The 287,332-nt window shown below is 35.2% G+C and overlaps 11 protein-coding genes across 12 annotated transcripts; 9 read left to right on the forward strand and 2 right to left on the reverse strand.

Moving 5' to 3' along the window:
- Window positions 1-23,991: 23,991 nt before the first annotated feature.
- Window positions 23,992-73,802, forward strand: LOC128989784 (transcription factor Ken 2-like). Its single transcript, XM_054411829.1, has 5 exons — window positions 23,992-24,139; window positions 53,227-53,542; window positions 56,184-56,606; window positions 63,868-64,474; window positions 67,028-73,802. Exons 2-5 carry the CDS (start codon window positions 53,231-53,233, stop codon window positions 67,399-67,401), a joined length of 1,716 nt encoding a protein of 571 aa, XP_054267804.1. The 5' UTR covers window positions 23,992-24,139; window positions 53,227-53,230; the 3' UTR covers window positions 67,402-73,802.
- Window positions 73,803-92,444: 18,642 nt separating this feature from the next.
- LOC128990678 (apolipoprotein D-like) lies at window positions 92,445-96,627 on the forward strand. Its single transcript, XM_054413186.1, has 5 exons — window positions 92,445-92,564; window positions 93,408-93,538; window positions 94,074-94,165; window positions 95,077-95,169; window positions 96,083-96,627. The coding sequence occupies exons 1-5, from the start codon at window positions 92,445-92,447 to the stop codon at window positions 96,472-96,474; spliced, it is 828 nt and encodes a 275-aa protein (XP_054269161.1). The 3' UTR covers window positions 96,475-96,627.
- Window positions 96,628-102,611: 5,984 nt separating this feature from the next.
- On the forward strand, window positions 102,612-111,371 carry LOC128989386 (apolipoprotein D-like). The gene is made up of 6 exons (XM_054411276.1): window positions 102,612-102,695; window positions 104,715-104,831; window positions 109,061-109,200; window positions 109,878-109,966; window positions 110,186-110,281; window positions 111,104-111,371. The coding sequence occupies exons 1-6, from the start codon at window positions 102,612-102,614 to the stop codon at window positions 111,256-111,258; spliced, it is 681 nt and encodes a 226-aa protein (XP_054267251.1). The 3' UTR covers window positions 111,259-111,371.
- A 2,164-nt stretch (window positions 111,372-113,535) lies between these two features.
- LOC128990681 (trichohyalin-like) lies at window positions 113,536-141,745 on the forward strand. Its single transcript, XM_054413191.1, has 5 exons — window positions 113,536-113,552; window positions 114,784-114,949; window positions 133,651-138,169; window positions 138,618-138,649; window positions 141,102-141,745. The coding sequence occupies exons 2-5, from the start codon at window positions 114,786-114,788 to the stop codon at window positions 141,127-141,129; spliced, it is 4,743 nt and encodes a 1,580-aa protein (XP_054269166.1). The 5' UTR covers window positions 113,536-113,552; window positions 114,784-114,785; the 3' UTR covers window positions 141,130-141,745.
- A 5,344-nt stretch (window positions 141,746-147,089) lies between these two features.
- LOC128990116 (tubulin-specific chaperone D-like) lies at window positions 147,090-151,244 on the forward strand. Its single transcript, XM_054412370.1, has one exon. The coding sequence runs from the start codon at window positions 147,363-147,365 to the stop codon at window positions 150,870-150,872; it is 3,510 nt and encodes a 1,169-aa protein (XP_054268345.1). The 5' UTR covers window positions 147,090-147,362; the 3' UTR covers window positions 150,873-151,244.
- On the forward strand, window positions 147,690-158,215 carry LOC128990117 (carboxypeptidase B-like). The gene is made up of 5 exons (XM_054412371.1): window positions 147,690-147,802; window positions 153,957-154,098; window positions 156,121-156,349; window positions 157,302-157,485; window positions 158,021-158,215. Exons 1-5 carry the CDS (start codon window positions 147,778-147,780, stop codon window positions 158,188-158,190), a joined length of 750 nt encoding a protein of 249 aa, XP_054268346.1. The 5' UTR covers window positions 147,690-147,777; the 3' UTR covers window positions 158,191-158,215.
- A 2,372-nt stretch (window positions 158,216-160,587) lies between these two features.
- Window positions 160,588-167,253, forward strand: LOC128989387 (carboxypeptidase B-like). Its single transcript, XM_054411277.1, has 5 exons — window positions 160,588-160,651; window positions 161,102-161,287; window positions 163,736-164,100; window positions 164,572-164,755; window positions 167,060-167,253. The coding sequence occupies exons 1-5, from the start codon at window positions 160,588-160,590 to the stop codon at window positions 167,248-167,250; spliced, it is 990 nt and encodes a 329-aa protein (XP_054267252.1). The 3' UTR covers window positions 167,251-167,253.
- A 543-nt stretch (window positions 167,254-167,796) lies between these two features.
- Window positions 167,797-175,307, reverse strand: LOC128990348 (probable peptidyl-tRNA hydrolase 2). Its single transcript, XM_054412691.1, has 5 exons — window positions 175,018-175,307; window positions 171,541-171,717; window positions 170,548-170,642; window positions 168,767-168,863; window positions 167,797-167,970 (listed from the first exon to the last, which is right to left on the reverse strand). Exons 1-5 carry the CDS (start codon window positions 175,105-175,107, stop codon window positions 167,863-167,865), a joined length of 567 nt encoding a protein of 188 aa, XP_054268666.1. The 5' UTR covers window positions 175,108-175,307; the 3' UTR covers window positions 167,797-167,862.
- Window positions 175,308-181,233: 5,926 nt separating this feature from the next.
- LOC128990347 (bestrophin-3-like) lies at window positions 181,234-229,429 on the forward strand. 2 transcript variants are annotated; one of them, XM_054412690.1, is made up of 10 exons: window positions 181,234-182,140; window positions 214,815-214,949; window positions 215,737-215,903; window positions 218,948-219,105; window positions 220,001-220,078; window positions 220,997-221,161; window positions 223,158-223,238; window positions 223,774-223,925; window positions 224,492-224,647; window positions 226,590-229,429. In XM_054412690.1, exons 1-10 carry the CDS (start codon window positions 181,962-181,964, stop codon window positions 227,659-227,661), a joined length of 2,343 nt encoding a protein of 780 aa, XP_054268665.1. In that variant the 5' UTR covers window positions 181,234-181,961; the 3' UTR covers window positions 227,662-229,429. The 2 variants fall into 2 exon arrangements, with proteins under 2 accessions (XP_054268665.1, XP_054268664.1); XM_054412689.1 differs by lacking the exon at window positions 181,234-182,140 and having other exon boundaries at window positions 214,846-214,953.
- Window positions 229,430-241,383: 11,954 nt separating this feature from the next.
- On the forward strand, window positions 241,384-266,598 carry LOC128988736 (delta-1-pyrroline-5-carboxylate dehydrogenase, mitochondrial-like). The gene is made up of 12 exons (XM_054410334.1): window positions 241,384-241,614; window positions 248,026-248,111; window positions 250,783-250,916; window positions 255,092-255,139; window positions 256,833-257,047; window positions 258,147-258,318; window positions 259,230-259,417; window positions 260,233-260,455; window positions 262,330-262,508; window positions 264,056-264,244; window positions 265,227-265,345; window positions 266,101-266,598. The coding sequence occupies exons 1-12, from the start codon at window positions 241,571-241,573 to the stop codon at window positions 266,211-266,213; spliced, it is 1,710 nt and encodes a 569-aa protein (XP_054266309.1). The 5' UTR covers window positions 241,384-241,570; the 3' UTR covers window positions 266,214-266,598.
- Window positions 266,599-273,699: 7,101 nt separating this feature from the next.
- On the reverse strand, window positions 273,700-277,150 carry LOC128989388 (uncharacterized). Its single transcript, XM_054411278.1, has 2 exons — window positions 275,582-277,150; window positions 273,700-273,795 (listed from the first exon to the last, which is right to left on the reverse strand). Exons 1-2 carry the CDS (start codon window positions 277,148-277,150, stop codon window positions 273,700-273,702), a joined length of 1,665 nt encoding a protein of 554 aa, XP_054267253.1.
- Window positions 277,151-287,332: the final 10,182 nt, after the last annotated feature.

The following is a 287,332-nucleotide window of genomic DNA, read 5'->3' on the forward strand; positions in this document are numbered from 1 at the left end:
AAAAGCCTCTGGGGGAGAGCCCAAAGGACTTTTTCAAAAATGTAAGGCAAGTTTGCAAATCTATGCGACACAGTCTTCTCGACGAAACGTCAATGGTCCAAATTGGTTAAGAAATGGCGGAGGAGTTCAATGGGCAAATTTCGTGTTGGCGTATCAATTATATAGATAGCTGTTGAATGGAAACTTATTGTAATGCTCAAATTAAATCCATAGATCTCTACCATAAATCTGCTATCAATCAATACATTGGGGGCCTTAAGGCTTTCTCTAAATGGGTTTAGAGATAAAGCTGTAAATTACTTCAATATTCGACAACAATGGGTTGCAACAATCATGATAACACTGTCGGTTTTGTACACGAATACAATTTCGAATGAAAGAACAATATATCAGCTGTACAATGAAGGTTACATTCTTGTGTCAGTCATTAATATGACAATATCTCCACGCCTTGCAGCCAGGCCCTTCGAGCTTCAAGGTCCTGCTGTCTGCACGCTCCGTGTTGAAAAGTTGAAACTGAATTCTAAATTCACGGTCAGTGATACATTGTGTCTAAGTTTGCCAAATAAATTTAAAGCCATCGCTATCTGGAGCAAAGGATACGCTTTCTAGAAAATTAATATGACATCGGTAGAAAAGCTTTAGTGAAAATAATCTCAAAGTGAAAAGGATTTTGTTATAGCCAGACTGAAAATGAATGTAGTTTTACGAGTATATACTCGCAGTATAAAAGTAAAGGCAATAATATAGTAAACTAAATCCGCAGTTTTGACAATTAATGTAATGTCATCAAAAAAGGCTTTCGTGAAAGTGCTCTGGGTGGTTTGAATTTTGATTTTGCAAAGGTCTCATCGATGAATTTTCTTGTTTTACGAGTGTAGCTTTGCAATATAGAAATAATATGGCTTTGAAAATATAGGAGTTTTTTTTATTTGTATGGTATGTCCAGCTAAGCAGTAATTAAATAATTGGACTGTAGGCCTAAGTTGACGACTTTTCACTCTTTTGTCCAAAACAATTTGAGAATGGACTACAGCGAGCGCTCTCTGATTGTATTTATTTCTCAGTGTATTTAAGAGCGCTAATTAGGCCCACCTCATTGCCACTTGAGAACTGTAGATGATCGCAAGAAGCTTTAGTTAAGTGAGGCCATACTTTTTGAGAGCGGTAATGACTATGTGCTCGAAATACACACAAGATTGGGAAAATCCGCCATAATCTACACTTATAATAACACACAAATTAACATTTTAAATGTGTATCAAATGACATTTACAGGTTATGGTTGTTAAGGCTACATCATTAAATTTTGTTTATCGATGGTTAACTAATCTGAACCGAGGCTGTGGTTGAGTGGAATCAGCTGATTAGTGAGCGGCAATGATCCATTCTCGCTCTAGAGTGGCAATGAGCTATTTTGCATACTGTTTACAGGTATGGCAATGTGATCATTTCCATGCAGTGGTAGGAAAAATAATGAGATCATACAAAACAAAGTATACCAAACGTGTTTTACAAGCCTCTCCTCCGATAACTGTGGCAGTTAATGTACGTAGATTTCTATAAGCCACCACTTTTTACCACACGTTACACTCTGTTTTGTAGCTACAGCTTTGGCATTATAATCAGTTTATTTTCAGAACGTACAATAGTAACCTGAAGGAATATTAAAAGTGGGTAAGTTTACTGAAAGTGTAACTTATACTATCCAGCAGTCTGGTAGAGTGGTAGAACGCTTCATTCTGCTTAGAAAATATTTTAGTTTGTTATATGTACAGGAGATAGTACTCCCAAGTAGTATCTGGGGCCTGTATTTTTATCTGAGAAACATAATAACATAATCAGAGAGCTGTCAGCTAAGATTCCATCCACCCTTCACCTCTCACTAGTCACTAAAAGTTGCTTTTACATGTGACAACACACTATGTCCAGCTTCTCTAACAACTACAATGCACGCACTGAACTACAGAGGGATGAAGAAGAGAGAAAATACAACCCAGAACGAAAAACTATCAGAAAACAAATAAAAAATGTGAACGTGAAGCAGTTTCGTCACCCATGCGTCTCCTGCAACCCCCTTCCCCTACCACCACGGGCCATGTGGTCATGTTCCCCCTTCCCCTAGCATGTGAGCGTAGCGTGTTGCACGTGGGTATATGGGTCAGACTCGGAGAGAGAGGAGAGATGGCGAACCTCACTTTCTCTCTAACTTGTAAACAAATGGCGGTGAAGTAACGCAGTTACGTCACTTTACATAACCACCGTGGGAGGGGGAGGGGGAGGGGGGCTTCCTCCCTGGAGAGAGTGGAGCAGCCGGGGTCTTTCACCGGTAAAAGTGTAACTCTGGCACAGAGGCGGGTTGAGTAATACCCGAGGCACTTCTGGATACGAAAACCGCAAAAACACTTTCCCCGCGCTGGACTATGAGACGAAAATTCATAAGTTTTATTTCAATGTGGTAGAATTGAAGAAATTCCTCAAACTGCGTATTATGGATTTTGGGGAGGTATTTATGTAGGGAGAAGGTTCTTTGTAGAAGATACCGTTTCCTATTTAAATAAATCTGGCAACCCAAAGAGGTTAAGGCCCATCGTTATCGCTATATCCTTTAACTAGTCTTTATATTAAAACGTGTTACATGTGTCAGTTCACATTACATATTGATATTGTTCATATTATAGATTTTACATTCATGTTTAGTCTGAAGATGTGTTATGTGATTTCATCAAATACATTTTCTGTGTTTCATTGGGACTGTGGTATGTTAAAAGAGGTTTATATTATTGAAGGTTCGAAGCAGGGAATACCATTTCATATCAGTATGAAATACAGATTCCCATTCGCCACCCATCCCAAAGAAATAACACATATTTTTTTATATATTCCTTAAAACGTTCATTAGATCGTACTAATCTTACTTATATATTATAAATGTGAAAGTTTGTGTGTTTGTTTGTTTGTTTGTTTGAAGTTCAATCACGCATTAACTACTGGACGGATTTGGCTGAAATTTGGCATAATGATAGCTCACATTCCCGATTAACATATAGGCATATTCTTATCTCAAAAATCCGTTCGGGCTCCGCCCCAGTGGCTCTTTAGTTCCCCATGTTAACCTTATGAGTATTCATATTTAAAGGGAATAAAAGAATTTAGTCAGCTGTTTCAACTAAAAAGTTGGTTCAATGATATAAAAAAGCATTAATAGTTATAAGATTTACCAACAGGGTGCAGCACTATTATTTTTCATTTATGAAAACAACTAATTTGGACTAATACCAAAAATATGTGATACACAATGAGAACTGTCAAAGTAGGATTGTTTACAGTTATGTTTATGGTTTTAATTTATGGTTTTGAATAATTTGTGATATTTTGCAAAACTTTAATAATTTATTTTTCTGTATTGTTTACGTGAAGTGGTAGAACATTATGGCTATGGTAGATGTATAGTACTATAGTATATCGTCAATTTAAAGAAGCAACTTTTTTTTCAAACTATGTCCTCCCCTCATTTAAAACGCAAAGATTGAGTATAATGCTAATCCCGTACGAAGAACGGGTTCTCTGCTAGTAATAATTTTACACTGTCTAAACAACAGTGTTATTAATTTTAAACCCAAAACGCCCCATCCTTTTAGGATTTCATTAGAGGGTTTTAATTTTACACGGGCGAAACCTGGGATGAAACTAGTGTCACGGTTAGCTGAACCTATAACTAAACTACTGTACGTGTGGTGCGAACAGATTTGGTATACGTCATTTTAAATTAACAACATGATCAGGGACGATTAGCCCTAGAAGTTAATTTATTTCAATTATGTTGTTAAAGTTTAAATGCCTAAATGGTTCTGCAAAAGATCTAAGATGTGGACTTCTGCTCAAAAACACCTTCTAAAGAGTTCATAGCAAAACACTAACTAACGTATGGAAAGAATGATGTAGAACAATTTGTGGAATAATCTTTGGACTATTTGACCGAAGTAAAATAAACCCTCTTTAGCCTTAACATAGAAGTCAAATGTATAAAAACGTGGAATATTTAGAATGATATACTAGTGTCATATCCAAAATTATTTCAATTTTGGTCCTTCGAACCGGATTAAACGAGTAAAATGATTTAACACATACACTTCATTCTTCGTTGAACGCCTAACAACTAACAAGGTGTTGCTCACATCCGCGATAAACTGATAAGCCCTCCGTTATGCAAGAGCGGTGCAAGCCTTTCACTCGGCGCCGTGTTTACCCTGCTATAATAGCGAGTGTCAGTATAAATCGTAAACTGTCGACTGTCCGCGGAGATTGAGAAATAAATGTGAGAGAGCAGAAGTAGAAGTGGACGTGATAAGTGGCTGGCGTAGTCGAGTGCTGCAGACCTTGGCAGCAGGGAGGGCGACGGCGATAAAGTGAAAGAGACAAAAAGGAAAACAAGACAGAGAGAGAAAGAGGCCCCGGCGAGGGGCACAGCTGCTGCGCTTTGTCCGCGGTTGAAATTGGCTTTACGTAAAAATCAATACACTACTGAACATCTGCAGTTTGACAAGTGGGTTGGTTCTGATTGATGATTGTGGAAGAACGGTTGCGGAGAGCCAGAGAGCTACTGTAAGCTACCATGGGTCATGGTTAACTTCGTGGACCGTGGACTGTTGTAATGCGGTGTGGCAAAGACCAACGCAAGTACAGACTCTACATAGGCCTACTAGTTACACTCCTTATTTTTCGGGAAAAGATCGTCATTTGTATCTTCACACAATAAATACAAAGATACATGACTACAGCTGTAGCAAGTATTTTTGAACACCATGAAACATGGATAGTAAATTGAGGCTAAATTTATCTAGGCCTAGTGTCATTAAGACTTTTAGTGGAATTTGACTAGACAAATTGCTGTAGTTCACTGTACACAGCTGAATGTTAATTGAGAGCTGTTAAAAACATCTTAATTGAGACAGCAGCAATGGTGTACTCCTACACAGGATACAAATCTTCAACTCCTTCTGTATGCGTTGAGGCTCTGTGTAGGTTTCATAATTCGGAAACTTCACATAAACGACAGAACAATCAAAGTTGCAAAATGTTACATTGGCATTAGCTTTACAGTGGTTCAGAAAACCGGAAGGTACAAAAAGGTATCCAGACCAAAAACTAGGACAAAAGAAAATGTTTAGTTCCTGTTTGAAATTACTATATAAGCAATGGAATTGTTGTGACGAAGAAAATTGTTGGATTTATCTCGGTAAATCATGAAAACGTAGTGACGTAAAATAGAAAACCAGTCCATCGATAATGGCGCAGACTAGAAAATCAAAACAAACATTGTATCAATAATGGAATATCTAACTCTTTATCGGTGGATTATATAATTGACAAAACTCACGCTTTTTAGAGAAAAAATATGAAGTTGAAATATACTTCCGCATTAAACATACTTTCTTAAATATGAAGAGGACGACTGTCGAATTTTTTGGCAAATTACAGTGAAATTCGGTAGTAGTAGTCAGTATAGAATTAAACTTTACACTAGTATTTGTCAATATAAAGATTTAAAAGGCTAGTTGCTTTCAGTCAGTTCATACAATCTCACAATTATCCATACTTAACCAAATTACTACGTTTTTCTTCATTCCAATTTATGGACTCTTCAAAAATGCAGTAAAGAAATACGTAAAAAAAACTCTTGACGAAACATAATATAACGGGAAAAGTGAACTCACGAATCTTGACTAACATGGATTTATTGTAAAATGTATAATCTATGACTCTATCGTTCTGGTTTTGTCAATAATTTGTTACTATGATCATATTCGTCAAAGAATCTTGTATAACTACCACCAGATTTGCCTGATGATATGGTAACCAGTAAGTACAGTAAAGGGAAATCAAATACTACTACGATGTTTATAATGCTATGAATAAATCGCATACAAGGGTATGCTACTGAATACGACATAAATGCTCTCTTTCCAAATCATTCTAACTTCATATCCAATTTATCATTCGTCAGATGTACTCTTTCTTAATTTATTTAAATTATTGAGCTTTTAGTTTTTAGTTATCCATAGATTTTTCATCACACTCATAGATTGAGTATTGTAAGTAGGGCCTACAACTCGACCAAATATTGCAGTTGTCACATTGTTTGAGTAATTTCTTTTTACTTGACGGATGGACTCATTATTACTCTCTTGACTTTAGCGTCCAATTCCTTATCAAAGTTTTACAAGTTCGATTATTAATATGTTTTACAAGTGTGAATTGTAATTGTCGTTTATCACACCGAAAGTATTCTCCATCCTCGACGGACAGGAATCATCATTCCTCTACTGCACTGATTTTTCAATTATTTGCCAAGTCTTGATAGCATGTTTATTTTTTATTACTCATCCATATATTCATGTTTTCATCAGATTGGTCGTCATAATACGAGTGGATATAATTTGTTTTTATTTTATATCTTTATTTACAAATCGTTAAGATTAAAAATTTCGAAAATTATTTACAAAAACTTCTTTTGAGAGTGTCTTTGAGAGTCTTCTACAGGGCTCGCCTGTCCAAGAACTCTCCAACGTCGTAGAAAGGATGGTTGGTAGTGCAGCCATTCCCGGAGTACTGTCTTCAGCTTCTCAGGACTCGAACTCTTGGTTTCAGCTGGCAGATGGTTGAAAAATTTGGCTCCGATGTAACAAGGCTTACCTATATGAGGGTAAGCCTTGTTACATCGGAGCCAAATTTTAAGTGTTAATTTTAAGTTTTCGGTGTGTAAGTATTGATTAGTGTTAATATCTTCAGGTCAGCAATAGCTTGTCTGCAACTCGCCCTCCATTCTAGGTCCACGATAACTGCGACGGCCATAACTTCATAAGAATTATGTTGACCTAACGGATTGAATTAACCATTCATCTACTAAGTTCGTCCTTCATTTATTTAGAAAGATGATTAGATTATCATATATTTCCTAGAATTTTCACACTTGGTTCTCATCACACATCAACGCAAAAGCATGCAGGTATCACAGTTGTGGCGTTTTCCAATGTACTATGCAGTCTTCACGGATTGGATTTGGATTTGGACCTTTTCTTCAACATAACGTCCATTAATTATTTACAACGTCTTATTTACCCTTATTTAACGTCGTTATTTTACACTTGGCATTGGAGTTGCAATATCACATAGAGTAATATTTAAGTGGGTTGGATTTGCCACACATTCTTAATTATCCGTCTGACGAATTTAGTTTATCATTCCTTTCTTGCACTCATTATCTACCATCCATTATGATATTGATTCTATTATCTCTGGCTAATGAAACAGCTGATCTTAGTCTGTAACAAAGCATCGCGCCCTATCTCAATGATTGATAATTGATAATTACTCATAGTTTCCAAGTTGTTCTTGATCTCACAGCATCTTACAAGTAAGGATCATAGTTAGGCCTACTGTATTTTTGGAACTATCTATTGACTTGCCGGATTTTTTACGATTCCTCCATTGCACTCATTGTTGACTAACTCATTGTTGCAAGTTCATTCATTTAACGTCTGATTTGAAGTCCTATATTTACACTTGTTCTTGTAGCACTCAAGTGGATTGCAGTTGTCACATCCTTTGAAGGATTCTGTTGTCAGATCCGATTCATCATTCCGCTGTCGCAAGCACTCTGCAGGCCTACATTCTACATTCTAGCACGCTCCGTGTGTCAATACGTGTCGCAAGTAGACTTGTCAGCCTCCAGTAGTCTGTAAATGTCTGGTAAAGAAATTCCTTAATGATCTTGCAGTTGACAAATTAATAGAACAATGGTTCAAGTCGTGCAATGACTAACTGCAGTCCTTTCCACTTTACCTGCCAGGTGTAAATGGGCAAAACTAGCTCATCCTTGTTCAACGAAGTATCAAAGTATGCATTGCAACCTAAGATTATTCACAAACTATGCCAAAAACTTGTTTTCAAACGCTTGGTTTTACCTTTGTTTTACTTACTTGTATCTCTTTTGGTTATTGGATTTTTTGAAGGTATGCATTGGTTATTTAGTCAAACATAGTTATACTTACAAAGCTGATGGCAACACAAAAATAATAAGTAAAATATCTCTATCTAACGTTTTTGATAATCCGTGAGCTTTGTGATAAAGTAAATATTTAGACAATATTTTGAACGTAATGCTATAAGAAGATTTTAAAATACGTACTTAATATACTATGTATAATGTTTGTTCATGGATATCAACGTAAATATCTGCAAAATAAAATATTACTCGTTTTTTACATAAGCCAACAACCGCTAAAACCTGTTAATAGAAACGAATTTTAATTGTTTAATCAATCGCTCAAGAAAAGGAGGTTCTTCGTATACGCTTTTCATCTCGTAGATGGCTTTGTGAGGCGCATTATAAGTACGAATCAGATTTGAAAAATTATGAATGTTAGGATTAATTATGTATACTTTTAGAATACGTATGTCCTACAAGATGTATTTTATTACATGATTTAAAATGAGATATCTTGTACGGTCTTTTTGACCCGGCAAGCAGTGGTCTTCAAACCCAAAAATTGCAGTTTTGATTATGGAAACGATAGATTCTGGACTAAATCACACATCATTAAACTATTAATTATTGGAGGTAACAGCGAGGGTACGAACACCAAAGTTCAACCGTTCCCCAAATTAAATAGAACTATTTACAAAACATAAAAACAAATCCAGATTATAAATGGACCAACTTAAAAAACCCATACTGATATTGTATTATTTATTAGGTCTAAATAAAGTATAATCACAGAATAGACAATTATATGGAAGACACTCACTATATCAACTGTTGTGTTTACTTGGAATATAATTCAATATATATTGAATTCAATCTGGTTCAGAAGTTTATCTTTCTTTCCATAAATAATTCGGTCAATAATATTTAACTGTATTAAATATTTTATGAGGCTACTTTACAGATCATCGACCATCGAAACCTTATAACAGTATGATTGGATAATTTCGGTGACTATCAGAATATTTATTGACTATTGAATATCAGACATTTAACATTATCAGACCTTAAGCTAACCATATGACATAAACTAATTCGGATTAGGAGTTAAAATACTGTCAATGGCTGTAGTAAGCCATCTAATCATGCATCTGTATGGTGATAACTAATTTTTAAGACATAGATTATACCCAAATTATATTAAGGTAACAGACATTTTGTGTCATAATTGAAAGCAGTTAGGCAGGATAACGTTAGGTTTGGAGAGATGGCAATATATTGTCCAATAGTGTAGTGTTACATGGGGGAGAGAGAGCGAGAGAGAGAGTGGTGATCGCTTTCACGGTTATGCAATGGCCTGGTTCGGGATGTTATCCAATAGCGGGGGCAACGCGCGTAACTGCCGCCAACTCCAACCCAAGCCCTTCGTCGCAGGGGCAGGAAGTGCTCTGGTAGGTAACTGTTGCAGACCCTTACCTAAACCCTTGGATGAAGTGGAAGGAGGTACTCTGGTAGACCTTTGCGCCCTCGACCATAGCTCTTCGACGCAAGGGTAGGAAGTACTCTGGTAGGCATCTGTTGCAGACACCAACCGGAGCCTTTTGACGCAAAGGTAGGAAGTACTCTGGTAGGCAACTGTTGCAGACCCTTACCTAAGCCCTTGGATGAAGTGGAAGAAAGTACTCTGGTAGGTAACCTTTTGCAGACCCCAACCAGAGCTCTTCGACGCAAGGGTAGGAAGTACTCTGGTAGGCAACTGTTGCAGACCCTTACCTAAGCCCTTGGATGAAGTGGAAGGAAGTACTCTGGTAGGTAACCTTTGCAGACCCCAACCGGAGCTCTTCGACGCAGGGGTAGGAAGTACTCTTGTAGGCATCTGTTGCAGACGCCAACCGGAGTCTTTTGACGCAAGGGTAGGAAGTACTCTGGTAGGCAACTGTTGCAGACCCCACAACCTGGGCTCTTGAACACCGGTCTTGATGTCATATTATAAGAATCTTCTATAGACTCGAACTGATATCTTTGACGGAGAGTATTAGAAAAGCCAAGTCAAGTAACTTATATGTTTGAGAATAAGATTCATGAACGTGCTGTGAAGAAGTGTTTCAGAAGCTTTTTTGTCCCCCAACCTTTTGGTAAGTTAAGTTAAAGTCTTCAATGTTATCTTCTTGTATTTATAATATTATATTTATCCTAGCTATGTGATTATTGAGTGCATGTGCAACACTTGATTGAAATAGGAAAACTGTTTCACAAAAACATGTCGCCGTTTTAAGGTTTACTATGTTATTTATGTTGAAACATTTTATCTTGTGTTCATAATAAGAAATGCTATAGCCTAAGTTTTAAACAAAAGATATTCTGTACTAGTTGTAGTGAAGCTGTAAAACATCGTTCTAACTCAAACCCGGTTAGCATAATATAAATTTTCAACTTTCAAAATGAAGGTCTTGTTGCATAACGTCAGCAATAGTGAATTCAAGGTTAGTTCTAATGAATATGGAAATTGATAGATCCTATCACAAATGCAAATTAAACTGCTCGAACACGAATAATAAACGAAAGAAATTGTGTTATTAGAGGTATAAATATCGATGTTGATTCCAGTACTGGGGTCCACTCAAGGCCAGACACAGTCAAACCACGAGAGAGGGTTATGGAAGAGGAAACAATTTGAGTGCCAGCTGGTAACCTTGAAACATCACGTACACTACGCACTTCTACACTAGAACATTTATGAAACTCTCGCGTTGGCGTTACAATATGGAGGTGTTCAATCAAGCAGATTATCGTCCAGAGACAGCCAAACCACAAGAGAAGTCCATGGAAGAGGAAACTGAGTGCCAGCTTGTAACCTTGAAGGATACCACGTAGATTTCTACACACTTCTATACTAGAACACTTATGCAACTCTCGTGTTGGCGTTGTAATATGAAGGTTTCAAATCAAGCAGATTATGGTTCCGACAAAGCCAAACCACGAGAGAAGACCATGGAAAAGGAAACAATTTGAGTGCCAGTTGGTAGCATTGAAGGATACAAAGTGGATCTCTACACACGTCTACATTATAGCTTTTGTGAAACTATTGAGTAGGCACTACAATATGAAGGTGTATAGTGAAGCTTATTAGAGCTCAGACACAGCTTTATGATGAGAGTAGAAACATTCAAATATTAATGTTAACCATGACGCACACCCCCAACGATTTTGCTTTTCCATTGTTAAAACATTAAGATGTGCATACAATACAAGAGTTGCAGATCGATTGAGGTCCAAACACAGCTATACAATATGTTCATTATAAAGAAACATTTAGGATGTTAGTTACCAACAACCAACCTTGAGACCCAGCCTACCAAGATCGTACTCCTACAAAGTTAGAAAATGTACACCTGATGAAACTCACGTAATAGGCGTTGGCGTTACGTTTTGAAAGTGTTCAGTCAGACATACGAATCCAAACACAGGTAAAACGATAGAGGAAACATTTTGCAAGTTAGTACTTAGTACTCAACTTTAGCAACACCCCATACTTCTCCTATTACATTCACACCTGATGCTTGCGTGATAGGCGTTACGATTTGAAACTTTGAAAGTGTTCAGCCAGACAGATTGGAGGGAGAGGAGACCACGGTTCGTTTGGTTCGTGCGGTGTTGCCAAACCGTTCACTCTCACTTTTACTTCTCAATGACGAGCCGAAGGATTGCGTGGCCGGCGAGAGGTGGCAACCCGGCGTCGCTGTTGACACAAGCCGAATCCTGTCCTCGTCCTGACTAGATGAGGAAATCGACCTGGAATCGCGACGTGAACCTAGAACGTGCTCTGAGTACGTTAACGATGTCGATCGAATCGCGAGGGACTTCATGGTGAGAGGATCAGTCATTATTTTGTATTTTCCTCGATTTAATTATTATTTTGTAATATTTTTATTTTTTGAATTTTGTAGCAGATATTTAAGAACACAAACCATTTTATCTAATACTGTAATTATTGTATATTGTATTTATTTGCTTGAACATTATTTGATTCAAAAAATCTTTGACTGTTTTCATTGACATTGAAAGATTAGATTATACCAGGCAAACGGCCCTATCTAGACATAACACAGCAATTGATTCTGTAGATCCTGTTTCATATGGTTTTGACAAGGTTTTGGGTGTTACCGGGGCCTAACTTGGCGAATATTTGCTTTCGGTTGCTACAAGAATGCTCTAGCTATTTTGGGGGAAACGGACTTTCGGCCTGCGCTGCCCCTGACTCGGCCTGGGCTGCCCCTATTATGTGGTGTAAAGGGTAGGTTTCTCGGGAGTAGGTACCTGACCTGAGCTTGCGCTTTACCCACTAAATCCCAGGAATCTCCCGGAAATACCTGTGGGGTGGTGGACAGGGTCGTCGACACAGGAAACAGGGCAAATAGCATTGGAGCCAACCTTCTAGGAAATACATTACTATTGTATTAGAATACTGCTGTAATCTTTGGCATTAACGACTCAGGAAGTGATGGTGTCTACGGGTGGTGGATATCCGCCCCAAATAAACCTATTTTTGTTTCAAAATTTTAGATTCAAAAATACGCAAATTCTTACTACATATAATAAATCTTTTATGCTTCTTTTAATACTGTATATGATAGTGGTTTTTAGTACTGTATTATGACAAATTTAAATGTAAAATACTTGCAGTTATTTGAACTTGAATTAATTATTTCTTAGACCGCGAACGCTAAATATGTAACAGATGTTCGTGTACAGTAGTTAAACAATAAAAAATAGTGCATTTCATCACTAGAGGGTACCTATTTAACAGTACTGTATTACGAAACATGTATATGTAAAATACTTGTAGTAATTTGAAATTGAATTCTTTATTTCGTTGGCCGCGAACACTAAATATAAAAGTAATAGATGTTTGTGTAAGGTAGTAAAACAATACAAAATAGTGCATTTCATCACTAGAAGGTGTCTATTTAACTTTACTGTATTACGAAACCTTTAAATGCAAAATACTTGTAGTAATTTTAACTTGAATTCTTCATTTCGTTGGCTGCGTACGCTAAATTTTGGCCGTAAAAGTTTAATTTTGATACTTACTTGTTCTGTGTTATTTCACCTAATAACAACAGTACATTTAATTCCATCCAACATAATTTTTGTTGGAAATGCACAATGTTGAATTGTGTGTTCCAATTATTAAATTGCAAATTACATTAATTAATTGTTGAATGAAATGCATAGGGGCATTTAATTCCCTCCAACTGAATTTTCTGATTTTCTATATAACAAACTGTAAATTTCTTTTATTGATTTAAATATCTACATCACTAGAAGCCTTTTTGCAGTTACAAGTTTAATTTTAATATTTTGTTGTACCAATACACCAGACTGTTAATTAATATATAGGATTATATTTTAAACACATTTTTATAACATACTTGTCTCTTGTAACATTGGTTTAGTTTTTAATTTCGTATTTTATACTTACTGTTTATCTGGTTTTTACATAACAAATTGTTATTTACTTTCACTTTGTATTTGCTTGTAAATAGGACACTACCAGAAGTTTTTTTAGGTAAACATTATTTTAAACACTGCAGTTTTTTGTTTACCTTACACCAGACTGTAATTTAATTAAAGTAGGCCTATCATTATTTTTATACTACGTCTCTTGTTTAAATTATCTGAATGAATGTACTACGAATGTACATTCAGCTGTTAAACTACAATTCACACTTTAAACTGAAACAAGAGGTTCTACCCGTGAATTCACGGGTGAAAAGAAACCACCATTAAATTAATTTAATCAACTTTGACTTTATATTTCATTTAAAGGGCCCAAGTTCGAGAAATTTTCATGTGAAAGGATGTTAAAGGCAGTGGAACCTTTATACCTTACGTCCTAAGGTTGGCCGAGGTTGTACCTGAACACGCAGCTCTCTTTCACGACATCTTTAATACTTTTCAATGAAATTGCGATCTGTTAAAGATCGGTGACAACCTCTTGGAACGAACAACATACATGGTTTGTTAATCTCATAGTCATCATGGTTCAAACACCTTTAGTTACTCACTTGTAACAAACAGCTATAAATAGCTTCACTGTCCATTCACCACGACTCTTTTAAGAACGTAAAAGTAAATAATAAAATAAGTAAACAAAAATGTTAACAAACAAACTATATTGTCGATTGCATTGGCCAGCTATTGTTCACTAAATTAATCAAATAATAACTTCCAAAACATGCAAGGCGTAGCCTTTTGAAAATCAGCCTGTGGGGCAGAGCCCTTAAGGGAGTTCGTCCATATCAATACTTTTCGGCAAAATCTACACACGCTTCATTTTGATATGCCATATGCCTATATTTTTATTTGGTAAATGGCCTTAAGCGTTTACATAAAATTTGATTGTATCACTGTAATAATATAATATACTGTTGTATGGATAATAATTTTGTACTATTGAGTGGATGGATTCTTATGTAAACAAGCCTTGAAATCATATTAAGTGAGACTAATTCGTCAACGTTTGTGATTTATGGAAGCTATAGTGACAATAGGCGGATGGTGGCCCCACCTTCTGCAGTAGCCTATCTATAAAAGCTATAATGTATATACAAAACTATAATATCTATAACTAATATTATGATGGTCAATTTATACATATCCACTGTTTTTGTATCTTGAACTGAGGTGACACATATGTCGTCAAATCGTCGTTAAAATTGGTTAAAAACTGTTTAAATATACAACTTTTAGCACGGTGTTTGTAACTAAACTAGCCCAAACTTAGATTTAAATCCATCTAATACCTGCTCTTGCTCTGGAGTGCTCTGGGGCTCAGGTCCTTCTTGGAAGTACCGTACCTAATCCTATTCATAGTTTTTGGCCAGCTTGCTGTGTCAAACACCCCATATCACCCCTTCCCTCTTACCCACAAAATCTTTTCAAATTTACCTATAGGGAATCTTTTGGGGACAGCAGACTCAGAGCTACCCACGTTCCCTATTGTTTGTTGCGGAGGGTAAGTTTCTCATAATCACCCCAGGCCGAAAGTCCTACACTCCTATTTTGGCGTGAGAATTCAAGAAATGCCACCACAAGTTTGCAAATCATTCACTCATTACGACAGATAATTCAACCATACTTGCTCTCTCAAATTTTGACAAATAGTTAAAATATTAATACGGTTTAATATTAATACATACAGCAATACTACAATAATAGGTGAAAAAGGTTATATACAATATTACTTATTTTCTGTGGCATCAACCAGTTAGTGGTCAGAAGATAATGCACATTTGAGTAGGTACATAAAGTTGGCAAAGTACTTAACCTTGACCACACACATATCTTCTGCGACAAATCCCAATAGTTATAAAATACGATTTCCAGGATTAATTTCACCTTCACCAGTTGAGCTCATACGAGAGGATGTCTGTGTTCAGATTGGCTGGTTGCACCATGTATATGACCTTCATGCTGGCCTTACTTACATAAGCTCGACCTCTGCGCCGACTTGGCTATTAACACTCTCTTGCACACTCCTAGCATTTTTCAATGTAAAGTGTTGAAAGATATATTAGGTCTTTATCGAAAGTTAAATACACTATTGTCACTACTATGGGAGAGTGTGTTTTTCTATATGATACATTTACGAACATTATAAATTGGTTGTAAAGAACATTTTAAGTTCAGGAAACATTTTCACCATTGATGTAAGCAAATTGGTGATGAATTTATGGTCAATCGATCCCGTACACGGAGGTCATCTGTAGGTAGGATATGTAATGATTTCACCGTGGAAAACTCCCAAGTGTGATTTTGTCAAAATATCACAACCTTCCCTGAGCCAAATGGTGTTTATTTTGTTCATTTAAGTAGCCAGAAATTCTTCATGACCAAACTTTATGTCATTATATCAGTATTAGAATAGTAGACTGGTCGTTCCGGTTTGGTTTCATTTTAAATATACTGTTGAGTACAATGGACTGATTGATCGAAATGTAATGGACGATGACTTCCTCAGGATTAAAGATTACCCTAAAACTCGTGGCTATTTTGATTTCCAGAAGTATACGATCAGTTTTAAATGTCTCTTTACAAAGACATTACCAAAGAAATCAGTTTATTTACTCTCTCACAATTTCAGGGGAGTTCCTACTAGTACTTTCATAGGTAGTTCCAATCCTAAATGAGGATTAAGTTCGGTGTGTTTACCTGGGAGAAAAGAATAAGTAGGTTGGAAAGATTATTTCGGACTTTCCAAGAGTAAAAATTTTTAAAGTTCAACTTTCTTAGAGATCAAGATTTCTAGTGTCATGAATAAATATAGTCAATATCAGGGAAGTTAAAAACCTTTTTTTTATAATGTTATTTATATATACATTCTATTTTACTCTGAGTTCATTGATCTGAATAAATGTTTGTCAGAATGATTCCTCAAAGCCAAACTAACACATGACCAAATATGGCCAAACATACTGCCACCAAGTGACTTTCTTTCTTCCTAATCCAGCGATTGAGTCCGATAGGTGCTAATGGCGCATGTAATGTGATTTTGAATTGTCTCAAGAGAACGTTTAAAACTCACTGGCACTAGAAAGTAGTTTCTTATCGCACAGTACTAGATGTTGTTGTTTGATACATTTTCAAGTCACCAACTCCTTGGTCAGCCCATTGGATACTTCCTACCGCAGCGCTACGACGGTGGGTTATGTAAACTCCTTGTGAAAGTACGTTGGCCAATCGTTAGCCAGCTGGCCTTGGCCAATTGGACGACAAAGAACTAATCTACAGATTATATAGACCCTCATTGTCCTTTTATTTGATGCTATTTGGTCGAACATGACTGACCTTGAAGTGGGTTGTGGTTGCTACTCCCACTTGGACGGTTTGTTCAACTCTTATACAAGGATACGTGTCGTCTGTAAAGGCACTTCTCTGGATGAAAAAATGAAATCAATGAATAATTAATCGATAAGCATTATAGTACCTACATGATCTGTAATTTATGTTGTCGTAGAATCGTTTGTAATAGGGTACTGTGAATGGCATGTAATCGGTTTTATAGCTTAAAAATACTTGCAAATGTGTATAAATAGTTCTAAAAACCTGTACTAGGCAATGAATCATTGATATTTATGCAAAACATTACATCAATTTGTTGATATATTCCTTTTAGAATTGGGAAGGACGGACAGTTGCACGTGATGAACCTAGTTTAGAGTCTCGGGAGATGTTCATGATGTCACCGATATCGCGGGAGATGTTCACTAGGTCACCATGATTAAGGGAGATGATCTTGATGTCGTCGAGATCGCAGGATATGTTCACGATGTCATTGAGATTCCGGAGATATTATACTACTGTGTGTAACTGAGATCGCGGCAGACGTTAACGATGTTGCAGGGATAGCGTGTGATCTAAATGATGTAACAAATCGCAGGAGTTGTGACGATGTCACCGTGATCACAGGAGATGTAAACGACATCCGAGATCACGGGAGATGTTCATGTTGTCGCTGAGTGTAGTGTTTTGAGATGTTCATGTTGTCGCTGAGTGTAGTGTTTTCAAGGTCACCGATATAGTGGGATATATTCACCGAAAGTTCGAAAGAAACACGCAAAAGTTCGGAGTTTGCAATGGCCATGAGATCGCAGAAAATGTTTATTATGCAGAGGCCAGCCTGGACTGCATGTCTGTACACGATAAAATTATAGTGAAGTGATTGTGTGACTACGGATAGTGATAGTATAGGTTTGCATGTACGACTATGATTGTAGGTACACGACAAAGTGATAGTGAAGGGATAGTGATAGCGATTGTGTTGTGTGGCTACTGCTACCGTGATAGTGTGGACACTGGACAGTGGGTCGGCCTGCATGTCTGTGTATGGCAGTTGGCCGCGATGACGCAACTCATTACCAAACCAGTCCAGTGTAATTGTTAGCGTCGCAACGCAACTAAACTGGTAACTGGTAGCGAGTTGCTAACTGCCGATAGGTGGATGCTTCTGAGGGACTGTCTGCTGCCTAATTGAAGTTATTTAAAAGAAAATCATGTTGTTGATTTTGCAATTCTTTATGGATTTAGACTGCAAACAATTCCTTTTAACACGTAGAATTTGTAACTATCTGTACTGGTCGTAGCTGAATGAATAAGTTACAGCCATTCATACAACGTTTTTAACAACCGTAAATCCTTTTTGCTGCTTAAGTAATAACCTTAAGTCTTTTGTTAATGCACATCTGATATAATTTGGCTCCATGCAACTTGTAATCAGGGGATTGGCAGACATAGGTATTTTGACAAAAATGGATAATCACTATTACTGTGATTCCGAACTGATTACATGCAGAATCGCCACATTCGTGTTGACTGAATTTAACACTTTGTATCCTCGTAGCTAATCTTCTGTGACTAGTGTCTTGTTGCGCAATACTGACGGTGTAAAAAGATACGTAAAGCATATTTTCAGTGGGCTATTTAAATAATCACTTTTCATTGTGCATACAAGCGGCACTTTTAACTGATCCTCTGGGGATGATCCTGTTGTTTACAACTGTTCACTATTATACAATACGCTTGTGGCTGATTCTCTTGTAATCATTGGTTACATTGTATGAAAGATGATCGTAGATTATTGATTTTCTTGCGGATTCCTAATTGTAACTGGTTTTAGTGGAAACAGAACGCTTGTCTCAGGCATCTCTTAGCTCTTGATTACTGTTTATAACAGAAATAAATAGTCTTTATAAACGGCTGTATCCTGAATACAGACGATACTAAGCAGACATCTAGAGAGGTATGGTCGGACTTGCTATTGGCGAATTTCAATATAAATTTGAATTCCATACATTAGTCAGCTACATTCTCACGTCGGTGGCTCACTTCAACTACAGTAATTTAATGCTTTCTAAAAGTGGAAACACTTTAAAATTCCTTTAAAAGTACTCAATTTCACCCATTTATATGCTGAAATTTTAATTGTGGAATTTTTACATAGAAATGGAGTTTTTCAGGTTATTCAGTTTGTGTCAAAGCACGCAGTCAACCTCCAGCTGCAGACATTCTTCTGATGATATGTTAGCTGGAGATTTTCAGAGGCTGATCAATCTTTCCTCTTGTCGTCACACACTATGTAGCTGCAAAATCACACGTACACCACTTGTTGCTCAGTAGTCAGCGGTGGTACCAAGATGGTAACTGGGTGCTGGCTAATCAATCGTCCGTAGTCACACTCTAAGTACTGTTGTTGCAAATCACCTGTTAGGCTTTTACCAGTTGTTGCTCAGTACTGGTGCCTGGTACCTAGATAGTAACTGGTTGCTACCGCAGACAGTTACGCCACTGACATACATCTCCTCTCATCTCACTCGCCACTCGCCCTAACCATTAATTGACTGAGAGAAAGTTGTTCATTAGTAGGTTCAACTGAGGTTGGGACTGTTACAACGTTATTTGTCGAGATTATACAATTAGAATACACATTGAGGGATTAGAAGAATGTTGTGTTCAATATTGTACTCTGTATAACACCACGTATTATCACACAGGTAGATCGTGTAAATAGTTACTCTTAGGAAAAATTTCCAGTTCCTGGAGAAAAGCGTCATTAGCATACTCTCAGCAAGAGCAGCCTTTGTTGTTTAATGGTGTTCGTCCAAATATTCAATAATATGTTTTTAACAAGCAAAAATAGTTTAGTTTAGTTTGCTTGTTAGTTTATTTCTACTGCTGACGCTTTATGTTTTGAAAGTATTAATAATATGGTATGATTGCATCATTTGACGTAAAAGACGTGTGCAAACGTAAAAGTTTGTTAGGTAGGCCTATTATAACAATGCAGTTCACAAGGAAACCTTCTAATTTATGTACGATCTTGTCATGTTTAGGTTGTTTCTTACCTAAAAACTGTTCAAATAGGCACCTTGCACGTTTAATATCTTTGACAATATTATCGAGAGTACCAACTGGAGATTGATGGTTTGACGACCAATATTGATGAAAATCTAGAAATCTTCAAATCCAGCCATCAGTACCCGAAGTTCACTGAGGATATTGACATAATATTGAAGGAGAAGGGCGTAGGCCTACATCAATATTATTATCAAACCATTAAAACAGCTGTCTCCAAGATAGCTTTACCAATCGTTGCAAGTGACATAACCTCTGAAATCTTCAGATCTTCAAAGCATCGTCCAGTAGCTAGGTGTCGAAGGGTCAAAACAAGTTTTTCCTCAACAGTAATACATGCTCGCATGTTAGTACTTTTTTCGCTAAATATGGCTCTACCATTGAGAGTAACAACTGTAACTTTTATTCATTTATTGTTAGGTAATTTTAGTCATCTTCATGGTCACTCAAGGAAATGTCTTTCGTCAACCAGAAGTGTGTGTATTCTTCACGTTTAAGCAAAGTGTCTTTACGTCATACTCTTCTTTTTAAAGCACAATGTAAAATAATGGCAAGACAATAAGACATCCTTTCTTCTTGGAGTCTATTTTAATACTGAACAAGTCCTGGATTGACATAAAATATTGACAATATTATTGACCGAGTAAGTTGCAGTCTGAAATACGGCTCAGATTGTCTGGTTTGAAAATATTATCGAGTAAATCATATTGTCAATAGTATTGATCGTGTAAGGTCCGCAAAATAGAATTTGAAGTTGCTCCAACAAAAAGATGTTTCAAATTCTGGTGAAATATGTGGCAAGTCTCAATCCAATTGTAACTATTTACATCAAGCTTTTGTTGGGCCTAGTCAAAGTTCCACCTCGATAATTTATTTCCAAATCGAGAGCTACTAGTGTATTCCCATTCCCATGCCATAAGTGTCTCCCCAAGCACTGGTTGAAAAAATACTATACAATTATAACATTCCCTAATACATTTAAAACATCCTCCATCAGCATTGCTCCACTTGCAGACAACTATAACCCAAGACGGGGAGTTTGGTCAGTCCAGACTATTAGGAGGGTCTCCATCTCCCCAGGGGGTCGACCTACCTGCCCTTCCGTCCCACATCCATTTGGGGCCTTTGTCTCTCCAAACCCAACTGCTTTTGAAACTCGCAAAACTTTCACTGTTGTAGAAAATGCAAGTTGTTTTGCTACGATAACAACCTTGACCACCAGGCCGGGTCTCACCTGCGAAAGGACAACCGTGGCTGAAAGGTTTTACAGCAGTAACCTTTACGATCATTGTTTCCTTTTGTAAGCATTTGTCGCAGCTCAGAAACAATAAACCGTGTTTAGGGATAACCTTTGTCCTTTCTTCCTTAATGGTTACTTATCTTTTTATCTTATTGCAAAACTGCCTGAATGGCAATATTCTGGATCCCATTCAAATCGCAATGGTTGAATTATTTATCAGACATCCTTATTTTTTTAACATACTTGATTGACTTTGAATCACATACAGTGACCAAGCAATATTTTTGGAGTTTCCTTTTCAAGGCTTCAGCAAATTTCAAAATGTTGCATACGGTATCCTTATAACATGCATGTTTGCAATTTCAATAAACTGTTTCAATTGTATAGTAATGTTGTTCCTCATACTGCAAGACTATTAATAATTCTCTGTAGAATGTCAGTTAAAATGGCTGTAGTGCTTCTATGAGTTACAAGGGCAACGCATCAAAACTAACACGGTATGTAAATGAAAGGGTCGTGAAGTATTGAACAATTTTTTTGTTATTTAATGAATATCGACCGCCAATATTATTATCAATTAATGATGCTTTCTAAGCCCAGGTCAACGTTATAGTAAAAAGACTATGGCTAATACCGTTCAAAAACCGTTAATTAATGACATTGGCGTACATAGATTTTTTTACAAGGTTTTAATTCAATGAATACTTCCTTAAAATCTTTGATTTTTCAATATAGTTTTTGGATGCCTGCTCCATCTTAATTTTCCTTTATCTTAATTTGTCCTTTATCTTCTTTTAAACACATGCTCGTCACTCTTAAAATTGATAAAGTCAATCTTATTCTTATCCAATTTACAACCAGGCTGTCGGGTTTGCCCCATTTTTCAGATAACGTCTCAGACAATTCTCTTGTCATGGTCTGGATTTTTTTCTCAGATTCAGCTAACTGATGTTATTAGGGGAGTGAAACAGGCATTCCGGCGTTCACAAGTTGATAATACATTCAAATTCGCGGATTTCAATTGTCAATACATATACGTAGTAGTAATTTATCATTCGCATTAATAATTAACATCGTTATTCTGCGGGTAATTATCTGCCGTCAGTAACTGGTTAGTAGTTTTTGTTATTTATGCAATTATCGACGCGCAGGATATCCTGATGAGTCGATGGAATGGGCTGAGCCATGAGAACGTCTACTGCAAGCTGGAACTTCGATCTCCAAGATCCCAAATGGCCTTTAGCTTTGTGATAACTTATTCCCAAAACTTGTGATTATAGGTGATATGGATGTGGGTGATGTTCTTCATACCTGAAAAATATATTGAATGTTATTTGAGATGCCTTGATTATCATAATATCTGTAATGAATGGGACAAGAATGTAAGTAAAGTAAACGTCATGAAAATTTCAATGAATCAAAGGACAGTGTACTTACTTAATAGTTTTAAAACAATGTGTCGATCTGGTAAAGTGCAATACAACAACACAGAACCTAAGCATCGTCAATTTGACCTAAGAGGTTTAATGGTAACGACGTTAAATATGGAATGTTATTTCATTTTAACCGTATATATTATAGAATATCATTACACTATTAAGGAATTACAATTTTAAACCAAAACACTGCGCACCATTGATTCGCATATCCAGTTGGGAAAGTTAGGCTAGAGTTTTTTGTGTACACATAATTACTTTACCGTCCTAAATAAGACCAATCATGTATTTTCCTTCGGAACTGCCAAAGTAATCTTTCTAGTTCAAGGCTCAATATTATTTCCTTTGTGGTTTAATAACACAACAGCTTTGATATGATACGGTGTCCTTGTAGTAAGTTTTCAACTCGTTTGTTAGCACGGATGCATGTTTCAATCGATAATGTTTTCCGTAACCAAAGTGTCACCTTTGCAATCACTATCACCTTTCCAATAGCCAATACAATATTGCTATAGCCAATACAATATAAATTGCTCTCTTTAGCGGTTCCGCTGTTTTCTTTTGTTTACCACTTAATATCAACTTATCAACTATCAAGGTTGAAATTAACCTTGAACTTGTCAACCAACTCACAAACAATTTAGACAATCATTGACCAAAAATTTCAAAACGTAGGAATTTATGTTTTGTTTCCTCTTGTCAATAATAACTGTCAAGTAATATAATGTTTTCATACAATCTTGTTCAACACTAGCGTCAAAACAATAAGCTTTCGACCTTATAAACAATAATTTACAAAATCATTGACCCGAAAGTCAACAAAGCTGCTAATTTATGGCTTCACTGTTTCCCCTTGTTCACCATATCAATGTTGGTTCATCACTTCACGTGGTACAACACTAGCCTTAACAAGTCCACAACTGATAATCTGACATGTAACAATTTCTTCACTAACTGAACCAAAGTTGACAAATCAAACCAAAGTTGAGAGTATATGTGTCTCACTGATTTTCTTGTTCACCACTGTACTGTACTATCAAGGTATCATAGTCTCTTGCCTTCTTGAAAAACTACACAAACAGTGATCATTAACTTTCCGACATACTGTACCCAACTAAAACCTAACAATTTACACACTCATTGACCCAAAAAGTCACAAAATCTGGTAATTTATCACTTCCAAGCCACGCCCGCTAACCCGTCTCAGGGCCGCTCCCGTGACAAAGGGAAGGGAAAAGTGTTTTATTCTTGTTTGCCAAAAGGTAAGCGCTGTTGCGCAGTCTCTAAACGTGTGCGACCTTGAAAAAAGACGTTGGTGTCGGTAGAGGGGGAAAGTTAGAGAAAGGGAGTGGGGGCCGCGGCGCGGCGTTGCGCGGGGAGAGGGGCCAAAGAAAGGGAAAGGAATAGAACGAGTTTGAGTTGTGTAACGCACGCGGACTAGCGCGAGTGTGACGTGCAATTGTGCGATGGACTCTCTGTGACTGTGTGTGCCGCGAAACCGACCGTCTGTGCTGTGTTTGTGACCATTATGGGATATTATTTTTTGGATACTCACACAATCTGGTAAGTTTCACACTTATTTCCGCGTTTGTTATTGTTTGTCTCCCGACTAATTGGAGAGAGCGTCGGTGTTTTTGTTCACTTTCGTTTTCACTGTTATGTCTGTCTTTATGTAGACGCGGTTATAAATAAATGTTTTTGTGAGCTTTGTTTGTAGCGTTGTGTGATTTTTTTATTGTTTGTAGCCTTTTTACATTTTCATCAATGCTTCCAGAATTATAAATTTTTTATTTATCTTTTTGTGTAAACAATGCGCGTCCATCTACAAAACACATGTTTGATCATTAGTATTTACGGCGTGACATGACACATACAATACAAGGTTCTAGATACAGAATAATTTCAATAAAATTAACAGTTATGCAATTTTACCAAGGTACTTCTATAGAAATTAATATTAAAATATATGCTCGCTATTACTACAATGTAAACGCGTTTACGTTGATATAAAATACACCAATACAATTTTAATTATTGTGCTTACAACCACATACAATTTTTTAAACGAGGCCATAATGTTTAATTATATAAACGAAACCCCATACATACCCTGTGCACAGCTGAAAGCTGAAAGGCGGAAGGACAGTTTCGTCACATCCACGTGCACCTTCCTATTAAAATATTACTATTTACTGTTAAATAATATTTGGTATAAAAGTACTAGTTTACTTTTTATTATTATTTTACCACTTAAATGGCATCAATCAATTAAAACTCATTGTTACGACGCAACGTAGCGATACAAAGGAATAGTAAATCTATCAATGAAAAGATAAAATTAAGATGTAAAAAATAAATGTATACAGTTTGGTGCTAATAGTAGGCCTACTTAAATAATTAACGTTTAACATTTGTATACATCAATATAACTTATTAGTTTTAGATCAATTCTACATCAAACCGAGGCTTGAAGGTCTACATCTAATCAAGTGAAAAATTCATATTTTCATTTTTCACGGAATTATTTAAATAAAAAAAAAATTAGTCGAGTTTTATCACAAAATTAAAGAGCAGACAGCCTTCTCTTTTTATGTGGTTTCTTTGAAGAATCGCACACAATCGAGTACAATTTAATTTACCATTATAATTTTTTTCACGGCTATGTCTAATCGATTCATAATTTCAAATTCTCTGTAATTTACACGGATTACGAAGAATAACAGAACAATCTTTATTATTAGTACCTACAACTGTGGGCACGGAATTTTTCTAATTGGATGATTTGCATGACATGTAGAGATACTAGTAGTATGCAAACCTATTTTGAAAATTAATTTACTTCTATAATGAAACATACGCCGACTGGCAATGGACTACAAGGTGTATACATTTAACTTTATTATATACATATACGGCATTGCGTTTTTTTTTATTGTAAAAGGCAAAGAAACCGAATACACTATATATATATATAGTAGAAGAAGGCAAATCAGTCCGGTACTTTGTGTTCCACATATCTTTATTTTAAACATACAGTACTGACACATTTCATTGATAAATAAGTCAAATTTATAGCGTTATAATTTCGAGTGCAGAAAAGTGATTCCATCACAATTAACACAGACGAGTAACACAGTATTGAGATGTCGTACTCGTATAGTAATAATAAATATAATGTATTCACTCGCATGTGTAGCCTCTGTTTCCTAATTATCTATATGAAAACACATACATTTTATAGCTTTACTAATTTGAATTCTTATAGGCTAGCCGATAGAATAAAAGACTAACACGAATTCATAAAAAAAGACTTACTGAATGTTCGTTAATAACTAGAGCTCACCCCGTGATCGAAAACTCGACCAAAAATATGTATTGTGCAAACTTCTGTATTTTTACCCCACGCTGTAAATAAAACGTGTGATTGGAATTTATTCCATTTGTTTGGATTTCGTGTTTATATTTTTTTGTTATTTCTTCACCAACATGGCAACCCATAAGACCCATGTTTTTTTTAATTTAAAATTTATTTTTTGTGTTTATTTTTTAGCCTATTTTAATTTATAAAGGGATTCTGCACATCTACAGGCAAATATCTTTCTAACAGCATACGTAGATTTTCCCTGAGATGCACAGGAGCTGAGAAAAAAAGGTTTTCAATTTTCAATAAACATGCTTGTCTATTAATATATAGAATTAGCCCCATGTTAAATCTCTATAAGAAAAGTTGAATTTCCATTTTTGACCCAATTAACATAAAAATACAAATAAAACGTGCACATATAGGACCGATAACCTTTCTTATGGTACAACCCGCGTGTAATTCGGTCCAGTAGTATGGTCAGGCTAGCTGTCATAAGTTTTGCAAAAGTTTTTTTAATATATAAGATCTATTTAACCTTAGTTTATGATGCACAAATCTGTACTGTTTGAATTTTAACATTCTGCTTTTTGTTGCCGAAAATTAAATTATTTGTTGAAAAAGTGAACATTTAACACACTCTACCTACATTTTTTTTATTTGTACTGTATATCATTGGTTTTTTATAGTTTCATGTAATATAGTAATGAATATATTTAAAATCAGAGATGAACCGTTTACAAATTATTTTAAACTTTAAATGTCGGTTCGGTATAGTAGGCTACCTAGTACCACAGACAAGGGAAACAAAGAAACTTTTGTTTCCTTAGTCAATGCTAGTACATAATAATAGGACACTGTATGCTTTGCTGCATGGTTTATCTTAGCAACTAGAGCTAACAAACTATTTTGTGACTTAAAAAAAGTAGGACTAAGTAGCTTTGCAATATTTTCCATCTCTGCATTTAATAGCGAGTAGCAGAAAAATCAATCGAATTGCTATTTTCACAACACCTTCTGTTTTGGAAATTAAGATTAAGACCAAGGCAACAGTTTCTCTGTTACTGCATGGCAAAATTGATGCTTTCTTCGGTTCTTTAAATTACTTATGTAGAACTGTAGCAATCTAAATAATAGTTCTAGAAGAAAACTCCCCTAGTCTACAACGGCTACAAAACTAGTTCTATTTCGACACACCCACCCTTCCTGTTGTGTGAAAAGAACACAGCTCTAGACTAGTAACGAATAAGGACTAAACGGACAATGGAAAAATGTTCCTACCAAATAATGTGAAAATGTTGCGACAAATTGTCAAAAATTGTGTAAAGTTTATACTTTTGAGCGAGAATTAAAGGTTGGTGTAAATTTACAGACCCGAAGATGGTTAACCGTTACAGGTTGGTTGGAATATATGAAATCGTTAAGACAAACGCACTTTTTGGTCTGAATTTATAAAAAACCCAATTTATAAAAACCGATGTTAAAAAGGGATCTGTAACATAATCTCAAAACGCAATTAGGGTCATATCTAATATACTAATTTGAGTTTACTCGATTTCGAGCAGCTACGTACATAAGATTACGCTTCGTTGTAGCTAATTTCTCTCCAGGATTCAGACAGTCACCTTAACAAAAACTTAAGAAATGTTGATGGCATAGATAAACACAAAAGGTTAAATTTAATCAAGTGTCGCTTCCAAGTTATGTTTACATGCAAACTGCTGTCTTCCCGCATTTTCTGTACAACCCCTCGGTGATTTAATAACTTATGTTTAGTCGATTTCAAGCTGTGTTCACCAGCTTAACGTCCTTACACCACCGCTAAGTTGTCCATTCAAGAGTTTCGTAATCAAGTTGTTCGTGCACTGTGTCGCGTTATCACGGAAGGTCAACCTTATCAGTTATCAGAGACCTCGCGGGGGGCGGAAGACGCGCGAGGCTGAGAAATGATAAACAATGGGCCTAATTCCTTGGCCTCGGCCTCCAGACTATCTCTGACGTCACTGGCGGATTGGCCTCAAGGCCTCTAGGAGGCCGAGATGTGGAGGTCCGCGCCACGCAATGCTAGAGACGTCCAATGAGGAGAAAGATCGCGCGGGAACTTAGTCCGGGGCGCATAACTTCAAGGAACCAAACTTTTTGTTACGATGAAGTTTTTAAGCTAGTTAGTAGACTTGAAACGTTTACACCTACACGAAAAGGTGTTACAATAAAAATATTCTAAAGTGGATTTTAAAATTATACCTCTAACAATATACACAATGTTTTTTTCTCTAACCGTGCTCCTCAAAGTTGAGAGGACACAGAAAGGAATAATTTACTAACTCTAATCTACTACCTATATAACTATGTTACTAAATACGGCAACTTCTTGATCAGCATCGTACGTGTTATTAAATTGCCTGAATGTACAAAAAATACGTAAAAAAACTTAACATTTTATAATACCTGAAACAGTATAAGTGTAAATTATTTGTTATTTGATGATTTTTTTGTACTTTCAGGTAAGTCATACAATATAGTAATATTACTATATCTTGCTACTATATCAGTTGCATCTACCATATTTTTGTTAACATTGTTTCGATTATAAATGTATATCTAGGTAGCTCGGTGGTTATATTGGTCACCTAAATAATCAAAAGCCCACCGGTTCGATTTCGAAACTGGACCCAGCTGTTCCTGATCTTTGGGATTTTTTCTACAATCATTTTTCACTCATATTAGGGCTAAGATGCGCACCTAGGAGGTGCCCAAAGTCTCAATTTGTAATGGTAAAAAAATAATAATAACAATAATAATGGTTGCTTGGTCTATCGTAAGGCAGGATCGATACTGGACCTATATGAGATTAATCGTTGCGCATTTACTTCGCTTCTACTTAAAATAAACAATGCTATCTAAAAAAACGTCGACGTTTGATAGTAACAAGACCAGGGTTTAGACAGTTTACATACAAAAGTAAACAAATTCCAATGGCTTAAACACGCACAAAAACATAAATCCGTGTCACACACTGTAGTCACATAAATTACAGATACGGACTGAAACACTTTTCAATTCTTCTTTGATATAGAGACTGTAATTCAAACCGTTGTAATATACTACTTAAACACTAAAAACTGCTCTAAATGATAGAAAACTAAATGAAACAGCATAATCTGACCAAAAATATCCGGGTTAACGTGGGAAAGGAAGTTAGTGATTGTGTAAAATAACAGCAGATGCAAAGAACGTAGTTTTCATGGGAGGTACTATACGCATTCCGCCAACCAGCCACCACCAAAACCAACTCCACTTCTACATATTCAAAATATCACCACGGCTTAAATGAGCAAGAGCTAGACCATACAGAATGATTTTCAATTTATTCTGAAGGTTGTAAAGAATATACAAAGGAGGTTGAATTCCCAATCAGTTATTTGAAGTAAAGAGTGTTTAAAATAGGATCATAATTGGAAATGTATACATTTACGTAATATCAAGTAGCTATTGATATGGAATGTCTTGTTAGATCAATTTACCAATGTATGTTATACGTTTTCAAAATCTTACTATAATAACGAACGTTACTCGGTTTGTGACTATAATATGTATGACTCAAATATACAATTTAGAACAATGACCCGAGTTATAATTCTGTATACACGTGATTTTCGAACGAAAGTTTTTGAATATAATTGAATAATAAATTATGTCATGTTGGAGGGAATGCAATCGTTAAATTTAGTAACCGTAACTGTAACTTTTTACTGTAGATAACACTTCAGTATCCAAAAGTCAATACCATCATATTATGTAGCATAACACATTATAAGGTACTTTAGAACGACATTATTCGCCATGCAGGCTTAGAGTAAAAAATTACAAAAATATTAATACTATTTATTATTAGCAGAATTCCAATGTAAAAACAAAAATAAATTTTAAAATGTTAAACATTAAATAAAGCATTTGTTTGATTTTTAAATTTAAAGTACCTATTAGCATAGGAGTGTACATTAAAGTCTACTCTATGGTATTAGTGTTTAGAGATGTGTTTGAAGAATCACTTAGTTTTGATATTTTGTATTAATTTAGGCCTTCTTGATTACATTTAATATAAATCATACAGATAAAATCATGGAATTGAGGAGGGTTTGTATGCCCGATTATCAGCTGTTGATGGTTTCACCTCATTTAAAAATTTCAAAAACTTTCTTACCAGCCAATCAAGCACCACATCGCGAAAGTAATAGTAGTACCGGGGGACCGAGCCATGGCTCGGTATAGTTTATGTCGATTGTAAAAGCATAAAGGAAACTCACTTTTATTTACAACTAATTTTACCTTTTATTAGTATGTTTCAGTGAAATTTCAATTTATATTATGATGGCAATTTTAACCTGGCAATCCACGACACATTAATTAATTTTATACAGTCGTTGGTAAACATCACTCGCCTACACTTGCATAAACATTGTTTTGACACTTTTGTTTAAATTAAACAGCTGATTGTAAATTTTAAATGCTTAATGTAAATTCTAATAATTCTTGTTTGGATTCAAATTAACATAAAATAATTGGGTAATATTATTAAACACTTATTTCATTGTTAAACCAAAGTTTGCTACAAGTTGCCTGAGCTTTGGAGATTAAGTTTTGGGAGGAGAGACCCAAGTAAAACACAGTAATCAGTATTTGATCGGAATTACTTTCCCCTATATCGAGTAATCTTCAGTGTAATCTTTGCTTAATATTAACAAATTATTATTTTCCCTTTGCACTGTATGTTTTCATTTGCCAGTATACTGTGGATGACTTTTAAAAACACAAGTCTTTTGTTTACTTTTACTTGGTTATTATGTTCAACCAGCATAGTTACTTAGCAACCAATAAGGCCAATGTTAAAGTTTTAAATGAGTTGTGTAGCGAAATACAAATTATCCTGAGGTTGTGGCTGTCGTCAATCAGGTTTTTAGACCATAAATAAATTATTTACAAGATTTAACGGAAAACGTTGAACTCGTTTTCGAGATCTTTGTGTAAGCAAGCATACATAAAAACAAAAACATTGCTCATATAGGAGTATAGGATATTGGATAGTACTTCAATTAATCGTGTTCAACGCTGGACGTTGTCTACAACGTTGTCTACAGTATTAAATCATACCCTGTTGTTTTTGAAGATAGTAGATTTATTTATAAGAAGATGAGCATATGACAATTTTACTAACAAATATGTTCATACATATTTATTTTTAGTGTTTATCGGTGTTTATTACCCCCAGTCATCTTATTATACTTTAACATAATGTATTGTGCCAAATAGCTCCGTGATTTACCACAGATTTAATAAATCTTTCATTTTCATAACCTTTTCGACGGATATAAAAAATTATCCATTTAAACGGTTTTTTGTTTCACGTTTTTAAAATTCTAAGAATTATAAAGTTTGACTCCATGTCAAGTTTACTCCCTTCGCCCGAGAACTATGCATCTACTTCTACATGATGAATTTAATCAGTACGACTACCAGTTTTTTACAGTTGGTCCGGAGGTTATGAAATTGAGCAAACCCAGACTGTGCCAACATGGCGACCGTTGGTAGGTGACAAAAGCCTTTGTATGGGGTGCCACTGCCACCATCAGTTGGGGTTAGGAGGGAGGATGGGAGGAAGAAGAACAAACAAAACTCTCGTCTCGCGACCATTCTCCATTCCCATTTTAGGCCACTATTCTACGCCAGGGTATACGGCATGGCGGGGATGGCCTACATTATCAATCATCAATTTAGATTTACACCAATAGCAATGCACACTTGGGTGCGTACTTTTAACTGAATATAAATGCAAAGTGAGTGTAAAATGGTGCAGGGTAATCTGTGTAGCCTGGTTACGGACTAAAACAGCTGTTTCATTAGTCAGGACCATATTATTAAAAGCCCACTGACCAACAGCTGGAACCAGTTTTGAACCTTCAAAAAGCTGTTGAATTTTCTCATACTCCACAGTAGAGTGAGGAGGTACCTAATAAAACACATGAGAATTAATAACTCATAAATCAAGATAGAGACGGAGTTAAGTGACTAAATCATAGCAATGCGTAAAGGAATTAATTAATGAAGAAAATCGAAAGTTTATTTTAGGTATATAACAAAGAAATAAATCAATATTAAAAAGTAAGAAACTAAATATCACACCCGAACAAAGAACAAGTAACAAGGAAGCTTGAAACTAGATTTCAGTACCATAAACATAGAAATTAATCATTAAACAGTTATGGACTGACATTAGAAAGACCACAAACACGTAAACCGTCAACGAAGAAGGTAGTAAAGATATAACAACGCTAAACCTAAGGATAAGTAAATAAAGAAACTAGAAAGAGAATATGGGCCATAAGCAGAGAATCGATCAAGTCAGAGACCAAACATCATAACTCTAGACAAAGGAGTGAGGTAATAAAGGAGCACGAGATTAGAATATGAGGCCACAAACGGATAAACGAGTTGGTAAAAAGGTTTAGACTTTATATAAATAAGAACCATAAAAATATGGATGGGGCAACGAAGAAGCTGGATACGAAATATCACAAAGAAAACGTAGGTACAGTATCAGTAAATCTTAGACCAAGTTACCAAATCAGTGTCATTAACGAAGAAATTGATGAATACTGAAGCTACAAACAAAATACCGTAACAATAAACAAAGGAATGAGTTTAGGAAAGAAGCTTGAGACTGAATGTTATTGCCATAAGAGCAATGAGTCAATAAAAAAGGCATACTCCAAATAAGACCAGAAACAGAGGGGTGAGGCAATGATAATCAAAAGAATCAATTGTAAAAAACTAAAATGAGGACAGCCATAACAAACGTATGAGTAAATAGAAGATTGCAATATCACTACCAAAATTCGATAAGTTACTCAAGAATCCAGGATGATCAAAGTCAGAGAAATGATTCAATCAAGAGCGTCAGAGGCCGGGCCGGAGAAGGAAGACTAGATGAGGTAACTGTGGAAGCTTTCCTTGTCGGAGGACCTTGAATGTGGAGTTGCGTGAGTGTAGAGTTGTGCAACTCCCCCCCCCCTCACAGTTGGCGAGGTCACCCCCTCTCTCCCCTTCTTTCTCTCGCACGCTCGGGTCGGCAGCTGCTGTAGCTGGGCTGGAGAACGAGAAAGTAGACCATATCTCAGTAGTTCACACTCCAACTTCATCACGGTCACGTCTGGCTGCATTTATCTTGCGGTGTCTCGACTGTAATCACCAACCACTTGACGGATTTGCAGCGAGGACATTTTCACTTGTGTGATTAATTGAATTCGAAGAATACTTGAACAAGTGAACATCGTTGAAATTCAAATATGGAATTGTGCCATCTGTTTCATCTTCATACCAAAGGGAATCATTCATCCACCTTGTTTTAAGATCGCACACCGCGAATTCAGAATCAAATAAATTAAAACGAGTAGTTAGAAATGTTTTTGGTGTTTTTGTGGATCCAACTACATGATCTCTACCTATACAATACCAGCATATTATTAGTTCAGTTAGAATGTATCCTACGCTATCAAGAATGTATTTCCTTTGATTACTTTTTTCAAGCTGATAAATGACAGCACGTCATTATTTTAATGTGTTTTCACTTAGAAACGTTCAAGAGTACGTTTGTTTAGCAACAAGAGGGTTGCAGCAGACATTTTTGTATTAGTTATATATATTTTTTGTTAATATTGGCTTTACTCTTGGCGATGAATCCCAAAATTGGCGCCCAGCGTGTGGCATTATTGAGTTATGTTTTGTCTTCATGGCTTTATCGATTGTGTTCCCAAATCACAGACCAATTACAAAAACTGCCACATCGTTTCACCAAATGTTACATTCTTTGCTGAAGATGAATTCACAGCAGTATGAATATAGTTTGTAATAATAGGAAAAACTAGAAAAATAAGATAAAATTACTACTGTACTACATATAATGATCCTCTTTTCAAAATTTATCTACACAGCCTTCTCTTGAAACATTCTTTGCTAATCTAAAGTAAACATTGAATGAAAAAAAATCTTTTGGTACAGTCAACAACAAAACTTGATAGTAAGAGATTCATCTTCTGTAAAAAAAGTAAAAACAATTTTTTTTCTCTTACTTAACGTTATTAGCTTAATCCTCAGCAAAAGATATGACACTATATTTTAAGAATCCTTTCAAAGACCCTTTGTATGCATTAGTTTATTTCTTTCATCGATGAATTTAAATAGAAAAATTAAACATAATCCAATACTATGTCAAAGTAAAGCTAAATTACTTGATCGGGACACTAACTACTTATACATTAGTTTTCCCACAAATTATAAAGTATACTTCCCGGTTTCCAAACAAATAGCTGTGTTTACTAATAAAATCTTGCGATAAAGGAAGAAAGTAACAATAACCCCTCTAATTCCAAAATTTAAGAATTTTACACCAGGAAATCGCACTCAAGACCGATGAACTCGCTGGAAGATAAAAATAACAAGGTGAACGAACGGTTACCACGGATCTGGTGTAAACTGGAGAGAGGCGTGGGGATTGTTAGAACGGCGAGGAAAGATGAAATGTGACCCGAGACAAAACGGAACATAGGTGAAGACGAGGAAGGTGGAGAAAGAGAGGGAAAAGAGAGAGGAATTGTGAAATAGCGACGCTCGCTGTAGGCAGCTGGAAGATGGAGATTCTCAGTTAGTCACGTGTTGTAGTAGTGATAGTTGTAAGATTAAATAGGCCCCAATTCTAGGTCTTACCACGAGACTTAGAATAATAGTTTATTCCCTGGATGGGAAATTGGCTAAAACTTTCATTATCATGAGATGGGGCGCCACCTATGTGAGTATTTTCACCAATATATGAGTGAATATGTTCTAATGATGAGTGTAGAATGGTGTGTAGTGCCTTTTTTTAGCTTTATTAGTGGCTAATACCAGCCACTTTATTAGTCAGGGCCATTTATTAAACACCCAATGATCAAGGACAGCTGGGTCCAGTTTCTAACTTTCAAAAAGCTAAACCCTTTCAGGGTGTCAACAGAAAATATTTAATTAATTTCCATGACTATCCACGGCCATTTACCATTGATTTCCATGACTCAAGAACTAAGACAACTCAAAACATTGTAACAACAAAACATATTTGTAGGCCTACTGTATTGCAATTTGAGTTTTAATAATAAAGTTGTAACATTTTCATATACACCTCCGTTGCAACGATATCCTTCAATAATATTACATTAAATTATAAGATAAAGTAAGGATTGATTTTATTGAACTAATACAACTGTAATAAATTGAATTGTAGTACATTTGTGAAAAATCCTGAAAAATGCTACAATAGTCGGGGTTACGGCCCGCTAGAGCATTGAAAAGTCCCCCTCAAATCCATCCATCATCGGGAATGTCCATGACTTTCATGACTTTTTGCCTATTTACATGACTTTCAATGGCTAACTTTTTTCCATGCCTTTCCATGACTATCCCTGTCTTTCCAGAGTGTGGACACCCTGCCTTTTCTCAGGATCAAACCGGCGTCCCTTTGGTTACCATGCGAGCACTATTGCCACTGAGCTTCCCAGCTGTATAAATTCCAATAACTGCCAACGTATATACAATGTATAGATTCCGGATCTCGAAATCCCTTAAGGGCTCTTTCACGACTTATCGCAGAGTGACCACGTTTTAGCAACAATTACAAAATAACATTTTATTATTTTTTTTATATATAACATTCTACGATTTTACTTTGCCAACTAATTATCTCTCTTCGAGTCACAACTGAACAAAACAAAATTGTAATTTTAATTGAATTGTAACATGACATCCGATATGGTCTGTGTGTAGATTACGTGAATTCTTACACGTACACTGGCGTTACAAATATCAACAAAACGTTGTTTTAGTTTAAAAACTAAATAATGATTAATGAAGATTATTAACACAGAGATGGAAAGTTATTTTCGTTTACTGAGTTTTAGAGATGCGGTGACCTCTACAACGCAACCCAGTTATGAAACATATCCATCTCAAATTTGTATGGATTTTTAGTATGTTAGGATCTTTTCGTCGTCACATTAAAGCAACTAAAAACCAAATGTACCGTAATGAGCTATTCATGTTCAAAGCATGTTTTTAAAATTCAATAAAATTACCCTGCGATAGAAACATTTTCTCTTAGATAAAAAATTGCAACCATTTAAACAACTACATTTTCTCTATTATTTTATTCAAACTGTTAAACAGCTGAATGAAATTAATTAATAAGATTAAACTATGCCATCAGCAAATTAATCTATGTGGATTAAGTACATTTATCATAGAAAAAATGTAAGGTAAAAATGAACAGCGATGTAACGGCTGTTTTTCGCAGTAGCTTTAAAAGTCATTAAAATAAATAAAGTAAAAATGCCTTTATTAGGCCCTGATTCCATTTTTATTAAATAGCTCGCATAGTTAATATTGTCTTGTTTTGATTAATAAAAACATTTAAATTCATTAAATATTTGTGTTACGTGTTACGTGTTTATTTAATTGAACATTGACGAAACCATATGGTGAATAAAAACTTCACTAGTACTCAGCTGAAGATGACAATGTGTCGAAACATGTACTGAAACATGAAATGAAATTCAATGAGCTATTGACGTAAGTAATCTAGTCTTACAATAATAAAAACATATTTGGTTTCTAATCAAACTTCCTATAACTATCTAAAACCATTCAGCATTTTATCATTGCAGTGTGTCGTTTTCCAAAATAATGTTTGGAATCTTAAATAGCTTATAACAAGATGTTTTTAAACATAGTTGAAGAGTCTTTAATTTGTTGAAATAGGTTTAAAAGAACATTCAAAATAGATAGCGGTTGGATTTGATACAAACATTTTAAGCTATATATTCTATTTAGATATGAAATCTTTTTGCAAAGTTTTCTCCCGTATAAATGCAATCCATAGGATACTATAATATGAGTAACGTTTGCACCCAATGATTTCAAAACGGCTCCTATGATTTCCTCCAAATTGTTAGAAATATCTTAGTTTTAGGCTAAAAACAATATCCATGCTAGGCTCTGTTCTGGGAAATCTTTTTTTTTTTTTTTACTTGAAATGAAATTTTAATATTTATAACATTAGTCATAAGGACTGTAAAGTAGCTATGGCAGTTTTACGCAAATGTAAATAAATGAATTGCAACATAAGCTTGGAAAAAATCATCTACAGTACAGAGTACAGTAGCAAATTACTAACACTACAAAAGAAAAGGACATCCCTATGAATGCTAATGAGCAATGATTATAAAATACACTTGGGGTTTATTACTATTACCAAGCAATAGGGTAATAACGACTGTTCAAAAACATTAAGTCTTTTACATGTTAAACTAATAAATTATATGTTTTTACAGGTCAAAGAGTTCAAAATTAATATTTATTTCGAAACATTTGTTTTATTTAGACGTATTCTAATAATGTGGTTGAGTATAAAAAATAATCTTTTGTCAGTAATTTAAATCATATAACGCATAGGCCTTAGACTTTTAGAGCAAGGCTATGCAAATTTTTGTCTTGCCCACTGACATTTTTGTCTTGCCCTTAAATTTATTCTTTGAACCTATACTATCTAGCCTAAAACCATATCTTGGCATATTCAGAGTGGAGTGTTTATGTTTATGTGCAGTTTTAACTCTTTTTCTTGTTTGCCTTTTACACAACATTTTAATACATTTCTAAAAGTAGATTTATAAGTGGAATTCGTTGGTTTCCATTATATTTTCTCTAGCCTAGCACAAAATTGTCTTTATTTACAATGTGTTTTCAATCACTTGAGACAACAAGGTTGTTACCAAAATGCTCTATAGCCTTTACAGTAACAATACTTGAGCATTATAAAATGTTAATAAGTATGTCATTTTTATTTTACTCCATATCTCAGACTGTATTTTATACTATCATGGGCATCGTACATTTGTAGTTCTATATTTTAATTTTTAACCTCTATAACAAATAAAACCCCTCAAGCAATGCTCGGTCCTCTGGTACAGTACTATATTTAATTTGAACAACCGGTTCCCTGAAATTTGCCCTTAATAAAACAACAACTTAATCATAACCACTGATGATGGGAGTAAAAACTAAGCAGACCCGTGTCTCGTACCATACGTCCATACGTACAGTAGTACGGAGCCAACGGAGCGCGCCTTCATTTTGCGATACGCAATTTAGCTACTCCTCTGAGTTGAGTATCTATACACGCACGGCCACCCAGTATTATTGTTTCGTTAGGAAGTTGCCTCAGTTGCCCAAACAAACTGCAGTACGATAGTTATCTATATATTAATAGGCAAGCATGTTTATTTAAAACCTTTTTTCTCAGTCCGTGAGCATCGCAGGGAAAATCTACGCATACTTTTAGAACGATATTTTCCTGTAGATGAGGAGAATCCATCGATAAACTAAAATAGAGTAAAAAATAAGCACAAAAAATGAATTAGAAATTAAAAAAAATAACATGGGCCTTATGGGTTGTCATGCTGGGGACGGAATAACAACGAAATATGAACAGAAATCAAAACAAATGGTAGAAATTAAAAACACATATTTTATTTACAGTGTGGGGTGAAAAGAGAAGACTGTACATTAGGCCTAGGCCTACATATTTTTGGTCGAGTTCTCGACCACTGAATGACCTCATATATTAATGGGCAAGCATCTTTCTTTAAAACCTTTTTTTCTCAGCTCGTGTGCATCGCAGGGAAAATCTACCCATACTGTTTATAAACAAGGAAACTACAGCAGTTTATTTATTCTCCATATGAATAACATGGAAATTTTTATGCAGGTAACCTTAAGACATACAACAATGCTTAGATATACTTAATTATTTGTTTTTAAAGCTCTACAAAATGGTTTAGAAAGAAGTAGAAAAATGTTATATTTTTAGGGGGAAATGGGAAAAATGAATTTTTACCTCATATGTCCCCCCTTCCATAGTCCGATCATTCTAGTTCGCAAACTCGTTTGAATAAATGTAGGTAGGCTAATGTTTACACGTTTATACCAAATTTCATCAAGATAAAATGATTTTGGCTCGAGTTATCATGCTAGACACACACACACATATTATATATACATATTAAGTTATATGCAAATCTGAACGGAGGGTGTTTTTGGTCTCTGGGGACCTCAAAATGGAAAAGTTAATCGGTACCAGGTCCAGGTCTTATCATGAGACCTATGGTATTAGCTTATATTCCCTATGGGATATGTCGATAATTCCAGAGTTAAAAACGATAAACCATTCCCCTGTAGAATGTCATATTGGCTATATAATATAAATTTATGGCCGCTCATTACAGAATAATTTTAAGAAAATTTTAAATGTAAGAAATCAGTGAAACAGACTTTTTACAAATAAAAAAAAAACTACTCAGCATTTTTTGAGGATGGTAAAATTATCCATAATTAGACATTCCATCCCCATATTAAATTTGTAGCCAAATTTTTGATCAAAATCGTCGTAGTTGATGTGAATCACCAACAGATTGTGCTGATCTAAATTACTAATTTCTATGTAATACACAAACTTTTTTACTAAGTCAGTTTGATGGAATTACTTATTGTGAGCTATAGCAACTGTTATGACCCACCAACTTGAAAGCAACAAAATTTAGGTAGAAAATAGACTTTTAAAAACTAGCCCACAACTACATTCTTTTTTAATAACAAAATTGTATCTACTTCAGTATCCCATAGTCAATGGTATAACAACACTGTGAATAATCAAACAATAGAATCCACACCTAGGGTTAAACGGATCCATCCTATATTAGCTATCCAGTAATAAGAAATCACTAACGAACCCGTGTAGCTCAACGCGCCGCAAAATAACATATGAATTTAGGAAACAATTTCATCGTGTTATATATAGACTCTTTTAGTAAAAAATAAGATTTAAAGTAATGATGCCTTAAAAAGGAAAGCAGTCCAACAATTTTGTAGCTGTAGCCTATTTGTTTTATATTTAGTTAATTAATAGGTTATCAGGTATTTTATAGTTGTTTTTTTTTTTTTTAGATTTTAAAGCACATTTAATGATAAATTTTAATAAAACCAATATGTAGCATATTTGAAGAAGATAAAAATGCTGCTTGAAAACCCCCATTTTAAAAATAAATACATACATAAAGACATATTTATTCCCAATTTAAATAACATTATATTTAACAAATGCTTATGTTTGCTGCTACGGGGAAAGTAAAAAGGGTTTTTGACAAATTGTCAATAGTATAGGATGAAATAAATAAATTTGGCAAAATTTATTAACATATATATATATCCATAAATAAGTAAACTAGGCCTACAACAGTTTTCATCTTCTCCATAAGAATAACATGGGAATTTTAAATCACACTTTTTTTATTTTCTCCGTAATTGTTAGGCATACAACAGCGCTTCAATATAGGTACTAAGTTAATTTTTTTTCAACTCTGCAAAATGGTTTAGGATTGCAAAATTTTGTGTTTTTAGGGTTAAAATGGAGAAAACCCATTTTTACCCCATAAGAACCCCCATTAACCCCCGTTCCCATAGTCCGACCATGCTGATTGGCGAACTCATTCCTATACAGCCAATGGCAACAAAGGAGCCTACAGTTTTTATAGTGGAATCCGAGCCACATTTTGGCCTTGTAATTTACGAATTGGTCTAATTATCAGTATAATACTGCTGCGGATAGTCATAGTACTCACTAGTGAGGACGTTAATCTACATCAGGGAGTATCGCATCCACAGATCATGCCAATAAATATCCACGGCCCTATAGAAATCGCAAAGACTTAAATCTAGGCCACTAGGACAAACCCCATAGCTCTAAACTTTCTTTGAAAATCGTAAATAGACTTCATATTAAGCGAGTCTTTATTATAACAGGTCCTACATTCATTGACAAATGAACAAACTGATTTTGATTCATTGCGATGATTTTGTTTGTTTGATTTTGTTTGGCTGTTTCTTCATTTCAATGCTTATTTTGAAAAAATTTGTTTGTTTAGTTGTTCGCTACTATTTGCACTTTAAGTAAATTACTTTCAAAATATTCAAAATGTGGAATACAAGACAGTAATTTGACAAAATAATACAACCAGACCGAAAGGAAATCATTTAAACACAGTGATTGTTAAAACCAGACCAAAAGGAAAATCATTATGTCCACGACATCCTCCTCCTATTAAACTGCTATCTGAGATGCACAATATTTAAGGTTTCAAAATTAGGTAATAAATGTTTAGTGAGCCTTTCTGAACACATTCTGAAACAATTAATCCTGCATCTTCAAGTCAGATACCCACATTATTTGCTATCACTATTTCCCCTACGCTCAACTAATCCTCATGACCTGTGGAACAAATACAAAGATAAAATAAAAAGACATTGTACATGAAATTAGTTTCAGTTCAAGAAATCTTGAAACAAATAAGGAGATTTATAACCATCAGGCTTTGTTCTTGATTGAAGCATTGTGTTACCTCTTGTGCCACAGTTAGGTTTAGAATACTAGTGCCAGATCATAGAAAGAATGGTACCAAGTATATGATCAACATGGGTTAGTCTAAGCAGTCTAAACCAATGATCCCTTGGTTAAACAGGAAACAGTAATCTATGATACATTAATTACGGTAATACAATAAATTCATGATGGGAGTATTATTGGCTTAAGGCTTAAGTTTTAACAAAACCAAAACCCTGAGACAAACTACACTATGATTCACAAACGCCCAATCCAAACTCTTGATCAAATCTTAAAAGATCTGCACGTACTGATTTGAGAATTGTTGGTGGCGCAATGGTTTTAATCCTAAATTTCAGCCAAACGGCTTCGCTCGCAGTCATTCCACAATTAACTGCTGGTAATGGAATGAACGCTTACATCAAATCATAAAATCTGTGGTGCTTTGTATAGTAAGTGGCAGAAAACATTAGGGTTGCATCGTTGAAGAACCAAACAGTCTAAAGGAAAGATTTCTGGAAGCAATGGCTGACAATCGATTGACTAATAAAACAATCATTAACATTTCGTACAAACATACAAACTTACGTTTAATTGAACCAGCATGATCAGACTATTGAAACGGGGTTTTATGGGGTGAAAATTGATTTTTCTAATTTTTTACCCTCAAAACATAGAATTTCCCAATTTCTCTCTCTTAAAACAGTGAAGTGTTTTTGTTCGGTATTGGTTATGGAGAAAATTCAAATATAAATTGTTGATTTAAATTCCCATGTTTAAGGAAAATAATCAATTGTTATAGGCCTAGGTTGCTTGTTTATGTTATTATTTTGATCAAACTTGGCACATTTATTTTTTTTATTACCAATCCTTTAATATTTTAGCCTACAGTAAAACATCAATAACTCGACAATTTTTAGACCCAGAGATTGTCGAGTTTGGGGTTGTTGAGTCATACAGAACAGACTAATTTTACATATATAAGTTGATTACTTGCATGAGTATTTTTACATATTGAGTGAGTAAACAATGAACTACAAAAAATCTCAAATATTCAACAATTAGATATACCTAAAACTAAATTTTCTGAAAATTTAGGCGTGTGCCCTTGCCCTTGCCCTGTAAGCTGTTGACTGTTGAGTTACACAGACTTTTGAACTACCGTACCTGGTGTTGAGTTAGTGAGGTTCTATAGTACTGTACTAACAATGTTTATAAGCCTCCCTGTAACGGCAAACCTAAGTGCTTGTTAAACATAGTGTTATTTTCAATCTGACATTTTTAAAGAAATAGCTAGGTGAAAATCCAAGCAGGCAAATGGAAATTTGCTTAGTCTGCAGGTTTGATGCAGCCGGGGTATTTAATAATATTGCTGGGTAAGTTAAGAGACATTAAATTAGTAGGTAAATTCTAGACACTAAATTAGCAGGTAAATTCTATAGTGCTTGGAATAGACTGAGTAAAGTAAATTAAAACCACATCTTTAAAAAGAGCTATTGGATTTGGACATATCTATGGGCTTAAGCTAGATATGTCTAAGTAGTTATAGGTTCAAAGAATTAAAATTACCTGTTCTATCATATTTGTCTGAAAAATATTTCTTTATAGTATAGCAGAATTTGTTCTAAGAGGCATAAACACTAGTAAAGATGTCAATATATATTGCAAATTACTTCTCTTAATTTTCAAACGCCATCACAAGTTTAGGAATCAATAAGTTTATAAAACAATTTATTAAGGCCTTTAAAAATGCTGAATAATTCTGAACTCTGAAGTATGTATTCAAAACTTGAGTATTGAATTATTGAATAGTAAAAGTATCAATTTGATCACTAACGAAACATAAAACCAAAACCCAAACTTGTTGATTTTAATTGGTAACAATTGATAATATGATGGACTAAGACTAAAGAAGGTTTTATCGATAAATCCCCTGATTATTTTTAGCCCTTACAATGCCTGTTTATCTGGCCGAGGGAGTGTTTCCCTCCCGCTGGAAAACAGCAAGCCTTGTCTGTGCTTGTGCAGAAGGGAAAGGGAGACTCAGACCTGCCATCCTAATTACAGACCTCTCTGTATGTTGGACACGGCTGGGAAAGTCCTTAAGAAGTCAATTTGTTCCTGACTGAATTCAGGTGTGGTCACTTCAGAGAACCATTCTTCTGGTTAGTATGGCATTAGGAAGGGGGGCAGTGAATGGTCGACACTATTAAGGAGCTAAAGCGAGCTGTAATGAGAGCTGAGGATTTTCATTGTAGGTGTTAGCCTCCGGATTGCAAAATAATATTTAAAAAGTTCAAATACCTGCTATTAAGCAGTCCAACGTTGTTGTAAACACAAAATAGTTGCGTGGCACCATCATCAGGCTGTACAAGGACGGTTTTCTTTCTTCATACGAAGAGCGTCATATTGTTTACACAAAAATAGTAAATAGGCTAGACATTTAAACATGACACAAACACGAATACGAGACATTTATGGTAACTGATCAGTTAAGAAGACAGACGATGCCAGAAGACTCAAATTCCGCCGGGTTAGCGTCGTCTGTTTTCTGAACTGATCAGTTACCATAAATGTCTCGTATTCGTGTTTGTGTCCTGTTTGAATGTCTATTTATTATTTTTGTGTAAACAATACAACGCTCTTCGTATGAATAAAGAAAACCGTCCTTGTTCAGCCTGAAGATGGTGCCACAAAGGCACCGAAACTAGTTGTGTTTACAACAACGTTGGATTGCTTAATAGCTGAGGATATTAACCAACACTCTTGTCAAGTTGTACTGCTCGTAACACTTGAAATGCGAAACTCATTTAATTCTGTTAGGTGGTGCGATATGCTAGACTCTCTGGAGAACACGACCTCCCCAAGACCCGGCGTCTGATGCGCATAATAGAATACTAACTCCAGTTCTGCCTCCTCATTAATGACATTCTGGAAGGCATCCAGATGATGTGTAGCCACCACTCCTTGTGCCGCTCAAGGATCCTGGAACATGGCCTACAAAAGCCTCCTGAGGTCTGAGATGCCTGCAGAAACTGTCTTAGTTGGGTACAGAAATGACAGTGCGCCTTTAATAGCTGTACGTAGCATTGAGCTGGCCCAGGTAAAACTGAAACCAAGTAGGCTAATGCGCACCATCAACGCATGGATGGCAGACAACGATTTCTCACTCGCTCTAAGCAAAACTGAGATTGTGATTCTGACCAAATATATTATTGATACTAACCATAATGCCATTGAAGGTGGGGAACATTGAAGTTCAAAACATTTGTGCACCAAGCACCTTTGGGTCATGTTGGTCAATAAGCTTAGCTGGCAGGACCAGATCCTCCATATGGCAGAAAAGGCCGCTAAAGTGGTTTTTTCCCTTAGTCGGTTTTAATAGCGAATGTTGAAGGCCAACGGTCCAGTCACAGGACTGTTGATGTCTCTGCAAGGTCCAGTCTGTACTCCTTATGGTGCTGATGTGTGGGCAGACACACTCATTAAAGAGGTAGGCTGTACATGATGCAGCTTGGCCGAGTGCAGAGTCAGGCAGCACTTAGGGTAGCATCCCCATACCTAATATTTAGTGTCCAAATCCACTGTTCAAAGACAGAAGTGCACCCACACCTATTGCCTCTGGTAGGATAGCTGGGAACAGGAGACACGGGGAAACTGGACTAGGCCAGACTACAGCAAGTCCAGGCTTGGGTCAATCAGCGGTAAGGAGAGGTCTAGATTATCACCTCACCCGATTCCTAACAGTTCACAGATTTTTCCAGTTCTACCAGTTCAAGATGGGTAAAGCCGTGTCACCCAATTGCATCTACTGCCCAAGCACTCCTGACGACGCTTAAAACACCTTTTCTCACTGCTCCCGTTGAGAAAGGCCCTACCTTGAAGCGAAAAACAATGAAGGCATACAGTAGTAGGTACTTCTGTTGGTGGACATGGTCATCTCGATGATGATGGAGGGTAAGGACAAGTAGACCTGTGTGTCCCATTTGGTCCAGGGTATTATCCGTTCCAAGACCAAGATCAAGGCGGTTTAGGTCATAAAAAGTGTGAATGCCAGAAACGTTGGGAGCCTAGCCCTTAGGCTAGCGCGCCTAGCTTTAGGCTAGGACGTTGGTCTTGACTTAAATAAAGAAATGTGACAACAACCCCAAGTCTCTGACCAACAGAGTAGAGGGTTTTTTTAGTAAGTAGTCTGATCCATTCAGGTGTCTCACACCATACAAGCGTGCCACCTGTGTGCGTGAAAGTATTTTCCCTCACTTTCAAAAAAGTAAATAAGAAACACTTTTTACCGACTAGCCTATTTATTTGGGTCAAAGGAGTAGGGGTCAAGTAAGTTAATATTATTTGTAAGTATGATTTAGGCTTATAAAACTAACTTATCAGGGTCACAAATATACGTAACTTACAAGGTCATCATCACAAACTGTGGATCATGGCTTGTAGGTCTCGGCTGCTTAAAGGGTTGATGATCAACATAAGCTTTTAAAATATCTTCGGCAATATTTCCAATTTATTTCACCAGCAACAACATGATTAGTACCTGTTCTGTTCAGGAGAAATAGAATAGGCCCACCTACGATCTAACTTCTTAGGCTAAAACTGTAGAAAATCATAAAATTCTCCTTAAGTTCTTTGTTTATTCACACTTTGTATCACATAAACTTAAATTACAAAAATTATTATACCTTTATACCACGTCATTGTCAATAACATTAACAACTTTTTATTTTGAAAACGAAATGTATTTTTAAAAAGTTCTTTGCTGGCTAGCAGAGCAGACGATTCTCGCGGTTGTGTTTTACAAAACTATTCAAAATTACAAATAAGAAAAAAATCTTGTTTATTAAAACAGACCAGTAGAAACCAAATTCCTGAAGTGTGCTATAATCATAGACCAACCAACATTAGGGAGTATGTTTTATTATACATAAAACTGTTCTATGGTTTTATTAGACTTCCCATCCCATTGTAAACTTTTAAAGCTCGTTTTTCGTGGCTAGTTCATGTCCGGTGACACTGGTAACTAGTGTTGACGAAATTTAGTTTCTATTAATTTAGAGTTAATTTCGTGATTTGTGCTTTACTGTTTGGTTATATAACTAGAGGAGGAGCTAAAGTTTATGATTAAATCGTTTTATTTGGCCAAAGAGTGTTTTAAATGACTAAAATAACAAGAAACAAATTGTAAACAAAAGACGACCTCTACAGAGCACCGGACAGAACAAACGAATAGCGATCAAATTTGCTTCATCCGTTCCATACACTGAGCTAAAATTATAACTGGAGGTAGCACTGCCATGGCAGAAGTCTGTCAAAAGCGAGTCGCTGATTTTGTTAGGTTGGTATAGCAGTAAGTTTTCTTACCATAGCAATAACATGGCTTCTTATACCTAGGTTGGTATAGCAGTGAGTATTTTTGTCATACTTGAATACTTTTAATACTTTAATAATTTTCTTTGAAATGGCGACCATACAAAGTAGGTATTTTAAGCCAAGTATAATAATAGCCATAGCAATAATATGGCTTCTTATAACTCACACCTCACGCAAACATGGCGGCTGGCGACACGCATCTTTGACATTCAGTGCTACCTCCAGTTAGAATTATAGCTCAGTGGTTCCATAAGGATGGAAAATCTTAAGGGAGCATGTTTTAAAGTAAAGGGAGTATGTTTTATCTATGGTTTTATCTATGATTATAATAAATGCCAAGAAATAGATTGTACAGTAATATCATAGATATTGTACCATAGTTAACCATATATATGGTTAACCTATTAGTTATCCAAGGAGAAATTTCAATTATTCGTTCGAATAATTTATAAATGAGTCAACTTGATTGTAAATAATATACTTTTTTATTTTAATATACTGGCTTTGATCCAATACCGATCAAAAATAATAATAATAATATATCGCTTACAATACGGCGATTTCAATTACACCATGAAATTCTTAAATCATTTTATACGAATTCATTTTAAGTTAAAACACTTTTGTTGAAAAAGAAACAGTTATTATTGTGAAATGAATGTAAACGGGGGACTTATAAATGTAAATCCATCATCCAACTTTTGTTGGTGAAAGGTGAAAGATGAAGGAATCATGCGTATTCAAGTGTAAGACCCCATTCGCTAATTGTACATACAGGGTGAGTTTTAATTGTCCCCCCCCCAACTTTTTTCTACATTTTTTTCAAATATCAATCCCAGACCACTTCCAAACATTGTTGGGTAGTAAGTACTTCATTTTGACAAGGTGGTCATTTCCGGCCGCCATCTTGGATCCACCATATTGGATGCAAAATCTTTTTTTCAAATGTAAAGGTGGGGTTGTGACCCATTATTTCGAACTACATTTTTACCCTGATTACAATGCCGCAAACCGTTTTTAAAAATCTTGATTCATTTTAAAGTTATGAGGGCTTTTTAAAACTTTATTATTAGCCCATTTTAACATTGTGCATTTACAAACTAAGACCATAATCTCAAAATAGTGCTAGATAAAGATAAGTATACTATACCAGTAATTGTCCACCTATTTTCACTTGGTTATGACTGATGTATTTTTTTCGGCCGCCATCTTGGATCCGCCATTTTGAAATGTGATAAATTATTTTAAATATGAAGGGGGTGTTGTGACCCATCATTTCGAACTACTTTTTTAAGCTTAACTCAATGCCGCAATCCATTTTTTGTTATCAAGTTTTATTTATGAAATATTGCAATTTTTTTGTTAAAAATGTCAATATTTCAAAATCAAAAAATTAAAATGAAAAACGGATCATGGAATTAAGATCAGCTTAAAAAAGTAGCTCGAAATGATGGGTCACAACACCCCCTTCATATTTAAAATAATTTATCACATTTCAAAATGGCGGATCCAAGATGGCGGCCGAAAAAAATACATCAGTCATAACCAAGTGAAAATAGGTGGACAATTACTGGTAGTGTATACTTATCTTTATCTAGCACTATTTTGAGATTATGGTCTTAGTTTGTAAATGCACAATGTTAAAATGGGCTAATAATAAAGTTTTAAAAAGCTCTCATAACTTTAAAATGAATCAAGATTTTTAAAAACGGTTTGCGGCATTGTAATCAGGGTAAAAATGTAGTTCGAAATAATGGGTCACAACCCCACCTTTACATTTGAAAAAAAAATTTTGCATCCAATATGGCGGATCCAAGATGGCGGCCGGAAATGACCACCTTGTCAAAATGAAGTACTTACTACACAACAATGTTTGGAAGTGGTCTGGGATTGATATTTGAAAAAATGTAGAAAAAAGTTGGGGGGGGGGACAATTAAAACTCACCCTGTATAATAGGTAGATTCTACAAAACGAATAATTGTTTGAGAGTTTTTTTGCTACGAGGTGAAATAAACCCACATATAAAACATACTTCCATAGATAAAACTACTATGATATCCAATAAATTTTAAATTGGTTGCTTTTAATTGGCTTTGGTCATGAAGAGTGAGATGCATATCTCAATCTCAATTATAAGTTTCGTTTCAACTTAGCAACTACTTCGGTATCCAATAGTCAATGGTTTCAGTTATACAACATTAGGCTATTTCATCGATCTCTGTAGTAATAATAGAGATCGATGGGATATTTATATTAAATTTTCATTGGTGTTCACTTTTTAATTCACATCAAACCCGTTAAAGAAAGTTGGTAAGCACCAAAAATGACAAGATAAAAAACATACTGAATTCAAAGATTAGTGATGATAGCAAACTGAAACTCTACAAAAAAACTTAAACTTAAGGGGGGCGAAGCCCTTCTCAAAGGAAGTGACCTTTTCAGAAACCATTTGTCACTCCGCTCGAACATAAGATTTACAATGGCACATCAATCTTTAACATCGGTTAAGTAGGACGGCTGAAAAAAGGATGTAACAGAACATCCTTGATTTATTAATGTTATAGTTGGATAGATATTGTTAATTAATATTGATGTAGGCATAATACTCTTGTAAACACTCCCTACCTTTCACTCAACGTTGGTAAAGGTACCTATCACCATATTGACTATATATCACTATTGTGTTATAAAATAGTCAATGCTATCACGCAACAATTTGTATGAACTAGTTCGAGCAAGGCGAAAAAGATGTGGTAGGCCTATTACAATGGATGAGGGGTAATTTGTAATACAGCACAGATATTCCATAAACAGTAGTTTTTCTGCATTCTTCCTGTCCATTAAACCTCTGTTTCTATTGGCTTCGTTGCATGTTTAATGAGTTTTATCATAGATAAAACATACTCTTTTATCTAGATCAGAAAATGTATGTATGAACTGGATAAATATTTCCATTTTCACTAAAGTCATTGAAAATGCAAATGTGTGTACATTATTTCAACCGTACCGCCAGCATTACAGTATAGTAAGCTTTTAGAGCCATTCTTTAATCAATAAGCAATATGCGTGGATTTTAATTTTATATACTTAACCCATTTTATCCGACTTTGACCACAGTCACCTTTCTTTGACTGTACAGCAACATGAGATCGTGTAAAAATGCCACTAGCAAAACTGGCATAGACACGATACAAGAAAAAATTAGCAAAAGTACTGTACTATCCGACCACATGTGGCCATGTGGGTGGACTGAACCTGGACTTCTGTTGTGTTTGTGTGTAAATGTAAACAAAGTAAACATGATCATGAACATAACATAACCTCATTATTTATCCAATTAGCTCAAATCTGAAGTGTTACGATTTGTATTTGTGATGTCTTTTGCGCTCTTATAGTTGGTATCTAAATATTATTCCTACAGTAGTCAGGTTTTTTTATCACTTGTTCGTTGGTGCTCACAGTGTAGTTTTCTACCACTTTATACAAGTAACTTTGGGGCTTCCTTGTAACCTTAGTCTTGATCTGGCTTGATACTGTGAAAGTTATAAAATTATGATATAGGCTAGCTCTATTACCAAAATGATTATTGGGTCTTGAAGGATCTCTATAATTTTCAAATTTGACTAATTAACTTATTCTGGTGCCCTTCGATGATAGTTCGAACTTATCATTGTGGCTGTAGGTCCCTAGAAATTCATAATAAGTTATAAGCATGGGAGCAAGCTGGTTTAGTGGTAGAGCACAGGACTTTGATTCCTGAGGCCCCGGGTTCAAATCCCGCCAAATCACCAATGGGTTTTATCTAAGTGATATGTTAATGCTGCAACACCAGGGCTAGCCTGAAGTAATGTGAAAAACCACCTAGGACTCGTGTCCTAGGCTAGCGTCCTAAGGCAAAATAATATACCGGCATGCATTATCTATAAGTTATCTTTCCAAAAATGTTGATTTTGACAACATTTTCACTCCAACATCTAAGTCGTTTAAGGTAAATATAATTTAATATAAGTAATAATAAACTTACTACTGTAAGCTAAGTAACTTACTTAAATGTGTTATTTGTAGGTAAACATGTCAAGGTGGTTCCCAAAGCTGTGGGAGTTTTAATGGTGACCTTCCGATCAAAACAAGTTGAAGCAAACCAAACTTTGATATATAGCCTACCTAACCATCGAGTATACTTAGGCCTACTTTTAGACTGATCTCAGTCAAGAATAAATTTTGGAGGAAAATCTTTTTTTACAATAGGTATCGTTAAATTATAAAACTACAATTTGGTTTGTTGAGTCATTTGATCCCAACTTCTCATCATCCAGACGTCATGATTAGCCTAACTAAAAAATAAGTCTGAATTCATGAGGTAACTTAGCTTTGTTTCGTGTAACATTTCAGGCCTGGATGCATCAAATAAACTAATAACGATTACCACTAGCATTGTTGTAATATAATGCCTAAACCTAATAAGTTAAGTTTTAGAATCAACTTTTAGCTATAGGCTACGTTAATATATAAAGTATAAAAAATATAATTCTATTATGGGGGAGTAGCTGTATCTGTGCAGGTATATTGTCTTCGCCATTAGCATTTTATAGTTAAGGAATCACTTAAACGGTTTAAAGGGTAGCCTACCCTAATTAGTCCAAATCCTACTAGCCTACACATCTTCAATCATGGTCACTTTAAAAAACTATAAACACAGCCCAGGTATTATAATATAAAATAAACATAGCATAACTAAACTTAGTGGCTTATAGGGACATCAGTCCCTAAAAAGCTCAAATGTAAAACTACTTATTGCAATTCCGGTATTGAAACAAATTTAGAATAACATTATCTATGTGTCAGGATAGGTATCCCTATGTACACCATATCTTTTGTGTAAACAGTTTGTTGTCCGTCTTTGTTTGCTTTATTTGTTGATGTTATTTTCAATAAATAATTCGAATCACTCCAAGTTTAACATGAAAAGGCAGCAAACATATCATTGTTTGTGAATAAATACTGGTTCACTAAGGTAGCTTTGGTCTTGTGGTTAATGAGTATAAATAAAAACTTCCCCGATTGGAATTTCAGAAATTGTCTTCGTCAAATAAATGAAAAGGCAAATATTGGTGTTTTGAGATAAGCTTATTTCTTGGCCAAACCCGCCAATTATCCCAGTTATTATTTCTAAGTTTATACTCATTTTGTTAAGGTTGAACAAAATTAGTGTAAAGTAAAGTCATCTTATTAACCAAACTTAACCCTAGATTTTGTTTCTGATCGACATAAAAAAAACGTCTGTAAGTTTGCGTGGTGGTATTCGTCCTAAAGGTGCAATTGACTTTATATATGCTATCAAAATAGGCCTGCTGATTCCTACTTATTTTGCGACTGGTTAGGGTTCCATTACCCAGTTAACGAAACAATTAAGAATTTCTCCATTTAATCTTGAATCATTTATTATTTAGTCAATGTTGTTATTTCATGTTAAACATTTCTTCAACACAACAATACCGGTAACCTTCAAATTAAAATAAAATAACTTATTTTTTCAGCCATTCTAAGCTCAATTCCTTCTCCTATGATTCTACTACTTCATACGCATAACTAAGTTACTTAAAAATACACAAATTTGCAAATTGAACAGTAAAATAATTGATTTCCAAATTCTAAGACGTAACTAAAAAGTCTTAATTAAGTTATTATAGGAAACGTTAACCCTGGTTTTATATGGTATACATTGTGGTACATTGCAGAATTGACTGGCAAATGAGTAATCAAAATGTAATATTGCTTATTTGCTCAGTGATAAATCACAATCAGCTGTATTGAAGTACCGGTAAACAAAAATCAGTAGTAAATGGCTTATAATGATATTCTTATGGAGAGAACATTTTACCTTATGTCTAATTTTGTGTTAAAATTTGGGGAATTTCACTATTTTTCCCGCCGTCACGGAGTCGAGACCTTTAATTTGCGCCCTCTCCCATCGTTCTACGACTTCCCAGTCGCCCACAATTTTGACGCAAAGAATCGGCTTACGTAATTAATATATAGATTAATAGTAGCCTAGTTAAAAATGACTCACATGTCAAAACTCGTAGGCCTATTAATAACTTAGTATTTAGTTCGTGCAAACTTCAGAAAAACGGGTAGGGACTTTGTTTAGTGAGTTGAAAATAGTTGATTTGGCTGCAATACAAAATATAAACATTCTTAAATGAAAAACAAATAATTGGCAAACAATGGCCAACTGTTGATCATATACCTACTTAAATTATAGCCTACCTTGTGTCAACAATTCTTAAACTAAATACATTTTTTAAGCAAATTCTTGAGTTACCAATTTGCAGCCACAGTAAAATTGCTTTAGAAGAAATTCACTATAATTTTACTCACCAGTCTCCTGTATGTTACAGACATATGATGTTTGGCTCGGAAGGCGACTGCAGCGGTCTACTGACCCTCCACTACGGCAAGCACCATACGTCACTAGTCTCGGAGATCCGGCAGTGGTTCGACGCAGAGAGCTTCGCAGACGTGAGGCTCCTGTGTCGTGGAGGCACGCTGCTGGCTCACCGACTAGTGCTGGCGAGTGCGAGTCCGCTGCTGTGCAGGATCCTGCAGGACTGCGGTCGAGGCGAGCCCACAGTCACAGTGCAGTTGCCAGACATATCATTCACCAACATGAAGTGCATGCTGGACTTCCTGTACACCGGCCAGGCCTGCGTCAAGGTGAAGGGTTATTTGTCAAAGTATGATTTATTTAGATATCTTGTAAAAAAATATCTTGTATTTTTGCACACACAGTTGCAGTGTGTGTCTGTATGTTTTGCTGGGCAGCAAAATTGAAAGCTACACCAGAGTCCCCACAATCCAAACTTATTGGGACCAAATCCTCCTTGGATTACCAAATTTTTTGGATCAGCCAAAACTCCAGTAAAGTTGGATGAAAACCCAAAAACAATTTATTTTCTGGCTCTAAATTACCACGATTACGATTTCTGGCTCCTACGATCACGACAACATTGTGATCGTCTCCTTCGATCGTGTTCTTCTTATTACAGAATGACTTTAAAGGAGAAACGCCCGGCTATAGGTAAAGTGGGACACTGGGTGTAATCGGGGCTATAGAATACAGGGGCTGGCTCACGTCGACTAGCAAAGTGGTCCCACTGCCGTGTGGCTGTGACGTCACCGGGCTGACTCCACGGGTGTAGCTAGCGCGCGACAAATATACAAACCGCTCATTTAAATGCTTCCCTAAATGTACACAATTAAATTGTCCGTATAAAACTTATATCGTTGTAATCTGCATTAACTACAGAATCCGATGGTCCAACAATATTTTAGTTATGATCAATAATATGTATTTTAAAAGGGGAAAATTATAAGGATTACAAACTTGTGAAGTACAAAAAGTCACTAAGCGGGGATTTTTTATTATTTTTGGGATAGGAACAAACTTTGAGCGAGAAAAATATTCATTAATACTAATAGTTTTATTTCAATAACTAGCCTGAAAATTTTTGATAAAATAAAACCAACGGGTCGTTTATTGTTTATCAGGAAGTAAGGCTTTATAAACTTGGCGATCACATTACAGTTCCGCTCATGTCCGCATCGTGCTGGTAAAAAAATGTTATGATCCCAAAACAATTGCACTGTTTTTATTAGTGAAACAAGTAATTAGTGCTAAAACTGAATTTTAAGAATAATTGTGTAGACTTAAGGCTTAGAATGTTATTTTATCTTGTTTGATATTCCGGTACCGGTACCCCTTGTCATATAATTCTAACACTTGGTTGGGTATCTTTTAGGAATGTGTAATGGTTTAGGCAATTTTATATTGTCTGTTAAACAAAGTGTTTATTCGTAGAAAATAAGTAAAAGAGCGTTTTAATGCGATGGTATTTTTATTATAATAGTTGTATCCTATTTAGCTGATTTTAGCCACTTACTCATCTTCTGATCATTTTTCTTCGATCTTCTTCAGAAACAAACGGAAGACGCAAATAACAATGAAAGAGCGAAGTTGTTTTATTTGATGCAGTGTTGCCATAACAACAACCTAAAATTTGCAAGGCGAGCGGCAAAATTACCCGCCAGCGCTCAGTAGTAACAATCGTCTTTTGACACGATTTATTAATGAACTGTTAGGGGTATTTAAGAATTGTTAAGTAATTACTAAGGAAGAACTGATTGACTACAGTTTTCTCGCTGAATGTTTGTGCCTAACCCGAAAATTAAAATGTTCCTCGCTTAGTGGATTTTCAAGTTTCATTATTGTAGTTTCTCTACGTTTGTTGGTATAAAACCAATTTGATTGTGGTTAACTAAAAACTGTTTGGATATTTGGATTCTTCAGTTAATGCAGAATAAAACGATATAAGTATCATATGAGAAATATGTTCGTACAACGGCAGAGGAGCGTGTAAAAGAGTGAGATTTTCGCTGGCCGCGTAATGGAAACAGGCCCGACTGTCAGCCCGGTGACGTCACAGGAGGTGGGGGAGCGGGGCCGTGTCGGCAAGTGCTACATCAAAGACGTGAGCCAGCCCCTGTATTCTATAGCCCCGGGGTGTAATATTATACCAGACTTGATGTAGGCTACTGTTGTTTATTAATTAAGCTTAGTTAAGTTCTGTTTTACCCAAGTAGCGATGAATACTATTGCGGAGGAAAATTGTGGAGTGTGCTGACATGTATTTGACAGAGCAGTTTTTATAGTTTGTAGGCCTGCATACAAACAATGAAAACCTTTTAGATGTAAAACCTGTTCTCTCTAGGACATATAGATATATAGTGGTGCTGTAGAAGAAGTTTAAGAAATTATAGATCATATACCGTAATTACCGGTAGTTCATTGATTGTTGTAGCTTGCCCCTGAACTGGTAAGACACGTACACATTAGCCTATTTTTATTCTTCCTATTTTTCATCCGAGTTAAAATTAGTTGCCTCTTTATAAAACCAAGGTTTCAACGCTAATTGCAGCTTATTGAAAATATAATATTTCAACAGTTGTCTGTTCCTTGGACGTCAGCAAAGAATTTTCAAATATGTTTTCTACATACACAGGGGAACCACATATTACTCATATTATATCCTTGGGTCCTAGGTTTTATGAAATAGCAACTTATTTGAACCAGGGTTAACACTAGTTCATTAAAAAAAATGGAGACTGGAATATGTTTGCTTTTAAATTGCCTATGCAAAAAAGCTAAAATATCTTGATCAATAGGGGAGATTAATTTTTAACAAGGGAATTTGCCATCCAGTGTACTTATTGGACTAGGTATGGCATGAACCTTTTCAATCTTAACTCAAATCTCATCAGTTTGAAAACAATTGTATTAATGTAATTTTTTTTCCAGCCTTCCGAGATCCAAGGAGTTGTTGAGCTGTTCGATCTTCTAGAAATAAAATCAGAGATTTGGGGAGGGAAACCATTGAGCACAGAGCCCCAAGGAAACAGCACGAAAGAATCAGAAGATAAGACGAGCTGGAACTCCGAATCGAGCGGACAGGAGGAATCTAGTGTTCAAGAAAATGTGGAGCCGAATAGTGCGAAAGAATGTGTTAGTGCGAGTGGTGAAAGTACTAGTCTCTTATGTGTGACCGCGACAGTCAAAACTGAAGTGGAAGTGGACGTAGATGTTTGTTCGGAAGAACCAGTGAATGAAAAAAGAAGAAGAAGGAGTAGTAGTTCCTTATTTCCAGTTAATTTATCCTTAAGTAACCCGGACAATAAAGACCATTCTAATTTAAATTCACCTGTTTCGGATAAAGACTCGAGGGTAGGTATTTTATATTTTATGTAAGTAAAATGTAATCCTGCTTATTTGAATTTAATTCTCAATTATTCAGGTTTATTTACCTTAACACTATTAGGTCAGGCCTATATATTTCTAGGTTAATGTGAGATTTCTTGCTTGTAAATACTGATATAGATAGGCATAATTTATTTGACTTTTAATCTAATCAAAAAAGGCTCAAAATAAATTTCTAGCTTTGAACAATACAAAACTTGAGACTTGATCAAAACGGTATTAGAGTTAGCTATATTCTTCTTTAATCGTATCCTCTTTAGCATTCGTAATAATAAAGAAGAGTTAAACACGCGGCATGAAAATAGCATTGCATTCCTTGATGGAATACAACTGGCCAAAACATGGAGCAATCCACAACTGAAAGTTGCCAAACAACAACCCTTTTTAGTTGTTAAATGCTTATGGACTAACTATACCGTAGGCTCTCTCCATCGATGGTAACATCAACCATCAATATACCGGTAACAACGTCTTCAAAATATGAATGTCTCCTGGGCAAAAAGATCAATTAGGCTACTTAATCAATATTTTTTTTTCATTTTGATTTTTTCTGTTTTCTTTCCCAGCTAACTAAGATGTTCTAGATTGGAAGTTTCTCTTTCACATTTGCAATATGAAATATCGGTCTAAAATGGAAGCAGGAGTGCTGCAGCTGGAATTCATTAGGCCTACACATCAATTATTATTAGGCTTACATTGATTTTTGGCAGTATTTAGAACAAGTACCTCAACAGATACTTAGTTATCACACTCTACTCTGTCCAAGACTAGTCCTGTTCGTGATAATTTTAGATTCAATATTTCACCAGCGTTAAAAATTAATTTACAAAAATTTGATTTCTTGTTAAAACCAACATTTAATTTTCATTTAAAACGCCTAGGCCTAATACAATTCAGTTACGGTAAAAGCATTGATATTTTAAAAACATTAAGTTGGGACAAAATCAAAATTTGCACGCTGCACAAAACAAAATGTGCAATAATCCTGCAACTGTAGCAAGTCATTGAGTCAGAGGTGGAGCTTGGTGGTCTTCTCAGCCACAATACACCAACGTGGATTAAATGTTTGGAATGCTTTCTCACAAATCAGTTCCTAGTTGTCACCGAGGAGAGACTAGGTGGTAGTTAACTAACCTGGCTATATGTCGGTACTGTTTTTAGTCAGTGTTTTTTTAATGACACAGGTTTCCCGACAAAATGGCTAATTTCATTGGGATTTATTTATTTATTTTATTTATTTATCGTTTCAACGGCTGGGGATGGAGAGAATGAGAATCACTTTTTTAGTTACTGAAGTTACTTTAAGTCACAGGCTACTTTTTGGTTTCGGTGTTTCTTAAAGCATCCCTCCTGTACCAGAGTCCCAGTTTTTTTACAAAACTGTTTAGTTGACAGGGTTGCTTAACCATGTGGGGTGCATTTCCAATAACTAGTTAGTACCTGTCAAAGTACTTAAACCTTAACAAGTTTACCCCTGTGATTTCTGAAAATGGAATACTAGTGGTAGCCTTCTCTAAGGTTCCAGGCCCTGAGCAAGGAATCACATCAGCAGAACCTTGCTCTGATCAACCCCAGCTTTCAGGAATTGTTTCTCCCCTTAAGTTTGATCAGTTTAGGGAGTGATTCTTGCAGAAAGGGTCTTCTTGGCAGGTTCGTTGCACTCCCCTTCTCCAAGTGGTATCTACCTGCCTTTCTTGTTGCTGTGCAGTATCTATCCTCAGGAATCCTGGGGAGAGGTGTCAAACCAGACAGAGCATCACATGTTCGGGGAAGGCTGTTTAAGTACCGGTACTGTAAGGCACCTGGTAGGAGTAAAAAAAATTTGCAACAGAAAATAGACTCCTTTCAGTCACCTGCTTGACATGGTCCATTCGACAACTTGGTTTCTCCTATGTCCCGGAAACAGAACAAAGGTAAAGCAACAAGAGTGGTTGAAGATCAAGCAAGAGACAGAAATCTAAAAACAAATAATCTATGTATTACTTAGTGGAAGGAAGATAAATCAATAAAAAAAGTCCCTGGTTTAGGCAAGACTGTCAGAGTGGCTAACTGCAGTGGACACACCAAGGTTTATGCATTGAGTTTGTCATTCTCAATGCCCTGTGTTTGCCACACGTTAAGTATAGACTCCTTAATGAACTCGTTGAATGACTTTAATAACTAGAACTAACGCGAGAAGTATCTGTAAAGGTATCAATAACATCCCCAACACGTCTAAGCAAGTTAGCTCAAATCTGACACTGACAATATATTTCTCACTTCATCCACTTAGGCAATTCAACCGTTGGTACGATTAATCTTGTCATAGCAGTTAAAAAACAATGTGAGTAACAGGAAAATGTTATGCGCCTGTCAAATACCGATAGCCAAGGCTCATTACCTTAAGGCCCGGTTCACAAGAACAACATACCTAGCAGACTAGGCTTGGACTAGGTAAGCACGACTGGGTAGCGGACCACAGGATCACACCGGTTCACACGAGCAACATGTCTACGGACTAGGTGAAAACATCGATGTCAAAACCACTCGGTTCCATCACTGGTGCACAATGAGAACAAAGCTAAGAATGCGAGCTGCAGCTTGACTACCCGATCGCTCGTGTGAACGCTCCCATAAGGCTACATGTACTGCTACGCAGTTCTACTGGGCGACTGGGTAGTTGCCACGACGGACTGGGAAGCGGGGCCTGACTAGGTTTTGGGACATCAAGCTCGAACACGACTAGCTAGTCGGCGTCCTAGGCTCGTGTGAACGGCTCCATTTGATCCTGTGGTCCGCTACCCAGTCGTGCTTACCTAGTCCAAGCCTAGTCTGCTAGGTTTGTCGTTCGTGTGAACCGGGCCTAACTTATAGAAATCTCTTGTGAATTGTCGGCTATTGTCAATTCTCTGGTGGGCTAAAATATGTTCTAACAACCTTGTGCATATTTGGAATCATCTGGGGGCTTTTAAGGCCCATTCTACACGAGCTTGAATCCACTGACGGAACCGTCCCGTGACCGCGCCAACATTGTGTGCAAATTACACATGAGGGGTTTCACATTGCGTGAAGTCTGAATCCTTCGGGCCACTCTACACAAGGCGGCTCAGATATGGGATCAACACGGTGGAGCTCTGTAGTCTAGGTGGGTTGTCCAACTCCAGCTTTCCAAACTGCTGAGGAAGAAGAAACGTAAGAAAAGGCGATGGTGGACGCATTCAGCGTTATCAAACAGACTCGCCAAAGAAAGGGACATTCCATGTCTCGGTAGGGCCTACCGTATCTGGAAAAGTTGTTCCATATTTGAGCCTTTATCTGACAAAACGATTCAAATAATCCTTGGTCTTAAGGCTTCGCTCTACCCGTCTGGCGCACGCAAATGCAAGGGTTTTAGTTCTTACTGTTTCTAGCCCCAATTATGAACCGATTTAAAAGATCTTGGTGTCATATTTTTCGTTAAATATTATTGTAGTTATGTCGTTTCTTTTTATTTTGATAATTTTAAAAATGGGCTCAAAGGTTAGAGAAAATTTTTAAATACGCGTTTTTTATCATAAGTTTTAACGAATACAAATAATTTTTTGAGAAAAAATAAAAAAACGGGGAAAGTGCAATAGAGTCTTAAAAACAAGAATCTGTCGTTAGCTTATTAAAAACTTTAAGGATAACGATGTAATCACCCAGATTTGAAAGGCTTGCAAGCGCTCTTCATGGCGCTGTTTAATGCAATGGTATAGAGACATTGGCGTTCAGTAACGTCGTATTGAGAAATCCACGCTGAGGTAGAACGCACCCTTAACATAATACAGTGCAGGCCAAGCTTATTTCTCACAATTAAACCTCTCTGTGTTGAACATCATACCCACCGTGTTGATCCCAATCAACACACCGGACAATAGATTTGAAATGAACTGCAGCCCGCGGTGACACCACTACATTCAGAATGGCTGGGTGGGATTCTTGAAGCGTGTTTTACGCAAACATCAACAACACTGCTGCTTGTATCCAAGTCATGAATTCTGCTTGTGTAGACACACCAATTTAACACAATGGTTCCTTTGGAATGTGTGGTCCCAACAGGGGAATCACGTTGGGTTTCACACTCGTGTGGAATGGGCTTTAAGGTAACAAAACTAATGACTGAAATTCACAATACCACCTTTAAATGGAAAATCTTTGAATGGGTTACTGGCACCTAATGATTTAGCTGAGTGCCAAATTATATTCTCACAAATGTGATATTTCTGTAAATTGACTTCAACTTTGTACTCTGACAGTTCTTCTATTGAACTATTTTTTTTTTTATCAAGAAGCAAAAATATTTGTTACAAAAGTTTACAAATGAAATGAAATGAAATGCTTTATTGTCGTTAAAACTAAGTACAAAGTTCATGACAATCGACAAAAGAAAAAGAAAACAATCAAGATGGCTCTGGCAACTAAATGAAGAGTGAGTGAAGATTAGTGAATAACCCATACATTGACTTACTGTACCAATGAGTTTGGCTTAGCAGAAAAGTCTACATCTTGTATTTTAGGAGTATTAGTGAGTTTACTCATCAGAAGAAGACAGATCTATGTCAGTCTGTATGAAGCATTTTTTTTTCAAAATTGTTGTGTTTTACCAGAGGCAGGTGAAATGTCCTTAGCGTTAGCAATTATTAAGGTTATGGGTTTATTAAAAATTTGGTAACTGTTAGCGTTAGCATCCTCACCACAAATAAACCTAACGGTACGTCCAGAGTGCACGCCGATTCAGAATCAGATTCAGATTTTCGGCGCTTGGTTAATCTGAGTCAGATATTTTGTTGGTGGTCACAGTGGAAGCAGGAAATACACCGCCGGTACCGACTCAGTTATCAAAGAAACAAGTGTTATGGAATTGTCAGATGAGGAATTAACGTGTAAAATTATAGCGTCTGTTTTGAAGTTACAGCCAGTGAAACATGATGTTCATGATAGTGTATTACATATCCTATAGCTAGAAATGATATAGCTTCTTTCTATATTGCGTTGAGTGGGAACCACTGAAAATGTTATTAAAATTGGACATTTTATTGTAAGAAACTGGTACATAGAAAAAACAAATCCTGAAGACCGTTTAGTGTTAACCCTAAAAGTAAGAATGAAAAAAAATAAATATTTTGCAATAAAAACATAGGTTATTTAACTAAATAATATGCGTACGAGCAAAATCTGAATCGGAATCTGAAACCAGAATGAAGAATTCATTCTCGTGAGCAGGTGCCTGCGTGCGGGCACGGAAACCGGCAGCCACTTGCATTTGAATGCATGTGCCATTCCTGCCGCCGAAAATCTGAATCGGCGTGCAGCTAAGTTAAATAACATTTAATATGCCCTAATTAAAACTGAATTTCCCACGTATTTGTTTTTGGCATTTTCCACTGAGATGCTCAAAATCCTCTCAGTATTTCCAGACTCCCGCGGGCTCAAAGTCCCCTGACTACCGGCTAAAAAACCCTCTCATATTATAGGACACTAGCCTGGAACTCTTTAGCAGATTAATTCAGGCTAGGCCTTTTTAACTGTGCCACTAGGGCTTCCCTTCTTATTTTCTTCTGAAGGCTAAGGCCAATCGACCCCCAGAAGTATGGCCTCAGTGAAATGCTTTCAAGACATAGTTACAGGTGCCCTTCTCCTGGAGCATAGCTCCAATGATGTTATCGGGATTGATTTCGTCACCGATCTTGGAGATCAAAGAGGTTCAGCGGACATCCCACCTGTTGCAAAAGAAGAAGGTGTCCTCGGCTGTGTCTGCAATGCTGGGACAGTAGGCCTACAGACAGTCTGAGCTGGAGGCCCTCCCCATTCTGTCAAAAAGGCTCGGAAGTACTCATGACCCGACAAAAACTTGGTCACGAAATACCCAACCTCACCTTGCTCCCATTCCACCCATGGTCGGATGGTGGGAATGAGCCTGGCGGTCCAACATCCCCTAGACTCAGCGGTTGGAACTGCAGTCGCGTTCTTTTCTAGTCACATATAGTCACAAATAGAGTCCTTCAAGTCACCTGCGGTAGATGGCCCGTCAGTCCCTAACGAGATGGAAGACAAGGATGACACCGGCAATCACCATGACTGCAGGCTTGGAGACTGTACGGTAGGCAGAAGCAACTCGCAAGGTTCCTCGACGCTGAAGGCGGGAAAGCCAGTCATAAAAGACGCACCTCTTCAGATCATGGGCCCAGCCCTCAGCTCCTTAGAAGAGCACTCATTGGACAGCAGACTCGAAGCATCGCTACTCCAAGTTTTAGTTCTGAATCTTCGATGTTTCTGCCTGCAACCAGTGTTAAGAAATTTCTGCCAATGAGGCGGATCTTGTCAGGAATTTCGAGTCTGAGCAAATTGTCGTAAGACACGTACAAAGATCGTGTCCTAGGACCTATCTCTATGCAACCCCAGAAGTGATAGGGATCCGACGCTCACCTTCGGTGGTGTCATAAAGCTTTGAGGAGCTTTGAAATTCATTTATCAACTTCTGCCGTCTGCAATCTTAGCCACTCAACTATCAACTTATATCAAGGTCAGGGCATTAGGGTGGTAGAGGTAAAATCTCCCTTTTGAATGAATGAAGGAGATGTTGTGTATTATTTTTTCTTGTGAACCAAGAATTTAGATGTAAACTTTAGTTCAGCAATTTTTAAACTGAATGCATGTTTACCGGACAGAAATTTGATTTATTACATTGTTTCCATACACTTCAATTACATGAAGGTAAATTTCTACAGGTTTTATGTTTTTGGCCCACAAAATCCATATCACAGATAGCACCTCACAACTGGCAGGGATTTTCAATTGCAGCTCACTTTTTCCAATTTGAATATTGCAACAATAGGTAGGTCAATAAACCTCTTGCTGTGGCAGCTGAACAGTCACTGGGGGCAAAACCGTCTGTACTTGAAAATGCATTATTGACGCCCGCTTAAGTAGTATGCAGAAAAATTAATTACTTTTTGAATAGCCTTTGCAACAAAAATCAAATTAAAATCGGACTAAAAATTATGGTTTAGCAAGGATAAGTAGTTAATTAGAACCATTCTTCACAAACTAGTCTTATGCTGGGTTGATGAGGTGAATTATGTGTAGGTTTTTATTATATACATTCATTGAACAGGATTCTAGGGAGTTTTAGTATTTGTGGGCAGGATTTTAACACATGTTATCCTATTTTAATCCAATTAATAAAATAATTTGGTTTTCCTCAAAGTAATTTTTGTTTTGGTTACAGTGTACAGATTCTCCAAGAAAAAAATCCTCTTCGCTCACAGAAGCAGGTAGTGGAGAAGAATCTCAACCCGAAGTGACGCTTAAAACCACCGCCCACATCTTTAGCGAACAGTTACATCTCAAAAGAAAAACTCGGTACATGGAAGACTACCGGACACACGTAGAAGACGACGACCCTCGGAAGCTGCCTGATGAGGTCATCAACCAGCCAGCACCGGAGAACTATGTCGTCACGCCACACAGGAAGCGTAGACCAGGCTTCCACAATGCACCTGCGCAAAACCCACCTTTTGTCCCGTTCTCACCCTGCTACATCGAAGAGATCTCATACCGACCCAGAAGTAACAACCATCCCTTAAGTTCCTCAGCTCCCCCATACCTCATGGACAACTCGTCCAAGTCCAACCTACACCTGCAGTTGCCAGGCGCTGTGGACGACCTGAAGTATCGTCCGCCCAGTGGAGATGGTCATCCCTCTATGTCCCCACGGTCCAACAGCTACCCCTTCGGAGTGGGCAACGCCTCAGAGGGCTCGTGGGGTCCCTGGGCCATTTGTCAGGCTCAGGTTGGTCAGGCCCCATCTAGGAGTGAGGAACCACCCAACCCAGGTGAAATATACTGCAAAAATGATTATCACTTAGGCCCCGGGAACGATACGAGCGGCGCCCTCTGACATTGGGTCTCATTTAGTTGCAAAGTTAATTTGTTGAGTGTAGCCACAATACGTATAAGCAGTGGTAAGCAATGCCACTCATGGTTCCAAATCCATACCGATTTTCGTGAAAACGCCACTCGCCGCTCAGGTTGAAGCTCGACACTGGTATCGTACCCAAGGCCTTACTGTCAAATACTCTTCATTCATAATTTATTTATCACATTACTTTAAGATCTAAACAGTGACAATTGTAATTAAATGAAAACTTACTAAGTAAGAGGCCTACTTTCAATCAAAGTTTCTGTAAAGCGTTGAGAGTGTTGGTGGTAAATTCAGTTTATGGTATCAAAGCACCATCATAAATTCCATTAAACTTTGGTCACATGAAATGGCTAATTTACGAATACACCCTCTTTATTATTATCTTTTGCAAGTATTTATTTTCTTCACACAGGTATAAATTATTTTCTACTTTTTAGTTTGTGTTTTACGTTTTAAACGTATTTAAAAAGGAATTTTTTATTTCTTCCATTCTTCCAAAATGTAAACATTGAAACTTTGGAAGCCCATGGAGCGTAGCGCAAGGGAAATATGAAAATTAAATGATTTAATATTTCATTGTCATCCATTTGTGAAGTATGTTTCAAGTTTCAAGTCTCTTGCTCATCAGGAAATTAGTTTAAAATCAATTGAAAAATTTGTACCGAATAGACAAAATACCCCCGCCGCAGCAAACCTGCAGACTAAGCGAATTTCCATTAGCCTGATAGGATTTCACATTAAAATGCTTCCTTAAAAATATCATATTTATTCCCTATTTAAATAGAATTAGTTTAACAAGTACTTAGGTTTGCTGCATCAGGGAGGGTAAAACTGTTTTTTTTTTGTTAAATGTGAATAGTTAGTAAGAAATAAAAACTTTTCCAAATTTGATCAAAATATGTTCACAAACAAGCAAACTACAACAGTTTACTTATTCTCCATAAGAATAACATGGGAATTTTAAATTTACAATTTTTTGGAATTTTCTCCGTGACTATTAGGCGCATAATAACGCTTCAATATACTAAATTATTTGTTTTTTTAAGCTCTACAAAATGGTTTGGAAAGAAATTGCTAAATTTTATGTTTTTTGGGTCAAAAATGGGAAAAACCTATTTTTACCCCATAAAACCCCCCGTAAACCCCCGTTCCCATAGTCCGATCATGCTGGATCGCGAACTCGATCGAATAAACGTAGGTTTACACGTTTGTACCAAATTTCATCAAAATCGGATCATTTTTGCTCGAGTTATCGTGCTGACGGACACATATATATATATATATATATATAAATATATATATATATATATATATATATGAATTTGAACGGATGGTGTTTTTGGCCTCTAGGGACCTCAAAACGAAAAAAAAAATCGGTCCCGCGTCCAGGTCTTACCATGAGTACTACGGTAATAGCTTATTCCCTATATGGGAAATTCGCTAATATTCCCTATATGGGAAATTCGCTAAAAGCGAGCTAATAAAAACGTTTAAAAATACTTGAACCAGGTCTGGTATATATTAACTATGCTACAGAATGAGCTATATCATAATCTTTTTACACATTTTTATACCTCTACGATCACTGATGTAATACCACACACACACATTTTTGAAACTTGGGAAACAAAATTTGACTGTAGGTTTTAGCGAATTTCCCATATAGGGAATAAGCTACTACCGTAGTACTCATGGTAAGACCTGGACGCGGGACCGATTTTTTTTTCGTTTTGAGGTCCCTAGAGGCCAAAAACACCATCCGTTCAAATTCATATATATATATATATTTATTTATATATATATATGTGTGTCCGTCAGCACGATAACTCGAGCAAAAATGATCCGATTTTGATGAAATTTGGTACAAACGTGTAAACGTACGTTTATTTGAACGAGTTCGCGATCCAGCATGATCGGACCATGGGAACGAGGGTTTACGGGGGGTTTTATGGGGTAAAAATAGGTTTTTCCCATTTTTGACCCAAAAAACATAAAATTTAGCAATTTCTTTCCAAACCATTTTGTAGAGCTTAAAAAAACAAATAATTAAGTATATTGAAGCGTTATTATGCGCCTAATGGTTACGGAGAAAATTCCAAAAAATTGTAAATTTAAAATTCCCATGTTATTCTTATGGAGAATAAGTAAACTGTTGTAGTTTGCTTGTTTATGAACATATTTTGATCTAATTTGGAAAATGTTTTTATTTCTTACTAACTATTAACATTTTACAAAAAAAAAAACAGTTTTACCCTCCCTGATGCAGCAAACCTAAGTACTTGTTAAACTAATTCTATTGAAATCGGGAATAAATGTTACATTTTTAAGTAGACATTTCAGTGTAAATCCAATCAGTCAAATGGAAATTCGCTTAGTCTGCAGGTTTGCTGCGGCGGGGGTATTTATTTACTTCATGGTTTTATTTTGTTATCCGGTTTGTTTTAATTTTTACTCTTGGCTGTAGGTGGTGAGGAGATGGAAGCCAGCGGCACGCCGGGCAGCAAGCCAACACCAACGCGAGAGTATCGCTGCGAGTACTGCGGCAAACAGTTCGGCATGAGCTGGAACCTCAAGACACACCTCCGCGTCCACACAGGGGAGAAGCCTTTCGCGTGTCGTCTCTGTGTAGCGATGTTCAAGCAGAAAGCGCACTTGTTGAAACACTTGTGTTCCGTACACAGAAACGTGATCTCGGTCGGTGGTGGAAACAGTGATGGAGACACGGGACATTTTAACTGTTGTTTTTGTTCATTGACGTTCGAGTCGTTGCCCGAACTTATACGACACTTGTCAGGTCCTCACAATAATCTTCTCCTTAGTAAAAACCTTCACGATTAATCGGAAGTGTTCACTCAAATTTTCCAACATGACACTTTTCAAAAGGTGAAACCTGAAAATGTTACGATTTAAAGCTTTAGAGTCCATAGATACATGGTATTTAGATCTCAAAGAAAAGTTTAGGTATAGGATTTACTATCTGAGATACCTTTTACACATACTTTCTATAGTACGAGGATATAAAGTAAGTCTGTGGCTCAATTGACTGACTGTGAAACCGAGGTTGTGATGTCTTGGATTTACTTTCCCGTGACATATTTTGAAATTCATCAGTACTTTTCATTCTTGTAGTGTACCAGCCCCACCTCTTGCTTCGCCTATCACATACTGGCCTCTGGGTCTCAGGGCCACTTTAGTAAATGGGCCCGGACCCAGGGCTCAAGAGGTTTTAGGAATGTTAGGGACGTAAGGAAAAGAATCAATCAATCAATTATTTGAGATGAGGACGTCACCTAGGTGCGTATTTTAACCCAAATATGAGTGAAGGATGATTGTAGAATGGTGTGAAATGATCCGTGTAGCTTTGTTACTGACTAAGATCAGCAGGTTCATCAGTCAGGATCATATTGAAAGCCCAATGATCAGGAACAGCTGGGCCTGGTTTTGAACCATCAAAAAGCTACTAACTTTTCGATTGTTAGGCAAACACTTTAGAAAGATTCCCATGCAAGTAAGGGGCACAATTCTTGGAACCTTAGCGTGTAACAAGCAAGTCACGGGCCTGCTGGGTCCCATATAAACCGGCAAAAGCTTAAAACAGAAAGAAATAAACCCCTACAGCAATGGTTTTGATTTCTGCAGTCGCATGTGGTTTAGATAAGAACGCAGACTTACTTTTGAATTGTGATAGAATATGCAGTAATCAAATTGTTGGACTTGAATACTGTATTCATTAAACTTAGTAAAAAAAAATAGCAACTCTACAACTCCATTATTTTTTCTACTATCTTATGGTAACTAAATTTTGATATATGTCAAACTAAGTAAAAAACCGTTAACAAAAAATAAATTATATGGATATTTAACTATAAGAAATTATTGAATTGTGATATTTTCCAGGTTTCGATAAAAATACCCCTTGTACAGAATGAACAAAGTGATCTCATGCAATGACCTAATTGTAGATCTCATTATCAAACATGAGAAGTTGTCATTTTGGAAAATTTGGATTTTATTTTGGGCATTCAATAAAACTATCAGAGTAAGTTTATATAATTAGTCATGTGATTTTATATTGTGCTATGTAACTTCCATGGTTTCTTTATTTACTGTGCATCACTTTATAATGTTGATTAACCTTATTCCTTTTTAACCGCACATCACCTTCTAAGTTTAGCACCATCTTTCTTTATGTTCAAAATATTCTGACAATATCTAAGTTTGCATGATTGTGACAATAATAGGAAATAAAGAAATCCTAATTAGTGCCTTAAAAAGACTATTTCACAATTTATATATATCAAGATATAAGAGGCAAATATTTTGTTCATGAAAAAATAATACGTCATGTTATCATTGACTTTTGGATACTGAAGTAGACATCCCATCTTTATGAACTAGCTATTGTTTTGTTCAAAAAGAACTTAGTTATATAAATTTTCATCACTCTTTATTTGAAAATAGTCCATTTCCATACAGCTGAGATCTTCGAAAATCGTCGAATTCCATACTACAAAAACAAATAGTGATCAGCTGATTATTCCTGATATAAACATTAATTTCACTACACAAACAATACTTTGACATCAAAAAAGTTACAACTGAAGTTCCCGGTTAGCTTTGGCAGTTTTTTGATGTTCAATCAGCTTAATTTTACACTGAAATTAATTGTAGGTACAGCCGTATTGTGTTTTGACATAGATTAACCAACACAAGTAGACTTCTCATCCCATTTTAAATTTTGAAGCACGTTTTTCATGTCTGGTTCATGTACGTGACACTGGGCGCTAGTGTCGACGAAACTTTGTTTCTATTATTTTAGGGTTAATTTCTTGATTTGTGCTTTAATGTTTGGTTATATACCTAGGGGACAAGTTATTGTTTATGATTAGATCGTATTATTTGGTTAAACAAGGTTTTAAATGGCTGTAATAACGGGAAACAAATTGTAAACAAAACACGACCTCTACATAAACTGTACAGAACTAACAATAAAATTGTCTTCAGCTGTTCCATAAGGATGAGAAATCTACTAAGGGAGCATGTTTTATCTATGGTTTTGATTAGAAAAATTAATAGATTACGAAATATCGGATACAGTTTGATGAAGTAGTTTTTTTCATTGTTATGAGTATCATTCGATACTCGTCACGAAAGTTCCATTTCGGGGCTCGATAATGTTTCCTATGCTCATCTCGGCCCGAGATGGGTCACTTACTAGTAGTGAAATATACTATTACTGAGATTGTTATTGTGACAAAAGATGCAATAGCTTACACCGTCCTATGAGTTTGATTCGGTAAAAAAGTTGAAGCATCAACACAAAACAATAATTTACATCCACACACTCTACTGTTCAAGTCCATTTTAATTCTATAACTGGCAAAAACTTTATCATGGAGATGCAATGTCTAGTTCTACCAATACAACAGTTAAAGATCTTAGTCAGTATACTTAATAAGTCTAATAGTTGTAGAATGAAATTACTTTAAGCATATTTTTCTTTCTGCAAATCCCATGATATGTTCTACATAGATGAAACTATCACACATATATGGCGCTTTATCTTTTTAATAAATACTGCTATATTTTAAATGATTTGCAACCGATACAAACGTATACTGTCCCACCTATCTCCTCAGTTTGACAATAACATGTTGTCATCATTTATATAGGCAATCAAAACTTTGTTGTTTGTTGGTTAAATCAAGCTTGAAAAGCATGATAATTGATGTATTAAATTTTAGCAACAAGATTTTTAAATCCGTATGTTTAATTCAGTACTGTACAGCATTTACCTTTTTCACTATATAGCAATATATAGCCTACTTTAAACTTTTTCTGTGTTTTTTAACTGTTTTAAACTAACAAAGAACTGTGATATTAAAATGTGAAAATATTTATTAAAGTGGAAAAAGTCCTGAATGTCTATCGTTTGTAAATAAATTTACTTGTAAAATAAGTGTGTAGTTGTACAAATACTAGCATTTTTTATGTCGCTAGATTTAGTTTGTATTAGGCCATTTTCACTCTTTTTCATGAAACACATTTTATTTTATTCCCAAGAGATTTACAAAATATTTTTCCTACAGTCACCCGACAAAGTTGGCTTCCTTGTACTGTTTATAGTACAGAAAGCTGCTAATTGCTGCATATTTATACTTTGCCGTACGGTTTATACTTTGTCGTACGGTTTATACTTTGCCGCACATCAGGATTGCAACTAAACAACACAAAACAGCGTGGTTCTATTATGCACGTAATCCGTGTACGCTTGGAAATAGGTTGGCAACACTTAAAGATAATAATCCTATGAGCAGCTGATTGACTAATATAACCACGATTTAACCTGTCATTTAGTGTTTATAGTTTCGGTATTTCTGAACTTTCTGGACTTTTCGTTTAAACGTTTTTAAAACATTCCTACGATCTTAATAAACAAGAAAATACCTTTAAAGCATTTTTTTTAGGCGCGGAAACCACTTCAAATTACAAAAACATACGGAACTATATTCTCAAAACGCGGAGCACATTTCTTGCCGAGGAAAAATTGCGGAGTGATACGGACCACGGGTACTACTTTCTCTAGGGCACCCTTTGTGTTGCCAGCTGAACCTAAAAACGTGTTGTATAGTGTTTGAAAGACTAATTATTTATATGCTTTATAGTGACTGTAGGAAAAATATAATGTGTAACACGAGTGAAAAAGGCCTTTGCTGCACTCGAGATCATTCCGCACTCGCCTGCGGCTCTTGCGTAAACATTGCTCTCGTGTGCAGCAAAGTGCCACTTTCACCACTAGTTACACAAATAACTATTGTGGTTACCAATAAATACATAAACAATTGAAAAACGATGTAGAATCTGTTTAACAATAATAGTATATTACGTTACTAGCTCGGTAAGTGGTGTTTTACCGTGCGAGCACGACTGTTTTTCGTGCGAGTACGGTAAAGCTTACTGTGTGAGTATTGTACGATACCACAGAAAACGTACTTGTACTATAACCCAGAATGCCACCGCATGGTAAAAAGCATTAAGCGGTTTGAGAGAGCTTTGCCTGTCAATCCGTAGGCAGCGCCACCAGCGTTGCTATGCTCTCTCAAACCGCTTAATGCTTTTTACCATGCGGTTGGCATTCTGGGTTATAGAAGTACGTTTTCTGTGACGATACTTGACACTTGACACCATACTACACAGAAAAATTAGTACATTTTAAACTCATTTTACAATTTATTTAGGACACAACATAAATTGTAATATTTTTATATTTCAGAAAACAAAATAGGCCGTTGCAATTAGCTGTTTATTTCATCAGCTGACCAAGTGCAGTAAAAGTACATTACATTACTTTTCCGTGTGTAGGCATGGCAAAGGGCAACTTTCTAGCCTATCAATATGGATGGAAAAGTATCTGTTTCTGTGTAGTATGATGTAAACATATTTTTCGTTAAACATATAACCATAGACAAATAGAATAAATAAACACTGTCAAAGGAAGGTTCCGGTGCCCACCGCTAGGAGTGTCGTGTAATTACGGCGCACACCGCTGCAGGTGAGGAGAGCAGGAGCCGTATGCTACCAGCAGACACTGCAGTGGTGTGCGCCGTAACTACGCGACACTCCTAGCGGTGGGCACCGGGACATATGCTAACCGCAGCACTGCTGCCGGTCTATATTCATTCTATTTTTCTATCATATAACTAAGGGGTAGAGTTAGTCATAGTTGCCTAACTTTGGTGCAATAAGCAGGAACTCAACTTAAAAAACCTCCAAATCTCATCTAGGAATTGTACATCTATTTGTTCTTAAACTTTTCAAACCACATTTTGACACACCATAAAACAAGTGCTGTAAACATTTCTGACTTTTGGGGAAAAGATCAATTTTTTCCGGTACACTGAAATCTTTTGAAAACATGAAATTTAACAACTATTAGCATTCATTGGATTATTGTAAATTTGAAACACATGTTCTATACTTCAGTATAAACTTGTATTTTAACACCTTGTTAGAAAATGCATACCTAACCTTAAAGTCTAGAATCTTGAAATTCTGTGCTGAAGTTTCTTTAGGATCTGAGGGAGCACTGAAATCGGTTTTAACATCTACCCCATGAAAAATGAGCGTTTTAAGATCCAGTCAATATTTTAAACGTCCTGAAATTGCTCGGAAAACTTACCAGAAGTGTAAAAGTAGCTTAACGTGTTGTACTTTTATCTGATAAAAATATTGTATAGCTCTCAATCTTGCTAAGCAAGGTACAGAAGCATCGTAAAATAATTATTACTAGCCATTAACTTGTTTTTGATTATACAATCCTTTAAGTTGGGCCCTGAATTGAATAACTCTTACTCTAAATACTAGCTAACAGAGTAACAGAGCAAAACCCTAGCATTCAGTATACACAAAAGTATACAAAAATTCCATTTAACAAGTATTAATATTGTGAATAAGATAATAATTACTCTTCTTTTAAACTTAAAATAAAGGTACAAGAAAAGTTGGCTGCCAAAATTCTACATTGCACTACTACATATCTTTATCCATAATGCTTCTACGCTCTTTACACAAAAATAATTGTTTATGTATTTATTGGTAAACTTTTAACTAAATATACAATATTTTTTGTAGTCTTATGAAAGTTAATGGATGTTAATCTCTTATTATGATTTTGTATATCTGTTAAGTAATTTGGGCGTTAATATTCTGTAATTTCTATGTTTTAAATCAATGTCAAATCTTTTTTCAAGCATAATTTTAAATTGTGTTATTTCATACAAAAGTGTTATCTTAATAAATGAGATTGTGTACTTACCAGTATTTTAAAAATAATCTAGAACTGGTGAATTAATTTGAGTTATTTCAATAGAAGCAAACACCATAAATGATTTTGAAAATTTTAAATTTCCAAAGATTTGTAAAGAAAAGGCCAGTATAGTTAATATGATGTTGCTATAATGATCGCCAACTTAAATATTTTTCTACAGTCTTAGAATTTTACAGATATCACTGTTAACACAAATTGTATTTTTAAATTGAAAAAGAATGATTGACACTAATAATTTATTGTAATGTAAATAACGTTTAGTTGTAAGTAGGATTTTCATTAAAACTAAGAAATACGAAGTAATTTTGCAAGTACAAAATAATTGTAACGATCATAATACAATGTGTTCATTCTTAGATTAGTTGTCACGTTGTTGCCTTATGTAAATAGATAATAAAGACACACACCCCTACCTTGTCTATTTTTGCTTTATCTGAGATATAGGTTTTGTCAACTTTCTACTCAGGTAAGTGTCTTTCCCCTGTTCCTTTCTTTCTTTTTGTTATTGTTTACTTGAGAAAAAGGCGTAATAATATATTACGGAAACTAGCTGTTTACCAGGAAAGTCCTACTAAAGTAAACACATTTTGGATGAGTGCCGTCTGAGGTACAATATTTTTTGCCATACCATTTTAAACTACGGTATCCTACAGGGCATAAAATAACTTGTTAACTGGGCGACACAAGTGTCACCCAGTCCTGAGATTTTGTCGCCCAGTGACTATGGGTGGTGCCGGCATATTTTTTTAATGGTCCACATTTTAAATTTATCGGAATTTAAAAAGTAACATTAGGTAAATATTTTAGAGTAGGGTATTGAACTATGATTTTGCCCCAAGAGGTTGTGAAGGGAGCCTTGGCCTGTTACAACGTTCTAGAATACGTAATTAAGTGAGATTAAATGGACTATTTGCAAGCAAATATAATAGAAAAATGCATTAAAATATACGTAGAAATGTGTGATTTCACCTTAATTTATGCAAAAATTTCAGGGGGGAACCCTCGGACCCCCCTTTTTGATGGGGGTATTCCCCCCAGACCCCCCAGTAAGTCCGGTGCCACTGTCGCCCAGTGGAAATTCCTTAAAATATGCTCTGCTATCCTAACAATAAAAAAATGTTTAAATCCATTATATATTCCCACCAACTAAAGGATTTAACCATCACCACTCATAACTTCTTTAAGAAGTTATAATTTCGTTTATTGATTCATTGACCTATTGCCAATTATAATCAGCTGGTGTCCGGTGTTACTAGTCCTGAAAATAGGTTTTTGCGGACAAGTGTGGTTGTGTTCCCAAGCGAGATGAAGTCGAGTGCGGGATTACCATACGAGTCCAGTAAACACATTTTGGACGAGTAACGTACGATGTTTTATGCCATACTACTCTAATTTAACTTATCAATAAAAATCCTTATATATACCCACCGACTAAAGGACTAACAGTGTATCTAATAATGTATAAAATGTACACATTTCACATGTAATATACATTATTAGATACACATTATGTGTTAATGTATAAAAAGGACAGCAAAGATGTTAGCGTACAGCCACATTGATATGTTAAGTCTATCGATATGTAAAATCAACGAGACACATGCTATAAGGGTGTGTAACTGTATTAGCTGTCTCAAAGGTCAGCAATGACTGGACATAAGCAAAGTACCGGTATGCCATTTTTAATTAACTTAATTGACAGGATTTATTTGAAGCAAAAATATATTTCAGAATTTTTTGTCTGAGATAAACAATACGAGTATTCCATTTCAAACGCTAAAAAAACACAGAAATATTTGTACGTGTCTACATTTTCAATACTATCGCATCGACAGTTAGGCCTACTTCGATGGTTATTACAATTATGAATAATTAAATTAGTTAAATCAAATTGTGTATTTTTACTCATACATATATTGGCATGAATTTGCTCTTGGTCACATTTAGTGAAATAATGTTTTGATCCAACCATCATAAGATCATGTATCACCCCCCCCCCCCCTTATCACGTACCTGGGCCAAGACTTTCCCAGAAGGAAAATGAAGGTATCTTCACCAAATAAAAACATTTTACCAAACATGGTTAGTTTAGAAATGTAATTTTTATACAGGGTGTCTTGCAACCATATGAACAAACTTTGTCACGTTATTCAGCATGTCAAAAGAAACAAAAAATGAAAATAACTTTTGTCCTATCTCATTCCGTTTTCAGTCTATCTCTGTATGTATGTGATTTTAACAAAAAACAAATCAGCATTCATAACTCCTTTACTGCTTGAGCTACAGCGTTGGAATTCTGTAAAAATGTTTATGTTATTGACCACTATGTTTGAGAAAAATATGAATAAAAACTCTTGAAACGTTTAAAAATGGTGGTTTTACAAAATATGTTATGCCAAATTCCATGACAACCACTAATTTTACAAAATATTTGCAGGGTAGGGTAGGTAAAATCTAGTAAATTCATGCAAATTACAACGATATCTTATAAGCCTTCTTTGGACAAAGAATACAGTGTGACTGAGAAATAAATTGTTTTTTTTGCTATACCTTTAGTTTTCTCCATAATGTTTAAACTTATTTACCAACTTATTCTTCATTTAGTTTTTAAAACTAAAGTAGTTTTATCAATTTAACATTGTTTAAATGGAGAAAACTGTAGGTATGGCAAGAAAAAAATTAATTTCTCAGTTATTCTTTGTCCAAACTAATCTTATAAGATATTTTGGTAGGTAATCTGCATAAAATTTAGTAAATTTTACATACCTTGCAAATATTTTGTAAAATAACGGTTTTTGTGGAATTCGGCATTAAATATTTATAAATGCCGCCATTTCAAAACAGTTCAAGAGCTTTTATTCATATTTTGCACAAAATAGTGGTCAATAAGATAAACTTATTTACGGAATTTCACCGTTGTAGCAGTAAAGGAGTTATAAATGTTTTTGTAAAAATCACATACATACAAATAGACCGAAAGCAGAATAGCATTTCGAAAACGTCCGGGACAAGTATACAATAGTCGTGTTTTAAAGTAAAATAGTGTGGCTACATTGTAATTTAACCAAGCCAGCTTTTTTTAAGTAAACCAGAAAAGAAGAAGAATTATATCATCTGGTTTGTTATTAAGTTCGTTAATATGTATTTTAAATATCATTTAATGCAATTCTTTTGTTAATAGCACGTTTAATCCACCATATACATCTTTGGTACTTTTTTTTACTTTTTTAGCGAATTTCCCATATACGGAATAAGCTATTTAATACTTTTCTTTGAAATGGCGACCATACAGCTAAAAGAAAACCAAATACCCACGCCGCAGCAAACCTGCAGACTAAGCAAATTTCTATTTGCCAGATTGGATAACATTAAAATGTCTCCTTAAAAATATCACGTTTATTCCCTATTCTTTAATAGAATTAGTTTAACGAGTACTTAGGTTTGCTGAAACAGGGAGGGTAAAAAAGTGGTTTTTTAATGTTAATAGTTAAGTACAAAATAAATTGAATTTTCCAAATTTAATCGAAATATGTTCATAAACAAGCAAACTACAACAGTTTACTTATTCTCCACAAGGATAACATGAACATTTTTTATTTAAATTTTTTTGGAATTTTCTCGGTAACCAACAACGCTTCTCGACATAACAACGCTTCAATATACAGTACTAAATTATTTGTTTCTTTAAGCTCTACAAAATAGTTTGTAAAGAAATTGCTAAATTTAAATTTTATGTTTTTTTTGTTGTTAAAAATGGGAAAACCCAACTTTTACCCCATAAAACACCCTATGAAATAAATAAATGTAATATTTTTAAGGGGATTTTTTAGTGAATCCAATCAGGCAAATGGAAATTCGCGTTGTCTGCCTGTTTGCTGCGGCGGGGTTATTTTACAACCGCTTTTGTAAAGTGCAGTTAACGTTTTTAGTAGTAACTAATAGGATTAATATTTAAATATTTTATTAAACTTATAGGATTAATAAAAAGGGCGATACTGTGATAGTCTGGATTCCACCTATCATTAGTTTTGTGCCATCATTTTTGACATATTATATTAACATATAGGAAATTATTGCCAGCGTACGTTATGTTTGTGCTCAACTCCGATGTTTTATGTACTGGATTTTGAAATTGTCGATACCGGTAGTTAATTCTTTGAGAAATGCATTAACAGTGTTTATACCTTAAATTTGTAAAAATACGTTGAATGCAGTTAAACAGGAATAAACAACATTTCTCATATATTTACACAACACCCTGTGTTTTGATTACTGTCCAAGTACTGACGTTACTTTACATTTTTACAATATCCAAGTAAGGTTTTACTTTACCCGATAAATTAACATCTTTATTGTTTCTACGTGGACAATCATTTCGGATAAGGGTAATTCTTGCGACCTAAGGGTATGGAGTAGCCCCTTTGTGGATCGTATTCACAGTCTAAACATAAACAAAAATTACTTGATTATTCGAAACTCTACATTCTTACAGCTGACACTACAACTTAAACCTTCACTTCCACGGAATGTCCAGAGTTCAAGGCCTAGCCATAGACGTATATCATCCAACGTAGCGGCCCGTAACGTCCAAGGAGGTATCAGACGTACACATTTATTATCTAACGCGCGGCCGCCGCGCCGGACCGGCCTGACCGGACCGTTAATCCATCGTAGACGATAAACAAGCCTTATTAGCAGCAAACCGTTAGCTCCAGTCGTTGCCCTCGGATGCTGCGATCGAGATCTCAGAACACGTTTGTACCGATCCGCTGGTCACAGTCCATAGCCACCGCAGGAACTGAGGAACATCGTCGCCCTGGACGTAACGCTTACTGCTGCTCTTCTCTTCAACAATCATCAAGATTGGGGAGGTGTCATCTTTCCTCGAATAATTTGTTTCTCAGGATTTATGAGTCGTACTTTCCTTATTGTAATGTATTTTCTGCTATAAATTCGTCCAGGTTGTAGTAGGGGCGATCCGGAAGATAGTTTTTAAGATGGAGAATTTGGTTTTATCTTTGTAGTTTTTGAGCCAATTTGGTAGTAAGTTAAATAATGTTATTCCTTTACATCTTGGGGTTCCTTCGGGGTTTTTCTTATTTATTTTGGGTTGATATTTTTCCTTCTGGTGTTGTAGTTGTGGATGTAATTTATTTTTATAGGATCTGATTTAATCGTTTGGTTTGTTACTTGATTTAGATACAGGAATGTCAATGTTATGGAGATTTTTTTAGACAGATTATTTGCAGTTTTCTTGATAGTGGAGTTTACTTAAGGTTCTTATTGCGTCTTCCCGTAGTATACAAATTGGTTGAAAAAGGTCTGCACTTGCTGTGCTCTAGGCAACAATTCAACATCTAGGTGTGAATATTCAAAGTATTTCAAGTTATTCTTTTTGGGGCATAAATTTATTTAGATAGTTTTTGCTTAAGGAATCAAATATGGTGTTCCCATTCAAGATTCTCATCTATTTGAATCCATGGAAATTTACTACGGGTTGATTAGTTTGAGTTTGATTCTTGTAGGTAACATTTGTGGTAAAAGCTCAGAGTTCACAATCAAGTTCATTCATATTGGCTGATAGTAGAATCCCTCATAATATCACGGGATGGCACAGGGAAGAGTCCGTGTGGTCCGAGATATCAGTGAGGTGGCATAATTGGTCCACGTTGATAGGTACCTTTCTAGCCGTTCTAAAGATTCATAGCTACCACTTGAAGTTATCACTTGGAATTTAAAATGATTGTTCTGTTAAGAAATACATTTTAGAGATATACATAAATACATGAGTACATCTATGTATTCTGCACCTCGTGACGTGCTCCCATATAAAACAACAACGGGATTTTTTATGTAGAAATTCTCAGAAACTGATGATCACTGCTCAACACGCCACAACGGTTCAAAATCTGCACCGAGTGTTTACAGATTAGGTTGCTATAAAAACCACATTTTCGCTTGAGAAGGGGCAGAAAAAGTGGATTTTACACATAGTTCGAAGAGGTGACTACTTCAAGAAATGTGCATTTGCTGAAAATAAAATTGTTCCTACCAGAACTAATCAATAACATTGTATTTAAGTTAAGCAGCACACTTACTTTTACTTGAAATCAAGCATACTCTCATTTAGAAATTATTTTAGTTTTCACCAATGTTCCTAGAAATTTAGAGACTTTGAAAACGCATTTTACCGTGATAGATTTAAGTACTGTCTTCTAATGAACATACTTCTAATTAAAAATGAAAATACAAATGATAATACTTCTAATGAAAATTTTTTGTTCAGATATTAGTTGTTGGCAACAAACATTTTTGTAACCAATTAAAACAACATATTTTTATATTGATTTTAAGGAACCTAAGGAAGGAGTTCTGGTCACAAAATACCACTCGATGATGAGTGTAATTAACGAACAAGATCTAAAGTGGAGAATAAAGTAAAAACATTTAGTATGTTGGCTTTATAAGCAGAACTTTTTGGTAATTACAAACAGAAGCAGTTATCAAGTTTTTCAAAGTGAAGTTGGTGCCTACTGAATTGTATGGTCTTGGGTATAGACAAATAAATAAGAAAGTAAAAAACAGACATCTGAAATTAGGTTTTTAAGACAAGTAAAGGGTTGTCCACGAAGAGATATTTTAAATAGTAAAAAAAAAAAAAAACAAGAAGTAACTTAAACATACAGATTAAAACGATTAAATAAAATCATACTGAGAGGCCTAGAGACAACATCTTCAAAGCATATCCGAGTTCAGAACTCCAATCAAGATATTATATTACAACCCAGCAGGAAAGAAAGGCGTGGAATGTCCTCTAAAGAGATGGAAATAGTTTGTCGGCCCGGAAGAGGTTTTGCCTAATCTTTGATTGGGGACTGATTGTCTCTAAAACATGCCACAATCCCAGTATTATTTTAGTTGACTATGCGATGACGCTTCAGAGACAAATCTCAACGTTGAGCCCGTGACAAGTTTCCAACGACGACCTGGGACATGCGGTTGAGCATTTGATTGACACTTTGCCGCGACACGATTGGCTCTTGTCCAGTCTACGTGTTTGTGTGTTGGTGTGTCTGTGTGTGTGTACCACGCCCACACCCGGTGCCGTTACCCACTCACTTCAAGTTCAAGGGGTCAACGCCGGTCAGTCGCCCTTAGCCCTGACCGCGGCTCAAACTCGCTTTTCATTTCGTGGAATCCCCCCACCGCAGCAACAAGTTTGTTTACTTCTTGGGTAATTTATTGTTTGAATATTCCATCGGACCTTTCTCCACGCTCCAGATAAACTTTCAGAGAACCACTTTCAGTTGGGTGACGACCAAGAGAGAGTTGTCATATGCTCATCATTGGAGATTTTAAATTTAATGTGAGTGTAGGGGCACTCTATAAGGAAAGGGGCAAATAAGCTTACTAGGCAAAGAATCGGACTGTTTTGTCAGACATCTTTTAGATATTGTTATCGCCAATGTCGTAAACTTTTGTACCCCAAACATTCAGGTCACAAGTTAATTAAAGTGCTTTAGGTCTTTCTGCCTAAAAATTTTGTGACATCTTTGCTCTCGACTTAAACATGCAATGAGCAGTATGGTTGTTATGCCCATGTTCGCTTACTATTGAAAGGCGAGAATTATAAACAGCTAGAATCAGAACTCGAGAGCACGGTATTGTAGTTTTTAGGTTTTTTTATAGTCACGAAATTCATCCATTTTTTCAGTTACAGCATATGAAATAGTTGTAGAAAAAAGATGAGAAAGAGGATGTTTACATCGTGGTGATGGTGATAGCCTACGTATCATTCGCTACGTCAATCCATCACAAGGACACGTATCTTTGAGGCTCTGTAGTATTTGCCACACTCACTTTAATCCGACATTGATCACCTTTGCTACACTAGACCATTACGGTTCAGCAAGCCAAGTATCAGGTTTACGACTTGGTATAGCATAGCATTCAGCCTGAAATGGAAACCATAACCTAGAAAGTTTGGTTTACCACTTACAGGAGAACCAGGAATTAAATATCTCGCGGTTTTTAGTGTTACTAACATTTGGTTGACAATAATTATAAATTAATTGTATGAACAAGTTTGAATGATAGTATGTTACCAGTATCAAAGCATGTAGCTCAATACCGTAAGCCTTTTTCATCGGACTGAAATAAAAACAATAAATATTATCAATAATAAATCGTTATCCACCTTAGCGTACCTCGAGACCGAGTTTTAATCATGAGTATCATGATACCGTAGTTATCTATATGCACACGTTCAACTTGATTATATACGTTTTGGAAAATGATCCTAATGAGCAACCCAAAGAACTGAGAATGTACATTATCAACAATGTAACTCCAGGTAAACACAAAAAAAACGTCTTATCAGCGCAACTTATAACAATGTTGACATTTAGAGTGAATTATAGTGAACCTCCAAGTGAGCGTACTTGATCGTTGCCCCGAAAGATCAACTGCTTGGAAGAATTCCTATTTTTAAATCGATTATCTGTCCAAAGGACTGGGTACGATGTTAACAATTCATGCCATTATGTCAGTACATTGACAATTTTAAACATTTTGATACCTAAGGTTAAGCTTACTCTGTCTGAATTAGTATTTACAGCTGACAAGACATGAAGTAGTTTCTGCGTTACATTGCACACGAAATTAGTATTCATAACTTTTAGCGCTGCAAGACATTTTACGTTAGAAACTGAAAACAGTTTGCTGACATTGAAATATAGCTCCTGCAATAAAAAATAGTTTTTGTAAGCAACGCATTTCAATTTAATTAAAACTTATATTTAGCTTATATTAGTTTTTTAACACTTATTTGTAATACAAATTTTCTATTTAATTTCCATGCGAAGTAATCACCGAATCCAAAATCCATTTAATATTCTGACACACAATACAATTATCTGTTTTGACCAACAGCGTAGTTCGAAGAGAAATTAAAATCAGTTTGCCAATACAGGCCAATTGACTGATGAACTTTACCTGCACTTAGGTGCCTCAATCAATCGAAAGTTGACGTATCATGTCATTGTCCTCTGTGAAAGTGATATGCTTCTGTCTGTAGCATGTAGCCCCGCGGTGACCCTGAATTAGCAAGCATCGCTCTCTCTGCAAATAGAGTTGATTGTTTGCATGTATCTATGCTAATTGTCGCATACCCGGATTCTATCATACTCTCTGTCCGATGAACCTGTCCCAGATGCTTTCTATTGTCAACCGTGTTGAGTTCAATTTATTCAAAATACCTAAATACACCAATCTTACTGAACATATAATCCCAAAAAAAATATTATTGTTGGTTGATCCAGATCAGCTATTTGTGCGAATAAATATTTCTTTATCGGGATTGAACTGGCTAATATCCACGCTACAAAAATTCGAGTGATTTTTTGAAACCCTATTCAAAGATAAGTAAGCCTAAATGTTCATTATGCATTTTACATTAGGCTTATTTTTTACAGAAACATTTCACCATTAATTTGGCTCTATACAACGATGACGCCACTCACAACGATCAGAAGGTCTATTACATTCTAACTATACTGATGTTGTTGCAGCAATATGCCTCCAACAAATATGCCAAGTATTTTCTTTATACTTCAATTCAAATTTTGCATGGAGATAAATTATTTAGGTTCTTTTTATTCTACGTGAAAAATATTTTTGAGACCAGTACGCTTGTGAAAATATTAGTCTTATAACGTGACGTAATTTTGTTTGTTCGTAATTAACTTTATTCAATCTATATACAGTATATAAAAGGCAAAGCCCTCACTGACTGACTGACTGACTCACTCACTCATCACTAATTCTCCCACTTCCCATTTACCTAGGAGGCTGAAATTTGGTACACTGATTCTTTAGGCATTAAATAGGAAAACTAAGTGGTTTTTATTCTGATCGGACTCTCGGGCTCCGCCCCAGTGGCTCTGGAGTTTCCCATGTTAACCTTATGAGTACTCATATTTAAATGGAATTAATGAATCTTAACAGCTGTTTCAATTAAACAAGTTGCTTCTGTTCTATGATGTTCAATAGCATGAAAGCATAGATTAAACATACTCCCTAAGGAAGTATGTTTTTATCGTATTGTCCCTTAGGGAGTATGTTTAATCTATGATGAAAGTTACAAGGATTACCAACAGAGTGCAGCACTATTATTTATTTTTAGTTTATGACAACAGCTAATTTGCAACCAAAAGGTGAGTGAGCGTAGCGAATGAACTTTAACCTGGAGGCGAGTTAGCGTAGCGAACGAGCTAACCTGAAGGCAAGTGAGCGCAGCGAACGAGCTCCAACCTAAAGGTGAGTGAGCATAGCGAACGAACTTCAACCAGGACGTGATTGAGCCATGCGAACGAGCTCACTTATGAAGTAAAACGGGGCAAAGCCCGCGGGTACAGCTAGTGTTAATGTAAGGGACATTAATTTTTCTTAATATATTTGGGGATTAATATTTTAAGTTCGTAATAAAGTGTTAAAGACAGCTAAATAAATTTGCGAATGACCAAGTAAAGAGGGTTCAAAGAGAAGAGGGTTAAGACTGTTGGCCTTGCATTAAAAAATAATGGGACTTGGTTATTGGTATTCCCTTATATTCACAACACAATTACTGTAATTGTTATATACTAAAACGTGGGAGGGTTTTTTATTCGCAGATTAAATGCAGAGAAAATAAATAGACCAGTTCTGGAGGATTTAAAAGCGCAGAGATAAGATTTAAGAGTAAAGAGAAGTGTATGAACACACAGATATAGTAGCGTTTCCCAAAAGTGAATGGCTAATATGGGACAGAATGATGCGTGGAAGACAGAAGAGACTTCACAACTGTCAAAATTGTATTCTGAGGAGAACCATAAGGTAGACAACCACTTTGAAGACGAGGAATGGCGTGGAAAGACCAACCAACAAAGGACATCTGCAGACTGTGATCTACATTATAATAGCCCAGTCAATAAATGTTTTTAACCGCAACTAAATGGTGGAAAGCTGGATTTTTTATATGTGATAGAACCACATGAGAGGTGTATTTTCCCAAAAGTCCCCACTTCTACCCCTTGAGCTTTCACCCCCACCCCCCTCCAAACCTAGAAATTGCAGTGTTTTACTTAATTGGTCATAATTCGAATGCTATGTGAGCTATTGAGCTGCAATTTGTTTTGTTTTATTCCTTATTAGTTTTCCTACAACTTTTGTAATTGTAACATTTTTCTAAAACCAATACTTAGAGAGATATAAAATTTAAACTTCGTTTAAAGCTTAGTTTCAGAGTGCAAAATTTTGTTTTTCTCAATGTATACTATTAAATAGAAATAATACGCAAATATGGTTCAAACAAAAGTTTTAGTACGTTTTTCAAGGTTTACAAATATATTATTGGTTAGTCATCTAGGTGACCGGGTGAAGTGCTGGGTGTCGGCAAAGTGAGCGCGTGCGCGCTAGTTGAACACCTCTGCGCTGCGTCGTCGCATCTAGCCCAGCCAATAAACACACAAACTGCCTTTTTTCGTAGCTAAATAGTGGAAAGCTGAATTTGTTATATGTGATAGAACCACTTAAGACGTGTATTTTCAAAAAGCTCCCGATTCTCCCCCCCCCAACCCCCTCCAACCCCCTACAAACCTGGAAATTACAGTCGTTTACTTTACTGCATATCATTCAAATTCTACGCATGCCATCGTAGTGAAATTTGGTTTGTATTATTTATAATTAGTTTATCTACAACTATTGCACTAAAGATTTTCTTATAAAACTATATCCAAAGAGATATACAATTTTTATTTTTTTTGTAATGTTTATGTTTTAGAGGTACACAATTTTGTTTTACCCTCTATATATTTTTTCAAATAAAATACGCAAAATGTGTCGGAAACAAAATTTAGTATGTTTCTTAAGGTTTATAAATATATATTTGATTATTCATCTGAAAAAAAAAAAAAAACTGATGTGGGCGTCGGCTTAAAGCATCCGCGTAGCCCCGCCCGTCGATGCATTATAAGGACTGGCACCGCTAAGTTCTCAACTGTTTCATACAAATCCGACTTAATAATTTGTAGCCTACGTTACTAACAAAACAATCTGTTTCCACGCTAAACCGTGACTAAATGAAGCACCTCACGGTCAGTAAAAAGTTTTCGTCGACCCACTAATCCTTGATACAAACTGCGTCCTATCGTTGATATGTCCCTCTCTTCACGCTTCCCGCTAGCAAGGGTTAGCTTTCTGCTCTGCCATGAGTTGTAAGCCTATGTTAAAATAATATCACGAACAACGTAGAAAACTGTCGGGAATATTTATAAGCCACTTTTAATCATGGTAAGGAACACAAATTAAAACCAGTCAATGTTAAAACTAGTTTTTTTTTTATTAAGTCTATATATAGGAGATTTTAAAACACTTAATAAGCGCATTCATCTTTATTAGCGATGTTAAACGATTGCATAATGTCTACCACAAACCAATAAAGAACTATTATGCTGACTCATTTTTAGGATAACATGAAAACAATCAAATATTAGAGAACAGAACCTCACCAAGATTCACAGTGTAGAGTCTCTAAAAATGATTGATCTCGACGACGTAATAGTGCCGTAAAGCAGATTGTAGTACATTGCTGCCAATTTTTACGAAAAAACCCCAATTTGATTGACACATCTACACAGTATGTAAGAAAGAAAATTTGAATAATCTGCCTGTATGTATTCCGTAAATAGCCTTGTCTGCATGTATGGGGACACAAATATAGTTTTTTACTTACTTATTTATAACTTTTGGATATATGCCTTATTACATTAATTAATTGGAAAGTAAATAAAAGAAACTTTGTCTAATAATCTAACACTCAAAACAGAAATTTACACTTATAATGTTACTCACCATACTGTAAATATACATAAAAGATGGTAAGTGGTGGTGGATTTCGATTCGACACTCCAATCATCCTGAGACCCATAAGCGAATTGGGTCATCTCATCATTGGGTTCAGTATGTTTCTTACCCAGCTTCATGTAATGTAATATTTCTTTAATATACATGGATATGTATATTATTGTCAATAGGTGTAGCCATTAACAGAAATAGTTAAATAAATTATTATTTCAAATGAGAAACGAGTTAAAAGTAACAATAGATCTAAGAAATGTACAAATGATTAGGTTTCATCTTAGTATTTTTTGCAGTTTTCTGTTTAGATCTTCACTGACTGTGAGGCGCAGTTAGTAAAAACCTTGCGGAACAAAGCGAGTCCCATTGCTGGTAGATAATGGAAATCACATTGTAACGTAAGGAAGATCAAAGAGTATGTTTGTAGTGGTTTTTAATGTGTTTACTAGGCCTAGTGTTCTATACCTCAATCTATCAAACTTCCGTTGGTCAAAGATGAAAAAATCAAGTACCTATTACAAGTATTGCAAGTATAACAAGTAAGTAGGTAGAGATTAATTTACCTGAACCAAAACTGGTTATTAACAAGTACAGTAAATGATTGGGTTCCATCTAAATAATAATTGTTTTTGGAGTTAACGGTTAAGCTTGGATACAGATTGTTTTGGTAGTAAAGTGCAAAGTACAAGGCCTTAGCATTTGTATATACAACCTTTGAGAACTTAGCGATGTCAGTGCCTACGACGCGACGTATCGACGGGCGAGCCTGCACGCGCTCTATTTGCCGACGCCCCACACTACATCAGTTCATTCGGCCGACTAACCAAATATATATTTATAAACCTTAAGAAACATACTAAATTTTGTTTCCGACACATTTTGCGTATTTTATTTGAAAAAATATATAGAGGGTAAAACAAATATGTGTACCTCTAAAACATAAACATTACAAAAAATAAATAAAAATGTCATAACTCTTTGGATATAGTTTTATAAGAAAATCTTTAGTGCAAAAGTTGTAGATAAACTAATTATAAATAATACAAACCGAATTTCACTACGATGGCATGCGTAGAATTTGAATGATATGCAGTAAAGTAAATGACTGTAATTTCCAGGTTTGTAGGGGGTTGGAGGGGGTTGGGGGAGGAGAATCGGGAGCTTTTTGAAAATACACGTCTTAAGTGGTTACATCACATATAAAAAACTCAGCTTTCCACTATTTAGCTACGAAAAAAGGCAGTTTGTGTGTTTATTGGCTGGGCTAGATGCGACGACGCAGCGCAGAGGTGTTCAACTAGCGCGCACGCGCTCACTTTGCCGACACCCAGCACTTCACCCGGTCACCTAAATGACTAACCAATAATATATTTGTAAACCTTGAAAAACGTACTAAAACTTTTGTTTGAACCATATTTGCGTATTATTTCTATTTAATAGTATACATTGAGACAAACAAAATTTTGCACTCTGAAACTAAGCTTTAAACGAAGTTTAAATTTTATATCTCCCTAGGTATTGGTTTTAGAAAAATTTTACAAAAACAAAAGTTGTAGGAAAACTAATAAGGAATAAAACAAAACAAATTGCAGCTCGATAACTCACATAGCATTCGAATTATGACCAATTAAGTAAAACACTGCAATTTCTAGGTTTGGAGGGGGGTGGGGGGGAAAGCTCAAGGGGTAGAAGTGGGGACTTTTGGGAAAATACACCTCTAATGTGGTTCTATCACATATAACAAATCCAGCTTTCCACCATTTAGTTGCGAAAAAGGGTGTTTTATTGCATTCATTGACTGGGCTACTATAGAAGAGGCAGGTGATAGAAGAGAATGGGAGGCCACTTAAGGTTTCAGTGGCCACGTAGGTAAGATGAGGTACCGTAAGTGATAGTATGCACTGGAGGGTGTTACATACCTAATGTACTTATAACACCAGTGTGCGAATCTGTCGCCAATCTCACTTCACACCGGCTTCACATCTACAAAATTGAAGTTTTATTGTTAAATTACTAGTATCGGATTTAAAACGCATATGGTGTAGGACTATAATCTGATGAAAAATATGTGGTGACGTGACATTTGTTTACAAGACGATTTTTCACATTAAAGCTACCAGAATTCTTCTATATGCACTGACTGCTCGATTCCCGTACGTAGAATAGGTTCACAGCTCGTATTTAATAAATTGAACACATGCACTGAAAGTTGAATTAAAAATGTATTTGAGTCTGTAATACATACCATACAAAAACTCAGGTACCCCACGGTCAAATTATATACAGCAGAATTGTATATGCACACGGTGAATTAGAGATCCAAATAGAACCTTTTGGTACTCTCTAATTGACTTGTTTTCTACACCAATGATGTTCCTGTATTCCACAGAGGAGTTCAGTTATCCTTTGGCCAACGTATAAGCAGTAAGCACATCACATGGTTAATGGTCAATGGTACATGGTGAATTAAGGAAGATCCAAAAATAAAGTCTTGTGATACCCCAAATCAACCTTTTTTGTATACCATTGACGTCCACTTTCCCAATAAAAAGCTCATCTATCCCATGGCCAATTCATGAATATTTTGCCATTTATATGGATATGGGTAATAAAGGAGATCTAAAAGTAGAGCCTTGAGGAATGCCGTAATAACGTTTTAGATTTATTGATGGCCCTTTAGCAAGTGACACATCTTACGAAGTCAGAAATATCCCTTGGTCAGTTTCGCGGTCAAATAAACACTATAAAAAATAGAGTTTTTCGGTACTCCCTAACCTTGTTAAGGTGATTACTACGCCATTGATGTTCCTTTACCCTAACCGAGAACTCAGGTATCTCACTGAAGTAAATATACACATAGAAATTTATTTTTAAGCATATTGTCAATTATAGGAGAACCAAGAGTAGATCCTGGAGAAATCCCCCAATCAACTTGTTTTATACGTTATTAATGTTCATCCTTCCGAGAACTCGGCTATTTTTTTGTCATTTACAGGTGATCAAAATGTAGAGCCTTGTTTTTACTCCACTGATGCACCTTTATCTCAATCAAGATCACAGTTATCCTATCTTTAATTAAAAGAGATCCCAAAGTGGAGCTTTTGGGAACCTCCTAATCAACCTTTGCTACAGACTTTTTGCTTTATCAATGACTCTTTATCTTACCAAAGAACTCAGCTACTAAGCGAACAGTTTTGACGGTAATATGAAAGGGAAAATCGCCGTGCTATATTCTTGTTTACTCTGTGGACAGCTGGCACGGCGGCCGGCCGGTACAACGGCTCTTCGCCGGTATATAAGCCGCGTACCAGTCGGCCAGACCAGACCGGCTCTACACACAGGTGAGTACGTACGTGCTGCTTCTTTTACCTTGGGTTCTTTGTGTTAAGTACAGAAAGAAATAGATTTATAAGTTCTTATGTGGATTCATCATTGGAACTAATAAAATAATGTAATTGTGTTCCTTACGCGTTCTTGGTGTAATCAGAAAATGTTCGTGTGCATATTCGATTACAAAATTATGTTTGATTTGGCATTTGATAAAAAATACTATAGCGTTACCGGTAGTTGAATTCTGATTGGCCTTATTGGTTCTAAACTTTAATTTTTTGGGTGGACCGATGCTTCTTGGTGTCAAACGAGGTAACTCACATAGGTTCCCCTCTTTTAAGGGGTTCTAGAGAATTAAATTTTTGAATTGGAATATTTTTGTTGAGTAAAGTTAAAGAAATAAGGCATGGTCCATCTATTGTTTACTTAACGTTTAAATTATACTTCGTCTTAAATAATTAGCAATTATAAAAGAATATTCGATTTAAATCCAATATAGCATTTTAACTAGCATCAAATTAGCAAACTATTTTTGAGACAACAATGAAACAAAATGGGGATCAAGTGACAATAAAATACGCCGGTAACGAATTTGTAAGTACTGTAATTCAATAAATATTAGCATTGCCAATACAATGTACACATTTTTTACTATTATTAGGAAACTATGTAGTTGGAAGTTTTCTAATGATTATTCGTTATTGGATGGACGTAATCAAATAATTGTGAAGTTCAAAAAATGATCTTACCAACTATAATACGAAAGGAAAAATAACTTAATCGTGATTAAAGTTTAAAGTGATTACACTGTTACATATAGCAAAATAATTATTTCTGATTAATCAAGGAGTAAGCTAATGTTTTTTTTACGAAACAAAATTTACAACATAAATGTACTTGTAGATTTAAATAACCTCACCTCAATTGAACAAATTTAAATGAAGACCCAACCGGAGATGTAGTGGTAATGTGAGATCGGTCTATAATGTAATTTGGTCCAATCCTATTGTCTTCCAATCATGGGTAGTTCTCGTCCCGGGAATCTTCTCTTTACAAGGAACATTCAAATTTAAGGAGTAATATATTTTTAACATATTTACAAGTTAAGTATAGGTCAATAAGGTCGTAAAAAACTTGTAACACTAATGTATTGACTTGGTACTGTACCTTGAATCATTGTAATGTCATAGAACAATAAAATCAAATAATTTAATTTTCATTAGCGATACGTTAAAACTGAGTTATTAAAACTTGCTGAATGTCTTCAATAATAAATTTTAAAACCAAAGAATGTCTTAAAAGTAAAAATGTAGGTCCAAGCGGGTCGTTAATTAATGTCTTTACACAATGTTTCAAAAATTGTAAATATTTTGCATTTACTCTATAGGACAACTTAAAAGCGGAATTGTATACAATATAAAACTCTTTAGTCTTGTATGTTATTTTACTACTACTGGTGACTCGTTGTGTTGTTACTGATGCGTGAAAAACTTATTGATTGGAAACACATCGTATAAAGGAGCTGACTCGATAACAATAGGTTTGATTTACCGTAAAGAGGTTGATCCATGCGTATATCCTAGAGTTTTATCTATTTTCTCGAGCTTTGTAATATATTTGTTTCATCTCTGCAATATGCAGTAGGAGATACAAATATTGTTTTGGCCTATAAGGACATCACAATGAAAAAGTATATCAGTCCCCGGTCTAAGTTTCATGCTATGGAAAGTAGATGTAACAGTTACTTCCCTATAGGGAAATTCGCTAAGTCATAATTCCACACAGAGCATCAAAAAAACTATAATTTAAATCACTAAAATAGTGTACAGTAGAACCTCGATAAGACTCTAATGGTGATAATTAAGTACGACTTGGAGGTTGACTTCTTATCGAGGCTTGCAATGGTATGTGTATAGGGGAAAAATAAGTTCTGGGGATTTGAAAATGACACCTTTATTAGTCTGCGGCCACACGGGCGTTTTTTCACGCACAAACGCACCGTGAAAACAAGTGAAAAATTAGAGTAGCATTTAAACGAATAGGCGTCCGCTACTGCGGGAAAACACACTGCGTGTGGCATTCTGCGGATATTCAGGCATTCTGCGCAACTGACATTTTCGCGTGTTTTCACGCTGCGTTTGTGCGTGAAAAAACGCCCGTGTGGCCGGCCGTAGCCTTAAGGATGGCATGTTATTGAGGTTACGTTGTATTTTGTGAATAGCCAATAGTTTTGAAAAGGAAATATTAGTGCTTTATACATTTTACCTACGACCGTTTTGTAAACTAGCCATTTAAGTTCAGTTCTTATAATTGAAAAGATTCACTTAACAGCATTGCTGTTTTACTTAACAATACGGGCAACAGACCAATGAGGTTCAATTATTGAGGGAGAAGAAGTAAAATTGTAATGCTTCGAACATCAACTAATCAGCTGTTTAGACCAATTTAATTGTTAATGATCGGTGCAATTAGTGGTTGGTAACTTACAATGATTCGTTGCATCACTGTCAGTGGCAATTAGAGGTTATAAACGAAAACACAACCTCTCATAGAAGCTATCAGTAGTGATTTTTAGTAAATAAAGAACGGTCGTAAGTAAAGTAGTGTACTCAACTCGCGTCAATAGTCAATATTCAAACGACACTCGTAGAAGTTTTTAAGGCACTCGCCTCGTACCTCGTTAACACTATCTTTACGTGATAGTTGCGTAAACTACTATAACATACGAAAAACAGTTTTCTTTGGAAAGCAATCTTTAGATTGAAAATTAACTCTTACAAAAGACAATTTTAACGTATTATTTTTACGATTGGCCGTTCTGTTCCGCAGTATGAAGTACCTGAGGACAGTTTTGCTGGTGGTTGCGGCCGCCGCTCTAGCCAGGGCTCAAGTCCCAGCCTTTGGTTGGTGTCCTGACTACCTCACTAAGGCGGACTTCGACATGGAAAAGGTAAAATATCTCCTAATTTTATTATAATAGCCATCTTAAAATCATTGTACACTTAGCTCTAGAGGAATTCTTCTGCCGCTTTAACAAATGACTTAATTTCGTAAAGGTTCTATTAGTGCTAGTAATGTGATTCTGAAAATATGATCGCGTCAATAAAATTCAGGATGGAACTCTAATTTTTTTATTTTTTATCGTTCTTGGCCATTAATTTTTTCAAAGCATACCAAATACAAACAAAATTCAGAAGCATGCACTTTTCAATCTTGTATTATCGTACACAGTAAACCTAAGAACACCGGATATAACTATTATTTGGAATGCCATGGTCATAAATCTTTAAGTCAAATATATTTTACTTTGTGTTTCTTTAAAACATAAAATTATAATCCAAGCTGAAAACAGTGAAAACATATATAATCTTTATTTATTGATGGTAACATGTATACCACACGTATAATTGAATTCAGTTCAGGATTTAGAAAACCCTTTTAAGCATAAATAATGTTTATAAAATATTCAACCTAAAATATTTTTACATAAAGTTTCTACAATGAGCCCAAGATTAAAATAACACAACAGAATTTGTCAATGGATAAATTAATTAACGTGTGTTTGATTGCCTTGACTTGACGCGCCTGGAAAATATGTCAACGCAATATACATACTGGATCAGCTTTGCATCGTCGAAAATACAGGAGTTAACGTTGCAATAGACGCGTTCAATAAAGTTTTACTTGACACTTGTCAATTAAATAATAACTATCACACACCAAATGTTTCAAAACCTATGTTACGTATTCGTGTATGTTACGTAGTTATAATACGTATATTTATGTTCCACAGTACCTGGGAGTATGGTATGAGGCCGAGAGGTACGTGAACGTACTGGAGGCTGGTAGTCGTTGTGTCAAGACAGAATACACCATGGCTAAGGACGGTCGAATCCTGGTGTCCAACGAAATACAGAACAGACTGTAAGTAAAACAGTGGAATATAGAACAGAGTATTTATTTAAACGTTTACTAACTTACTTTTTGTTTCACGTTTATCAGCTGTAGTTGATTATTTTTTGTTTTGCACGTATCAGCGATACAACAATAGAATCAGCTGATTTGTATTTTATTCTAGGACCACTTGCAAACTGTTAACTATAATTTGGAACTGATTGTTTATAATAAATCTAATAATCCTAAATGGTTTACGATAACGAATTGTGAACTGCATGTAACTATGTGTCACTAAAATGTACACGACTTCAAGAGTGAAATTGTGACATGATTAACAAACGATATATTTGATAAATAAGTTACATTAAGAAACATGAAGTGTTACATAAAATACGGTAACTATTATTTTATATTGGATACTATTGATTTGACCTGTACTAATTTGTGACAATCGATTGAATTTTGACAAGAACACACAACTTTAGACCAAGTCCAAGTGGAAGTTAAGACGTGGACTAATTAATTGTGCGTGCTGTTGCTGACAAATTTTGTTTTGTATCAGGACTGGAATCAAACGTATCCTGGCTGGAGAGATTCGCAGCATTGTCAAGGGAACAGAAGCCAAACTGAACGTCAAGTACTCGCAGCTCCCATGTAAGTATACTGCATACTAGTTTTAATGTTTAACAATTTTGTTTAACTACAAAACCAAAAAGAAATGATTACCTTAGACATTTTAATGATAGTCTTTAAACTGTGACCGCTATGTAAATATGCATTGTTGTCAGTTCAGCTTACTACTGTACCGAATCCAACTTCCATTGCTTTATACTTTCCATGCAAAAGTCCTGTGAACGGGCCACTGCAAACCGTAAAAGGATAGAAAATGTGTATGTAACAAAAATAATAGAAAACTCTTTGGCAAGTAGAATCAAATCGTAACAACTTTTCCGAAGGAGCAGTTTGAACAATTGGCATTGTAATTTAAATACATACTTATTCAAAAACCGAAGCATTAGAATTATAATTTCTTTGTGCTTACCAATAGACTCCAAATAGTTGAAATTACAAGCCAACATTAAATTACTATACGGATGATTTTTTTTCCTAAAACATTCTTAAATTACGTTCTGCTTCATTAAAAATCGTAAAGTATATTTTCTAATTGTTCAATTAAAGAATATCTTTATAATTTTCAAAACCCATATCGACCGTGTTCTAAGATCGAATTAAATAACTTCTTGAACAGCCTATGTCCTGTACTTGTTATTAAATGATTCATTCGCCTATTGGGTCTGATGATGATTGGAGTGGCCAATCGAAATCGAACACCACTTACCATCTTTCCTATGTATAACCGTTGTAACGTCTTGTGAGTGTTTTTATTTACCTTCCGTTGATCAAATTACTCCAACAGTGTATGCATGTTATGTTTGATGGAAGCGAGAAAGCAAAAATTGTTGCCATGACAAACACTATTTATTTTCACAAAAACCTTAAAGAATCCTTTAACACGTTATTTATTAAAATGTGCCATACATTTATATAACGTGTTTACGTTGCAGACCCGGTGGAGACCTCGTACACAGTGCTGGACACGGACTACGACAACTACGCTGTCGTCTGGTCATGTTCTGGTCTCGGACTGTTCAACACTCGTAAGTACATCATATACCTCAACCGCAATAGCATGGATAATACTACTGATGATTAAATATACCAGTTCAATTCTTAAGCCTATCTGTATGGATTCCAAATCAGACATAAAACTTTCGATGTTCTATCTATAAGATTACACGGTTAACACAGTTTTTAATACTATCGTATTGAGTGAAGTTTTGTAATTCGCTGTCGATAACGAGTTTGAATTACACACACGCAATCTATATCGGATCTATACCAGCTGTTAGTTAAATATAATCCTTTGCAAGAGTAATTAATCGAAAGTTTTCTCTTCTACATGCTTCACATATTAATTTTTAAAATCATACCACATAATGGTGTGTCCGCGTCATAGCGTTCAATCAGATACTTTACTTGAGTGCTTGAAGTGCGTACTAAAGTGCTATAAACGATCTTTTCAACTCAATTCTTCGAATCAATGTTTCTAAATTAAGAAATACAGTATAGCGTTTGCATCAAATTTGACTATAACAAATGCAATAGATCTATGTCGTATTGCTATCAGGTATTATATTAGGATGCGTTGGATAAAAATTAGACGAGAGTTACAAAGCGCTCGTTATAGATTAATCTCTATCCCCTGGATGTAGAATTTTTTACCCTAAGTCTGAAACAAAAGTTTAGAGTTGGTGAATCTCCAACCCCTAGATTTTGGGGAGCGAGCTGGTCTAGTGGTAGAGCGCGGGGCTTCGGTCACTGAGGTCATCGGTTCTACCCTCACAGACCTCATATGGTTGGTGATAATGTCACAACCCCTATGTCTAGCCTGAAGTAATGTAAAAAAAACAACCCTGGGCTAAATCCTAGCGTCACATGACAAAACCTTAGATGGTAAAGATTTTACCTAACAAATTTTATCACTTAACATTATTCTTTCCGTTTTTACAGAAAACGCCTGGGTGATGACGCGAGAGAGGAACCCCTCTGTAACAACCCTGCAGAAGGCCTACGCCGTCCTCGACAAGTACAAGATCGGCAGGACGTTCTTCGTCAAGACCGACCAGACAGAGTGTCACATCGCCGAGCCAGCCGACGCTGAAAACTCCGTTGACAAGCAGGAAGACGAGGCCGGCAAGTCCGCGCTGGGAGTGGCGGTCGCCGAGGGTGTCGAACCCGTCGCCCCCGCGGTAGAGGTGCCCGCCAAACCAGTAGACAAGGTTGAAGACAATGTCAGGAAGGAAGTCGTAGAGCCTGCCGTAGCTGCCAGCGAGAAGGTTGAAGCCGTCCCTGAGAAAGTTGAAAAAGTGGAAAAGCCCGTTGAAATCGCCAAACCTCACTGAAACCCCCACCGTGATCTTGTCAAATAGCTCTCTTCGCGAGACCGAGCCACCCACCAGCGGTCCCCTGGAGATACGCTTCATTTGAGACTTGTGCACCATTGTGCGCGTTATTTATTGTTAGTTGTTACGAATAAATAGGTTTTAGTTTTACAAGTGTTTGTTTCCAAACCTTTTCTGCAAACCAGCACGATTTCTTAGTTATTAGTGAAATAATTTTCACTTTTTATTTTTCTGTGGTTATTTTGTCGTTTTGAATCCTAATAATTTTTATAGGTTACTTACATAACAACTATTTAAATTGTTAAAATGAATTAAATAGTGCCTAATTGATAGTACAAAAATCTGACATACAATTTATCTCTGAAAATAATATTCAAGTATTTGTCATCACTCTGTATACGAAAATAGCCCATTTTCCGTACAGCTGAGATCTTCGAAAATCGTCAATTTCCATACACCAAAAACAAATAGTGATCAGCTGACTTTTCCTGACATAAACATTACTTTCGATACACAAGCAATACTTTGCCTGACATCAACAAAGTTGCAACTTAAGTCCCCATGGTTTTTTTTTAGTTTCATGAAGTCGTTTATGCCTCGCAGGGGATACCGGTGCAATAAGCGCCCTGTGTACTGGTGGACTGCCGAGATTGCGGAATTGCGTCGAGCGGCATTGAGGGCCAGAAGACTTGCTACCAGGGCTAGAGAACCCCTAGACAGACGGCGTAAGTCGGATGCTTATAGGGTGGCTAGGAGGTATCTTCGTCGAGCCATCAATCGGAGTAAACGCAGTTGCTGGGATAAATTAAGGGACGATGTTGATTCCAACCCGTGGGGCCTGGGTTACAAACTTGTAACCAAGAAACTTGGAACCCGCTCTCCACCTTCCGTCATGGACAGGGTCACTATGGAGAGGATAGTCGAGTCCCTTTTCCCGGCTCACGCGTTGCGCCCACTGCGGGATTATGGAAGGGTGGACGACGTCCCACTTTTCAGCTCTGAAGAGCTGGTGGCGGCCGTCATATCCCTGAAGAACAACAAGGCTCCTGGTCCCGATGGGGTGTCCGGTGAAGTCCTCAGGAAGGTTTTGACTACCAACCCCTTGATCCTTTTGAGCATGTACAACGCCTGCCTGGTTGAAGGGGGTTTCTCCTTGTGCTGGAAGACAGCTAGGCTTGTGCTTGTTGGGAAGGGCAAGGGAGACCCAGATCTGCCATCCTCTTACAGACCTCTGTGTATGTTGGATACGGCTGGCAAAGTCCTCGAGAAATTGATCCGTTCCCGGCTAAATTCAGCCGTTGTCGTTGCTGGGGACCTCTCCCCTCGTCAGTATGGATTCAGGATGGGGCGATCAACGATTGATGCGATTGAGGAGGTGAAGCAAGCCGTGATGAGAGCTGAGGATTTTACCCACTACTCTCGCAGGGTTGTGCTGCTCGTAACGCTCGATGTGCGAAATGCATTTAATTTGGCGAGGTGGTGCGATATGCTGGATGCTCTGGAGAACACCTTCCACGTGCCGGCATACCTCATGCGCATCATAGAGGACTATCTTCGGTTTCGCCTCCTAACGTATGACTCTGCGGAGGGCCCGCGGACGATGAGTGTCACTTCTGGTGCTGCCCAAGGTTCCATACTCGGCCCAGACCTCTGGAACGTCGCTTATGACAGCCTTCTGAGGTCTGAAATGCCTGAGGAAACGGTCTTGGTTGGGTACGCAGACGACGTTGCAGCTTTGATAGCTGCACGTAGCGTTGAGCTGGCTCAGCTAAAGCTAAACCGAGTTATGCGTACCATAAACGCATGGATGGCAGATCACGGTCTCTCGCTTGCTCTGAGCAAAACCGAGATCGTGATTTTGACAAAAAAACGGATTGACACCATCGTGCCGTTGAGGGTCGGAGCCGTTGAGGTTCAAACTGTTCGTTCTGCCAAGTATCTTGGGGTCATGGTAGACAGCAAGCTTAGCTGGCGGGATCAGATCTTCCGTACAGCGGACAAGGCCGCTAGGGTGGTTTCTTCTCTTAGCCGGTTGATGGCCAATGTCTGAGGGCCTCGGTCCAGTCGTAGAAGGCTGTTAATGTCTTCGGTCCAGTCCGTACTCTTGTACGGTGCGGAGGTGTGGGCAGACGCACTAAATAAGGAGGCATACAGGATGCGGCTCGCCCGAGTGCAGCGTCAGGCAGCACTGAGGGTAGCATCTGACGGGACACGGCTTTTTCCGGTCGTACCTGTTCAGGATGGGCAAAGCCGTGTCACCCGACTGCATATACTGCCCAGGCATTCTCGATGACGTGGAACATACATTTTTCCACTGCCAGCGCTGGGAAAGGCCCCGCCTGGAGGCTCAACAATTAATAGGACTGCTGTCGGTGGACACGGTCATACCGATTATGACGGGGGGACAATTGGAACTGTGTGTCACATTATATCCAGGGTATTCTCCGCGCCAAGAAGATCGACCTTGACCGGGATGCGGTGTAGGTCATTAAGAATCTAAATGCCAGAAACGGTGCGAGCCCTGAGGGCTTAGGTCACATGTTGGCCTGACTTGAAGTAATGTGACAAACAATTCCAGGTCTGTGTCCAACAGAGTAGAGGGGGTTTTTTAGTGAGTAGTCTGACAATTTTCAGGAGTCTCACACTACAGGCTGGCTACCTGTGTGCGTAAAAGCATTAAAAAAATAAAAAGAAAAAAATGTACCAAAAACAAATAGTGATCAGCTGACTATTCCTGACATAAACATTACTTTCGCTACACACGCAATACTTTGCCTGACATCAACAAAGTTACAACTTAAGTCCCCATGGTTTTTTTTAGTTTCATGAAGTCGTTTTTTTTTCATCGTGATAAAAATTATCGTTCAATACTCGTCACGAAAGTCCTAGTTGTGAATGTACTATTTCACAGATGTAGCTATTATAACCATACACTTTTACTCTGGAAATACATAGTAACTAGTAAATAAACAGACAAACACAGGGAAATTGTTTTATGATTTAAAATAAAGAGAAAATTAAGAATAAAGATTTCCCCAACACGCTTTGTCGACTAGATACTCACAATTTTGTTTTTCATAAACATTTTGGTTTGAATTTCTCCAAACATTTTTGATGAGACCTATTTAAGAAAAACATGAAGTCGTGTGTGGGTGATAGGTGACCCATGGTGTCTTCAGGTGTGTTATTCTTTCTTTGAATTTTAATTTTTAATGATTTTCAAAATAACGGTTCAAACAATTTTGATTAAAATTGAGTATGTTATGGCCCTTTTAACTCTGGACAAAATGGTATAACCTCCAATACTTTCAAAATTACGGTTCAAAAACTATTTCGACTTTCGTGGTTTTTGGCATAAAATACCATAGTTACTACCACACTTACCTATCATAAGTGTTGTTGACCAGCTAAAGTGAGAATGTATATGCCATATTGCTGATGCCCTGTATATGCATAAATGAGACCGAACCAAATATATACACGTAAATCGCACAATCTATTACAATATTAGAAATACTATATTCACAAACTAAAGAAGTTAAAGAGGAGGAGAAATCACTTTGTCCCCCTTACTTCTTTTCTATCAAATTTTGAAACAAAGTCCAAATCTTTAAACAGCCCCGTCGTTAATGATCACCCTGAGATTAAAATATGTTTTATGGCCATGACCTAAAAAACCCCACCTATTTGATTTCACGTTCCTAAAACAGCAAATTACATTTCGAAAAAAGCCTTTTTCGTCACTCTGTATTCGAAAACATCAATATCTATACAATATATACACAATCTATGTTGAGATCTTCGAAAATCGTCAATTTCCATACACCAAAAACAAATAGTGATCAGCTGACTTTTCCTGACATAAATATTACTTTCGCTACACAAACAATACTTCGCCTGACATCAACAAAGTTAAAACCGAAGTCCCCGTGGTTTTTTAAGTTTGATGAAGTAGTTTCTTTTTAACGTGATAAAAAGAATCGTTCAATTCTCGTCACGAAGTCAAGTCCTAGTGGTAAAATATACTATTTCACAGTTGTAGCTATATCCATATACTTTAACTCTGAAAATACATGGTGTCCAGTAAGTAAACAGACAAACACCGGAAAATTGGTTTGTGATTTAAAATAAAGCGAAATTCTAGAAAATCAGCTGACTTTGCCTGACATAAACACTACTTTCGCTAAACAAGCAATGCTTTGCCTGACATCAACAAAGTTACAACTGAAGAAAAATGAATAGATTACGAAATTTCAGACATTTTTTAAAAGTTTGATGAAGTAGTTTTTTCATCGTGATATAAAGTATCGTTCAATACTCGTCATGAAAGTCCCATTTCGGGGCGAAATACTGTAGTGTTTTACATGCGAGTCTAAGACTAGCATGGGAAATACTATCGAGCCCCGAAATGGGTCACTTTCGAGACTAGTAGTGAAGTAAACTATTGTCATATTGCAGGGACAACCTTTTTTCAAATACATGCCTTGTGGTGGTAAATGATTTTTGTTTTATTCCTATGGTGAGTCGAGGTTCTCACTTTTAAAATAAAATTTAATGATTTTGATCGTAGGTACGAGTTATTTTTGTTCTGTTATCGGCTGAATTGCCATTTAATTTGTATATGACAAGATGACACGGGTAGATCTTAGTCGTAATATACCATATAGTAGAATATCATGGAATCATATGTTGGTATATAATAGACAAACGATGTAAGCTATTTTGGGAGATAACCTATTGACCCGTTCACAAAATTTAATCTTCCCACCACTTTTTTGTTTAATGTATGTTGCAGCTGATCGAAGTTTTTGACAAATCTCAGATATGTTTTAGTTGTAGGATCAAGGCGTCGAGGGGATAAATTTCTTCCTCTAAAACTGCCTAAATTTTGTTGACGGAGTTTGTTTTACGAATTAGTTAGCTTGAATGTAAAAATGTATAGTTCATCATACCTCACAGCAATCTTGCATTTTCAAACTTTGCTCGTTTTCCTATTGCGGCTTCGTTGGAGTTCGTGAGTCTTTTGACTTGAGCTCGTGCCGAAAGAAGTCACTTTAGGCCCTAGAAATGAAATCATTATATTCTCAGTAAACTTTTCTAAACCGGTACAGAATATATATTTGCCTCAGTACAATCAGGACTCATGTAATCGTGATGAATTTGACGCTACACTAAATTATTACAGCACAATGTCAACTTTGTTTTCATCATACTGTCTGGAAAACAGCAATTTTAGTTCTCTAAAATCGTCCGCAAAATCATCGTTTTTGGGAAATTTCAAATAGGGAACAGAAAAAACATATGGTAAATTTTTTGGTTCGCCAACCACACGATATTTTAAGCTATGTTTGTAAACAACAGAAATGTAAACATTGATGCCGACTTTATATAACCCCATTATGTGGTCTAATTCTGTAACGATTAGAAGGTTATTTTCACAGTATGATGAAAATAGTTGCCCATCACACGGAACAAAAGTGTCTTTTTGGTAAAAAAAAAAACCACTTCGCTCCTAGTGATGAAATTACGACAGTTATTTTTTAAACTAGCCTTTTCAGTTCAGTTCTTAGAATTAACATATTCACTTTACAGCATGCATTGTCTTTTTACTTTACAACACTAGTAACGGACCAATAAGGTTCAAGGACTGAGAGAAATAAAGTAAAATGTTAATGCTTCAAATATCAACTTATCAGCTTTTAAGATCAATTCAATTAATGAGTGATTGGTACAACGAGTCGTTGCATCAGTGGCGATGAGAGGTTTGAAAACATAGCCTCTCTTAAAAGTTATGAGTAGTAATTTTTAGTAATTAAATACTGTCTTAGGTAAAGTAGTGTACGCAACTTGCGTAAATTTTCTTTACGTAATCGTTGCGTAAACTACCATTTAAAGTTGTCTACTACAATTATTATTAGTAGTAAACATACTCGTATCCCCTTGAAGTGTAACTCAAACTGCTCAACGAAAATATCCTACCTTGTTATTTTCAACCTGGAGTTGTACTTTACACTTATCCGAATACTGTAATACAGGATGCTATTAAATCCAATGATTACGCTTTTTTGCGGGTTTGTCTCTTTGCTCGTCTAGCTCTCTACAGAGAGTTGGGTCGCGGTGGAAAGGTACCCGGTGAAATGCTCTTCCTGAGCCTTCTGACCCACAATCCTCCGTTAGTCGTTCTCCGCGCGCACCCGCACCCGCACCCGCAACCACCCAAGGTAGTACTCTCCTTTGTCTTTAGATTTTTAGATCTATGTTTAGCATTATAGTTTTAAATAAGATTTTCCACTCAGAAAAGGCTAAAATGTGAACACAAGTTACTAACTCTATCTAAACATTAAGAGAGCTCCAATGTTTGAGCGTTTTATGAAATTAACATTTACTTTTAAGATGCTTCATGTTTAAAGTGTTAAGTACTAACTTTAAGAGAAAATCCGAGAACCGATCTGATTTGTATTATTTTACCAAAAAACCAATTGGGAAATTTGTTTTTACTTGTGAAATAGACAAGTTTGTTGTTAAATTTATGAATATTATGACGCCAATGTCAATAAAACTAGATCTTAAAAGAACAATACAAGTACTAATAATGTTTCATAAACAATTTTAATTTAGTTCCTTTTTATACCGATTATACTCAATTCTTCCATTTTATGGTTAGTTGTTCCTCAAGCTTTTAGTGAGATAACAAACACACTAGAGGTAATTAGGATTACTCCTTTACACGTTTATAAGAAGTACAATATGTTTACACTACTTTTGTAACACTTTTGTGAAAAGTTATGGGATTTGGAATCTTTTTCTGTCCCCAGTAAAAAATTAACGTTTACATTCAAGACGTGTTATGTCATTACAAACTATATCGGTGCTACGGCCTAGTAAATAGTATATTGGTAAGAAATTTGTCTTATTTATTTACGTTCTGTTATGAATCAAATTGGTATGCAATGACACTGGATGTAACTAAATTCAGTAGTTAGTAACATCGATACGGGTATTTTCAGCAGTGATAGTTAATTATGAATCCGGTAATCGATATAAATTACACTATGTAAAAACAATAAACTATCATCTTATACGAGTTAATTAGTATATTACGAACCAGGGAAAGTAAGTGATACATTATACTAAATTAGATATTGAGAAAACATTATTTGTTTTCGTTCTAATCTGGTGATTGACGACAACAATACTAACATAAATATTTGGTAATTGGAGTTGACAATATCCGCAGTCAGCAAGTAATTGATATTGTCGATACCCAGTAATTATATCGATATTGTCAGACAGATCCGGTAATTGTACCCAGAGTACTTGACCTTGATATGTAGGACCTCAACCACAACCAGGACCCGGTCTTGTGGTAGAAAGCTTCGGGCTTATCACTTTCACCGTCTTATCATGACCTCGGGCAAGGTCGGGGCCGCGGCAATGGGTCTTGTCAAAAATCTTATACTTTGAAGTTTGGAAATATTAGATTGGGTGACAAATAATCTGTGTAAGATCAGTAACATGGATGTATTATTTGTTTAATTCCACGACATACTGTATTCTTTGTTTTAAGCTATTGTTTGGTAGCAAAAAACTTATGTTTTATAATTTCGTCATTGATGAGTAAACACGCGTTTCGGAAGGTTTGTGAATCAGGATCCCACTCCCACACTTAGTGAGGAAGTGGAAGGGGTAGAGTCTGATTAACAAGATGATCAAGAAGACGATTGGTTATGTGTTAACATTAACAAGATCATAACAAGTTACTACACAACCCACATTTACGAGTAATTTCAATGTTTCTTGTTTCTAGAAATTGTGTTTCCAGTCGCTTTTTGGTTTGGGTATGATATTATTGTGGCCTATATTCATTCCCACATTAAGCACGGGGCAGATTCTACATAACAGATCGTTGTAAAGCTTATGTTTTACTAACAAGCAATTTCCACAATGACCCAATGAACATTGACTTTATTCACCGACTCAAAATCAAGCTAAATACTTTGTGATAACTCCCACTCATGGTTATGTGGAGTAAAGAGTAAATTACTACCTCAATATGAAAGACCTTATAACTGAAATTAAGTTATTTACTATACGATACTAGGTCTAATTGTTTTCCAATGCAAAATATTGTAGTTAAGGAATTATGAGTCAAAAAAGGTTCTTTTAAACCTATATTAAAACACACATTAAGTTTTTGACACAATGCACCGGTTTTGACTGTGAATGTACTTATTTTCCAGACCATGCTGTTACTATGCTGTGTCTTGCTGTCGCTAGCTCACCTGGCTACAGCCCAAGTACCGTTCCTGGGTCCCTGCAGCGCAGTGTCTACTGTGGAGAACTTCACTCTATCAAGGGTAACTACAGTAGTCAGCTGATTTTTAAATTATTGCTTTATATCAATACTACTCAGCTGGAGATACAAGAGGTAGCACTGAATGAGAGAATTGCGAGACGTCGGCCTACAGTTGTACTAACCAAACAATTCAAACTAATTCGTGGCCAATGAGCTGATTCCCCTAGTTGGTACCAACATAACAAAATTAATAGCATTTTATAGCAGAGTTGCCTTGTCATTACTACCTAAAAATTTTTTCTAGCTCAGTGATTAATACCAATGTGAATTCATTATTCTCTAGTTGTAAACAATGAACAAAGCGAGTGTTTATAACGTATTGCAATCTTGACACATACAGGGTGGGGCAATGAAAGCGCCCCAATTTATAAGCAGTACAAACTCAATAATATTCACCCTATGGATATAAATAGCACATCAAAACACAGCTTATATTTTGCCATTTTAACTTAACAAAGTCATATTTCCATTTCTTGAGAGCGAAATCCTGCAAGTGACGTCCTTGTCCTACTTGACATTAGGCACTTGAAAACTCCATCAAATACTCCTCCAGCATTTCTTCAGGAATCACTTTAGTTCTTGGACAATTCTTAGCTTCTGTTCAAGCAAATCTGTGGGGTGACTTTGAAAAACTTCGAACTTCAAGTAGCTTATTAGAAACCCCCCCCCCTTCCAAAAAAGGAGCCAACGTAAAGCTTTCAACAACAACAGCTTCCTGGCAAATCTCTTTGGACTTTGAGTTACTGCGGCTCGCACTCTTTCAACATTTGCTGGTGTACAAAGAATTTTGCGGCACCCACCGATTATTTTTAAGGTTTAAGCGTTTATCCTAAATAATTTTACCCAGTTCACCATTGTTTTCCAATCTGGAACAGTGCCATGTTGACCAAGGGTGGAATGTGTTCCAAACAATCTCTGGGTTTTTGCACAAGAACCACTATTTTAAAAATAGGTTTGCACATCAAAATCTCATTGTTAATAGCCTCGGGCATAATATTTACTAAAATGGCATAGTTTAATTGATGTTTTAAGCACAGCTGATCATTCGTTGTTGCAACAATTAACATGTGACAGCTAAAACAAATTGTGGCGATCTCATTTTGTATAGTACCGTGAAATTTCAGATTAAGAAAATGAGTCGAAACCTGTAGAAAGTGGTTTTACCAAGCCACCGGGAAAGTAAGAGTGATCCGTCAAAAATCTCTAACTCTCTCAGAAATAGATTTTACAGTTATAAAGACACAACTTGAAATAGCTTACTTTCTACAATGGTGATTCTCACATTTGAATGACAAGTAACAAACATTCAATGCGTTTAACAGTGGACAAAGTTTAAGGCAAGTTGAAAGGGTAATTTCCTCGTGGTTTAGGCACTGTAGGCCTTCTATACCTGAATGGAATTATTAAACCAGTATTTGCATTATTGAACAAAAAAATAGGTTTTATAGTTCTCTGAAGACAGGTATGTAACAAACGTTGGGCTGTGACTGAACAAAAGACGAAGAGAAAACGAAAAAAAATTGTAGAAATTAATACAATATGAAAATAGCAGTAAGATTTGTTCATTTTTCGTTTATGACCGTAGAGCGAAAAAGATTTGCAATTGTTTAAACGACATTGATTTTTAAAGAAACTCCTCGTTAGTAAAGTGAATTCAGATAAACCATGCATTGAAGTCGATCTCAATCAATAATTTGACGAGATTTGTACTAGGTACCTTTATCCTTTGTGGAAAAAGTATAGTCCCTTTCTACTAAGTGGGCTAAGTATACTTTAAAATCCCTTTTTTGATGTTAATACAATATGAAACCAATAATGTTAAACCCAATAGAATGTTAAAGAACCAAAAGAATATGACAACATACCTTAGTGTAGCAATAACATCAATTACTTGATATTGACACATCATGAATGAGATGTTTGACCATAATTCTTCAATTTTAGTTAAGCCTCTTTACATGTAGCTTACTATATAAATTGAAACTTTGAGCAATACTAATAAGAAGCTTCCTTTAAACACACATAACGCTAATAAATAATGCCCAATACATTTCCTTCATTTCCACAATCTAAATAAAGCACCACAAACATCTTTTGTGAGTAAATAAACAAACACCACACCAGTTAATTACATTGGCCAGGTGTTTTATTAAATAAATTAAAAATGAAATCAAAGCACGTCAGACGTAGCCCATTGGAAATCGGCCTGTGGAGCAGAGGGGCAGAGTTCCTAAGAAATTTGTCGATACCAACAGTTTTCGTCAAATCTACTCACTCTAAGCTTCATTTTAATATGCCTTTATTTTAAATTCATTGCATTATTCGAATTGCCGTTTACATAAAATTTGATTATATCACTTTAACATATTTGCAGGTCCACTTTAATAGCTGGTCCATGTAGATGGGATGTCTACTTCAGTATCCAAATAGTCTATTAAAGTGACGTATCACAGAGAGTTTTCATGGACCGAAGACTTGTATAACTGCCTACTGAGTGGAATCCGAACCACATTTTTTCCTTGTAATTTAAGAATTGGTCTAATTATCAGGATAGTACTGCGGATAGTCGTAGTACTCACTATAAAAAAATAGTGCGGACGTTAATCCACACCAGGGAGCATCGAATCCACAGTGCATCCCTATAAATATAATACAGCATTGTCCCTAATTGACAGCAAGCCAGTTTGTTTGTTTTGATAAAACCTCAAATACATTCAACTCAACCGCTTTTAGCTAAAAAAATCCAACTGTAGGCCCAACTGTTTTTTGTCGAGTTTTCGACCACTGGACGATCTCTAGTTCATATTATAAAAGGAAATAAAGAATTTGGTCAGCTGTTCTTACTAAACAAGTTAGTTCTATGATATACAATAGCATTAAAAAGTTAAAAGGTTTACCAACAGGGTGCAGCACTATTATTTTTGACATTTATGACAACAGCTAATTTGAACCATGAACCAACTAACACAATTTTACTAAGCATCCACAACCTGTGAGGAAACTGTGTTTCTAATTTCATCACAATCAATGTCAATTTTCATCAAGTATGACAATTTCCAAATTTAGTAAACTTGCTAAATGATATTTGGCAAAGATCAGGTATTCACATTTGTGTTGTATTTTGTACTCGTTGCTACTAAATACAGAGACGGGACCAAGAGTACTTAACTATTTGTCACTCGTCAAAGTTTTACTTTTGGTTACTATATGATTACAATTGATTTTTCCCAAAATATGTACATGATTTAATATGTTTTATGTAAAAAGGTCACTTTACAATTTAAATACGATAAACTCATTCAATCGTATTTTAAATGCTCAGAATCATTTACTTTTAGTATCAGAAAATAAAAATATGTTTATCTTATTTTGTTCATTGACCACTAATTCACTGATCGCATTTAATGTTGTTGCTTAAAAGGAAAGAGTTGTATTTAACACGTTCGCTACTGAAATAGTACGAAACAATTTAAGTTAGCGCATGGAAGCAAATTAAGGTTATCTGATTAATTATAGTGATTATAAGCCAATCATCGGTCTCAGGTAAGAGACACGACTCTCGGCTCTTTAAAAAATCTATTCTATACCATCAATCATTATTAGACTGTACTGTTGCTTATAATCGGAGTAGTCAAGTAGCTACTCAAAAATCACTGCGAGTATCAACAGATACAGAATTTTCCTAGTAAACAACCCCTTGCTTTAAATCGCAACAATTTACATTAACTTATCACTTATAAATCGTATTTTCTTTTAGTTTAAGCAACATTTGTTTTTTGTCTCTTGATAATTTGTTATTATTGTTTAATAAACACACTTCTATAGATTTAGGCTCAGTGACACCTAGTGGTGACTAGACGAACTGTTGCGCGCTTTAGTTACGGGGATACATGTTAGTAGCGCTAGCGTAGTCGTCAAACGCAGTACGTTGTCGCTATTTACGCGACAACGGCTTGTAGACGACGGAACAGTACTGTAATATAAATTTTATAGATGTGATTGAATTTAACATGAATGAAAACGTTGCATGAATACTACTGGTGTAAATAACTTGTTTGGATTAACAACCAGATTTTGTGATAACATCTAAATCCCATTCACGAAAAACCCATTTGGCATTTCTTATCAAATTCCAGCGTGTCAGATACTGATTTTCAGTTATGTGGTGGTGGAAAAATAGACTCTTGTATTAATTTGACCTCTAAGCTGTATCAACTGTATTGTCTGCAGTACTTGGGTCGCTGGTACGAGGCGGAGCGTTACTTCAACCTGATGGAGTTCGCTGGTAAATGTGTCACCAACAACATCACCGACACCAGCACAGACAACAACACGCAGCTGGTGATCCTCACCAAACAGACCAGCTGGCTGTGAGTTACTGCTCGAAATCGAGCAATTCATATCGTGTAGTGAATCGCTGCCAGAAAATACTCCTAATAAAAGGACACCTGTCAACTACTTACTAAATTTTGTCGGTCAAACGAGTATTATGTAGTTAGAATCTGTATTTGTAAAAATGTGACATATCCAACATTTGTGAGACGTTCTATAAACGTAATATAGCAAAATTACAATATTATATTTTCGTAATTATTGTTATGCTGTTATGACTCGTGATTAAAAAATACTTGGGTCAATCCTTAGGCAATGTTTCGAAAAGCCATTTATTTATGGTTTGGTTTAGTGAAAATTCTAGTAAAATTGTTTAACAGTAACACACAGTGGACGATTTTTCATAGAAAATCGTATCTAAGAAGACATTATTTTATTTCGTAGATTTGTTCGTACATGCCACAATAACAATCGTTAAAATGGAACTATTGCGGGTACACAGGCCTGATCGATAAAATATTACCAAAATCTATCAAACTAATTTCTGACTGGTAAAAAGGTCTTTTATGGTTTGACAGCTGTTTGAACTTGATTTTACTCACGACAACAAAATCTGATTGTGTATGTTTCATGTATGCTGTATATAAATATTTAATTGTATTGGTTTTGCTTGGTGGTTGTTTTCATTGTTTAACTATAACATTGTGTGTTACAGTACCGATATAAACTCCTCAATGAAGGGGCAGATGAGGCCGACGGACCAGAGAGGCGAAGCTGCCAAGATGATAGTCCGATACCTGCCAAGTATGTTAACATTTTGTGTCTTCTTTGACAAATTTAATATTTTACTATCTTTATATTTCTGGTACCAAAAAATTCTTACCTGATTGAAGTTCTAATGAGAATGTCATCAAAAACACTTCAATTGAAAAAAGTAGCTATGTACAGTTTTGATCAAAACGTTTTTAGGTAAATCTTTAATCGCGTATAAGACTTGTAATGTTTTGATTGTGTGTGTTACAGTGGACCTGTCTGTAAATCACTGGATTCTCGACACTGACTATGACAACTACGCCGTGGTCTACTCATGCGTAGACATTGGTTCAGTGCTCAGCACGAGTGAGTATTGTTTATTAAATATATCTTGACTGCAATCTGATATTTTGTCTAATGTTTAGAGCGTGGGACTTCAGTTCCTAAAGGTCTCGGGTTCAAATCCTGCCAAACCACCAATGGATTTTATCCATGTGATAATGCCGCAACCCTCTAGGACTAGCCTGAAGTAATGTGAAAACAATCCCAAGATCTGTGATTCTGTAAATAACAATACCTACATATTACGGTGTTACAAACATAAGTACTGGGTTCTGTAAAACCAGGTTATGCATAACAAAATAAGCATAAAATATCCAGTGACATTTTTTTCTTTTTCAAATTAGTTTAGACACTATCCGCCATTATGTAATTTGTCTGAAATAATTAATAACTTGAATCATTTTGGAGTGTAAAAAAATTGGTCCAGGACAATTTAGCTAAAATAAGCTCAAAACAGCGTGATTCCACTATTCTACTGAACAGTGTTATAATGAAACCAGGTCAGCAATAAAAAGGTTATACGACCCAATTTAAGACAGTCTCTATACTGCAGCTGTATAAACTATGGGGTTAGCTGGCCAAATAGTTTCGAACTTTGTTCTGGATGCCCAAATTAAAATCCCACCAAACACCAAACTTTTGAATAATGTCACGAAACAGCGTTCGAAGCCTAAAATAGGCTGTAGCCTATGTAGGTACTTGAAAAAGGGTTTCTAAGGCGAAGGAAACTTTTACCGAATTAGCAAATTCTCCACCAAAGGCTGGATTTGAACTATGTGTGTTGACACCACTAGCTTTTAACTTGAAACATTTACCGTTTGGTACACTCCACTCCTATGTCTGCAGGGAACGCGTGGATCCTGACCCGGGACCGTTCGCCACCGCTGGAGGTGATGGAGAAGGCGTATTCTGCTATAGATCGCAACAACATCTCACGAGCGTTCTTCATCAGAGTTGACCAGAGTGACCGAAGCTGCCCGGAGTATGCGGTCAAGGAGTAACGCTGTACACCCAACCTTCACTGCAGAGAAGAAATAAGTGAGGGAAAGTCCTTGTGTTTCTTTTTGTGGATCAGGTCTGCATAATTCAGAAGCTTAATCCTGGAACGTTAAAAAAACGCGTTGTTTTCATCGAGCAAGGAATGGTTTTATTAAGATTCGCAAATATTTATGAAAGTGTACAGCTTTGTCACGTTTAAAAAAAAGATAATGGCTGTCATAAAACTGGCAAAAAGAGTGCCGCTTCATTGTAACCATTAAAACTTGTTCTTCACAGTTATTGCTGTGAATTAGACCTACCCTCGTACTTGAAATCATTCATAATGGTGAATAGATATCAAACCAGTAACTATAGGAATACTCTACGATGTTTAACATTAAAATGAATGGTATGGAATAAGTTATGTAATAATTTGGATTCTGTGTGTAGAGGGTTCATCCAATTGCAGTTTATTCCTATCGAAGATTATTTTGGCTTGAGCTACAAGTCCGGTAACGTTTTAGTGTGTTTGTGGTAAGTTTCTCTATTATTTAAAATTGGTGGTTAAATAAACTTTTCGTTAATTTTACAAAGTGGTTTTGACTGGAGTAAATAGAATTGCATAATAGAGGAATTCCGAGAAAAAACATCTAACTGTTATTGGTTAGAATAGCATAAAAGTGGAAGTGCAATTCAAGACTAACTACTAGTAAACATTACGTTCAGAAACACGCCTTTTAGTAGCCTTAAGCTGATCCCAATTGATCACAAACTTTTACAAACTTTACAGTTTCAAGCAGAGTAGTGTTAAAAGAACTAATTAAAAAAAACTATACTAAGGATTGGTTATAGTAATATTTTGCTCTGTTGATTATTCTATGTTACTAAGTAAGTAGGCTATGTAGTCTATGTATGCTTAGTAAGACTCATTGAGTATGTTTTTTTGCTAGTTACATAAGATTAAGAGAAAATTACTGTAAATAGTTAAGTATTTATTTTATTTATTTAGTTAAGTAAAACTTTAATGTACTTTATCAAAATGTAAATTAAACAATGTTCCCCAAAACATGTATTGTTTGGTTACAAGAAACACCTGTACTTTGCTTTTGCAAGATTTTGGTTCAATGATTGCTTCAAATTCCTCTGTAAGATAGTTTTACTAAAACAGGTTTTTATCTGAGTCACTAATAATCAAATCAAATGAATTAGTTTCGTACACTATTCAATTCATTTATTTATTAAATGCCTATTTCTTTGGGGTACGACCTTTTTGAAGACAATCTTTTCAAAGATTATTGTATAAAGGTTTAGCTTATTGTATATCTAGTACAAAACACATACAAGAAGAGTCCGTGAAACTTCTTTGGATCATGTTTCACAAAAAGTAATGAACATTTTTCTGTTTAAAAAATTTACGAGCAGAATAAGCAAAAGCTAAACTGCAGGTAATTTTTTCCATTAACGAAGAGTCGAATTTACTTTTACATTACACTTGCATTTAAAACTTAGTTAATAATCAACTAAAGCCCGATCTATATTAGAAGGATTGGACAATAGACAATGACAATTCTCTTTATTTAGTTTCTTTCCTTAACGCCTTATCATGCAAAAAAACTGTTTACAAATTACCTCAAAATAAATTATGTTAAATTTAAAATAGATTCTACAGTACCAAACCTTCAATTTAAAAATACACATATTTAATTTTTGGGGCGGGGGGAGGTTTATGCCATCATAATTGTTTTGTTGTGTTGTTGTTGTTGGTTTTTTCTTGAAAACAGTCCAACACTGGTCTTGTTGCTATCTAACCTCGCCATTTTGGTATATACCATTATAAATTGTTTTTTCAATGCATTTTGAGATTTTAAATTAAATTCATAACGCAATAGATGGAAAGCAATGACTAATATTTTCAAACTTCATATTCATTACTCATTCTTATATTTCAATTTAAGTTCAAAAATCTATAGAAAAAATAACAAAATCAGAACATAATTTTGTGCTTATCAGAATACTATGAATTTTTCTAACTCAATTCGAAGAATCATATAAAGTCAAAGAAAGACACTACAAGGCGTTTACACTCCATTCGCTTGAGTGGGGCCCAAGAATGGAGGGATGAAAAAGAGTGATAACCACGTTACCCGACCTTGTGGTTATCAGTGATTGTGCGGCTGCAAACAGCTGATAACGTTATGTCCCTTAGGCTCGCCCAGCTGTGAGATTGAACACCTGCGACAAATTGTCTCCCAGGGTATAAAACAGCTCCGGTCCTGCCGCGCGCCCAGAACCCACCCCAGCGTCCTACAAGCAACAGGTAGGCCAGTAGGTGTTGTGATGTACAGTTGTCGAGTTTGTAATTTTTTTTAAGTAGTGTTCTTTGATGGAAGTTGTGTATAATGCCTTCTTTCTGTTTTTTTTTTTTTTTTTTTTTTTTTTTTTTGTTAGCGTGGTTGAGCCTCAAACGAACAAGCTTACAAACACACAAATTTTCACATTTAAAATAATATGTATAATAATTGATTATGAGAATTATTTTATTGACTTGTTTAATGCATGAATTGATATCAATGTTTTAAAAACCCCTTTTATTGTAAAAAAAAATACTAATTTTTGGAACCCATTAGTTTCTATTGCATTGAGCTCTCAGTTTCTATATTAACTGAGAGCTATTGAAAACTTAAAACGCCTTTTATTCAATGCTTAAATATAACGATGGTTGCGCGTAACATAAGCGAAAACGTAAGCGAAGTCTTAAATTCGGACAACAATTTGTATAACTAAACAATAAGCCTATTGCGTTTCCGACGAATTTTATGAAACACACAGCCTTGCATTATTTGTATGTACATAAAACCTACAAAGGTTTATGTATTACAATAGTATTAAATTTAAATAACATTGCCGGTGAATTGCGCTTTTTTAGCGAATCTCTTACAGTGCTACCTTTGACTATTGATACAACTTCTGTATCCAATAGTCAATGGTACTAAACTCCTGCTTTTCTTTTACAAATACTTCTCCTGAACAACTGAAGCGATACGCGAGAGATTTAACACAGTTATAGAACCCATCTACGGGAAGGTTCTTCTGAAATGGTACGAATAGGACTACAGGGCTTTTTCCTTCATGAGTTTAAACTTTTGTGAATTTAACATGGGCATTATGGGTTTATTGATCGCCATAACATTATTTGAAAGATAACAACAAAAAGTAAACAAAAGAATCATAACTCACCTATGTTAGTCAACGAATCATCTAAACAACCACATTACAAATACAAAACAAAAGAAAAGAACAATCGGATTAATGTAGTTGAGCATAATTACTACAAAATAATCCAATTACGTGATTACCAAATTCCACATTCCAATGATTTGCCGTTTAGGGTCGCTGGAATTGCACCATAGACTTTATAAACTCCATTTAGCCATCCCATTTATGTGAATCGTATAAACCACAGCACGGCTGACAGTCTATATTTAATTCTGTCCATGGTTCTACCTTGCCTTGTAATCATTTAATTGTTTTGTGTATTGCATCTACAGCCATGCGTCGTACTCGCCTGGTGATCTTGCCTGGGGCGCGCTGCCTCACTAGGCTGTTCTGCCTGCTGCTCTACCTCGCCTGTCCCAACATCTGTGCTGAAGGTCTGGAGCAGCCCGAATGTCGCCTGGCGGACTACAACATGCCTGTGCTTGAAAACATCGTGCTGTGAGTTATAGTTTTAATAGTCTACCTACTCACATAATATTATTTGAGATACCCGTGTGCATTCTTACTGTGGCCTTGTGCATCCAAACAGCTAAGGGATTGCTTGTTGGTGGTAATTATAAATTATATTTATTATTTCCTTAATTACTAGCAACTTATCTTGACTTCAATCAAGCCGTATTATAAAGGGTGATCAAATTAAGGGGGGGGGGCACCGTCATCGCAAACTATCAAAGTACCCGGACTTGAAAATATATCTGTTACGAATTTGGTACAAAATCTTCTTTTGGAGGAACGAAAATCGAGCAAAGTTATGATACAATTTATTTGGTGACATATAAAACTAGTGTTTTCCGTACCCCAACCTGAAATTGGTCAATAAGTCATTTACGAAGGTAGTACTCTATTTTTCTTTTAGTGGTACAAAAAGGCACGAAGCACAGCATCATAACGTAGTTTTCTTTTCTAAAATTATTGAGCTTGTGTTTCTGGCGTAGACCTGAAGTTTGTCATATCTGAGTACCGAAGGTGGTACATTTCTTTTAGTGGTACAAACAAACAGGTAAAAAATGAGTAAATCATTAATCTGTATACAGTAATATAGCTACAACTTATGTTTTAAGTGTAAGTCCTCAATTTAATGGTCCAAACAATCTTAATCTTATCTATAATTTCTGGCGGTACCAAACTAGTACAATAATATGGCATATACAGTTTGATATTTAAGGCAGTTATGATTTTGGCGTTGACATGTACCCTGACTTTTATTTTATTTTATAAGTTAGGTATAAGTATTTTAGGGAAGGAGGTAAATGATAAAAAAATACAAAACGGTACTAAATGCTTGTTAAAAGCTTACGAATTTCATAACGGGGTAAACCTATGGAACTCTTTTTCTCTGTTTTTTATAACTTAACGCTTAACACGTTCACTACTGAGCGGTCATTGCACATACCGAGGTATACATTTGAATCTTACACATAGACCCACTTGGTTAACACTACACACAGACCACGGGCGAAAACCTGTAAAACAGTGATCATTTACATTGCAATACGCTACAATCGTGTTTGTAAATAATGTATTCTTGTTTTTTTTTTTTTTATAACCTTTTGTAATGTCGCATATTTGCGACGCCCGGTCTACAGCGAAAACAATAGTGAAAATTATCATAGTTTTCTTGAAATAGACCAAACGTCGCATATATGCGACAGTTCATTTTTGTTTGTGTTTTGAGGTGAAAGTAAGTAAAAAAACAGATTATTCAAGAACAGTTTATAACTGAACAAATATAAAAACTACATGGGATAATGCAGCATACACACATACAGTGATGCAGAAAAGTAAAGACCAGTTTTTCCAACTATCATATGACGTCACCAATCATCATATCCACAGACCAAGCGACGCAGTTGTGCGTCAGACATCTCTGTAGACCACTGCAGGGAATTCAGTGCCTACAAATAGACCATTACAAAGATATGAGCATTTTAATAATATTATAACCCTGTCGCAAATATGCGACTGCAGTCTATGGATGGAAACCGGCCGTCGCATATGTGCGTCGCTGGTCCATGTGAATGAAAAATTTCGTACTATTGCAGTAGCGAACGTGTTAAACCATAGATAAAACATAGTCCGTTTTATCTATGCTTAAACGTTTCTATTAAGGCCATAAAAGTTGAATTGTGTTTCTATAAGCGTTGGCGGGAGGTGTAACTACAGTATTATATGCGACAGATGTAAAGATTAAAATGTTCTATTTTGTGTCATCTTCCCGTTGCAAAGCACGGGTACAACAGCTAGTATAAAAACAAAACGGTTCGTATGATTTTTGTATATTTATGTTATCCAGCTATGTTTTTCTTGATCTTTAAAATACACCCCTGGGGCCCATTTCATAATAAAGTACAAACTAATATTATTAGTAAATCAGCTGATCGCTCAATGCAAATCTAATGGAAATTACAAGTTACAAGCATCGATCTCTATTATTACTCGATGGTTACAAGTTGTTACTTGTAACTTGTAGTTTATTATGAAATGGGCCCCTGATCTTTTATTTTATCTCTTATCTATCTTTATTGATCAGGTTACATGATCAATGTTTATAAAAATAAACATTTAAATGCTTTGTTTGAAGTTCATTGTTGGTGATGGTGAGTTAATGTTGTTCAAAGGTTTATTGCGGACATTTTCCATCACGAATGTAAAAAACAATACACAACGTTTCGGGATCTGGAATCTGATCCCGTCTTCAGGTGAAAAAAACTTAACTAACGCATTACAACTAACAATACACAAACGCCCAACCTAAGTTGGAATACACTACCGAGGGTAGTAGTCAAAAAATATGCACTGTATAGCAGTCAAGTCATGATACAACATGCAATTAATAACAAATCACAAAACACTATAATCTATAAAAGGTTTACGTACAAAAAACTCACACAATGGAACACTAACAACACCGTACGCTAATAGCACATTTTTGTATTTATTGATTCAATAAAAATCATGAAACATGATTGCTCCGCTCAGCTGGCTTTCACTGCTATGAAAGCAATCCTAGTTATTTGTTTGGTTCAAAAGTTATAGTAATAATACTAGGAACCAAGGTACATATTTTGGTCTTTTTTACATAAGATGCAAAAACGATGAAATAATATTGTTTTACTACTGTATCTATCTGTATTTATTTATTTTTAACTGTACAGCTCAGCGATTCAAATGGAGAATTGTTATATTGTAAAGGAAATATATCACGTTTTCATTCATGTTAAATTCAATCACATCGGAAACATTATTTCCAATTCAACACCTATTTAACAAAAGCATTTAAATGTTGTTCAAAGGTTTATTGCGGACATTTTCCATCACGAATGTAAAAAACAATACACAACGTTTCGGGATCTGGAATCTGATCCCGTCTTCAGGTGAAAAAAACTTAACTAACGCATTACAACTAACAATACACAAACGCCCAACCTAAGTTGGAATACACTACCGAGGGTAGTAGTCAAAAAATATGCACTGTATAGCAGTCAAGTCATGATACAACATGCAATTAATAACAAATCACAAAACACTATAATCTATAAAAGGTTTACGTACAAAAAACTCACACAATGGAACACTAACAACACCGTACGCTAATAGCACATTTTTGTATTTATTGATTCAATAAAAATCATGAAACATGATTGCTCCGCTCAGCTGGCTTTCACTGCTATGAAAGCAATCCTAGTTATTTGTTTGGTTCAAAAGTTATAGTAATAATACTAGGAACCAAGGTACATATTTTGGTCTTTTTTACATAAGATGCAAAAACGATGAAATAATATTGTTTTACTACTGTATCTATCTGTATTTATTTATTTTTAACTGTACAGCTCAGCGATTCAAATGGAGAATTGTTATATTGTAAAGGAAATATATCACGTTTTCATTCATGTTAAATTCAATCACATCGGAAACATTATTTCCAATTTAACACCTATTTAACAAAAGCATTTAAATGTTGTTCAAAGGTTTATTGCGGACATTTTCCATCACGAATGTAAAAAACAATACACAACGTTTCGGGATCTGGAATCTGATCCCGTCTTCAGGTGAAAAAAACTTAACTAACGCATTACAACTAACAATACACAAACGCCCAACCTAAGTTGGAATACACTACCGAGGGTAGTAGTCAAAAAATATGCACTGTATAGCAATCAAGTCATGATACAACATGCAATTAATAACAAATCACAAAACACTATAATCTATAAAAGGTTTACGTACAAAAAACTCACACAATGGAACACTAACAACACCGTACGCTATGACTCCACCAATGAGACTGAACCAACATGGCTGACCAATCGGAAACACGGAGACAACAGAAATGGCTTCCGGTCCCTGGAAAAGTAAAACCAACAAAATGGCGGAGCGATGTACGATGCCGCAAGATGGGTGTTAATTATGTTTATTCCTATCACGAGTTTTACTACGAGTTAACATAACGTGCGAATTATGAGGAGAACTCGTTATTTCCCTATTTATTGAACAATTAAGTTCCCTATCCTTTAGTTCCTTGTTCAAAATGGGTAGCCAAAGTGGCCTTATTTCAACCGATGACTGACTGATTGGTTGGTCTGCTAATTTAATGTATGAGGCTTCAATGAGTTTACGTTTGAAAAAATGAGGTTCCTTATGGACAATTTTTGCCTCTTCAAAATTCATACGATGATTTTCGGACCAGCAATGATGAGCGATCTTAGATTTTTCTACTAAACCTTTTTTGGTGTTTTCTCTGTGTTCTTTGATTCTAATGTTCAACGGTCTTTTTGTCTCGCCATAGTAAGGCCTGGAACAATCATTGCAATTTATTCTGTAAACACAGTTTTTAGTATCCTGAGTGTCATTTTTGGGTTTTGTTTTGACGAGACTCTGCCTAAGTGTGTTTTGTGTCCTAAATGCTGTTTGCACATTAAATTTTCTAGCAACCCTTCTGATTTTTTCCGACAGACCTGACACATACGGGATTGACATGTGGACGAGTTTTTCCTTGCGATTTTGTAAAGGTTCACGCGTAGCCCTATCTTTCTTGCATTTGTTTATAATGGATCGAGGGTATCCGTTACTAGCCAAATCCTGTTCTACTTTCTTAATTTCATCCTTTAACTCATCCGGATTGGAGCAAATGCTCTTAGCCCTGCCAAACAGAGAGTAAGCAATCCCCTTCTTGACAGAAATTTGGTGGTTTGATTAAAAGTTTAGATACTGCCCTGGGTGTGTCTTTTTTCTATAAACAGATGTTCTGAGACTGTTCAAATGCTTTTCTACGCACACGTCCAAAAAGGGGAGTTTGTTTTGTGATTCCACCTCCATGGTTAGTTTTATGGAGGATGAAACGCTATTAAGATGCTCTAAAAACTCATTCAATTTATCATCTCCTTGAGGGAAAACCACGAAAGTGTCATCGACATATCTCCACCATATCCTCGGTTTGAGCCGAGCTGAAGCCAAAGCTTTTTGCTCAAACTCCTCCATAAAGATGTTGGCAAAAATAGGTGACAATGGTGACCCCATGGCCATACCCTCATCTTGACGGTATAATTTACCCTCTAATTGGAAATAGTTACATTGAGTACACAACTCCAAAAAGTTCCATTATGACGTTAACAGGGAGTTTAGTTCTGTTTGCTAATGTATCGTCGTTTGTGAGACGAGTCTCAATAATTTTTAGGGTTTCCGAAACGGGGACATTCGTAAACAGACTTTCAACATCGAAGCTGACCAGCTTGTCAGTATCAGCCAGTACGATAGATTTAGACTTTTCTACAAAATCTTTGGAGTTTTTGATAAACGAATCAGTGTTTCCTACTAAAGGCTTTAAAATGTCCAGAAGGACTTTAGACAATTCCCTACAAGCAGTACTGGCTGATACTGACAAGCTGGTCAGCTTCGATGTTGAAAGTCTGTTTACGAATGTCCCCGTTTCGGAAACCCTAAAAATTATTGAGACTCGTCTCACAAACGACGATACATTAGCAAACAGAACTAAACTCCCTGTTAACGTCATAATGGAACTTTTTGGAGTTGTGTACTCAATGTAACTATTTCCAATTAGAGGGTAAATTATACCGTCAAGATGAGGGTATGGCCATGGGGTCACCATTGTCACCTATTTTTGCCAACATCTTTATGGAGGAGTTTGAGCAAAAAGCTTTGGCTTCAGCTCGGCTCAAACCGAGGATATGGTGGAGATATGTCGATGACACTTTCGTGGTTTTCCCTCAAGGAGATGATAAATTGAATGAGTTTTTAGAGCATCTTAATAGCGTTTCATCCTCCATAAAACTAACCATGGAGGTGGAATCACAAAACAAACTCCCCTTTTTGGACGTGTGCGTAGAAAAGCATTTGAACAGTCTCAGAACATCTGTTTATAGAAAAAAGACACACACAGGGCAGTATCTAAACTTTCAATCAAACCACCAAATTTCTGTCAAGGAGGGGATTGCTTACTCTCTGTTTGGCAGGGCTAAGAGCATTTGCTCCAATCCGGATGAGTTAAAGGATGAAATTAAGAAAGTAGAACAGGATTTGGCTAGTAACGGATACCCTCGATCCATTATAAACAAATGCAAGAAAGATAGGGCTACGCGTGAACCTTTACAAAATCGCAAGGAAAAACTCGTCCACATGTCAATCCCGTATGTGTCAGGTCTGTCGGAAAAAATCAGAAGGGTTGCTAGAAAATTTAATGTGCAAACAGCATTTAGGACACAAAACACACTTAGGCAGAGTCTCGTCAAAACAAAACCCAAAAATGACACTCAGGATACTAAAAACTGTGTTTACAGAATAAATTGCAATGATTGTTCCAGGCCTTACTATGGCGAGACAAAAAGACCGTTGAACATTAGAATCAAAGAACACAGAGAAAACACCAAAAAAGGTTTAGTAGAAAAATCTAAGATCGCTCATCATTGCTGGTCCGAAAATCATCGTATGAATTTTGAAGAGGCAAAAATTGTCCATAAGGAACCTCATTTTTTCAAACGTAAACTCATTGAAGCCTCATACATTAAATTAGCAGACCAACCAATCAGTCAGTCATCGGTTGAAATAAGGCCACTTTGGCTACCCATTTTGAACAAGGAACTAAAGGATAGGGAACTTAATTGTTCAATAAATAGGGAAATAACGAGTTCTCCTCATAATTCGCACGTTATGTTAACTCGTAGTAAAACTCGTGATAGGAATAAACATAATTAACACCCATCTTGCGGCATCGTACATCGCTCCGCCATTTTGTTGGTTTTACTTTTCCAGGGACCGGAAGCCATTTCTGTTGTCTCCGTGTTTCCGATTGGTCAGCCATGTTGGTTCAGTCTCATTGGTGGAGTCATAGCGTACGGTGTTGTTAGTGTTCCATTGTGTGAGTTTTTTGTACGTAAACCTTTTATAGATTATAGTGTTTTGTGATTTGTTATTAATTGCATGTTGTATCATGACTTGACTGCTATACAGTGCATATTTTTTGACTACTACCCTCGGTAGTGTATTCCAACTTAGGTTGGGCGTTTGTGTATTGTTAGTTGTAATTTATTTATTTATTTATTTATTATCATTCCAACGGCAGAGCCATTTGAAAAAAAAAGGCAACAAACAGTTTCCATCTTGCATAAACAATGTGACAATCGAAAGAACAATAGAAAAATCAACAATAAATAACAATAAAGTTAATAACAATATAAATAAATGACAACAATATAATAAATGACAACAATATAAATAAATAACAATATGAATAAATAACAATATTAATAAATAACAATATTAATAAATACAATATAAATAAATAACAATACCCGTTACAATAAATATGTAAATGAATGCCAAAAATTTTTAAAAATAGCGTAAGGCTGAATAACAACAAAAACATTTGAAGGTGAGACAATCATCGACAAAAAGATCAACTAAGCAATTTCATTCCGTTGTTCGCCAAGGACCGTGAGGAACTTTCTTCGAGCTAGTTTGAAGCCGTCGAAGAAGAAGTCCACTGCACCTGACACCGTGTTTCCCAGGCGAAGAATCCTAGCGAGTGGACTGTTGGCGTCGTAGGATGTTGACCTGAAGCGCCGGCCAAAAAATGCTCTGAGACGAGTTCTGCCTGGAACCCTGATGTCGATCTCCAGAAGAAGTTCGGAGCAACTGAGAATGCCATTCATGATCTTGTATAGGAGACACAGGTCAGCAACATCTCTTCGAAGGTCTAAAGGATGCAATCCCAGCATCTGTGCACAGTCGTCCACGGGAGCGTCTCTATAGGAGTAGCCATTTCTAACACAGACCAGACGAAGAAATCTTTTCTGGATGGCGTCCAAGCGTTGCCTGTCGAATTCCGTGTAGGGCGACCAGACCACAGAAGCATATTCAAGACCCTGTCTGACTAATGCGCAGTACAGAGACTTCAAAGCATGGGGACAACGGATACCTCGTGTGAATCGTATGATGAATCCCAGCATTTTGTTTCCTTTCTTGGTAACATGGTCCACATGATCTCCAAACCGTAGGTCGTGTGAGAAAATAATTCCTAGGTCTTTGATGGTCGTGGTTCTTGGAATACTGTCTACTCCCAAAAAATACAAAAATATGAGCGGATTAAGAGAGCGATGGTACGTTATAACAGAACATTTGCTGGGATTTATCTTCATATTATTGTCCTCACACCATATCATAACCTTATCCAGGCTCATCTGTAACTGTGCAGCGTTATTGTCAGAAGACACCTCGCAAAAAAGCTTCAGATCATCGGCGAACATGAGGGCACCTACGTCCATCTGGTCAAGAAGATCATTAATGAATAGATTGAAGAGGTACGGTCCCAAATGTGAACCCTGTGGAACCCCAGAAGTCTGATAAAAGGGTCTTGACACAACGGAGCCGATCCTGACAGCCAAGTGACGATCAGCCAGGTAGTCTTGAAACCAACTGACTAATGGGTTAAGGAATCCATACCCCTTAAGTTTAGAGATGAGAATGTTGTGATCCACCTTGTCGAACGCTTTAGCAAAATCAATATAAACAGTATCCAGTTGGGATCCTTTTCTAACTGCTGAGAGAGCCTTTTCTTGAATGAGCAGTAGGTTGGTTGTTGTAGACCTCCCGGTGACAAATCCATGCTGACTGTCATGAATGATTCCCCCAAAGATAGGCTTCAGCATGTCCAAAACCAAGCTCTCGAAGACTTTAGAGATGGCAGACAATATGGTTATTGGACGGTAGTTCCTAATGTCACAGGGATCACCGGACTTAAGCAGCGGTAATGAAGACGGGATCAGATTCCAGATCCCGAAACGTTGTGTATTGTTTTTTACATTCGTGATGGAAAATGTCCGCAATAAACCTTTGAACAACATTTAAATGCTTTTGTTAAATAGGTGTTGAATTGGAAATAATGTTTCCGATGTGATTGAATTTAACATGAATGAAAACGTGATATATTTCCTTTACAATATAACAATTCTCCATTTGAATCGCTGAGCTGTACAGTTAAAAATAAATAAATACAGATAGATACAGTAGTAAAACAATATTATTTCATCGTTTTTGCATCTTATGTAAAAAAGACCAAAATATGTACCTTGGTTCCTAGTATTATTACTATAACTTTTGAACCAAACAAATAACTAGGATTGCTTTCATAGCAGTGAAAGCCAGCTGAGCGGAGCAATCATGTTTCATGATTTTTATTGAATTAATAAATACAAAAATGTTTATAGATATAATAGAAAATACAAATATTCCCAAACTCTGCACTGTTAGCGTTTATTACATTCTTCCTACGTCGTGGCCACAGAAAACGTACTACGTTTTCTGTGGTCATGGCCTATAAAATAAACATCTTAAAAAGAAAAGTATATAGTACTAGCTGTTACCCACGGGCTTCATCCCGTTTGACTTCATAAGTATTAATAAAACGATTGATTGCTTAAGTTCAGCTGAAATAAACTAAACAGAATACAGTTATACAAACGAATAATCACACCTGATTTTAATCTATCTATTCTATATATAATTCAGTTTTATATAAAATTTATATTACAGTACTGTTCCGTCGTCTACAAGCCGTTGTCGCGTAAATAGCGACAACGTACTGCGTTTGACGACTACGCTAGCGCTACTAACATGTATCCCCGTAACTAAAGCGCGCAACAGTTCGTCTAGTCACCACTAGGTGTCACTGAGCCTAAATCTATAGAAGTGTGTTTATTAAACAATAATAACAAATTATCAAGAGACAAAAAACAAATGCTGCTTAAACTAAAAGAAACTACAATTTATAAGCGATAAGTTAATGTAAATTGTTGCGATTTAAAGCAAGGGGTTGTTTACTACGAAAATTCTGTATCTGTTGATACTCGCAGTGATTTTTGAGTATCTACTTGACTACTCCGATTATAAGCAACAGTACAGTCTAATAATGATTGATGGTATAGAATAGATTTTTTGAAGAGCCGAGAGTCGTGTCTCTTACCTGAGACCGATGATTGGCTTATAATCACTATAATTAATCAGATAACCTTAATTTGCTTCCATGCGCTAACTTAAATTGTTTCTGTTTCGTACTATTTCAGTAGCGAACGTGTTAAATACGACTCTTTCCTTTTAAGCAACAACATTAAATGCGATCAGTGAATTAGTGGACGACAAACAAAATAAGATAGACATAACTTAATTATATTTTCTCATACTAAAAGTAAATGATTCTGAGCATTTAAAATACGATTGAATGAGTTTAACGTATTTAAATTGTAAAGTGAGACCTTTTTACATAAAACATATTAAATCATGTACATATTTTGGGAAAAATCAATTGTAATCATATAGTAACCAAAAGTAAAACTTTGACGAGTGACAAATAGTTAAGTACTCTTGGTCCCGTCTCTGCATTTAGTAGCAAAGAGTATAAAATACAACACAAGTGTGTATACCAAGAAACTAAATGAAATCTGGAAATTGTCATACTTGATGAAAATTTACATTGATTGTGATGAAATTAGAAACACAGTTTCATCACAGGTTGTGGATGCTTAGTAAAATTGATATAATTTGACATTGATATAATTTTAAATCCAAAACCCCTAACACCCCAATATCTTCATGAAATTGCCAACAAAGGTATAATTGATAAAAATAATGAGCCTAATCATTAATACTATTTAAGAAATTTAGCGAAATGACAAAAAACCAAACTTATCTTCTTAACAATTTCATTAAGGGAATCGAAAAATGTGATGTGTACAGACAGGGTCGCTTTCAAACCGCCACCATTCAGCGAGTATGGGCTAAATTTTACTAATTTGTTTGTAAACAAATCGAGAATAATCATATGTTCTTCTAACAATGCAATCATGTGTACATATTTTTAAGAGACCCCATTATAATGTAAAGAAACTCAAACTGTCAGCTTCTGGAGCACTGTCAGCTACTGGTGCATTTACCTTAATTATATTTTCTCATACTAAAAGTAAATGATTCTGAGCATTTAAAATACGATTGAATGAGTTTAACGTATTTAAATTGTAAAGTGAGACCTTTTTACATAAAACATATTAAATCATGTACATATTTTTGGAAAAATCAATTGTAATCATATAGTAACCAAAAGTAAAACTTTGACGAGTGACAAATAGTTAAGTACTCTTGGTCCCGTCTCTGCATTTAGTAGTAACGAGTATAAAATACAACACAAGTGTGTATACCAAGAAACTAAATGAAATCTGGAAATTGTCATACTTGATGAAAATTGACATTGATTGTGATGAAATTAGAAACACAGTTTCATCACAGGTTGTGGATGCTTAGTAAAATTGTGTTAGTTGGTTCATGGTTCAAATTAGCTGTTGTCATAAATGTCAAAAATAATAGTGCTGCACCCTGTTGGTAAACCTTATAACTTTTTAACGCTATTGTATATCATAGAACTAACTTGTTTAGTAAGAACAGCTGACCAAATTCTTTATTTCCTGTTATATGAAGTAGAGATGAAGTACAGATTATTCACAGTGGTCGAAAACTCGGCCAAAAACAGTTGGGCCTACAGTTGGATTTTTTAAGCTAAAAGCGGTTGAGGTATGTTGAATGTATTTGAGGTTTAATGAAAACAAACAAACTGACATGTTGTCAATTAGGGACGTAGTTGTATTACTTACGAAAGAATGTTCATTTAAGATCAAATAAATTTAATTTAGTATATGTCATTGTTTTATTAGAAAACACTCAGTTTTTAGGCTACTGCATTTTATAAACCAAACTCGAATCTTGCTTCCTTGGCCTATTATGGGTCAAAACTCAAAACGTTAGTCTATAAAGGTTTATCTCGTCATCTCGAGAGTATATAATTCTGACCCCTAACCTGAAACCTTTAAAAGGTGGGTCTGGGTCTTAAGATATATCCAAACGAAACATAAATCATCATTATGTCCCAACAGTTTATCATGTGTATCCCAGTCACAGCAACTACATTATTCTATTAATATAATGATCGACATTAATTTTGCAAGAAGATTCAATATTTGCTCATGTTAAATTAATATTTTCAAAGCAACCATCACTTAATTTGAAGACAATAATTAAATAACAATTTATTCATTAGTTGATTTGGAATTAGGAATCACGTCTCTATTTCACAGTAAATATTCTCTAATGACCAAGTGGTTTTATTAAAGTAGAGTATATTTAACTATTGTCAATTAAAAGAATATAGTATGCCAGTGTTTTTGTTTTGAATTAACCTCAAAACTAAAGGTTCATCTTCAAAGATATTCCCAAAAATCCAATTGCACTTCTCTAATTTTCACCCCACACTGTAAATAAAACATGTGATTGGAATTTCTTACATTTGTTTTGATTTTATGTTTATACTAGCTGTAACCCGCGGGCTTTGCCCCGTTTAACTTCTTAATTTTCAAGATGATCTCGTTCGCATGGCTCAATCACGTCCTGGTTGAAGTTCGTTCGCTACGCTCACTCACCTTTAGGTTGGAGCTCGTTCGCTGCGCTCACTTGCCTTCAGGTTAGTTCGTTCGCTACGCTCACTTGCCTTCAGGTTAGCTCGTTCGCCACGCTAACTCGCCTCCAGGTTGAAGTTCGTTCGCTACGCTCACTCACCTTTTGGTTGCAAATTAGCTGTTGTCATAAATGTAAAAGAAATAATAGTGCTGCACCCTGTTGGTAATCCTTGTAACTTTAATGCTATTGAACATCATAGAACAGAACCAACTTGTTTAATTGAAACAGCTGTTAAGATTCATTAATTCCATTTCTCATAAGGTTAATATGGGAAACTCCAGAGCCACTGGGGCGGAGCCGATTGGACGGATCACGAAATTGATGGTGTATAAACCTATTCCATGACATTCTACACGTATGTACCAAGTTTCGTGGCAATCGGTTCAGCGGTGTCTGAGTTTATCACTGCCAAACAAATGTATATACAAACATCCTCTTTTATACTTATAGATTCGTTGTTATTTCGTCACCAGCATGGCAACCCATAAAGCACGTGTTAATTTTTTTAAATTTCAAATTAATTGTTTTGTGCTTATTTTTGAGCCTATTTTAATTTTCAAAGGGATTCTGCACATCTGCAGGAAAATATCTTTCTAACAGTATGCGTAGATTTTCCCTGCGATACACACGACCTGAGAAAAAAGGTTTTAGAGAAACATGCTTGCCTATTAATATAAAGATAGATAGATACTCATAAGGTTAACATGGAAAACTCCAGAGCCACTGGGGTGGAGCCCGAAAGGATGTTTAAGATATGAATATAGCCATGTGTTAATCAGGAATGTGAGCTATCATCATACCAAATTTCAACCCTGTTGGTTTAGTATTTTTCGCGTTTACTTGTCTTGTCACAAACCTCTATCCATCCATACATACAGGGCAGCGACCACAGGTTTTAATTCTGTGGTTGCTGATACAGGGTGAGTTTTAAATGAGTTCCCCCTCTACTTTACTTTTTTCTACATTTCTTAAGATATCAACTCTGGACCACGTCAGATCATTGTAGAGTAGTAAGTACTTCATTTTGACTGGGTATACATTTTTGGCCGCCATCTTGGATCCGCCATATTGGATACAAAGTTATTTTTTCAAATGTAAAGGTAGGGTTGTGACCCATCGTTTTAAACTAGATTTTTATGCTGAATACGATGCTGCAACTCGTTTTTAAAAATCTTGATCCATTCTAAAGTTATGAGAACTTTTTATAACATTATTTTTAGCCCATTTTAACATTGTGCATTTAGAAACTAAGAACATAATCGTAAAATAGTGCTAGATAAATATAAGTATACACCACATAATATACATAAATCTTTATCTAGCACTATTTTGCGATCATTTACTTAGTTTCTAGGGATTCTAGGGGGGGGCTGAAAACGAAAAGGTAAATCAGTCCCGGGTGTAGGTCTTACCATTAAATATACGGAAATTTGATGGTTAATATGAATGAAAACTGCGTTTTGTACAAAGCGAAATAAATCTATTTATTCATTACGCTGGTTCCACAATAGTAGGTTTACACGTTTGTTCTTAATGTCATAAAATCGGATAGTTTTTACCCGAGTTAACGTGCTTACAAAAAATATAAATTGAACGTGATTGAGTTACATTAAATCCAGATCCAGCCCAACACCATTCGGTTTCAATACATGGTATCCCGTAGGATTTGCCCATCGATCGATTGTTTGATATTGATGCCTGACTCCTGACTATTCGAAGTTGTTATTAAATTATAAGCCAATCATCGGTCTCAGGTAAGAGACACAACTCTCGGCTTCTCAAATAATATTTAAGTCCTTTAAAAACTACAAATCTACCAATGAAAAGCAATGATGTTAGCTAGCTAGTCATGTTCTAGCTACTCAAAACTCCCTGCGAGTATCAACGGATACAGAGGACTCATAGTAAACTACCGCGGCTTTAAATCGCAATATTGTCCTTTTTTCACAATAATTAATAAATGGTAGTCTTTCTTTTAGGAAAAGCTTGATTTGTTTTTGTACTTTATTATTATTAATAAACAATTATACTTCAATCCTTCAATGGATTAAGATTTATCTGTTTTAGTGACATCTAGTGGTGAATATGTGAACTGGCTGCGCTTTGGGTGGTGACATCTAGCGGCGATTGGGCAAACTGTTGTGCTCCCCGGTACCATTGACTTTATCTTTATATCTACACGTGTAGATATAAAGTCAATGCTTTTAGGGACTTTCCACAGGGAATAAGCTATTACCATAGGTCTCATGGTAAGATCTGGGCTCGAGACCGATTTACTTTTTCGTTTTGAGGTCCCCAGACACCAAAAATACTAATCGTTCAAATTCACGGCCCGTTGGCCGTACACCGTTGATAACTCGAGCAAAAATGATTCGATTTTGATGAAATTTGTCACAAACGTGTAAACCTACGTTTATTCAAACTAGTTCGCAAACCGGCATGATCGGGCTATGGGAACGGGGGCTTATGGTGGGTTTCATGGGATACAAATTGTTTTTTTCATGTTTGATCTTAAAAACATAAAATTCTCAATTTAATTCTGAACCATTTTGTAGAGCTTATCAAAAAACAAATAATTTAGTATACGGAAGCATTGTTGTATGCCTGATGGTGACGGATAAAATTCATAAAAGTGTAAATAAAATTCCCACGTTATGATAATGGATAAAAAGAAAACTGTTGTAGTTTTCTTGTTTATGGATATATTTTGATTGAATATTGCAAATTTCTTTATTTCATACTAAACTAATTAACATACAGTATTAATAAATTACACCTTGTTACCTTCCCCGTAGAAACAACCCTTCGTCCTCATTCAAATTAATGCTATAGGAAATTAATGTAACAATCTTTAAATGGAAATCCAACCAGACAAAGGCAATTCGCTTAGTCTGCAGGTTTGCTGTGGTGGGTGTATAGATGCTCCCACCGCTTACCCATGATAAAAGTTGTTGGCAAGCTAATGGGAGAAAGTATGTATCAGATTGTTGATACCATTTACTACATTTATGACAACAGCTAATTATGAACCAACTAGCAACAAATGCTGTGGTTCACAATAAGAACTTTACTTTTGTCTATGGTTTAGGTGCAGTGGTAGAACATTATGTCTGTGGTAGAGGTGGTATACCATAGTATAGCGTATAGATTAAAAGAACCAAATTGTCTTAAACCGTGTTCTCTCCCATAACTGCAATAAGCATTTTATACTTAATGAACTAGAACGAAAGACGGGAACTCTGTTAGTATTTAATAGTTTTACCATTTTGTAAATGATGAATTTTATGGATAAGAAATATGTTTAAGATCATTGCTTGGAACTATTTGTTATTTGTTTCTTAAAAGTGGTGAAATAATTGGACAATTGTTTATTTAAAGATAATTCCTATGTTAGCTTTGCACTACCGAACTGTAAGTTAAATAGTTTATTACCATGCTTCGTTCACTGCTGAAATTAATCTGATAAAATGCAAGAGCACTGTTTTGGAGGGAGATTTTACATCGGTTTAAGTTCATTGTTCAAATTATAGCTGAAATGTTTTTTACTTTTGAAAACCACGTAATAGGATTGCAATTTCAATACAGACTCGACATGGGAAAATAAAGAAACAAGCCAACACGTTTTATAGTTTGAAACATTTTTTAAACATTTACAATTGCTCATTTTTATTTGGACTCGTCCTGATCTCATTGAACGAATTTTCTACCAAAACGTACCTAATATGTATCTAAACGTATCTAAAACGTATCTAAAACAACTTAGAAAAACCAGCGATTTTATTAGTATGTTTTCAACTACATTAATCACCACACTATTGTTTTGGCAACTGTCCCCAAGGGATTCTGCACATCTGCAGGAAAATATCTTTCTAACAGTATGCGTAGATTTTCCCTGCGATACACACGACCTGAGAAAAAAGGTTTGAAAGAAACATGCTTGCCTATTAATATAAAGATAGATAGATACTCATAAGGTTAACATGGAAAACTCCAGAGCCACTGGGGTGGAGCCCGAAAGGATGTTTGAGATATGAATATAGCCATGTGTTAATCAGGAATGTGAGCTATCATCATACCAAATTTTAACCCTGTTGGTTAGTATTTTTCGCGTTTACTTGTCATAAACCTCCATTCATCCATACATACATACATCCAAACTTTCTCACTTATAATATTAGTAGGATGTTATTTATAACAGGTTTATTTATAACAAGGCCAGCTTTGTTTTAGCGAATTTCCCATATAGGGAATAAGCTATTACCGTAGTACTCATGGTAAGACCTGGACGCGGGACCGATTTTTTTTCGTTTTGAGGTCCCTAGAGGCCAAAAACACCATCCGTTCAAATTCATATATATATATATATATATATATATATATATATATATATATGTGTGTGTGTGTGTGTGTGTGTCCGTTAGCACGATAACTCGAGCAAAAATGATCCGATTTTGATGAAATTTGGTATAAACGTGTAAACCTACGTTTATTCGAACGAGTTCGCGATCCAGCATGATCGGACCATGGGAACGGGGGTTTACGGGAGGTTTTATGGGGTAAAAATAGGGTTTTCCCATTTTTGACCCAAAAAACATAACATTTAGCAATTTCTTTCCAAACCATTTTGTAGAGCTTAAAAAAACAAATAATTTAGTATATTGAAGCGTTGTTATGCGCCTAATGGTTACGGAGAAAATTCCAAAAAATTTTAAATTTAAAATTCCCATGTTATTCTTATGGAGAATAAGTAAACTGTTGTAGTTTGCTTGTTTATGAACATATTTTGATCAAATTTGGAAAATGTTTTTATTTCTTACTAACTATTAACATTTTACAAAAAAAAAACAGTTTTACCCTCCCTGATGCAGCAAACCTAAGTACTTGTTACACTAATTCTATTTAAATCGGGAATAATTAATGTTATATTTGTAAGTAGACATTTCAGTGTAAATCAAATCAGTCAAATGGAAATTCTCTTAGTCTGCAGGTTTGCTGCGGCGGGGGTATTTGTTTGAGTCTTGAGTTGTGATAGTAAATATATACTTCGCAATTTATATTTTAAAGCTTGTAATTTTATTAATATTTTGTAACTGGAACAACTCAACAGGTAATAATGGTATGTACTGTATTTGAATTGTTTTGATGAATCGAACCCCTACGCAATATGTCGGAATATTTTGCTGTCCAAATGATGTAAGACATAAACCTGACGACAACAAATATATAAGCCTAAGCCTTTAGGTATTGCACTTAAATTGGAGTTTTAAAATTATCATGAACGTTTGTGCACGTTAAAAACTTTTATTTCTTCGAATAAATATCACAGCACGGCATGACGAATTTATAAACACGATGTCCCAATAACTACGGTACTCCTAACTCGCATTGAAGTCCAAACTATTTGCTCCTGAATGATTCTTAGACTACTGAGAATCGCATTTTGTGAAACCTCGAGCTCTACTGTATTAGAGGTGGCTGTGGCTCTACTCGAAGTGCCTTAAAAATGTCCATCTTACACTACTTATGAACTCCATATTCAATCATTATTTAACACACATTTTTTTCATAATTAGAACAGTCTTGTTAGTTCATTTTTACTACAAATAAAACACTATAACAAAGACAATTAATGGCTGAAAAGTAAAAATCATAATTTACCAATTATGTTGTTATGACGCGTGAGCTATGATCATGTGCAGAGTTTGTCCAAATCAATTAAACATTTTGGCGCTATAGAGTCGTCCAAATTTAAACTTTAATTTAAGATATGTTCGTATTTATAATAATAGTTGAATTCCTGTGATCAAGCAAGACTTAACCTCATTAAGTACAGAGTGAATTGATAAGTCGAGTTTTAAACATCTAAAAAACTTAAAAATTTACATTATCATCAGAAATCTAAGGTAACTTGATGACCAAGTAGAATTAAGCTTTGAAAAGACTAAAACACTATTTGGAGGAGTAAATATCAACAAAAACAAAAAGTTTAACATGTACTAATTTGATCAGGTCTATTTATCTAGGTTTTGGTTAAAAAAAGTTGAAAATAAGTGTATGTCATAAGTTCATTCGTAGTAAGATATCAAACTGTGATAATCAATCTTGTTTTTTTTTTTTTTTTTTTTTAGAGAAACGGATGACCCTGGAGAGAGCTACAAGGGGAAGCCGGACGGATATCATAGGGACCAAGAACATGAGAATGGAACATGGAAAGGCTATGCTATGTACAAAGATACGTGTTTGAAACCCTCTGTATTACAAAAGATGGAACCTGATGCGCTTTTATTATTATTTTCATTGGATTCGCCAATTTCATATACAAACTCATATAACTACCAAAATGCTAAACTTAATTCGTTAAAAATAAGAATGAACAGAATGCTTCTGACAAAACACTCTGAACTGCACACTTCGGACGGCCCAACTGGACAACGAAACACTATTTTATCTTATAAACGTCAAGATCAACGGATAGCTACTGAAAGACGTGATGCTCGATCTCTTAATTCAGAACAACGAGAAATAAGGATCTCTGCTGAACGACGTGAAGCTCGCTCTGTTGATCGACTTGAATCTCGCTCTGCTGATCGACGTGAAGCTCGCCCTGCTGAACGACGTGAATTACGAATCCTGTCTTCTGACCGAAGAAATGCAAGGATCTCTGCTGAACAACGTGAAGCTCGCTCTGTCGAACGACGTGAAGCTCGCTCTGATGATCGACGTGAAGTTCGCTCTGCTGATCGACATGTTGCTCGCTCTGCTGAACAACGTGAATCACGATCTCTGTCCTCAGACCGGAGGGATGCAAGAACCTCTGCTGAACGACGTGAATCACAAATTCCATCCTCTGGCCAAAGGTATGGAAGGATATTTACTGAAAGACGTGAAGCTCACTCTGCTAAACGACGAGAAGCTCGCTCTGCTGAACGACGTGAATTACGAATCATATCTTCTGACCGAAGAAATGCAAGGATCTCTGCTGAACGACGTGAAGCTCGCTCTGCTGAACAACGTGAATCACGAATCCTGTCTTCTGACCGAAGAGATGCAAGGATATCTGCTGAACAACGTGAAGCTTGCACTGCCGAACGACGTGAAGCTCGGTCTGTTGATCGACGTGAAGCTCGCTCACTTGATCGACTTGAAGCTCGCTCTGCTGATCGACGTGAAGCTCGCTCTGCTGATCGACTTGAAGCTCGATCTGCTGATCGACGTGAAGCTCGCTCTGCTGAACGACTTGAAGCTCGCTCTGCTGACCGACGTGAATCACGATCACTGTCCTCAGACCGAAGAAATGCGAGAATCTCTGCTGACCGACGTGAATCACGATCTCTGTCCTCAGACCGAAGAGATGCGAGAATCTCTGCTGACCGACGTGAATCACGATCTCTGTCCTCAGACCGAAGAGATGCGAGAATCTCTGCTGACCGACGTGAATCACGATCTCTGTCCTCAGACCGAAGAGATGCGAGAATCTCTGCTGACCGACGTGAATCACGATCTCTGTCCTCAGACCGGAGAGATGCAAGAATCTCTTCTGACCGACGTGAATCACGATCTCTGTCCTCAGACGGAAGAGATGCAAGAATCTCTTCTGACCGACGTGAATCACGATCTCTGTCCTCAGACCGAAGAGATGCGAGAATCTCTGCTGAACGACGTGAAGCACGATCTCTGTCCTCAGACCGAAGAAATGCAAGGATTTTAGCTGATCGAGGTGAAGATCACGTTGCCGAACGACGTGACACCCGCTCTGCCGAACCACGTGAATCTCAATCTCTGTCCTCAGATCAAAGAGATGCGAGGATGCCTGCCGATCGACGCGAAACTCGCTCTAATGAACGACGTGAATCACGATCTCTATCCTTAGAACAAAGAGATGCAAGGATCTCTGCCGAACGACGTGAAGCACGATCTCTGTCTTCAGACAAAAGAAAAACGAGGATCTCAGCTGAACAACGTGAAGCTCGTACCACAGAACAGCGCAAAACTCGATCTCTTAGATCAGATCGACGGGACACCAGGATCTCTGCTGAACGTCGAGAAACTCGATATCTTGGCTCAGAACGACGAGACACAAGAATTTCTGATGAACGTAGAGAAAGTCGATCTCTTACCCCAGAACGACGAGAAGCACGAATCTCTACTGAACGTGGAGAAGCTCGATCTCTTACCTCAGAACGACGAGACGCAAGGATCTCTGCCGAAAGTCGAGAAGCTCGATCTCTTACTTCAGAACGACAAGGCGCAAGAATCTCAGCTGAACATCGAGAGGCTCGATTTCTTACTTCAGAAAGACGAGACGCAAGAATCTCTGCCGAACGTAGAGAAGCTCGATCTCTTACCCTAGAACGACGTGACGCAAGAATCTCTGCTGAACGTAGAGAAGCTCGATCTCTTACCTCAGAACGACGAGACGCAAGGATCTCTGCTGAACGTCGAGAAGCTCGATCTCTTACCTCAGAACGACGAGACGCAAGGATCTCTGCTGAACGTCATGAAGATCGATCTCTTACCTCAGAACAACAAAACGCAAGAATCTCTGCCGAACGTCGAGAATCTCGATCTCTTACCTCAGAACGACGAGGCGCAAGAATCTCTGCCGAACGAAGAGAATCTCGATCTCTTACCTCAGAACGACGAGATGCAAGGATCTCTGCTGAACGTCGAGAAGCTCGATCTCTTACCTCAGAACTACGAGACGCAAGGATCTCTGCTGAACGTCGAGAAGCTCGATCTCTTACCTCAGAACGACGAGACGCAAGAATCTCTGCTGAACGTAGAGAAGCTCGATCTCTTACCTCAGAACGACGAGACGCAAGAATCTCTGCTGAACGTCGAGAAGCTCGATCTCTTACCTCAGAACTACGAGACGCAAGGATCTCTGCTGAACGTAGAGAAGCTCGATCTCTTACCTCAGAACGACGAGAAGCAAGGATCTCTGCTGAACGTAGAGAAGCTCGATCTCTTACCTCAGAACGACGAGACGCAAGGATCTCCGCTGAACGTAGAGAAGCTCGATCTCTTACCTCAGAACGACGAGACGCAAGGATCTCCGCTGAACGTAGAGAAGCTCGATCTCTTACCTCAGAACGACGAGACGCAAGGATCTCTGCTGAACGTAGAGAAGCTCGATCTCTTACCTCAGAACGACGAGACGCAAGGATCTCTGCTGAACGTAGAGAAGCTCGATCTCTTACCTCAGAACGACGAGACGCAAGGATCTCTGCTGAACGTAGAGAAGCTCGATCTCTTACCTCAGAACGACGAGACGCAAGGATCTCTGCTGAACGTAGAGAAGCTCGATCTCTTACCTCAGAACGACGAGACGCAAGGATCTCTGCTGAACGTAGAGAAGCTCGATCTCTCACCTCAGAACGACGAGAAGCAAGGATCTCTGCTGAACGTAGAGAAGCTCGATCTCTTACCTCAGAACGACGAGACGCAAGGATCTCTGCTGAACGTAGAGAAGCTCGATCTCTCACCTCAGAACGACGAGAAGCAAGGATCTCTGCTGAACGTAGAGAAGCTCGATCTCTTACCTCAGAACGACGAGACGCAAGGATCTCTGCTGAACGTAGAGAAGCTCGATCTCTTACCTCAGAACGACGAGACGCAAGGATCTCTGCTGAACGTAGAGAAGCTCGATCTCTTATCTCAGAACGACGAGACGCAAAGATCTCTGCTGAACGTAGAGAAGCTCGATCTCTTACCTCAGAACAACGAGACGCAAGGATCTCTGCTGAACGTAGAGAAGCTCGATCTCTTACCTCAGAACGACGAGAAGCAAGGATCTCTGCTGAACGTAGAGAAGCTCGATCTCTTACCTCAGAACAACGAGACGCAAGGATCTCTGCTGAACGTAGAGAAGCTCGATCTCTTACCTCAGAACGACGAGACGCAAGGATCTCTGCTGAACGTAGAGAAGCTCGATCTCTTACCTCAGAACGACGAGAAGCAAGGATCTCTGCTGAACGTAGAGAAGCTCGATCTCTTACCTCAGAACGACGAGACGCAAGGATCTCTGCTGAACGTCGAGAAGCTCGATCTCTTACCTCAGAACGACGAGACGCAAGGATCTCTGCTGAACGTAGAGAAGCTCGATCTCTTACCTCAGAACGACGAGACGCAAGGATCTCTGCTGAACGTAGAGAAGCTCGATCTCTTACCTCAGAACGACGAGACGCAAGGATCTCTGCTGAACGTAGAGAAGCTCGATCTCTTACCTCAGAACGACGAGACGCAAGGATCTCTGCTGAACGTCGAGAAGCTCGATCTCTTACCTCAGAACGACGAGACGCAAGAATCTCTTTTGAACATCGTGAACGAAAAGATCTTTTATTACCTTCTGCTGAACAACGAGACACTAAACACCTTTATGCCATGAGAGACGATGCTAAGATTCATGATAGTGAGGTTGATGTTGGTTTACCTGTAAATGACCAACTACCAAGTGACTTTAAAATATCTTCAACAGCATCTGTCTTCTTCACATCCGAAAAGGACTCTTTTAAGATCATGTCAGATCCAAATACCCATGAAACCTTTCATAATTGGTTTTTGAGTGTAATTTTTACTGGATTGAATGTTATTATTGTTGCAGCACTGCTTCTTCCAAACAATGCAGAAGGAATTAAAAAACATAAGGTATGACATAACTTGTATTAAGATTTACTATACTCCATTCACAAAAATTAGTTGGTTTTAAGGGAAAGAAATCTATCCTCTTCACGTCTTGATCCCACCATTAAAATATAGCTCAACAGCTGAGATTTGTCAAAACGTCAATCAGCTGCAACATACATAGAAAAGTGTGGTGGGGGAACTTTCCCTTAAACCGTTCAAGTATTGTGAACGGAATGTATACTTGTTGCAATGTTTTTATATCTTAAAAATATAAAAGCTTTGAAAAGTTAAGTTTTCTGCTATTATTTTTTATGTCTGGTACTAAAGGCAGTTATGTATTTCTACAACCAAAAACTGAATACGGTTATATAATACAATATTAATTGCACACCTGTATCTGAATTCATTACATTGTACCTTAATACAATATTAGGCCTACTATAAAAATAATGTTGTTTTTTTTTTTCAGAATGCATTCTTTGGATTTGAAAAACAAAACTGGTAAGAAAACTCTTCATACTGAAATTTAGGACTATAGCTGTATAGCATACAATGTGTTTTGAACCAACTAAAATTAGTGACAACAAGCTTACATTCTGGTAACCCTATTTTTTCTTTATTTTATTTCATTATCGATCAGATTATATGCATTATGTTGTATGGTTATCAATAAAGTTTTGTGTTTTTGGAAATTTATTGTAAATAAGACTCAACATGATATTTTCGCAAGCCTAAATAAATAGAGTATGTATTGTCGGTCTACATTTATTTGATTTCTACAGATCAGGTTTTCTTGGATTTTGACAAGTCTATAAAAAGTATAAACCTGGAAACGAAGCCTTAAGCCTTTCAAAATAAAACCAATGATTTATGTTAACGTGTTCTACTACGGTACATATTTATATTTCTCCGTGTTAAGGGTAGTTGCGAAGTATAGAGGTAAGGTAAGAATAATAGACACGGTATGGATCAAAGACATAAATAAATCATATTACTGGCCCGAAAGTACACAATATTTAACATTGCTTAAACAGAACTGTCTAAACCAATGTTTATTAGTATAGGATTGGGGCAGTTACGTAATTTGTTTATGTTTATGATTCATACCGCTATCGGTGCTAATATCCGTGGTACTGTACCTTAGAATCGTGCACTCGCACAGTAAGGAAGTGGAGATATGAGATACAGATTAAAGTATTGACAGTTTGATTTAAGAACTAGCTGTGTGCCCGTTCTACGCACGGGGATCTTATAGTAGTCAGTTGAATGTGACAAAAATTACACAATGTTGGGTTTTTGGACATTTGTAACTAAGTAGGTAGGCCATGTCTATGGAAAAGTACCGGTATCAAGGATCATTGGGCTTTAAATAAATGATCCTGGCTAATGAAACAGCTGATCTTAGTCAGTAACAAAGCTACACAGATCATCACACACCATTCTACACTCATCCTTCACTCATATTTGGGTTAAAATACGCACCTAAGTGGCGTCCCCATCTTAATGATTGATTGATTGATTGATTGATTGATTGATAATTGATCGTCATCGAAAAGGTTGTTATGAATAAATTGGTAGGCGTACGTACCGAAGAGATGGGCTATGGGCCTATTGGCTGTATGGTCCGGCGATTGCATCATACGGTGAGTAGGAACAGAAAGTGACACAACGGAAAAGCAAGTTTAGCATAATCCATAAACCGTAAACCTCTGTTACAATCACCCACTGCAGTTGTGATTTTTTACTTTACACTTTACACAACCGCCATTGAAGCGCCATCAATGAGTGGAATCCTTGTTAGTGAGCTATTGGCGACGATCATTAATAAATTCAAGTTTCCCAGCCCTATACAACACTGATTCAAGGTCTTCTTTCTGGTTATCAAAACTCAAGAACAATTTTATACACAAAGAATCTTTGGTTCCTGAACCGGATGATGCCTAGTTATTTAATTTCATTTACGGTTACACTATAATATTGCACTTGCAATTAATTAAATCCGTTATGTAAGAAAAACGTTTTTAATCTCACTTTGTTTGGGATTTGCTTTCAAAACTTGATCAGAAATGATTGCGGTATTTGTAAACAACATTTGTAAACATATCAGTTACAGGTAGAAAAAATAATCTTCATCCGAACAGCTGTTCGTTATTTCATAGAAAACAATGCCAATTCTAGATTCGTTTCTTTGAAATGATTATGTGATAAAAATTGAACGAAAACTTGACAAAAATCGCACAAAACTGTATTTTTGAACGTCCGTAATTTTATTTACAAAGTAGTGAGGCCATGTTTTAATGGCTAAAGACACTCTCGCCAATCCAGTGAATACATTAAAATGACTTGGATTTTGATAGGTACTCTCGTTTTCATGAAGAAGATTGCGTAAAATGTCATCTTGAGTGTTACAGACATACAGAAAGAAAGACAGACAGACAGACAGACAGACAGAAATAGAGATAAGACTTGTTTCTGCTTCTTTAATGAATAAAACGTAAAAATAACCTAAAAATAAAAAATTGTTAGCAATGTACAGACAAAACTCTAATTTTATTTATATAGAAGATAGAATATAGATATCTGATATTTTATTGCTGATATTAAATATTTAAATGTTTTAAAGAAGAGTTGAAAAATAATGCATAATTAACATCTGAGTAGAGAGAAATTTTAACCAGAAAATATTATACTCACTACCTCTACGTTGACTTAAGATAATAGAAACAACCAATTACTGGAGTCATTCAAATCGATAAAACCTAAATACAATGAATTTGAGGTTAGCGACCCGAAAGATTTACCATTTGTGGGTTTTCCTTATTTGAAGTTATACCCGAAAACGACGAATTTGCGGACGATTTAGAGAACTAAAAACTCAAACTGCTGCTTTCCGGACAGTATAGTGACAAATTATTTTATACTTACTAGACATTTAGCTATTGTATGTTTTCAGGATGACAAGACTGGCTGGCTGTGTGTAAATCAAATAAGCTCTTCCTCTTCTACGATTACATCTGTCTACATACTTATTCATGTCGTATCATGTAGTTTAGATATCGTGACGTCATTAGACAAAGTAGTGCTGCAGCAACACCTTTGAAAATGCTTTGTTTATTTTCCTCATGTTTTTGAATTATTGATTCCTTTACAAATCTTGAACTGCTTAGACTTAACAATACCTGTAGTAGTTAAAAGACTTAATCCAAACTGTAACAAAATTCTTCCCATTCTTAACCGGAGAGAGAATTGATAATGTGATATTAGTGTAGACTGAGATGATATTTTTCAACATTAGTGGATAAAATGACTATCAAAGTGGTTACTGTTTCGTATTCTGAGCAATGTTACACGTGTTATAGATTGATATTTTTGTAAATAGACCAAAATAACATACTTTGTGATTGGATATTCAGAGATTTATTATCGTTGTGTCTAATGTTTTGAGAATAAAATCTTATATTTCTCGTTAGAGGCAATGTTACCGTAGCTAAGGCTGTTTGATTTATTATTGATTCTTAGCCTATATAGACTTTAGCATGTGACTCAACCGTAGTGTAGAACTATATAACTATGTGTTTCTAATAAATGTTAGCAAAGTGTTTGGAGTTGTTCAATGATCCTTTCTTCCTTCTGTATGTTTATAAATGAACAATATCTGGCTACGTTACGTTTTTTACAATAACTCAAGGTTTTATTCGATTGAAATTAATACAAAGGGGGTCCATGCACAAATTGCACATTTAGGGTTCAAACACTAATTCCCAGGTAAAAATAACAATGCAATACTCCTTGTCTTAAACGTTAGGTTGTATTTAAATCCAATAAAAAAATGAATTCAAAATTGTTCAATTGTAACTTTGCTAATGCCTTTCATTTACTAAAATCTGTATCAGTTTCTATTGTAACGTCGAAGACGACGCAAATGAATAATCAAGAGTATTTATATGATTTGTTTTCGCTATTTTAACTATATAAAAGACTTGGAGAAAACTTACATGAATTTACTTTTTATACTTTTCCCAAACAGCAAAATGTATTAATTTTCAAACGTGAGCGAAATGTACACATATATAGATTAATTTTTGTATCTTGAATAACTTCTGCAATTCATTGACAAAGATTTTCTCACAAAATAGGGTACTAATTTATTGGTACATTTTCATAAAAGGTGTCTAACAAATTGCAAAAATATAATTTGGCATCTACAATTTTTTAAATCCTTTGTTCAAACACAACTTCTCTATACACTCCTAGCTACTGGAAAATGCATAGGCAGCCTCCTCATTAAAGCTGTAAAATATAACCAATTACAAAATCCAAAACATAAAACCTTAGAGGGTCACCACAATTTCAAAATCCCCACACACACACACACACTTACACAATTCCAAATTTGCATAACAGCCGACCGAGGGAGACAAACTAAACTAACCACTATTGCATGACCCTGTCGTAACTAAATGCGTAACCACAGTTGAGGGTCTTGCAGATAGCCTACTGTAAATGTAATTAGGCTTTAATTCCCAGTGAGAGATGGTCAAGGTAGCCTCAAAGGCCATGAGTTTTGGAGGATGAAGATCCTGAGCCTATCTAGTGTTGAACATGTTGTCTTCAGTGGTGGTAGTGGCAGCAATGTTGCTGTATGTTGTGGTAACACTGGGTGAAGTTGTACAACCTGACTACTCCAACTCCCAGATGATCAGGGTCAACAATGTTACTGTTGAAGATTTGGAGGCAACCGGAATAATGGGCGAGATGGATGGTGAGGTATTTTTTTAAACTAAGATTTTAAAGAAAAATATATTTTCCTACAGTCACCCGACAAAGTTGGCTTCCTTGTACTGTTTATAGTACAGAAAGCTGCTAATTGCTGCATATTTATACTTTTCCGTACGGTTTATACTTTGTCGTACGGTTTATACTTTGCCGCACATCAGGATTCCAACGAAACAACACAAAACAGCGTGGTTCTATTATGCACGAGGCCTTTGCTGCACTCGAGATCATTCCATTATTCATTAAACATTGCTCTCGTGTGCAGCAAAGTGCCACTTTCACCACTAGTTACACAAATAACTATTTCGAAACGTTAGATTGGGAGTATTTTTTTTTAGATGAGAGAATACGTTAAGAGAGGTTGAATTAATAGACTAGTATAAAGATTAAATTTCAGGATCGAATCGAAACCTATTGAATTAAATATATATATACATTTCAAAAGAAAGTATAAAGTAAAGTAAGTAAAGTATATATTTTAATAATGGAATCAAAAGTTCCAACAAGAGTGTTTAACTAAATGCAAATATAGTATTTGTATATTTCTATTTAACTCAAACAAACGTACCTAACTCGATAGCTGTTTACCATGATTAAGAAAATATATTTTAAGTAACCAAATAATTACATCATTCAAAATTGTTATTAAAAAATATTGTGCAGTTGAAATTTGATGCATATATTCCCACAAGGTACACATACTAGACTTCGTATTTTCACTGACTTTTACTCCTTTAGTTGTTATGATAATTATAAGGTAATAAACAAACCTGAGCACAGTTCTCTGGGGGTGAAAAGGGCACATGAGGAAGCCTGTACCAATATCTTGAAAGAGGAGGAGAATCTTCTGCGATATGAACAAGTGTTACCAAATTGTGACTTCCTACTTTCCGTGGATCCCAGGAAATGGCTATGTGTCAAAGTCAAAAATACAGATGATTCCTAACTCATTAAGTAGAGGATTTAACAAAATTCAATCACATTCGGGAAGGAAAAGTATGCAATTATCCAATGAAAGATCATTCGATTAGGAAATAATTCAGCTTTTGTCGGTTTAAATGTAAAATATTACTCATGAACCATTCTGACAGGTATTGACATAGTGGGTGCTGCTGGTGACTCCCTTGACTTGATGCTGATGAACAACTCTATCGCTATTGAAGATATAATGAATATGAACATGACTTACAAGGTTATGGTTGAAAATGTTCAAAAAATGATCGACAACGAACTAGAAATGGATGTGGTAGCAAACCAGACGAGTAACATTACTTGTGAGAAAGGTAACTACAAAACACGTGTTTAAGAGCAATTGAGCAACTAAATTTATAACAAAGTTGTGGAATGGCGTTTATTGCTTTTAGTTATCTATATCTATATACAGAAGAGGTTGTGTCTGCCTGTGTGTGTGTGTGTGTTTGTCACAAACGAATTGAGAACCTCCTCCACTACCCGTTGGTAGTGGGGAAGTCGGTTAAAAACAATTTTTTTTTCTGTTGTTGAAAATAGATCATTTCTGTATGGTGTGATGAGAAAATCTTTTCTCAATCTTGTCAGTTGTCATCCCAATTAAGTCATTAAATAAAACCATTGTAAATCAAAATAACTCTTTTACCGATACAGCCAACTTAAAATAGAAAATCAGTACCGGTATTCGTAACGAGTACCAATAGAAATTTCAAAATAGACATATCTGTCATTTTTATATCATGTACTTTGTGTTTTCTACACCAGTTGCATTATTTTGATATACAAAACTGTAAAACCACGATACCATAGTTTTATTTAGCTAGCTTACAAAGGAAACCAATAAGATTTTTAGGGACTGTGTTTTTACAAATACAGGATCTTGCTTCACTTGGGACAAATATTACCGACTAGACGTCATCTTAAGATACTTGGAATATCTTGAGAGGGCTTACCCACAACATATGACTGTTGAAACAATCGGCTACTCTGCTGAACATCAACCTCTCATAGTGGCAAAGATAACTACTGGCAGCAAAGACAATGTCTCAGCCAAGGCTGTTTGGGTGGATGGAGGTTAGTGTGTACTTTAGTGTGTAATACTATACTAAGATAATATTATACTGTGCAATACTATACTATACCAAGATTTCGTATTCTTCAAAAATACACAAATACAATTAGCTGCCTCTATACAAATCGGCTATTACAACACTACTTACAGTCGATGTTGCCACTTCGAAGGCCGCGGTCTAGAGTTAAAGGTGGCCGTGGTTAGATTCTGGAATCTAAAATTCTAATAAAACGCTCGTTCTTGCGTTGTCAGTCACGCGCCACGAAAAAACATTGTGGGACTATTAAGTATTAATGCATTTATAAAGAAATCGGTGTTGACAACTTAATCCAATCCAACCGGCCTGACCTAAACCTTGGCGGGTGGCAAAGTTAGTATAGGCCTATAACTTGGGCGGGTGGTTCCTGCAATCTGCGTGACCGTGGCAACCACGGCCGCCTTTAACTCCAGGCCGCGGCCTTCGAAGTGGCAATGGCGCAAGTAGGGTTGTAACAGCTGTTTTGTTTGGAAGCAGCTTATGGCATTTTTGTGTATCTACGAAAGCTTGCTTACTGGACTATGAAAATATTGACTCCGCTTTAAATGTACAGCTACCTATAGATTTTCAATTCGTATTGTTTTGTTTTCAATTCTGTATATTTTATATTCAATATTTCAATAAATTTATGTTCATAAATTTCAATTTCAATAAACAAAGTGCGAATAAATGAGCTGATGTAACTTGTCTGACATGTTATATGGGACGTCTGGCACTAAACAACCCTACTTGCAACGTTACCAATAATTAATTCTACGGTACCAGGTCGTGGCCTGGAGTTAAAGAGTTAAAGCTGGCCGTGGTGGCAAACCCTTCAGCAACTACTGACCGGGACTGTACTTTTGGAGTTAAATTGGAGTGAATTTTGGAGCTAAGTAAAACACTCTGCTTATTAAATTAATATTATTCGTGTTTGTGAAATTTGGAGTCCGTGAAACGATGATTATTTAAAATTTATGCTATTGGACTTGGTGAAATTTTGAGTTCTTGGATCTCTCTATTTACATAAGTATTTACTATTTGAGTTGGTAAAATTTGGGGTTTGTGAAACGCTAAAAAAATTGGAAGATGCTTAGAAGAGCATAAAAAAGTGCCAGATTAGCTAGAGCTAGAGAAACTTGTACCATGGATAAAACATATATACTCATCACCTATTTGGTTATGTCTATGCTAATCTACAATCAAAAATTATTGAATAATACAAATAATTCAAATAAACGTGAAATACGCTTCCCAACCACCATTAGCGTAACTAGAAGAAAGGACAACGTAGGACCATTGACTATACATACCTATAGGTATATACAGTCAATGGTAGGACATATTTTATATTTATGTAGGAGACGTTTTACTTTTTTTGTTGTTTTCTGGTATTTTGATTTTTGTTCTGTAATCAATTTTAAATCAGTTTTAACTACTTATTTAAAATTATTAATTTTCCAGTGGGATTATAACTATTGTCGGGACCACATAAGTTTGCAGTTGAGGGAGGAGCCTATTTACCATAATGGTTTTCAATGAACCAATGAGAAAGGTGTGGTGTTGCCAAATCTAACAATACCAGCTGATTTGAAAATATAGCTTTGTATATTTTTATTAGTGTTGTCAATGGGTGATGTGGCAACGTCGCACTAGCCTCGTCTTGTGATTGGCTGCCACCAACTGCAAACTTACGTGGTCCCGACAATAGATAATAAAACACAAATCATGAAATGGAACCGGGAAGCGCTCAAACATCGCAAATCATGAAACTTCAGATTATATGATAGTATGAGAAGTCTATTTGAAGTATCCAAATTTAATTATTTCGCTATCAATTTTTGAATCTAGTTACAAAATAATAAATTAAATAAACAAGAGGTTTTAGTTTTATGGTTTAGGGTTTATCCCCCTTGGAGAGATATATAATCAATGGTTTATATGGCTTCACATAACAGGAAAAGGTACTGTGTGTTAGCCACCTGTCAGACAAAATCGACTTGTTTTTGTTTGTTTGAATCGTTTTAATTTTTCATTGTCCATTGTCAGTACTGTCACTGTCACACTGTCTAGTCTACTGTCAGTCAGTTCAGTTGTCGTATCGTCAAAATGCAAAGAATGATGTTTTTTCGTTTGTGCTAGGCTATGTTGTTTGTTTTGTTATGATGAACATAAACCTAAACCTAGTCATGGAAATTGGAAAGTAACTAAGTTTTTGAATTTGAAGTTTTCTTTGAATATTGACTTTGTTAGGAGTAATAAACAGGCAAGAATAAGTTCCCGTTTACGCCAGTGACTTTATTGAATGAACTGTTCGTTCACTTTTCTTAACAGTAATTTGAAAGTGGCCTAGGCCTATTCTTCATTTCATTTTAGACAAAATGTGCGATAAAAGTGATGCTCTTGGCGACGAAAATGTCGAATCAGTCGGATTAATATGCGCCAAAGAAAGATTCTCAGAAAATGAAGAGGTTATTGAAATGTTAAACAACATTTCTAACATTTGTGGACCTGAATCGACAATGCGAGATGCAGAAAGAGCCTATGAGAAGTTTCAACTAATATTCAGCCAATATAATGAACAACCACACTTGTTGGATCCCTATTTGGATGATATTCTTTCAAAAATTGTATCCATTGTGCGACAAGAATCTGCAGTTGAACTAAAACATACAGCCTTCAAATATTTATTCTTATTAATTAACACCAGAGGATACAAAGTAATAGTTCGATGCCTACCACACGAAGTTGCAGATCTGGAGCCTACATTACAGCTGCTTGAGGCGCAAGATTCCAATGATACTGCTACTTGGGAAACAAGGTATTGTCTACTTTTATGGCTATCAATCATTGTTATGATTCCATTCCACATGTCTCGCCTCGACAGTGGAGCTCAAAGTAAAACTGTGATGGGTAGATTGTGTGATGTTTGTCAAAAGTATCTATTGTGTGGGGATAAATGCCGTGAGGGCGCCGCTTTTCTCTCAGCTCGCTTTTTAACTCGTTCAGATGTCAAAGAAATTTATCTGGCTGATTTCCTAAAATGGATAAATGAAAAAGTATCAGACGAAATAACTGAGGGTTCGTCTTGGAAAAGATTTGGGCCATTGGCATGTTTGGCATCAATTTTGAAGCACGGGAAGCGTGAAGACCTACTTCCATATGCCCCACAGTTGTTGCATTGTGTCATGGATGCTAAATGTCTTGATGATTACTATCCCCTATCAAGCAAGTTTTCAATGAAAATAGTTGCTAGGATTGGTCTTACATTTCTCAAACCAAGAGTAGCATCATGGCGTTACAATCGAGGAAGCCGCTCTTTGACCAGCAACCTCTCTAATGCAGATGTCCAAGCAACTGATCAAGCCAACACAAACCCTACCGAAGACTTAGGAGGTGGTGATGAACAAGAGGAAGATGATGATATTGATATCCCTTCTGAAATAGAGGACATAATTGAATATTTAATCCAAGGCCTGAAGAACGAAAACAATACCACACGGTGGTCAGCAGCTAAAGGTATTGGCCGGGTGATGTCTCGTTTAAATAAACAGTGTGGAGATGATGTTGTTTGTTCCATTCTAGAGCTCTTAAATCCAAGAAACTCAGATGGAGCTTGGCAAGGTGGTTGCCTGGCATTGGCTGAGCTCGCCAGAAGAGGGCTGCTTTTACCCAAAAGGTTAGAAGATGTCGTACCCTTAGTGGTCAAAGCTTTAACTTTTGAGGAGCCACGTGGTTACAATTCTGTCGGCGCTAATGTCCGTGATGCAGCATGCTATGTATGTTGGGCATTTGCTAGGGCATATCATCCTAATATCATTCTACCTTTTTCTACACAAATCGCTGAGGGGTTACTCATTGCTACTTGTTTTGATCGGGAGATAAACTGTAGGAGAGCTGCAGCAGCAGCTTTTCAAGAAAATGTTGGTAGACTTGGGAATTTTCCTCACGGTATTGAAATTTTGACCACAGCCGATTATTTTTCTGTTGGTATCAGGAGTAATGCGTACCTGAAAATCAGTGTATATATAGCTCAGTTTGAGGAGTACACAAAAGGATTCATTAATCATTTGTTTGACCGTAAAGTGGACAATTGGGACCCTAATATTCGTAGCCTAGCTGCCAAGGCTTTATTTAACCTGACACCTTGTGCTCCTCAGTACATTTTGACTCACGGATTCCAGGCTTTACTTTCACTAATCAGATCCATTGATCTCAACGCTCGACATGGTGCCATTCTTGCTCTCGGCGAAATAGTTCATGGTCTGTCCCTGCTAAATATTTCTTTAGATTCATCTCAGTTACATGAAGTTGAAAATCTTGTTTCTCACCTTAAAGAAAGACAGGTAATGAGAGGTCAAAGTGGTGAATTTACGAAGATTGCCTGCTGCTCATTTATTGAAAATTGCTCTCGGGCAAAGTTACCATTCAATGGAAAGCCAGTGGTAGCTGAATGGCAAGAACTCTTAGATGACTGCCTTTGCCATGAAAGTACAGAGATGAGGCAAACCGCAGCTGCAGCTCTAACCCATCTTTGCACACAGTACTATTCATTAGATTCTGTTGACATCCGCAGTGACATAATCAACAAATATACCTCAACATTACAAACTGGCAATAAAATTTCAAGGATGGGATATACCTTAGCACTTGGCTCATTACCTCCTTTTATGCTTCATGGCTTCCTCCCCACAGTGGTTCAGAGTCTTGTTAAATGCTCCAAGATAACACAAGAATCAGTCAAGTGGGCAGAGTCTCGTGCTGCAGCTTTGAAAGCTTTGTCATCGATTTGTCTCAACATTCACTTGCACAAGATAGATGAAGGTTTGAGCTGTTACAGTTTGGTTGTGGAAATAATAGAAGCTCTTCTGAATGGAATGAAAGACTACACAAGTGACAGTAGAGGTGATGTTGGAGCTTGGGTGAGAGAAGCAGCGATGTTAGGTCTAAAAGATGTGATCACATTAGCAACAGATGAAGCGAGTGAAGTACTTGATCCAGATTTAATCTGCCAATCTTTTGTGGAGATATCCCAGCAAGCTGTTGAAAAGATCGATCGCACCAGAGGTTATGCCGGTAGAGTTTTCTCCAGTTTGCTGCATAAGGATGGTAAGCCAGTTCCTCATATTCCTGACGAAGCGAAACTCAAAGAAATATTTCCAGCAGATCGTTGTGATTCTATCAATTGGATTGCAGCATGTGATACGTTTCCTCTTTTTATTCAACTGTTATCGTTACCCCGGTTTACAAAGGCTGTTATGCTGGGTCTCGTCGGAAGTGTGGGAGGACTAACTGAAAGCTTGGTTAAATATTCTAGTCAAGCGCTTTTTGATCATTTACGACAACAAGAGCACACCGAATTAGTGCGGCTGTGTGACACAGTTGCAACTATTTTTGAACAATACCAACATGAAGACAGGATCACAATACCTTTATTAACGTTCCTGGAGCGACTTCTTACTTCAAACTCTATAGCTCCTGTCCTTATCGATCCGCAAAACGCATTTGCCAAAAGACTTTTGCGGTGTGGCAAAACTGAAATTGCTAAGACTGTGAATAGCAAGAAACTCACTGCCAGTGTTGATTTCTTCTGTCAGCTGATCCAAGTGCCTGGAGAAGTTTCCCGCCGTTCCTTAGTTCAACTCGGCATCCTGCTCTGTCATAGATTTCTTTGGCTTCGAAGGGTAACAGCGACCAAGATGTATGAAGCTTTGATTGTATACAGCGAGGAGTGCGGAGTCGACCCATCTACTCTAGATGACGCCATGGCAATTCTGAGTGACACTGAATGGGATACATTGAGCACTGAGGCTGCTAGAGCTCAGCGGAACAAACTCTGCCAACTTCTCAACATACCAATGCCTACAGCAGGGACTCCGTCTAACAAGTGACTGTGATCAAAGCCTATTTTGTATTACTGCATCGAAGGTTAGCTTTATTTTTTTATAACATTCCTTAGGTCTTTTTTACTAATGTTTTTACTAATTTTGTACTTTGATTCTTTTAATCACTTAAGTAGGCTAGAATCAATGAACTTAGAAAAGAACATTACAATGCCTGTTAGTGAAACTTCTTGCAAGATTAATTGTTTATTTAATTTTATTTGTTCTTTTTTCAATATATAGGGCCTACTCATGCTGGCTAGTGACAGTTGTTTAATGTAAATTTTCAGTTTATTACTACTTAGGAGCAGTATTTAACGTTCACTCATAAATTAATTGTTGAGCACAAAGAGTAATCATTTTGTTATATTTTGGCTTATAATTAACAACAAATAAATACATTTTTATAAAATATGTAACTGGTTATGTTTTAGCCAAATTGATCTTCTTTAGACCATGTATTTGTCGTTTTAACTAGGGTACCTACAGTTATTTAACTCTATCACATTACTTTCTGACCAGTTAATTGTTAAAATAAAGTTAGGCCTGGTTTTCCGATCATATTTTTCAGTCTTCCAATCTCATAACAATTCATGGTCATTTGAATTTGATACTAGGCCAAACTAAACAATAATAATTGTGGCCTATGCTATAATTCTGATGTCAAAGTAACTCGCTTTTTAATAAATTATAAACTATTGTTGGCCTAACGTCGATAGTAGGCTAATTTATAAGAGAAACTCAATTACTGCCATGTAGAAAATATTATACTGTGTGGATTTCAGATATCTGCAAAAATAGTGAATCAAACTATTTAAAAAATACTTGTTCATCCTTCTCTTCTAAGCCTGTAACAATATCAACTCAAACATTTTACTACAAATTCAGACATGATTAGATTACAACTATCAGTTGTCAGAGCCACGTTGTGCTCTAGTTTATTACTTTTGAAAAACTTGTAGACTTTGGTTCAAACTGTTTTAACTACCGGTAACTTGTTATATTTATGGCAAGCACTAGTGTTTTACCTAAATGCACGGACAGCATAGTGTGTGTAGTTGTATAAGCAATAATTACGTTTAGTACTTTTAGAGATTGATAACTCTTAAAACTCTTCAATGAATAAGAAATATTTCGAAAGAATCACCAGTGTCGGTTCTAGGCCCGAGTCAAGGGGGGGGGGCCTACCATGGTTTACGGTGCAACACCAGGAGAGGGATCCTCCTCCAGAAAAAATTGCTATTTTTAAGGTCTATAACTGTGTCCAATAATCGCCATTATGTTTTTTTGACGCAAGTATGTTTAAATTTATACTTATGGAACCAATGGGTGGGGGGGGGCTTTAGCTCCTCTTGGAACCGCCACTTGAATTCACCTTATAATATTTAACTGTCATTTTCTAAATTCACAAATGTCTACAGATAATTTTTGGTTTTTGCTCTAGTGTAAAAATGGGGGTGCAGGAAAATGGCTACTTTTGTTTGACAGTGTAAAAAAGGAATACGTAAGCAATGCTCCTCTTAATCAACCAGGAAATGAATTAATAATGCTTAATTCTGTGGACATGAAAACATGTTTCAAAATATTGGCAGTTAGTTGACTGGGTTATTCTGGTGTTGGTATATAATGAATACCTACTTACCAAAGACAACTATTTTTATTAGGCTAGATTATATATTTTTTTAATCATTCATCCATTGAGGAATCTGAAGTAGCGTTATACCTTTGTGTAGCCCGAAAAACACAACAGTGAGGGTAAAGTTTGGTTTGAGGAACAGAACTAAATAATTTATAACAATCCATCTAACAGCTCTTTGCATAATTTTATGACAAATTAGGCTATTCTTACCTCTAGTAGTCCAAATTTTTATCAATTACCTGGCTAGTTCCATTGCTAGTGCAACATTTTCAAAGCATGTACCATGTACATAAGCAATAAATATATACATAAAAACCGACACGGACATAACATAGTAAGTTACAACGTTAGCACTATCATCACTATGATACAGCCAGTCTACTGCTGTAGACGGGACCAATTAGTCCTGCTAACGGTTATGTCCGTTTCATGTTTCGTGTTTTAAGTATATATTTCTTTTGATGTTTTGGCATAGTACACGCTTTGACAATGTTTCGCTTGAACTAGGGATGGTCAAGTCTCGAAATTTCGGGAAATTTTCGGGAAATTTTAAATCTCGTTACACGAGACGAGATTTATTTTTGGCCGAGATTTTTATCGAGACAAGAATTTAAAAAAAAAAAAAAATTAAAAACGCCTGCAGAAAGCCAATGCAATACCCGCAATACAGGAGCGTGTTGTAGTTGCGTTTCCTTTTTCGAAGGCGTTCTTATTTAATTAATTCTATAAATGTAAATATTACTTTAATTATTTTAATAATATTATTTTAATAATATTTGAGAAGTTTTGTTAAGTGTAAGCAGTGTGAGGAATGTTTTATTACTATAAAAAGTCAAAACAAGTAACTATTTTATAAAAATTAATATTGCTTTTATTTTATGATTTATTTTATTTTAAGATAAGTTGAACTCTATCCTAACTGATATCACTATGTTTCCTAATCGTAGGCATTTTTAATAAGTTAGGCGTGATTAATAAAAAAATGTTATGCTGATGTTTTTTAATAAAAGATTGTAAATATTCTTGCCTATTATCATTATTTTTGTATTTAAACAGTCATCTAACAATGTTACAAAATCAAGTCATCTAACAATGTTACAAAATCAGGTAAAAATTTTGAACGTGCATTTCCCGTTGTGTATGAGAAGGAAAATCCCGTCTCGATCTCGTCTCGAAATTTTATGAGAAATAAAAAATCTCGTCTCGTCTCGTCTCGAACTAAAAATTCAATCTCGTCCATCCCTAGGCTTGAACCAAAACTGTCCAGCACCAAATGTTGATGCAAATTTTGGACTACAGACAGAGGTAAAAATAGCCAAATTTGTCAAAAAAATACTTTTAAAGGTGGAAAAATTTTCAGTTTAATGATTTTTCTGTTTAAAAATTGAATTTATTGTGGTATATCTACCCATAGAAAGTAGAATAGTTTATAAGTAGAATGGCTTATGGTGTAGGTATCCATGCCAGAGAATGGGTGACTCCGGCCGCAGCATTGTACATCCTTCACCAAGTGTTGGACAATCTCTCCTCGGACGATGTCAATTCCACCTTCTCTGGCCTCAACTACTACATACTGCCTGTCGTCAACCCAGATGGGTATTGAGAATTCATGTCTAGACTACAGTATACATACCTATGTTTATAAAAAATCCATCTGGAACACATAGGTGATTCATTTTAATTTGTAGGTCTCTATCATGGGGAACTGCGGGTGTTTTCCTCATCCAGTTGGATGCATTGCACGACGTCCAATAATATTATTCAGTGTCACAACGTCCAAAATATAATTTTTGAGCTGTTGCACGACGTCCAATATAAAATATTTGACTGTTGCATAATGTCCAAGTGCCACGACGTCCAAACGTACAGTAACTGCAAAAAAATATATTCTTTCTACAAGCGTCATGGGATTGGTCGTGTAACAGCACACTTTATATTCTTTGAAAAAGGTAGCAGTTGCACGACGTCCAATAGCTCAGCGCTGTTGCATGACGTCCAAAGCGCATGCACACTGTGAGTACTGTTTTACCGCCTTTATTGGATACTAACCTAACCTATCTTAACCTAATCTAACCATGCTCCGTACGCAGGAGCTTTGGACGTCTCCAACAGCGGTGAGTTATTGGACGTCTTGCAACTGGCTTAACAGAGCTTTGGACATAGTGCTTTTCAACTAGGCCAAAGTTGAACTAAGTTTTTCAAAAGTATAAAGTGCGCAGTTTCACGACGTCCAAAGCTTGTAGAAAGACTATATTTTTTTAAGTTACTGTACTTTTGGACGTCGTGGCACTTGGACATTGTGCAACACTCAAATATTTTGTATTGGATGTCGTGCAACAACTCAAAAATTATGTTTTGGACGTCATGCAACACTCCCATCCAGTTTGAGGAAAAACTAGTGAAAAACTAACTAATATTTGTGAGGTTTTAGATGCGCTCCGAAATAAATGAGTAATTTATGTGTGATCATAATTTAACATACATACATTTAAAGTAAAAGAATAAAAATGATCAACAAAGTTGAACATAGTAGCAAAATTAAAATCTGTAATTGAATCACTACCTTCCTTGCTGATAATGGGTTCTGCAAGATAAATATGAAGCTCATGTCCAAGACAAAGGGCACATAACAAAACCTACTGTGTTTACACCAGTTGTAAATACTGTAGCAAAAATGTACAAAAGGTACAAATAAAGTAAAAATAAAGTATTGTACCTTTCAGAAAGAAAGTTGCTATGGCTTAGCAGAAGTTTCAATTATTTTAATTTTGACTGCATATGATAAGGCTTCCACTTCCTGCCATGTTAGACTGGTTTTTAACAAAATGGGCTGTTTTAAGAAGTAAACATTCTTGGTAGTTTAGGCTGGTTAAAGCAACAGCCGTATATAAGACTGTTGTTAAGAAGACCCCTACTACTACATAATAACTTGGCCTATAGTAGGAAAAAACAAAAATAGTTCTACTGAATTTTTCTACTTTTATACTTGCGTAGTAATTACGTTTAGTACAATACTTGGATAAAATCTAATGTGTCAGTAGAGTCAAAATCATCTAAGAATAGATGTTGAAATTTAGTTAAGAATTTAATTTGGAACAATACTGATAGGAAAAAAGGAGGATGTAACATAAATGTTTAACTTTCTAAACGATAACATTTTTCCAATGTTGAGTTAATCATTGCTTAAATCCTTAATGAATAATTAGCACAGTCAATTAAAATCATTAAACAGAACATTACCAAGTTATGGTACATACAGAGTCGGCTTTGGGTAGTGCAGGGCTCAGTGCAAGCAATTAGGGGTCGGGCCCTTACTACCAAAATTTAGTATTAGAACAATAACGACAAACAAATCTCAATAAATAATATAAGTAATTATACTCCCCCTTTTTCTGTTTCCATAATTGACATAATTATAAAAAATGCCAATGGCGTAAAAACACACAAAAAATAATAAAAATTAAGATTAAATAAACAGACTTTGTCCAATTTTTTAAAAATTTTGCACCTCCTGAGGTGCAGGGCCTTGTGCGGCCGCACCTTTCCCACATGAGTAAGGCTGGCTATGGGTAAATGTTTTTAATTCCATGAATGTCAATTCTCTCCTACACATTTTAGCTATGAGTACTCACACACCACAGATCGTTTCTGGAGAAAGAACCGTTCCGCCAACAACGGCTCGAGTTGTATGGGGACGGATCTGAACCGCAACTGGAACCATAAGTGGGCGGGGCCAGACTCCTGGTCCGACCCTTGCCACATGAACTACCGCGGGGCTCAGCCCTTCTCAGAACTTGAGACTCAGGCCATGTCAAAGTACTTGCTTAGCAAAACTGGCGAGATTAAGGTAAGATTTTTAGGTAGCCTACTCAATCATCCATGTCCATCGATTATTGTTCTCAGTTTTAAAAACTATATAGGTACCGGTAATGCACAGTGAGCTTTGGTTGACGTGCCAGGGCCCTATCCCTCAAATACAGTACAATATGTTAAAATTATTAATTTAGTTTCTAGAGCTCTACAGCCACCCAATATGCATATTTCACTGCAAGTGTTGCTTCAGGAATTGTCTATCACGATACAAAACTCTATTCAGACAAATGAAGAGCGTAAAATGTACATTTGCAGGAAAATTTGTTCGTTATATGAAGAATAATTCATTTAAGATCTCGGGCATCCAAGTAGTAATAGTTTGAATACCGTTATTTAATCTGAACAATTTAGTTTTCTGCTCGAGTGCCTAAAAAGGATTGTTGCAAAAACAAATAAGGGATTTTTTATAGAAACCTTTTCACATTCCTCTTACAGAGTAGATTCTGTGGATGGGAACTAGATAGAACAGGGCACAGTAGACTTTTTAGAGAACCCTGTAATGTTATCAGTTTTACTTTGATTAAATTTAATCTTATTAAGACAGAAGAAGGGCTCGATTAATTGTGTATTGATATCACAAAACTTTATGTCCAGTCTTGTTTTAACTTGACAATTTGTCATTAAGACCAGAGGTCTATTATTTGTTGTGCCCTACTTTAAGGAAACTTAAACAAGCTTACCAAAGGAACATATCATCCTAAAACATTAAAACTTTAGGGTTATCTATCACTTTTGCAAAAATAAAATGAAACTAGAATGTAGTCTATATTTTTTAAATGTGGATACTATGAGACACTTTCTCTCTATATTTGATGATGATCAATCAAGAATTGATTTTCAAATCAAACAACGAATAGAGTATCTAAATAATGATCCTATTTAATTTAAAAAGTAACCTCTACTCAGCATGATTTTGATTGTCTCAGGGATATATGAGTCTCCACAGCTACGGCCAAAACGTGTTGTTTCCGTGGGCCTACAGCTACACTAGACCATCTGACTACAAGGATCTCTACGATCTTGCATACTACATGGCCTACAAGATAAAGCTGGAAAATAAAGCAATATACAAGTTTGGAGGAGCGGCTGAATCTTATTACATAGCTTCTGGTAAGAAGTGTCATGAACATTAAATAAAAAAAATATCTATCAGTTTGGTTTAGCATTTGTTTGGTAGAACCTCATCTCATGCAAACCAGGGATGAAACTGACTGTCTCTAAACATCTGGTGTGCTCTCCTTCCTTGCCAATTCAAACGCCAGTCATTAGTGCAACTATGCTTTACCTTAACATAAAATAGGCTAACTTTTATCTTAACTCCTCCTTAAAGAAATTAAGTATAGTCAAGCTGATTAGCATCATGAGGATTAGATCTGTTATGGAAACCTGGGTATTAATGTCTACCTAGGCTACATAATGTCTGGATTCAGATCCCACCCTTTCCCCACCTACCTAGGAAACGAGTTTAGAACTCTTGGTCTGATAAAGAGAATATTTTTATACTTGAGAACTCTCACTAAATGCTATCAACAGTTTAATTTTCTTCAAGTTTTTTATCCCTAATACAGCTCAAAGTTCGACTAAGGCTTGAAGCAGTAAAGAAAATAGTAGGTGTATTTTTGTCAAGTACAAATGTTATTTCCAGGAGGATCCCAGGATTGGGCGAAGGCAGCTGCAAAGATCAAATACTCGTACACTCTCGAACTCAGAGACACTGGAGAGTATATGTTTTCTCTTCCACCATCGGAGATTCTGAAGGCATCAAAAGATGCTTTTGCAGCCTTCACCGTACTTACTCAAAAAGTGAAAAATTGACATTCTACCTGTTATAAATTTTTATGCTTGATTTGTATAGCTTTGTAAAATTTCCTTTCTGTGAAAGGTTTTTCATTCAAATTTATTTTTTGTATAATATTGTTCATTTTGTTTACAAAGAGGCAAAACATTTATGTTAATAAACAATGTATCATATGTTGAGAGTGTCTATTGTTTACATATATTACCTTTGATTTTAGTAATACATTAATAGTCAAAGGTAATACTGTAATTAAACAAGTATAGGTTATTGAATGAGATGAAAATATTTAAACATGGGAAATGCTTTAGCTTTTGGAAAATTCATGTACTTACAAGGAAAGCCGTGTGGTTGATTTATATTTTTTGCAAAGAGAATTCTGCTTACTTCAGAAAATTAAGGATCCAAGGTCAACATGGACTTACGAAAAATATATTAATTTAATGTGGTCTTTTAGAAAATTTCCCTTAGGGAATAAGCTATTACAGTAGTACTCATGGTAAGACCTGGACCCGGGACCGATTTACTTTTTCGTTTTGAGGTACCCATAGGCCATAAACACCCTCGGTTCGAATTCATATATATATTTTACTTGGGTACTAACCTAAAGGTGAGTGAGCGTAGCGAACGAGCTCCAACCTAAAGGTGAGTGAGCGTAGCGAACAAACTTCAACCAGGACGTGATTGAGCCATGCGAACGAGATAATCTTGAAAATTAAGAAGTTAAACGGGGCAAAGCCCGCGGGTTACAGCTAGTATATCTAATATATAAAATTCTCGTGTCACAGTGTTTGTCTGCAAACTCCTCCGGAACGACTTCACCGATCGTTATGAAATTTGGTGTGTAAATTCTGTAGGTATGCGAATCGGACGTAAACTATTTCCCGTTTCGAAATTCTTAAAAGGGCTCCGCCCCAGTGGCTCTGGAGTTTCCCATGTTAACCTTATGAGAAATGGAATTAATGAATCTTAACAGCTGTTTCAATTAAACAAGTTGGTTCTGTTCTATGATGTTCAATAGCATTAAAGTTACAAGGATTACCAACAGGGTGCAGCACTATTATTTCTTTTACATTTATGACAACAGCTAATTTGCAACCAAAAGGTGAGTGAGCGTAGCGAACAAACTTCAACCTGGAGGCGAGTGAGCGTAGCGAAAGAGCTAACCTGAAGGCAAGTGAGCGCAGCGAACGAGCTCCAACCTAAAGGTGAGTGAGCGTAGCGAACGAGCTCCAACCCAAAGGTGAGTGAGCGTAGCGAACGAACTTCAACCAGGACGTGATTGAGCGATGCGAACGAGATCATCTTGAAAATTAAACGTAACGGTACTTTCTTTCCATCGGTCTGTCTTAGGGGAAACCTATAACTTAGGCGATACGAAGTTCGCCGGGTCAGCTAGTATATATATATTATATGTGTCCGTTAGTGCAGCTCGAGCAAAAATGATCATATTGTAGAGCCTAAAAAAATAAATAATTTTGTATATTGGAGCGTTGTTGTATGCTTAATGGTTACGGAGATATTTCAAAAAAATGTAAATTTAAAATTCCCATGTTATTCTCATGGAGAATAAATAAACTGTTGTAGTTTGCTTGTTTATGGATATATTTTAATCAATTTTTTTCCCATTTTATTTATTTCATACAGTAGAATCCCTCTTATCCGGACACCTTTTAACCGGACATCAATTTAACCGGACTCCGGACTACATTAGGCGGAAATTACATCTCTTTAAACAGACAATTTTTATCAGCACATTGGTTTAACCGGACTAGAATGGCAGGAAGTGTAACGGTACTGAAACGACTATTCTCGTGGGAAAGAATTGAGACCAGGGATCACGTGTCTAAATACAATGCTCTCCTAAATTTAAGTTGAATATCACAGTAAACGGTCCGTTTTAATGAGTTTTTGGGGACGTCGGTTTAACCGGAAAAACTGTTATCCGGACTGGCCTTGAGGAGTCCGGATAAGAGGGAGTCTACTGTATTAAGCTATCAATATTTCAATAAAAACACACCTCAATACATTCCCTGTAGCAGCAAACCTAAGTATTTGCTGCGGCGGGGGTATTTTGTATATCTGTTCGCTTCAGGACTCATTCACTCAGGTTAAGTAGCTAAGCCCTATTCCTTTCCAAACGATATTTAAAAATCAAACTCCTAAACAAATGAGGACAGATTACATTTATTTTTCATTGACAAAATACTACTTAAAAAAATTAAACTTTAATTTGATTCTTGTTACCTACTACTTTTCATCAAATCAAAATGTTTGATCAAACTTATATCTACAATATAGTATGTGTATTGTAAAGAAGGGACAATAGACTTGTCAATGATAAGACATCAGTCTCTGATTAGATCTTAAGAGATTACAAGTTAGCGACATGTCTAAAGCTCTTGCCTTGCTTCGTCATGCGGCAGTTTCATCATTTACTTTGGCTATGTCTCATTTCATGGTCTCTCGGTATTGCTCAAGGTAATTTTTTATGATTAGAGTACTTAGTGTAATTTAAGTGTGGCTTAATGTAATTATTAACAAGGTTATGTCAGCTACTACAATATTTTTATTGTCTGCAGGATATGAAACTCAAACTAAGCTTGTAATATATGTTGAACGTTTGAACTTTAAAGCTGTTGTAACCTTTGAAATATTTTAAACTTTATGAACTTAAGCTACGTGATAATAGGGGGTGATTTTTTAAGAGGTCAGCAGCCTCTTTGAATCATACATTTACCTAAGCATCAGTCCTCTTAGTCAAATGAATCAAGCAAAGTAAATAGCAATACAGAACAAGAATGAAGTGTACTAAAGTATGCAGTTGCAACTAATATATTCCTTAAATAAGTCAAGCTATTAATTAAAATTAATTAACTATGAGAAATAAATCCAATAAATGTCTCTAACTAGTCATTTCAACATCAATAGGAAACAAAATGACATGGGATCGATTTTATTCTTTGGAGGATATTTACAACTACATGGACAGTTTGGCTGAAGAGTTTAATTTCATTACCACGATGGATATTGGAAGCACTTATGAAGGAAGAGCCATCAAGGTACTTAGAATGGGTCTCGGATTCCGCCAAAATGCTTCTGCCGTTGTTATTGGAGGTATGTTAAAGTTTCAAGTTCAGTGATTACACTTTTTACTCTGTATAAGACATGTATAACAGACATTTTGACCAGTATAAGATTTACAATCGATTAATTTTGTTTGGATCTGGACTTTCCAGCAACAGTTTTATAAGTAATAAGTAAGTGTGTAAGGCCTTAAGAGTCGTAAAAAAATTAAGAACTACTGTACAAAGAAAATTTTTAATCTCACAGTATGCTATATATTTAAATTATAATCATCCCTTTTTGGTGTTTGAAAAAATTACTCTTCAGCAGCTGTTCGAAATTATCCAAGATGGACGCCAGCCAAGGACTCTAAGAGCTGTGGCGATGGCGAGTGGCACATAGTAGTCTGATTTCTCCGATACACCTTACATGCGATAACAGTACAACACTCTGATTCATCAACATATAAAATAGTACGCCTGCTTGGAATTTCCGGGATACACATTAAATTGTACAAAAACCCTGCCATATTTACCGGACTTTAATTTATATAACCTATAAGATCATTAAACCTGTGTGTGTAAATTTAATGAATTTGGTACTGAATACGATTGTCTGTCATTAATGCATAAATTATATAGAAGCTCCAATACATCTTTCAAATTAGTATTATTGTCAGTCAGTACATATTTTCAAAAACCAAATAAATACATTTTAGTCAACTGTATTATAAGTGAAAGGTGGAAGCTTGATGTAAGATGTTAATTAAGTTATATTGACTTAAAAAAATACAGCACAAGGAAAAATCATCATGCCAAATAAGAAGCTAGGTGCAGGGCCTGATTAAGGGTCTAGTCGCCAGTAGGCTGACGTTTTTCGCGCCCCCTCCTCCATCCACAACCCCTCCTCAGCGCTACCACTTTCAAAATTTCAAAGAACGAATACTAATACTGAATTCAAAATTAAAAATGGCCAAATGCATTATACTAATATTCAGTTTATTTTAAAACAAAAGAAAACTGACTTGTAGTTTTCTCAAAAGTTCATGGGCACTTTGGGCTTTATATATGGATATAATGATTATGAAAATCTGCCGAACGCACCCTTCCCCACCTCCTTCTCTAACTGCGCGAATCCTTTTTTGGAATTAAACATTTTTTACGCCCCTGGTCCCAACTTTAAGTCTTAGCTGTCTGGCGCCCCCCTAAAACACTAGGCTGACTGGCGCCCTAGGCTCCAGCCTAATTAGCCTAATGGGTAATCAGGCCCTGGCTAGGTGATCAAAAAGTTATTTTCCAGAACAGTTTAGAAAACCATTGCAGTAGGACATACATGGACAGCTGACTGCAAACAATAAGTACCGGTACCCACATGAATGATTTCTAAGGCCAGGGACACACTTACCGGCAAAACCGCCGAGCGCCGGATCCGGCGGATCCACCGGAGGTTGAGGGTCAGAACACACTTGTTCCGGCAAAAAATATTTTGCCGGAGCCGGCGGCAATAAATAGAGTGCAATGAACTCTGAATGAGTTTTGTCTTACACTAGTACAGTTCTAGTACAGTTTAGTCTTAGAAATGGAGCTGTCAAGACCTCAAAAGTTGGCCTTGCTGTGTTTTATCCACCACAGAAGGAAGAGAAAACACAACCGAACTGTTTGGGTGCATCCTATTCTGGAACAGACATCTACATGGAGCTTTTTACACTCTATTTTTACAGTTGACAAATGAATAAAAAAAGTTTTTTTAATTATTGTCGAATGTCTGTCCCCTCATTCGATGAGCTGCCATCGAAGATTACAGTGCAAATACAAGGACAAAACACATAAATGAGACGCTGGAAAGACTGGATTCAGTGCGGCACAAATTTGTCGTCAGCTGCTGCTGTCCCTCGTTTTGTTTTTGTCTTTGTAAATTTCCAAAGACCTATCACAAAGTTCTGGTTTCTCATGAACCAAACTAATAAGTAAATCCATATCAACATCTACCATGATGATATAGAAAACTAAACAGACTAAAAATAAAAACTAAATTAACTAAATAGTAAAACAAAACTAAATACACCACTTGGACACTGCATTAAAATCATAAACAACCATACCACCCTCAAAGGTTGAACCACGATTGAGGAGTGGGGGCAGTGGCAGTCCGGCTGTTTCGCCGGTAAGTGTGTTCATCTCCATAAGGCACAATGCCCCGCTACCCACTGCTCCGGCAAAACTGCCGATCCGGTGGTCCGGCGAGGCAGAGAATATCCGGCGGTTTCGCCGGAGCATTTTCCCGCCGGATCGGCAGTTTCGCCGAACCGGAGAAGTGTGGCCTGTCCCATGCCTCCCTGTGTATCTCAACTTGCTCCGGCGCCACCGGATCTGGCATCCGGCGGTTTCGCCGGTAAGTGTGTCCCTGGCCTAATACAGTCACAGTTTCTATATATTAGACAACTTAGGTAACTTGACTAAATAAATACTTTTTGATTTCCAACAATTATTTTGTTTTCAGGCATACATGCCAATGAGCACATTGGACCAGCAGCAACCACATTCTTGATCAACCACATCCTTCAGTCTAAGTTGAACGGAACCTGCTCAAACTACTCTGATGTCAATTACTACTTCATCCCAGTAGCCAACCCTGATGGCTACAAATATTCTTGTGAAACCGACAGAAGCTGGAGGAAAAACAGAGAACCAATATTGTGGAACAACAGGACTCACTATGGAGTCGACTTGAACCGCAACTGGAAAACCGGTTGGAAGAGACACAAGCGGCCGTGGCAGCCCAACTTTAGCGGCACAGAACCTTTCTCAGCAGCCGAGACCAAGGCGTTGAAAGACTTTGTGAAGAACAACATAACAAATCTTAATGTAAGTTAAAAGATACTGGAATAATAATGCTTTAGTTGTTAGTTTTTTTAGCAAAGTTATCTCTAAGATAATTTAGTTACATGACCGTCAACACAAAATCTTAAATTAGAATATATTTTTTAATTGTAAGACTCTTGTTGAGTATTGATTTCGCTCTGGATTATGAACAATGTTTCTGCTCCCCAGCTCTAATCCCCAATCATACTAAGACCCATTGCGAGAAACCTTTTATCATATTTACATAATTTTTTCAGAAAATTCACCTCCTGCCTTTTCCATAAGACCAACTTCTGGCAATTGAATATAAAACGTCATATGTACCAACTTTTTATTTACCAAAGATTTACTACTTATTATAAAAAGAGTTTAAGGTCCCCCAAAAAAATTTGTCTACTAGTATTTTGCATTTTCACCCAAACCTTTAGAGAATAAAATATCTTTATTGAGCTAACAATTATTTTTTTTTAACAGACGTTTGTAACCATCCACAACTATGGGCAATACATCATCTACCCTTGGACCCATGTGACAGCACCGATTAGAGACCACAAGCACATGAAGAATGTGGCACAGAAGATGGCGTTTGCTATCAAAGAACAGGGTGGTCCAATGTACAATTTTGGATCGGGAGCCAAGAAACTCGCAATAGTACCAGGTAGGTACCATCGAGTTCAGTGAAATAATGTCAGGTGACTAGAGAGGGAAAGTCAAAATCTCTGTTTTATTTAGATTTTGCGAGATATTTTTTTACTGAAACAACTATTTTGTGTGGGTGACAAAGCAACAATTTCACATCTGGGTCCCTATTTTTTAAATGGTTGACTGTTGAGTTCAGTGTGAGTCACTCACTTTCCAATAGTTTCGTATTTTTCAAACGATTGACAGTTGACTTAAACTGCACCTTCTTCTTCTTCTCTCTTTTTGAGTTGACACCATATTGTCATTGCTTTGTTTACTCTATTACTAACTGAGATAAAAGGTTAGGTATTTGTTGTCAATAACTGACATAATGCCCAATATTTTATTCTATTGCTTTCTGTAGAATGAATTGCATTTTTATTTACTGTGTCCAATCAAATCAAGGGTTGTATCCCTGATCCCAATGTTTGCAATACAACTAATTGGTCTGCAATTGAACTAGGCCTACTAATTAAACTTATTATAAGATAATTGTTATTAAGATTGTTATAAAGAGAAACATCATTAGTTAGTTTTTTTCAATACCATAATACACCTAATATAGGGATCAAATTTATTTAAGTTACTGTATGCTTCAGTGTATTGGCAAATATAGCTTTAACTTTAACATTAAACACAATTAAAAATAACAAGAAAAAAAACAACGTTTGTTCTTGATTGGAGACGAAGAAAAAGCAAATAATTTATCATACGGGTTTAATATTAATGAGGAATAGCCTAAAACAAGCCTCAATAGTTAATTTTATATTTCGAATTCTCAAACAAGGTACTTTTGCAATTACTGACACCGAGATTAAGACATAACCTCAATCTCTACAGATGTAGCTGACAGTTTACATCAGATTCTCGAAATATGGCAGATTGAGACGTGATTTAGATTTATTAGCTGAGAAAAGGATCCAAAATTTAGAGTGAGAGGTTATATCAAAGCTCGCAAGCCACTCTGCACTGTGATTGGTTCAAAATGATGTCATCTGTATTTCATGCGGTGTTGCCACTTCTTTTCCAAACGAATCACTCAACTAGTGACTACCAACTCACTTCTCAACTGTTGGATTTCAAAAAATACCAAATCCTATTGTTGATTGAGTTTGAGTGTTGACGATTGGACTCAAATCTCAACCATTTCAAAAATAGGGCCCCTGATTTGGAATTTTTAGGGTCTTGGTTGCAAAGATAGCCTAGCTAAACTCTATGGAATCCCATTTAACATATTTTATTTCATTACAAGTAACAATAATCAAGCTTTATGATACAAGCTGGAGTTGAATGGATGAGGTGAAACTAAGGCCAGAAAACGAACATTAATAATAATAATAGTAATAGACCCCACTTATGGGACGTTTGATACACTACTTTACATATTCAGATTTCCAATTTTTTTTTTACGCTTTTAATCATCATGCAGGATAGGTTAACAAAATATAATAAAAGTGAAATTAGTCTGTAGCTGAAGTTAGTTAAAAAACCAACACACTGCATCTTTCACTAAGTGCATACCTCATCAATAAAGTACATGTGAGAGGGGGGTGTCCTTTAGCCGTAACTGTCAACCATATTTGGAACCATATGCTCTGTCCATAACTAAAGAATGCTTAATAGTAGTCTCTGGTATCGAGGTGGCAAAAAATTCTTCTTTGAGCATATGTATGCATGTATTTTGTATTTTTTAAATGTTTTGAAAAGAAACCATCTTATGTAGGTAATAGATTTTTTAAATTTATTCCAAAAAATATTAGAAAAGAAACAAATCCAAACAGTTTTAAAAAAATATTTAAAGAGTTTTTAATAAATTTAGCAATATATTCTTTTGAAGATTTTTTTACCTCCCTCAGTCGCTATGATAGTTGAAATTATCTTACTATAGATTTGTAAAATGTATTTGTTGTTTCTATAACCATTCCTCATGTTTTGCTGTTTTTTATCCTGTTGAACTATTTTGACACTATTTATTGTAATTATTTTGACACTATTTATTGTAATTATTTTGACACTATTTATTGTACAATGTACATAAAAACGAATAAAGATATTTGAATTGAATTGAATTGTGAATCCAGCTAGTGGGTTCCAGGATTGTTTTTGTGCTAGTGTGATTTCTGGCTGAGTAAGATTGTTATTTGAATTTTGATTTGGAGTCTACGAATAACTACTTCTTATGTAATATGTGTATGGATTTGGCCTAAGTGTAAAAAAAGAGCTATCAAGCACCAATATTGTCTATTGTAATAGAATTTTCATATAACTCTTTTCATTCCAGGTACTCCTGAGAACTGGGCACGACACCGAGTTGATATCAAATATGTCTTCTCTATAATCCTGAGAGACCAAGGTGACTACGGCTACAACGTACCTCCGGAACTGATCCCAGTGTTGTCCGGGGACGCATTGGCTGCCTTCACATCTCTCATACAACAGATGAAGTTCATGCGGAGAATACAAAAAGTTTGATCACTCGGTGAATTTCTCTAACCTCTATCCTTTGTGTTAATTTAATCAAAATCCACAGTTTACAGTTTATACTGCAATGCAAACATATCTTATAGAAAGTTATGTTTAGATGAGTAGGTTTTTGTAGCTTGAAGTAAACTGTGTTATTTGCCAACGTCATAAGAGTGCATACGGTGTCCTATGGTTTGAATAGATAGGCCTAGCTAATAAATAACACAAATTATGAATGTCACAGTATTTATCTAATTCAATCATTCAGGTTTGTAGACTAATGTTTTATCTACAATAATTTATCAAGGAAAAGCTAAATCATGATTCTGGATCAGATAAGTTAAAACAAACAAATAATAGGCCAAAATGACAAATTGTAAGAAAATGTTCTCTTAAAAATATTGGCAAAATTACTTGTATGGACTGAAAATGGGTAATTATGTAATTCAATTTTTAAAACCTCCATTCCAATGTCGTAGATGGACCTATATTTTCACAATTTTATACACTTAAAAGAGTTCATAAAATGGTAAAAAAAAAAAACATATACCTGAGATATTCCGTTTTATGGATATTTTATTTACAAAATTGAAGTTGCGTACGTCAAAATTAAAATGAATTTTATTTTAATAACCTCAAGGAGCCAGTTATTTGGTTCACCTCTTCTTCACCTCCAAATAGAGCCAGCACTGTGACTGAACCAGGTTCTACCTCAGTATGGCCAGCATCCTATAACAAAAACTTGTTTTAACATTAAATCATGCCTCACTCAGAAAAAATAACTTTTAAAGAGCAAGTCACAGTGCCTGAGATGTTGTGGAAGGATTATGGCGGTTTTTATATTTTTAGTTTCATCATATACAATAAAAAAGATTTTCTACTCAGGCTGGCTTGGGATTGAACCATTGGTTAAGTTAAAAAATAGAAGGTCTGGCAATATTTTGAACATGTACATTACTGCTGTCTAACTACTTATATTATCAAGATTACATATTGTACAACTGTAACAATTAATTTTAAAAACTTCAATGACTGTCACTACTTCAAGATTCATAAATGTTCATTTTATGCTTTTGTTAAGTGGAAAAAAGCTAAACAAGAGTAGAGCTCAAGTAACACATTTGTTACAAATGTTGAACTAACACAACTTTATTTCATAAAAAACAACTTGTTCATACAATAAGATCACAACAAGATCATACAAGAAATTAACTGTAAGGAACATCAACTCTGAGACTTAAGGTAAGCTGAAGTAAGGTGGATGTTCTGTATTTGTTAACATTACAACTGAGAATGATAGAAACAAGTTGATTTTTTGTAGGGAACTTAATTTGCAAATAGATAAGCCTCTTTGGTGTGAGCTACCGGTGGCCTCATAGATTCGAAACGGCCCTGAGGATACATTATCCTTGGTACACTATTTACAACGCTATTGCACTGTTTATATAGTATAACATGTCATGTGAGCTCTCTATCACTCAAAAGCCTATATTGCATAATTACTTAAAAATATTTTGAGAATTACCTGAACGATATGGCATGGTACTTCGGAACTCTTTGCCTTTTCCTGTAGTTGCAGTAATTGTTCAGCATTGTTTCCACTCAAAACTACTTTCTTCTGGCTGAGAAAAAGACGTTGATTAAACTGAATGTTAAATGGTTGAATGTTAAGGTAAAAAAAACTAGCTATTAATTTAAAATGTATGATCAAAACTCCACACACACGCCCTGCAAATTGGGCAACCTTTCTAAATAAAAAATTTCTGTCGGTAGGGCTATATCAAATTTAATATTTAACTAGGCCTATATCTAAAACTAGGTTTTTGTTTAGGATTTTTTAAGGTAACGGTGCAAACTCTGGTCTTGATTCAATCTAACATCAACTCTTTGTTAGCTAGCATCATTGTTTGGCCCAATGAAAAATTACACCACGGTCCAGAATCGACATCTCTTAGGAGCAAATCAGCAACTTGCAGCACCATAACCACTCGCCAACCCAGACAATGTTATGTTCTTCAGCAAAGACATATAACTATTACATGTAGGTATCAGCAAAAGTGGGGGAAATATACTTTGGAGTTTGTTATTAATGATTTTTAGGGCACGGTGTGAGATTTTATGACTTAAGTTACTTTTGTGAAACTGTTAAAAAAATACTTTTTTTTGCTTTAATTCATTGGCGGATACAGGAAGGGCTGTATTGGCTGCATCCCTCACGGGGATAATATATGTTAAACATCAATATAATGATACGTAGACATGACGAGGTTTGAATAATGCACTAAGTCATGCCTCCACAGGGTTCCCATAAAAATATGTTAAGTGAATTCCCTGACTTTCCCAGACAGTTTTCTGTTAATTTCCCTGACCACTGTATATTTTAGGTACTACTGTGTTTTCTTATAATATTCAGAATTTTCCAGATAGGGAATAATATATTACTGCAGGTCCGATAGTAAAACCTAGACGCCGATTGCCTAGTTGGCATTCAGTTGAAAAATAATTCACTTTGATTAATTAAAAAACATAAAGTAAACTCTTGAATATATATTTAATATATCCAATATAGCACAAGCAAACCGTAAGTATTTTAGCAAATTTCCCTATAGGGAAGTAGCTATTACCGTAGGTCTCATGGTAAGACCTAGGCCCGGGACCGATTTACATTTCCATTTTGATGTCCCTAGAGGCCAAAAACACTATTCGTTCAAATTGTTATTTATCTATATATATGTGTGTGTGTGTCCGTAAAGACGATAACTTAAATAATTTTTGTCCGATTTTGATAAAAATTTATTGAAGGTGTAAGGCAGGATAAAATTGAATGAGTTTGCGAACCAGCATGATCGGACCATGGGAACGGGGTTTAACGGGGTAAATATTGGTTTTTCAGATTTTTTACCTTTAAAACACAACATTTTAAAGAGAATAAAAATACAAATAATTTAGTATATCAAAGTGTTTTTGTAGGTACGGTTATTGGCTACGGGGAAGGTTTAAGAAAATTGTTCATGTAAAATTCCCATGTTATTCTTAAGGAGAATATTGTAAAATGTTGTAGTTGGCTTGTTTATGGATATATTTTGATCAAACTTGGCAGATTTATTTGTTTTATACTAAGCTATGAATATTTTTATAAAAACACCCTTTATTAGTTTCCCTGTAGCAGCAAACCTAGGTACTCGTTAAACATAAATGTTAATTTAATAGATTAATTGAAAATCAATATACACAAATGAAAATTCGCTTAGTCGGCAGGTTTGCTGCAGCAGAGGTATTTAATTATATATTTAAACTTTCACCTACCCTTCAGCAGTCCACATATGTATACCATTTTTCCAATCTCTGTACTCTCGCTTTTCTACTATATCTTTATACAATCCAAGGCATCCATGGGCTACCTGAAATAAAAACATGTAGAACCAATTTAATCTATGTTAGAATAAAGGTATCAATGTTCAGATTTCCCCTTAATATTGTTTTCTTAAAGATATGAGACAGAAATTATAAAACCAAATCCATCAAAGAAATAGGTATACCTACTTGTGTACTAAAAAGTTATGGGCTTAGCTAATGGTAGTTAGTATTTTTTACAAAGCTGGGTTTCCTTTAAATAAATCTTTACCCTCAATGGGGGAGCAAATGGTTTGACTACCACGATTGTGGAGCTATTTTATTTGGCTGGTTGTAACTTTTCTAAGGGAATTCCCCTATTGGGAAGAGGTGGTTCAGTGGTAGGTGGCACAGAGAGCTAGACCAAGGACTGATTTACGTTTTCATTTTGATGTCCCCAAAGGCCAAAAACATATTCGCTCAAACTTTATCAAATTTTCAGATAGGAAAGAGTAATTGTGGTCCAATTTCGATTAATATTTTATTGAGTTAACGTTGCACTTGTACGAGTTGGTGAACCAGCAAAATAAAAGTAAAGTAAAAAAAAACTATAGGCTACATTTAAAATGTCCGTTGTATTCTTATGGAGAAAAATAAACTGTTGTAGTTTTCTTAATGTAAGATAGATTTTGATAAAATTTGTCTAATAAATTATCTTATTATAGTAAAAATCCAATCAGACATAACAATTTGCTGAAAGTCTGCAGGTTTGCTGTGGCGATGCATTTCTTTTATCTACATAGTGTAGGCTTACTTATAACTAGTTTTTCAATACTCTGGATTTTTATATTCATTAAATTAGAAGACATAAGTTTAATGAGGAAAATAGGAAATTGACTTAAATCAATCAAAAATCCTTGGTGTTTAAAGGATTTTTAAGCAGATAGATCTTAAGTTAAACCTTACCTGGGCAGCTGTTTTCCCGATGCTCATTTTAAGGTCAGTATTTACAACAAAAACCATTTTAAAATTGTACTCTACATCCTCCCATTCGTCATCTAGGTTTTCACCTTCAGGAAGACCGTTATTCAATAAATAAGCTGCTGCTAAATCAATTGATTGGCCACCTGTTTTAACCAATGCCTGAAAAAGATAGCTTTTACATATTAACAATGAAAAATGTCAATGAGTAACTTGCATATCATCAGGACATTACAATAAGCTGAATGAATGAATGAATATGTTTATTTCCACATAATATATACAGAAACAAAAGCATACTTTTTCATACAAAATACTTAACAAAATAAAACAAAGACTATTTTAGGCTAAGTAAATTTTAAGAAATAACTGCAGTAATTATAGGTTGGGCCAGTGAATGTTTAAGTTAATAGCCAATAACTTAAATATATATTTTAGGTACTTTACCTAAGGTATTTGTTTTAATACACTTTATATAGAAAAGTGTAGGCTAGAGTTAAACAAACGTAAAGTATAAGTTATTGGACACTTGAAACTGTAGGCGAGTTAGAAAATGCATGATTTGATTATTTGAACATGAGCCAAAGATTTGAATGTGTGTGCACTCTGTTGTTAATCCATTGCTAGCCTACTATACATTCAATGATAAGCATAATATTAGTTCTATATAATCATTATTTATCATTTATTGGCCTTCCTCATTGACTCTCTGGCAGGGCCGCGTTAAGGGTCAGTGGAGCCCTGGGCAAACCCAAAAGCAGTGTCCCCATTTTTTCCTAGTGCGGGCAGGAGGTGGTTAAACCTTCGGCGCCCCTGGGCATATGCAGGGGCGTCATTTGGTGGGGGCAGTAACGTAGCCAGGATTTCAAAATAGGGGGGGTCGACCGACCGGGGAGTCCAGGTAAAGGGGGGGTCCGGGAAAATTTTTAAAAATATAGACCCTAAAACGGTCTTTTTTAGCTCTCTTGGCATTGAAAATAATCAACCCCAACGTCAATACAGTATGATTATATAATTCTACATTTAATTTAACAAAAAATATTATATTTAAGACCTGAAGGGGGGGGTCCGGACCCCCAGGACCCCCCCCCTGGCTACGTCACTGGTGGGGGCAGGGGGGGCATTTGCCCCCCCCCCTGGATCCTGGGCTAGAGAAAAAAATATGCTGTACTAGCCAATATAAACTATAGGCTATGAACAACCATATTCATTGCTAAATGATGTACAAGAGAAATTGGTCATGAATCTAATAACAAACATAATAGGAACACATCATGGAACTACTGATCACGTTTTTTAGATGACTAACTTACCAACATAAAATTATTGTGTTTCTGTCTGTTGTCAATAATTCTAAGTTTCATTACTTTTCTTCCTAAATTTAAATAAATTTTACTCATAATTTTGTTTTTATTTGAAGTGCTTTTGACAATTAAAATAAGCTTAAACCCCTCTTTTTTTGTTTCAAAACTGCAAAATTTTCCAACCCCCCTTGTTTGCTGGGGGGTATTCCATACCCCCCCATTTCCTCCGGTGTTTGCCACCCCCAAGGATTTGGCAAAATGACGCCACTGGGCATATGCCCAGTCTGCCCATTTATAAAAGTGGGCCTGCTCTCTGGAAGAGGGAATTTTGACTTGTGTCTAGTTAATACAAAAAGACACACAAAACAAGACTACACCCAAAACCTAAAACAATAAGTTCATTTGCGGGCAGGCATCAGACTGCACAAAAAACCAATAGAATAGGACCTTTTGGCTTCTTTTACCTTTTTATTTGAAAAATGTTTCAGGGCTAGGCAATTGTGTAAGTTACATCCCCTCTTTGACGGAAGGCCATCATCAAGTTTTTCAGGTCAGTTAGATTAGGGCATTACCAGTCCCTCACTTTGTGCCTGGACTTCGATGAATTGATCTTACATCAATTATTTTAAGATGGGGAAGCCAATAGGTGCGTATTTTAACCCAAATATGAGTGATACTTATAGCCCATACAGCCAATGGCAACTAAGTGATCTACAGTTTGAGTTTATAGTGGAATCCGAACCGAATCACATTACACAAAACAGCAGAAAACCCTCTTATATTGGCTGCAAAATCATCAACTCTCTTCCAAACAACCTCAAGAACACAACAGAAAACCAACTAAAACAGCAACTCTGGAACTGGCTTGAGGAACGACCGGTGTACTCCCTTAAGGAGGTTTTTGACCAATAATGAACTTTCAACACAAAGAAATGTAAACTGTTAAACAATCTAAATGTAAAACATTCTGGATTTTTGTGACGCCATTGTATTTCTTGAAGAAATCACAAATAAAGGAAATTGTCTGTTGTCTACATTTTTGCCTTGTGACAATCATCAAATTGGTCTAGGTTAATTAAGTTATTTATCAGGATAGCACTGCGGGTAGTCGAAGTACTCACTAGTTGGGACATTAATCCACAGCAGGGAGTATCGCATACACAGTGCATGCCTATAAATTTCCACAATTCAAGATTTCCTAGTAGCTGGATTACAGAACGACGTCAACGTCCCTGTATAATACTTGTGTTTATCTGTAGGTACCTTTTTTATCGTAGCAGGGATGGCCGGTTTTTTATTGGCATCTATGTCTGATTTGTGAAGATATTAAGTTACCTAACTTATCATATTAAGTTGTAGGATTTAATTTATAAAGTAAGCTAACATAAGTAAGGCTAACTTGATGAATACAAAAAGTTTTAAAAATCCCAACATTAGGCCTACCTAACCATAGCCTACAATTAAAAAGTAAAACTATTAGGCCTACCTAACTTACTTTAGTAGGCCTAAAGTGTGTCTAGGCCTACATAACCAAATTCTTATAAAATCAAATCCATCTGATTCCAGTCCAACCATTAAATTCACTGAGATGGATTGATATGGAAATCGATGATACCGTAACAATTGGGCTGCACTCTAACTTACTTTACACCCTACACTCATTCGAATGAATATATCGATTGTTTCATTCGATATATCGTTTGGTTAGTTAGGTTGGTTAAAAGATTTAGTTGGTAGGTAGGTTTTGGGTAAAAGATGAAAACATGGTAATTTTTTAGGTTAACCTAACCTAACTAACTAAACAAACAATATATCGAATGAAACAATCGAATAATCAATATTTTCATTCGGTTGAGTTTAGGACTAAAGCGCAGCCAACAATTGGTTTAACAAAACGAGTGCTAGGCCTAAGTTATTTAAGATTCTAAATAAGCCTAGGCCTTGGTAATCAGAATCCCCACTTTTGCGAAATGTATTAGGGCCTGCCGATTCTTATTGTGGTTTATTCATTGACTATTGAGATTTGCCTATGGACAAAAACAGTCTTTCATCCCTAAAATGAGGTTTTAGGAATGTTTGTGACATTAAGTTAGCCCAAGGCTTAAATTAAGTGTTAATAAATCCAGTTAATATGTTGTTAAAACTGAACCTAACTTACTTCTTCGGCTTGTTCTTTTTCAAATCCCATTTCCATTAGAATTTTTACTGATCCTTCAAACTGAGAATCCTCCTCTGCTGACCCTTCCATAGTTAAAGGCCTACCTAAGTAATTGAAATATGACACAGAAATTAAGATAAACTATAAATTAAAAGAAAAAATTAACATTAAGGAATGCTATATTCAAAAGTTTGTCCCGAATCAATCAATAAATAATTAATTACTAGATCCTAGGTTAGCATAAATAATTTGAATTTGGCCCTTTGTTTGTCTACGGTCTACACAACACACAACAGACGACAGACGTAAGTAATTCGATTCGACCACTCGAGTATTCGACCCGTGTGTAAACCAGGCTTGAGTACAGTACGGGTACACGAGGGTCGAGACTCAAGAGTGACACTGACTGAGTACTGTACTGAACTGATTGACAGAGTGGAGTGAGGCTAGCTAAAAAAAGTAAACATGTGATTAGGTACTTCCTTCCGCCATGATTGGGTACTATAATTTTATTTTACAGGCTAGCCGCCCAGCCGACTGAGTCAAGTCGATATTTTCAGGGTCTGACTTAGGGGAGGTACGATTGAGGCATTAGAGAGCACTTTGGCAATGAAGGTTTACTAATCGCAAAAATAGTTATGTTCATAAAATAAAATTATAAATGGCTCAAATTCAATTTTATTTTTATTTAATTATAAAATTAAACTATCATAACCTAACAGAACTAACCAAACTTGCTGATAATGAAATAATATAACGAAAGTTTAGTAATAGAAAAAAATAATTCTGTTTATTAAATAAAACTAGAAATTGCTCAATTAAAATGTTATAATGACTTAATAATAAAATTCTAAAGAGTCATAATTGGAATCTAAATTGAACTAAACTAGAAAATATTTGTTAATCAGGAGTCGGAGACTGTTTTACTGACCACCAAAACCACCAGGAGTCTATGTGTAATAAACTAAAAATACACTCGTCACGTCATACTAGAAACTTAGAAAATGTCCATATAATTTGGGTTTAAATCTGGTTTGTTATACAAGAAATACTGCTTTAGATTAAAGCGTAAAATTGGCTTAATGGTTACAACTTTTATTTGCTGATTCGGTGGACATAACAAATGTTTTGGTATTTGGATAACATTTTCAAGTCTACAACTATTTAAAGAAAATTTTGCCAAATTGAAAACTCCATGCAAAGTATAAATAAGCCTGTTTTAATAGATTTATTCTCCGAAAGGATAACATGGAAGACGACGTTGTGCTGTGTTCTGCATAACGGCAGTCAGAAGGCAGAAAATGAAATTGGTACATGCAACATTTTTTTCGTTAAATCAAAAGGGAAAGACTATTGTTTTTTATTACTTTTATATTTAATATGCACATTAATGTCAAAAATTAATTTTAAGGATACAAACCCGGTCCTTATCATCATATTGGGCTGATTCGCCAACTCTTACAGATGGTGACAAATTGGTTTGCTTTTGTTCTTTTGTGTATATTCTTTCTAGTCGAACTGTAAACCTGAATTGGCATTCAACTAAAACAAGTGTTCAGTAATTTCAATAAGGTTACGTCTAAAGACAGAATACCTACCTTACAGCCTTAATTATTCTTAAATAGTTAATGTTAGGTAATACAATTTTGCCTGTGTTTTTTATGTGTTTCACCCTATATACATTTCGCAAGCATGGTTGGCATCTTAACTTACTTGGTAATGCTTCTCGTAACAATATAATTTTAGGTGATGGTCAAAACCAGAAATTTCGAATCTCGAATCTCAAAACCTGAACGCGAAACCTTTAGTTACCTGGTCAAGGTCAAGTTGTTAAAAATACAGGTACTATAATGATAACATTTTAATAATGTTTTTGCGATCAAAACTGAAAGGGATTTGACTCCTGATCCAGACATAATGACATAAATGTGATGGATAAACTTCAAACCCAAAATAACAAATTGTTTTTATAAACAACAAAGTTAACATTAAAAATAAATGAAGTTCTTGACATTAAAATAAACATGAATATTACATAATTAAAACATTTAGTGGTAAATATTGTTTAAAAAAATTACACTGTTTTTGTTGTTTAAATTATAATGTTTATAAAATTTTGAATATTGCTATGAAACTGAATTGTAAGCTGTTCCAGTATTTAAGGTGCCTTTTGCAGTTCAGTTCAGAATACAATTTACTTGTTTAATTAGTATTAATGGTTTCTCCATTGCTACCAGCTTGTGTGTAAACAACAGGGTTATATAAACAATAATAATGACATAATAAAAAAATGGCATTTAACAAAATAAAATTGCCAAATCTTCCAATTTCGAAACTTTTGAATATGGAAACTCGCCTATCGAATCTCGAAACCGAAACTGTTCCAAAGATGGTTTTGACATTTGAGATTTAGTTTTGACACATCACTATTAGGTACCATGCTTTTTAGTCAAGTCAAAGGTATCAATCAGCAACACGTTTAATACAGCTTTGGAATATATTAAATCTCGTTCACTAACAAACCATCGATCAGAGAATAAAACTGTTACTCTGTGTCAAAGAGAGAAATCTTCTTACGTCTTTACCACTTACTCTTCGCAGCATCTTGAAATACAGTGTTGAGTTTTGCAAAAGATACATAAAAGATACAATAATATACACATTTTGGCAAAACTCAACACTGTATTTCAAACCATTTAGGAGTTATTAATTGTTTTGTGAAACATATAAATATAGACAGACGGAAAACTTAACACCACAGACCCATGTTCCTATGGTGAAATGGGTTTGTCTTGACCTAAACAAGAACGATATATACAGAGAGTTACGGGACACCCTGTATGTATTTATTTTGCCTTTATTTTACAAGGACATTTCCTTCTACGTGATCAGCCAAACCTCCAACGACGTTTGTCATTGTAATCCATTCAATTGAAAATTACAAGTCGTTCGCTTCTAACACTCAATCTGATCTTCGACCTCCAAGATTGCCACTGATTTGTGGGAGATCTGGATGTAAGAACGTCGGAGATGTGATTATAAATATATTATTATTATTATTATTATTATTTGTAAATATTTACACCTTTTGGGCATTTTTCAAGCTTTTTGTTAGAGATCAAATTCTGGTATTGTTACTATCTAACGTCGACCGTTAAATCCAGTTAGATAGCTAGTTATCCACAGTGTTTTATATCTAAATGCCATCTGGATCAAGAAAGATCTAACCATTGACCTTCAAACTTAAAGGCGAGCACAGACTATTCCATTATTGAAGACAGGGAGGCCAATATAAAATAAGATCAGTTTTTCGTTTGTATCTCACATAAAAAGTTCTTATACGAAAAAACTCTTGGATGCAATAAATAATCCACAACAATGTATAACACTTTTATAAAATATCTAAATATAGTGACTTGTAATTGTATACATTTTTCTAGGACGCATTTTCATACACGTTGAACTTAAATAGGCCCTACTATCATGATCAACCTGTTAGTACTGTATTTTTGATATTTAATATAACGATTAAGTTATCAGTTTTCAAATATACTAATACAAAAATTAGGAATCTGGTTGTCTTTACCAAGAAGAACTCAATTAGCTGACAATTTTAACAAATATATATTAGACCATCGAGGAGTACCACGTAGAAATATTACCATTTTGTTATTTTGTCTACAAGGACTTTCTTCAATGTCGTGGAGCGTGTTTGTAAGTTAGATATCGATTCGCCAGCATGCTAAAAAAGAATAACCACAACTTCATTTAATTGTATCATCGACGATGGTCCTAATTGTGCGTAACAATGATAACATCAATTGTTTTATTTGCATTCGCCTGATCACACGTAGCGAAGTATTAACACAGGCACCTAATTACAAATAAGACACTTTATTTGAATACTGTAATTGGGACAAGAGATGCTGCGAAGAGTAAGTGGTAAAGACGTAAGAAGATTTCTCTCTTGAACACAGTAACCGTTTTATTCTCTGATCGATGGTTTGTTAGTGAACGAGATTTAATATATTCCAAAGCTGTATTAAAAGTGTTGCACCTTTGACTTGACTAAAAAGCATGGTACCTAATAGTGATGTGTCAAATCCAAGTCTCAAATGTCAAAACCATCAAAACTTTGGAACAGTTTCGGTTTCGAGATTCGATAGGCGAGTTTCCAGATTCAAAAGTTTCGAAATTGGAAGATTTGGCAATTTTATTTTTTTAAATGCCATTTTTTTTATTATGTCATTATTATTGTTTATAACAACCCTGTTGTTTACACACAAGCTGGTAGCAATGGAGAAAACACATCTCCATTAATACTAATGAAACAAGTAAATTGTATTCTGAACTGAACTGCAAAAGGCACCCTAGATACTGGAACAGCTTACAATTCAGTTTCATAGCAATATTAAAAATTTTATAAACATTATAATTTAAACAACAAAAACAGTGTAATTTTTTAAACAATATTCACCACTAAATGTTCTAATTAATGTAATATTCATGTTTATTTTAATGTCAAGAACTTCATTTATTTTAATGTTAACTTTGTTGTTTATAAAAGAAATTTGTTATTTTGGGTTTGAAGTTTATCCATCACATTTATGTCATTATGTCTGGATCAGGAGTTAAATCCCTTTAAGTTTTGATCGCAAAAACATTATTAAAATGTTATCATTATAGTACCTGTATTTTTAACAACTTGACCAGGTAACTAAAAGGTTTCGCGTTCAGGTTTTGAGATTCGAGATTCGGGATTCGATTTTTTAAGTTTCGGTTTTGGTTTCGAGATTCGAAATTTCTGGTTTTGACCATCACCTAAAATTATATTGTTACGAGAAGCATTACCAAGTAAGTTAAGATGCCAACGATGCTTGCGAAATGTATAAGGGTGATAAACACATTAAAAACACAGGCAAAATTGTATTACCTAACATTAACTATTTAAGAATAATTAAGGCTGTAGGGTAGGTATTCTGTCTTTAGACGTAACCTTATTGACTTTACTGAACACTTGTTTTAGTTGAATGCCAATTCGGGTTTACAGTTCGACTAGAAAGAATATACACAAAAGAACAAAAGCAAACCAATTTGTCACCATCTGTACGAGTTGGCGAATCAGCCCGATATGATGATAATGACCGGGTTTGTATCCTTAAAATTAATTTTTGACATTAATTTGCATATTAAAAATAAAAGTAAAAAACAATAGTCTTTCCCTTTTGATTTAACGAAAAAAAATGTTGCATTTACCAATTTCATTTTCTGCCTTCTGACTGCCGTTATGCAGAACACAGCACAACGTCGTCTTTCATGTCATCCTTTCGGAGAATAAATCTACTGTATTAAAACAGGCTTATTTATACTTTGCATGGAATTTTCTATTTGGCAAAATTTTCTTTAAATAGTTGTAGACTTGAAAATTTGATCCAAATACCAAAACATTTGTTATGTCCACCGAATCAGCAAATACAAGTTGTAACCATTAAGCCAATTTTACGCTTTAATCTAAAACAGTATTTCTTGTATAACAAACCAGTTTGAATAAAATCCAAATTATGTGGAAGTTTGCTAAGTTTCTAGAATCATGTGACAAGTGCATTTTTAGTTTATTTTATTACTGCTGACTCCTGGCGTTTTTGGTGGTAAGTAAAACCTAAGGAAGTATGTTTTATCTATGGTAAAATAGCCAGTCCCAGACTCCTGATTAACAAATATTTTCTAGTTTAGTTCAATTTAGATTCCAATTATGACTCTTTAGACATGCACAAAACACTAGAAAATGTGTATAAACATTAGGTTTTCTGCAACATGAGTAGGCTATGTATTTACTCATCTAACACCTACGGTTTTTTTTAAATCACCCACTGTTTTGTGAGATTCAAAATATATCACATATTTAAAAAAGTGAAATTTATCAAATCATCTTAATTTTAAGTATCTATTATTCACATATAATATTTCACCTAGCACTTTTTTCCATAACGAAACAGCACCTTTAAATTCGTAGGAGTACACAAATCCAACAGCTAGATACGCTTCTTCAAACGTACGGCAAAATATAGTTTTGATATGTACAGACACATTTTGTGGAGGAAGAATAGATTGGCAGCAGGTCAAGTGGTGTGCCAGAACAGAGTCGGACACACAGTAGTAAGAGAGTGTGGCAGTGTGACTAAGTGTCCAGAGGTCCAGTCTACCGGCGGCGGCGCGTTGAGTGTGACGTTCAGTGAGTGAGAGAAGGTGGAAGACATTCGGTCAAGGCATGTCCGATAGATCAGTGAAATCTCTTAGATGACGTGACCAAATCGCACACGGGGTTCAATTAAAATATTTCGTAGGTGGAAATTCGTTAAAAGAAGTTGAAAGTAGCACACTTATTAATTTTACCTTGTTGAGATTGTTTTCAGTTCGTGAGTTATTGTAGGAAGAAAATTGTGTTGTGACCAAGCCATTCTCAAGAACTTTAGTTGAATGTTTTTACATAGATGTTCTACAAGAGCAACGACTTTTTAACTCCATCCTAGTGAATCATACTGATAGTGCGGCTTGCTAGGAAAGTGTGTATAAAAACGCTCTTTTGTGAATATATGTATCAATATTAAGAAGAAACTCCATCTCTTTTTAGAATCGAAACCAGATATTCTACTCACTTCTGTAACTACGAAACTACTGCATGAAATCGTGAGCAACTTGTATGTTCAGTTACGAAACTTGCTATAGAAGGGTTCCTCTGTTTTGGCGACTACTCTAGAATTGGACATCCTCCTCACTCCAAACACCATGCGGACAGAAACTCCTTAAGAAACTGCGTGAGAATCTTGTACGTTCAATTGCAAATGTCGCTATAGTAAGAGAGTGAGTTGCTCCGTGTTGTGTGACTCCTCTAGAGTCAGACTTCCTCTTCGGTCCACACCCCATGCGGACAGGGACTCCCGAGGATGACGGTCAGTTACCAGTACGAGGTGGCGTCCTCCACCTCCGGGGGGTTCACACGGTTGTTGTTCATGTGGAGAGGGTCGCTGTACAAGTTGATCTACCGGGAGTTACTACTGTTCATCGTAGCGTTCGGTCTCCTCAGCACCGCCTACAGGAACCTCTTCACTGAGCCGCAGAAACGGTAAGTCAGTCTGATAAGAAGTTTGTAAAGGAATCAAACACAAATATTGTTAGAAAAATATTGCAGATTACTCTAGCTTGACCTTTGTGATAATGAAAATGCGAGTCTTTTGTCTCGCCAGTAATTATTATCAAACCTTTCTAACTAATGCTTCCCATATTTCCTTAATCTTACAACATTTATCAAACTTTATCAAATTTACGAACTTTTAATACAACATCTAATATTATTTAGATATAAATTACACTAAAACCTAGTTGGTACTCACATTTGAAATGATGAGTAAGTTTTAAAATTTGTAAAAGGTGATAAGCTTGCTGTTTAGATTTGTCATTTACTGAGAGGGTGGTTATAAGGGCCAAACGAAATTGATTTTACCACCCTTTAAAAATGTTTGCTGTAGGTCGTAGGCTATTTATCTGAAATCTTAACGAAATCACGAGACTCGATCGTTAATTAATGTCATAAACCTTTATTATACCTCAGGTATAATAAATAAAAATAAAAATAAATAAATAAAAAACAACTAGGCCTAAACAAATATTTCAATATAGCCTAATTTATTTTTTAGAAACTATCTCTTGACTATCCGACAAAGTACTTTAAAGTTGTTCAGCTATTTTTGTCCGCCGTTAATTTTATCTTTAACCAACATACTTTGAGTTTTTTTATATTTAAATTATGACTTCTATCTTTTGCAAAACACAAAATAATATTTTTGAAAACTTTGACAATCCTACATAGTTTTAAGTTTTAATAGCTATTCCAAGTAGGTTTCGTGAAACCATCTGGCTATTTTCTAAATATCCCTTTTATGTTTAAGATACTATCTAACAATATTACCTATACCGATATAAAATGTTTACCAAACAATTAATGTTAAAAATAAGGTATTAAACAATACACTCTGGACACTACCTAGTTGATTATTTATACCAAGGAATAACTGTAAAAGGCCCATTTGTTAGTAATTGTACAGTTAAAGTAGAAACAGCTTATCGTAGAATAGAACTAATTCTGCCATGTTATTATGATTTGGCTACATCCCAATGCCATAAAGTTAAGAGATATGAACTGCCGTGCTAATTTTAAATGCTTAGGTTTACTACGCTCCTTTTTAGATGGCAAAAAAGGATACAGTATGCGATATTTTTTAACTTGTAAATTTGATGTGAAATAAAAAAATAAATATTTTGTAGGCATCCATTAATTGTGGAAATTATTCTAAGAATCAATTAGATTTCCACACAGACCTCTAAATGTTAACCTAAATATTTAGTAGCTTAATGTATTGTTAAGCGTTTTCCAAAATACACAACCAACAATGTAATAACTATAAACTAACCTTCACTCTTAGTGAAGGTATTTATATAAAAAAAACATAAAAAAACATATCGACGCATTTGTTTTTAGATTCAGGTCGTCTTTAAAATAATACGAGCTGATATACACGTGCTTTGCTACGGGAAGAAAATGTTACCTAGGCAGCCATTTTAGTGTATAAATGGTGCTGTTAAAAATACAACAACTATATGATTTAATTTATAAATATTAACTGATTTAAAAGTGTAAATCTACTTACTTCCAAACTCCTACTTTTGATGTCAATAGATTCAAAAGAATATGACAACATACCTTAGTGTAGCAATAACATCAATTACTTAAGATGTATGCTTCATCAATGAGATGTTTTACCATAATTTTTCAATTTTAGCCAAGCCTCTTTACATGTAGCTTACTATATAAATTGTAATTGAAACTGTATACTAACTGTAATACTCTATACTAAACTCAATATCAAGACTAAAAAACTTATACAACCTTTCTTTAACCAAACATAACCCTCAAACTAATGAAAGCATCATAATAAACATCTTTATCAATAAAGAGTTGCATTGACCAGCTGTTTAGTAAAATAAATAAATTAAATCAAATCATTTACACTTTGGAAGCATGTTAAACGTATAGCCCTTTGGAAATCGGCCTGTGGGGCAGAGCCCCTAAGAAATTCGTTCATACCAATATTTTCGGCAAATCTACACACTCTAAGCTTCAATTTGATGTGCCACATGCCTATATTTTTATTTGGTAAATTACCTACACGGTATACATACAATTTGAATGTAACACTTTACAAGAATAGACATGCAAAATCTTGTCGTAATCTCTCATTCATACTATTACAAGTTATTCATTTGTATCAACTGCAAGAGTTCTCAAACAAGTATAATATGCAGGGTTGTCCAGTGTGGTCAAAACCATATTCATCCCTTCCCTTTCATCATCGTGTAAACAAGTTTTTACGTCCAGAACGTGATTTCATCCGGTGACATAATATTAGTCTAGCAATGATTCTGCTTATAATAAGTACTAGAGAGGGGCTAAAAGTATCAAATTATAGTTGGGAAAAATAGTAAGACTGTATGTAAAACACACATCTAAAGACTTATGTGAATTTTTAAATTAATTCACATTCTCTAAATAATACGGGAAAATTGAATAATTTAGGTTCCTAATTAAAAGGGTGTACGTTATTTATTATTAGAGTGGGTTATAAAAGTTATTAGAGTAGGTTAGATTTTCAATCGAGCTCATTATAATGTCACAATCTTACTAATATTATAAATGTGAAAGTTTGTGTGTTTGTTTGTTTGTTTGTTTGTTTGTTTGTTTGTTTGTTTGTTTGAAGTTCAATCACGCATAAACCACTGGACGGATTGGGCTGAAATTTGGCATGATGATAGCTTACATTCCCGATTAACATATAGGCATATTCTTATCTCAAAAATCCTTTCGGGCTCCGCCCCAGTGGCTCTGTAATTCCCCATGTTAACCTTATGAGTATTCATATTTAAAGGGAATTAAAGAATTTAGTCAGCTGTTTCAACTAAAAAAGTTGGTTCTATGATATGGAAAAGCATTAAAAAGTTATAAGATTTACCAACAGGGTGCAGCACTATATTTTTTTTGCATTTATGAAAACAGCTAATTTGAACTAAGCAGCAACAAAAACTGTGATTCGCAATGAGAACTGTCAAAGTAGGATTGTTTACAGTTATGTATATGTTTTTCATTTCATGAATAATTTGTGATATTTTGCGAATTGATAATTTATTTTTCTCTATTGTTTAGGTAAAATGGTAGAACATTATGGCTATGGTAGATGTGTAATACTATAGAATACTGTAAATTTAAAAAAAGCAAATTTTATCAAACTGTGTCCTCCACCCATTGCAATTGCAAAGCTTGAGTATAACTGCAATAAGCATTTTATACTTATATTCCAACCCCGTACGAAGGACGGGTACTCTGCTAGTTTCTCATAAAGCTTTGATTTTTTTTATTCGTTCTATTTTATTGATTTTACCCGCAAACGGTGAACAACCGTGGTCTTCTTATACAAGACTAGTATTTGGTTGGCCAAGTGGTTGGTTATCGGTGGCCTCTAAAGCTGAACGTCGCTGGTTCGATACCAAGCGTAGACGATTACGGACCCAGATGCCATTTGTCATTGGACTTTTAATTAACTATGCTTTCTTGTAATATGTTGACCATCATTGTAAATAGTGATAAAAAACAGGGTTTGTACTGTTCATCGATCTACTGTTCCGAAGTAAAAAATTCAAAAGCGTTCAAACAAACTGGACAAAAATAAAAGAATACACCATTTTAATTCCCAAACTAAATATGAACACAGAGGTTGCTGCAATATTTATTCTAATAACTGAATTGATATATAAATATGAACGCACATATTTAATTTAGCTTTGTTTGGCACTTTCATCAGATATTCTTGAAGATTTTTCATAACGTAGTGTATACCATGTCACTTGATCTAATCTTAGTGTGTAAATTAACTTAGATTTTGATTTGAATTACTATAATTTATTCTTTTGCACTATTTAATTGACATAAAAGCTAAAACGGAATTTATCTATTAGTCATAAAAGCTATAACTGAATTTTAGCTTATTTTTATAGAAAGAAAAACAAACATTAAAAAATATTATTAAACGTAAATGTACAGTAATGCTTTGATTATTGGCTGCACAAAAAGTACAAAGTATGTAATAAAGTTTCGCCCTGTAGTCATAGTTGTACGAAACGCCCATCATTGTTGTTCGACAGTTTGTTAACTTTTCGTCTCCAAACGTATCTTTATGATCACTCCGCCGTGTCAATACGTTCTTTATCTTCCCATTCAAGGGGTTGTTTTATGCATCCCTCAATGTCAATAGTTACATAGCACTACCTTCATTGGACTTTTATGTGTTTCTTGGTAGTGAAAATTGTATCGCTTAAAACCACCCATTCCTTTACTCCCTTTACAAGCTGATCTACCGGGAGTTACTTCTGTTCATCGTAGCGTTTGGTCTACTCAGCACCGCCTACAGGAACCTCTTCACTGAGCCGCAGAAACGGTAAGTCAGTCTGATAAGAATTTTGTAAAGGAATCAAACACAAATATTGTTAGAAAAATATTGCAGATTACTCTAGCTTGACCTTTGTGATAATGAAAATGCGAGTGATTTGTCTCGCCGTACAGTAATTCTTATCAAACCTTTCTAACTAATGCTTTCCATATTTCCTAAATCTTACAAAATTTTGCAACTGTTATCCATTTTACGAACTGTTATAATAAAATATATCTAATAACATTTAGATTCATGTTGAACTTAAACTATAGTTCGGCCGCTTAGAAAACGACCTGCGCGCTAATGCTAAACCAATGCTGGAGGAGGTCGCTTTCTAACCGGCCGAATTATAGTCGGTACTCACATTTGAAATTATGAGTAAGTTTAAAAATTTGTAAAAGGTGATAAGTTTGTTGTTTAGATCTGTTATTTAATGAGAGGGTGGTTATATGGGCCAAACAAAATTGATTTTTACTTTGAACATGTTTGCTGTAGTAGGCTATTTATCTGAAAACTTAACGAAATCACGAGACTGAATTGTTAATTAATGTTATAAACCGTTATTATACCTCAGCGATAAAAAAACAACTAAACAAATATTTCAATGTAATTTTTTTTTTAGAAACTATCTCGTGACTATCCGACAAAGTACTTTAAAGTTGTTCAACTATTTTTGTCCAAATTTTCTCTTTAACCAACATCCTTTGAGTATTAGCGAATTTCCCTATAGGGAAGTAGCTATTACCGTAGGTCTCATGGTAAGACTTAGGCCCGGGACCGATTTACTTTTTCATTTTGATGTCCCCAGAGGCCAAAAACACCATTCGATCAAATTTTTATATATGTATATATATATATATATATATATATATATATAGATTTATATATATATGTGTCCGTGAACACGATAACTTGAGTAATTTTTATCCAATTTTGATGAAATTTGGTTTGAAGGTGTAAGGCGGGATAAACTTGAATGAGTTCGCGATCCAGCATGATCGGACCATGGGAACGGGGTTTTATGGGGTAAAAATTGGTTTTTCTCACTTTTGACCCCCAAAACACAAAATTTCCCAATTTTTCTCTAAACCTTCTTAAAGAGCTTAAAAAAACAAACAATTCAGTATATCAAAGTGTTTTTGTACGGTTATTAGTTACGGAGAAAACTAAAAAAATTGTAAATTTAAAATCCCCATTTATTCTTATGGAGAATATTGTAAAATGTTGTAGTTTGCTTGTTTATGGATATCTTTTGATCAAACTTGGCAAATATATTCATTTTCTACTAAGCAATAATTATTTTACTTAAAACACACATTTTATTAGTTTCCTTGTAGCAGCAAACCTAGGTACTCGTTAAACCTAATGTTATTTAAATAGATCGATTGAAAATTAATTCAGCCAAATGGAAATTCGCTTAGACGGCAGGTTTGCTGCGGCGGGGGTATTTTTATGTTTAAATTATGACTTCTATCTTTTGCTAAACACAAAAATAATATTTTTGAAAACTTTGACAATCCTACACAGTTTTAAGTTACTAATAATTATTCCAAGTAGGTTTCGTGAAACCATCTGGCTATTTTCTAAATATCCCTTTTATGTTTAAGATACTATCTAACAATATTACCTATACCGATATAAAATGTTTACCAAACCATTAATGTTAAAAATAAGGTATTACAATACACTCTGGACACTACCTAGTTGATTTATACCAAGCAATAACTGTAAAAGGCCCATTTGTTAGTAATTACAGTTGAAGTAGAAACAGCTTATCGTAGAATAGGACTAATTCTGCCATATTATTATGATTTGGCTGACCTCCCAATGCCATAAAGTTAAGAGATATGAATTGCCGTGCTAATTTTAAATAGTTAGGTTTACTACGCTCCTTTTTAGATGGAAAAAGTGGATATGGTATGCGATGGTTTTTAACTTGTAAATTTGATGTGAAATAAAAAAATAAATATTTCGTAGGCACCATTAATTATTGTGGAAATTATTCTTTGAATCAATTAGATTTCCGTACAGACCTCTAAATGTTAACCTAAATATTTAATAGCTTATTGTATTGTTAAGGATTTCCAAAATACACTTAACCAACAATGTAAAAAACTATAAACTAACCTTCACTCTTAGTAAAGGTATTTTTATAAAAAAAAAAAAAACAAAAAAAAACGTATCAACGCATTTGTTTTTAGATTTAGGTCGTCTTTAAAATAATACGAGCTGATACGTGCTTTGCAACGAGAAAATGTGACCTAGGCAGCCATTATAGTGTATAAATGGTGCTGTTAAAAAATACAACAACTCTATGATTTAATTTGTAAATATTAACTGATTTAAAAGTGTAAACCTACTTACTTCCAAACTCCTACTTTTGATGTCAATAGATTCAAAAGAATATGACAACATACCTTGGTGTAGCAATAACATCAATTACTTAGGATGTATGCTTCATCAATGAGATGTTTTACCATAATTTTTCAATTTTAGCCAAGCCTCTTTACATGTAGCTTACTATATAAATTCCAATTGAAACTGTTATCAATACTCTATACTAAACTCTGTATCAATACTACAAAACTTATACAACATTTCTTTAACCAAACATAACCCTCAATCTAAAGAAAGCATAATAAACATATGTTTTCAAGTAATAAACAAACACCAGTTAATTGCATTGACCAGCTGTTTAGTAAAATAAATCAATTAATCCATTTACAATTTAGAAGCATGTTAGATGTAGCCCTTTGGAAATCGGCCTGTGGGACAGAGCCCCTAAGAAATTCGTCCATACCAATATTTTCGGCTAATCTACACACTCTAAGCTTCATTTTGATGTGCCACTTGCCTATATTTTTGTTTAGTAAATTACCTTAACCATTAACATACAATTTGGTTGTATCACTTTACAATAATAGACATGCAAAATCTTGTCATTCATACTATTACAAGTTATTCATTTGTATCAACTGCAAGATGTCTCAAACAAGTATAATATGCAGGGTTGTCCAGTGTGGTCAAAACCATATTCATCTCTTCCCTTTCATCATCGTGTAAACAAGTTTTTATGTCCAGAACTTGATTTCATCCGGTGACATAATATTAGTCTAGCAAAAGAGAACTAAGCAAGTTGGCTAAAATTTCTAATAACCAGCAATTTATTCAATATTGTAAGATGTATAAAAAGATATTTAAATCGGTGTGCAGACTATCTAAGAAACGTTCTCTCAGTAAATACATTCAAACTTCGGTTGATAAAAGTAAGGCTGTCTGGGCAGTTGTAAATTCAGAACTAGGATTGGGCAGAAAGAAATATAGTTTGCCCAATATTGAACATAATAATCAATTGATCAATAATGGTAAAGAAATAGCTGAACACTTCAATAACAAATTTGCTGACATTGCAAAATCAAATTCTGCTAACTTTAACCTTTTCAATGCTCATGTACTGTTAAGAAATTTTAACCTCAATCATAATATACCTATTTTTGATTTTTCACCAATTTCAAAAGAAAAAGTATCTAAAGTAATTTGTTCCCTAAAAAATAAAATGTCAGCCGGTTGGGATGAAATCCCTGTAACGCTAATAAAAAAAACCAACAATGTTATATCGGGTCCATTAAGCGTCATAATAAACCAATGTTTACAGAGTGGAATTTTTCCTTATCAACTAAAATTCGCTGAAATTAAACCACTTTTTAAGAATGGCAGTAAATCAAATTCTGACAACTACCGTCCAATTTCAATTTTACCAGCTTTCTCGAAAGTATTTGAAAAAGTTATTAGCGACCAAATATCATCTTTTTTTGAAAGCAACAACATTTTTGTGAAAGAACAATATGGTTTTAGATCAGGACGTAGTACAACTCAGGCTCTGTCTGACTTCTTGTGGGAGGTCGGCTGTGGCATTGATAAGTCTCAAAATGTTGCCGGAATGTTTTGTGACTTGTCAAAAGCCTTTGACTGTGTTGTACATAAAATTTTATTTTCTAAGCTTAAATTTTACAATTTCTCTCCACTTGCTTTGAAGTTGTTAAAATCCTATCTTTCGAACCGCTTTCAAAGAACTATTATTTTTAAAGATAATATCTATAACTTTTCGAAATGGAATATGAGCTATTGTGGTGTACCTCAGGGCTCTATCTCAGGACCTTTGTTGTTTTTAATCTATATTAACGACCTGCCTTTTAATTTAAACTCAAAGCTTGTTCTATATGCTGATGATACAACAGCTATATTAAAATCAAACAGCCCTAACAATTTACAAAATTTGATAAACCAAACTTTTGAGGATCTAAACAAATGGTTCACAGCAAATGGACTTAGTCTTAATTGTTCTAAAACTCAAGTTATTAGGTTCAAAACTACTCATGATAGAGAAAACATTGAATTAAATATTAATATTCAGGGAGAAATTATTAATGAAACCTCATCTACTAAATTTTTAGGTATCCAGGTACAAAATACATTAAATTGGGATAAATATACATCAATTCTAGCTAATAAACTTAACACAGTCTGTTTCCAGATGTCTGTCCTGCAGCATGTTACTGACCTCAAGACAAGGATGATTGTTTATTATGCTTTGTTTGTGTCAAACATGATGTATGGAATTGAGTTCTGAGGCAACTGCTCAAATGCCGTGACCATTTTTAAAATTCAAAAAAGGATCCTTAGAATTATGACATTTTCAAAACCCAGACGATCCTGTAAACTATTATTTAGAGAGTTGAAAATATTAACGCTTCCGTCAGTTTATATCCTGCAAACATTAATCTTGATAAAAAAAAACCTTGGATCTTTTATGAATGAAAACCATACACATAATTATTTAACACGACACCGAAACGATTTACAACTGCCCATTCACAGACTTACCTCACTTGAAACCCTTCCACAATATCTAGGGAAAAAATTGTACAATAAACTGCCTGAAAATATCAAATTACTAGAATCGGTTGAAAAATACAAGAAAGAAGTTGCCAAATTGCTGGTTGACAGAGCGTATTATAAAGTTAATGATTTTTTAGGTGATGTATTTATTTGATTTTGTAGTTATTATAGTTTTATGTATTTTATGTTTATGACCATTTCACCTGTTTCCCAGCTATGCTGGATTTGTAAACGTTATGTGAAAATAAATGATTGAATTGAATTGAATTGAATTGAATTGAATTGAATTGCAATGATTCTGCTTATAAGAAGTACTAGAGAGGGGCTAAAAGTATCAAACTATAATTGGGAATACTAAGACTGTATCTAAAACACACATTTAAAAACTTATGTGAATTTTAAAATTAATTCACAGTCTCAAAATAATACGGGAAAATTGAATAATTTAGGTTCCTAATTAAAGGGGTGTACGTTATTTATTATTAGAGTGGGTTATATAAGTTGTTAGAGTAGGTTAGATTTTCAATCGAGCTCTTTATAATGTCACAATTTCTCATAAAGCTTTGATTTTTTTATTCGTTCTATTTTATTGATTTTACCCGCAAACGGTGAACAACCGTGGTCTTCTTATACAAGACCAGTGTTTGGTTGGCCAAGTGGTTGGTTATCGGTGGCCTCTAAAGCTGAAGATCGCTGGTTCGATGTCAAGCGAAGATGATTTCGGACCCAGATGCCATTTGTCATTGGACTTTTAATTAACTATGCTTTCTTGTAAAAAGTTGACAATCATTGTAAATAGTGATAAAAAACAGGGTTTGTACTGTTCATCGATCTGCTGTTCCGAAGTAAAAAATTCAAAAGCGTTCAAACAAACTGGACAAAAATAAAAGAATACACCATTTTAATTCCCAAACTAAATATGAACACAGAGGTTGCTGCAATATTTATTCTAATAACTGAATTGATATATAAATATGAACGCACATATTTAATTTAGCTTTGTTTGGTACTTTCCTCAGATATTCCTCAAGATTTTTTATAACGCAGTGTATACCATGTCATTTGATCTAATCTTAGTGTGTAAATTAACTTAGATTTTGATTTGAGTTACTATAATTTATTCTTTTGCACTACTAACATAAATGCTAAATCGGAATTTTAGTTTATTTTTATAGAAAGAAAAACCAACTTTAAAAATATTGTCTACCGTAAATTTACAGTAATGATTTGATTATTGGCTGCACAAAGTACAAAGTATGTAATAAGTTTTGCCCTGTCCGAAACGCCCATCATCTTTGTTCGACCGTTTGTTAACTTTTCGTCTCCAAACGTAACTGATCACTCCGCCGTGTCAATACGTTCTTTATCTTCCCATTCAAGGGGTGGTTTTATGCATCCCTCAATGTCAATAGTTACATAGCACTACCTTCATTGGACTTTTATGTGTTGCTTGGTGGTGAAAATTGTATCTCTTGAAACCATCCATTCCTTTACTTCAATACGTTTTTATTGAATTCAATAAAAAATATGTTTAACATATTTGTGTTTCGCATATTAAAGTGTACCTACAACCCTAGACTAACCAACAAGTAGACTTATCATCCCATTGTAGATTTTGAAGCTCGTTTTTCGTGTCTAGTTCATGTCCGGTGACACTGGGGGCTAGTGTTGACGAGATTTTGTTTCTATTATTTTGGAGTTAATTTTATGATTTGTGTTTTACTGTTCGGTTTATAACAAGAGGATGAGTTATTGTTTATGATTATATCGTTTTGTTTCGTTAAACGGGGTTTTAAATTACTGAAATAACAAGAAACAATGGTAAACAAAAAACGGCCACTATAGTGCATCGGACAGAACTAACGATAAATTTGGCTTTAGCTGTTCCATAAGGATGGGAAATCTACTAAGGGAGTATGTTTTATCTATGGTACAACCCCTTTGTTACATTGCAATCCAAAAGTGAAAAATGTTTACATTTTGGACCGTTCCATTACAAAAAATGTAAAAAAGTCAATGGCGTAGATAAACAAAACATATTTTTTATGTACACGACGTCGCCCAAAAAGGGTTAGTATTCATGGCAATATTATTGTCCATTTTATGTAAATACAGTAGTGAGTAATATTCTACAGTAATAATTTTTACATTGAATTGTCCATATGTGTTAAGCTAATGGAAGAAAATATGTGTCAGATCGTTGATTTAATTTGCTCATATTTAAAGAAATCGATTTTAAATCCTTTACAGGAGGGGTCCCTCAACACCCTATGTGTGTTGAATCACGATTTGGTATTCGTCGCACCCTTCCCTTTATGATTTTATTTTGTTTCCATATTTTTATATTGTTTTGTAGCTGTATTTTTTTGTAGTCACCAAAAAATAACGTATTCGTGTTATCTAGATAGCAGTGCAGGTTGTTTGGCGAAGAAGGCGTGGCAGTGTACAAGGGTCCGCCTCCCTCACAAAACACAGCTGATTGCTGAAATGTAAACAACAGCCAGCTGGCGTAGTGAGGTTACCTATGATGTATTATAAAAGTTTTTTTTTACAAAGATCTGTTTTATTTACATTAAACGATAAGTAAATGTGATGACATTTATATAAATAATATAAAAATTGGAAAACATGAGTTAGCAGTTAAACAGCTTTAGCACTAACAAAAAAAGCAAATAAAAGAAATTTCAGAGCTGCTGTACAGATCGAGTCGGAAGGTCTAAAACATTTTCTCTTTTTAGTCTGTAGACATGTTGACTGTTGTCTAGGAGGTTGAGGGCCAAATGGTTTGGATGATACTCAAGCTTGGAGATGTATTTTTTACTGCAGCTCGTAACTTCTTCAGTAACAAATGGCATTTTGCAATCATTGTGAATGGTGACGTTGGATAAAAACCAAGGGGCTTTCAGGTTGGTTCTTAGTAATTTTGACTGAAATCTTTGTAATATATCAAAGTTTGATTTTGAAGCTGTTCCCCACAAAGAAATGCCATGTGTCCAAAAAAGTAACGAAATACAATTTCTGATTGTACCATAGATAAAACATACTCCATTGTACTTATCCTTTTTGCCGATGGGAATAAGTTACTACTCACATGTTATCATGGTGAGATTTAGGTCTAGGATAACACCATCAACTTATTTTATATTTTGATTTTGAAATATATTTTAAAGAATTTACTCAATATTTTTTACCTATTATCAATAATATGTGATACTTACCCACGGCTATTATAACATTTCTAGTATGGAGTATTAAAATAGTTTGCCACCAGTCTATTTGATAAATATTTGACTAGTAAATAATATGGAAAGTGTGTTTGAAGTTTTCATATGTGTCATGGTAATGAAGCTTATGTTATTGTTACATTTTCCACTACCTCTTAAAATTGGTCCACTTATATTCACAGCATTGAACAAAATACTTTTCCTACAGTCACCCGACAAAGTTGGCTTCCTTGTACTGTTTATTATAGTGACTGTAGGAAAAATATAATGTGTAACACGAGTGCAAAAGGCCTTTGCTGCACTCGAGATCATTCCGCACTCCCCTGCGGCTCGTGCGTAAACATTGCTCTCGTGTGCAGCAAAGTGCCACTTTACCCACTAGTTACACAAATAACTATTGAGCGCAAGATTCCGTGCGGCAATCTACAGTTCTCTTGCGGCAATGACTGTGCTCATAATGCAGACAAGATTTTTCCTACCACCATAATTTAACTTACAAACAAATTATCTTTAGAAAAGTCAGCAGTGAAATTAGCTGATTTAGCGAGTGGCAATTCCCGCTCTAGAGCGAAAATGAGCAGTTTTGCGTACTGTTCACAGGTGTGGCAATGTGATCATTCATATGCAGTGGTAGGAAATAGCTAGTATTATATGTGTTATTGTTATTTTCAAATCCTTTTAGGCCTAAAAAGGGGCGTTAAAAATGTACTGTAATGAAAAGTTGCAAAACTGTTAATTATTCGTCTTCGATTGACTTAAGCAAAAGCATGCGTTATCTCCCTTGTTTTTAATTTCTCCCCTTATACGCAGTACTGTATAAAGAAAAAGTATTGCTTTCGTCAACATTTTCGAGTTTTGATTTAAAATATACTGTTTTATTAGTACCTACTGGGTTTATAGTAAATAGTTTAATAAGTTATGAGCAAAATGTATTTCTTCTTGTAACAGTTCTGTAAAGGTTTCAATGGTTAATTTAAGTTGTTTTAAAGCAGACTCAAACAATTTCAAAAATCAAGTGGCACCAATTTGACGTTGAAGTTTTAAAATTACAAAGATTGTTGATCCTTCGAGATAAAAGAGTCTCAAAAGGTCATTCATTTGCTGGATTTCATCTAAGTTTCCAAACAAACTGTCCATAGCTGTTATTTTGTTTCCAATTGTGTATGTTTCCAATGGTCTGTTGGAGGTATGAGTTGTATTTTAGTGAACTATTTCTTTAGTTAATTTTAGTCGGACCGTCGTCTGCACCCACCGCGTGTGTCTATATTTAAAATTATTCACTAAACACCCATCATTCTTTCCTAAGTGTTCGCTGTGTCGTTGCTGGCTGAAAATACAACCGCAGTTATATTTAAATGTACAAAAAGAAATCTTACTTTTGGTTATTACCCTCTAATCTTGACAAACATTTGTTAGTGCCCGCCTATTTACGTTGTGAATGAAGATGTTTAAAATCTCATCACAATAGGCTACATTCAATAATGTGTAATAAATTGTGTTTACAAAAAATAACCATTCACGCTTTTACACTATTATTGACATTGGTTTAACGTTTACTAGAACCTCTGGTATGGGTAAGATGGCGGAGCTGTAGTATTAAATTGAGTTGTAGTCAAGCTAAGGCATAGTTAAATCTATTAGTTAAGTAAAGTAAAAATAACATTATTATTTATAACTATTAAAATAAAGGCAAATGCGAGAAACGTAATTTTTCATAGAACTGCAAATAAAATTTGGCACATCCACTCCATGTCAATAAAATTCATATACAAAATTTAAACCCCATAATTATTTCCATAACTTCCTTAGTGAATTAGGACAGCATGAGCAGGATTTGGCAACAGTTGTTGTTAACCAGCAGGTGAAGAATGTAATAAGAGGATCTACAGCTTGCCTATAAATGATGCTAGGTCGCGTGCCAGAATGAAAACCGAGGACAATGCTGGCATAACACCCCTGGTGTGTAGTCTTAGTAATGTGTCTTGCCCTGCTTCGGCTACCAGCCTAAACTCAACATTCTAGGAAGCTGATGTTGAGAAAACTTTCGTAGTGTGAATTAATCTCTATATTGTTGTCACTTTGTACAGTTATGTGGTCTTTTAAATTGGTAAAACGAGTTTCTTGTCGGTTACCCTTTCTTGGGGCTGAAATTTTTTTAATTATCAGTGAAAGTATATTGTAGGGTTTAACGAGGTTCATATAACCATAAGCAATTAAACCAAGAACTGCTATAAGGTGGTTGAAAGGATATTCACTTTAAACAGAAACATAAGACCTTGTTAAGAATTTACAGATTTAATTCAACAGTTAAATTTTTACATAATCTCATTAGCCATATAAAATTATAGTATTAGCCTACAAACTACAAAGAGCCTGCTACCAACCCACGTCTCACCTTACTAAATCAGTATTATTATGATAACACTATCATTTTTGTGTATTCGTACCATTTTAATGTTTTTGTAATTTGTGTCGTCCTTGTGGCATTGTGTTTTTGACTAGTTGCAAGCTTTGAAAATGTTCTCGCAACGAAACATGTAAGCTGAGCAATATTAATCTTTTGATAAACCTTTGATTTAATCTAATCTATGTAATGTTGTACCTCATTGGGGAAAATTTTTGTCAATATAATACCTAATCGTCTCGACTTAGTATCAAATAGGGTTTATTTCATAGTGATCCCTAAGTATTGAAAGAAGTTGTCTCAACATTAACATTGGACGTAAGTTATCGTATTGGAAGCATTTTACGGTCTAAAGTAAGGTCTTTGATCCAATATAATAAATTCAGGGACCTCTCTAAACAACGACTGTTAAAAAAATAGAAAGTGTCTTTCCAAAACAAAACTTCAATCCCAGTTAACACCACATTATTAGATCTTTTTTTAAATATACAAAAAGGAGGAGTTTTTTAATTGAGGAGAATTGGTTGCTGAATGTTATTTATTTGTTTTTTTTTTATTCTGTTATATCTGTTAGTCTGACAAGTACATTGTACTATTTCTTTTTATACAGCATACTGTACTTCTTATGTTCTTCTATGTTGTCTATAGCAATGTAATGTTGACAAATGACAATAAATGTATTCTGATTCTGATTCTGATTCTTTGTCTTACAGTAGTGATTCTTTTTACAAAGATTCGTTTTGAATTGAATGTAGAAAATATTAACATTAACAACTATACTGTGTATGGCAATTTCCTTTTAGGATCCCTCCACGAGTTAAGTTGGCACAAAAGCCTTTTCACACAGTTTTTCCCGTATATTGACTAAGTTTAGTGCGAATTCTACTCAGTTTGGGCTCAGGTGTTAAAAGTTGTAGTTAGCACTGTGAAATCGTGTCCGTGTGAAATCACATGTATATGTGTGAATAAAAGGGGCCATAGCGATGGTCGTTTGCAAAATGAACAGAACTTTTCGTGATAATTTGTTGCCAAATCTAAAAATGGCAGTTCTGCAAATTTAAAAAGTAGCGTTCGGGATAATGAATCATAAACGTTGGGTAAGGTTGATATTATGGGTGATCAGTGGTGTTTCGAGTGAGTTAAAAATTGTTTTACTGGCATAAAGTGTTACAAATAAGACTATAATGTAAATAGTGCCAATTTGTCCTATATTAAAATATAAATGTGCTTAAATGAGGCAGGTGTCAATAATTCGACGTTTTTATTAACTTCGTTCAGTTACAATAAGGGTTTCTGCCGCTAATAAGACCGAAATAAATATTTCACTAAAATTAAGTGTTTAAATATTTAGTGTCAAAAATATTTGACATCTAATGTCAAGCAGGCGTAACTGTCAAAAATTTCGATCGCTGGCATTTGATCATCCACATGCTGATCCTCCTTACTTAGAGTTGAATTTGTTAACTTGTGTAACTGCATGGTAAAAGTTAATCTGCATGAAAATACAGTACAATTACCCATTATTTATTTGTTTTATAGTAACTGTATACTTATAAGTTCAACTGTTATCGGCATGAATTGGATGAGAACATTCGAACAAGTTTTTATACACTAGGAATTCAGTTGCAAACTATTTAACAAGTAGATTTCCATAAAAGTTACTCAAAAATGTAATTTTAGGCTGCATCCCAGAGTTTTCTGTTATTGGAAACCATTTCGTTAAATTTATCTCAAGGCGGAACTCCACGGGGCTTGTGACAGGTCGGCCGCCCACCACATGTCAGCTGGTTATTTATGTTTTATCTCATTTCTTCAGCATGAAGCTGGACATATTGGGTTCAACCGATGGAGTAAATTTATCTTGCAGTACACCTATAGTTATTTGTGTAACTAGTGCGCAAAGTGGTACTTTGCTGCGCTTGAGAAATGTGGGCAGTATTTAGAGTGCAGCAAAGAGACTTTGCGGTCGTGTACAGTATATTTGCATACAGTTACTATAAAACATATATATAATGGGCAATTGTATGTATATACAGGTTAACTTTTACCATGTAGTTTAACAAGTTAACAAATTCAAACCTAAATAAAATTGTTTCACACATTAGCAAATTAAAATCAGAATGGAATTTCATAAACACATTGAATTAAAATCTCAATATGCCTATAGTTTTTGGTTTTTTATGCTCAAGTTAACATGCAACAACTACTGACAACAACAACTGATTTATAATTGTATCAATGGTCAAATGGAATGACAAATAAACACTTCACCAGCTGATTGATTTAGTAGTATTGCTAACTTGTTTTCAAACATACCGGTATTACGTGCCTAATACAAGCACACTATCTTTTGTTGTTTGGTTGAAATACTGGAGAGCGGGGAAGTAAAAGAAGTGCGACAAAGTGAAGTGAGTGCGAGGAAGTAAGTACTGTAAATAGAGGCATCAGCTACTTTGAATCAGTGCAAGTTAGCCCGCATTGTCAGGTAACTGTAGACAAAGAAATTTTCCAAGTGGTAGGACTAAATTTCGTTGGAAAATTCACAACATCACAAATATTGTTAAAATTAACTATTTTCTATATGGTAGTGTAATGATTACAGTACTAAGGTTTGCTTAAAATAGGAGCGTTCTGAATTTATCAATAGATTATATCAACAGCAATCTATGAAGCTAAGTATTAAAGTGATTGACGGAAGTAAACAAAAAACTAAACAACTGATATCTAGCAATAGGGTGCGCTAATTATCTAAAAGGATAATATTGATTGAAGCAGACTATGGCCAATATAGAGCAATACTGTAGGAAATACAATGTATGTTTAACTATAACAGTAATAGAGCAAATTGGTAGAATTACTGTACAGTACATTAAATACGTAAACCGCTGAGAGTTTACTATCGAGCAATAGCTTCTTTCCACAGAATAAAATCCTTTAATTGAATAATCAAAATAGTACAGTTACAAAACTAATGTTTAAAAAAATATAGTCGATATTATCGACTGGTGTCATGAGTCGGATAGTTGTGAGTCTTGGATTTGAACACCCCAATAACATATTACCCTTAGTGATGTGGGCCGGGTAAATACCCAGTGGGTAGGTAAATATAAATTGGGTATTTACCCTAGGCCCGGGTAAATACCCAAAAACTGGGTATTTATAATTTTTATTAAAGTTAGAGAGGATTGAGATGTTTTTTTTTCAATTATTACCCTGTAAGGATAGTAAAATGGTGATAAAATGTGTTAAACAAAATTTCATATGGTCAGTACAAGCATTTTACTTATGGCAATAATCTCCATAAATACCCACGTCTTGAGCATAAAGCATAATCGGCATAAATACCCTGGTCCCATGGTTGCACTGGTCCTGACTACTTATGATTTTTTAATTTCTATGATAGATATATGAATTTATTCTTTTTTAAGTGCAGAAAAATAATTTGTAAAGTAATAATTATTATTTAGAAAGACAGGAAAATTTAACCTATTAGTGGCCTATGTGTAAACAACTCAATAAAATAATTAAAATTTAATCCGTAGGATGGCATGATTTAATAATATTTTTGTTCTAGATCTTTTGTTGGTATAAATGGTATCAAAATTAAAAAAAAACTAATTTCATAAACTTGTGATACAAAATATTTGAATCTATGCACAATAAATCATTTAACAATTACTGGATATTTATAAATTAAAATAATTTTGTTTGTGTTATTTAATTGGTTATAAATTTATAAAATGATAAAAATTGAAATAGCCACAGCCTTTCTTAATATACTATTTTTTAGTAAGTTAAGTTACATTTAACTGATGTTACTCGATTTCAGACACGAAACCCCATGCTTATTTAAAAACTTTTTGTATTATAAAAAAAAATCATTAAATAAAAGGTACTAGCAAAGCTTCAAGTTACTGTAAAAGGTGTTATAGGCTGTCCTAATTTATCATGTAATGATAACAATAACATATTTAGGGGTAAATATAAATTAATTTCAATAAATTTCATAAATACCCAAAATACCCGGGTATTTATGGATTTTGGGTATTTACCCAAAACCCCAGGGTATTACCCAGGGTATTTACCCCGAGTTTTAAATACCCGGGTATTTTACATCACTAATTACCCTATCCAACTTGAAGCAATTTAACAACGCCAGTAACTATTTTTAGGTAATAATAATGTAGAAATATAGATTTTAAAAATACACAGCTTACTTACATGCTGTTACAGAGTAACAATAAGAATCTATCGGAGGTAACGTTTGAAATAGACGCGTTACTCGTCTCAAGAGATCGCGATCATTGGAATCTCAAACACTTGCTTGTCATTTGTTCCTTTCAACTTCGTAGTACTAGTGTTAGTTTGTTTTGGATCATATAAATTGACTTCCGAAGCAAATTACGTATGTTATTAAAAAATAAAAGCGTATATATGACGTAGGCCTAGTTTCACCAACGCGCCACAACAAAAAAGGACCAACAATGATAATAATAATTTATAAAAAAATCAATTATAATATGATATAACTAAAATATTATATAAAATATGTTTTTCTATATGCCAAAATCTTCAAAAACATGGCCCAGGCATGTATATGGTAATATAATTACTTGGACTTTAAGAAGGAGAAGCAATCGATCTATAAGTGCAAAACATAATTATAAAAGTGACCATAATTCTGTACCGTTTTGTATATACGTTTTCTTAAAATTGATTCCTTTGTTAACTGTTTAAAAAATTTAGGAGTCTTTAGCCAGTACCTATAGGAATTTAATAAACACATTAATTAGGTAGAATCTTGGCCTCATGAGACAGTCAGTCCACATTTTAGTTTAATTATACAGTCGGATAGATACAATATCAAGTAAATGCCAGCACATTCGGCTACATGGCATTTAATCAAGCCGGTTGAATGGCAAGTAGAATTCGGTGCCAAACTAACAGATTTGAGCCTTTACCAAGGAAACAATGTCCACTAAATTAAGTCTCTTCTACAATTGTGGAAAATAACTAAAAATAAGTTATTGCACCATTCGAAGAACCCGTAAGAATGGGTTCATTGTCTAAAAATAACATTATTCTTATATCATCAGTGTACCCCACCGATTATCTTTCGTACTGTAGTTGGTTTTAGCGAATATACCAATACTGTAGGTAGTAACGTAAGGTTGCACAAAACCTAGACCCGGGACCTTGGAGGAGCATTGGTTGTTGTAATGTAAAGCTGGGATGAGCATTGGTTGTTGTATGTAAAGCTGGGAAGAGCATTGGTTGTTGTAAGGTACGTAAGGGCAGAAAGGGCATTGGTTGTTGTAAGGTTAAACTGGGATGAGCATTGATTGTTGTAAGTAAAGCTAGGATGAGCATTGGTTGTTATAATGTAAAACTTGGATGAGCATTGGTTGTTGTAAGTAAAGCTAGGATGAGCATTGGTTGCTGTAAGGTAAAGGTAGGAAGGGCATTGGTTGTTGTAAGGTAAAGCTGGGATGAGCATTGGTTGTTGTAATGTAAAGCTTGGAGGAGCATTGATTGTTGTAAGATAAAGCTGTGCGAAGCATTGGTTGTTGTAATGTAAAGCTTGGAGGAGCATTGGTTGTTGTAAGGTGACGCTAGGAGGAGCATTGTTGTTGTAAGATAAAGCTGTGCAAAGCATTGGTTGTTGTAATATAAAGCTGGGATGAACATTGGTTGTTGTAAGATGACGCTAGGAGGAGCATTGTTGTTGTAAGATAAAGCTGTGTGAAGCATTGGTTGTTGTAATGTAAAGCTTGGAGGAGCATTGGTTGTTGTAATGTAAAGCTGGGATGAGCATTGGTTGTTGTAAGGTGAAGCTGGGTGGAGCATTGGTTGTTGTAAGGTTAAGGTAGGAAGGGCATTTGTTGTTGTAAGGTAAAGCTGGGATGGGCATTGGTTGTTGTAAGGTAAAGCTGGGATGATCATTGGTTGTTGTAATGTAAAGCTTGGAGGAGCATTGATTGTTGTAAGATAAAGCTGTGCGAAGCATTGGTTGTTGTAATGTAAAGCTTGGAGGAGCATTGGTTGTTGTAATGTAAAGCTGGGATGAGCATTGGTTGTTGTAAGGTGATGCTGGGTGGAGCATTGGTTGTTGTAAGGTTAAGGTAGGAAGGGCATTGGTTGTTGTAAGGTAAAGCTGGAATGAGCATTGGTTGTTGTAAGGTAAAGCTGGGATGAGCATTGGTTGTTGTAAGATGACGCTAGGAGGAGCATTGTTGTTGTAAGATAAAGCTGTGCGAAGCATTGGTTGTTGTAATGTAAAGCTGGGATGAGCATTGGTTGTTGTAAGGTTAAGTTAGGAAGGGCATTGGTTGTTGTAAGGTAAAGCTGGGATGCACATTGGTTGTTGTAATGTAAAGCTTGGAGGAGCATTGATTGTTGTAAGATAAAGCTGTGCGAAGCATTGGTTGTTGTAATGTAAAGCTAGGAGGAGCATTGGTTGTTGTAAGGTGACGCTAGGAGGAGCATTGGTTGTTGTAAGGTGAAGCAGGGTGGAGCATTGGTTGTCGTAAATATTGTTCCCGCGCGGCAGTCATGCCACATCACCGGGTTACCGCATATTGTATTTTAGTCTGGATGACTTAAAATTAGACCGATCTGTCGCACACCTCTTGTGCCTGTATTTGGCAAACAACCAATGTTATTTTACATCGGAAACACATTGCGTGAACGCAAACAGATGGCATTCTGAGTAAAAATTGCCAAAAACGTCCATCCTCGGGCTACATGTGTTCGATTATTCATCTACAGTATTTGGGGAGCATTTAGTTACAATTGTGGTAAAATCTAAATCAAACTATTTATTTTCAGAAACTAAAACATTACATAGGATATGTACAACAAAACACTCTGAACTGAGGTCCCTGCAATGCAAACCTTGAGTGCAGGGACCGAGTCGAAACAATGAATACTACTAATACAGACTATGTGTAGTGGAACTACTAGGGACTATAATAGTGGATAGATTAACATTTTTGCGCTAATATGTAGGTAACATAAGCATTTGTTCCAGGAGGCATTAAGTTTAGTTAAACTGGGGTTTTATAACAATTTTTAACGGTTTTATGTAGTGATTCTACCGGCCGCTTAAGCCTGCGAATGAAAAAGAAAAATAATTTATGTTCCATTATCTATGATAGCCCTCGTCTGCATTCGGTGATAATATATGTATTTTTTCATTTTGAATGTAATGCTTTCTCCTTTTTACTCTACAATTTTAATCCCTACCACAAAACAAAGAGTAGACATAAAATCCCCTGACTAGCTTTTAATATTTGTCCCTACTGGGCGTGTTGCGGAGCTCACTATGTTTATGCTCTATGCTATACCTTGTTTATGACCTTGTCCTTTTGTTGCTTTCTCCATGCTAACTACTTCACTTTACTTCACGTTCACTAGTAGTTCTCTCTCTAGCAACTCTAGTAGTTCTCTCTCTAGCAACTCTAGTAGTTAGAGCTCGAAACTTCGGTCCCTGAGTTCCTGGGTTCAAATATCGCCAAATCACCAATGGATTTTACTAAGTGAAAATGCTGCAACCCCTAGGTCTAGCCCTAGCCTGAAGTAATGTGAAAAACAATTCCGGTGTTGTGCCTAGCGTCCTAGGAAAAAAAACTACTTGAGGTTGCTGCGTGAGGTCACCCTCTAAACATAGAATGGCACAGCCAATAGAAGCTGGTATAAGTTGTGCTAACGAGGTCATTGGTTCAATATGCACAAGTTGGCAACCACAGCCCTTTTACAATGATTGATGACCGGCTGATCTCGCCTCGCTGTAGTTTCCCTCCGGCTTGTTAGCGTTTTAATGAATACTAGTGTACATGTTGCTCGAATTCGAGCAATTGCAAAGTATTACAGGGGTCATTTCAAAACGAATAACAGTCATATTTACAATGAGTTTAAAAAGAGTCAACTCAAATATTACCATTGTGTAACTCAGACCCTGATTATCTTCGTTATTGATAAACCTAAAGCATTCCGGCTGGTTTTCTCCTTCTCAAAATGCCTCGCTGTACAGGCAACACATGTCATTGATAGAGGGTCAATTGAGAACGAAAAGTCTTTTAGGGGTAGTGTTAGCTCGCATTTGTAACCTAAATAGTTGAGATTGTCCAGCCTATTACGCGCCACTGTTCTGTAGCTGCGGTAGTTATCACGATTACGCCTCCTGTCTATGTTTCGTTGTCGTCGCGTCGGAGGCATTTAAAAGAAAAAAAACAACAAATAAACAAATTATAGCTACACAAAAACAACGATAAATGCACAAATTTAAGTAACAATCATTCTAACACGACCCGTTATAGCGACACAAAGCAACGATAAATACACAAATTCAAGATACAACCATACTAACACTATCCGTTTTCGTTTTGGTGGTTATGTTTACACAAACTCAAATAGTAAATAAATTTACTCATCATTGAATCGAAAAATAAATAACAGCAATTAAATTATACAGCTGATCAAAATGTAAACAATTATGTTCTTCATAAGGATAACATGGGAACTTTCAAAGCCACTGGGGCAGAACCCAAGGGACTTTGTCAAAAATGTAAGGCCAGTTTGCAAATCTACGCGACACGCTCTTTCCAATGAGACGTCAATGAATGAAATCGGTTGAGAAATGGCGGAGGAGTTCAACCGACAAAGTTTCATGTAGCGTATTAATTATATAGATGAGAAACTTCCAATATGAATGGTGTACCTACGCTATGTTAAAAATTGTTTTTTATATTTTGGCTATAACTGTTTTACGCATTAAGTATTATGTCATAAACTTAAAGAGAAATAGCATATTTAATCACTAGGGCCTAAAAGTGACTCTTCTCGTCCCCGAGCTCAAGTTTTACGAGGCGAAGCCGAGGTCGGAAAATGGGCGAGGGTTGAAAAGAAACTTTTCGCCCGTGTGATAAACTATATTTTCATCATATTGCACGATTAATTGAACAAACTATGATGTTAAAAAACTGAAATAATTTTCATTTAAAGATAAGCTCTCCAAACTACTTCTATTTTGTTTTAAATTTAATTTGCTAACGGAAACGGAAACAAGCAGCTCTTTAGTAAACGATTGCGATCGTTTCGTTTATTACGATTGTGTTAGTGTACATATTTATACTATCGATAAGCTATTACGAACTATTTACCATTAGGCAACAATAAATAACAATCGATTAAACAATCGATAAGTAAGTATTGTTTAAAATAGAAATTTACAACTGCGAGGTGACAACAGCTGATTTTTTCCCTAAGGGCTAAAAACAATTTTTACTCCCTAGAGGGTAAAAATGATACATTAGACCCGCGCAACGCACGCATTAAAAACGGCTGTTTTGCTGCAGTATGACAGCAAAATAATTTTCGACATACTGCAGCAAAAACAGCCGTTTTTAATGCATGCGCTGCGGGTCTAAAGTAGCGTTTTTACACTAGGGAGTGAAATCAGACCTCTCGGCTTCACCTCGATCGTAAAACTTGACCTCGGGTCGAAAAGAGTCACTTTATGCCCTAGTGATGAAATGTACAATTGTACATTTGTACTATTGTAGGTTTTATGCATAGTACGATGATTCAACAATTTCTTGCAATGGAGAGAAAATAAATAAGCTTAAGCTTTAGTCACTAAAGATATCGTGGTTTGTTTGTTAATTTCATATGGTTTTATAAGCTTTTTATTCTCCTTATTTAATTTAACTCCAATATTACAACTAACTGTATCAGTTCTGTAGTTTATACATATAGGTATTATATATTATTTTAAGGAAAACTAATTTCCCAGGGTTATTTTTATGCAAGAAAACACATCTTAGGGCAAAGATGTTAAAATCACCTTGCTAAGTTGAAATCCACCAACTTGGTTCCCCATCTTAATTTTTAGTAATAATCATAAGAATAAGTAGGGGAACATGTACGATTTCACACGAAAGTTTGGGCTTTCGTTTTGTATGAATGAATCTATTCTTTGAAAACGTTGGTTAGGATTAGAACAGAACTGACTGCTTGTTATTAACTTTTATAACAATCCTCGAAGCATCAAAGTATTTAGAAGCTGTGTCCATGGGAGCGCTAGCTTTGGTTCTAACGTTATACTTTTGTAGCCTAAATGTTTTTCGTGTGTGTTTTATGAGTTTTGTCTATTGTGTATAAAAAGCTAGGCAACCAACAGGTATATTTTTATTCGTATAAATACGAATAAAGGCGGTGGGCAGTATAAATTTAGGAATTAAAAATGGCTGACCTTGACTCAGCTCTTATCAACATTATTTTAACTTTATTCTTTTTTCACAGTCTTTCAACATTAATTCCAGTTCCATTATGGTTATTCATTTTCTTGTCTTGCGATAGCATTACAAAGTTGTCATATTTCCAATTCAATTTACCAAGGTGGATTTCAAGAGAAGTTTAACTGAGTAGTATAATTGTTGTGAAGAGAGTGAGAATTCAATTTTCTAGTTTTGTATTGGTTACAGATATAGCCTAAGTTTATTTGCAGAAAACACTTGTCTTCTGCTTTTAAAAAACAGTATTATAGCAAGTGAAAATTGTGTTGTCGTCTGCGTATATTACACAGTCAATACGAATGTTACATGGAAGATCATTAATCGAGACTATAAAAAAGAAAGGGCCTATAACCGAGCCTTGTGGAACACCTTTACCTGTGTAGAATGCTATATTTTTACCCTCCACACTGACGAATTGCCTTCTATTGACCAGATATGGTTTTACTATTTCTATTGAGTTAATACAGTCTAATAATCATGATTCACCATTACGGTATATTAATTCTTGAAAAACAGCTAATCATTTTAATTTTCCATGTAAAGTCATAAATTTAACAAAAATATGCTTTACTATCTGCGTAGATATTTTTGTGAATGATTGCAAGTACCATGGGAAATTCAAAGACCTAACACACCAATTAAATTTCCTTCCTCTTCCCTTTCACTTGTTGAAGCAACTTTTCTGCAGATGATAACACTTTGAAATCAAATCCATGGCGACTTTTATACAGGTCGTCTGTAAAGTCAGTGCTTGTTATTGATTTATATCCAGTTGCTAGAGACCCAATGGGAAAATGGCTTTTCACATAGTGACGTGACGTATTTAAAACAATGGGTTAGAGTGTAAATCGTGCAAAATAAGTTTACTTAAAATTTAGATGCAGGGTTTATCTACAACAAATTAACCACCACACAGTTTCAATCTCTCATCCAATCAAAAACCAAATGTTATGATGTGTTTTAATAATAATATATAAAATACCCCCGCCGCAGCAAACCTGCCGTATAAGCGAATTTCCATTTGGCTGAATTGATTTTCAATTGATCTACTTAAATAACATTAGGTTTAACGAGTACCTAGGTTTGCTGCTACAAGGAAACTAATAAAGTGTGTGTTTTAAGTAAAATAATTATTGCTTAGTATAAAATGAATATATTTGCCAAGTTTGATCAAAAGATATCCATAAACAAGCAAACTACAACATTTTACAACATTCTCCATAAGAATAACATGGGAATTTTAAATGTACCATTTTTTTAGTTTTCTCCGTAACCAAAACCGTACAAAAACACTTTGATATGTACTGAATTGTTTGTTTTTTAAAGCTCTTTAAGAAGGTTTAGAGAAAAATTGGGAAATTTTGTTTTTTGAGGGTCAAAAGTGAGAAAAACCAATTTTTACCCCATAAAAACCTTGTTCCCATGGCCCGATCATGCTGGATCGCGAACTCATTCAAGTTTATCCCGCCTTACACCTTCAAACCAAATTTCATCAAAATCGGATCAAAATTACTCAAGTTATCGTGTTCACGGACACACACACACACACACACACACACATATATATATATATATATATATATATATTATTTTCTTGCATTTTTAGGGCTACTAATATAATAAAATTAAAACATATATAACAAAGTACCCGTTTAGTAATTATTTTATTTTTCATGACGACATGTTTCGGAACTAAGTCCATTGTCAAGTCATTTTTACCATAACCTCATTCTTTAAACTAACAAAATTAAAAATATAATCATATGTAAAAATAATAAAATATGTTAACTAAATCTTAATACATTTTGGTATTAATTTTTTCATTATACTATATGAATGTTTTTCTTTCTTTCCTTAGTTTTTCAATTTTATCGTAGATAGGTTGGTTTAATTTTGGAATCATTGTGTTGAGTTGAAAAACATTCATATAGTATAATGAAAAAATTAATACCAAAATGTATTAAGATTTAGTTAACATATTTTATTATTTTTACATATGATTATATTTTTTAATTTTGTTAGTTTAAAGAATAGTTTAACATGATAGTTCATTTCATTTCATTTCAAACAATCTTTATATTTACAGTACATTGAACAGTGTCGAAAAGTGATTCTTTATTATAACTTAAAACTGTTTTCTAACTAATTTCTACAATTTTTTACCATAAAAAAGACTATACTATTACAATAGAGATTCTCAACAAAACAAATAGGCTAACAATCATAAATAAAATAAGAAAGCGGTAAAATACTCTAAACATCCAAAAGCCCTTCAAGTCCCAAAAGGTTTTGAATTAAACTCTGGGTCAAGAAATTCTTGTATATTACCTATCTATACAATGCTTTAGTCGTTATAACATCTTTAAGTTTCCTTTTTAATCTTCTTGGATTCGGCTCTTGTCTTAAGGTTAATGGTAATTTGGAAAAAAATAATGCTCCAGCATAAGTAGGTTTCTTTTTAAATAGTTCCAAATTATGTATGGGTATTGCAATATTGTTCCTATTTCTAGTATTATATTCAATATTCATGAGTACTTCCTAATGGTTTTAGAGTATGTTCCTTTTCCTTGAAGTGGATGATATGTATACATCCCATAGACTGTCATTATTTTAAGTGAAATAAAATATTCTTTTACATGTGTTTTTCACTGTTTTTTTTTATATTTAAGAATTGTATACATATTATTTAAGCTTGTACAACCATATAAGGAGATGCCATAAGATATTATTGAATGTATATATGAAAAATAAACTAGTTTTAAGGTTTCAGTTTCACAGAAATACTGCAATCTACTAAGGGCAAAGACACCTGAAGATATTTTAGCAATTAATTCTTGTACGTGGGAGTTCCAGTTTAGATTTTGATATATTTTTAGACCTAAATATTTAGTTTTGTTTGTTTTACTAATTACTTGATTTGTTCCGATATTTAGACTATCAGATGGATATTTTGCAGCCTGAGGGGTTTTAAAATTGATGAAAATTGTTTTTTCTTTATTTATTGCTAAATTATTCTGAGTGAAAGTAACTAGACAAAGTGGTCATATTATATTAAGAGCGTTTTCTCAATCAGATCGAAAATATAAAAAAATTACCTATCCCATTCTCATAAACTGTTTAGTCTATTCTTTACAATATTATCACTGTAAACATTCCGAGCTGAAGAATCAGCTGTTAAATTTCACATTAAAACGTTGTAAAGAAAGTTGGTCAGCATCACTGGTACTTTGAAATCAAACTCTAGAAAAAATTGAACTGTAAAAGCAAAGTCTCACAAGAAATTAAATTACATTTTTAGTTACCTTTCATAACATAACTCTGCTAGATCATCAGTTTTGAATTGACACCTCAATCGTAAAAATCAATTAGGTAGGATGGCTGGAAAAATAATGTCAAGTTCCATTTAAGTTAAAAGTAAGATGTTACAGAGAAACCCCTTATCATTTTAAGTATATAGAATCTTTGGTCCAAAGGACCAAAAGACAAATGGCAAAGCCATTTTACATCCTTTTTTTAATCGCAAATTATCTTTAAATTTTTCACAAAAATTCATGAAAGGAGCTCAGTATCCTTCATTATATTAGCTGACTGCATGTGATTTTAAAACCTTTTGGGTTTTATATATTTTTTCCCACCAACTCTATTCATTCCAATGTTTTGCCACTGTGGGTTCATTTGAAATGTTAATGGACGGTTCTGCCATTGATACCAATGAGGTAAAATTTATAAAAAATAAAATTTTGAGTGTCACACTGCGACAGTTTATTTTGTCGCAGATATGTTGTCCCAGCCAGCGGTGTCCAACAGTCCCACGTGGGACTGGGAGTGTCGAGGTCCGGACAATAATAGCAACAGGTCTGGCTAAACTCATTCAAAATAGAAGTAATCTTTGTCTGGCTACTATTATTTGTCAACTGCTGAAAACTGTTAAAATCCTCTCAAGATGAACTTGATTCAAAAACACTTTCTGAGTGTGGAGTAGGATTTTAGCGAATTTCCCTATAGGGAAGTAGCTATTACCGTAGGTCTCATGGTAAGACTTAGGCCCGGGACCGATTTATTTTTTTATTTTGGTGTCCCAAGAGGCCAAAAACACCATTCGTTCAAATTTTTATATATGTATATATATATATATATATATATTAAAATTAAAACATATATAACAAAGTACCCTTTTAGTAATTATTTTATTTTTCATGACGACATGTTTCGGAACTAAGTCCATTGTCAAGTCATTTTTACCATAACCTCATTCTTTAAACTAACAAAATTAAAAAATATAATCATATGTAAAAATAATAAAATATGTTAACTAAATCTTAATACATTTTGGTATTAATTTTTTCATTATACTATATGAATGTTTTTCAACTCAACACAATGATTCCAAAATTAAACCAACCTATCTACGATAAAATTGAAAAACTAAGGAAAGAAAGAAAAACATTCATATAGTATAATGAAAAAATTAATACCAAAATGTATTAAGATTTAGTTAACATATTTTATTATTTTTACATATGATTATATTTTTAATTTTGTTAGTTTAAAGAATGAGGTTATGGTAAAAATGACTTGACAATGGACTTAGTTCCGAAACATGTCGTCATGAAAAATAAAATAATTACTAAAAGGGTACTTTGTTATATATGTTTTAATTTTAATATATATATATATATATATATACATATATAAAAATTTGAACGAATGGTGTTTTTGGCCTCTTGGGACACCAAAATAAAAAAATAAATCGGTCCCGGGCCTAAGTCTTACCATGAGACCTACGGTAATAGCTACTTTTCCCTATAGGGAAATTCGCTAAAATCCTACTCCACACTCAGAAAGTGTTTTTGAATCAAGTTCATCTTGAGAGGATTTTAACAGTTTTCAGCAGTTGACAAATAATAGTAGCCAGACAAAGATTACTTCTATTTTGAATGAGTTTAGCCAGACCTGTTGCTATTATTGTCCGGACCTCGACACTCCCAGTCCCACGTGGGACTGTTGGACACCGCTGGCTGGGACAACATATCTGCGACAAAATAAACTGTCGCAGTGTGACACTCAAAATTTTATTTTTTATAAATTTTACCTCATTGGTATCAATGGCAGAACCGTCCATTAACATTTCAAATGAACCCACAGTGGCAAAACATTGGAATGAATAGAGTTGGTGGGAAAAAATATATAAAACCCAAAAGGTTTTAAAATCACATGCAGTCAGCTAATATAATGAAGGATACTGAGCTCCTTTCATGAATTTTTGTGAAAAATTTAAAGATAATTTGCGATTAAAAAAAGGATGTAAAATGGCTTTGCCATTTGTCTTTTGGTCCTTTGGACCAAAGATTCTATATACTTAAAATGATAAGGGGTTTCTCTGTAACATCTTACTTTTAACTTAAATGGAACTTGACATTATTTTTCCAGCCATCCTACCTAATTGATTTTTACGATTGAGGTGTCAATTCAAAACTGATGATCTAGCAGAGTTATGTTATGAAAGGTAACTAAAAATGTAATTTAATTTCTTGTGAGACTTTGCTTTTACAGTTCAATTTTTTCTAGAGTTTGATTTCAAAGTACCAGTGATGCTGACCAACTTTCTTTACAACGTTTTAATGTGAAATTTAACAGCTGATTCTTCAGCTCGGAATGTTTACAGTGATAATATTGTAAAGAATAGACTAAACAGTTTATGAGAATGGGATAGGTAATTTTTTTTATATTTTCGATCTGATTGAGAAAACGCTCTTAATATAATATGACCACTTTGTCTAGTTACTTTCACTCAGAATAATTTAGCAATAAATAAAGAAAAAACAATTTTCATCAATTTTAAAACCCCTCAGGCTGCAAAATATCCATCTGATAGTCTAAATATCGGAACAAATCAAGTAATTAGTAAAACAAACAAAACTAAATATTTAGGTCTAAAAATATATCAAAATCTAAACTGGAACTCCCACGTACAAGAATTAATTGCTAAAATATCTTCAGGTGTCTTTGCCCTTAGTAGATTGCAGTATTTCTGTGAAACTGAAACCTTAAAACTAGTTTATTTTTCATATATACATTCAATAATATCTTATGGCATCTCCTTATATGGTTGTACAAGCTTAAATAATATGTATACAATTCTTAAATATAAAAAAAAACAGTGAAAAACACATGTAAAAGAATTTTTTATTTCACTTAAGATAATGACAGTCTATGGGATGTATACATATCATCCACTTCAAGGAAAAGGAACATACTCTAAAACCATTAGGAAGTACTCATGAATATTGAATATAATACTAGAAATAGGAACAATATTGCAATACCCATACATAATTTGGAACTATTTAAAAAGAAACCTACTTATGCTGGAGCATTATTTTTTTCCAAATTACCATTAACCTTAAGACAAGAGCCGAATCCAAGAAGATTAAAAAGGAAACTTAAAGATGTTATAACGACTAAAGCATTGTATAGATAATATACAAGAATTTCTTGACCCAGAGTTTAATTCAAAACCTTTTGGGACTTGAAGGGCTTTTGGATGTTTAGAGTATTTTACCGCTTTCTTATTTTATTTATGATTGTTAGCCTATTTGTTTTGTTGAGAATCTCTATTGTAATAGTATAGTCTTTTTTATGGTAAAAAATTGTAGAAATCAGTTAGAAAACAGTTTTAAGTTATAATAAAGAATCACTTTTCGACACTGTTCAATGTACTGTAAATATAAAGATTGTTTGAAATGAAATGAAATGAACTATCATGTTAAATAAATTTACATAAATTGTTCATCTGGACCAATCGGAGACTGCTGATATCTTTAAAGCCCATAACCCTTATAATGTTAGTTTCTTTGATAGCTAACTTTTATTTTTTAATACTTTCCTTTGAAATGGCGACCATACAAAGGTAGGTATTTTTAAAGCCAAGTCCGAATGGAGATGAGTGTAGAATGAGTGGCGCGATATTGTAGTCTTGTTAGTGACTAAGGCCGACATATTCCTTAGACACAGCTGTTAATTAATAACCCATAATGACAACTAAGGGACCTACAGTTTATAGTGGAATCCAAACCAAATTTTTTTGCATTGGTATTAACGAATTTGTCTAATTATCAGGATAGCACTGCAGATAGTCATAGTACTCACTAGTGCGGACGTTATTCCACACCAGGGAGTATCACATACACAGTGCATGCATTAACATCCACAATTTGTGACCTCCAAGTTGCTGGATTACAGGACGACACCACCGTCCCAGATAGGCTACTGTGTACTATTTTTTATGTATGCTACTCAATGTGACAATGATTTACGTGATTTACCCCTATATAGCAATCAACATCATTCTACCCTACTGTTTCCATTAGGTATTTTTAAGGCTGATATTAACTAAGAGACATAACAGTACTTTACAGACTTTATCACCTGTCTACAGGCTGTTCGAGAAGGTTGTGGTGTATTGTGAAATGTTCATCGCCTTCATACCTCTGTCGTTTGTGCTCGGCTTCTACGTCGCCTATGTAGCCGGTCGCTGGTGGCAGCAATACATGGCCATCCCTTGGCCTGACAAGTAGGTAAACACATTTTCATTATTTTTTATTGGTAGGTAACTCTGAATTATTTTATTTTTATTTTGTTGGCAATTTTAAATTTAATCTTTGTAGACAGGCTTCCACGGTTACTGATTTTAGATTCGTTGTCTTCGGAAGTCAACCTTGTAAAAACGATGAAATACTTTAATTCATCAACATTGACTTGCTATGCAAACTGTCTGAAAGTCAAGTCGCCCTGAAGATTACACTCACTCTGCAACGAGGTCAAAACAGTAAAGACTACAATTTTTCAATTTCCGATTTGTTTCTTCATTCATAATTTGTTTGTTCCTGACAATTAAAATTTGAGTAATCATTTTCCAGCGTTACTATTCATGGAGTTTATTCAAATCACACTATTACTATTGACTCCAGTCTTTGAATATAGATAGAACAAGCGATGTCATTCTCATATAGTCGTTGTCAGCATTTTCAGAACGAAAATATAATGCTGGAATGAGCCATTGTCAGAGTATGCAGATGATAATTGTTGATTTCTGTTGAAAAAAAAAAAATCTTTTTTGCAAAATACAGCATTTTTAAGTTGCATAAATTATTGTAGTTTTAAAAACAAACAAAAAATGTACAGAAGCTCTTTTTGTCAGTGGCTAAATTCACTATGTTCTATTTTGCTTCAAAACTTTCTACAGCTACACTAGTTCACATTGATGTCTAATTCAGTATCCAAAATTCAACAGATTAATGGACAGTAGGAAGTAGCGAGGATACACTTAAAGTTCTTTATCTAACTATTACATGTCGCAGGGTGATGCATTCTTTGGCCCTCTACATCGGAGGTAACGACATCCAGGGTCGTATGATCCGCAGGACTCTCATGAGATACCTCAACCTGTCTCTCATCCTGGTGCTGAGATCCATCAGCTCGGCTGTCAAACGCCGCTTTCCCACCATGGATCATCTTGTAGAAGCAGGTCACACACAAGTATAAAGCCAATTGTTTTAGTATTCGTATTAGTTATTAATTCCCAATATTCATTTCTATCCTACTAGTCTGGTCACTGAATTTAGGCGGTTTGAAGGGAAGTTTCTCCACTAGTTGTTTCGCTTAATGTATATGTTGCAACTGAATGACGTCTTGGCATATCTCAGCTGTTGAGCTAATGTTTTAAAGCTAGGATCAAGTTGAGGGAAGAGATTTCTTCTTCTAAACCACCTAAATTTTGTTGACGTTGCTAGGGATAGAAGACTTGTAAAGTTTTAATAATACAGTAGCTAAAAAAGTTAACTATCTCGTATTTTCTTATGTGTCTTTACAATGGTAGTTTAAGCCACTTGTAAGTCACTGTGAAACACACAAGATTGCTTTACTTTTCTGGCAGCCAAATGCCCAACATTCAACAGTGGGAAAAGAATTTTCTGACCTGTAAAGTCTTACAGGGACTGCTAAAAATGCAATCACAATTAATTATTGCATTATGGATGGACAGATATGTACTTATGGACAGAGATGTACTACTGGTACCTTAATTTTCTGTTTTGTTGTTGCTATATAGTCCTAAAACAAAGTGACAAAACGGTTTTAAGTTTTAATAACAGTACCTGGGGACCGAGCTTTGCTCGGGGAAAATCATTAGTTTACTCTGAAAGCAGTCTTATTATTGCAGATACATGAACCCATTCCCCACACTCCGTACTGTAGTTAGCCCTTTACTAATTCTTTCGCCATTTCCTTTGTTGTGGACATGTTTCCATCCCTTCTCAGCATTTCAGTATTGAAGATACATTATTCTAACTGCTACAAACTGTTTCCAGTTCTTACACTCCACACTTCTCGCCTTTTCTACTTCCATTACCCCTTCCTAAGTTGCGGACCTGTTTCCCTCCCATCCCATATCATTTTAGGATTGCAGATACCTTAATATAATCGTCATAAACGGTACCCACACTCCGGATAGCTCACCTTGCCTACTTCCTTTACCACTTCCTACGTCTCGGACCTGTTTTCCTCCCTTCCCATAGCATTTTAGGATTGCAGACACCTTAATCTAATCGTCATTAACAGTTCCCACACTCCGGACCGCTCTCCTTTACTACTTCCTTCACTACTTCCTACGTCACGGACCTGTTTCCCTCCCTTCCGACGGCATTTTAGGATTGCAGATACCTTAATTTAATCGTCATAAACAGTTCCCACACTCCGGACCGCTCACATTTACTACTTCCTTCACCACTTCCTACGTCGCGGACCTGTTTCCCTCTCTTCCCATAGCATTTTCGGATTGCAGATACCCTTATCGAATCGTCATAAACAGTTCCCACACTCCGGACTGCTTGCCTTTACTACTTCCTTCATCACTTCCTTCGTCGCGGACCTGTTTCCTTCCCTTCCCATAGAATTTAAGGATTGCAGATAACTCTTTTCTAATCGTCATAAACAGTTCCCACACTGCAGACTGCTCGCCTTTACTATTTCCTTCACCACTTCCTGCGTCGCGGACCTTTTTCCCTCCCTTTCCATAGCATTTTAGGATTGCAGATACCTTAATCTAATCGTCATAAACAGTTCCCCCCCCCCCCCCGGACTGCTCGCATTTAATACTTCCTTCATCACTTCCTACGTCGCGGACCTGTTTCCCTCCCTTCCCATAGCATTTTAGGATTGTAAATATCTTAATCTAATCGTCATAAACAGTTCCCACACTCCAGACTGCTCACCTTTACTACTTCCTTCATCACTTCCTCCGTCACGGACCTGTTTTCCTCCCTTCCCATAGCATTTTTGGACTGCAGATACTAAATCTAATCTACATAAACAGTTCCCACACTACGGACTGCTCGCCTTCTCTGCTTCCTTCCCCACTTCCAAGTCGTGGACCTGTTTTCCTCCCTTCCTAAAACATTTTTGGATTGCAGATACCTTAATCTAATCGTCATAAACAGTTCCCACACTCCGGACTGCTCTCCTTTACTACTTCCTACATCGCGGACCTGTTTCCTTCCCTTCCCATAGCATTTAAGGATTGCAGATACCGTAATCTAATCGTCATAAACAGATCCCACACTCCACACTGCTACCAAGGCCTCTTGCTGCTACCATAGACTAACCAACACAAGTAGACTTCTCATCCCATTGTAAATTTTGAAGCTCGTTTTTCATGTCTAGTTCATGTACGCCACACTGGGCGCTAGTGTCGACGAAATTTTGTTTCTATTATTTTAGGGTTAATTTCTTGATTTGTGCTTTACTGTTTGGTTAAATAACTAGGGGACAAGTTGTTGTCTATGATTAGATCGTATTATTTGGTTAAACGAGGTTTTAAATGGCTGTAATAACGGGAAACAAATTGTAAACAAAACACAACCTCTACATAAACCGTACAGGAACTAACAATAAAATTGTCTTCAGCTGTTCCATAAGGATGAGAAATCTACTAGGGGAGTATGTTTTATCTATGCTGCTACCCTTGACTACAATGTATCGAGTAATCTTCAGTATAATCTTTGTTCAATAGTAACGACTGATGTTTTTCCTCTTGTACTGTATTTTTAATTTGCTAGTATACTGTGGATAGACAACTTACAAGTCTTTTGTTTACTTTTTACTTTTTATGTAATTCAGCCAAGATGGTTACTTAGCAACCCATAAGACTAATGTTAAAAAAATGTGACTTTCAGTTTCATTTTTCTACGTAATTAGATTTTTGTTGGCAGTTCTAACTGCAGTAAACTCGTTTTTAGGCCAGGAATAAACTATTCACATTTGTAGAAAATCGTCGGAGCCGTTTTTGAGATCTTGGTGCAAGCAAGCAAGCATACATACATACGTACAAGCAAACATTGCTCGTATTAGAGTATAGGGTATACACCTAAATCACTAAGCATTAGATTAACTAATTGGAGACAAAGGTGATAAAAACCCATCTAAACTAGTCAGTTTGTGGGTCACAAACAGTTATTGATTTCTCAATGAAATCTTTAATCCTTTTGCAGGATTTTAACGTTTGGCTTCTTTCAGGGTTCATGACCCGTCTTGAGCTAGAGATGTTTCAAGCAGTTCCCAACATGGAATTTAACACCTACTGGATTCCTTGTACTTGGTTCATAGCTCTGCTCAAAGACACTAAGAAGTCCAATCGAATCGTTGACTCCCAGGGACTGAAGATAATTGTGGAGGTCAGTAAGTGTTAGTGTCTTGGCCAATAGCATTATCACAAACGCTTTTACGGTAAAGCGGTCCAAACCCATGAAATTTCTGTTGGATGTGCTGGGGATCAAACACGCTCCTTCTCGCACTAAAGTTGGAGATGTTAAACTCTAGGCTTAGGCTAGCAATACACCTAATATGGTTGATTAACCAAAGAGGTTACAACAAGGTTGTGTCTTTATTTGCAACTATAACTCTCTGTGAAGGCCCGGGCAGTTGATAAAGCTACATTCAGTTAAAAAGTTAATTCCTTTTTCCATATAATATCCTGCGGGATATTAGTTTTCTATAGAACCACATAGCTAGAGTAGAATTATTGACTATTTATCCACAGTTTGTCTACAGTTGTCGATTGTAGAATGCATCAAAATAATACAATGATTAGTGTTGCAATGTTCCCAAAAAGAAGAACTAAATACGATACAAACAATTAGCTACAAAATATATGTTGGGCATCTTTTCTGTGGTTTATTCAAGTGCTGTAGCTGTACGCTCATTTAATTTTTTCAGTTGTTTGTTGAAGACAAACATTCAATGTCCTTGTTGAATTTTTGTCATAAGTTTTAGAATTAAAATGGAGTTGAATTTAGTCACTGACAGATTATGGCAATATAAATTACTGATTTATCTTCAATACGCTTACTTTTTAAGCAAGTCAAACTGATAAGACAACTTATTGTAAGCTGTATCATTTTTTGTTTAATACTAAGGGAGAAAATATTTTAAAAAAATATAAAAATTGTATACTGTAACACTCTGTGAGTGGTTCAATCAACAATGTTCTTTTTTGTAAAAAAAATTTTCAATCTAATCTGTATAGATTGGAGGTCCACCAAAGTATCTAAATGCTTATTACTGTTACAGGAGTTCAACGAGTTTCGGTCAAAGTGTGGCTTATTGTGGAGTTACGACTGGATCAGTATCCCGTTAGTTTATACACAGGTAAATTCATCAATCATGTTCTGTTCCAATCAATCAATCATGTTAATCCATGAGTAACTGTGTGGCTAAATAATTAAAGACTAAGCCAATTTGGTCTAAAAACCCCCTTGAAACATGTAGAAGTTAAACTGAACTTCTTGATATGGGATCTTAGTAAACATGTTTGCAGAAGATACTCAAAGTGGCCATAATTGGTACAGTGTCAGTGTTCTTATGTTTATAATAATAGCTCTACACTACGTACCATGTGCTATCATGAGCTTATGAGAAAGCCTTAAGGTGCTCACCTATTGTGTATACCTAACTGCATACTTGAATACTATGGTTAAAATGCTAAAATACATTTGTATGTGACTTAAATTAATGTAAATAATAAAATGGAGTTCAAAGATGTATAAATCATCATACCTTCTCAGTTCTCATGCAAAATTGAAGGTTGAATTTACAAATTGAATCCGCAATAACTGGACTGCATGTAAAAGGGAGAGGGCTCTAAGTCAAATAATTATTTTTGAATCCAGGCATATTAAAAAATAAACGGTATTGGCAATAATTGACACATACCTTCTCCCATAAGCTTCTCAATAACCTTTATTATGGGGTGGGAGTAACTATGATATTTTATAGGGAAAATCACAAAAGTTGCAATAGCTTTTGAACCATAATTGTTACAGCAATGGGGGGTTGCACTATTTTGTTTAAAATTATAATCACCATAGCACATTAACTTTAACCAAAACCAGCAATTTTCCTGAAATCTGATTTTTTGTTTTTTATGGAATATAACAAGGTACAATAACTTTTGAACCGGATTTTTTATGGAAATTGGATTTATACCATAAAAACATGATGAATTCCTCCCTGTATAGAATGTATGTATGGATGAGATGAATACTTATATTTGCCTTTTATGTATAGGTAGTAACTTTGGCGACTTACTCCTTCTTCCTAGCAGCTCTGGTTGGAAGACAATATGTTGACGAAACTACAAGTCAACAGAAGAAACAGTTCCAAATGGAAGTTGATATCTACATTCCTCTTTTCACAATATTACAGTTCTTTTTCTACATGGGTCTCTTAAAGGTAAGTGTTCACTTCGATTGAGGCTCATAGGAGAACTATTTATACTTTGTGATAAAAGTTTGTTACAAACAAAATAGTCTTTAAAAGGATATCTGAATGAAGATTTCATAAAAGCTTGAGTGATAAAGATTAAATTTTGTATTGTTGCTATATACAGTATTTATAAAAGACTGTCTCTATCCTAACACATAATTTTAGTATTTTTCACCTCAGAATGTTTTAACGCTTATAGATTTTGATTCTTGATTTTTTAATCCTATTACATTTAATCCTTAATTTAATTATTTAATTTAATCCTATTTTCAGTACAAGTAGTCAAGGTTTCAATTTTGAAAGTCTATAATACTATACCTAATTCAAGTTCTGAAACTATAATTCAAGAATCAAGACTCAAACATGTACAGGGTGAAGCAGTGAGAGCACCCCGATTTTCTTTCATTGTCACACTATAAGAAAAGCAACAATGAATGAACAGCTATGAACAGCTGTGCTTATAACATCAATTAAACTATGCCATTTTAGTAAACATTATGTCTGAGGCTATAAAACTGAGATTTTGATGTGGAAATCTATTTTATAAATAGTGATTCTTGTGCAAAAACCCAGAGATTGTTTGTACCACATTCAATCCTTGGTCAACATGGCACTGTTCTAGATTGGAAAACAATGGGGAACTGAGTAAAATTTTTAGGATAACAGCTTAAACCTTAAAAATAATCGGTGGTTGCCGCAAAACTCTTTGTACACCAGCAAATGTTGAAAGAGTGTGAGTCACAGTAACTCGAAGACCAAAGAGATTTGCCAGGAAGCTTTTGTTATTGTTGAAAGCTTTACATCGGCTCTTCTTTTTGGGGGGCGGGAGTTATTCTGATAAGCTACTTGAAGTTCGATGTTTTTCAAAGTCGCCCCACAGATTTGCTTGAAACGAAGCTAAGAATTGTCCAAAAACTTAAGTGATTCCAGAAGAAATTCTGGAGTAGTATTTCATGGAGTTTTAAAGTAAGTAAAAAGGAATGTCAAGTAGGACAAGGACGTCACTCACTTACAAGATATTTTTCAAGAAATGGAAAAAATGACTTTGTTAAGTTAAAATGGAAAAAGATAAGCTGTGTTTGGATGTGCTATTTATATCTATAGGGTGAATATTGTTGAATTTGTACTATTTATAAATTTTGAGGCTCTTTCATTGCCTCACCCTGTATAAATGTGAAATGATTGTTAGAATTGGTGTTTTTAGAACAATGTAGAATTATAAACTATTCAATGAGTGAATCTTAATACACATTCTGCAATAAAAGTTGTTATTTAGTGATTCTGCGACTACAGTATATCCCAATTTATACCAAAAGTGTTATTTTTAATATTTGTATTGAGGATTTCCTGTTTTTATACAAACCAATAAAATGAAATAGTATTTTATTTCATCACTTGCGTAAAGTGACTCTTTTCAACTCTAGCTCAGAAAATGAGCAAGGGTTGAAAGGACACTTTTTGCCCGTGTGATGAACTATATTATTGTTATCATATAGTACCATTATTTGAACAAACTATGTTACAAAGCTAAAATAAATTCATTTAAGGATAACCTCTTAAAAGTACTTCTGACCTGTTTTCAATTTAATTTGCTAAAGGAAACAAGCAGATGTTTAGTAAGTGATTCAATTGTGTCATCTATTACCATTGTGTTAGTGTATGTTATATACTATCGATATGTCAAACTTTTTTTCAATAAGGTAACAATAAGGTACAACCAATAAAACAATCAATAAACACTTTCGATACATGCGATTGTTTGTTTACAACAGAGTTGACTACCGCTAATTTGTACTCCTTAGAGAGTGCAACTTTAAATGCTACTTTAGGGCACTTGCAAGAAATACATTAAAAACTGCTGTTATTGCTGCAGTATGACGAAAACTAAATTAAAGCACCAAAATATTTTTTAGATAATCTTTATTGTTACAGGGTATATATTTAACTTAAACGCCATTTCTAGGTTGCTGAACAACTTATAAACCCGTTCGGTGATGATGATGAGGACTTTGAACTGAACTGGCTGATTGATAGACACACTAAGGTAGATTTTTTTATAATTTTTAGAACAATTATTGTGAACAATTGACATGTCACAATGAGTCTGAGGTTTGATAAGCTACCGACTGACAATTATTGACTAAATGTACAATATTTTGATGTAGACAAAATTAGGGATTAACATTTGTTTTGTTTTTAGTTTCTACTACAAAAATCACAGTCAGAACAATGAAGCAAACTTTGTCAACTGTTGTAACATCTGAATGTGAAATGTGGCTAACCATTTCAAACAGAAAACATACAGGGATTTTCATTAATATTTAGATAAATAGTCATTCATTTCATATTATTTTTTTTATTTTACCCATGTACATCTTCTTGCATTGTGAGCCTCTGAATTTTTCCAGGGGAGATTTTTCCAGGGAAGAGATATTTCGTCAAGATGTAGACGGACTTCTTCAGAGAACTTTATTCCATCTCAAAATATATGCTTTAACAACCAAATATGGCTCTCCCTTAAAATATAACATGAATAAATTGGTTAGATTCTATTAGAAATTGTATTTTCTTGTTTACAGGTCTCCTACCTTGGGGTAGACACTCTTATGTCAAGATATCCTCCTTTAGTCAAAGATAAATATTTTGACGATATCAACTTGATATTGCCATACACAGGAGCAGCTTTTGCATATAAGAAGAAAACATACAGAGGATCTGTTCATAATATGCAGTAAGTCAAATTTGTTTTGTACCAGTAAATTGTAACTAGTTTTTTGGTGCAAGTTGCGGTGATGTACATTATAATGCAGTTACACTTTAAGCATATATCTTTAGTCTTGCGTATACTAAAGAATCACAAAAAAAATAATACCATTGAACTTGATGGTTTCAAATTGAAAAACTGATGGTTTCTTGCCATTCAACAGTATTATGATGATGCTAAGAACCCACTATTTTACTAATAAGAATATGTTACTTTCCTTTTTTCAACTACCTACATAAAAACAAAATTACAGACATAAAACATCTCTAGTTCCAAATACATACACCTATACTGTGTCTTGAAGTGCTGTATTAGCATTCTTTATTAGCTGAAGTAACAAAAACAGGGATACCAACATACAAGGTGGTATTGTTGTTGAAAAGTGTCTCACAGTAATTGTAATTATTTGGGTTGCGTTTGAAAAAAAAAACATGTGTTGTTAAAAAACCTGTATGTGTTGTTAAAAACCTATTCAAATTGTATCGAGTGTTCTAGAACAACACAATCCTGATCAAATCATTTTTGCTCTGCAGAGTCCCAGAGGATCAGCAGTCGATGTTCTTGCCAGAAATATCCGAGGAGGAAGAGGATGACAGAGACAGCAGCAGCAAACGAGGAAGCTCTCCGAAGAAAACTTCGTCTTTCACCAACCTGATGAACGCTGTTAGTCCACCCGCAGGTATTTGGCGGTAAGACGTAGCACCGCCCACCCACTGACCATACCTTTCTGTTTCGCTTTTCAAAAAGTGTAACAACAATTTTGTTTTTTCAGAAGCCTTGATGCAGGAGTATGTCATGCTTCCAGCATTTGTAGAGTATGAATAGCCTTTTTTTATTTGATTTTAAAACAAGAACATATCAGTAATAGATAGGGTTATTGATTTGACTTATTCATGAGACAAGTACAAACTAAACAAAAAAAAACAAAAAAAACAAACATTCAGCTCAATTATTGAGTAACTCCCAGAATTAAATTATGTGAGTGTATCAGTGTGATTCATATACCGTAGGTTTGATGCTAAAAGTTAAATTGCAAATAAAAATGGACATCATTGAGGACAAGTATTGTTGAATATAGCTATTTGTGTATGAAGAGCGCAAAGTACATCATTGATGCTCGAAAACTGTGCTGCTACATTTCGAGAGCGGCATTCATGACACAAAGAATAACTGTTTAGCCGTACGGTATATAAAAATGTCATCTAGGTAATGTTTAAATATTTAAGCTATATTATTTGCTTACCAGATTAGTGTTTCATATAAACGCCAACAGTGAGATCAGCTGATTTAGCGAGTGGGAATGAATAAAGCAGAAAAGAGTTATTTTGCGTACTGTTTACAGTTGTAGCGATATGTGATCATTTCCAAGCAGAGTGGTAGTAAAAATAATAAATTATTGTTGGTTGCATGGTGGATGGTTGTTGGTTTGGTTGGATGGCTTTTAGCAGTAGGTAGACAATTTTTTTTAATGCATAACATATCACCAAGGCAATTTTCAGATAAAATGTCGTGTTGCTTACTACGAATCAAAGAGTTCAAATTTGTTCTAAAAGTTTAGCGATGTCACTGTGTTAAATCAGTAAAAAAAAACTTAGCTACTGGTGTAATCAAAATTGCTGGAGATAATTGAGTGTGACACTTCTTGTAAGAGTTTTAGATAAAATGGGGCCCAGATGACTTTTTGTAATACCTCTAGTCCAAACACCTGGGTTACACAATATAACATTTCTTACCACTATTAGCAATATACTAGTGCACCGTGCACCTGTTGCTCGCATTCGAGCAATTTCAAATTATTACAGGCGTTATTTAAAAACGAATAACAGCCATAACTTCCAATGACTTAAAAAGAGTCAACTCAAAGATAATGTAATCAATAACTCACTCCAATTGTCGAAACTGAAAACGGACTTGCTCTGAAAACGAGTCCTTTTGTGTGTGTCATGTGTTTACTATGAACAGCTGTAATTAATAAGAATTATTCGTCCATTTAAGTAAACAAAATCTTTTCTTCATAAGAAATACATTGGGATTTTGATAGCCTGTGGGGCAACGTCCGAGGACTTTTGTTATAGGAATTGGTGAAAGGGGGCGTCTACACAAAAAATACTTAATTTTGACATATCCTTTGTAAAAATCCGTCCATTATAAACGGAGGAGTAGTGTTTCGTAGAAATCGCCTTCACGTATTATATATAAGGATACTTTATAAAGTTACAATAATTTGTTAAAAGTAGTAAAAATTTAAGTGTAGGTAGTAAATTGTTAATTTTATTATTAAGTGAAAGCATCCCATTTACATTGCAAATCTTTTCTGTTGGAATCACTCAATAGTCAATATATAGAAGACTATTAGCATTGACTATATAACACTAGTAGTAGTAGTGTTATATAGTCAATGCTATTAGTATAATAATGGGGGGGCCATGGTTTCCATACTATTTATTGGAAGGGTGTTGTGTTGTATGTAGCTCAACGTTTAGTAACAAGTAATAACGGATTGGACGGATTAAAAACTTTTGTGAAAAAATATGCTTTTGTTTGAAAAATACTTTAAATATGCCTAGACTATATTTTTCAGATATTTGTGACTTTTAGTTATATTACAAAAAAACTATTTTGATGTTTCAGGGCAAGTAGTGAGAGGCCTAGTGTCAATCATAGTGGAGATGTGGAAGCAAATTTTCAATCGGCAGAAGTAACAGCTCATTTCGGATTGAAAAAGTTTGATACAAGAGCACCATGGCAGACTCAGAGCATACCGGTACCAATTCCTATCTCAACTCTCGTACGTCCTGACATGCACGAATGGCCTTCTCAATCAACATTGGACAGTGTAGATTCTAATCAATTGAACCACGAATCACCGGGAATAAAAATAACTAATCCATTTGACGAGAGCTTCAAGCAAGTACAAAAACTGCATGAAAAAATAGACTTTTCCCTTGGGCAAAGTACAGATGGCAATGAAATGATCAAATCCACTTCTTCAAGTAGAAATTCAATACCCTTAGCCACTAGACGGTCTAAAGGCGGTACAATAAAATACAGCAGTACTGGAAACATAGTGTCGAGTTTAAGACACAGTTTTAACAAACACGTAAAAGATTTCAAAAGTGATGAAAGATCAACGATGAAGAAACTACTGAGTCGAAGGCAGAGCACTGCTTCAGGGCAATGGAAAGGTGTCCGGTGGAAACCAGTGATTGACGACTCTGCTGGAGATATTTGGAGCGACAACTCTGGTAGACGTCCGAGCAACGACTCTCATTGCAGACTGAAACAACCGAGCACAGCCTCTGCTATGTCTCAATCCCACCTTAGCTCGTCTGAGAGTATAACTTCTTCATTTCAGAGCCTTACTAGTCACAATGAATTGGAACCCTTCACCCAACCCTCTCTCGGTGTGAAGGATTTTGAAGACCTCAGAAGTAGGAGCTGGATGAATGTTCCTAGAAAAGAAAGTCAGGCCTCTCTTGCCATCAAAGAGCCGCTAACAGTTTCAAGTTTACCCAACATTTGTCTTTCTTCCTCCCAACCACTTACCTCTTCTCGCTCGAGGAGTCATTCTCTGCTCCTAGGCTTGGGTGAGGAACTACCAGCTCAATCATTAAAGGTTTTACAGAAATCATATTCAACATCTCCACGAATTTTCTCTAACTTGCAAGAAACTATTGAAGAAGAAAATGAAATGAAACAATGACACTGTGAGATTTAGAAGGAATGGCCTGACTTGAAGTTCCAAATAACTGATGTCATACAAGTACTAAATATCCCTTAACATAACTGGAAGCATTTCGAGTACCTAATAGGCAAACTTCAATTTCATCCATACAGTATGTAGAAAAATTGCTGTTAAAAGCTAGGTACCCACTGGGTTGGTACGGTCGGGTATGGTCGTCATGGCCATTACATCATTTTTAAGAGGGTATGCGCGCACTGATTTGGGCTTTCCACCGTTCAGGCGTTGCTGCACACTGTCCTCCAACCTCCTTCTGCCAAAACAGGAGTCAGTTTGGGAGAGGATCTGTTAAAAGATGAATGTTGGGGAGGAAAGTGCGGTAGTGAGTGCATTTTTGGTAGAAGAGGACATTTTAGATCAATCGGGCGGATCCGCCGTCATGGAAATGTCCTACAGTTTGTAGTATCAGACTTTCTATCGGACATCTGATCAGAACACCGTTGACTGCCGTGACGAGGCAGTGAGCACATGCTCATTTAATTCAATGTTTTTAACTTTGAAATATCTCGTACCGATAGTCCGTAACGACCCAGTGGGGCACCCAGCTTAAAGCTTTTGACCCTGCTAAACTTCCATTGAAGACCTAATGATTGTTTATAAAATGTTTGAGTGGAACATTTTTTTTTGCTAAAGTTTTATGGCAAGAGCCCCTTTGTTACTGAGAACATATTTGAAGTCTCCTTTAATAAGTCATCCATTGAGTTATCCTGTCTGTACTAAGTTATTAGCTGGGTTCTGAATTACAAGTGAATCTTCTTAGCAAGTATAATTTTACCACATTTTACTTCCACTGAAGTTATACTGCATTTTCAGGTGGGAATAAAATCATGACCACTCAAATAAATTTTTATTTTAGCTTATTGTTGCAAGTATAAAACATATATTAATGTTAGGATGTTAAACAAAGACAGACTTTATAGTTGAGTGGAAATACAAAAACCAATAACATTCCATTCCAAACTCTTATTACTTATTTCTATTTATTGTAAAAGTGTTAGAGTTTTAAGTGTTTTTTTCTTTTTGTCAGGCATGTACAAGTTAAAGGACTGAGATTACTGAGGGGTCAGTAAAACCCTAAATAATTACTAAATACACACTCACCACACCAGTTAGTGCAAACTTTAAATTAATTAGTTCTTATTTCTAAAAAACAAAAAGGGACATGACAATATTGATATTCTTTGTTTTTTCGTTTAACCCCTCAGTGTACTTATTTGTTCTTTAGGTGTCAGTCTGTTGTTAATGGTTTGGATTGTTTTTTCTATGATTTCAAGAATTCAAGGAAGGTTTTGTGAGAATGTTTATCAATAGTTTATTTAATAAAGCTGTTAATTTCTACACTTATTTAAGGGAGAAAAATATGGTGCAAAAAAGAACAAAGCAAAATATATTAGCTAAACTATTCATGCGTAGGTTTTGTCATGTAGGTACGATTTTGCCAAGAGTTAAAGAAGGGATCTTAAATGAACATTAAATGAATTGTAATATTAAATTAGAATGGTTCAGTTTACAGAACACCAACTACAGTACCTACTGAAGTGATGTAAAGTTTAAAACCTCAATTCAAGTTAAGTTAGTAAAATTATTATGTGATCTTAAAACATTTTCCTTTAAGGTGAATAACAGAAATGTAAGTACTAGTTAATATTGTTATGTATTACATGTTGATTTGTAAGTTATGGTGATATTCCATGTATATTCTATATTATTGTAAGATATATGTGTTTAGAATGTGTAAATAAAATAGTAATTTTCAATATTGATGTGTTTTCTCAAATTTCTACTCAGTGTTCAGTCATAGAGAAGTAACGGAGGAAACACACTTAAGGGACGGCCATGCCCTTTCAGCTTTGGAATGTTGAGCTGGAAATATATACTTGTGACGAGCTAGGAAGAACCTGAGCTGTGAAAACTGTGCAGGAATTCTAAATCGTGCAGGGCACAGGGTCTTCCTCCACCGTGAGCGTTGTAGTGTAGTACATGGAGGGTAAGGGTGTTGGACTTTGCCATAGACACTAGCGACTCCGGCTAGGCACCACTTAGAGTAAAAACACACGTACAGCAATTGGGAGCGGAGCGGCACAATTTAGAGCGAAACAAAATCAAGCCCAAACAATCAAGTAGTAACGCGCACACAAACAGCTGTTGCGAGTGTAGCGGAGCGGTTAACTTTAGAACAATCTTGTTTGTTTTTTCGAGCATTTGGGAGCAGAGCGGGCAACGATCTTGTGAAAATTTTTTATCCACCAATCCACCTAACTTACTTCATTCACTTCATGCACCATGCACCCACTCCGATCGGTTTGAAGCACGCAAAATTATTGTTTTTAACCACATGTTTTCTTTGTGCTAAAAATTGCGTGCAAACTTACTATGTGAAATCTTGGACTGATCGAGCCCCCATTTGTATCGCTCTCGCTATTCGTTTCATGTGTGCGACATCAGTCGCTCTCAGTTTCGCCGCTACAGCTTGCTCTAGATCAGCCCGCCCGCTCTGCTCCCAATCGCTGTATGTATGTTTTGTTTTTACCCTTAAGCTAGGGTTTCCAAGATCACGCCGGGCGGACAGCGTGAATGGACAAGCGTGATTACGTAATCAAGTTTAAAAAAAACCCAAGTCATTTCTGGCGTGCACGCCGTGCAGACAAGTTGTTTTCAAACTATTCTTTTTTAAATTGTGCCTAGGGCAGGGTGTGTTTAAATTTGTGCCTAGAGAGAGTTAATTGTCAGTATGGAATCAAAAGTATTTTCATTGGAAAAAGATGAGAAACTTATTGATTTAGTTCGTAGTTTTCCGGTGCTATATGACATGAGTAGGAAGAACTACTAGGACAATATTTTTTTTTTTTTTGTCCTAGGACGCTAGGCACGAGCCTGGGATTGTTTTTCACACTACTTCAGGCTAGACCTAGGGGTTGCGGCCTTATCACTTAGATAAAATCCATTGGTGACTTGGCGGGGATCGAACCCGGGACCTCAGGGACTGAAGTCCCGCGCTCTAACCACTACGCCAGCTCGCTCCCCCGACAATATGGACGCACAAGGACAATATGGACAATATGGAAGCATCCCTCATCTTTTGTTTTATCATACATCGGGTGTGGTTCCATATGAAGAAAACCTTCCAATAACATGTACTCTTCCTCCTCCTCTTCTTCCAGCAACAGAGCAACAGTTACAACGTCCATGTTGGTTAAAAACTGACAACTAGCTCATTCCCCAAGAGAAATGACCGCGAAATCCGCTTTCTTGCAAACCACCCTCACGCGGTGCTTGGTAGGACATCCGCCGGACAAAAATTGGCGCCAACGGACATCACGCCGGACAGATCACTCTGGCGTGTTCTTGGAAACCCTAGCTTTAGTGTACCATGTTGAGTGTTTCGTCTGTACCTTCTCCATGAATGAGTTGATTTCAGTAGCATTAAAACTTCATGTTATTTACAGCCAAACATGTCTTAATTGATTTTTTGAAAGTTTATGACTTCAACGAGACACAATGTACATTTTTATAATTAGGTAGCCTATTACTGTATTAACAACACAACAATATATATATCGTACAATAATTGATAACAGATACATTTTTTATCCAAATTTATGGATTTTAAAAAATGTATCTGTTTATCACAGTAATGTTAAACAGACATAAATAAAATATGACTTCAACTCCTATATCTTCAGCAACTTCATTGTATGCCAGTCAAATAAATTCCATTGGCTCTCGTGTTTGAAATAACTAAATAACTGCTTTAAGTTCCATTATTTAGGAACTGCAACTAATGGATATGACTTTTTTACTATAGGAAAATAAAAAGGTTCTAAACTGTATGCATAAAAAATTGGCAAGTAAAAAGTCTATAAAACTCAAAATTGGAATAAAAAGTGAATTTAAATTCAGTAGTTGTGACTAGGTAACAAAATTACTTTTGTATTTTTTACTATTTAAAAATAATTTCAAACTATGGAAACCAAACATAACATGAATTATTTAAACCCCAAACAAATTTTATTTACAAAATTACATAGAAAAGATTTTAATTTTAAAATACTAGCTACTTAGGATGTATAAAAAAAATAAAATGAAAGCTCAATAGAGCAATGGGGGAATTGCGGCACCATCTTCAAATTGAATGCTATTAATTTTACGTCTAGTTCCCCGTAGCCTAAGCGAAACTGCTCGAATAATGGAAAGCTGGCTTTGGATCCTCAACCATCGATAATTTGGGAGTATGGTTTTCTCCATTTTACAGCCAGGGCTTCGCTTGTTCTCCTCTGAAACGCTTCATATTCTTTGTGGGGGACTCCTTCTGCGGAACATATTAATGGTGTGAAGCTTCCTCTGATGTCTTCGGCTGCTTTGTCATATTTATTGTGTTTCGAGATATTGTTCCCCATTCTTGGTTGGCGTAAGAGGGAGCGTCAGCATTAACAATGCGATTATCAAAAAACGCTACTCTCTCAGCCTCCCAAATACCATTAGCTTTAAAATCAGCTTTTAAAGCAGGCACATTGTTTGCGGGGTCAGCTTCTCTCATAATAGGCTCGACTTCAACCCCTTTCCAGGCCATATTTGCTATCTCAGCACAGTGGTCTCGATGTTGATCATGCCCAAGTTTGATCAATCCTCCTTTTTTACAATTTAAAGCATGTGTAAGATTCATAGGTTGATCACAACCATCACATCGTACTGGTAAATTTCTTAGTGTGCGGCCATAGCGAATTGACAAATCATCTCTGAATTGATCCGGGGACAAATCCGTATGATCAGATGCACATGAATTCTTCATTTTTGCTGGTGTAGTAGAGAACATAATCAACTAAGGGTGAAAATGTGTGATGAGTAAAATTATGTCTAAAAAATGTTTAGGTCTAGAAGTAGCTTTTTGTGTCTAAGTTTCTTAAAACCTCAATGTGTAGTAAGTTACTATGTATTATCTTTATCATACAGTAACTAATCTCAAAAATAAACCAAAATGACAAATAGGTGAGCAGTGCACATTCTTTAAAAGAACTTTTTGGTTTAAAAATATGGTCAGTCATATCAAGTGAAAGATTATTGAAATACATAAAATGGCAATTTATCCTAAAGAAAAGGAATTGATAAAGAAATGTCAAAATAATCCGACAAGGGGTTAATTTGAGGTTAAGTGTATTTACCCTCTTGTTTCCTAAATGGAAGTTGAAGGTGTCAGAGAGTATAGCAGAGGATCACTAGCAATTTGAGCAACAAAATGTAAAACCTAAAAACTGAGATATTGATGAGAGTTGGTGTTCAATTAGTGCAGTAGAAATAGGGTTTGAGGTGGAACTAATTGCAACAGAAATTATTCCAGTTAGAAATGGTAGGTTATACACTTATAAAAAACATACTAAAAATATACATTTGTACTGTTACGCAAAATACGGTTTTTTGGTCGCCATTTAAAAAAAAGTGTAAAATTTTAAATTATTGTTAAAAAATCTGGTTTGGTATCAAATTATAGAACATTTCATGCTGGAAAAGAATATAATGGTTGAATTTAAAATATACTGTTAAAATAAACAGTGATGCAATATGGGCGAAAAAAGGTGCGTTTAAAAATGTGGCATTTAAAAAGTTTTCTATTTATAAGTTATTTTATACTTTTAAAATTTGTTTTTTTTCATTTTTGACCCTTAAAACGTAAAATTTCCCAATTTCTCTCTAGACCTTTTTAAAGAGCTTAAAAAACAAATGGTTAAGTATATCAAAGGGGTTTTGTACGATTATTGGTAACGGGGAAAATTCAAAAAATTGGAAATTTAAAATCCCCATATTATTCTTATGGAGAATATATGGTAATAAGTTGTAGTTTCCTTGTTTATGGATATATTTTGATAAAACTTTGAAGATTTATTTATTTTATACTAAACAATTAATATTTTACTAAAAACACACTTAATTGGTTTCCTTGTAGCAGCAAACCTTGGTACTCGTTTCGTTAAACCTAATGTTATTTATTTAATAGACTAGCAACAGAGCCCATTGTGGTTAAATTAATGCAACGGTCTCTAGTAAAATAATGGTTATGAAATCCATACACCACTTTACTCACTAATATGTGGTACATATTAAGCTCATAATAACACACTTAACATAAAAGAACACACTTTAAACACAAATGCAAATTGTTAACAACAATATTTAATCAAAGAAAATTTAATTAAATAACAATATAACAATAAGCTGTTAAATTATCAACTCATTTTTCGTATGGTTAGATTATGCATACTGGTAAATCAATTATTGCAATCTATAAAAATAATTGGTTAGCCGAGTCGGGTTAGCTCTTCTACCAGACCGATTTTCATAATTTTGGCCTTAAGCCGGGTTTACACTATGTAGCTAAACCTGCTACATTGCAGATTTGTGTAACATCTAGCAATGTTATATGACATTTGCTAGAAGTAGAAAAAGTAACTTTACAAAAGTGCTATATAACACTGTTATATGTAGCAGATCCTGCTATATATAGCTAAAATTGTGCTATCCATCGGGAGTCGGTAAATATCAAAAGAAATACGTGCTACATCTAACATTGCCATATGTAGCAATGATATACATATATTTTTCGTCTAGCATCTGCTATATGTAGCGCTGAACGGTTTTGCTCAGCGATCTTTGTTTACAATGGAAGGACTGGACACGGAAAGTGGCAGTACCTAGGATCGAGATGATATTATCGGGGCTATTGATATTATAAACTTAATTGAACTGTTCCGTGGACAACCGGCGTTGTGATCATACGTAAAACGTTTTTGAAGTTACCGTCGCCTTATTTAGCGTTTTAATTATGGATTGTCAGGGTATTCATCATCATTAAGGTCCCGTAATAAATCTGCTACACTATACTTATTTCTCGAAGCAAGAAGCGGTCAAACCTAAAACTTGCTAAAATCTTCGCTCCTGTCTGTCTCTCTCTCTCTGACTTCCAAGATCACCACGATAGCTGTCACGAACAATGTCTCTTCAGCGTACATTTCGATACGGAATGCGAATGAGGTTGTGCCACATATAACATATAGCACGAGCACCAGAATCACTAAAATTGTTTGTAAATTTTTCATACAGCAAAAGTTATAAAGCAATGGTATATAGCACAAGTTATATAGCAGGTTTTGCTACATAGTGTGAATTTGGCTCTAAACTAAAGCTATAGACGCACCATAGATTTGCTAGCATCAGCACTCATTTTGACGTATATTTTGAGCTATGCACAAACTGCCTCCCTGTACATTACTTATGGGAGTTAAATTTGTTTTTTTCGAGTTCGTTTGGCTCTTCTACCGGACCGATTTTCATAATTTTGGTCTCAAAGCTATGCAAGCACATATTTGTCATCATTAATCTATCAAATGTATAACCCTACGAAAACAATTAAATTGGATTTATTCAATTTTCTTCAATTAAAAATGTATTCCAGCAGTTGCATTATCCTATATGTTTTTATTTAAAAATCTTCAGTGAAATACCAGATTCCATTGGAATTATTGATTATTGAGATTGGATGTACCTAAAGCACACTGCTAAATTATAAACGATCCAAATTGTTTAAAAATGGAGTTATCTATCATCGATTTATAGTTAAAAAGATCTTACTTGCAAACTCAACAGTACCTAAGCTATTTGTCGACGTTGACGGGTTTCACCTAGCAAATCTTAAAAAATCAAACTTTAATAATTATTTGAAAATCTACACGAATTCCTTTCCAATGACCCATTAGGTTATAAAATCGGTCCAGTAGAACTCTAGATTTAGTTGTACAAAGATTTTTAAAACTGAATTACTAGATTTATTTGAAAATCAATTAAGACAAATGGAAATTCGTTTAGTCTGCAGGTTTGCTGCGGCGGGGGTATTTTTTACTACGATCGTATTTCTAAATAGTGCTTATAACCACTATTATAACATTTTTCAGCATTAAATTTCCTATAATTTGATACCTAAAAAGTTATTTTTACGAATATTAAAATTTTGACAATTTTTTCAAGATGGCGGCCAAAAAACGTATTTTGCGCCACAGTACGGATGTATATTTTTAGTATGTTGATTAGAAGCATACTACCTACCATTCACAGCAAGAATCATTTGTGTTGCAATTAGTTCCACCTTAAGCTATATTTTCGATTATTTCTACTGCACTAAATAGTGAGATCCAAAAACTTAATTTCAAATTTTCAATGATACCATATCTATATGAGTCAGGGGTTTTGTACTAATAATTGTAAACTATTTCAAGCATATTTTAAACAGATTAACAAATTTACAAGCAAAATATTTCTACAAAATTTCTCAGTTTCCACCATGGGAATAAGCACAAAAATGTTGTAGACATTTTAAATGTATACTTTATTGTGCAAAATTGAAGTTGATTAAAAAACACTCTATAGAGTGTGTTACTTGCCAAAAAGAAATTATATTAACAGCTGGTAGATCTAGATAAAAATAAGGAGTATTTGAGCATAGATTAATAAACCCCATTATTAATAAAATATTGGACATTTATAATCCTTGGTACTCGGAGAAAACTTTGAGGTGATCTGTCCAGAATATAGTTTCTATGTTTTTCCTACTTAAAAAAAAAAAAAAAAACAATTTACAACTGAATTAGAGAATTACACATTTTATAATGATGATTTGTACTCCAGCATTATGATCAAAGATAAAGAAGAACAATAAGAAATAAACAGCATTTATCACTTTTGGGCACTCCAAAAGTGATTTAAATTTCAATTCATACAAAAAATTATGAAAAGTATACTTTCAATAACGTAAATTATTGATCTCAAATGTTTTTTCCTATAATAGAGTGATGGAAATGTAAGAGAAAATATAATTGACACAATACAGTGTTGGATAATTAAAGACAATAATCTTTTAATGGAAATTTTAAAAACAAACTTTTATATCAAACTAATTTGACGTAAATTAATTCCAATAAGTTTTGACTCCATTTTGAAATATAAACAAATTTCAGAATGGTTTATTATTTTTAAATTATGACATAATTGTTTTTCTGTTTCATGACTAACTCTCCCCAAGGAACAAGCGCTGGATGAATATTTGTCTGTAACAAAGGGAAAATTATAAACCTGAACGGTACACGGAAGATGATGGAATTTTGAATTTAATGAACTGTTGAAATTTATCAAACAAAGGAAGATTGAAAAATAAAAAAACTCAATAAAAAAAATTCTGGATGAAGACTAGAAAACCAACAAATCATGATCTTAAAGAAAATCAAAGACGATAACCCACACAGTTTAACTTACTCAAAAACAATTTGTGTTCTCCAATAAACTTTGCTCAAACATATGGGGTTATTTAGCATTTGTTTACTTATAATACTCCTTATCCTATGCTTTTAATTATTTTCATCCCAGTTTCAAAAACTTGAATTATATTAAGCGGCCCACACACTGGGGCGCTTGTGCGCGCACATGTGACGCGCGAACAGCTCTACGCACATGCGCCTCAATGTGTGGGTAAATGTGCCCATGCTCGCGACGCGCATGCGAGGTGCCTGGTGCCTGCCGCCGGACCTTCGAGCATCGTCACAAGTGCGCGAGCTTGTTATGATGCGCGCCAGTCTGTGGGAAACAAAGGCACATGTTCGCAAGCTAGCAGTACTAATCATAGCTGGATATACTGTAAATCGAGAAATACAAGGTCTGCGCCTGTGTGGCACAGTGTAACATTAACTGCCCCACGTGTTGTATTTTATTTGTCCTTGTTTTTAGGTTATAAACTTCTTTGTTGTGCGGTTAAGATGTCCTGTAATGACATAAGAAGGTTTTGGTCTAAGTTTATAGAGCTGTATAGATCACAAACATGTTATTAGGACGTGAAATGTGTAAACTTTTAGAAACAAAAATGAGAAAAGAAATTAAGAAATTATTAATAACAAAATGCAAGGGGGTTTTTCCTGAAAGTGGCGATAAATTTGTGGAGACTGAAATAAACTCTTTGAGAGCTTCATATCGATGTGAACCAATCAATTAGAACTAATTAAACGAATTAAATTTAAGTCTATAACCCTAATACTCTAAATACGACCCTTATACCCTTATATTAAATAATACAACCCTCATATTCTTTAATACCTTATTTCTCACTCTTTTAGGCCCATAAGCTTATTGTAAACACAAAAACCATAATACAGTACATACAACTAATAACTCGCCCTATCAATTGAAGTATAATCACGTCTGATGTATTTTTGAAGGGAAATTTGATTCTTTAGTGACTTTGCTTGCAACTTTAAAAAATTTCCTTTGTTAAAAAAAACCCAAAATGAAAAACAAATAGTAGGTAATAATTACAAGGGGGCGATGCAAAGGAGTTTATTAGAATGATTTCAATATAACATATAATATATGTTGAATTTGCTGTTATAGCCCCCTATTTGAATCGTCAAAGACGGTGGTTTGCGCGCGTGTGTCTTTAGTGTGTGGTTACCAATTGAATCGCACATGTGCCACGAGCCGCTCGCAGTCACCTCACCACGAGCCACGCAAGGCACATGCGCGCTAGTGTGTGGGCCGCTTTAGCTTTAGATATAATTGATGGATGATTCATATTGTTGCGATTAACTAATTTTGATAAAGTGTGTTGCAGGAGTAGTTTTAACATAAAATATTTAGCATACAAGTAATTATTCGTACTTTAAAACAGCGTTAAACTATCCATGACAATATGTTAAAATCACCCACGAAAATCCCAAAAGCTGCAGCTGCTGTCTCCCAACTATGGCTGGGCACCCTTTGCTATAGAATAGGCTACTTGAACAAAGGACTCAAAGTAATTCATTCAAAAAGCAACAGCCTGTGGGTTAGGTATAGGTACAGAACATACCTACAAAGAACTTAGGAAACAAAAAGATAAATCTGTTATAGGTCTATTTAACTTTACAAACTGTATAATCATACTCTTATCTAGGGTACCCTCATAATTAAGTACACTTCAAATATTTTTCCGGTGTCTTCTCCACAATCCAGGGATTGGGGAATTGTCACATTTCTTCCTGGGACCAGGGTAAAAATGGGTTTTATTTTATTTTATTTTTTATTTTATTTTATTTCCAACGGCAGCAGCCAATTTACAAAGATAAACATGATGGTTGAATACAACAAAATAGGTAAGCAAAATTTGAAGATAAATATAAGTTAACAAAGATATAACAGGTTATAAATATCCAAAGCGTAACAACAACAAAAAAATAAGATTAACAAACAACAATAAATACTCTAACATAGCAACAACAGAAAATAAAGATTAACAAACAACAAAAAATTAATTACTAGTCTTTCCCAGAAAGAAGAAGAGAGGAGGCCTGCCGACGAACCTGCTGAAGTCCATCGAAAAACAGGTCACACCCACACCCAGACGCAACTCGATTTCCCAGGCGAGTAAACCTTGCGAAAGGACTGTTGAAGTCGAAGTTGGTTGAGTGGTATCTTCGACCCAGCAGATCTCGAGATCTTGTGTTTGTAGGCACTCTGAGGTCGATTTCAGCTAGGAGATCTGGACAGTTCATGTGACCATTGACTATCTTCGGGTTTTGTAGGCCTATTCATGTCTCAGGTGTTGGAAGGTGCTCTTCAATGCTGGTGACTGTGTAGTATTGCCTATCTGTTAAGTATTGCTTCAGTTTGCTATTGAAGGTGGCAGGTTTTTCAATGGTTTTGAGTTGTGATGAGAATAAGAGAATGAGAATGAGAATTTTATTTGGTCTTTTAAACATGCAGTTACATGCAATCAGACAAGTCATATAATAATCATCTGGCAACAATCAGTTAGGCTAACAGTCCCAGTTAGTAAACTGGGTTAACTTAGCTTAAATCACACCATGCACAAAAACAGGCAAATATAATAAATAAATAAATAGTTAAATAATGGCAACTACAATAGTGAATAAATAGTACACAAACTACTCTTATCTGGTCTTATGATGGTAATACATTGAAGAAGTAAGAGCCATAACAGTGAGAACTGTTGTTGAATTTCTGCAATCGATGTTGTGGAAAGTCTATGTTATGTGTGTTACGTAGGTGGTATGAATGTTGTTCTGATCTTAGGGTAGGTGTCGAGTGTGATGGATCCCAACTGGCGGTACAGGGAAATGACTGTAAGGATATTGTGGTCCCTGGAATTCGGCTTGCAGTGTTCATGGGATTGCAGTTGAAAGATTGTCGTTATGGTCTTCTTTTGGATGCCGAGGATGCGTTCCATGTTCTTGGCTGCTGTGGATCCCCAGGCGGCAACTCCATATAACGCAAATTTGAAGAAAAAAGTTAGTGATAGGCTATTAATTCTGTATGTTCATTGGTGATCGCTCTAATTATTTGTACAACTTGGTGTGGTGATGATAATTTCCCACAGAGGTAGTCAACATGGTCCTCCTGTCAGGATTGGTCAACATACATTCTGACTATTCTGAGGAATTTGTTGAGGGCGATAAAGGGTATGCTAAGGTCATACCAATTGCCACCAGATTTGTTATTCTTGTTGTTTTGGAGTAAAGTTTACGAGGACAGTCTTTGCTTTGTTTATATTAAGTTTCATGCTTAAAAAAATAAATAATTTTGTATATCAAAATGTTATTGGTAATGGAGAAAATTCAAAAAAATTTTAAACTATCCCATGTTTTTTTATGATGGAGAATATTGAAAAATGTTGTAGTTCGCTTTATATATTTTGATCAAACTTGGCAAATTTGTTTATTTTATACTAAGCTATTAATATTTTACTAAAAACACACTTTCACTAGTTTCCTTGTATAGTAGTAGTAGCAACCTAGGAAATCGTTAAACCTAATGTTATTTAAATAGATTTAATTGAAAATCAATAATAAAAATGGAAATTTGCTTATTCGGCAGGTTTGCTGCGGTGGGGGTATTTATTTTAATTGAATCATAGACTAACCAACACACAATTGAAGTATTTTTTATGGATAATCTATGATTGAATTTACCGTATGTCTAAAAATTAAGGTGCGAGGAAAGCCGAAAACAAAACGGATCCTACCGACACCGACCGAGGCCTCAATAGAAAAAAAATTTCTAGTGGGGCCCTAATACAACCAACCAAATGCCAAAGCAGGCTGGAGCTGGAAATTTGGGGAAATGGTCAATTTCACTCAGCATCAAGACTGAATGGCAAATCTACTTATATCAAGAATCAAGAATTTTTATTTCCAAGAAATGCAGGGTTACATTACTGGAAAACGTCAGTACAATACAGCTATTATAAGAACTAAAATAAGAGAATAGTACAAGGTTTTTTTCCAATATGAAATGAATTTATATACTTATTATACCTACTTTTGCCTTTAATACAGAAAATACCCTTTGGGTGGGTTAATATATGTTTTTACGCAAAATTATGCTTTGTGTGGGCTATTTAACAAGAATAGTCACCAACAAGTTTATTAAATAAGAAAAAATTATGTAATCTATAACACGTTCATAATAATCATTAAAATTTCGTTTGAGGCGTATTATGGTACAAAATATAGTATGGTTCGTGAATACTGTATCAGCTAAATGTGTTGAGAAATACAGTAGGCAGTGATATCTGATTTCCTTAAGTAATTGTATTGCGCATGTCAGGTGTATTTGCCAAAACAGGAAATAGACTATTGCTCAGCTGACTGGAGAAAATTATTCTGGTTTGCTATGTTGTTGTCTTTTCCGTCAGCGATTTCTTAGGTAGAAGCGAACGAAAAATCAATTTGTGGGGCTTGAGAGGGCATATTTTGTGTGCAATTGTAGCGTGCAATGCTTAAATTTCTTTTAGTGTTAGCTGGGTTTTGAAATAAGTGAGTGAAAAAACTACATATCCATCAAAATGCTGAGCGCTTGTCGACAAAGTGTGATTGTGAACTTCAAAAGGTAAGCTTAGGTCTATAGTTAATTCTTTGTCATTGTCCTATCATTCGTGTTGTAAAGGACTACAAGCACTTATCACACATTTAATAAACGAAACACCACTGTCACAATTAGGCTATACACAATTTCTAATAATAATGGGAATCAATATCAAAAGGGACACCATTAGTTCTGAAATGTCTGAGGTCAGGGATCAATTTTTCTCTACAACCACCAGAAGTTGGCCCATTGACGCCCATTTATAGTCTAATTAGTTCCAATTGTTTTGTGTCAATGAATCCACTGTCAATAGGCCTAACTAGTCTGATTTAACTTGCACTTCAAGGTCAATGAATTAAGTTAAGCCAGTCTTATGTTAGCCTAAGTTAAATTAATCCAAGGGTTGACTGACACTTTGCATCTAAACCTACATCCTAGCTGCCAGTGTAAAATATTCTCATTAAAAAGATTCTAAGTTTGTTTAAAATTTGCATAGGCTAACTTAAGTTAAGTTATTCAATACACAATCAATATTTTGTGTGAAAACAATAACTTAGGTTATCAGACACGTCAAACTAAGTATAACATCAAACTAATGTTTCGTCCGATAACTTAATATATCGTAGTTTCTACCTTTTAGCGTGTAAGTTTAGGCCTAGGCCTGTGTCTAGTCATGAAATATTTCAAGGCTGCGTGCAAAATTAACTTAAAAAACCGGCTCTTACCTTACCTACTCTCGAACCCAACTTTAAATAACTTATCCTTAGTTGACTTAGGCTTTCAAGCTAATAGGCATAACTTAGGTCTACATTAACTTTTTAACTCAGTTAATTTAGTTTTAACTTACTGGTACTCTGATAGAACAGCTTTTTGTAAACTAAGTTAAGTTTACCGTTACCGGTACCTAACTTATAATCTTTTAGACTAAGTTAACTTAAGGTTAAGTTATGTCAAATCAATCAGGCCTAGAGTACGTTTAGGCTAACTTATACTAAGTTAAAGGCAGATAATAGAATTTTAGACTGAGCAGTGAAAATGGATCATTAACAATTATTTTTTTAATTTTACTAAAGCTACCTAAAGATTTTAATTGGTTTTTAAATTTTGTAATCAGGCTCCCCAAAATATTTGACATCCGATTTTAAATTTGTGTCTCAGGGTAGTTCACAAATTTCTCGTTCTTCTTCAATCACATTGCGTATACCTCATCATGTGACTACCGCTTATGACAGGGCTTTTGTTGTTAGGTACCGCTAAAAATTAAAATGGTTTGTTAAACAGATTATGTTTGAATTGAGGCATTTTTGGAAAGTAAATCTCCATTTGAATAGTGTTATACTATCCTACTAATATTATAGCCTAAGTGAGAAAGTTTGAATTTATGGATGGATGAATGTTTGTGACAAGTAAACACGAAAAATACTGGTCGGATCGGGCTGAAATTTAGTGTGATGATAGCTCACATTCCCGATTAATATATAGACGCATTCTTATCTCAAAAATCCTTTTGGGCTCCGCCCCAGTGCAGGACCAACTCCCATTGGCTCTGGAGTTTCGCCATGTTAACCTTATGAGTACCTATTCATATTCATTTTTTCAGCTGTTTCAACTACACAAGTTGGTTCTATTATGTTAAATAAATAGCATTACAAATTTATAAGGTTTACCAACAGGGTGCAGCACTACATAGTTTTTTGTGCATATATGACAACATCTACCTAATTTGAACGGTCTAGCAACATACAGCTGTGAAAATGAGAATTTCACTTTTTTTATTGTTTAGGTGCAGTAGAACATTGGCTATGGTAGTTGTACCATACTATAGCATAACTTACTATAGTTAATTTTCTTAAACCGCGTCCTCTCCCATTGCAAATGCAAAGCACGAGTATAACTACAATAAGCATTTTAGCCTATAGGCTACTAATACGCCAACCCCGTACGAAGGACGAGTACTCTGCTAGTTTCAATATATTTAAGATATAATATTAATATTATATAATAAAGTAAAATATAATAAGTACTTTATATGGTTATAAAGTACCGTAAGTAATAAAGTAGTTAAAGTAATCATCCTTTCCACAGCCCGCTAAGTTTAGGACATGAATTGAAACCTGGCTACTGACTTTAGTGAAAGGTCAAGCTCTCTATTTTTAATTTATGTTAAATTCGGTAAGAGTTTTGTAATAAAGAAGTTTTTATTTTAGAAGGAATACCACAATCAAGTGTAGGTAAATTATTCATGGAAAGTTTTGCAGGTTTACACTTCATGCTCCTGTAAAACACCTTCCATTGGAGCCAAGTTAGGATTTATAGTACTGGCAATTAGTCTTATTAGCACACAAGGCAGGTCACATGTTCTTCAGTTGTTAAAGAGTACGTACAGGTGTCGAACCCATTACAGATAGTAAGCTTTTTTTTTAAATCAGGTAATTTTTAAAATACTTGGGAAATTTAATCTTTATTAGTAGACTTGGTGTTTTGTGTTTTGAGCTATCTTTAAGGAAAAAGTTGATCTTATAATGCTAAGTTAAGACAAATTGTCATAAAGTAAGTTATTTAAATCACTTTAAAGTTTTTATTTTCTTGTTACAAATTAAAGTGTTGCTAGGCCTAGATGCGAGGTCAGTATGCTCTTTAGTGCCCTGGATCAGTTTCTGATTTGCAAAAACTCAGACAGTTTTTGAGACTCTTAGTGGTACCGGTACCTATTTATTGTGTTCATCTAAAATTTAAATTTTCTACCGTTATTAAAAAAATAGGCCTAATGTTTTATCATTAAGTACATTTTTTATCACTCTCAGTCTACCGTGTAGTAAGCTCCTTTGATCTTGGGCTAATTTTTATCGAATTGCCCTAACTTAGAGGATAGGTAGGCCTACCTATATTTTATGCTATAATATATACTAGTAGGCCCGTAATCAGTGGTGGCCCTAGAGATTGTGGGGCCCAAAAAGTTCAATAGCGGGCCTGTCTTAATACCTGAAATACGGCTGTGCGGGGACCCTGTTCGCCTTTATGTTGGGTGGCCTCTACCAGTAACCATCTACTTTTAAAAAAACCCATCAGTTCATTGCTGGCCAAAGTATAAAATGTCACCAGGATCATTAAACATAAGATTTTGTTTGATTAGGGGGCATATCTCAATCCAATCTGTAGATTATTTAGGTTTAGAAAAAAAAACCTCTGTAATCCGCTTTTTTTTAATTTAAAATTTCAGGAATAAAAATAAATGGTAGTTAGTAGACTCCTGCTAATCACTATTCCTCAGGACCGTGGCCTGGACAACGGTTTTTCTGATTAAACCGACACATTCCCTAACACTCGTGAGATTAGGAAAAGGTACTGTTCCCTACATTCAGTGTATTGCAAATTACACTTAGGCTATTTGCACACACGCCGATTTCGGACGGTCGGTAATTAAGTCGGTCGATATTTTATCGGTTCATGGTGCTTGCACACATACCAGATTTTTATCGGCGAAACGATCAGTCTTTGTTGTTGTGTTGAGGACGAGACGAGATTATTGAATACTTAATCCTAAAATAGTTGTTGCTATGTAGTTATTGTATCGACGTAGGTATTATGCGCCATATGATTAAACGTATGTTCTGGATTTATCCAATTAATCAAAGCAGAGAAAAAACGGAAACATTCCACACACTTTTTGAAGAACTAAGGCTTGAGAGCAGTAAAATTTTCAACTACCTTTTTTCAAAATGTCAATAGCATCCTAATCTATTAAGTCGCCCATTTAAAACGTTATAAACTACCAAAGATAATTTAAAATGTCAGAAGAGCAGTGGCTTGAAATGGAGGATGGTTTAGCAAGAACTGCCAGACGGTCGGCAAACAATCGGTGTGTGTGCAAGCTTGTATTTAGTTACATGTACGCCACTGCGTCGCCAGCACACCCCCGGCACCGGCGGTATGCAGTGGCAGTGTCTGGCAGCTCATCGGCATTTTACCGGCGCCGATCTGCGGTCGGCGTGTGTGCAAGGTCCCGTTCCCTCCTGTGGTTCACTATTGGAATTTGGACGACCGGTAAAAAACCAGTCGTTTCACAAAATCTGTGTGTGTGCAACAAACAAGCCTTACTGATTCTCCTTTATCCATGCTTTCAACTGCATTAAGCTTTTGTTTATTGTCACAACTTGATGCCTACGTTTGTCCACACTAAATATATGAGGAATCACATTAAAACTGCAGAAAAGTAAATTCGCACATCAGTATTTGGGCAATGCACAGTAATATACTTGAACGTAGTACTTGAACGTTGTACAACCACAATTAAGAGTACACACTGTATGAACGTGACTAACACTACTTGTGCACCCCACGGGAATCACTTGAAAACTAGCCCAAATATTTTACTAAAATTTAGGAGGGCATTGTATTTAGGCACACGATCACTGGTCTCAAATCTTTCCGAAGAGAAAAGGTGTTTCTCTTGACCGTCCACTTCCTGCCAATCCAGGCCAGTTAAACCAATACGCTAATGAAAATTGTCCGGTTAAATAGATGTCTAGAGTCCAGTTAAACCGATGTCCGGTTAAAAGCTGTTCATATAAGACACTGTCTATGATTAAGAATTAATCTTTTTTCTGAAATCATTTTGTTTTGATTTAAAATCCTAATTTTCAAAAAACCTAGGCTATTTTAATTTAAATAGGCTACTTACATTCAGAGAATACACCTATAGAGAATACACCTTCTAGTATAGACTAGGATCTTGGGAAAGCAGCTGGTGGCGTTATGATTAGAACTTTAAAGAGCTATAAAATTGAAACCTTACTGATCTGTCAATAAAACGTATATTTAAGTTATTTCTATTTGTCTATAAAATTTAAATTAAAGCAATACATTTACTAAGTTTCTCCAAAATGTTAAAACTGCAGGTATTAAAATGAAGGTGGTAAAATGATTTGATTTTTTATTGATTTGACAAGAAAAATGCTTAGAGAGTTTGAATACCGGTACTGTCTTAGTCTGGCATTTATGCTGGAAAATAGCTGTATAAGCTCACCTAAATTATACAGTTATTGGCTTGGGTGAAAGTTGATGCATTGGTAACATCTTTGACCAGGTGTATTGCTACTTTGTTCAGAATCCCTATTTGCTGTGTCCCCGTAATACTATTGTTGACTGAGATTTTTGTTTAATCAATGGATAATCCCCCAGGGATGAAAAGGGCTTTCATAGAGTTTAACTGAAAGGATGATATGTTTTGACAGCTGCTCGCTACATTTTTAGTTTGGATCCAAGGATAACTTTGGCTGCCTTTCAAGATAACATCCTTGCTTTAGCATTTCAAAACTACTTTCCTATAAAATCTGCATGATCCTATCCCAGAAGGTTCAAGTTAATGAGCATTGATATAATATTCAATGAAACTAGTAGGCCTGACAATTTTGTTGGTGCCAAATTTAAAATTTCAACAACTCTTTTTTACAATAGTGTTTTTTATTAGTTTGATAAAAATAACCTCCAAAAAACAGTAAAACTCAATTGACATATTTTCTGGGTGGGGGTCGTTAATTGTAGCCCAGGGCAATATTCACTCTATATCCCAAACCACAGCCTATGAGATCAGGGCGAGTCACTAGTAGACTACTGTTACTTCTGCACTGATAATATCCCTACTACAGTTCAACACTCTTATGATACAGTATGTGGTAGTTCTGTAATGCATATTATAGTAACTACCAAAGCCCCCTGCCATACTCACTTCCCTCTCAAATTAATTCACGTCACAAATTATTAACTCAGTAAAAAAATAAATTTGCTTATTATTAATGCTTTGTGGCAAATCACGTGGATGGTAGCTTCTGCAATAACGGCTAGTAGCATCTTCCAAAAATGTTTTATCAGTTCATTTATAAAGTGTTAACAACTTTTAGCCAATCAAAGTGTATTTAATTCAGAACAGCAGTTTTGGTCACAAATTAAATTTGCAGGTTTTAAAAAATTTCAGACCGACATGTCACTAATTAGTTGTAAACATCTCATAGCGTAAATATCAGTGACAGTTTGCAGATAGAATCTTACTCTAAACAGCTGATTGTTATTTTATAGGTGATGTATTCTCTGAGCCGATGATTGGTATTTGATAAATGACGCATGTGGTAAAAATTAGGAGAGAATTTGCTAACATCGTAATGTTATTTAGGCCTAGATATTTATTCAATCAGACTGTGATATGGTTACAGCAGCATTTAATGATGGTAATTGCACCACCTAGAGGATGTCAATGCCAAACAATTGTGTCTTGGCTTCTGCTACAGTTTGATTTGCAATCGATGGTGCCAAAATGCAAGAGGGCATAGGGTTTCTCAGACACCCGTCATCGCAGTCTTGGCTAACAAACTTAATGTAACAACTGTTTTGAAATCATTCATAACTACTCAGTGTTGTAATTAATCTTTTTTCTTCCAGAATGATTCATCAGGGTAGCTGTGTATCAGGAATAATAAAAGACCCTCATATCGAAGACTTTAAAGTCCAAAACGAACCTGTGCTTGGTAAGTTGTGTTCATTCACATTATGATTCTATTTCAGTAAAACCCTAACCAAGAAGACTGTCGCAAGAGACTCTTTACAACAAACTACACCTATGAATTAGCTGTATTGGACGTTTCTTGCATTAAAATCTTGAGGAATTTGCTATATTGGAGTTGAACTTCATTGTTAATTTATAATAAATTAGGTTGTTCATATGAATATTTTGCAATTCTAGGCCTAACACCTAAGTGTCAAAATTGGTCTTTATTATAACTTTTTGAAGAACGGTTTTGTATGCCTAATTTATCTTGATTATACACGAAAAATTACTGAATCGAAGGAAGAACAAACGTTTTAATGACTCCCCTACATATATATATTCACATTTGTTCGACCTTACTATGAGATACACCTAAATCTAAGTAATTAGCCATAATTAGTAATTAGTAACAGTCAGTAATTACCAGTCAGTAATAGTCAGTAATTGCCAGTTATTAGTACATAGCAAAATCTTAACCCTCCGAGTGTCATGCGTCGCTGCAGCGACGCGTAACGCACTTTGTATAGTGTCGTGCGTCGCTGCAGCGACTCGCGAACACTGTTTACGGCGAAGGCTCTATGACTAACTGAATCGGACTGTACTGGATTGAGTTAGGTATCGTTCTGTCCGTAATATTCTAAGCTTTCTGCAGAGGTCTGTCTCTAAGCACTATGCATGGTGCATTATAAGAAGATTTAAGTGGTTTTGAAGTGCTGGTTGATGATCCTGAAGAAGTAGGTAGTGATATTGATGTAAATTATCAGCTAGATTCCTAGCTATGGTTGGGCTATGCATTCTTAGCTAAACGCTATGTACTGAAATCTGTTTTTTGCCCATAACTTTTTTATTTGCAAATCTACTTCCTTATATTATTATAGATTTGTAATCCTCATAAAATTTAGAACAAAGTGGCTATTTTCAAATATTTATAGGCCTATAATTTATACAATTTCATTGAGCGCAAACTTATTTTTTTTTTGAAAATTTTCGAAATTATACATTTTTTTACCTAAAAAAATTTTTTTTTTTAAATCTTCCTTATGTTTTATATATAATATTGAAGCCCAAGATTTTCCAAACAAAATGGTATATAGAACAGTATAATTAACATTGTTTTTAAGCTTCTCAGATCAGTTTTAATAAAACCTTGCAAATGAGCAAAAAATAGGCTGACATTAAGGCCAAAACACGTGACACTCGGAGGGTTAAACAATCTTCTATCCCTTCATAATTAATTACCTGTGATCAACTGAAAAGTATTGATTTAATTCCACACTTACGTAAGTAGTGTTAGTTTTGTATGTAATGTAACCGATAATACATTTACCACTTCACCACTATACTAGCAACAACTACCCACTTTAACACCAAGACTTTAGACTAAGTGGACTCTGGACCAGAAGCTTATCTAGCCCTTGAGATGATAGACTGGCTGTTATCTGTCATTTGTACAAACATCCAGTGTCATGTCTTTAAAGTATTTAAAAATATCAGTCAGTGGGATTTGGATGTTAATTAATGTCCCAGTTCATTTTATATCACTAATGGTTACTGGAATATTGTGGCTAAAAGACTGAATGTTTGTTTTCTTCTATCCCATTAACGAGGCTTATTTTATAGCTATATCAGCTGTAATACAAAAATTTAAGTGGATTTAGGACGAACAAGTATCTATATATTAGTAGGCAAACATGCTTCTTGAAAACCTTCTTTTACAGCTTGTTTGCATCGCAGAAAAATCTACCTGTAATGTTAGAAAGATTGTTTCCTTTAAATGTGCAGAATCCCTCTACAAATTGAAATAGGCTAAAAATAAGCACAAAAAATGAATTAAAAAAAATAAACATGGTTTTCTGGTGACGAAATAACAACGAAATATAAACAGAAAATCAAAACTAATGGAAGAAATGTTGTTTTATGTTGTTTTATTCTTTTATTTACAGCATGGGGTGAAAATGGAGAAGTTTGCACAATACATATTTTTGGTCGAGTTTTTGACCTCGAGGCGACCACTAGTTACTATAATGGACTCTCATAGTAAAAAATCAGTAAAATAAAATACAAATGTTTGTTTGAGTTAGTTTATAAATCTGCTTGGTTTATTTGTTAGCTGTTGATGTTGACATAAATGTAACACCGTGAGTTCGTAGTTGCACTGGACCAAGGTCATCATGCAGCCTTGTGTGATTTATATACATTATTCAATTTGCATATATCAAGTATCTCCACACTGACAGTGTAATAATACAGATAATTAAAGACGTCTTCCTGAAATATTATATACACGTACACTGTAGGTTTATAAGACATTTAATACGCTACACCTACACATTATATAAGATGTTACATTCGTCTTAGATTTTGACAAGTCACATATGGTTCATTACCAGGCCCAATAAGAGACTTAGTCTTGGAAGACGTTTGTATTCCTCAACTGTATAATTCTAATTAAGAAGTTATTTAGCAAAAACAAATTTGTGATTGATTAATAAAATTATTTATTGTCTCTATGCTATCTATATATTTTTTATTCTACGAAAACTGAGTGTAAACGAAGAATTAAAATGGATTCAAAGGGTTATCGTACTTGTAATTATAATTTCCTTAGACAGGGCTGCAAATTTTATTTCAAAACTTTTCTTCTTGCACAGGTTATTTACCTGGAAGCAATGAAAGGAAAGAGCTTGAAAAAGCTTTAAAAGAAGTTTCAAGCAAAACCGAAGATGTTCCTATTATAATTGGTGGTCAAGAATACAGGACGAAAGATGTCAGATATCAAGTCATGGTAAGATTACTTTAATTTTAATTTTTTCAGTCGTAGAATGTTAAGTATTATTGGAGGGTAAATATAAATTCTGATAAAAACTGAAAAAATTGAAAAACTCAAGGGAGCATAGAATTTTTGGAAAAGTAAATAAATCTGACGTTTCCCATTCCAAGCTATGATCTACATTACTTATTTTACTGATAACAACCAATATATCTTTCCGTTTGTCTAAACAGTTTCTAAATGGCTGACGTTTTTTAAATCCAATAACACCTGAGTTTGAATCAAGGGGAGAAAGCAAAAGCTCCAGAAGAACAAAGGTATAATATTGGGGTTGTGGGTGGATCATGGTGTTTATAGGGTTATCTGGGAGGGCACTCTGATATCCAACACCCAGATTTGATTTATTGAATCAAGTACCAACTGAACCTGATAATTTTGGTAACATGCTTGTTCTACTAATTCTATAGAACTAATATGACAGACTTTTTTAGACGGTTTAATTTATTAAAAAAAGTCTACAGATGAGTTAGAGTGTATTTCCTCTTTACCTGTATAAATGATAATACTGTAGTTTTATCTAAATTAAAAATGGTGTACTGGGCTAAGAAACATTTTTAGTTTTTACTGTTCTTTTGCAAAGATTTTTTAACATCTAAAAATTTGGTGCTGCTTAAGGGTACCCCATTTTATAATTTATCTTTGTTTGGTAGATCTGATATTTTCTGTTCTGTTTTGGGATCCCTATAATTTTTATTAATCCTGAATGTATGAATTTCATTGGCCATGCTAAGACGACATGCATAGATGCTTTTCGGAAGGATCCAAATACTTTAAATCAATAATATTTTTTTAAATGTATTTTCAATCACTGCTATCCTATAGGCTGATAAGTCACATTGCCGTTTTGCAAGTGAAGGTATAATGTAGGTCAGCGTAGTCTAGATGCCAGAGTGTTATAAATAGAATCAGCTGATGTCACTCATGTGAAGTAACTGACCGCTGACCGCCTACCTCACCTCTCACCTTGCAATGTCGTCTGTCATATACATAGAGTAATAAATGTTGAACACAGAGTAATGTCCATAATGATAAGGGCGGGGCGGGTGGACATTTCGTCATGGCCCTTTTCCTGAAATATTTGTTATATTTCTCACTAATCAGTCTACAATTAATTGATGATGAAATGTATGACAGAAAAAGTTTATTTCTATTAGCTTGGTAAACAAATTAACTTGAGTTAAAAATGATTTCAATAAATAATAATTATTTTAATAAAATTACATAGGTACTGGTGTGATAAAACCGTTTAAAACAGTTTTAGATGATAAGTTAGTATAAGTATAGTAAAGTACAGTTGGTTTAATCTTGTGTCTTTCATATTTTAAATATTTTGTAAACTGGTTTCAAGTAATTTTTATCAATTGAAAATAAATTCAAAAGGATATTTTTTAACTGCAGAACTAGCAAACACTTAATATAATGCAATAAATTGTGAACAATAGAGTTGTTGTTGTTACACAGACAAAATTACCCAAGGAACATATTCCATATGCCTTCATATATTGTAGTTTAAGGAATTAATATTAACACACATTTACACTAATCTCCATTACCCTATTCAATTACCCTGAATTGTGTTTGTGCCTTATTTGTATTCTCATTTGTCTTAATGTCCCAGAAACATTGCCAAGCGAGGTTTTTTATGCTGAAGCAGATGTGAGATTGCAATTAATGAGCATTGTAACAGACTTAGTTTACATCATAGTATTAGTTTTGCCATTAAATTGTAATAAATTTATTTATTCATCACACTGCTCAAGCTGTAGTTTGAAACTCTAATACAATTTAAATTTAACATTAAATTTAGTGTCGTATACAAATAAAGGTAACTCTATCTGTAATTTTCGGTTTCCTAAAAACTTTAAAAATGAGTTTTAAAAACGTGGTCATGTCTTAGTGTATATTTTAAATGACTGAGTTCAAGGTAGCTCAACACTTAGTTGGTTTTATTTGTTTTGCCTAGAACTGGTTATTTAAAAAAGTTCAGATTTATAAACTTAATTTTGGGTCGCCTTATTCAGTAGCTTTTGTTCTGCTGGAAAAACAAAGCTACTAAGCAAGCAAACATAAAATAAAATTTCTAGTTCTTGCCTCTGAGAAAATCAATAATAACAAAATATTTAATTTTGGGGTTGAAAAAAAACTTTTTAATTTTTAAATTACAGTCAGATCTCTTTTTGGTGTTCAGGGTAATTTAATAAAAAAAACAAAAAAACTAGATAAGGACAATCTATCTATATATATAATACGCTAAGCCGATTTTTGTAAACAGAACTCCTCCCTCATTTTTGGGCCGATTTTGATGATTAAAGTGTCAAAAGAATGGCGCTGTTCTGTAGTTTTGCAAAGTGTTTTTATTTTTTTGAAATCTTTATTAGTTCGGGCTGGATCTTCCATCAAAGTTGGGGTTTCTCCCATAAGATTAACATGGGGGAATCTAAATATTTAATTGGAAACTTTGTCTCCACTAATTTAGGAGAACAACTGGGCGTAGAAACTTGGTAGAGGTGTCCAAAGAAAGGTCTTGGTCTGTAGATGAGTTATCAAAAGAAAAACAAAGTAAATTCCCTTAGGGCTCTGCCCCAGGAGCCTTTAAAAGATACCTCCACAGATTTGTTTACATTTTGGCCATGTGGATAATACTTTTTAATGAATCAGCTGTTAATTTTTAAATTGTATTTTAAACAACACACATTGATTGAGAAAGGAAGTATTTTCAATGTTATTTTCTTGAACTCTTAGAGAGCCTTTGAATGTTATTAGGCTAACAAAAAAGGGTTGTGCATGTTTACTAGCGCTACTCAGCAACAAAAACAATTTAATTTCTCTCTAAAAAAATATATTCTTAAAGTGCACTGAGCAGCAGCCTAAAAAATACTATGTAACTTCCTCATATAGTTACAAAATGCTCAAACTCGCATTGTGACATTTATGAATCGGCTTATATTTCTCCAACAGTTATTCATCTGCAGAAGAAGTTCAGTGTGCTCTTACCGTGTCTAATAGCATCCAAACACAAAACCCTTGCCTAAAATGGTACCTATCTTGACAAATTGTTCTCAGTGGCCTATATTACGGACCGTGGCCCACTATGTTGGTAACATTATTGAAAGTAACTCAATATTTTGGCTGTAAGAGTAAATACTATTTAAGCAGCTACTGTCATGACAGAAAGGTCACATTCCTTTTAAACTAGATCACATTATCCTTTATAAGATACGTTGATTAACAATGCATGTAAACGTCAATATTTACTTAATAGCCAATTTTCAGTATGTTTTTCTCTTTGAAAATGCCACATTGCTTTTTCATTTGCATTATTTGTTGTCAATGAAGCCACAAGACATATAAACGAGGAGGCCCCTAACCGTCGATTTCGACGGGTTTCATCTAGTTATAATAAATCATTACAATTAGGTAAAGAACTACTAATGTTTTGGCATTATTGTATTATTCTTGTTTAAACTCTGATCTGGATGTGCAAAATTAATATTAAAAATGATAAATTTAAACATCTTTCCTGGTCTAATTTATTTGGGACATTAAAGAATTTCGTTATGTTTTCAAATGTCCATTAACATCTAAAGGTAATAATATCAGCTTTAAGTGATTTAATGTTGTAAAATCCCTGTAGCATTGAAAAAAACCATTTAACAGCAAATCATTCATAACACAATCCAAGACACAACCAAAATATATCTTTAATATATCTCTGTTCTGTCAGTCAAGTGTAATGAAGACAACGTATTTGAGCCTCACTTTGTTTCTCGTAGTGTTTCTTAAGAAAACAGTTTCTTCACAGGTACTGGCTCTCTTCTAGTATTGCTTTTGGCATCTATTGTGGTTCTATAATAAACTGGGGTCACTCTATATCTTTGCTATTTTGATTCAGAGGGTTTATTGTGGAATTACTAAACTATTTAAATACTGTGTCCCTGGATGGAAATTAATTTGAAAGGAAGCTATAGTATAATTGAAAAAAATTTACTCCTATAAAATGTCTATTATGTTTGTAATGATTATTTCATAGGGGTTTGTGATGGATTAGTTTTGAATACGGTACCTTAATAGAGGAATTTTTCTTATTCATGTTATTGAGCAAATTTAAAAGTAAATGTTTATTTTTTCAGCCTCATGATCATCAAAAGAAGATTGCTCAGTTTTACTACGCCACACCGGTAAGTGTAAACGACTTTTCAATTAAATAAAATATTTTCTTACAAGTATTTTTAGTAGCCTATGTGTGTCAGACCTACTTTTAACTTAAAGATACCAAGCTAAAACAATGTTTTTGATAGTAAAATTTGACCAATTTTTTAAATAACATTTTAATTTGCAAATTGTATTGACACTATAAATATTTCTTTAACACAATATGTAAGAGCACCTAGGTTTTCATTAACTAAGTACATGTAAAATGCCAAATAGAAATATTCCCAATTAAAATTAAGATTCTTAAATCTCAAGTGTATCAGGCATGACCTGCAACAAAGGTAAGTACAGTACAAGAATTTAATTGGTTAGAATTAAGGAAATAAAAAATGTATGTTTCATGGGTAACTGAACAATATTTAGGTTTTTTTTAATAGGTAGTATCTTTTTTACATTTTACAATGTAGGCTATCTTTAACTAACAATGTGGCAATAATTTTCCAAAAACAAACTAATACACTTTTTAATCACATTTAAAAAATAATTCTACTAGGTTAGGTTTTTAAGATATAAAAACACTGGCAGTAATATATTTCTATTAATAATACAATTTAAATGGTTATGAATAACTGTTAAAATCTGAACAGAAATAAATATTCCATCTCGGTCCCACTTTGTGGTGTGTTTGTTTACAGATAATGTTTCAGATTTAGCTTGACCTTGTCGAACAATTTTGATGCACTAGGAAGCAGTTTTCTTATCACTAAACATTGATGCACCATCTATTAATAAAATATTACTTCCTTATTTACATTACTGGATTTTTACGAGTATTTGTATTTACATTTTTTTTCTATCAATACCAAAAAAATCAAAACAAAATTGTGAAATAATGAAGTTTTTTTATCGCTTCTATAAATACAAATTGCATACACATTCCACTCATTAATTTAGGATCAAACTTAAGTAATTATATTTTTTCTAGATGAATTGTGTAGGGTTGACAATTTTATTCACATGTAGCCTGTACAGAATTCCTGAAATGCGGTAATTCATGGAAAATATAAATGCTTATTAATTTGTTTACCTAATCATAAACAAATAAGAGTTTACAAATTTTAGTATCCATTTTCATGTAAACCCTAACACAAATTTAGAACTTTAGTGACAGTGAACATTTAGCAGACCGTTATTGAGTACCGGTAATACAGTACTCTCTCTTCAAACAAATACCAACCATACCCATGCTGAAACAATCAAATGTATCTTTATTCTAACATTACGTTAAACATAGATTAAGACAAATTTGGGATTTTCAGATAAGATAAATTGTCTTACAGTGTTTTTTTTTTATATTTGTTTTAAGGTTTTGGAAAATTCTTTGAGAATAAATGGTTGCTGTCAATTAGTGTAAATATTGAGTTTTTCTCATAGTTGGTAATTTGCAGTATTAAGGAATTAAATTGTAACTAAGCTGTAGTTATTATTCTATGTATACAATGTCTATTACCCTATTTTTGTGTTACCCTCAAAAGCAAACAAATATTTTATTTTATTTTGATGGAGACTGGATCACTGAAAGTCGGTCAATGTATGTATTTTAATTTCAAAAATGGTCCTTATCAAAATTAATATTTTTTTCAAATACAAATTCAAATGAAATTTTTAACTTCGTAAGGCTTCATGTTGGGAGGTGTCCAATAGTAAAATCTTTGATAGGACTTGGTGAAAAAAGCAATTGAGGTTGCAACGGAAACTCAAAAGAAGTGGGACTCCGTGCCGCTTGAGGAGAAAATCAAGATATGGATGAAGGCGGCCGACATGATGGCAAACAAATACCGATGGAAGCTTAACGCTACCACCATGCTGGGACAGGCCAAGACTATAGTTCAGGCAGAAATTGATGCTGCTGCTGAACTTATAGACTTTATACGGTATGGTGGCCATGTTTTGTACTTAGTGGTCATATGGCAATGTAGTTACCGAGTGCATGTAGTCATAGATCATTCACTAATTGTCGGTATGGATTTGGAAAACCTCATTACATAGTAATAATGTAGGCTTCACCGAGTGTGATTTAGTTCCATGATTTTTGTTTGGAAAACCTCATTACATAGGCTTTACTAAGTGTGCTTTGTACAGAGAACTATATATATTTTCGTTGATTTTGAAACTTTGTTGATGTATTGTTTGGAGTGGTGTCATACGTTTGAGCGAGATGGGTACATTGCATCACAATCGTAATATTGTTGGATGGGTCAACGTAGTTGGCTTTCAGTATTGTCTCGGTGTTTCAGCTTCTAGTGTTAAGTTCGATAATATTGAAATGTTGATCATTCTTTCAAAAGCTTTGAATATAACTCATTTTGACACAGATAAGAAATAAGATTTTCACTTTGCAATACTTCAGCTAGCGACTTTTAAAAACGGCTTGTTAACTACAATTTGGGCAAGTTCATAGTTAAATTTGTTTTTAAACTGTTTTCAGCTAAAATACAAGTAAAATTATTGGGATTGGGGGGATACAATTAAAACTTGGATGAATACAAATAGCTTTGTTTAGAAATATTGATCAACCATTAAACCAAGAAAATATTTTTGTGGACCTAATTAATCCTAACTTTTACTCTGCCTTTGGTCCGGGTTTTCTTTTGTGTATATTTGTGGCTAAACTTGTTAGAATTAACTACTCTAATTTTTATTTGGGAAAATATAAAATCAATATTGAAGAGTTTCTAAAGTTACAAGACGTAGATACATAAGACAGTAAATCATAGAATATTCTACAAACATACTATAAGAAATTACTATAGCCTATTATTTATAAAATTTTGCTTTTCTATATTACTAATTTAATTTCTAAATATTTTTGTTTTTCATTTAATTATTTGGTTATCAGTTTTACATAGTGGATGTAAGGTTACTCCATGACTAGTTGATGCACAATAATTTACTATTTCTCTGTCTATACAGTTAGAATTGTGTTTTTTCAGTAATTGTTGTGTAGTGATGAATGAACATTTGTCCTTGAAGGTTGAATGCGTTCTTCGCCAAAGAGTTGACCAAGTATCAACCCATTAGTGAAGACCCCAAGATCACCAAGAACTCCATGAGGTACCGAGGTCTGGAAGGCTTCGTCGCTGCCGTCTCTCCGTTCAACTTCACCGCTATTGGAGGAAACCTGGCATACACACCTGCTCTAATGGTATTTTAAAGTGTAGACGAGGTTGAAGGAAGTAGTAGAGGGTGAAACGCAGCTTTTTCAGTTTACGAGGGGTCTCTGTGAAGTACATTATAACGATTTGCATTGTTTTTTTGTGCAAATGTGAATGGTCTTCAGTAAACTCTCTAAGTACCATGTGTCTAGCAATGGATTTCAATAGGAGATGGCCCACATCTACCTAATAACAGAACATGTTTCATACTTAGCAGAGGCCTCGATTTTCCTTCACATTATTTTTGCTGCTATGATGACACTAATTTTTGTATCGGTGTGGGATCCACTTAAAATAGTAGCGGATAAAATGAAGAACACAGTGCAGATTTGAACTTGCCTTACTTGATTAACAAAGTTTTTAACTCATTCGTTCAAATCCCATCTTTCCTTTAAAATATGCGCGTTTTTGTGTCATGAGTCGTTTAAATTTAGTCCAATCTAGTCTTGTTAAAGTCCCCTCCTATTTCATAAACTACAATTTGGAATAAGCTTTCATAGGTAAAAAAACTTATAAAAGTTATTGTACAAGCCCTGAAACTGCAATATTACTGTTGATGTGTTGTTGACGTATTAATGTGCAATAGTGCCATAAAACATGACAAATGACATTGTCATCACTCACTCACATAGGCAAAGCTTGAACATTAGGTACGAGTTAAAATCAGTCCATTTTCTTAGGATCTAATCACACCGTTATAATAATCTACTATATTATACAAAGTAAAACAAATTTTACTAGGGAGCCACGCCTTAAACATGGGGATGGAACGTCTAGTTGTATCAATAGTCAAATATAGTAGGCTGACTAAAAAACCAGCTAATCTCAAACAGTAACAAAGCTTTTCATCTGTTGTGTCACCATCGTAGGACGTTTGCAACTGTGTCTTCCTGTGTTGCAGGGCAGCACGACACTATGGAAACCCTCAGACACAGCGTTGTTGTCCAACTATGTCATCTACCAGGTGATGACCGAGGCCGGGGTCCCCCCCGGAGTGGTTAACTTTGTACCAGCTGACGGACCAGTGTTTGGTGATAACATTACTGCCTCGCCCCACCTCGCTGGCATCAACTTTACCGGCTCTGTACCGTGAGTAGCCAACCAGTAGTAGGGAAAGATTTTGTCGAACTTACAATATAATTTTAGTTTACGCAACATGTCCTCTATGTTACCCTTGTGAAAAATAGACTAATTGATTTCTTGATTTTGTATGTGTATTCCAACAATTAAGTAAATTTTCAATATAGATTTTTTAATTTAACAACATAATATTGTTGTATTCCTTGTAGCAGCACACTTGAGTACTCATTGAGCCAATGATGTTTAAATTGGGCATGGTCAAGGGCAAAAGGATGGCCTTGGATTGACCAGGTGCAAATTTACTCATAACTTAATAATGCAACTTTAAATTTGATTATTCTACAGGTTTACTGTAAATCGGGTATTTTATTGTTTCCTGGTGTTATGTCAAGTTCTGAAGTTGAAACAAGACTTCTATCACATGATACTTCAATAAAGTATTTGTATTAAAAAATTACTTCCAAGTACGGCTTACAGAAGTTTTTAGTTTCCTGTCAACTATAATTTCATTGTCATGTTCCTGGTTTGAAATTGTTTTGTAATTACTTCTAAATTGAAACATACCATTATGCTCATTACCAACAAAGTGTTTTTCTGATCTGTTTTTTTAGGTCATTATATATCTTTAAACTAATAACCGTAGTTAATTGCACACTGATTTTATGTAACAAATTTTAATTCAATCTAATTAAATTTAATTTAATCTGAGCACCTTTAAACAGATATTTTCTGATGTTTCTGATTTATTTTCAGCGTACCGTCTGGTTGAACTTAAATCCATGTTGTTTACAATTGGTCTAAAACAATGTTATCTTCCATTCTAGGACCTTCAACAGGTTATGGACGCAGGTTGGTAAGAATATCAACAGCTACAAGAACTTCCCCAGGTTAATAGGTGAGTGCGGAGGCAAGAATTTCCACTTAGTCCATTCCTCAGCTGACGTGACCAGCGTGGTCAACGGCACCATCAGGTCTGCGTTTGAGTTCTGCGGACAGAAGTGTTCTGCGTGCTCTAGGATGTATGTTCCTCAGTCGTTATGGCCTAAGGTGAGTATTTGGATTTGATTGAAAAACTTGTTTAGTAGATAACTAGCTGTGTACCCGTTCTACGCACGGGGATCTTATAATATTCAGTTGAAACCTTCTTATATAACGAACAGCAGTTGGTTTGCATATTTTAAGATATGCTGGCCAAACTATTATACATAGCTTCATTTTATGTTGTTTTTTGTTGTTCCGGATCGGTATGACAATCAATAAAAGGTTAAATTACCTCTGTGTCTGCCGGTCGATCCTATAACGGTAGGCTTACTTTTATTTTTACTATCTGATCTCGTTTGCATGGCTCAATCACGTCCTGGTTGAAGTTCGTTCGCTACGCTCACTCACCTGTATGTTGGAGCTCGTTCGCTGCGCTCACTTTCCTTCAGGTTAGCTCGTTCGCTACGCTCACTTGCCTTCAGGTTAGCTCGTTCGCTACGCTCACTCGCCTCCAGGTTGCAAATTAGCTGTTGTCATAAATGTAAAAGAAATAATAGTGCTAGTGCTGCACCCTGTTGGTAATCCTTGTAACTTTAATGCTATTGAACATCACAGAACAGAACCAACTTGTTTAATTGAAACAGCTGTTAAGATTCAATAATTTCATTTCTCATAAGGTTAACATGGGCTTCCAGAAATTCCACGTCAAAAATCGACAAAAACTTGATTTTCAAGGGTTTACTGTTAAATATCTAACTGTCTCATATTCGATGAAATACGTCTAAAACCATCTCATATACGGTATGTATAGTATTTGGAAAATAAGTTTCAGGCGGGACAGTGCTATAGTTATTGAGGAGTAGTTGTAATAAAGTGCGTATTTTAGCGTTACCAAGAGAATGACAGATAGACAGACAGACAGACAGACAGACAGACAGACAGAAATTGAGATAAGGTTTGATTCGGTTTCTCTGACCTATGAAATGTAAAAATAACCAAAAAGTTCATTATTCTAAGCAATGTACAGACAAAACTCTAATTTTATTTATATAGATATCGCAGTGTGAAGAGTTGTGGAACAGTACAATACAAATTATTCAAATTATCTGGATGAGTATTGGGAATGTTGTAGAAAAGAGTAACGCTATTTACCATATAGATGGCTTCTAAATTAAACATTTCATATGTATCATTGTCACTTTTTATCAATTTCCTTTTTCTAATGATGGTGCAATGAAACCTCAATAACAAGTCACCCCTGATAAGTGTCATTTTCAAATCCCCTTGAATTTATTTCACCCCTGATCACTTGTTATTGTAAGTAAACCGGAAACCCCGATAAGAAGTCAACCTTGTTAACAAGTCTTATTTAATAGTCCCCATGAGAGTCTGGTTATCAAGGTTCCACTGTATATAAAATTGGAGCTGAAATCTATTAGTGCTGTACTATTAGTACTCTGGGAGGTGTGCAGTTATATCTGATATCATTTTGACAGAAAACAGTGCTGGAGATGGTATTTCGGGAGACAGATCCTTGAAAAAAATAAAAACCTACGACTCAAGGTTAAAACTTCTAAAAGGGTTAGAGTTACTGTCTAGATCAATAACTTAAGTCAAACGATAAATCGATTTAAAAAGGCGATTTCTCAAATCAAAATTTTTAGTGTTGGAATTGTAATCTGAAATTGACTACGTAAAGTTTATTTTGATTAAATATCCTACAACTTCCGTACCTGTACACATATACAACTTGAAATTGTAATTTTGAAACTTTTTAGAAACTCTTCTGACATTGATAAGCCGTTGTGAACTTATGAATAGGATCTGTATTAAAATCATCATTGAATAAAGGTCAAAACCAATTCAAATGTGATTGTATTTGTTAGATATAATTTGGATTGCATCCAAGTAAATTTTCAAGTGACTTTGGTTTTCCGCAGATCAAGAGCGGGCTGCTGGAGACAAGAGATAAGCTGAAGGTTTCGGATGTGATGGAGTTTGACTCCTTCATGTCTGCGGTGATTGATGCTAAAGCATTTGACCGCATCTCCGGCTACATCGACCACGCCAAGAAGAGCAGCAACCTGGAGATCATCGGTGGTGGACAGTATGACAACAGGTAAAACATCTCATTGAATCTGAAAAGTTTACATGGTAAAGTCTTATTTTGGTGTGGCAGGCATTTTAGACTGTTATTCACAATGAAGTTAATTGATTATAGAGTAGGACCGAGGGACCGAGCCATGGCTGGGTATGTTTATTTTGATTGTAAATCAATTTAAACTAATTTAGGCTTTTATTATTAAGGTTTCAGTGGAATTTAAAAATTCCATTGGACTCAAATGTCACCAATATGAAACACTCATCTATTTTCCCTTATGTCGAGTAATCTTCAGTGTAATCTTTGCTCAATAGCTACAACTGATGTTTTTCCCTTTGTACTGTATTTTGTAATTTGCTAGTATACTGTCTAGATGGCTTGTTGAAAACACATGTTACCTGTATTTTGTTTACTTTTTAAAATATAGTTATTTAGCAACCCATAAGGCCAAGGCCAATGTTAAATATTCAAATGAGTTGTGTAGCGAAATACAAATTTTCCTGAGGTAGTGGCTGTTACCAATCACGTTTTTAGGGCTATAAGTCCCTAATTCCAAAATTTAGTAAAAATCCTTCCGCTGGATTTCGAGATATATATTCCTGGCAGACAGACAAACGGACTTAGCTCGTATTATAGTATAGGATAGGATGGGATTGATAGCAAGTCTAAGTAGACCGATGATATATTGTTAATGGTGTTTGATGCGAAGATAACACAAGGCCAGGTTTTGTACAAGATATTAAAAAGAAGCAACTTTGACATTTGTTGAGGACTAATGATGACTTTTTATGACTTCTTTTAAAGTAGTAGTATTTCTTTGAACACCAAAATAATACGAGTCTTAAAAAGGCAGAAGATTTATTGACAGGTGAAAAGAATATGAAGTGACTTATGTATTCTGGTTAAAACTTTAATTTTAATTCATAAACGTTCCGACTTTTTTGATAAACACTATTTTTATTACACAATTATTTCATGGTCGGTTGCTATAAATATAAAAAAAGTTACCAAGTTATAGATTAAATGCCCAACAGTTGTTTGTTGTAAGTAATCCTAGACATTGAATTGTAATTTGTTTGTAAATCAGCTACATTGTTTACTGGACAATCTGGTTGACAGATCATTTATATGCAGATGGCATTGTTTGAATAATTATGTTTGTCCCACTGTTCATTTTAATTATGAGGGTGATGCACGAAATAACTTTCCAGTCTCCATTGTCAATTCATTAATTTCATATTACAAATTTGAGCAATTAACAGTATTATTTAAAGCATAATTCGTTTTTATGAGTTTATTCTTTTTCAAACTTACAGTCTGACTTATAACGAATTAAAGTGGTGACAATTTAGTTAGATAATACTAACAATCGTCATACCCTGGCATATCTCTACCTGTCCATATGATGTTGCCCACTTTTTGTGTATAGCCAATAATTTGTACCCGTCTGAGTATAATACCCCGGTTTGTTTTCATGGCAATATTCTCATGAAATATTTTAAATTATTGTGCAAGTATAAATATTGATATTTCACTGTTTTGAATGATTGTGTTGTTTGTTGCAGCAAAGGCTACTTCATACAGCCAACGATCGTCGAGACTAAAGACCCGAAAGACAAGATCATGACTGAGGAAATCTTTGGACCCCTGTTGACCATCTACGCTTACCCAGACAATAAAGTTGATGAGATCATATCATTGGTCAACACTTCCACCCCGTACGCCCTGACAGGAGCCATCTTTGCACAAGACCAGTAAGTTAATATGAGTTAACTTTGATTTATTGATCCAAATAAGGACCATTCAGTCTCGTACCGATTTCATATTTAATAAACCACAAACCCTTTTCTTATTGTAAAAGTAGAACCAAAAACTTGTGTTTGCATGGCTGCAATAAGTTACATACAATTAAAAAAACTGCCATAAAAATCTCATCTCATTGAAAATTTTGTTTAAAAAAATCACATTCATTGGTTTTATTCATTTACGTAAATTTGTCCCCTTGTGAACATTTTTATCCAAATCAATAAGTACGCATTACACTTAGTCATACAGAGTGAGGCAGTGAAACGGGACGATTTTGAAAAATAGCAAATAATCAATTTTGAAAAAAATTATAGTTGTTTTAACCTAAATCTTAAGTACATGAGTGGAAATTAATGTTTTACCTTAAAAAAATCATAATTTTTTTCCAATACAGTGTCATTAAAGTTGCGTCTTTGGTTTTGTACACATTGTTGAATTGTAAGATTAAATCTGCCCATAGTGTTTGCAAAACGTCTGCAATAGTTTTGTAGTGCTTTGTCGTTCTAGCAGTGGCTTCAAAGCTATTCGCCCAAAGGAGCGTAGCTTTCCCTCATGATAAGGGAGCCCGTGGCGATTAGACTAAACTCACATGGGAAAGTGCGCTGAGCACAACCCTACTATCCACATTTTTTAAATATGCCTTTACAGCAAAGGCACGTTGTACACTCATCCAACGCTCCATGGCTACGGAAATTCCCACTTGCCTTGATGCCTATGGTTATTTCTTCCCACACACTAATAGCCCATTCCTCATCAGCTGGTGCAGGAATCATGCCATTTCACTGCCTCACCCTGTGTACAATTGGTTAATTTTTGCATTCACTATTACTTATGTAGCCCCACACTGGGATTGGTTTTGTATATTTTTGTATATTGTAGAAGAAGTTATACTGTTTCGGGATTACTTGATAAAAGACTTGTGATTTCCAGGAAGTGGCTCCACGAGACGACGGAGAAGCTAAAGCATGCGGCTGGCAACTTCTATATCAACGACAAGTCAACAGGATCTGTGGTCGGACAGCAACCCTTTGGTGGTGCACGAATGTCAGGTATACACTCTCGGTTGTCTGCGCAAATAATTAGACGTTTTTCTTTAATTTTTATAAGTTAGACTTTGAAATTCAAGGATGATTGTATGTCTATACTCCAAATTTTATTTTGATGTAAACTAGCAGAGAACTAAAGAGCTTTAGAGGCTCTAAAGCATCTACAGAATAGATAGCATTACATTTGTGTAGACTTGGAGTGAACCAAATGCAAATACGAGAGAAGCTCTTCTCTCATATGATCTATCTTCTATTATTATTATCCAAGGGAATGTTATTTTAGACATTACTATCAGTTATTAGTGTTAGTTTTTATAAGTGTTGTTTTATTTAATAAAATCAAGGGAAATCCACATCATTGATTGGTGATTTTTCTCGGAAAGGTTTGCTGTGTTTTAGCTAACTTGAGAAAAGTAGTGTAGTGAGTCCAGCGTATTATGTTAACATAAAATAGTTACACAACATAACACTGACATTTCATCTCGGTATAGAGTTTCATTGGGATTTGTCTATCAGAAAAAGTTCTATACTATAACAAAATAATATTGTTAAGTTGTGTGACTTATCTAGGCCTCTGGCTTCAATATCTCCTACTAAAATAACCTCGCCAATTACACGTTCTAAAAATTTCCTTTTTGTAACAATGTCTAGTGGACTGCAGTCACAAACTGTGGATGGTTGTAATATTGTGCTGTACCATGAGCCTCCCTATGATTGGTTGTATTGTTTCTAATCTGCCCTGTGATTGGCTGTTGCAGGCACCAATGACAAGGCTGGTGGTCCCCACTACGTGTTGAGATGGGCTTCCCCCCAGTCCATCAAGGAGACCTTCGTACCCCTCACAGAGTGGAAGTACCCCTACATGGGCTAAACATGCGAGTCCCTACATGATCTGCTGTGATACAGTCAAAGTGCTACTTTGATGAACTGATCTACCAGTATTTGTGAATAATGCTACAAGCATTTCGAGGAAATAGTCCGACAGTTGTAATTTTTTTTATTCACCACCTTACGCCGCTTAGACAACTCGTGTGCATTATGTATAATTTTTCCAAAACGCTAAATCAATGTTTTAAAATAATGGATGTATTTATTTTTAGCTATTTTATAGTATTTGTAAGCAGTATTTTATTTGGTCGACTCTTAGTTTACATTTTGATTATGTAAAGGTCCATACATAATACACTGTTGACACATGCTGAAATTAGTGACATTATTTATTAACGTCAATAAACAAAGTTATTATGTTGTGTTGAGTTTGTATGCTATTTTACAACACCTGGTTGATGTATGTTTATAAGTAAGGTTTTCCAGATTAAGATCAGGCGTTCCTTTGTACAAGATCACTTCACTCTCAATTCATAGAGTTAATTTAAGCTTTTAATGAAAGTTCATTTTTCTATATAGAGTACCGTAGTATTTAAATTTTTTCTGGTCAAAAGAACCAAAAGTTCAAGTGCATTGCTCTAATTTTTCTTTTATTTAGTTTAAAATAATAAGCTACCAACACATTGTACATTTACATATTTATTTACTTAACAATATTAACTGCTACCATTTTTTAAATGTGCTTCTTGAATCTAAAATATTTCTTGTGTGTGTTAAGTATCAGTTGGTACTTAAAAAATGTAATGAGTAATTTTTGATCAATAATATCAAAGCTGTTGTTGCTACACCAATCGCAATCAATACTATTTATGTTTCATTGTCAAGGAAACAGTAAACAGTGAACTCTGTTGACAAGTGTATTTCCTGTGAATGACAGCTAACAAATTCAAGGTTCCACAGTTCAATAGTTAAACAGACTTCAAACTTGCCCTTCTTTGAACCAGTTGTAAAATGTTTGCCGTCCCAAGAGAGGTAATAAATTTGTGCAGAATATTAAATGGATTCCCATTTAAATGTGAAAATTCTGGAATGAACAACTGCATAACTTTTTCAAAAGCATCTTTTCTCTGGGGTTTGACATTACTTGTGGTTCAGACAGTGATGTCATTCTCAGCTGTTCGCCAAGACTTCAAATTAAAACAGCTGGGAAAGCCTATCAGAATGTCCAGTAACACTTCCGTGGTCGCTGTTTCGATGGATGTACTCTCGTTGAACATAATGGCCATCGTTGTGTTTTGTAGCTCAGCAAGGCAGCACCGAAGATTTCTAAAAATGTGCCTCGTGTTGAACAAAGTTGATAAAATGTTTCAGAGAAAATTAATTGATGTTAGATTTAAAGTCAAACTGATATTAACTGTTGGCTACACTGTCAGTCTTTTACTAATCACTGCTTCCATAGACTTTGTTAGAACCTCAAAACTCCATGGATCTAAAGGTTATACTGTTTATTATATTACTACATATTTAGTACATGTTTCCCTCTTCTTACATTTCACAAGAGTTACATCAGCGATTGCTGGACGGTTTAGAGAAGTTAGCAGAATGATGAAGGAAGAACTGGTGGTGGCAAGCGTTATGAGAAATTGGTACTTTTGTCTGCCTGAAATAGACTGCACCACAGGTAAATCGATTAGTTTGTAGTTAGTATTTTTATAAGCTTTCTTCATCCATGTACTCCAGAGAAATTGTTTCTTTTGTTACAATTTATTAATTTCAGTTGCTTAATTTGGCAATTTCAGTTGCATAATTAGGTAATTTTAGTTGCATAATTTGTTAATTTCAGTTGTGCTTGCATGCATATTCAGTAACAATATTGGTGGTGTATTTGTGATATATTTACTTTGATAATTAATTCATTATTAATCCACTACTATTAATCCATTATTTTGTTTAAGCAGTTTTACATTTTTAAGTTAAATGGTGACTAACAAAAATAAACAGTATCAGCAAACTGACACAATACAGGGCCGCGGTAAATATTCATGATTTTGCTGCGATCGTACTTGACAATTATAACGTTTCCGTGACCAGGCGGAAGAAGATAATGATAACTCTACCGCAGGAGATATTAAGGATTTTTCTGCTATCGCGGTAGACCGCTATGCAAATTTATCCATTCCTCCTCAAATAAATCTTCTCTTATTTTTTTATTTTGATCATAAACTATTGTAGTTACCAATATACATATAGTACAAATAATAAATTTATGCTATAGTAAGTTCACTTAAAATATTTCAAAATCAATAAGTTGTCTTATTTTTGGTTGAAATAGTTATTTATTTATTTAATATTCACTTGTATTCTTTGTCTATATCAACAAAAAAACCTAATCACTAATCATCATGCTTAGGTACCATAATATTTTTAGTTGATTTTGAATAATAAGAGTGAAGAAACAGAGAAAATGATGAACGTTAAAATATTGTAATACAGTAAAAGTTCCAAATTTAGGTTATTATTAGAGTTGAAGGTTTACTTAAGTACAATTTACTATTGTGAGGAAAACAAGTAGCCTACAAGATCATTGTGTAGCCTAACTGATAACTGGTTTGTTGTTTCAAATGAATGAATAATACATGAATATAGAACATATCAACGAACTTAACAACCCTGTCAACCAATTGTTATCTTAATTGGAAGGATACCCAGGGTAAATATTATTTATGACTGTTATATTTCGTGAATAGAAACTCCAAGTTACGCAAATGTACCTTCAAAACTCTACTGAGCAAAACAACATTGAACATTAATTTGGAAAATTGTTATAGTGCTTCCTTAAGATATTTTTGGTGAACTTAAACCGTCCAAATGGATATAATTCCTAGAGAGGTTCTTTTTATCTGTAGATTGTTCGGTGTGTTACCAATCAAAGTTAAACACAATTTGATCACCAAATGGAAACGGAGACATTGGTTTTCCAGAGAGGAACAAGCTACTAATTTCTTTTTTTCACCCTTACTGTCGCTATGGGGAGTAACATTAATATCTGTACAAGTAACTGCTTCACTTTACGCTCTATGTGCGGACTTTGAAGGAATGATGCACAATCATCCCATAAAAATGACAAGTTCCACTTCTACACTTGCAGTTATCCTTGATGTAACTTCTCTTGTATTTTCAGTTATTATTTCTGTGGTTAGACCCATAACACATCACAAAATCCTTATCAGAGTGTATGAAATTTTATCAATATTTGACAGAAATATCAGGACTTCCTGCTACCGGCGCTCTGTTAGAAGAAGAATTTTTTCATTGTTTGGTTTTATGACTCTTGTGTTCATGCTTTTTTTCTTTAACTCACTCATCAAATCCTTCACACTCTACAGGTTGTATGTGCCTTTTATAACTCTTTTTTACAATAGTTGTGCAATCAGTTTCCATTTTCACTATATTGTGGGTGGGATCACAAAAAGGATGCGGATGATTCATTTTTGTATGAAGAATGTGACAACCGAGGAGTTTGGTCATAGAAACAAAAATTTTGTTGTTGCCGAGTTTAACCATGGAAAAACTAAATTTGGTAAGTTTATTAATAGTAAAGTAGACTCCCTCTTATCCGGACACCTTTTAACCGGACATCGGTTTAACCGGACTACCGGTACACTCGGCGGAAATGACATCTCTTTAACCGGACATTTTTTATCAGCACATCGGTTTAACCGGACTAGATCGGCAGGAAGTGGGCGGTACTGAAACATATGTTCTCGTGGGTAAGATTTGAGACTGGTGATCACGTGTTTAAATACAATGTTCTCCTAAATTTAAGTCAAATATTTGGGTTACATAACACGTTTTGGGGACGTCGGTTTAACCGGAAAAACCGTTATCTTGACTGGCATTGGTCCCGAGGAGTCCGGATAAGAGGGAGTCTACTGTATTTTGTTAAGTTTTAAAACCAAGTGTTTTAAGTAATGTAAATGAAGCCTTTAGATGAAATCACTATTCCAGGTTCTGCCAGTTTAATTTTCCATTTTACAAAAATGCACCCTCGTAACATCTCCACCATGGTAATTTACATTAATTGTATGAATTATGATACACGGTAAAACAATTGCAGTGTGTAAACTTATTTGACTATTTAACATGTTAAACGACAAAAACAAAACCTAAATTATATGAGTATAACAATAGTAAAACTAAATATAGCATCTTTAAGCTGTATATAGCCAGCTAATCTTTGCTTCCACCTGGTGCAATTAGCCAAAAACCAGCCTAACCCCAAAAACCAAAGTGAAAGCTAACATCTGACTCCAAACTGTTTAATATAGTCCCTGTATTGTATGGTAAAAGGTTACACCATTTTGAGCATCAGGTTTGGGCAGAAGGGGGGTTAAAGTTGAAAAATTTGTAGATTACGCTATTCATCCAAAACCTTTTGTTGTCCGTACAATTATCTAATATAAAGAATTATCAAATATAGAGAAAATCACAAATCATTTCAAATAAGTGGCATACATTTTATATAATGGTACAGTTTTTTTGTTTTACAAGAAAAAGATACAAACTAAAACCTTCTAATCCAAAAGTTTTGCTTTGTTGGTGATTGATTATTGGGGTAGAACAGGTTCATCCCACAATGCACTGTATAGCTTCCTCAAACAAGAAACAAGATTGCAGCCATCTCATGGGAAGAGGAACAGGCTTCTGTCGCTGGGACTAACGACTAGATTTGCCATTTCGGCTTTTCCCTACATTCAAAATCAAAATCATTTGGAATATTGATAGGTTGGGATGGATATGAAAGCATCCTCTCTGAGCTAGACTTCAATCTGGGAGAAGCAGGGGACTGGATCCTTGTTTTAGACCTCAAGCCCTCATTGTTTCAGACAATGATACTCTCTTGCTGATCAACATAGCTTTGATGCAGCGTCCTGTATCTTGAGATATTAGCACTTGAAATGCTGTATCTTCAAAATGTTGAATTTAGCAGTCTTCATTGCATCCTCCAAACTTTCAGAAACTTTGGAATCCTTCTTCATTGGGCAGTCAATGATCTTCGATTTGGTAGTGCATGTCTTCTGTAGTGGACTGATGGTCAAAATGCCCTTGCCACGAGCAGAAACAATCACAAACACATTAATTGTCTTTATATATCTATGATTCATGGCTTTCGGAAGCGGTGGACACTGCCTTCATTGAGGCAGTTGTCAATCGACGATTATTACTGAAGACGACTGCTGCCGCGTAATGTTGCCTGGTTACCTGTCTTCGCCTGAGACTGGCCCCAGCAACTGGTTGACGTCTCTGCTACACTCGGACAACACCTTTATTGAGGCAGTTGTCAATCGACGATTTTTCCTGATGACGACTGCTGCCACGTAATGTTGCCTAGCTACCTGTCTTCGCCTGAGACTGGCCCCAGCAACTGGTTGACGTCTCTGCTACACTCGGACAACACCTTTACTGAGGCAGTTGTCAATCGACGATTTTTCCTGATGACGACTGCTGCCGCGTAATGTTGCCTGGCTACCTGTCATCGCCCGAGACTGGCCCCAGCAACTGGTTGACGTCTCTGCTACACACGGACAACACCTTCATTGAGGCCGTTGTCAATCAACGTTTATTACTGAAGAAGACTGCTGCTGCATAATGTTGCTGGGTCATACGCAGATTATTATGTCAATGACTCTACTGCGATTATTTATGGCTAAATAATAAAATTATAAAATAAAGACGAGTACTTATCTTTTGTTGTCAAGGTCTGGCAGTTAATTGCCTAAAGCAGCGACTAAGTTTTGGATGAAATAGGAGCTGCCGTGGTTGAAGTCCCTCTGACGTCCTATAAAAGCTCGGGTCACCTCAAAGTCTGACGTGATGCTCCAAGAGTAACCTACAAATTACAAATATGGGTTGTAATGATTCAAAAGGAATTTTTTTTAATTTTCTACTGAAAACTTATCATCTAAATATCAAGCAAATATCAGCAGAATATCATTGAGAATATCAGCATCAACAGTAATTCTTTACTAGCAAAAACATTAGTGGAGATACATTATTTAATTTTTAAAATAACAATTTTAGAACTTTTAGAACAATATTTGTAATTTCCAACGCATAATAATATTTACATGGACAATCAATTATTACAGAAACTCTATAACAGCATTAATAATAATGCTTTATAGCTACAAACTTACCTTAGCTAGGCTTGGTGTTTTTGCTGGGCATCCACTTCAAATCCTTTTTCAGGGTCATTGATTCTACTTGCTTTGACCAGTGTACAAAGTTTTGTGTAGACCCTCTATTTTTATCATTTTCTGATTAGTGTAGACATGCTTGTACATTGAAGTTTATACAAATCATTCTTTTTAAGTACATTCCAAAAATATGCAATTCATGGATGTGATGAATCAGTTTCCATGGATACATAATTTAAATTGACTGTACAGTCGTGTTTAATAAAATACTTGTTCATTGTTTGGTATATGTAATGGGCCAGTATTTACACTATCAAAGAAATATTACTTATGTGTCATATTACATAGACATATATATGGTCATAGTTCAACTATCATAACTTAAGAGGGTTCCACATGCCGGCTGTTTACCACGTAAACATGGTCCTACAAAAAAGAACCTCTTAGCATTATTACAGTGTTTATCGAGTTGAAATGAACTTGTTGTGCCCTTAAATATATTAAATTAAAACCCATTTTGTTAGAGCCACTTCTTTCATTGTATTTAATAACAAAAACCAAAACTTAAAAGTAAACATGAAACAATAATATATCAAACCAGATGACAAGCAAATAAACAAACTATTAATGTAGACCTCAGGACATCTCCCTCTTAAAGTTCTTCTATGAACCTCTTGGCAGGTTTAACAATTCTGGTAGGTCTGTGTATGGTTGAAGAATGATTATGTAGGTTGGATCTTGGTGTATGTGTCTGTCTTGGAGGAAGTGTCTGTGTAAGGGGGTTTTCTTTATCAGGATTTTCTCTTTCTCCAGAGGAGAACATAGGGAATAAGAATTTTGCATTCGATCTTGGTGTATGTGTCTGTCTTGGAGGAAGTGTCTGTGTAAGGGGGTTTTCTTTATCAGGATTTTCTCTTTCTCCAGAGGAGAACATAGGGAATAAGAATTTTGCATTCCTGATATATCTTCCTCCCTTTTTTGTTTCAACGTTATATTTCCTGTTCTCTAACTTCTCCTTGATTACCCCTTCTTCTCTTCGGTCCGATACCCAAACTTTAGCGTTTTCTGGGTAATCCTTGACCTGGGTCACTCTATGTCTTTTATTGAACTGTTGTTCCTGTTTCCTCTTTTCTTCCATTTGTCTAAGTCTATATCTATTGTGATTTGGAATGGCTGGAAGTAGAGTTGCTTTATTCATTGGTAGATTTGTTCTTAAAATCCGTCCCATTAATAGTTGTGATGGGCTATAACCACATTCCTTTGGCGTCGTATTGTATGCCAATAAGCCCAGATGTCTATCCTTACACTTCTTTAATATGTTTTTGAAGATTTTCACACCACTTTCAGCTTGACCATTGCACTGATGATGGTATGGTGAACTAGTTTCCACTGTGAAGTCGTATTCTGATTTGAATAGTTCCCATTCTTCTGATAGAAATTGCACACCTGAGTCTGATCTAATTGACTCGGGGATGCCATGTTTTTCAAACGATGTCTTCATTGATTTAATCAATATTGCCGTTGAACAGTTAGATACCTTATATACATCGATGTATTTGGAATAATAATCCATGAGAATTATGTATTTATCATTGTTGAATTCACAAAAATCTACTCCGATTTTCTGCCAGGGTCTTTCAGGAACCTCTGTAGGAATCATAGGATGGCGAGGAGGCACTCTGTCAGCAATGTATTGCGGGCAATAGGTTACTTTTTGTTCGATGTGATGATTAATTTTGGGCCACCATACTGACATTTTAGCCCTTTCTTTACATCTTTTAATACCTTGATGACCTTGATGAATATTATCTAACATTTCTTTTCTCAAGGATGGAGGAATCACTATTTGATTATTTCTCATAAGTATATCTTCATTGATCGACAATTCTGCTTGATGATCCCAGTATTCTTTTAATCTTTCATTTAATAGGTTCTTATTTTTAGGCCATCCTTGAATTGTAATATCTAACAATTCCTGTAATTCTTCTCTTTGATTTTTTATTATTACATCTAATTTATTAGATGATACTGGGATTGATTGAACTACTGTTCTTACACATGCTTCTGCTTCTTCTGCAAGTTTCTCAATATCTTCCTCTTCAGTTTTGTTGATTGGCGCTCTTGATAACGTGTCGGCAGTTGTTAATTGTTTTCCTGGTACCCACAATATGTCGTACGAATATCTCATTAATCTCATTTTAAATCTCTGAACTCTTAGCGGCAGTTCATCCAAACCCTTACTACTTAAAAGAGGAATCAGAGGTTTATGATCAGTTTGAATTTGAAACTTCAATCCTGTTATAAAATTTTTGAAACGTTCACATGCCCATACTATTGCATAAGCCTCCTTTTCAATTTGTGCATATTTCCGTTGAGTCGGTGTTAAGCTCTTTGATGCGTAGGCCACAGGTTTTAAATGTCCTTGATGTTCTTGCAAAAGTGTTGCACCCAAACCATAAGCTGATGAATCGGCCGAAATTATAGTTCTCCTTTTCAAATTGAATGGTATTAAGGCAGGAGTTGTTTGTAAACTCTTTAAGGCTGTTTTAAATGATTGTTCTTGACTAGGACCCCAAACAAAAGCCCTATCTTTTTTTAGTAGTTCCCTCAGTGGTTGAATGATATCAGCAAGGTTTTCTATGAATTTTCCGACATGATTCAACATCCCTAGAAATCTCCTAACACTTCCCACATCACTGGGTGTGGGGAAATCGATTATTGCTTGTAAGTGTTTGGGATCTGCTTGAATCATACCAGAAGAAATAATGTGACCTAAGAATGAAATCTTTGTTTTTCCTATTTCACACTTGTCATTTAAGGTAACTCCTTCTTTTTCCAATTCTTGTAACACTCGGTCTAGTCTGCTGTCATGCTCGGGTTTACTTTCTCCGGTAATTAAAATATCATCCATATAACACAAAATTCCTGGGATGTCTCCAATAATACTTTTCATCCTGTTACAAAATATTTCCGGGGCTGTTGAAATTCCGAAGGGAAGTCTTTTAAAACAAAATCTACCAAATGGTGTTATAAATGTTGTCAATTTTGAGGAACCCTCATCTAGCGGTATTTGCCAAAACCCCGAATTAGCATCTAATTTTGAATACCATTTGGAATTCCCTAGACATCCAAGTAAGTCCTCAACAGTATTAAAAACGTTATTTTCTCTCTGTAAATGGTTGTTTAAAGCTGAAGGATCAATGCATATTCTTACACTGCCATTAGGTTTAGGTCTTACCACCATTGGATGACACCACTCCGTAGGTCCGCAAACTTCTTCAATGATTCCCGCTTCAACCATTCTTTTAAGTTCATTTTTCACTTTTTCTCTTAATGGAATAGGTATGTTTCTAGGAGTTTTTAACTCCATCGGTACCGCATTTTGTTTCAGTTTAAGTTGAGCTCCTTTCTTCATCTTACCAATCCCATTAAATAAACTTGGATATTTATTCTTGATCTTCTGTAGGTCTGTGTTGATATTCTGGTTGCTACAATATTCACTTGACTGAATGTCATTTTTAACTCCTCTGATGACCCTTAAGAACCCTAGGGCTGAGATGCATGGTTTCCCAATCAATGCTTCCTCTTGACCATCGATCACATATATTGTTTGACGAGTTGTTTTATTCTTATACTGAATTACACCTTCAAATTTACCTAAAACTGTTAAATACTTCCCCCCAGGTGTTTTTAAAACAATGTTTGATTTAGTCAATAATTTGTTTCTAGCCATTCTTGGAGGCACAATCGTCACGTCGGCTCCACTGTCAATCTTGAAATGTTCCAATTTCCCATCAAGTTTTACATCAATTTCAAATTCATTCTGTTTATTGTAGTTCCTTGTTGTCGCTCTTATTTTCTTAACTTCAGCTCTGTTAATGTAATACCCGTCCTCGCTTCTATTATCCTGTTCCAATCTGTTCTCGGTATTTTCCTGAATTTGATTCAGGGTTGGGTTTCTGTATTTATTGTTCTGATTTCTGTATTTATTATTCTGTCTCTTTTTACAACATCGGCTGAAGTGTCCTTGCAATCCACAGTAGTAGCATTCAATATTCTGAGCAGGACATTCCTCCTTAGGATGCCTCTGTCCTCCACAGTAAAAACAATTAGAAGTATATTGTCTTATGTTTTGTTTCAAGTTCGGATGTTTTTTCACTTGGTCTATTTCTGCAAAATCTTGTTCTCTTGATCTGTTAACAGTAATTTGTTGGTTCTTTATAATTTCACTTTGTTTCAATCTATTTATTGTTTCATGCAAGGTTAGGTCAGCCATCAGTTGAAGTTCCTTAGATAACTTTGAATCTGTTATTCCAACAATGAGTTTATCCCTAATAAGGCTGTCTTTCATGTCTTTGTAATCACATGAAGAAGCTAATTTATGTACATCTGTTATAAAATCGGATATCGGTTCATTTTGCTTTTGTACTCGTTGATTGAATTTCGCTCTCTCATAGGTCAAATTCACCCTTGGTGTAAAATACTTATTAAGTTTTTCCACCACTTTATCATAAGTCTTTTCATCTTCTTCTGTTACTCCTGCTGCTATTAATACATTTTCTGCATTATCACCCATGGATATTATAAGGAAATTTACTTGCTTTTCTCCATCTATTTGATCTAAATTGGTAGCATTTCTGTACCTATTGAACTTTTTTAACCATGGGCCCCAATCCTCTGGTTTAAAGGAGTATTTATCAATGAAGCCCAATGTTGCTGAATGTTGTGTCATTTTAGATGTTTGTCTTCTTACTGTTATATCTGAGTTTTCTGAGTCTGACATTGTAATGCAGCATATATATTAGACACCCTGTTACTCAATTTATTGGGTCTTTACCGCTGCCACCATGTTGTGCCCTTAAATATATTAAATTAAAACCCATTTTGTTAGAGCCACTTCTTTCATTGTATTTAATAACAAAAACCAAAACTTAAAAGTAAACATGAAACAATAATATATCAAACCAGATGACAAGCAAATAAACAAACTATTAATGAAGACCTCAGGACAGAACTGTAAAATATTCACAAAGATCCAAACTATGCACTGGCTGAACTGAAACTTCGTAATAGTTTCTTTTACAATAAAATTTTGAAAATCCGCGAATTAGTTTTTTTTACATGCAATTTAACTTCTAAATAATAGTAAAACATATTTTTTCCTCCACCCACTACAAGCCCTGATATTTAAGAGCACAACAAGCACACAATCATTTGAAACAAATTATTTTAGAGTGTTGAGAACTTGTACCGCAGAGGTATGTTTAGAAACATTAGCATGGTTAGCTGCCATCTTGAATTGGCCAGGTAGAACCCTCTTAATTTATAAATTACTAGTGGCTTGTAGGGACATAAGTCCCTAAAAAGCTGAAATGTAAAACAACATATTGCAATTCCGGTATTTAAACAAACTCAGAATAACATTATCTATGTGTCAGAATAGGCATCCATACACCATATCTTTTGTGTAAAAACCAGTTTGTTGTTCTTCTTTGTTTGCTTTTGTTGATGTCATTTTCAATAAATAATTTGAATCACTCCAGTGGTTTAACATGAAAAGGCAGCAAACATATCATTGTTTGTGAATAAATACTGGTTTACTAAGGTAGCTTTTGTCTTGTGGTTAATGAGGATAAATAAAAGCTTCCCTGTTTGGAATTTTAAAATTTAATTGGAGGTTCGCCTTCAGATGAATTGAAGACGCCTGCAATTTCATCTGCAGTAGGCTTATATACCTACGACGATCCATATTTATCCTGTCTACAAACCTAAGTTCTAATTCACTGTCACCTTGTACAACCATTTCTTCCGAAGCTCTTTTGTAAATTCGTGCAAATGGATTTTCTAATAGAATTTCAGCTAGTTTTGACAATATTTCAGGTTTTAAGTCACTATTTTCTCGACGCCTTTGACGAATTTCTGTTGCTGTTGATGTGTCAATAATGTACAATTGGCCATACACGGGGTCTTCATCATGTTGAGGCAGCAAATCTGAGATTGAACGATAAATCTGTCCTTGAATTTTGAAACAGTATGGTCCTTTTCCTGGAATATCTTTCTTACTGGCTGAAAAATAAGCAAAAGCCATCGCACTGCAGTATTGTCGAATGAATTTATACAGTTGTGGGCTCTCTTCAAACAAATTTTTAAGTTCTACATTAGTTTTTGGCTGAGGAAGGTTAATAAGTCCGTTATGGCAACATGTCATAAAATGATTATTCGTTAGTTCTTCTCTAAAATGAAGAGCACTACATTGAATGCACTCTTAGTCCAGTAATCCTGCATCATGGATATTTACATTTCTCTCGTCTACCATGGGTCTCCTAAAAAGGGGTTGTAACATATCTTGATTAAGTTCGTCATTATCTACTCTTGCTCTTCTACGCGCACTGTCATTCCTATGAACAGCTCCCCGCCTTTGTGGTCTTCCCCTGGCGTTCATATTAATTACAGTACTTATAATGAAAAGAATATATATCCAGCAGCCTACATACCAAAACATCTTGAATCCCTGGTGATTTTATAAAAGTATGATCGAATATGATTACTCTACGTTGTATATTCACTGCACTAAAAAAATATTTACTTACGAAGGAATGCAAATACACCATTTTAGAACCAATAACATTTGTAGGTTATTTTAGTTGTATATATTAACACAACCTTAATGTGTAGAAATATAAAGAAAACAACATCATTTAAAATAAATTTGAACATATGATTTAAAAATAAAAACAAAAGAGAAGTTAGATTTAATTTTGACTTTGATTATTTATACAGAATAATTTATTCTATGTCGTTTATCCTATCCTATACTCTAATACGAGCAATGTTTGCTTGTATGTATTCGTGCTTGCTTGCTTGCTTGCAGAAAGATCTCGAAAACGGCTCCGACGATTTTCTTCAAATCTTGTAAATAGTTTATTTTTGGCCTAAAAACAAGTTTCATGCAGTTAGAACTGCCAACAAAAATCTAATTACGTAGAAAAACGAAACTGAAAGTCACATTTTTTTAACATTAGTCTTATGGGTTGCTAAGTAACCATGTTGGTTGAATTAAATAACAAGGAAAAAGTAAACAAAAGACTTGAAGTTGTAGCACTAGAGTCTAAACCTTCGCTAAATCATCACGATGTTGTCCCCTGGCACTGCGGAGTGGGGGAAGCAAAGCATTCTATTGGCTGAGGGAACACCATTACCGCAACGATACGGTTTGTTTGTAGACACCGGCCTCGGTGGTCTAATGGATAACGTGCCGGGCTGAGGATCTGAAGGTACCAGGTTCGAATCCTCTCGGTACACTAACTTTTTGTCTAAGATTTTTGCATTATCAGCAAGTTTGGTTAGGTTATGACAGTTTAATTTGTTAATTAAAACATTATAAAATTCAATTTGAGCTATTATAATTTTAGAACTATTTTTTTTCTATTAGTAAACCTTGTTCGATTTTTCATTATCAGCAAGTTTGGTTGGTTTGGTTAGGTTATGACAGTTTAATTTTATAATTAATAAATTCTAAAATTGAATTCAAGGCATTTATAATTTTATTTTATGAACAGAACTATTTTTTCGATTAGTAAACCTTCATTCGATTATTATTTTATATATTTTTTTTTATATAATCTGCATGTTTGATTGGTTAGGTTAGTTTATGACAGTTTAATTTTATAAATATTCATTTTTTTACTTATTGAAAAACTGCAGCATAAGGTATATGATATGCATGTAAAACAACGCGGGCTTGTTTGGACGCCGTCTAGAGGGGAGGTGGAGGGAGAATCATTTCCCCCACTCCACTCCGCAGCGCCAGGGGACAACATCGTGATGATTTAGCGAAGGTTTAGACTCCAGTAGTTGTAGCACGTGTTCATAATAAACCAACTACCCACAGTATACTAGCAAATTACAAATACAGTACAAAAGGAAAAACATCACTTGTTAATATTGAGCAAAGATTATACTTAAGATTACTCGAGACATTGTAGTCAAGGGTAGCAGTGCGAAGTCTAGGATCTGTTTATGACGAATACATTAAGGTATCTGCAATCCTAAAATGCTATGGGAAGGGAAGGAAACAGGTCCGTGACGTAGGAAGTAGTGAAGGAAGTAGTAAAGGCAATCATAAAATGCTATGGGAATAGAGGGAAACAGGTCCGTGACGTAGGAAGTGATGAAGGAAGTAGTAAATGCGAGCAGTCCGGAGTGTGGGGACTGTTTATGACGATAAGATTAGGGTATGGGCTATCCTAAAATGCTATGGGAAGGGAGGGAAACAGGTCTGCGACGTAGGAAGTGGTGACGGAAGTAGTCAAGGGGAGTTGTCCGGAGTGTGGGAACTGTTTATGACGATTAGATTAATGTATCTGCAATCTTTAAATGCAATGGGAAGGGAGGGAAACATGTTTGCGACGTAGGAAGTGGTGAAGGAAGTAGTAAAGGCGATTAGTATGGAGCGTGGGAACTGTTTATGACGATTAGATTAACGTATCTGCAATTCTGAAATGCTATGGGAAGGGAGAAAAACAGGTCCACTACGTTGGAAGTGGTGAAGGAAGTAGTCAAGGCGAGCTGTCCGGAGTGTGGGAACTGTTAATAACGATTAGATTAAGGTATCTACAATCTTAAAGTGCTATGGGAATGGAGGGAAACAGGTCCATGACGTAGGAAATGGTGTAGGACGTTGTATAAAGGCGAGCCGTGTGGAGTTTGGGAACAGATTTATGTATCTCCGAAACTAAGACTGCTTTCAGAGTGAACTAATGATTTTCTCCGAGCAAAGCTCGGTCCCCAGGTACTTCCTTTAACACGACAATAACGTAAAAGCATGAAAAAATGAAACTTGAGTATATGATTTAAATATAAACAAAGAATGCAGACGTTTTTCCGATTAATCTTCAAGATTTCAGTTTTATTATAGTATAATTTCATAGTTGACTGGCTAAAAGTAAACCAAATGCGTGTATTGATCACTGTTTTCAAGATATAGCACGATCAGCTGTATTGAAGTAAACAGAAATCAGCAGTAAATGACTTCTGTTTTAATTTCAAAAGATGTAAACAAATTAAACCCCATGTTGTTTTAATGGGAAAAGTTTTATTCTGTTGCGAATTTATGGTAAAAAAAATAAGAAAAATGAATAGTTTTCCCTCAAAATTCACGCCAAGACCTTTAAAATAAGACCCCTCCCATCCTTCTACGGCCATCCAGTCACTCACAATTTCTTTACAAAAATTTGACTTACGGAATTATATATATAGATTATGAAGCCATACTGATCATGCTGTATGTTAATGTACATTTCACTTTTTTAACTCCATGCATTATTGTATTCAGTGATTTAGTTTTGCCTAATTTATAATTTTTTTTAATTATAAACACAAATATCCCCGTTGCAGCAAACCTGCAGTCCAAGCGGTTCCATTTACCTGGCTGGATTTCTACTAAAATATTCCCTAAAAATTGTCACTTTTATTTTCTATTTAAATAACATTAACTTTAGTGAGTACTATTGCTACAGGGAAGATATTGAGGTGTGTTTTTTTATTGCAATGTTGGATAGCTTAGTATGAAATAAACTAAATTTCCAAATTTGATTAATATAAACAATATAACCAAGCAAACTACAACAGTTTATTTATTCTCCATAAGAATAACATAAGTTCTACAAAATAGTGTGGGAGAAATTATGAAATTTCGCGTTTTTATGGTTAAAAATGGGTAAAATCAATTTTTACCCCATACCCTCTGGTTTTCCAAAAAAACCTTATTATTGATAATGATAGATGACCCATACTTTGTTCACGACTTTAAGTGCTCCTGCACTAGATAATGTATGACCACACCGCTGATTATTGGCATTATATCGCTGTGGTTGGAAAATTCATATTTTATATTCAGATTCGCCTTGATGGGTCAGAAAGTTCAACATGGGGAAAATATATGCTTTTTAAAAAGTAAAAGTAGAACTCTTAGTTAATAAACAAACAAACTTCTTATTGAGCTTGCTACAGCTTATCCTATGCCATTATTATGGATATATTTTGTTTTGTAAAATGCAGCATATAATATAATGCTAAGATTATTTGTTTGTGTTTTCGTGATCAAAATGACACTGTCTAAATGAATACGAAGAAGTAGAATATACCTCTGCAAACCATTTGAAAACAATAATTGCTAGAACTTTAAGAAACACAACTTGTCAGCTAGCACCTGTCAACCAACAATAAATACTTGTGACAGTCACACAATTAGTTGGAAATTCCAATTGTACTGTTCCCATTCACAATGTTGGTATCAAAGGGTATAATCCTGTTTACTCAATTGGCTGGGGTTTTCCCAGCAAAGTGTTTTATATCTGCCAATGGAGGTTTGAGGTTCGAACCCAGCTCATTCCTATACAAGTGGAGTCTGCTGTTAGTCATATTCCAAACGGCATCGATGTTCTTAGCTGTGGAATCAGATATATTTGCGTATCTCTCTCGTCATTCTATCGCTGCCGACACCAACCTAAAAGCAATCTCAATAATTATTGAAACATTTGCGCAAAACATTTTAACAATAATTTGTTTAGCGATAGCCTACAAGAGACTGAATAATCTCATCAGTATTTACATAATTTTGCAACGTTGCAAGCATCTGAGTTCTAAGCACACCAATCAGGATTTGGCGACCATTCTTGTTGTGGTTTTCTTGAGTTGTTTGATACTTGGCTCCTACAGATCGCATATTGTTCAGTATTGGTCATATGCGCATTTGGTATACTTGCCATATTTAACACAGTATTTCAATATGACAGCAATGTGTCTGCAATTTTACTATGTCTGCATTACAATTATTGGTGATTTTCAAACAATAAACATCAAGATTCAACATGCAATAGATAATATGAACTTAGATCCGCCACCGAGCCAGAACAAATCTAATAAAGGTAAAAAAAAAACAATATTATTCGGATAATGACTGCTGCACATGAAGAAGACTTTTGTTGCTTAGTCTATGGTTTTAGAGTTTTAGTTAAGTTTTACCTTAACTTTTTACCTTTTATTACCTTTATTTTGTACATCTATGTGTATAGTATGCAAAAATATGATTTGATCTGAGATTTTGACATTGGAATTACCCCAAGAACACATAAAATACTGTTGAGGTTTATATGATATACAGTGTAATCTCAATAGCAAACCCCCAAAATAACAAGTCACCCTTGATAACCAATTTCATTTTCAACTCAGAGAAGTAAGATGACATGCTTATGGAAAAACTGTGTGCTTTTAGCTCGGGAATGGTGGGGTCGAAATATACTAGTACCGAGCCTGAAAGGCTATTGTTTACAACAGCAGTTGTAACGCACAGGCTCTTCCTACAGTGAGCGCAGTAGTATGTGATGGTGAGGGGGGGGGGGGGGAGCGGAAGGGGACTACCAATATAATTTGAACTAGACACAAGAGGCTGGTACTACTTAAGTGTACCATTAATCATTATGAATGTATCCTCTGTATCTTTACTTCTGTGTTTTCAAATACCCTAGATTTTATTACCATTAATTACATGTTATTGCAAACCTTTTTTTTTGTAATCCCCATGAGTTACTTATTATCAAGGTTCTTTAGTAACTGATTGCTTCATCCAAGCTCTGCTATTGCTATATTTTGTGTTTACTAACACAAAATAAATTAAACTACTCAACTATAGTTCTGGGCTTGGGTTTAGTATTGTCCTTCATTATTCTTTTTTTGGACCTTTAAACAGCCATAATTTGTTACCGTATTTAACACTTGTGTATAAAGCAGCTGTGTGTCCTTCAAAGGTCAATCGATTAATCATGTTCTGTCGGTCAAGCCAATGCCTTCTACAACAGTCAGCTGTTTGGTCGCTACATATATCACATCTTGAGCTGTATTGTTGGAAGTTACTTGTTTGTTCCAGGAGGCAGTTCTTCACAAAAGATCCAAACTCTTATTGAGCTCTACTGGCTTCTCTGCGAGGCGGTGCATCAAGCCAACGCCTTCTACGGCTGTCAACTGCTGGTTGCTGTTTTCTCTGCATTCATCCACATTGTCATCACTCTCTACTATTTCTTCTTGCACATATGGCCTACCATCAACCTGGACGAGATACCCTACTTGCTGATGCAGGGGTTATGGATTGTTACTCATGTTACACATTTAATTCTCCTCATATGGCCAAGTACAGCTGTCACTGAAGCTGTGAGTTTTAAACTTTCATTTACACTATAATTTTAGAAAATAAAAATAACAATAATTTAATTTTTGTGTTTTTCAAATCTAAGAAAGGGTTATATGTATTTGAGATTTTACGATTAACATTCTGATGTAATGTTAACTTGTATTATTGGTGCAATAGTGGCTTGGCCGATAGCACAAGGAGTGTGAAACCACGGCAGCGAGGTTGAGGATTCGCAACTCAGTTTAGTCACTTAAAATTTATCTGTATCGTTCATTTTAGATCTGTAACAGCTCACTCCTTGCTTTGCTGCATACATTCTAAGCACTGGCTTGAGGTCCATGTGACCCAACTCAAGGTTAAAAGAGGTTGTGAATCTCATATAATAGGGGGTTAGCATTGTATCCATTTACTAAGCTATCCAAAGCCAATAAATTGTAAAAGTATCTTCAAGTGGCTTTCTCACAGGCACATGATGTAGATTCGTGGTCTTTAGGTGAAGACCGTGTGATACCACTCTAACACTTCTGTCCTCCCTGGTTGTAAAAGTACTAAAAGTAGTAAGCTTCACTAATTGTATCACTTGACATACCTTAAGACTTTAGTTTTCAGTGGAATTGCTATACTATGAAATACATGTTCAAAGAATGCAGATGGAATACAATATGGTGAGCTGGAAGCACCACAGACATTGGGCCCATGGCAGAGATGTCGTGGGCTCAGATCCTGGTACCTTCCACTACTTTTTATCAGTACAGTTCACCCTTGTGCTGTACTGGCTCACCTCTTGCTTTGCTGGATACGTTCCACGCTCAGGCCTCTGTGTACGAACAAATGCAAGGTTAAAGAGGCCGCCAACCTCTTTAAACAAAACTGTATCAGTTTTCTGAAAGGTCACACCTGAAACATACTGCTTATACGTGCCCCTTTAAAAGTGTAATTCGTTGTCATGCTTCATAGTCTAAATCCTGCAATTATTGGCTTGAGTTTAATCATCTAATAGTTTCAGTTAAAATGAACATGATTACCTAAAAATTACATAATGTACTTTTTAGGCAGACGAAACTGCACCAATGATATGCAAGCTTATGAACAGGGACTTGGACCCAGAAATCAAGAAACAGGTAATATTTTCTCTTAAGAATTATGGATAGTATTTATTTTACCATAGTAAATCTAACATGTGCGCTTTGAAACTCATTGATCAATCAAAATAACAAAATCTATCTACAGTCTTCTTTCTCAATTTTATTAATTCTTGCCTTTGATTTTGTTTTGTAAGAGCCATTTATACGAGCACTAATGACACATTTAACGAAGCGATAGCATCGTTTCATCGGTACAGTGGTAGACCCATGCCGTCTGCGTAAGCTGAGCGCTGAGCGTTGCTAGAGCTACGTGTTGTCGAAGCGCACATGAAATGATTGTTCCTAGCATTATTTATTGTTTAAAAGATTATCCAACTAGTGATGGACCAATTGGTAAAGATTGGCCCTATGCTTAAGTTGTCGATCAAGTTCTGATACGGTTCAGTAAAGAAAAAACGTGTTTTGTTAAACATTGTAATTTTTTTTCTTTTTTTTATGAAAATGTGTTAGCTATTATATATTTGAAAACTGCACAACTAAAAGCATTTCTATTTCTAAATTTGTAACGATCCTAAACAACCTAACTGGCTGGTATCCAGTAAATGACGCAACAACGCAGTGTCAGCGCTGTGTAGATCGGTAAACGCTAGCGATACGTGGTTTCCGCTGCACTTGTAGCGTCAAATACAACATGGACATTTAGCACCCTGATTCCCACGACAAATGCGCCGCAGCATTAGCGTTTGTATAACAGAGCCCTAAGGTGTTAAAAATGTTTCTCTATCTATAATCAAAACTTTGTTTTGCAAACAACAATACCAATTTATATTTTTTTTCACAAAGTTGAGTGCCATAATTTTCTGATTTACAAACAGAGGCATTTCACACATTTTCTAGGCCTATACAGAAGTGGCCTAAAATAGTTTAAACGAACATCCATTGGTTACTATCATAAAACTTTGTGTATTATTGTTACAGCTGGAAACATTTTTGCTTCAACTGCTTCACCACAATGCCAGATTTTCAGCACTCGGATTTTTCCAGATTCATAGCCATATTCTGACATCCGTAAGGAAATTCAAAATAGTAGTATATTTATAACTGCCTACAACAAAACTAAGAGTTGCATATTTTACCCAGTATTAACAAAAGCTTAATTTAAAAAAATCTTTCATGTAATACTATAAGGATAGGGTAATACTTTTTTTACTCTTAGATTGTATTATTTTATTGTATTTTTGAGTGATAAACAAACAAATGAAAATTAAGTTACTATTCCCAAGTAAATTTTACTTACATGTAACGTAAATAGATATTTCGCTGAACTAAACTTTCCTTATAACTTTAAATAGGTAAAATTTTAATTAATTGCGAGTGTCATATTGATATTGAACATTACAACCACTTTGGCAATTCCAGATGGCTGGGTCAGTGACGACGTACCTAGTTATCCTGATCCAGTTCCAGACGACACCAGGGCCTAACACGATGGTGCAATCTTTACTTGCTGGCAATATTACTACAGTGTCTCCAAAACCTGATGTTTGAACGTTACGTGGATCAAAAAGAAGGATGTACTTCATACACTATCAGTATCACAAAAATAAAAATAAATGTACAAAAACAGTGTTGCTTGTGTGGAAACATGTTTTAAATTCTCTATGTAATACTGGTGTTGCTTTAGATTTTTGAT

This window comes from Macrosteles quadrilineatus, unplaced genomic scaffold (genome assembly GCF_028750875.1).
Source record: "Macrosteles quadrilineatus isolate MER2022 unplaced genomic scaffold, UCM_ALF_1.0 Scaffold_3__2_contigs__length_128488019, whole genome shotgun sequence".
Classification (NCBI taxonomy): Eukaryota; Metazoa; Arthropoda; class Insecta; order Hemiptera; family Cicadellidae; genus Macrosteles; species Macrosteles quadrilineatus.

Coding starts and splice junctions, on each gene's coding strand:
- LOC128990117 (XM_054412371.1), top strand. CDS start 147,778: ATGATACTGCTACTTGGGAAACAAG. Junction 147,803..153,956: donor ACTGCTACTTGGGAAACAAG/GTATTGTCTACT, acceptor CTTATGGTGTAG/GTATCCATGCCAGAGAATGG. Junction 157,486..158,020: donor ATCTTATTACATAGCTTCTG/GTAAGAAGTGTC, acceptor TGTTATTTCCAG/GAGGATCCCAGGATTGGGCG.
- LOC128989388 (XM_054411278.1), bottom strand. CDS start 277,150: ATGTCAGACTCAGAAAACTCAGATATAACAGTAAGAAGACAAACATCT. Junction 273,796..275,581: donor GACCTAAACCTAATGGCAGT/GTAAGAATATGC, acceptor AATTTCTATCAG/AAGAATGGGAACTATTCAAA.
- LOC128989784 (XM_054411829.1), top strand. CDS start 53,231: ATGATGTTTGGCTCGGAAGGCGACTGCAGCGGTCTACTGACCCTCCAC. Junction 53,543..56,183: donor CCGGCCAGGCCTGCGTCAAG/GTGAAGGGTTAT, acceptor TTTTTTTTCCAG/CCTTCCGAGATCCAAGGAGT. Junction 56,607..63,867: donor TTTCGGATAAAGACTCGAGG/GTAGGTATTTTA, acceptor TTTTGGTTACAG/TGTACAGATTCTCCAAGAAA.
- LOC128990116 (XM_054412370.1), top strand. CDS start 147,363: ATGTGCGATAAAAGTGATGCTCTTGGCGACGAAAATGTCGAATCAGTC.
- LOC128989387 (XM_054411277.1), top strand. CDS start 160,588: ATGCGGCAGTTTCATCATTTACTTTGGCTATGTCTCATTTCATGGTCT. Junction 160,652..161,101: donor GTCTCTCGGTATTGCTCAAG/GTAATTTTTTAT, acceptor CAACATCAATAG/GAAACAAAATGACATGGGAT. Junction 164,101..164,571: donor ACAACATAACAAATCTTAAT/GTAAGTTAAAAG, acceptor TTTTTTTAACAG/ACGTTTGTAACCATCCACAA.
- LOC128988736 (XM_054410334.1), top strand. CDS start 241,571: ATGCTGAGCGCTTGTCGACAAAGTGTGATTGTGAACTTCAAAAG. Junction 250,917..255,091: donor ATGTCAGATATCAAGTCATG/GTAAGATTACTT, acceptor TTATTTTTTCAG/CCTCATGATCATCAAAAGAA. Junction 264,245..265,226: donor GCCATCTTTGCACAAGACCA/GTAAGTTAATAT, acceptor TGTGATTTCCAG/GAAGTGGCTCCACGAGACGA.
- LOC128989386 (XM_054411276.1), top strand. CDS start 102,612: ATGCTCTTCCTGAGCCTTCTGACCCACAATCCTCCGTTAGTCGTTCTC. Junction 102,696..104,714: donor CGCACCCGCAACCACCCAAG/GTAGTACTCTCC, acceptor CTTATTTTCCAG/ACCATGCTGTTACTATGCTG. Junction 109,201..109,877: donor ACCAAACAGACCAGCTGGCT/GTGAGTTACTGC, acceptor TGTGTGTTACAG/TACCGATATAAACTCCTCAA.
- LOC128990678 (XM_054413186.1), top strand. CDS start 92,445: ATGAAGTACCTGAGGACAGTTTTGCTGGTGGTTGCGGCCGCCGCTCTA. Junction 93,539..94,073: donor AACGAAATACAGAACAGACT/GTAAGTAAAACA, acceptor GTTTTGTATCAG/GACTGGAATCAAACGTATCC. Junction 94,166..95,076: donor CAAGTACTCGCAGCTCCCAT/GTAAGTATACTG, acceptor TTTACGTTGCAG/ACCCGGTGGAGACCTCGTAC.
- LOC128990348 (XM_054412691.1), bottom strand. CDS start 175,107: ATGGAAGGGTCAGCAGAGGAGGATTCTCAGTTTGAAGGATCAGTAAAA. Junction 171,718..175,017: donor AAAAAGAACAAGCCGAAGAA/GTAAGTTAGGTT, acceptor TATCTTTTTCAG/GCATTGGTTAAAACAGGTGG. Junction 168,864..170,547: donor CATATGTGGACTGCTGAAGG/GTAGGTGAAAGT, acceptor TCTTTTTCTCAG/CCAGAAGAAAGTAGTTTTGA.
- LOC128990347 (XM_054412690.1), top strand. CDS start 181,962: ATGACGGTCAGTTACCAGTACGAGGTGGCGTCCTCCACCTCCGGGGGG. Junction 219,106..220,000: donor GACTGAAGATAATTGTGGAG/GTCAGTAAGTGT, acceptor TTACTGTTACAG/GAGTTCAACGAGTTTCGGTC. Junction 220,079..220,996: donor TCCCGTTAGTTTATACACAG/GTAAATTCATCA, acceptor TTTTATGTATAG/GTAGTAACTTTGGCGACTTA.
- LOC128990681 (XM_054413191.1), top strand. CDS start 114,786: ATGCGTCGTACTCGCCTGGTGATCTTGCCTGGGGCGCGCTGCCTCACT. Junction 114,950..133,650: donor GTGCTTGAAAACATCGTGCT/GTGAGTTATAGT, acceptor TTTTTTTTTTAG/AGAAACGGATGACCCTGGAG. Junction 138,170..138,617: donor AAGGAATTAAAAAACATAAG/GTATGACATAAC, acceptor TTTTTTTTTCAG/AATGCATTCTTTGGATTTGA.